The sequence below is a fragment of the Myodes glareolus genome, chromosome 20 (assembly GCF_982192425.1).
Source record: "Myodes glareolus chromosome 20, mMyoGla1.1, whole genome shotgun sequence".
Lineage (NCBI taxonomy): Eukaryota > Metazoa > Chordata > Mammalia > Rodentia > Cricetidae > Myodes > Myodes glareolus.
This window is the reverse complement of record NC_142045.1, coordinates 46283905-46536240: the sequence shown is the minus strand read 5'-3', so window position 1 is coordinate 46536240 and position 252336 is coordinate 46283905. Positions and strand designations below refer to the sequence as shown.

The following is a 252336-nucleotide window of genomic DNA, read 5'->3' as shown; positions in this document are numbered from 1 at the left end:
CAGAGACTACTTGAGTTTTTATTTTGTTCTTTTCCTGCCCTCAAAGGATCCTCCCACAGGACTCTCCAAGGACTACAATGGCATTGTCGGAGACATTTCCCTGTCACCCGCCCCTGAGCATTTTTTAAGACCCACATATCCCTCAGTCCCTCATACTTGTCTACTTCTTTCTGACCACAGGTAATAGCATCTCCTTCTAACTGACCTAGGCATTGCTTTTCCCACCCACACCTACTCAGCTGCGCGTTCCTCCTTTCTCTTTCTGCTCTGGAGTTAGAAGCAGAGGAGCCCGTTTAAGAATGTTGATGTAGAAAACGATGCATTGCGGGTGGGTAGAGAAAAATGCTCTGCCCAGCAGTCAGGTAGAAAAGCAGGAATTATTACACCCAGAATCTTGGTCTTCCCCAGCAAATGTTTCTTTTACTTCCAGTAACAACTAGTTTATTCACCTGGACCCCAGACAGCTCTAAACCCTCATTCTGGAAGAGCAAGCCCATTTTCCGTATCCAATATGTCCAGTGTAGTGGGTCCTGTACTGAAAATAAAGCAGAGCTTGTGGGTGAGAGAGAGGACTGCTATTTCCCGAAGGAGATCGGGAAAGTTTTCTAACTAAAGAAACCTGAATTAATATGATTGAGTGTGCTGAGCACCTGGGAAAACAGGCCCAAGATACCCCACCTTAAAATTCTAAAAATAGTACACGTACAAACACTGAGGAGACAGCATGTGTGGAAGAATGCACAAGATGATGTAATACGGCTGTCTTCTAAACAACAGGATTTTATTTCTCTGCTGTCTGAAAGCTGAAAAATTCAAGATCAAGGCTCTGCAGACTCGGGGTCTGGTGAGGCTCTGTTCAAGAACATCATCTCAGTGAAGCTTCACATGGCACAAGATGCTCCCAGGCTCCTTGGGGGGGGGCGGTCTCATTTGTAAGGGCACTAATCTCAATCATGAAGTGAAATCCTCATGATTTAACTGCTTCTTTAAGGCAATTCTATGAGCTTGGAAGCTGGGTTTTCAGCATATCAATGTACGGGTGATATATCAGATCACAACAAGCCTAGATACATCTCAGAACGTTTTCTGGTACCACCACCGTGCTAACAGCCTTCATATGTGCTGTCCAAGGACTTAAAGCCAAGACCCTGCAGAATTATAAGATTAGATGTCCTTCCACTGGTGCTTAGCCCAATGGTCATCAGACAGGCTTTATCCAGCAACTGACTGAAACAGAGACAGAGACCCATAGCCAGACATTAGGCTGAGTCCAGGGAATCCTGCTCAAGAGAAGGAAGAAGGATTGTAGGAGCCAGAGGGGTCAAAGATACCACAAGAAAGCCCTCAGAACCAACTATCCTGGGCACATAGGAACTCATGGAGACTGAATTGACAACCAGAGTGTGTGCAGGTCTAGCCTAGGTCCTCTGCATATATGGAACAGTTGTGTAGCTTGGTCTTCTTATGAGACTCCTAACAGTGGAAGCAGGGGCTGTCTCTGACTCTTTCTGGCTTTTGCGACCTTAATTCTCATACTGAGTTGCCTTGCCCAGCCTTAATACAAGGGGAGGTGCTTAGTCTTACTGCAACTTGATATACTGTGCTTTGTTGATGTCCATAGGAGGCCTGCCCCTTTCTGAACAGAAATGGAGAACCATATGGGAGGGGGCAGAGGGATAGGGAACCTGGGAGAAGAGGAGAGAGGGGAAACAGCAGTTGGGATATAAAATCAAAGAATCAGTCAATCAATCATTAAAACAACAACAAAAAGTAAATAAACTTCCCCAAACAGGAGATTAGAATGTGGTGGATCTGGATAAATAATTACAATATCCATTGGAATCTTTCAGAAAGAATGTTTTGGTCTTTAAATGACTAGCCAGACCTAGGGGTGCAGGCCCATTGCTGTAGCTACTTAGGAAACTAAGGCAGGAAAACCAAAAGTTCAAAGTCAACCTGGTCTACAAAGTGAGTTCAAAGTTAGCCTGGGAAATTTAGTGGGATCCTGTGTAGAAGGAACTTTCCCACCTGGTCCCACAACCATTCAGTCCCAAAGAAACACACAAAGGCTTATATTAATTATAAAATGTTTGGCCTATTATCTTAGGCTTATTATTAACTAGATCTTACAACTTAAATTAACTCATAATTCTTGTCGATGGTTAGCCATGTAGCTTGGTACCTTTTCTCAGTGAGGCATTCTCATCTTGCTTCCTCTGTGTCTGGGTGGTGAGCAACTCTCTGCCTTTTCTTTTCCCAGAATTCTCTTAGTTTGGTCACCCCCACCTATACTTCCTGCCTGGCTATTGGTCAATCAACATTTTATTTAATTACTATTAGTGACAAATCTTGACAGTGCATAAGAGCATCATCCCACAGCAATCCTGTCTTAAAATCAAAAGTAAAAAGAGGGATGGAAATGTAGCTTGGTGATAAGAGTGCTTTCCTGTATGCGAGAAGCCCTGACTTTAATCCATAGTGCTGTAAATAGATAAATAATACACATAAAATAAGCAATAAATGTGTGTAAAATAATCTACAAAAACTGCTTAGGCAAGGACCAGAGTCCTGTCTGAATCTTGAGCAGCTAGCACAGTGCGCTTAGAGAAGGTACCTTAGCATGGCTATGACTAGGTATCTGACAGAAAGGACTTTGCAGGGGAAGAACTGTGGTGATATTTTGTTTGTAATCTAACAAATAAAGCTTGCGGGCTGGAGAGATGACCCGGTGGTTGAGAACACTGACTGCTCTCCCAGAGGACCCGGGTTCAATTCCCAGCACCCATATGGCAGTTCACAACTGTCCATAACTCCAGTTCCAAGGATCTAAAACCCTTACACAGACATGAATGCACACAAAACACCAATGCACATAAAATAAAGTTTAAAAAAAAATAAAGCTTGCTGAAGATCAGAGCAGCAGAATAGCCAGCCACGAGCCCTTACCTCTACCTCAAACCAAAAAGTCGATTCTGTCTCCACGAAACCTGAAACTACATTCTGCATCTGAGCGCCTGTCTCCTCCCACCTTATGTCCCCTCTCCACCGGCATATTACTCCTGACTCCACTCCCTAGTGCTGGGATTAAAGGCCTGGGATCCCAAGTGCTGGGACCGTGAACTCTGCTCCTCCTTTAGACAGAGTCAATCTTGTGTAGCACAGAGAACCATCTGCCTCTGTCTCCTGAGTACTGGGTACGTGCCACCACTACCTGACCTCTATGGCTATCTCTGCACTCTGATCTTCAGGCAAACTTTGTTAGTTTACAAACAAAATATCACTGCAAAGAACTTCTTTCGGCTCACAGTTTTGGAGGGTTTGGTCCATGCTTGCTTGGCAAACATTCTAGACAGAATATCATGTTAGCAGAAGTATGTGGTAAAGGAACTTCTTCACCTCATGATGGACAGGGCAGTGAGCTGGGAAGCAGACCAGATAGCGCCTTCAAGGCAGCACCCAGTAAGGCCCCATCTCCCAAAGTTTCTGTAATCTCCCAAAATGGCACCACCAGCTGAGAACTATTAAACCCAAAAGCCTATGGGAACATTTCATGCTTAAACCATACTAGTAAACTGACACATGAATGCAGTGTAGAATGGGGTTTTGGTTTATTGTTTTTCAAGAAAGACTGCTGCTTAACATAATTTGCCAGTATTCAGAATTATCAAGAGTTATTAAAATGAGTTCAAAATAAGCTTTGATATAATTTTCCTAGAAGAACAGATGTATTCTCAGACAGAACCTGAATTCTGGGGAAGACACATTCCTGACTCAATTAAAATTTTGTCTTATGATTTTATTAGTATACGACCTTGGGCAGTGATCTGATTTTTTGTTGTTGTTGCTTTGCTTGTTTTTTGGTTTTTGTTTTTTATACTCACTAAGTATACCAGGCTGGCCTTGAACTTGGTGATCCGCCACCTATGCCTCCTGAGTGCTGAAATTAAAGGCATGCACCACCACCGCCTGGCTATGATTTGTCTTTATTTGGGATGGTGGCTAAGATTACATGAGTTGCCTTGTTCAGTTCCTAAAATAACAGGATGATTGATTTCAATTTCCCATGCCTCTTTCTCCTTCCAAAAAACTGTTGCCACCAAACCCAACCCTCATTTTTCATGTTGATGATTCAGTCCCCACCCATCCCACTCTAAAAAAGAAAATACTGTCCCAGTCCATCCCACCCAAAAGTGAAAATACAGCTCTTTAAATCCATTCACAGCTCTACAGCTGTGAGCCTAGCCACCAGCTACCACACACCCGTGGCACCCACACACCTGTGGCACCCACACACCCATGGCACCCACATGCCCGTGGCAACCACACACCCACGGCACCCACAAACCCGTGGCACCCACATACCCTTGGCACCCACACACCCTTGGCACCCACACACCATTGGCTACCACACACCCATGGCACCCAAACACCCGTGGCACCCACAAACCCGTGGCAACCACACACCTGTGGCACCCACAAACCCATGGCACCCACACACCCATGGCACCCAAACACCCGTGGCACCCACAAACCCGTGGCACCCACACACCCTTGGCTACCACACACCCTTGGCTATCACACACCCATGGCACCCACACACCTGTGGTGCCCACACACCCCAGTTCATTTCAGCTTCTAGGGCCTGCCTGATGGCCTTCTTAACATTAGCATCATTCACCCGTTGTTCATTCATACATTTATCGCGTGCCTTCCTTGCCATTGACACTGCGAGCACAGGGGTGGGAGGAAAGGCACACGAAGTCTGCCCTTGACCTGACAGGTTGCGATGACAGCAGTATTCTGTTAACAAGCTGCTGGGGAGTGAGGGAAGTGGGCGAGGGAAAGGTCCTCGTGGGGATGTCAACCTAACTGTACTCCAGGCTACCCAGATGTCTGGTTAGATGCTGCTTCTCATCATGTATGAGGATTTCTGAAGCAGACTGGCATTGACTGGCAAACTGAGTAAAGCAGACTCTTCCCCCCGATAGGCCTAACCCCAATTGTTAAGGGCCAGGAAGAGGTTCATTTCTGCATGACAGCCAGGGTGGTCTTCTGCCCACTGTGCTTCAGGTTCAGGCTTGAATTCGAATCTACCCATCATTCTCCATTGTGCTCTTCCACCAGCCTCCCTTGGTCTCCTGCAGATGGTACAGTCCTTAACATCCCCAATCACATGAGCAATTTCTTATCTGTCCCATTGTGTATGTGTGTGCACATGTATATCTCATTAATCCTATCTTTCAAACTAATACAAAGGGGTAAAACAATTTCTGTTACTAATATGTGGGATTTTCCATTCACAATAAGGAATTCTCAGATTCTTTAGATACTAACTATATAAGCTTCAATTCAATTTTGACTCTACCTGGGGTAAAGGTCTATCTGATAGACTATGGGTTTAGTCTCACAGGACCGTGCTCATTCCAGACACCCATTGAGTCCTGAACAGTCTGCACTTTAAAAAAGTTAAATTTACATTATGGGTATAAGTGTGCTGCTTAATGTATGTATGTATACCATGCGCATGCCTTGTGTCAAAGTAGGTCAAAATGGGGTGTCACATCCCTTGGGACTAAAGCTGGGGTTATGGATGGTGGCGAGGTACTGAGAACGGAACCAGAGTCTCTGAAAAGCAGCAGCAAGTGCTCTTAACTGCTGAGCCAATTCCCAGTCCTCCTTCTGAACAATGGCTAGAGATCAGGTTTTCCACAGTCTCTTCTTCAGGTCTCATACATAATTGACCATAATGGCTCACAAGATTCAGTAAGACATTTACATACGCTTATCAATTCATTATAAAACAATTACAAAAGACTCAGGCAGAGGACTATGGGAGAGGCACAGAGCTAACAGACCTCAGCCGTACCCTGCTTGTGTGCTGGCAGCTTACTAAGGAGTGAGACTACAGGAGTAATCCTTCTGATCATTTCCACTTTAGGAACATCCTGTACACTTATGAATAAGACGTTGGTGTGCTGAACCAAGCCCTGAAAGAGGATGCTTTGGGGCCAGCATTTTGGATGGGCAAAGGAAAGCTTACCTGTGCCCTGCAGCTGCTGTTCTGGTTCTCAGCAGTGTCCCCTCAAGGAGCCACCTGACTGGGCAATCCTGTCTCGGCACTCTGACTACGCCTCATGGAAAGCCCTAAATTACACAACCCAGCAAGCCTGCTCTGGATTTCTGACCCATAGGTATGGCAACACTTTCCAGCCCGAAGGGTAATGTGTCACAAAGTCACAGCTAACATTCAAACAGTCCGTGTCAGAGGTCAACATGACAGAAATTCCAGGGCCAGCTTCCAAGATGGTACTCACTCTTCATGGATTTGGAATGATATCCACTCCCTGTCTTTGATTTCTCCCACTTTACTTTGAAATGTGGTTTAAAAAGTTATGCAGAAGAATAGTTTGAACGGTTAGCTGGGGATAGCTTAGGTGAGTTAGGTGGAGACAGCATGAGTGGGTTATCTGGGAAACAGCTTGGGTGAGCTATCTGGGGACAGCCTGAGTGTGTCGTCTGATTGATGTTCGCAGAATGATATGCAAAGAACAGTTCCAAATTTCTACCACCACTTACATGGCTTAAGGCCTCTGGCGTGGAAACCGAGACAGTCTCTTCATTCCAGCTCTTACCTTTCTAGACTCTGGACATCCATCCTATCCGTGTCTCTTGGAAACAAATCAAGAAATCTAAGTCATGTTTTTATAATCTGCCAGGCCCTGGTATTGATCTTCTGCACTGGAAGAAGGCGGGGAGTGGGGGAGGGGAGTGGGTGAATAATATGTAGTTGATTCATATTCAGTAGCTAAAAAATGAAAATAATAGTAATAGCATGAAGTGGTCTCAAAAAACAACTGAACCAAAGGAATGAGACATATGAAGGAAGAATCTGTTCTGTTTTCATCCAGAGGAAGTTTAAGAACAGAAAACCTATGCACTGGTGATAAGTCAGGAGACTTGTCGGCTGATTTTAGGGAGGGCCTCTCAGTTTACTAATAGCAGGAGATGAGGTGATGGAAGGTTTATGAATCTTGATATAGTCACACAGGAGACTATGTTTTCAGAATTTACTAGTTAATAAACATATGTTCATTTCAATAGATGTATAAAAGACAATGTAAAATAGTGTACAATTCCAAAATCAAAACACATTTTAAAAACTGGGATTTCAGAACACACGAGTAAAGCAAAGCCAATATTTCCAAGTACTTTAAGCAATTGCCCTTGAGAAGGGCAAGCCGCTGGCACCAGAGCAGGGTTCATTCTTCTGCCTCACTCTTCTGGCCAAGCAAATGCAGGCTGCACAAGGGGCCCTCGATGTTAGGAAAGGCCCAGCAGGGTCCAACAGAGGACAATAACCTCAGTGGCCTGCAGAAGTCAGACCGTTCCAGCGTGACTCATCGTCCAGGAATCCCGAGAGGCCACCAGAAGGGAAACTCAAGAGGGAACACATGGGAACAAAGCCCTCCCAGTTTCAGCCTGAGGCAGCTCAAGGGACACCTATGCTGCAGCTGTGACAGAGGGGTTGACCATGTAAGCACCAGAGGCCTGGGGAGCCAGTGAGAGCCAGTGTGGTGTCCTAAAAACAACTACTCTGGAGAGAAAAGGCCACTGGCTCACAGGCCATGACCATTCCTAAGCAAGTTAAAGGCCTTTCTGTGGTCCCTTGGGTCTGGGAACCATACTCCTTGGCAAGCCTTACCGCTGGCTGGCTACATGGAATAACCGTAACTGGGAAAGGGGTCTAGCTGAGTCTACGTGCTCACTGTTTCCACTGTCCTCACTACTGTCCTTGGTGTCTGCAACTTTCTTATCCCTAAACTCTCCCCAGAAAGAATTCCTTCAAACCCTAACACTCGCTGGCAAATTTGTACCCGCGCCTTTCCCTGGAGACAACTTGCTGTGGTGGCATTTTATCCATATTTTAATAAATAAAGACTGCCTTAAGATCAGAGAGTAAAGCAGCCCCACTGGTCAGTCTTATAGACCAGGCAGTGGTAACACACACCTTTAATCCCAGTAGATGCACTAGTTACCATAGAAATTAGGAGGTGCATGCATTTAATCCCAGCCCTAGAGAGAATTATAAAATGGGAGGAGACAGCTCTCAGATACAGTCTCATTCTGAGATTCCTGGAGGCAGAATCGCCATTTTGAACTGAGGTTGAGGTAAGAGCAATTGTTTGGCTGTTTTGCTTTTCTGGTCTTCAGGCTGAACCCCAGTATCAGTCTCTGGGTTTTTATTAATCGTGCATCAGCTTGCACCTGCCCAGTTGAGTGGCTCTACACCTGCCACCTCCTGCCAACTGAGATCTCCGTAACTGAGAATCCCACATCCAGCAGTCGCTTGGCTCATGCAGCCTGAAACAAGTGGTTGCCTACAAAGAAGGTCCCCAGCTCTTGGGTCTTATTTTCCATTTTTCCTGAAGCATTTGCTGACTGTGGAGTTCATTCTCCAGTATTTTTCTGGAAAAGATTCAAAGGATGCCAAACACTTTAAACTTGCATCTCTGAAATGCCTTGAATCTACCTCTTCTTGCTTACTAAGAAACAGGGCATGAGGTCATTTTCCATCTGGGTGGTAAGGGAAGGCGGTGAGAAGTCGGCGCCATTCCTGTCCTTGCTCTCTTTAATCTCTGGGACATCTCAGGATCTTTTCTTCAGCTCCATGGTGCAAAAGTTTCACACAGCATCCAGGAGCAACTTTTTTAAAAAAATATTTATTTATTTGTTTATTATGTATACAGTATTCTATCTGCAGGCCAGAAGAGGGCACCAGGCCTCATTACAGATGGTTGTGAGCCACCATGTGGTTGCTGGGAATTGAACTCAGGACCTTTGGAAGAGCAGGCAATGCTCTTAACCACTGAGTCATCTCTCCAGCCCCCAGGAGCAACTTTTTAAATATTTCTCTGAAAATACCTTACCTTTTTTATATTCTCTTTCTGCAACCCCTGTATATCAGTGTTGGGTTTTTTGAATTCTAGTATCTTCCTTTTTTCTATTTCTTAACTTTTAAACTGACTTTCTGGATGGTTTCTTTAATTTTAGCCTCTAAAATCAGTTACACTTAACATCAGAAACTTTCTGCTACACTTAACATCAGGAAATAAAGTGTTCATCTCTAGATGGTTTTGTACCACGCCTTCCTCTCCCCCCCATCTCTGCTTACCCACGTGAAGCTATTAACCAGAGGTGTTCACGTGTTTGTTCCTAAGATTTTTTTTTCTGCTCGCAGCCCAGCTGCTGCTTTTCACGTGTTTGTTTAGATCCATCAAGATCTATACATCCAGCATGCATGGCTGATGTCTCATGCCTGTCTGCTCACATTTAAAAGCAAAAGCTATGTGCGGCAACACCTGCTTGCAATATCAGCTCTTAAGAGGCAGATGAAGTTTCCGATCAGCCTAGGCTACGTAGCAAGACCACGCCTCAAAATAAACAAACTGGGCGGTGGAGGCACATTCCTTTTATCCCAGCATTCGAGAGGCTGAGGCAGGTGGATCTCTGTGAGTCTGAGGGACTTCTGGACTTCTAGGAGAGGCTCCAAAGCTATACAGAGAAACCCTGTCTCAAAAAAAAAAAAAACAAAAGACAAAAACAAACAAAAAAACAAAACAAAACAAACAAAAAAACCAAAAAAAAAAAAAAGTCAAATAGACAACGGAAAAGAGAGGCTGGAACACAGTCCCGAGAGTGAGCTGGGCAGTTTCAGTGCGTCAGATTCCTCTGGCTTGGCTTGCAGGCAGCTTCCTCTGCAGGGCTCAGCTGCCCTAACCAAGGATGTAAAAGTTCAGCAGCAGCGGATTCTCGCTCCTCCCCACTATTCCCCCTCCCTTCCCTCTCCCTCCCCCTTCCCCCCTCCCGTCCGCTCCCTCTCCAACTCCGAGCGCGCCGTGGGCGGGGACCCCGGGCTCACAGATCGGAGGTCAGAGGCTGAGGGGGCGGAGCCGGTCGCCATGTTGACGCTTCGAGCGCTGCGGGCTGCCGTCCTGGTCTACGCGGTGGGCGCCGCCGTGTTGTTGGCGCAGCTGCTGCGCCGCCTGCGCGGGGGCTTCCGGGAGCCGGCGCTGCCCGCACAGCCCGACCGCGTGGCCATCGTGACGGGCGGGACCGACGGCATCGGGCTGGCCACAGCGCGGCGGCTGGCCCGGCTGGGCATGCGCGTGGTCATAGCCGGGAACAACACGGCGAAGGCGAACGACGTCGTCTCCCGGATCCGCGAGGAGACGAAGAACGAGAAGGTGCATTTCCTGTTCTGCGACCTGGCCTCCCTCCGCTCCGTCCGGAAGTTTGCCCGCGACTTCCTGTCGCGGGGTTTCCCGCTGCACGTGCTGGTCAACAACGCCGGCGTCATGATGGTTCCCCCCGGCCGCACCGAGGACGGCTTCGAGCGCCACTTCGGCGTCAACTTCCTGGGCCACTTCCTGCTGACGCACCTGCTGCTGGACGCGCTGACGTCGGCGGGGTCGCCGGGTCAGAGGTCCAGGGTGGTCACCGTGGCGTCGGCCACGCACTACGTGGGGGAGCTGGACCCGGCGGACCCACAGGACCGGAAGTCGCCCTACTCAGCGCACGCGGCCTACGCGCGGAGCAAGCTGGCGCTAGTCCTGTTCTCACAGCGGCTTCAGCGGCTGCTAGCGGCACGCGGCCACCCCGTGACCGCCAACCTGGTCGACCCGGGCGTCGTGGACACGGAGCTCTTCCGCCACGTGTGGTGCGGCACGCGGGCCGTGCAGCGGGCGCTCGGCTGGCTGCTCTTCAAGACCCCCGACGAGGGCGCCTGGACCTCTGTCTACGCCGCCGCCGCCCCGGAGCTGGAAGGGGTTGGCGGCCGCTACCTCTACAATGAGGCTGAGACTGAACCACTGGGCCTCGCTCGGGACGTGGAGCTGCAGGCGCGGCTGTGGGCGGAGAGCTGCCGACTGGCGGGGATCCCTGACGGGATGGGTGTAGGCGTGGAGTAGGCCCGCGCCCGCCATGGCACCACGTACTCTGCACCAAGCACCTACTTGGACCTGATGCTGTGATGATGTGGGCGTATGACATCATCGCCCGCTACCGCCTCTACCCCCAAGCTCCCATGGGGCCCCCAGCCAGGCAGTGGAGCACCATAAAGGACTCTGCACCAAGAAAAAATAATAATAAAAATTCAGCTGCCAATTGATTTCTTTCACAGACATGCAATAAATCTCTTACTCAACCCTTGCTCTAACATCTCTAGTCTCCCTTGTTTCAGACCATCAGGCTTCCTGGTTCCAACTGTGGTTTCGACTTTGTCTTGTAACGTTGGTTTTAAAACTAAACCACCTCTTCATTTCTAGAATTCCACATAGTTTGATACCTATCCTTATGACCACATGCTTTGTTAGCTGTATACAGTCATTTTACTGTCAGACTTTGTATAATCTTGGAAGGAATGGTCATGAACACGAATTCACGCTGCAGTTTTTAATCTTGACCTCACCTCTTTCCCACCTGTGTTTCCTGCTGAATCCGGGCTAGGCTGAGGTGAGGACTCTGACACTCAGCCCAGTCCAGTGTAAACCCTGGCACAAGTTAGGAGCTCTCTGAACATGGACACCTGAATCCAGGTCAGTGGTGTTTATTGAACACTCACCAGGCTTTGTGTTCCTCTGAAACGTTTTACATCTCCCCATTCATCTGCTTCTTATTCCTTTGGGGAACACAGGGCTGTTCCTAGTTTGAGTTTCAAAACCTACATCTTTAGTAAAACTAAAAGTCCTTACAACAAAGAAAACACTCTACACAAACACTGTAATAACTTTGTTAAACAAACTATGCCTCTAAAAGCAGAAGATTGACCTGAAAGACGGCTACTCTTATCCCTCAAGAGAAACCCAAGCACTATGGGAAAAAACAAACCATTAGCTAGTGTGTCGAGACAATTGAGAGCACGTTACAAACTGGGGATAGACCCAGGGCCATGTCTGTACAGGGTTCCGGCATTCCTGCTGGGTCACTGCAGTTTCCTCTCTTTAGACTGGGTCAGGAACAGAAGCTTTCCTTTGCAGTCATGAGTGAAAAGTACCCAGAGAAAGACAGGACTGTAAAGGGAATATAGATTATGAGGAGACAGAAAGTGCCCATGCTGGGGTTCATCATGAACATGATCCCTCACCCCAGCCTCGATGCTTTGGCACTTCATAAGTTTCTTGATGCCAATGCACAATCCTAAGTAATCCTCAAATTCCCTAAGGTTAAGTTTCATCACCCACCTAAAATGGAAATTTAGAATTAAAGTATTTGGTTATAAACATCATGTTTCCTCAATCTCTTGATCAGTTCTTTCATCTTACTTACTCTTCTATTTTGAGATAGGGTCTCATTATGTAGCTCTGGCTAGCCTGGAATTCACTGTACAGACCAGGCTAGCCTCAAACTCTCAACCCCATGGTGATCCTTCTGCCTCTGTCTCCCTAGTGCTGGATTACAAATTTGAGCTATCATACCCAGCCTCAATTTCATATACATTATGCAATATGGTGATTCTGATCACTAAATAGCCATTTTAAAATCCGTATATATTTAGTTGACAAGATGGCTTTCTTAGTTAGGTTTCTGTTGCTGTGAAGAGATACCAAGTCTTAAAGGGAAAACATTACAATGGGGCTGGCTTACAGTCCAGAGGTTTAATTCATTATTGCATGGCAGGAAGCATGGTGGTGTGCAGGCAGACATGGTGCTGGAGAAAGGAGCTGAGATTTCTACATCCGGATGGGCAGACAGCAGGAAGTGAAAGCCACACTGGCCAGGTTTGAGCTTCTGAAACCTCCAAGTCCCCTAGCAAAGCACTTCCTCCAACAAGGCCACACCTCCTAATAGGGCTACTCCCTAAGGGCCTATGAGGGCCATTCTTATTCAAACCACCACAAAGTTTTAGCAGGTAAAGGTGCTTATTGCCCAGTTCAGCAATCTGAGTTTAATCCCTGGAACTCACAGATAAAAACGGATTCCCACACTTGGCCATCTTACCTCCATACTTGGTTGACATGGTATGTTAGGGTTCTCTAGAGTCACAGTACTTATAGAATGAAATCCCGTGTGTGTGTGTGTGTGTGTGTGTGTGTGTGTGTGTGTGTGTGTGTGTGTGCCTGCGCATGCATGCATGCGTGTTTGGGGCTGATTTATGAGAATGACTTACAGGCTGCAGTCCAACAATAGTTAGCTGTGAATGGAAAGTCCAAGAGTCTAGTGGTTGCTCAGTCCCATGCGGCTGGGCATCTCAGCTGGTCTAATGCACACGCTGGAATCCAGTGAAGTAGAGAGGGGGCAAGCAGGTGAAAAAATAAACAATCCCTTCTTCCATTGTCTTGTATACACTTCCAGCAGAAGGTGTGGCCCAGATTCCTGCCTCAAGACCCAAATGGAAAGCCTATTGTCTTCCTGCCTCAAGGTCCAGATCACAAGTGTCCCTCCATTTCTGGATTACAGTTCATTCCAGATATAGTCAAGTTGACAACTGAGAATAGGCATCACATATGGCCCGTGTGTGTGCACACACACACAAATAAAAATAAATGAATATGATAACAGATTTTACTTCAGAAAGCCAGAATAATATTTAATGGCAAGTATGTTAACATATCAACATGCTAATTTAGGACAAGTCACCTGTAAAATTATACATGTGGTCAATGGGACATGTGGATTTCCAGTTTATAATGGATTATTATGAACTTCTTTAGTTGGTTTGGCTTGATGTTTCTTGAGACAAGATCTCATACAGCTCAGGCTGCTCTTGAACTCCTGATTTTTTCGCCTTCACCTCATAAGTGTTGGGGTTGCAGCCATTATCACTATGCTCATTTTATTAATCAATGGGAAAAATAAAGACTAAGAAGTCATCCGTCATGATTGTATCTCAGGAAGTCCTTCGACTAAGATGAAGCTCGGGTAAGAGACTTGCTGGGAAAGCTGATATCCACAGAAGGGGTGGGCCTGGAAGCCTGGAAGGGATGCTGAGACATCTGGAGCTGGGCAAGACGATCCTGAAAAAAGGGGTATCTTGGAGAGGAAACTTGATGTTTTGAAACTGGCTTTTCCTTTGGACAATTGCTCACTCTGAGCACTGAGTGAGAGGTCAGAAAGCCAGGCATGACACAAGGGGAGCCGCTAAGGACGAGGCCACAGCAGACCCGCAGCCGTGGGGCCAGAGGAGTCTTCTGAGCAGAGGTCAGGGTGTAATTCGTGGTCTGACCAAATTCTGATGCTCCATTAAAATCAAACAGAAAACCTCTAAAAACGGAACAGCTGGACTTTTTATTTTTTGTTGTTGCTGTCCTTTTGTCTCAAAAGACACATGCAGGAAAAAAAAAAAAGACACAGTGAGCACTGGGCCCTGGAAGACCTCTTAGGTAGAATTCATTTCCAGAAATAGGCTGAGTCCAAGACAGTAAAGAGCCTCAGGAGCTTACAGAACAACGCCCCCTCAAGAACATTCTAGTGAAGGTAAAGCTATAGACACTGAAAATACTGGAAGTTTTCAAGGCTTGACTGAGAGGACTTTGGAGGGGGGGCTGCTCTGCTTGATCCTTTAATGTGATATGGGTCATTTGCTGGAACACACAGTACACATACCATCATGAGAGAGGCCAGGTTGTAAACTTTGCACACTGGATGACAGTGAAGCAATGGCAGGCTCATCACTGGCGAAAGTCCTACTCTGGTGGGAAGTGTTGACAGCTGGGGAAGGCTGTGTGTGGAGGAAGACGGGAATCTCTGCAATTTTTCTCAATTGTGCTGTGAACCGAAAACTAAGCTTTGAAATAAAGACGACAGAAAGTAAAAGAAAGAGGAAATAAAAGAAATAAAAAGGAGAAATGGGAAGGAAGAAAAGAAAAGGAAGGGAGGGAGAGAGGGAGGGACAGAAAGAAGGAGGTAGGGAGGGAGGAAAGGAAGGAAGAAAAGAAGGAAGAAAGAAAAGAAGGAGGGAAGAGAGGAAGGAAGGAAGGAAGGAAGGAAGGAAGGAAGGAAGGAAGGAAGGAAGGAAGACAGCAGGCAGGCAGGCCAACCTTCATTGCACCCGGAGCTGAGTCTGTCCTGGCTGTCCTCAGATCCCTAATAGAGAAAACATCCAGAGGAAAAACAGAATAGACATCTAATCCAGGGACTTTAGCGGCCACAAGCAGTGTCACCGTTGATTTCTCATTTTGATAAGATCTAGAATCACCCACAAGGAGCCTCTGGGCACACCCATGATGTATGTTATTAATTAGGTTATTTGAAATGGGAAGCCCCACCCTAAATGCCATCTTATGTTCCAACTGCTTTCCTAGTTCACCTACCTGTGCTGCTGGTGACTTCGTGCTGCTGCCGCCATCAGCGCCACCACCACCACCTCTTTCCTTCACTGACATCACAGCCCAGCTCTCTGCCTTTCAGCATGAAGACTAGCTGTCCTTCAGGAACCCCCTAGGCCGTAAGCACCAGCATGAGACTGTGGAGTCGGCTAGGTTCGTGGGACTGAGACAGACATTGATGGACTACCTGTTAGTATTCAGGCGCACCTTGGCCCTGCCCCTTAGGCACAGTCACCCCTCGGCTTATGACAAGCAGTTCCACTATGTGCAGTGGCCAGGGCACTTTAAGAGACAAGCTGTGCCCACACCTGGTCACTCTCTTCCCAGCAAGCCTGTCTCGGGGGTCTTTCCTCTCCCCTTCTCTCTCTCTTCTCCCTCTTTCTCTGTCTCTTTCTCTGTCTCTCTGTCCCTCTCTCATTCTCTCTTCCTGACCTTTAAATAGAACTCCATACTCAGGCTCTCTTTGCAAGCCACACTTGGTCACCAGCCACCATTTGGGTCTTCCCTGCTATGGAACACAGCAAAAGTCCCTCTAGCACCATATCTTACACTACCAGGCTGTATTATGTAAACCAATTGATCTAACAAATCCCTTTTAATATCTCTATTCTGCTACGGACCGGCTCAGGGGAGTCATTCAGACCGTGAGGGAATCAGGGTGAAGGACGGAAGATTTCAGGATACGGCGGAGGAATTTGACAGACAGACCACTCTCAATGTATTTTGAAAATGCTGCTGTACTTTACTTATTCAGTGCGAGGTTTTTATATTATTACAAACAAAGAACTTGGCAAAGGCATACATCATCAGATCATAAAATAGAAAAGAACGGCATAAAACAGTTTTACAAAGAGAATCTTTAAAGATGCTTTGGCATGAGTACAAGGACTTTTGCTTCCTTACATTTGTAAAGTTACCCCTTCTTTTTTCTTGTTATTAGAGAGACCATTGTTCTTGAGTTAGCCCACCTTTATCAGCTTGTACCAGGTGGCTGGCTGGACTCAGGTAAGTGACCTTGTGTGTCTGGGTGAGAAAGAAGAAGGCTACTATCTTCCTGAAAAAACTTTTTGAGACTCATTTTGTACCATTAATCTCAACTCCTTTCCCTTCCCAGCTCTCAGGGTCAGATGTTGTAATTAGCCTAGGTTTTCTGGCCATAAGGAAGGTTGCTTAGGCCTCCTGTTAAGTTGCACATAAATGCCTAATGCTGTTTTCCTGTAGAAGGCTTCTAAGGTTTTTTCTGCTAAGATTAACTCCTTTTATTCCACATCATCAAGGAATTGTCCTAATGATGATTCTGGCAATTCCCAGAACTGGCTACTTTTTTAAGTCTTTAATTAATAGTGGAAGAGAATTCAAAAATGTCCTCGGCAGTCTTGTTTATATCCACAACTGCCTGGAATAGTCTGATCTGTTAGCAATATGTAAGGACCACAAAGAACACACAGAAAAGGGAAAAGTCCTTATGGCTCCAAGGACAGCGAAGTCGAGTTAGTACAGATGGCGACTCAGGTGGCATTACACCACAACTGATTGCCAAGGGACTGTCTGGAACACACAGCTCCGAGAAGCACGAATCCCAATCCTCCGGCAATACTTGCCTGCCCAGTCAGCATTTCTGCTATACTGGCGTGGCAGCCGTGGATGTAGCACTATTCCAATGGTTCTGCACCTCTGGAGAACCTTGACTAGTACAAATAGTAATTATGACGAATGTATATAGGAAAAACTGGTGTAAAAAATAAAAAGTATATGTCATTGCTTAAAGACAAATATATATATATATATACATATATATATTATATATGGAGTATAATATATACCAAAAGAGCATACCATCTTATCACATTTTGAGTGTTTACTGTATATCAGATATTGTCCTAAGTGCATCTAATGTCTTACAACACTCCTGTGAAATAAATACTATTATTGTTCCCTCTTTATGAACAAAGAAACAGAAGTACAAGATGGTTAAATAAATGGTTGTGGTCAAAGACGAGTAAGTAGAAGAGCCAGAACTGGAGCTCAGGCAGTGTCTTCATCATTGTCAAGAGACACCCTAACTAAGGCAAGTTCGATAAAAGAAAACATTAAATCAGGGGGCTTGCTTGCGGGTTTTCGAGGGCCAGTCTGTGACCACTGTGTCACAAAGCAGACAGGGATGGTGCTGAGCAGTGGCTGTAAGCAGCAGGCAGGGGGAGGGGACTGCCCTGGTGTGGGCTGATGGGGCGAGGTCCATCGGTAATTAAAAATCAACCAGACTAGCTTAATATAAAAGATACAGCTTTAATAAACAGAAGGAAAACTTCTTCCTTCTGTTACACCAGAGTCCCAACGGTCCATCCAAGAACGCAGGGGCCAAGAGAGTGGACAGGGAAGCGCACCTGCCAGGTTTATAGGTAAATTTTTGCCTTAGGGCAACACGCCCCATGGACAGAATGTGATTGGCTAAACTCCCCTATCAGTAGGCTTTGGAAACCTTGAAGCCCCCTCCCAGGGACTCACTTCCTCAACAAGGCCACACCTCCCAATCCTTGCCAAATAGTTCCCCTAATTGGGGACCAAGCAGGCAAACAGATGAGCCTATGAGGGCCATTCTCACTCAAACGCCCATAGGCAGTGACTCTTCGTAGCAGGAGAGGCAGCTTTTTCTCCCTTTCACCTACTTGTTTTTGAAAATATGTAAATCCTTTCTCAGCCTTCTCCTTTCCCCATCTTGTCCCTCCCCCCACTGCACTGAAAGTCTCAGATCCTCAGCCTGCAGTTGCTTTCAGTGTAAATTCGACCTGTGTCAGGCAGGGGTGGTGCTGATCCAGCTGATGAACAGCTGGTGCGATGCTAAGGACCTGCCTGCACAGCAGACCTCTGGGAGGGACACAGCCTCTGTGTGTTTCCTGCCCTCGTAGTTCTCTAGCCCCCCCAAGCTCATTCCTCATCCTTTCTCCAATGTGTCATCACATCTCCACATACTCCTCCTTCGTGAAGAAGCCAGTCCCAACGGGCTTGGAATTGGCTCTCACTGGCTTCTGCAACAGCTTCTAACAAGGGCGTTAACTCTGCCTATGCATCCTAACATTGGTCCCAAGGAGATCTGTGCATGAGGCCTCCATTAAGTTCATACCTTGCGGTGGGGGAGCACACGATGCAACAGGAAAAGCTAGCTTCTAGAGGCTGCACTCTGTCAGACCATCAAAGACACTGAATGGAAACTCTGATCCCCATCCCTGATTGAAAGTCACAGAGCATTACTGATGGGCATTCCCAGGCCCATGGCGTTTCTCCAAGACCACAGCTTTCTTCCAACTCATCAGTGGGACGGGGAAGAACACAAACACATGCCTGGTGGGTAGCCTGCCCAAGGAGGAGCCCCACCACCTCACATTTTCCCTAACAACGCGGAAAACAAGTGTCCAACACAGAAAGGGGATCCTCAGAGGAAGGGCTCAGCCCCAAACATCTTTAATTACTTGCAGCTCAGAACAAAACTCGACACCACCATCTTAAAAGCTGATGCTGAAACCGACTTCTCATCACAGAGCAGAAATGTCCAATGGGCACATTGTCCTCACAGGTCAGAGCAAAGTCTGCTGATGGCTCATCGCTTTTGTTGGCTTTACTGATAAAGGCAAATACAGGCAACCACTTTGCCTCAAGTCTAACAGCATCTTATTATCTTTCTTTCCCCAAAGATAACCCTGGTAATAAAATAAAGGGCTGAGTGATTAATGACAACTTCAGTCATATCTCAGTAGGTCTCACTGTCGCCTTAGCCACAGACCTCATTCAGTCTAGGATCTATATTCTGGAACAGACTTGAACCTTTTCATTCATTCAAGGGCCCCTTTATTTCCCTAAGAAAAGTACCCAGAAAAACCGTCACTGCCCTGTTCGTGTTTCCACAGTACCAAACACTGGTCTCTTGTCCTCACAATGTCTCATGAGCATTCTTTTCTGCTTATCTGTGTCACCTGCCAGATCACAAGCCTTTTGAGGATCTGAAGTGTGTCATATTTGGAATTCTCGGGGTTTTAAGCACACAGGCTTGGGAGGGGATATCAGCTCAGTGTGTGTTTGTTGAGAGTGGGGCTTTATTGGTGAAGATGCCCTGTTCCAACTATGTCACTTTACAAATATTTCATTTGTTTCCATCTGTACCCATGAAGCTGACGATAGAGCCTCCTTCACAGGGTTGTCATTCAGCGTGCACTCACCCTGATTGTTTCTGCCGATATGACTACTATTTCTAGGCATAGTAGTCATATATCTCCTGAAATACCATTCAGAATGCTGGAAGAAATGCCTCTGAGCTCATGGTCCTTTGCAAACACAGCCCCTGGCGGGAAGATGTATGTAAGATCCATGACACGTGTGTACAGACAGGAATGATAGTTCAGATGCTCTGCTGGTCCAGGATTGAAGCTTGCACCATGTATCTTTCTGGTTGGTTGGTTTGTTTGTTTTGGCTTTGGATTTGGTTTTTCAAGACAGGGTTTCTCTGTGTAACAGCCCTAGCTGTCCTGGAATTAGTTCTGTAGACCAAGCTGGCCTCGAACTCACAGAGATCCACCTGCCTCTGTCTCCTGGTTGCGGGGATTAAAGGCGTGCACTACCACCATCTGGTCTGTCTCTGCATTTCTAAAGGTTTGACTTTATTTCATCTTCATATGTGGAACAGAGAAGTTATTCATATTATTCTAATTCTTGAATATGAGGAAAATGAGACAGAGATAAATTGCTAGGATTATGCCCTAGTAGATGAGTCACTAGCCACAGGTCTCATAATTTTGTCTCAAGTTGTAGCAGAGAACAAACGAACCACAGGACTGACATTGAATGCTTCCTGGAGTCTGCCTGTGCTGCTACTGAGGGGCCAGCAGTGCTTCCCAAACCGCATGGCTGTTGGGGTTTCCTCGGCCCATCAGCAGACCTGCTGAAATCACTTCTCTAAGGCACAGAATTCATCTGCTTTTTAAAAGACAATAAGACAAGCCATTATTAGATATTGTACAGTCATAATAAAATAGGAATACATAAAATTTCCCCAGCAGTCTCTGTCAAAATTGTCCTGCATCTAGTCACAAAACCTAAATGTTGGGTCCCAATATATTGGAGCCCACCATTAGTCACGGATCCTTATCAAGTAGATATAAAAATAACAGGGTATTTTTAAATTTCATCAGAGTGAGATGAGGGAAAGTTGTTGCTGGCCTCTGGTGAGCAGAGGCAGTGGCAGGTGCCAAAAACCAAAGTGTGCAGGGTAGTACCTAGGAACAAGGAATTGTCCGGTCCCAATGACAGTTGTGCCATCGCTGAGTAGCTGGGAAGCTGCATTTTCCACTAGACAGCAAGCAAAGCCTCAAGAAGCTCTTTCTGCTCGTCCTAGACCCAAACCAAAGTGACAGACATTTCCATGTAGGACGCCTTAGCCCTGTGGTGATGACCTCCATCTTGATTCATAATAGGTTGTCAAGGAGGTGCTGTCGGCTTGGAGGAAAAGTAGGCAGGTCAGAGGTGCTGAGAAGTAATGGTATCACTTTAAAAATAAGCCTTCACTAATGGCTAATTTAATAGCCACAGCAGCCGGGCTATTTGTAAGGTCTGCACCTCCTTCCCGTGGGAGGACAGAGCCAGAAGCTAATGCATTCATTAGCTGTGTTTACTTTGTAGTGATAACAGCCGCAGTCGTGGCGGAGCATTTGCTAACTGCCTGAGGTGAGTCACCTCAGCAATGCACTGTTAATCCCCGTGCTGTGCCCTCTCCTGTTCTCCCGACTGTGTCCTCTCTTGCTGGAAACACAGCTCTATTAAGGTGGAACGCAGGAAGGAGCGCCACCTGGTGGAATAAATGTGTAGAACAGTTTTCAGAACAGACGCAGTTCGGTGTGTGCAAGGGCTGCCGTCTGTATAGGACCTGTGCTGCCCGTGCCTAAGTTCCAAAGGAACGCGGGACAGTGGCTAGCTAACTGGTGCCTGTTTAACTCACAAGAGCAGACACTGGCTGCCAGGCTCTCTCAGCATTGCAACTACCTGTTAACAGAGTCCGGGCTCCTCTCGGCTCTTCTCACCGTCTCCCCCGACCCCCGCGCCCCGCCAGTCCCCTACCCTAAACCTCTCCAGCCTTTGAGTTTCTTTTCCCTTCCCCCAGCTTCTGCTTGCTTTATAACGCTGTCATTTTGTCCATGTGTTCTCTTTGGTTCGTTTTTGTCCTATTGTTTCTTCTATCTCTTCTCTCGAGCCTCTCTTTTCTTTCCTGGTCTTGTTCTCCATACCCCCTCAGCCCAGTCCTTCTCTCAAGGCCTGATCTATTTTCTGACCATGTTCAGTCTGGACTCCTTCAGATGCCTCTGGCTGTCTCTCCCTCATATCTACAGTAAAACCCTTCTCAACCGTACCTGGGAGTGAGAGTGGTCTCTCAAGGACTTGAAAAGAAAAATAAATTATATTGTTCTATTCCACAAATGCTCACCTTCAAGACTCCTCTCGGGTGAAATCAGATGCTTCACTTTTCTCAGGGAATCAAGATCAGAGAAAAGGGAACCTTGCCTTGCTTGGCAGCTTGAGTCGTCAGGGAAGGGAGCCTGAGCCAAGAAGGGCCGCCTCCATTGCTCAGGCCTAGCCTTTCAGGTAGGTTTTGGCCCTGCAGAGAGACAAAGTTTCAGCTGAGTCCCCATCCCAGCCGGAAACGCACTATTTGTCGCCTGTAAACGTTTCCCGAGACGCTTCCCGGATGCGGTCTTCGGCTTGACTTGGTGGGCATCTGCTCTTTGACCACCTTGTTTGCCAGATGAACCCTGTGTCTTGGGTGAGCATGGATGGTGCTTTTGAGACTTTAGGCCCCGCCCTTTGCCCAGGTCCTCAAGAGGTCGCGGGGAGATGTCACCCCCTAGCGGCTGCCTAAAGTCACAATTTAGGCTCCCTTTCTAACCTACCGCAACCTACCGCATCCCCTCCAGAAGGCTCTTTGTTCAAAGGAAACCCGGGGCGGGGGGGGGGGGGGGGGGGGCGGGGGGGGAGCTTTCCTAACGCGCGTGGAGGCTGTGATACTTGGGTTGCAACAGGAAACTAGCAACATTAAGTAGTTTATTATTGTTTTTTTAAACACCGAGTGAAGAAATTAATAATAATTAATTTTTATAATATCTATCTGACCGAAATATTCTAGAAGTAAAAAATTGTCTATTCAGAGGAAGAAAAGGTTTCTTTTAACTTAAAAATGTGTGTAGAGCTGGGTGTGGTGGCGCACTCCTTTGATCTCAGCACGTGGGAGGCAGAGACAGGAGGATTTCTGAGTTCAGACCAATCTACGAAGCAAGTTCCAGACCAGTAAGGATGCAAATCAAACTGCCTGAAAGCAGGAGAGGGCAGTGGCTGAGGAGATAAGGTGGGGAGACTGTTGTCAGACAAGCATGGGGGCTGGAGTTCAGATCCCCAGAACCTACGTAAGCGCCAGGCAGGTCTGATGAATGCCCTCCCGAAATCCCAGTGCCAGGCAGGCAGAGAGAGGATCCCTGTCTAGCTAGGCTGGCTGCATCAGAGGGCGAGAGACCCTGCCTGGACATATACGGTGGAAAGGGAGGAGGCAGGCACTGACATGACCCTCTGACCTCCACATGTACACAGACACATATGTAATCTGCACACACATGCATCTGCACCCACACATTCTGATGCACGTACATAATTGCATGCACACCACCCCCCCACACACACACACAAGATAAACTACACGTGTAACACACACACACACACAAGATAAACTACACGTGTTCATGAGTACGGAGTTCTCAGCAGCCTTCATGCGAGGAATTTTGGGGTTGAAGCACCATGAAACACTTGAACATTCCTTCCTACAGAAAAGAAGTTGCTAATTACCTTAGCCATCTTTGGTTATTCCTTTATGTAAACTTTACTTTATGTTACTCCTGCCTTAAACTTCGTTTGAAATGAATTAAATCACACACACTTTGTTACAGATGCCCCAACTGAGGAAGACCCATTTGAAGAAGCCTGGCCATACCCACCACCGGTTTTTGTTGCATTTTTAAAAAGCGATTTTCACACTTCTGCTTGAAACAACTAGTAGCAAAACATTTTAACCTTTTTGTCTTCTGAAAATATTTATGTTTTAGAATTCTTACTGTCACTTCCCTCGGGTGCACGTGTGTGTGTGTGTGTGTGTGTGTGTGTGTGTGTGTGTGTGTGTGTGTGTGTGTAAGGAAAAGAAGCGAGTATATTCCATGGAGCATGGCAGCATGTGCCTACAACACTGTGGAGGTGGAGGCAGGAGGATCAGAAGTCCAGGTTTTTGACCACATAGGGTCTAAAGCAGCTTGGGCTACACGAGACCCGGCCTAAAACAGACAAACAAGCAAAGAATCCACCTAGGTTATTTTTACCGGCCGGTTAGACCAGCTGGGCTTGGCCAGCCCAGGCGGTTCCAGGCGCTGAGTCAGCAATGCGTGTTCCCACGTTCACGCCTCTTGTGCTGTGCCAGGCTGTGGGCTCAGACAGTGGCTCAGACAGCTTCTGGCTTTTTTTAAAGAAAGAGAGAAGGAAGGAATTATGGTCCCAATAGGATGGTTTTCCATGCCATCTCTATCGGAATGGACACTGGGTGCACCGTGGAAGTGCCTACCTGGGTCCTTGTTGCCAATGCTCAGGAGAGGTGCGGGGAACAATGCTCTCAAATGCGCCACTGGCATCTGCTTAAGGCCTCAAACAGTCAGAGAGCCACCCTGCTGGCAACTGCAAGTACTTTGTATTTGTCACTTCAAGTCTTCTGCAAAATTTTGGTTTCCTTACGGTGCTGAAGATCAAGGTGGAAGGCAAGGATTCTGCCAGCCCTGTGTCTCTCCTTAAATGCCCTCTTTGCGTGGTTCCATGTGGCTTCAGGGTAACTCTGTAGCTGGCTTTCTCCCACACCCAGACTGCTGCTGTTCCTTCTCAGGCTGGATCTTTTCCCTGGGCCTGAATTCTGAGTGTCATGTGCTAGGATTCATGCAGTTGATTGATCTCTTTATTCTCTGGTGGTCTCCACGTTCCCATGCTCACTTGTGATGCAGCCTCATTCATTCCTGCAGCTTTGAAAGATTTCTGCATATTTGTAAATGTTGAATGCAGAATTCTAAGTCTATTGTGTTGACACCTGCCCTCCTGTTGTTAGTCAAAGGCTGGGTGCCAACTGACAGGTCCCAGCTGCTCAGGCCATGACGTTGGGCAGTCCTTGACAACTGTCTTCCTCACATCCCACATTGCTGTGGGACAATGGTTTTTTTCCCTGTAAAGATTTGTTTCTTGTACTTGTTTAATAAAATACTGATTGGCCAGTAGCTAGGCAGGAAGTATGGGCAGGGTGACCAGGCAGGGAGTAGAGGTGGAGCAATGAGAATAAGAGAATCCTGGGAAGAAGAAAGCTCAGTCTGCAGTTGTCACCCAGACACAGAGGGCGCCAAGATGTGACTGCCTCATTGAAAAAAGTGCCTCGTGGCTAACACAGACAAGAAATATGGGCTAATATAAGTTATAAGAGTGAATAAGAAACTTGAGCTACTAGGCCAACCAGTTTATGATTAAATGTAGACCTCTGGGTGCTTATTTGGGACTAAATGACTGCGGGACCTGGTGGGACAGAAACCTCAGTCAACGCCACATCAACAGATCAAAATGTATACTTCAGAATTAGACTCCTGCTCAATCTGCCACACGAAACAATTCTAAGAGGATGCTTTGATGCCGGGCATATTGGGGACGATACCTCTAAAAGCTCTAGGGCTGTTCATCACTGTCACTGGTCATGGGGTCCCATATGTCTCAGGCTGTCTTCTTGAACTCCTGGTCCTCCTGCCTCTACTTCCCAACTGCTGGGATGGCAGGTATGAGCCATCATGCCTGGCTCTAGTACCATCACCTTGAGCCATGTTGTAAAATGGGCTTGAAGCTGATCCCTCTCTCCCCCCCCCCCCCCCGTTGCCCACTCCTGTTTGTCTCAACTTGCCATCGTAAGATTCTGTGAAAGGACGGGCCTCGTTCAATAGCTTTCCACCTCCAAGCTTTCTCAGTTCGTTCAAAGTAAAACTTCATATTTTACTATGAGCTCAAAAACTTGTATATCGTGATCTCTGCCCTCACCCTAAGCTGAACACATCCCTGTTCACTGCCCCCTTTGCTTCCCCTGCCTGAAATGATGTTGCCCCAGGTTTCTTTCTTAGGTATTGACTCAATGGCACTAGTCAGTGAGGCTGCCTGGGACAGCCTGTGGAGAGCTCTAGTGCCTGCCTTCTCCCTACGACTTTGCTGCTTCACATTCTCTTGCTGGCACACACCACCACGAGAGGCTGTGAGGATAAACATCAACCTCAAAGACACTTTTCTACACCCCGTGACTTAATGTGACGTGATGGCCCCACCGGGAGAAGAAAGCAAGAGGCAGGAGCAGAATTGTCCATTACTCTCCCACTCTGCTCTTGAGTGTCACAGCACAGCTAAGATGAATGTTTGTTTGTTTTACTTTAACAAGCATTTCGAGCCATTAACATCACAAACGGGATCCAGGAAGACAGCTTAGAGGGTAAGGGCACTTACTACGCGGCTAACACCTTGAGTTCAGTCCCAAGAACTCATAAAGTAGAAGGAGAAAGCTGACTTCTCTGACCTGTGTATAAGAACATGCTGTGATGTGCACATGCATACACACACACACACACACACACACACACACACACACACATGCTAAATGTTAAGAAAAATAATTATAAATGGTCTAAGGCCATAGCTTAGTGGTATGTAACATGATGGGGCCTGTTTGTTGGGGTTTATGTCCTGCCTGGTTCCCACAGCTGTTTAGCCCCAAAGAAAATCACACAGAGGTCTCCATAAGTTATAAGCTGATTGGCCCATTAGTTCAGGCTTCTTACTAGCTCTTATGGCTATTAACCTATTATTCTGATCTATTTTAGCCATATGGCTTGGTACCTTTCTCAGCAGGGCAGGTCACATCTTGCTTCTTCGGAGTCTGGGCAGGACTGGGAGGAATCAGCTTCCTCCTTTCCAGAATTCTCCTGTTCTCATTGCATTACCTCTACTTCCTGTCTGGTTTTCCCACCTATACTTCCTGCCTGGCCAATCAGCGTTTATTTAAAACATGATTGACAGAATACAGACAGTTCTCCCGCACCAGTGGTAGACTGTTTGCCTAATATGTGCAAGACCCTGGGTCCAATCCCTAAAAATGTTGGGGGGAAAACGACAAGACCAGTGTGGAATAAATAGCCTTCCCTGCTACTAGGAATCACAGGCACATCTTCCCCAGGCTCTTCGAAACCCCAACACCCCCCAAAATGCAAGCATTCTTGTGCTATGTAGAGAGTTCAGATTGGGAGCATAAACAGCTCCCCAAGTAAGATTTGCAGAATCTTCTGGTCATGATAGTAACTCTGGGCCCTGAGAGAGTACTGTGGGTGTGAAGAAAGGGGCCTTGGAGGAAGTGGTTAAGACATAGGGACTACACCCTGTCAGGGTGTGTATGTGGGGGGGGGGGGGGGTAAATTAAGCCAGCCGCACAACCTGAGCAGGCCAGGAAAACACTTAAAATGGATCTGTTTTCCTCAAGACTTCAAAGTGAAGCTAATCTGAACCTCACCAAACCCACTGGGGAAGGACACCCATTGTCGGGACTGCCCAGAACCCACTGGGGAAGGACACACATATGGACAAATCTGAGGTAAGACACAATCCTTGGCACGATCCCTTCCCCAGGACAGACACCCTGGAAGAAAATAGGGAGCATGGGTTTCAGTGACTGGCAAATAGGCAGAGAAACAGGTGCTTCCCACAGAAGAAAAGATCTACAGGATAAGACACACGGCAAGGTCTCCACTGCAGTCCAGAGACCTCTGCACGGAATGAGTTCTGAACAAGAACCCCCGTAAGTTCCTGCTTCTTCGGAGTCTTCATCATGGGGATGGAGGAGAGGACAGGTACCAGTGACCTGAGGTGCAGCACCACGTACCACTTTGCCTCACGTCAGCTACCTGTTGGGCAGACACCCCACAAACACAACAACAGGACACGCCCCTCACTCCACAGAGAGCCCGGTCTGGGGCCACTGAGAGCCAACCTTGCAAACCTCTCCCAAGTCAGTGAGATGCTCTCTAAATGTACCCCCATGTAGGGCGCCAAGGCGCCACAACCCTGCTGTCATTTCCTGCCTCTCAAGCAGCTTCGGCCCCGCCCCGAGGCGCTTGGTGTGCTTTCCCCAATGGCGATCCAGCCACCAATCGTGAGCTGATGCGTAAGATCAGGAGCGGCCAGAGCCATTCAGACTCGGACACGTCTCAGGCTTTGTTCTGCATGGCTTATAAGCCGTGCGGGCCAGGGTCCGGAGTCCTTCGCCATCAACCTCAAGTTGAGCGCTCCCAATAAAAGTACGTTCTGAGAAGAATCGTGTTGTGGTCTCTTCTGCTGGCGGATGCGGCGTGCCACACCCCCATGCTTTTCACTCCCTTGCAGCTAAATTGGTTTCAAAGGTCTGCAGGCACCGACAAAATTCTGCCCCAGCTCGTCTCAAACAGTCTGTCGAAAGGTAGAAAGAATATCAACCTTCCCGAACTCCTCTGCGCTCATTCCACAGCCCTGCATGGGAGGCCCGAAGATTCAGGCATAGAACACAGGTGCACCTTTCCTTTCAGAAGGCGTTGCAAGACCCAGGAGAGCTGGTCCTCCCAAGGCAAGGGTCTGGAGAGCAGGAACCCAGATACTTACTTCTGCAGGGGCAGTCTGGGCTGAGGCTCCATGGTCACAGATGTCATCATAGAACCTTCAACCAACAACTGATGGAAGCAGATACAGAGATCTACAGCAAAGCACTGGGCCGAGCTACTGGAGACCAGTCCAAAAAAAGCAGGAGCGATAATATGAGCAAAGGGGTCAAGACCGTGATGGTGATACCCACAGAAACAGCTGACCTGAGCTAGTGGGAGCTCACTGACTCTGGACTGATAGCCGGGAAAACTGCATAGGACCAAACTAGGCCCACTGAACATGGGGAACAGTTGTGAGGCTTGGGGAATCTGTGGGGCAACTGGCATCTAGGAGCACATTCTCTTTGGAGTGATACCTTGCTCAACCTAAATAAAGGGGGGAGGGCCTTGGTCTTGCCTGGAAGTGGAGTGTCAGACTTTGTTTAACTCCCCATGGGAAGCCTTACTCTTTCTGAGGAGTGGATTGGGGGATGGGAAGGGGGAAAGGGTGGGGCAGGAGGAGGGAGGGAGTGGGAATGGGGATAGTTGTGTAAAAAGAAAAAAGATTGTATTAAAAGCTCATCATCATCATCATCATCGTAATAACAATGATAGGCTGTGACCAGTGGGAGTTCTTTATTGGGAGGGATGAACTGGGAGTTCTGGGATGGCACATTCTCGCAGGAGCTGAACTTTTTTGCGTGCACTGGAAAGAACGTGCTTGGCTTCAAATTTGCTGCAAAGGGAAAATATCCCCATTAAAACTCCAGCAATGTGTTGTTTGTCTTAACAGTTGGCTTCATGTCACTTTGAATCGAGAACACCTCGGTGAGAGATTGTCTAGATCAGGTTGCCCTGTGCACATGTTTGGGCGAGGAGGTGGTCTTGATTGATAGTTGAAGTAGGAAGACCCAGCCCATTGTGAGCGGCTCCCTTCCCCTGGGCAGTAAGCCCTGAATAGTGCAACACAGGAGGCAGCTAGCTGATTGCAAGCATGCGTGGGTGCGTTCATTTCTCTCTGCTCTTGGCTGTGGATGTAATGTGACTAGCTGCTTTCATTCTTACTTTGACTTTCTCAAAATTATGGGCTGTGACCTAGAATTTGAAGCCAAACGAACCTTTTCCTCCGCTCAATTGATTTGGTCAGGTTGTTTCATGAGCACAACAGAAATGCGGCTAGCAGGACGAGGTGTCTCGCAGGAAGAACAATGGCGCAGGAGCAGACCAAGAAGTCTTGGAAGAGAACAAGAGTTTCAGTTATCTCTACACAAGCTAATAAAGTATAGGTGGTAAGCCGAGTGGATCTGAAACATTAGGAAAAAGTGATTAGCACTTTGTCAGACAAAGGTGCCTCGCAGCCAGAAGCAGACGGTAATGGGAGTTAATCCTGTCTGAGGAAACACTAGCTGGCAGTTACTGAGCAGTCTGTGTGTGATAGACGGGCACATGTGTTCGATGCATTTCAAAAGGAGTCTTACTGGCCAGGCCTGTAATCCAAACTACTTGGGATATGAGATCAAGAATCAAAGGTTCAAGGCTCTGGGGACTGAAAAGATGGCTTGGTGGTTAAGAGTATTTGTTGTTCTTCTAGAAGACTGGATTTCCGTTCCCAAGACCCATGTTGGGCAACTCACAATTGCCTGTAACTCCAGCTCCAAGGAATCTAACACCCTCTTATGACCTCTGCAGGTACCTGTGTGTGTGCATGTGCGCACACATTTAAATAATACTTTATTTTTTTTTAAGTCAAGGTCTGCCTGGGCTACAAAGTGAGGCCCTGTTCCAAAGTAAAAACTTCTTATGAAAGACACTGCAGGAGTTGGGGCAAGGTCTGTAATTCACTGGTAGAGTGCTCACTGGAATGCCTGAAGCCCTGGTTCGAGCCCTAGCACCACAGAAGCTGGGTATGGCAATGCGCACGTGTAATTCCATCATTTGGGCTGGGGAGGACCAGCAGTTTAAGCTCAGCCTTAGCTACAGAGAAATCCAAGGGTAGCCTGTGTTGTTGGCTGTTTTTGCTCTTTGCGACGGGGAGGGGGGCACCACCTAGCTCCCAAATAAAACACATGGAGTCTTATTTTTACTAATGAATACCCAGCCTTAGCTTAGCTTGTTTCTAGCCAGTTTTTCTTACCTTAAATTATCCCATCTATCTTTTGCCTCTGGGCTTTTTCCTTTCCTTACTTCTGTGTATCTCACTTTCACTCTTACTCTGAGGTTGGCTGTGTGACTGGGTGGCTGGCCCCCCCGAAGTCCTCCTCCTTCTCTTGCTCCTAGATCCCCTCCTTTCTCTCTTTTTCTCTCTGCCTGCCAGCCCCGTCTATCCTTTCTCCTGCCTGGCTATTGGCTGTTCGGCTCTTTATTGGGCCAATCAAATGTTTCAGGCAGGCAAAGTAACACAGCTTCACAGAGTTAAGCAAATGCCACATAAAAGAACGCAACACATCTTTAATAGTCTACAACAAGCCTGGGTTACACAAAACCCTGTCTCAAAAAGTGTTTGAGATATTATACCTCAGGGATCAATGCCCTCCCAGGTACGCCTCACAGAGGTTCAATACCACAGAAATGTATTCCCATCGCCATCTTTCATATGGGCCTGAGGGAGGAGTCAGGATGTTGGGGCTTTGCTGTCTTAGTTTTAAGCACCGCCTCTCTAACTGGGGAGAAGCAGACAATAGCAGGTAAGGAGACTTCATGGACTAGAGCTGAATTATGGTGAGATCATTTCTGCTGGGAAAAAAAATGAGGGAGAAAAATGGAATTCTTACAAAATGGGCATCCTGGCGAGACTTCAGACACACTGGTGTAGCACGACTCAGAGGACCAGCTGACTCAGAGACAAATGTTGTCATGGCTAGTGAGCTCAGCTGTTAGGAAGGCTGTTCTCCAACGACCTGTTCCTGTCGGAGCAGCAGAGGTTGGGAGTGGCAGCCTCTCGCTTCTCCTCCTGACTCGAGGATACAGAAGAATCCCGCAGAAGGCCTTGGGAACCGTACACTTAGGAGGCAAAGGGCCTTACTTTCAAAGATCAGGCAGGGTAGTCAGAGGCAAAAGAGTCTGGGAAACAAGTGAGGTGAGCTGAGTCTCAACCCACTTCAAAATCCAGCGTGATAGCCGTCCTCAGAGAATTGTGAAGCCAGGTGAGTCACCACTGAGTCAGATCTGTTTTGTTGGGGTAGAAGTGACCGATATTGCGGGTGGAATTCTGTGTCTCCTCTTCTTCAGCTGCAGCCCTTCCTAGCTATACTCTCCTGTGCCCCCCCCACACACACCCCAGAAAACCAGATGTGTTGGCAGTCGGGTTCTATAATGAGCCTTGTCACCAGACACAGCAGTGAGGCTGCATTGTCTGTCCATTCAGCCTGCAGCAATGTCCCTGGATTCCTCCTCTGCCTGCTTAGTGGACAACCACGAGGCTCTTCACTGTTCTGCAGCCGGAAGCTCCCTCTCTGATCTGCTATATCTCTTAACAGCACGGTTTCCTCTGTGTAACATGAGGGCCGGCTTGTTGGGGTTTCTGTCCATCCCAGTACCCCACAACCGGCAAGTCCCAAAGAGAAATCACACATAGGGCTCCATAAGGTTATAAACTGATTGACTTTAGGTCAGGCTACTTATTAGTTCTTATAACTTATGTTACCCCATTATCCTTATCTACGTTATCCACACAGCTCAGTACCTTTTCCAGTGGGGTAGATTACATCTTTCCTCTCCAGTGGTCTGGGCAGAACTGCGGAGGGAGCTTCCTGCTTCCCAGAATACTCCCAGTCTCTTTGCTCCACCTCTACTTCCTGTCTGGCTTTCCCGCCTATACTGCCTGCCTGGCCAATCAGCGTTTTATTAAAATATGATTGACAGAATACAGACAATTCTCCCACACCATTTCCCTCTTTTTTTAAAAAAACAAATGAAAATACCCATAGTCCATTTGTTGGGAATGTGGGTGTAGTATTTCAGGCTACTTCCTGCTGGTTGGGGGCGCTGATGATCTTATGGATAAGGACCTAAAGAAAATTTAGAGTTATAATCAAGTCCTGACTGGAGTATCCTGTGAGTCTTGATCATCTCAGGCAGCAGTCTTGAATCTGTTCTGTTCTGGATGTAGAACTCAGACATCTGGGCCATCTGTTCCTGTTGGAGATTTCTCAGGTGGCCTCCCTTGATCAAAGCTGATTTTTCTTAAATCAGAATGAATCCACAGCCTCTCATTTTCTGTGGAAACAAAAGCAAAATCTCTTCTCCAAAGTAACATACTTTTGACTTCAGTTTTGAAGCCAAGGTATTTTCAAAATACCTATCTTGGGTTAGTTCAGCAGCATTTATAAACAAAAGTCTTTTAGCAACTACTACTGCTTGCTCAGCATTCAAACAATTCAAAGAGAGCATAATAGCATACAGTATCAAGAGTCTCTGTGTATTTTCCATCTTTCCGTGGCTTTATTTCAACATCTATTTCTTTGATTTTTACTTTTACTTTTTGAGACAGGTTCTCTGTATTTCTTTGTCCTGGACTAACTCTGTATACCAGACTGTCCTTGAACTCACAGAGATCTGCCTGTCTCTGCCTCCCCAGCGCTGGGATTAAAGGTGTGTGCTACCAACACCTTGAACTCACAGAGATCTGCCTGTCTCTGCCTCCCAGGCATTGGGATTAAAGGTGTATACCACCACACCCTATTTCTCTCTTTCTTTCTTTTTTTATTTTTAATGACTTTAACCTTTAGCCTGCATATATTTTTAACACACTGTAAACCATTTAGAGGTTTTCTTCAACTTTGAATCTTTCTTTTACTATATATCATTTTCTGACTACAGGAGTCTTTAAGGAGAGGATGAAAGCCGTGGCTTTGACGGCTAAATCCAGCCCATTCCTTAGCTTTCCAGCCTCGTGGCAGAGGTACCGCTGGAGCCATTTTTATTACCACCACTCTGTGGTGGTTCAAGGTCACTGTCAGCAAGGAAGCTGCAGCTTTCTGCTCACAGACCCCACTCAGTCCGACTGTCTGCCTGAAAGAGTCAGAGTTTGCCCTGGCAGGACAGACCAGAAAGCCGGCATTTTAAAACAGCGCAGCTTTTTTCCTGCTACGGCTGAAAACCGAAAAGCTTGCATTCAGCTTTTCATCAACACTGTTTAAGTGTTTTGTGGCAGGACCTCTTAAAAGAGCTGCAAGGTTTTGCAGCTAAAGCTGAGTCAGGAAACCTCTCTTCGATGAGAGCACTTGCTTGCCTCTAGCAAGCAGAGCAGACCCGAGAAATTGCTGCTACCAAGAAAACATGCTTTACTCTATTCTTTCCCAAGCTTTCTCAAGCTTTCTGTGGATTCAGTTATCCACGTCTGGGCGCCATTTGTAACATAAGGGCCGGCTTGTTGGGGTTTCTGTCCCGCTCAGTACCCTACAGCCGGCAAGTCCCAGAGAAAATCAACCACACAGAGATCTCTATAAGTTATAAAGCTGATTGGCCCGTTAGGTCAGGCTACTTATTAGTTCTTATAACTTATGTTACCCCATTATCCTTATCTATGTTATCCACACGGCTCAGTACCTTTTCCAGTGGGGCAGCTTACATCTTTCCTCTCAGTGGTCTGGGCAGAACTGCAGAGGGAGCTTCCTGCTTGCCAGAATACTCCCAGTCTCTTTGCTCCACCTCTACTTCCTGTCTGGCTTTCCCGCCTATACTGCCTGCCTGGCCAATCAGCGTTTTATTAAATATGATTGACAGAATACAGACAATTCTCCCGCACCACCTCTGAATGTGTGAGATAACCTTGCCCATCGTCTCCCTGCTCCAAGATAACTCCCACAAAGGGGTATCAATGCTCAACTGTTTTGTCCATGCATACATTCCACGAGTCAAAGTCATGTAGGTGCGCAAAGCATTTGCAGAATAAATTAAGAAATTTGACCATTAATTAATTAGCAATTAACCAATCACTAACGGGCTAGATTGATAGTCTGGTTTCACATTTTACTATTAATAACACATCCAGGGCTGGAGAGATGGCTCAGTGGTTAAGAGCATTGCCTGCTCTTCCAAAGGTCCTGAGTTCAATTCCCAGCAATCACATGGTGGCTCACAACCATCTGTAATGAGACCTGGTGCCCTCTTCAGGCATGCACATAGACAGAATATTTTATACATAATAAATAAATAAATAAATATTTAAAAAAATAATAATACATCCAGCTTTTTACATAGGTCCTGGGGATGCAAACTCAGGTCTTCAGGCTTACACAGAATGTACACTATCTTGAACCATCTTCCCAGATCCCCTGCTTCTCATATCTATCTGGACCTCAGGGTGGAGCAAATAAATAACTTGATTAAAGGTATAAAATAACTGAATATTTTAATGGAGTTTAAGATTCAGAAAAAAAAGGCATAAATGTATATCTTCATTCTTTTCAACACAAAGGGTGAAAAGTCACACAGGAGACCAGGTTTTTAAAGTAAAGAGGTCAAACAAATTCTGCCCTGGGCACTCACTCCAGCCCAGGCTGGCGAGGCCTCACCCTGAGAGAGCATGCCAAAGGTTAGGCTAGAAGCACGCACACAGTTCCATGATGTGTTTTTCCTAAATGGTAATGCATTCATTTTTCAATTAAAGCATCAGTAAAACATTTTTAAAGCTTAAAAAAAATCAGGAAATCCTGTAGCCCACGGTTATTCCAATTTGTTTATGGCCAATTTGTACTTGTGTTTTATATAGTTATAGCCATGGTAACACAAAATTTTATGGCAGGACTTTTTAGCATTGGGATAAAAATGTTTTGTTGCTACAAATATTTCATATGTTTCATTTTTATTTTGTTTTCTTATTTTTTTTAATTTGCAACTTTGGAAGTTCTCTCTTTTTTAAAAAACTAATCTGTGTGTATGGGTGTTTTGCCTGCCTGTATTTCTGTGCACTGTGTGTGTATCTGGTGCCCCAGGAGGCTCCCTGGAACAGGAGTTACAGATGGTTGTCACCCACCACGTGGGTGCTGGGAACTGACCGTGGATCCTACGGGAGAGCAGACAGTGCTCTTAACTGCTAAGCCAGCTCATCAGCCTGTTGCATCCCATCTTTAAGTAACAACATGTTATCTATCACATTGAGTAAATATCTCGTATTTAATCATCCTTCAACCACCAGATTGAGCTTGTTGTTAAATATTTACTGAAAATTTCTATAGTGACTTTGCTTTTACAGTAACACAGATGTGTTGAAAATAATTTTTAGCAATGGACTAAATATTTTCAGAGATTTTAAAACTCTGGCCAGGGTAATATTCTTATGTTTTTGGTTTTTTAAGGAGACAGATGAAGAACACAAAGTCACACTGGAATTACAAAATCTCAGTCCAAATCTGATATCAAAATCTTACAAGCAAATGAACTTCCTAAGGTGCTTTTAAGTTCCCTATCACAAGCAGGGTGGTGGTGGTGCACGCCTTTAACCACAGCACTCAGGGGGCAGAGGTAGGTACATCTCTGTGAGTTTGAGGCCAGCCTGGTCTACAGAGCTAGCTCCAGGACAGCCAGGGCTGTTCCTATCATTAGCAATAGAGAACAACCTGAACGGCCTGTGCCCACCAGACCAGACCTGAATAGCCTGCCGGCACCAGATCATAGGTTTGTTTGGCCTGCATGATATTTATGACTTCTAAAGGATGTTTGAAGGTAGAGAAGATGCCATCAAGCTAGTCAGAGTCCTCCTCTTACCTCATGCACATATGTGTGCACATATGTGCTCACATATACCTGCACATACACAATTCACAAACAGGAACACACGACACACAGCACAACCACATAAAATTATACACACTCAGCTACACGTACATGCACACATAGACACACAGTTATACATACAACAGAAATGCACAACACACAGGGAACCACATGTACATTAACACATAATATATTTAAATGAGCTTGCACACACACACACACACACACACACACAAGTTTATGCCTTCCTGCCATCTCCTTGACCGGCAGAGGTGTCTGAGTTTGCATTGCCTCTGTTAATCAAGTGTTAAGAAATGGAGACCCACTGAAGTGGCTCTGTGGTACATGCAAAATGGGTAAATTTAGGAGTTAATGCTGTCCACGGCAGCAGTTGACTGGAAAAAATTATCATACAGATTCAGATACGTGCATATTTTAAGTATGTAAAAATCATGTTTTTGTTTGTTCTGTTTCAAAAATTATGCCCTTTGAAGTTGCCAAAGACAAGGAAAATAAAGGTGGGGGGGATTTCATTCTGATTGGATGCAAGCCTTCTGAATAATCCCAAATCTATTAATGAAAGGGATCCTCTGTCTCCCAGTATCCAGTAAGCCTTCTCTCAACAACATCCCAGATGTCACTGGGCTTCAAGCCCTGCACATTCTCAGTCCAGTGATCTAGATGCAGACCCATCGCCTCCATCCCTTCTCAGCCATTCGGCTGAGATCGAGTGCCATTCAATCCTTAATACTAGAGTTGGAGCACAGAGATATGCCTGGTCCATATCCTCACACTGCAGCCGGCAGACCAATGACTGGGTTGGGGCTTGCTTGCATCCAATCAGAGTGTAAGGTCATTAAAAGTAAGGACTTGGGGCTAGGGAGATAACTCAGTTAATAAAGTGATCAATAAAAATTCAATTAGTAAAGCCATGTGAGCATGAGGACCTGAGTTCTTCCCCTAGAGTAACTCACGGGAACCGTGGTCTCGGTATTATCATAATCTCAGTTGCTAGGAAGGTAGAGGCAGGTGAGTCACTAATTAGTGAGCAGGTGTTCACTAATCAATCTAGTCTAATTAGTAAGGCTCATGTCAGTGAAGTGAGAGACCTCGACTCAGAAAGCAAGTTGGACAGCAACTGAGGAACAGCACCTCATGCCGACCTACTTCACATGCACGGGTATCCATACAGACATGTATCTATTTGAGCACATTAGGTCTCTGTCTCTCTCACACACACTACCTCCCTAGCATCTTAAGCGGTGCCTGGAACTAAGCAGGTGCTCTGTAGATGTGACTGAGGGAGGGTCAAAGACCTAAAACAATGCTGGGAGGTGGCCTGAGAGAAAAACTGAATTTTGATGACATTTGAATGTATCTATGGTTTTGCTTTGAGGTCTAGAATCAGACAACATTCATTCTGTACAATAGAATAGTGTCCTAATGGGCCGAACAGACTGGTATCATGAACAGAAAGTGCTTGAAGGAAGCAGAAACAAACAAACAGAACAAAAGCAAAAAGGACCTTGGCTGTTTCAGAATCGCCCTGCTTGTCATGCAGAGGGGGGATGGGGGATGGAAGAGCCAGAGAAGAACTGGTTAGCTAACACCAGGAAATTTCACGCTGTTTCTTTTGTGCGAGGAATAAGACACAAAAAGCATCTTTATTGTTTTGATTTAAATTGGCCTGTTAGGGAGACGTGGCTGCTGTCTTGCCAAGTCAGGGGAGTGGCTCATTTCGCCTTGGTGGCGTGCAGCCTAAGAGTCTCTCTATTCTCTTTGTCTAAGTCCTTGGGCCTGTGCAGGGCTTTAAATGGTGCCTCCCTCTGCCTTATGCTTCCTAGTTAAAGGGTGAGCTGCTTCTAGACTTTGAGTAAATTTCCTCATCGGCAAAACACCAGTAGTAGAGGTGGCAAGGGTAGGTGCTATGTTTAAGAAGCGTGGCTAAGATGGGATCGGAGGCAGGCACCACTAGCTCTGGCTCACAATCTTGTTTAGGACTGTCTTAACTAAATCTATTTCTGGGTCTCTCAGCAAGCAGGTCAATACACAGCCCTTTGTTTTCTGCACCAGTTTGAGTTTGGATTTCTCATTTGCAAGCCAGCAGTAACAAGAAAGCAGATCTCAGCCTACGGATGTTGGCAGGGTCAAGAATCAACGCCAGAAAGGGCTTAAATATTTAATAGGTTCAAAACAAGCCCATCATTTCTGTTAAGCCAGAGAACTGTAAACAAAGCTGAGCGCAGAGGTGAATGCTTGAAATTCCAGCCCTGGTGGGAGGGGTGTGAGGAGGCAAGATTTCAAGGTCATTTTTGACCGTTTGAGGTTAGTTGGACTTGTCAGTTGTGTGTGTGTGTGTGTGTGTGTGTGTGTGTGTGTGAGAGAGAGAGAGAGAGAGAGAGAGAGAGAGAGAATGCAAATTGATAGATAGGAATTTGAAGTATGAAAGAAAGAAACAGATTTACTTTTTTGATAACGTATTCAGTTTTGAAAATCCAATGAGACTTTTCAACAAACTTCATTGGAATAAATGAACATCTAAATTCAAAATCAGAAAAAAAGTAAATATCTGGATTCATGTTTCATAATTATAAAATTCCCCCTCAAAATGGATCACAGACCTAAACGAAAAATATGAGTAAAAGCCTCTAAGGTAGCTGAGGAGGAAAATGTAGATAACCTTGAATTTGGCAGTGATTCCAGGATGCAACACCAAAATCACGACCTACCAGAGGAGAAACCTGATCAACTGGATTCCATCAAAATGAGAACCGTCTTCAAAAGACACTGCTGAGACAAGTATGGGGCGGGGAAGCAGAAACTCACAAAGCAATGTGAGGAAGGATATAATATGCAAAGCACTCTTCAGTTTTTTTATTAAAATGTTTTCATTTATTTTACATACCATCCCGTTTCCCCCTCCTCTCCTCCCATTCTCTCCTCCCACCTCCCATCTACACCCCTCCCTCCTCCATCTACTCCTCCATTCTTGAAAGGGGCAGGCCTTCTATGGGAGTCAACAAAGCCTGGCCCATCAAGTTGAAGCAGAACCAAGCTCCTCTCCCTCACCAATGCTGGACGAGGCAACCCAGCAAGAACTCTTCAATCACACACTAAGAAAACAAGCAATCAAATAAAAAACAGGCAAAAGGTCTAAAGATAAACCCGAGCAAGGAAGATACACAGATGTCAGATGAGCACGTGGGATGATGCGCAGCATCCGGTGTTGCCAGGGAACTGCGGACTACACAATGACACACTTCTGCACACCTAACTCTCCAAAATAGAAAGCACTGGGGGCTGGAGAGATGGCTCATTGCTGGAAAGCGCATGCCCCCAAATCCGATGGCCTGAGACCACGTGGTGGAAGGAGAGAACTGACTCCTACAAGTTGTCCTTTGAGTTTCACGCGTGCACTGTGGCGTGCGCGCTTCCCCCTTCCTTACAAAGTCAGTGAGACTATATGCAGAAAACCCCAGTGACAGTGGGTGCTGACAATGTTCCCGCTGTAGAGCAATTGGAACCCCTCTCTATTGGAAAGGTTAGACAGCCATTTGACAAAACTACAGATTGTCTTTCCACACAGTCTCACAGTCTCTCTCCGTGGTGTTTATCCCCAGAAGCCGGAAAGATTTGTCCACACAGCAACTTGTATGGAAAAGTTCACAGAAGGTTTATCCATAATTGTGAAACCTTGAAAGCAAGCAGGATGTGCTTCAGTGGGTGCAGGAACAAAGTTTAGTATAGCAAGGTAGGAAGAAGCTACCATCTTGCTTGGTCCACAGCAAGATGAGGAAGAAGCTTGAATTCATGTTGCTGAATTAAAAAAGAAGAAGAAAAAAAAAACAATCTGGAAAAAAAAGCTGCATCCTACAGAAACCAAGAAACTGTAAACTGAGTAGTGATTGCCTGGGGCTTCAGGAGAGAGGAAGAGAGAAAGAGATGGAACACTAATTTTTAGGGCAGTGGAACTTGTTTTAAGGTTTCTCAGTAGCTGTGGAGCCTGTCCTGGAACTTGCTCTGTAGACCAGCCTGGCCTCGAACTCACAGAGATCCGCCTGCCTCTGCCTCCCGAGTGCTGGGATTAAAGGCATGGACCACCACCGCCTGGCTGGAACTTCTTTCTGATGTAATACATGCCACCTCAGCTTGTTAAAACAGCTAGCAATACAAGGTAGAGTGAATTTTAGCCTAAGCCATGCAGACACAGGTCAGCATCAGTACAACAATGTCAGCAAGGCAACTGTTCTCCAGCAATGGGCATTTACCCACAGACGTTTAAAACTTACATTTGCATAAAGGTACAATACTGATACAGGGTGTTAAGGATAATAGAGGAGACCGTGTTACTCAGGGAAGGAGGTGTATTTTAAAACTATTTGCTACATAATTTTCCCAGTAATTCTAAAACTGTTCTCCCAAACTATAAAAACTGTTTAAAGAATAAATTCAAATAAATAAAAATAAAATATAAAAAGTTTTGTAGACTGCATGTACTCAGAAATGCCACATCTAGTATTTTATTCTGTAGTTATACATATTCCAATCACAGATTTATTTCAAAGGGTTATGTGGTGTTACTGGGAATGGCAAAAGTCTAGACAGCTACATGCACATTAAGAAAGAGTCGGTGGACCAAATGATTCTTTTACTTGGGCTGCTATGGCATCATTAGAAAGGAGCAGCCACGTGTGTACACTAGAAGCGGCCACGTGTGTACACTAGAAGCGGCCACGTGTGTACACTAGAAGCGGCCACGTGTGTGCACTAGAAGCAGCCATGTGTGTACACTAGAAACAGGCATGTGTGTACACTAGAAGCGGCCACGTGTGTACACTAGAAGCGGCCATGTGTGTACACTAGAAACAGGCATGTGTGTACACTAGAAGCAGCCACGTGTGTACACTAGAAGCGGCCACGTGTGTACACTAGAAGCGGCCACGTGTGTGCACTAGAAGCAGCCCCATGAACAAAGAACTGCTGTCTTCTTTGCTTATGAATCAAGCCTAAGCAACAAGAATTACTTCTAGGTCTTTAGTCAATATGGATTAAATAAATGATTATGGAATGATTGATTCATTTTTTAAAACAAACCATAAGATGTATATATAGTTTTCCATTTAGATTTTAAAATGTAAAAATACGTGCATGAATGGATAGATATATATTTCACATCTAAAAGGGTCCATAACAGTTTGGTGGCCATTCAGGGCATGGTGGCTCATGTCTGTAATTCCAGCACTCAGGAAGCTAAGGTAGGAGAGTGAAGCGGGACTGCCATAATCGCAGGCCAGCCTGTGCTACAGACTGAGACCATATCTAAACAAACAAACAAAAACACCACCACCAACAACAGTTAAATCAGAATCTGGTAGCTGTGATGAAGAAATTTAATGAAGGTTAGGGAAAGGAGAAAGATTTAATCTTATTTTGTTCCCACTTATAAACAAAATCCTCCAACAAAGAGAACATATCATAAAACGACCAATGAAGAACGGAAGAAGGGGCTGGAGAGATGGCTCAGTGGTTAAGAGCACTGGCTGCTCTTCCAGAGGTCCTGAGTTCAATTCCCAGCAACCACATGGTGGCTCACAACCACCTGTAATGAGATCTGGTGCCCTCTTCTGGCCTGCAGGCATACATGAAGGCAGAATGTTGTATACATAATTAATAAATAAATCTTTTGAAAAAAAAAAGAATGCTGCAACAGAGACATGGGCAACTGACAAAAAACAAAGAGAAACGACCAATGCTCGTGCTAAGAGCGCACCGAACGCCATAATAACAAAGCATTCCTCAATACACCGTGCTTCCGGAAGAGAAGATGCTCATAAGGGAGAGTAGGCATTGTACAGAGGTGGGCACATGTGCTCTGTTTGTGGAAACATAAACACATATCCCCTTCCTGGACACCATTCCGTCTTCAATCACTTTTCTAAATATCCAGCAAGGTAAGATACTGCCGGCTATCTTTAACCAAACAACGAAGATCCAAAGCAGTGTAGGTGGCATGGGTATGGGGAACGGTACTCAAAGACGGGGTAAGCAAAGTTTGCTGCCTAGACGCAATGAACCACAACGCAGACACTTTTCATCACTGAGCTCTGAGTTCAGGGCTTGGAAGCTGCTTGCCTGCAACTGTACCAGCCGAGAGAAAAGGGGGGACTTCTTGTTTGCCGTGACCAACAGGACAATGAGGCACCCTCCTTAACCCAGAGACACCCCCAGATCAGGACTCAGTTTTAAGTGAAGGAAGCCTGGCCTTCACTGGGGTTTCTTACTGGTTCTATTTCAATTCCACATATTCTGGCTTCCTGGTGGGGACCTCCAGCCTGTGACTAGGAGCCTGTGTTAATAATCCCAGTTATGATATGTACATGAATGACAAGATTCACTATGGAGCTAAGACACTGGTATTTGCAGGAAGGGCCCCATAGAATAGAAAAGACCCAGGAAGAGGGCCACTCTTGTTCCCATTGGATGTTGATGAAGGCAATGTTGTGAGTTGGGGGGAAGTAAAGTCTGTTCGATAGATAAAGAAGGGAGGGGAGAAAGAGGGAGAAAGGAAGGAGAAAGGAGAGAAGGAAGGAGGGGGGAAGGAGGGAACGAGGGAGGAGGGAAGAAAGGAGGAACGAAAAGGAGAAATTTTGAGGAAAGCTTGTTTATTTATAGAAAAGGGGAGAATCATCCTTTACCACATACCATATACAAAACTCAATTCAAGATAAATAACAGACTTAGTATAAGTTAAAAATACACTTCTGCCGGGCAGTGGTGGCACACACCTTTAATCCCAGCACTGGGGAAGCAGAGGCAGGTGGAGTTCTGGGAGTTCTAGGTCAGCCCGGTCTGCAGAGGGAGTTACAGGACAGGCTCCAAAGCTACACAGAGAAACCCTGTCTTGAAAAACAAAAAACTATACTTCTAAGCCAGGTCTGGCGCACGCCTTTAATCCCAGCACTCTGGAGGCAGAGGGACTCAGGTGGATCTCTGTGAGTTTTGAGGCCAGCCTGGTCTACAGAGTGAGTTCCAGGACAGCCAGGAACATAGAGAAACTCTGCCTCAAAAAAAATCAAAAAACAAACAAACAAAAAACTGTACTTCTAGCGCAGAAGAAAACACAGCAGAACGTTCTTGGTAACCTGGGTAAGGGCAGGGGAGGCAAATGTCTCCTAAAGAGGACACAGAAAGCAACGAACAAAAGGTGAATACATTTGAAACTTCACAATTAAAAATATATCTTTAAAATATTTCCAATTACATCCATAGATTAGCCACAGGTGGGAGGAAATATCTGCGTCTGTGAGAGGAGTCTGCCTGGGACTCTAACAGTTCCTACAGCTCCACACCACAGCCCCAACAGTGAACGTGGAGATGACATGTTTTACTCAGACTTCAAACATAACAGAAGAATTGCTTAATGATTTTGAAAGTTAACACTCATTGGCATATAAGATTGTCCATTAAAAGGGAAATCATATAAAAATCAATATCTCTTTTCCTCTATTAACCATATCCTAATTTTAGACAACAAAGTTTGGATAGTTACAAGTTACTAAAAATCACACACACAAAAAAAACTGAGCTACGTGTAATTATTATTTTTATTTCACAACCTTAAAAAATATAAACCATTAGGTATTTTGAAAAACATACACAAAATAATCATTTGGCATTTACGATAATAAAAAGTAAACTAAAATAGAATACACAACACAAGACAAAATGACCTCTGCCATGCTGGAGAGATGGCCCAGTGGTTAAGAGCACCGGCTGCTCTTCCAGAGGACCTGAGCTCAATTCCCAGCAACCATATGGTGGCTCACAACCATCTGTAATGAGATCTGGAGCCCCCTTCCGGTGTGCAGGCAGACATAGAGGCAGAATACTGTTTACCTAAGAAACAAATAAGTCTTTGAAAAAAAATGACCTCTGTCTGGAACACAGACTGGGGTCGTGGGGATGTGGTGGATCAGCCCTGCCATTTTTTCCATGATCACGTGTCACTAAAACCTACCCCATTTGGTACAAGAAGACATGCAATAGGTAGATAATAACATTTTCAATTTAGTTCCAACATACTAATTTTCTTTTTCCTTAAGGAGACAAACTCAATGCAAGAAGAGCAGTGAAGCCCACGGGGTGTGGAGCACACGACCAGTTGCCTCCTCCCCTTCTGACTCTAAAACACACACACAAGGAAATGGTACGAACAGTGCATATAAATCCACCATCTCCATGTGGCTGTCTCGGGTGAAATGAAACGAGATGTAAGCCCCGCTAGCCATATTTCAGTGTGTACTAGACACATGTGACTAGCAGTTGCCGCGTTGGGCACCACAGATATAGAACAGTTCCACATCACAGAAAGTTCTTTTGCACAGCTCTGGGTGTGGGAAGTGTTTCTTCCCCCTCTGCTGGCCAGTACGTAGGCTGTGAGTAGAAGCAGCGCCAGTGGCGATCTCCCAGGATATTCCTGGGTTGACAGTGGAGTTGCAGGAAGAGAGGTAGCATATCTGAGCACAGAGTGCCTTCCTCCATATATGAAAGGGATGGCCTTTGTGGGAATCAAACATAAAAACTTGGTTACCATCAAAATTTAACTAACAGGGTAATGATGAAGGGGCCCAAAAGGGAGCAGAAGGGAACAACCTATACTGGTCCCACGACAAAGCTCCAAGAAGAGGTCATGAAGACCCGCTGACTACACACACATTCTCTCTCTCCTACACACACACAGCCACACACACACACACAGTCACACATACATACAGTCACACACACACACAGCCACACACACACAAAGTCACACACACAACCACACACACAGCCACACACATACACACAACTACACACACAGTCATACACAGTCACACACACAGCCACACACACAGTTACACACATAGTCACACACACACAGTCACACACACACATACACACACACATAAAGTCACACACACACACACACACACACACACACACACACAGGCTTCCAGGATACTTGATTAGAAAATCCCGGTGCAGGGGATGTCAGCTGCCCAAAGAAGAAACCAGTCCTGACAAACATTTCCTGAGAATTAAGATGACATCTTCGCTCTGCTCAGCCACATCTCTTGGAGGTGTGACCTTACACCCCCACAAGGTGACAGGGAATCACAAGTTTTATCTTTCTGGAACTGTACTTTTTTTTTGTAACCAGGGCATGGACTTGTGGTTGTCCAACACAAATCTACCCACATTGTTCTTATCTAGAGAGCTCAGATTTTGGTTGAAGACAACAACTCTATCGTTAAAGACCCCTACGCAGGACATCGGCCAGTGACATAGCTCTAGCCAATGAGAGAGGATCTGTCCAGGGAGAAGCTCTTTAGAAAGAAGTGAATTCAGACCATTTTTCCTTTCAGATTTCTCCTCCCTGCGAGGAGCCCTGGAAACCATATCAGAACCTGGGGGAAAAAAAAAACAAAACAAAACACGGCCTATGGAGGCCCCAAAATGGGAGTCTATTTCCTACCCTGACGAAAGGTCAGAGTTGGAACTTACTTCTGTTCCTTTAAGTTTACTGTCTGTTTCTACCTCAAACAAAAGTTCCGCCTAGATTTAGATTAGAGAGTTCTGCTCTCTCAAAATTATTGTCAACAGGTATGTCTAATATCCAGACCTTGAATTTCAGGAATAGAGAAGTAGATATGTTTCTACCCCTAACAAAAGTCTGAGGATCTAACTAAGTTCCTACTTCCTTAAGTCAATAACAATGGGTTCCACCCAGGGAGTGATTTGTCTACAAAATGTTTTGGTCTAGGGTATGAGTGTGACTTGTCTTGTTCTAACAACAGAATGTTTAACTAAAAATGTAACCCGTAACCTTCAACTGGTCTGTTCATTTCCTTGTATCATGTTAATGCAGTTTTTTGGGTTTGAGGGGTTTGGGGATTGAGGTATTTTAAGACAATGAAAATAAAATTCAGGCAATTTCAGTATTCACTAGAACTCCTTCCTGGTACTATCCTAGGTTTTCTGTCTTATTATTTTCACTCATGTCTTTGTTCTCTTTGCTGTTTTTCTAATCCCCATGCCCCTACCCTGGTAAGTGGGATTTTTGTCAAAGCTGGTCTCTGACAAATGGCGTCACTACATAGGATGAAAGGTGAACACTGGAAAATGGTGTCCAACATGGGGCAACAGATGTCTGACAAATCCCAATGCTCTTATTGTTTTAACTGCAGATTCAGCTCAGGGAGACACAAATATCACAGGCTAGCTGAAAATGTTATTTTGAAAGTACAGAACTCTGGAGTTACTGTCTACACCCTGCGTCAGAATAACGAGAGTTCTAAAAGTCTCTAAATCATGATGTGGGGGGGGGGGGAGGATATTCCGACTATCCTTAAATGGCTTAACCATTCACAATGCTCAAAATTCTCATCGTTTATAATTGAATTCTAGTGCACTTAGTCTGAAACTAGACAGAATTGGAAACATAGAATGCTGCATTAAAAATAGGGTGTCGCATGCTTTTTGCATACCTTGTTCCAAGTTTCCACCTCTGCAATGAACCAAAAACAAATCCTTTCCTCCCAGAAGACCATGCACAGGGTGAACTCTGGAGAAATCCCCCATGCTACGTGTAGGACTGCAGCAGATGGCTCCAGGCCCACAGCCACACCTGGCCTTGCAATTCAAGTACAAGCATGGGGAACCTACTTTATGAGACATTTTAGATTTTGCAAACGGGAATGTGGTAGCATTCCCATCCTACTTAAAATGATCTTCTCTAGCCGGAACTGTAGACCCACTGCGATTACAAGTTTGGAAATCAGCAAACAACCAAGATTGCCCTCGTAAGATGTGAAGTCATTTTAAACAACTAAAATTCCGACCTAATTATTAAATAGCAACATTTGAAATAAAACATTAATAATGCATTTATTCTTATGACCCATAATGAAAGAAATTTGCCTTCTAGCCTTTGCGAAGCCCTTGTGTTGAAAACAAAATAATAATACTGTTTAATAAAATTAGGTTTACAAAATGAGCAGTTATTTTAAGTGTTCCTGACTTACTAAATGTTTAAATGCTAATTCATATTTACCTTATCTTTCAAAGTATTATTGACCAGGCATGGCGGTACATCCTCATCAGGGGATGAACCAGGCAGCTGGTGTGTTCCAGGGCATTCTAAACTCTATAGTGAGACCCCATCTTATTTATACATATATCAGAATTCAGGGCTATTGGGACTAGGGTGTGGTCAATGAATTGAGTAATCATACATGCAGGAGTACTGTGGATACCAATACATTAGATCTAGTTCAAATGTAGTTTTTTGAGCCAAGCACAACGGCACACTCCTGTAATACCAGAGTTGGGTGGCAGAGACAGAATGACAAATCCAAGGTCAATCTGGTCCCCAAAGCAAGTCCAGGCTAACTCAGGCCACACAGCAAGTCCAGCGTATATATCAAGACTCTGCCTCCTCCGGAAAACAAATAAACAAAAAGTTTCTCTGCTGTGGAGGGTCAGTTCTGTGCTGGGTCTTGGAAAATGGTAATTGGATTAAAAAAAATAGAAAAGGCAATTCATCCCCAGTTGTGGAATTACCAAAGGTAGAATTACTAACCAGAGGGCAGGGCAAAGACGTCACCAACACATTCTGAGGGCAGATGTGAGGAATCTTAATTCCTGTGTTCTAGAAATAAGTTCCAGGTAAAAGTCAGGTGAGAAGAATAAATATCTTTGGCGGGGCTACATAAATGAGAACACAGTAACTGACAAATTAGTTAGTGCAGTGGTAATAGAATCGCCCTGTGGAAAGGCAGCCACTCCTTGCTTAGCAACTTGCCTGTAAGTAAGACTGCAGACATCCGCCTAATACCGAGATGCCCAAGTTTTCTGTTCTCCCCAGTCAGTGAAAGTTTGGGGTGAATTACACTCTTGGACCCCAGGAGCCCGGAACTACCAGGAGGATGAAAAGATTACAAAGTCAAGAAGTCAAGCTAGTGGTTAAAAGTAATTTATATTCTGATTATTTACAAAGTATGAAATGATTATTTTCTGCCCTTAGAAACAAATGTAATTGCTCATTAGTCATTCCCACGTTCACTGTCCATGTTCATAACAACCATGCAGCCTTGTAACAAAACATCACTGCGTAGAGATAAGCTAATTAGAGGACTATTGTTCAAATCACAGTACAAATTCATGGCTGCTGAGTTTGCAGTTCAGACTGGAAAAACGAAATCAAGCCTCACTGTATCTCTGATGAAGATGTAACAAGAAGATAAGAATTTACCCGAGAAATAATAGCTAAAAAAAACCATTGTCTTCATTTAAGATCAACTTTATTGTCTGAATGACTTGGAATATGTAGGAAATCAACTCATTGTCTTCAACCAAAATCGTTTCTGGTAGTTACTCCCCTAGACTGGGCTATTTGCACTTTCGTTTAAATTATCAGCTATTCCCTTCTGTGTAGTTGCTGTATCATCAGCCTTGGCAAAACATGATGTTGTGGGTTTTAACTCTCCATAGACTGTGTGTGTGTGTGTGTGTAAAATTAGTGTTTCCATGGCATAGTGTGTCCCAAACCTTCCCTACTGAAGACAAATTATATTTGCACCTCAGTAGTATTTTTTAAAAAGGGGGGGTGGCTAGTAAATTTGCAAATGCTCCTGACTTCTTTTTCTAATTCCCACAAGCCCCATCATTCCCACAGTTCCCACAAGACATCACCTTGAGTTCTTGATTCTGGAGGAAGCTCTCTAATTCAGAGCAGAAACCCCTCAATTTCCAGGTTCCCGCCTCTTGCATCCCGACCCTTCTCTTTGATAGGCCCTGGATCTGGAGACAGCCAGCCTGAGTGAGAGGCCCCAACATACCTTTCTCAAGAAGATTTCCACCACCCACTGTCCAACTTTGCAGGGCTGTGGTCGGAGTTTGATCCTGGGCGCCACCCAGTCAAGGGCACCAGCCTGGGTCCGGGTGACGCAGATCTAAGAAAAGCGATCGGATATGATGAATGAAACGATTTCTCAAACTGGCGTTGTCTGACCTTGTTTAGGGAGCACAGGTGAGTTTTACTCCTGATGGTCAGCCGTTTCCAAGAGGTCTGATAAATTAACCACGGGCAGGCCTCTTCCTTCACACAGCTAGCCCTACACTCTGCAAAGCAGCCCCTTTTGCCTGCCCTCCATGCCGCGTCCAAAGGTCATTTCCCAGCGAATCATTCTCATATTTACCCTCTGATGTCCCAGGGTCTAAACTCACCTTTGACTACCCCGCAGGTTAGACTAGGAGTAGCAATCAATCAAAAGTAGGAGGAAACCTACCACCCCCAACAGGTCCCTGAATCATTTCTCCCGTGCACATTGGAACGCCCCTTAAAGCAAAGCTCACACCCTTAGGTCTTTTAGATAATTAATTTTGTTAGAAGTGGCTGAGCTGAATTGACTGAATAATAGACTTTTGCACAAATGCAGTTGGTCTGCAAAGAAGAGTTCACAGGTGTACATCCATTCTCGCCCCCAAACTGACCTCTAACCCTGAGTCTCCCCTCCTGGCATCAGGCTTGCTCTAGAAGAACTCCGCTCCCTGGCCAGACTCTTGTCGCTGCGGTCCCCTACCCTGGAGAAGGTCCGGAGACCCGGGAGGAGCAAAGAGTTTGTCCCCCTGCCGCCACTCCCGAGGGGTGTACCTGAATCCCTGCGGAGCTGAGACCAGCTCAGTGCTGGTCACACCGCTTGCTCGTTATTGAAACCCCACGGTTCCCGGTGCAGTGACAGACGCCCGGGCTGCAGCGTCCCGGCTGTGTTGGCCACCGAGTTCTTCAGCTGCTTGATGACCACGAAGAGCAGAAGGAACAGGAGGAAGAGCAGGAAGAAGAAGAGCGCCAGGTAGAGCAGCAAATTCAGCTCCCACTCCATGCTGGGCACCGCCCGGGCGCTGTGCGCTGCGTTTCGCCTGGAAAGGCTCCGCACGCGCTCGCCCCCGGGTCCCCAGCTCAGCTGCTGTTCGCCTGGCCTCCGCGGCTCTCCAGAAGCGCCGGGACCCTTGGACCAGATCTGCGAGCGCCGCGGATCTTCTTCTGCGTGGAGATAGGAGCTAGCTAGCTTCTCCAGAGCGTACGTACTTCAGCGGGTGGAGACAGGAGAAACCGCCCAGTGTCCCCGGGTGTCTGCAGGTGGCTTCCTGCAGGTGTCCTTAAGACTCCCATTGGGAACAGCTATTGGAACTCCTGTTCCCTCCCTTCATAATTAATGTTCCTGGTAATGCGTACCACTTGCACTTTTCCAAAAGAGGCACAGAAGAGTTAAAGGTGGGGGAATTAAAGAAATTAAAGAATTAAAGAAAGTGCCATCGAAAGGTTGGGAGACGTTCCTTGCTGTGAACAAGGGTCCATATATAGTTTTATTTCAAGCTGCCTTACCCGTTAGAATTGCAGAGGCCATGTAAGACAGCGTGCATTTATTTTCTCTTTGCTATAGGTGTCCACAGAAACACTAACAGTAAAATGAATTTCAAATGTCATATTTTACAAAAGCTTTCTGTTGCTGGTTTGAAATTCAATTTTCTTTTTTTTTCTTTCCTCCTCCTCCTCCTCCTCCTCCTCCTCCTCCTCCTCCTTCTTCATCTTCTTCTTCTTTTTGTAAAAAGAGAAACAAAATGTCTTCAAGGTTCTTTGTGAGACTCCACCTCAACAGCTCCATGTTCAGAAGAACCAGATGGTGAAACTCTGACAGAAATGAAGTTCTTTGTCATCGAGTGGGCCACTCAGTTTTTCGGCCATATCATAAAATGTGTAAAAGAAATTCACTTTAAGGAACATGGGGTTATTTCGAACCATCATTTCAGGAGTTTGGGTCCTGGTTAGCTGCATCCATTTGATTTTGGGCCTGCGAGAAACGGAAGCACCATGCATGAGCCTGAGGAGAGGCTGCTCGGTTCAGACAACCAAGCAAAAGTAGAAGTGGAAGGATTCAGGGACAAAACGGCTCTTCAAAGCCACACCCCGAGTTTAGGCCCCACTTCCTGAGAGCTCATTCTTGCCTGAATTTATCAATGGATTCATTCATCCATCCACTGATGTCCTTCCTGGCCTCATGGTCCAGTCACCTCTCAATTGCCACTGCCAGCAGAGAACCACTCCCTCGACACATGCAACTTTTGAAGGACACTTTACATACAAATCATAATACTGTGTAACTAAGTACCCCAAAACTCAGTGGCTAAAAACAACAAGAATGTTAATAATTTCACCAGTTACCTGTGGGTCAAGGATTTGAGAGTACTTTTAGTCAGGTGTGGTAGCACACACTTATAATCCCAGCACTTAGGGCCTGAGGCAGGAGGATCATGAGTTTGGGTTTAGCTGTAACCTCAAAGCAAGTTTTAGGCCAGCTTGACCTATATAGCGAAACCCCCATTGCACGCGCGTGAATGCGTGCCTGCCTGTGTGTGTATATGTGTGTGTGTGTGTACATGTGTGTGTATGTGTATGTGTGTGTGCATGCGCATGCATGCGTGTGCGTGTGTGTGTGTGTGTGTGTGTGTGTGTGTGTTACTTAGTCTGGGGGGGATTCTAGCTTGGAGATTCTCAAATACTGTGTCATTTGCGGACTGTCCTGCAGCCCAGGTTCCCCTTGTAGGACAGATAACTCACTGCTCTGGGGAGCAGTGCTGGTTGGTGATGGAAAAATCTCAGTTCCTTTAAAATGGACTTCTCCACAGGCCTCCATCGCCACCAGTATCTGGTACAGCAGGCGAGGTAGCAGAGCTAGGCAGAGCTAGGCTTCAGGGCCGTTGCCCACTAGCTACAGAAGCCACATGTCATCATGTCTGCAAAGACATAATGGTTAGACAGCTCAGATCCCCAGGATCCAGAGACACAGATATCAGAACTTCCCGGAGACCTTCAAGTCTGGCCGTCACCAAAGTTTGCCCAGGTCATCTCCTGGGCTTCTGGCTTTATTTCATTCTTTATTTGCAAAGATAAGAGCACTGCCGAGACTCAGACTAGGGGATGAGGCCTGACAAGCATATCCCAGATTATGGGATGGGCTGGGCACAGTCTGTGGCTGTTTCAGTGATGTCAGAGGTCACACAAGATGGTAGGAGTGAACTGAAGGTCAGAGGACTCGGTTCTGGTCTCAGCTCTACCTGGCAATGGTCACAGCTTCCCTGATCTCTCTTGCATTTGCTTACCTTGCCCTTGGATCTGCAATGAGGGACAAAATGGTTGGGATGTTAACAATTTATTTTTTATATATAATGTCAGGTGCTAATGTTCTGTTTTTAGGATCTCCAGTATTATAGGCTACTGTTAAAATTTTACAAGTTTTTGCTTCAAGCATCTTAGTGAGTGCAGAGTCAATCAACAAATAGGTGGATGGATGGATGGATAGATAGATAGATAGATAGATAGATAGATAGATAGATAGATGGCAAATAATTGTGATATACCACCATCTCTGTCTCTTTATCTCACGATTTCTCTCTGTCCCTGTCTCTCTCTCTCATACATATTGATCTATTTCATATCAGGGCTGTGTTGGCACTGGCTTCTGGGAATTATTGTTAAATGCTTCAAGAAAATTACTGAAATACAACTATTATTAGAAATCACATTATATAAATTAATAATGCAAACAACTGAATACATACTCAAGCCTCATCCTCCCATTGATTTTTTTTTCCATACATCTCCATCATCGGCGCATTTATGTGTCTGTTGCTGCTGTCAGATAGACAAATGCATGCTCCTGCTTGTTTCTTCCTAACCATGCTTGCTCAGTGAAGATATTGTCTTTGTTAGGGTTTCTCTTGCTGTAATTAAACACCATGACCAAAAGCAACTTGGGTAAGACAGGGTTTATTTGGCTTATACCACCATACCACTGTTCACCACTGGAAGAAGTCAGGACAGGAACTCAAACAGGACAGAGTTTGACCCCAGGAAATGGACCTATGTACAGATCAGGACGAGAGCCAATTGTTAGTGTTATCTAATGAGCCTCTGTCATAGACTACTAAGTAGAGTCTAAATTCCTATCCACATTTCACAGAGTTCCGACTTCCTAGAATCCCACTGCTCTCCCGGAAGCACCACATGTTCCTCTGGGTAGATTTCTCTGTTTTATGTAATCTTGGCAAGGAAATAGATACCCAAACCAGGTTTCCGTTGCTTCATCCTATTATGGAAACCTGGGTACCAGATATAGTTCCTACCTCCTCTGGAACAGCGCAGAGAGAAGGGTGTGAAGAGTCAGGGCAGAAACACAGCTAAATGTCCTTCATGCCAGACTCAAACTTGGGAATGGACAGTGTAACATGAGGGCCAGCTTGTTGTTCCCGCCTGGTACCCCTCAACCGGCAAATCCCAGAGAAAATCAATCACACAGAGATCTCTATAAGTTATAAAGCTGACTGGCTCATTAGGTCAGGATTCTTGTTAACTCTTATAGCTTATATTAACCCATTATTCTGATCTATTTTAGCCATATGGCTTGGTGCCTTTTTCAGCTGTCAGCTCACATGTTGCCTCTTCGGTGATCTGGGCAGGAATGACGGAGGGAGCTTCCTCCTCCCTAGCCTTCTCCTATTCTCATTGCCCCGCCTCTACTTCCTGTCTGGTTGACCCGCCTCTACTTCCTGCCTGGCCAATCAGCGTTTTATTAAAATACATGATTGACAGAATACAGACAATTCTCCCGCACCAGGACAAACTGGAGGCAATGATTGGAGAGGTTCGTGTGTTCACGCGGGGAGTGTTCTGAAAGCAAGAACAGTCCAGGATCCGGGACTGGTTCCTTCTGGGTCCACCTGCACAGCAGCCTTGAGCCTTCCCAACTGGGCCTTCTGCCTTGTTTCCATTATGTAAGCTGCCAGGTACTTTAGGAGACCTCACTCTTGTAGTTAGACGACGTGGTTAAAGACAGCTTGCAGAGAAGCGAGCTGATTGACAAGGAAAGCATTGCTTACACACTTCACACAAAATAAGCATCATAATCAACAAGTCGTTTGATAGAAAAATGATATGCTGCCTGCTGGACTTCTGTCTTAGGGTTTTTATTGCTTTTAAGAGACACCATGATGACAGAAATTCTTTTTTAAAAAAGGACTTCACATTCCTACTTTTATGAATAGTTTACTCGGTGTGTATTCTCATACCACTACTTTTAAAAAATGTTTATTTATTATGTACACAGTGTTCTGGCTGCATTATGCCTTTATGCCAGAAGAGGGCACCAGATATCACTATAGATGGTTGTGAGTCACCTTGTGGTTGCTGGGCATTGAACTCGGGGACTTCTTAACCTCTGAGCTATCTCTCCGGCCCAACCACAGCAACTCTTATAAAGAAAATATTTAATTGGGGTGGCTCACTTACAGTTTCAGAGGTTCACTCCATTATCATCATGACTGGGAGCATGGCCGCATGTAGGCAGATGCGGTGCTGGAGCTGAGAGTCGTACATCTTGCAGGCAACAGGAAGTTGATTGAGACACTGAGCAGTGGGTATCCTGAGCTGGAGTCCTCAGGACTAGAGGTAGGGGAGGACAGGGTGCCCCTGGCAAGTCCAGGATGAAAGGGAAGGGGACCCTTCCCTGGACACCTTGAAGGTTGAGGGGGGAGAGGTGGTGCACACTTGTGATCCTAGAATTTGAGAGGCCAGGGCAGGAGGCTCTAGGATGCACAAGACTCTGCCTCGGGGTGGGGGTGAGGGGCCTCGGAGGTCAAAACTTCAAACGAGCCAGTATCAGCCTGAAGAATGTTCTGGAAAGAGGTTGAAGGATAAAGGTTTTATGTTGTCATGCTCAGATTCACTTCAACTTAGATTACCCCTTAATCAGCTTAAATGAATTTATAAATGTTAATAAATACCCGTATCCACTCTCAATAGAATTTGCACTCAAACTAACTTGATTGCCGCAATAATAGCATTACGTTTCCGCATGTTTTAGCTGCCGTGGCATTTTATACTGTTAAGTCTCAAACCCTGGGACAAATGGCTGAGATGCCTATTTAACATATCAAAGTGGACACAGTTGCCAAGTTCTCCCACCATCCATCAGTCCTTACCTCTTACAGGGTGTGACTGGCCTACCCCACCCTCTACCCTGAACTCTCCAGCCCAGGGCCTGAGCTGCCCTTCTCCCAGAGGCTCTTCCCTATATAATCAAGCCTTTTATACCTTTGCCCCCTTGGCTGCTGCACCTCATTTCCCCTCTTTTCCCTTACCCTCCCTCTTTCCCCTCCCCCACGTGGCCCACCTCAGAATGTTCACATCTGCTCTGGACTCTCCCAGATGTTCCCACCTCTGGCTATACTCTCCATATATCCACAGATGTTCCCACCTCTGGCTATACGCTCCATATATCCACAGATGTTCCCGCCTCTGGCTATACTCTCCACATATCCACAGATGTTCCTGCCTCTGGCTATACTCTCCACATATCCACAGATGTTCCCGCCTCTGGCTATACTCTCCACATATCCACAGATGTTCCCGCCTCTGGCTATACTCTCCACATATCCACAGATGTTCCCGTCTCTGGCTATACTCTCCACATATCCACAGATGTTCCCGTCTCTGGCTATACTCTCCACATACCTACAGATGTTCCCGCCTCTGGCTATACTCTCCACATATCCACAGATGTTCCCACCTCTGGCTATACTCTCCACATATCCACAGATGTTCCTGCCTCTGGCTATACTCTCCACATATCCACAGATGTTCCCGCCTCTGGCTATACTCCCCACATACCTACAGATGTTCCCGTCTCTGGCTATACTCTCCACATATCCACAGATGTTCCCACCTCTGGTTATACTCTCCACATATCCACAGATGTTCCCGCCTCTGGCTATACTCTCCACACAGCGACAATAACTTTCTCCTTCACTATACCCAAGAACAGTCATATTCTTCCTTTTTTTTTTTTACAATCATATATCATGTAGCACTATCTGAATTTTAGGTTCTGTGATATAAATGGCTTAGAGGAACAAATCTTTCTCTTCCTAAGCGTGCGTATAAATAGAAATCCATGGAAAGAAAACCTAAGGATTTTAAAGATAGAGAGAAGCTGGCTACAGATTAAAGCTGTGCACACTCTTCAGCTACAAAGAGCTCTTGCAATGCACAGGTAGGACGGCTGGACTCCACACCACCACCCACAACGTGGACTACGCAGACACTCCCACTAACACAGCCTGCCCTTTTCCCGACTCCATCAGGAACTGTGCATTTTCAAGCATTTTTGTCTCCTCCCCACGGGTTTCAGAACAGTTGAATGCTGCTCCAGACCCCCACAGTCCTGGTCTAGGACATCCGTGGCACACAGTTAAGAGCTCTTTGACTGCCTGGTCCTCCCCACCCTCACCTTGACATGGAGGGTATCCCAATAGGCACCACAGACGTTAACAAAAAGAGCTGAGAGCAGAGGTACAAAAGCTTATTTGTCTTGTAATTGTGCTGCAGACTAAGGGGACACTTGGAATCGAATGTGGTCAGTTTTCAGTCTCTAAGCTTACCTGTTAGGGTACCTACAGGATGGAGGCAGCTTTGTAGAGGAAGGAGTGGGGGTAGAAGGGGCATGAGGCTTCCAGAACCTTTATAAGGATGACTCAGTTGTGTCTGAAATGAATCCAAGAGAAACGAAAGAGATGTTTTGCCCTGTGCTGTAGTCGTGAGAGATGGTTTGACCATGATTGATAGGACTTGATTCTTCTGCACATTCTCCTAAGTGCTGTGGACCATGAACACTGAGTTAATAGATGTATGTAGCTCTTAATCAGATAAGGTAGCTTTCAAAACACTTCATTATGTTGTGGAGATGGAATCCATAGACTCCAGGCTCCAGAACACACTGTATTGTTTAGTTAAGGCCTAATTTAGTTCCAGCGATCCTAGTGACCAATAATATCTCAGAAGCATTATGGTCACACTGTCCACAGCCTTCTGATAATTGCATTTCCCTTGCCTATGCTTGTTCATCAGCACAGCACCGTGGCCATTTCTAAGTGGTACCAACTAGAGTCCCTTGAAACTGTCCTCATTCACCCTTGTCATAGGCCAGATGAGGGCTGGAAAAAGCTATGAGATAGTCACATCTGTGGGAGGGCAGAAAGCTAGATCCTTCCACTTGAGTTAACTAACCACCAGCAGCGTCCACACCCCATACCGTCTTCTCTTCTCCCATTCCATCCCACCGGAATAGCTGAAGGGGTTAACACAATGAGATGCTCGTCAGTAATTAAGGCATCCATGATGAGCTACTTAATCTCATGCCACTGTCTGAGGCTGTCAATGAGGAGGGAGAGAAGAGGGCAGGATTGAAGCAGGGATGCCTGGGAAGAGATCTCTGTGAGGGGTCTGTCTTAGTCGAGGGTTGTCTCTGCTGTGATGAAACAACACGGCCAAAATCCAAGCTGGGGGAAGGAGTTTATTGGGCTTACGCTTCCACATTATAGTTCATTATTAAAGGAAGTCAGGACAGGAACACACAGAGGACAGGAACCTGGAGGCAGGAGCTGATGCAGAAGCCATGGAGGAGTGTTGCTTAATGGCTTGTCCATCAACTCAGCCTGCTTTTCTTTTTTTTATAGAACTCAGGATCACCAGCCCAGGGATGGTTCCACCTACAGTGAGCTGGGCCCTCCCACAGCCATCACTAATTAAGAAAAGGTTTCCAGGCTTACCTGCCTCCAGCTCTGTCTTACAGAGGCATTTCCCCATCTGAGGCTCCCTCTTCTCAGATGACTCAGGTTGACTATATATCATAAAACAGGGTCTGGAGGATGACCCAAAACTTAGCACTTAGAATACTTCTTTGAAAACCACTTTCGATTCTGTTCTTGGCTTAGATTGTCTTAAACACAACAGATATCAAATCTATCTCATTACTAAAGAAAAATATTAAGCGGCAGGTTGTAACCCTGGCCAAGCAGTATTGCTTTAGAGTCTTTCTGCTAAGTTAGTCACAAACATTGGAATCAATAAGACTGTGGCTAACCCAAGCCTTGGATCAATCCTGTCATGTAGACAAAGAAAGAATCTTAGCATCATTGAGCGACAGAGTTTTGTTCAACCCAGTTTTAATGACAGCGATGGGACTGCTGACACTAACGAGGTCTACAAACTTTATAAGAGCTAATGCGGTTGGGAGCTGCACATGCGCGCACGCGCACGCACGCGCTCAAGCGCAGGTTCGGCACAGCTAAAACCGGGCCGCTCCAGGAGGCGAAGAAATGGAAAGGAATGGACCCTCTTGGTGAATCACCAGCCCGTCAGAGCTGGCGACTCCGGCAGCTCCAGCCTGAGCTCTCACATCTGGTGCTCCAAGCTGTTGTTCACACATCGACAGTGAACATTGAGACATCCAGACTTGGATCCCAGCGCCGGCCCCCGGCGGTCTCCCTTTCCGATGCTTTTGCTGTGCTAAGTATTTCAAATGCCGTTGCCTTGGGCAGCTCTCCTGCCTGCCGGGTCTCCGGGACACTTTTGATTACCCACCTAGACCCGAGTCTTGCTTTCTTCCTTAATCAGAATTCCCACTTAATTCAGGAATCTCCCTCTTCCCCTGTGGCACAGATAAAACTGTTTCAGAGAAGTGGGTCCTGAATGGTCTAAAAATGCACAGAGAGACTAGAATGGTTTCTTATTTTTGTTCTACAAGAGAGCCTATGGCCTACATTGACTTCGTATATGAGTCAGCCTCCCTGCAAAACAGGACAAAGCTTCTGTAGCCATCAAATGGTTCCAAGACTGTTAAGTGGGGAGAGATGGAAAACAGTGAAGTCTAGATACCACAAAATCCCAGCCCAGGGCTGGAGGTGCAAAGGATACATCAGCACTACAAAGCCTGCTGTTGTTGAATTGGAAGGCGGCCAAAGCACTCACTGTTCCCGGGCTGAAGGAGTGAGAGCTAGGGCCACAGTTACTAGCCACTTCCCAGGGCAGCACCAGAAGCCAGGTGGCCAAGAGGTTTCCACACATCTTTGTGGAACAAAAAGCTTCATGGAAAGCTCCCCTGCAGGAAGCCCAGGTGTTCTCTACAGGAGGAAAGAGAGACCAGCCACAGGCAGGGCAAGAGAACATTGGCCCAGCAGGTTAATGTGATCCTGTAACTCACAGATTAAAGATTCTCTCTCTTCTCTTCTCTTTCTCCCTACCTCTCTTCCTCCTTCTCCTCCCTCCCTTCTCTCTCTCCACGCCCTCTCTTTCCTCCCTCTCCTCTCTCTCCTCTTCCCTCCCTCCTTCCTCCCTCCCCCTCCCATATATATAGAAGCGAATGTGAGCCATTCAAGTTTCTGATGGTAGCCAGTCTGCATCCTCCAGAACCAGCCACAGGATAAGCTCATTTGATAAACTCTTGACAAAGCAAACAGAGCCTGCTTGAGTTGCAGAGTGACGTGGTTGGGTAGCGATACAACCAGTCCTGAAGGCTTGTTCTTTGCCCTATTTTGGACAAAATTCCATTGTAGTAGCATTTCAATTGTTTTTTAATAAATAAAGCCTGCTTGAAGATCTGAGAGTAAAACAGCCCCACTGGTCAATTTTACAGACCAGGTAATGGTAACACACACCTTTAATCCCAGTAACCACACTAGTTGCCATAGAAACTGGGTAGTACATGCCTTTAATCATGGTGGTGCGCACCTTTAATCCCAGTCCTAGAGAGGATTATAAAACGGGAGGAAACAGCTCTCAACACACAGTCTAATTCTGAGATTCCTGGAGGCAGGATGGCCATTTCAGACTGAGGTTAAGGTAAGAGTCAGTGGCTGGCTGTTTTGCTTTTTGGCTCTTCAGGCTGAACCCCAATTTCTGACTCTGAGCTTTTATTAATCATGCTACATTCCATCATCTTGAAATTTGGTATTTCTGAGAGTACCATCATTTTTTCTTATCTAACAGGACTGAAATATTTTAAAGGCATCTAGCACTTTAATGAGAGAGAGAATTGTAACCAAGTGGGGTAATGTGTGAAGCAGGCAAAGGACACCCACACAGCCCACTGGCCACTGGCTCTTTCCTCGGGAGAGCTCCACAAGCACATGTTTGATTGCATCTTTGCCCACTTCAATTCCATGTGCTGTCTTTAGTTTAATTAATCTCAACACCCATACAAGATGTCCAGCATCAGAGCTGTAGAGGATTTTAAGCCTTTTTCCATTTTCCAAAAGTTCAAAAGCCATGGGTTATAAATTTAACAATGAAGAGACTGTCCTATTGTTTTCCTTGTGACCCACAAAGCATGTAAAAAAAAAAAAGTCAGGGTACTGATAATCATGGTCCTTCTCCCCCGCACCCACCTGTGCTTCTTATATCAGTCTCACCTCAGGCCATGGGCTGCTGGGCTCAGAACTTCACTCTATACCAAGAATTGCATCCCTCCATCCAACCCAGCAGAACCACAGCCATTCCTCACCTAAGAGGAGAGAGAAGCTCACGATCTCACAGTTCTGCCTCTTTTCTCCTGTATCTGTCAGCTGAAATGGTTGTTTGAAAGAGGGAACCAGGCAGACACCAGCTTTGCTGCTTTGCTGGTGTCTTGGTCATTTACCATGTTACTCTCCCTCTGCTAATTACATCAGATTCAGGTATTGGAGAAAAAGCTGGTGAAAACCTAAGAAGCCAGGGTCCTGGGCAGTCCTTGCTGGCACAGGCCCTGAACTCTGGCCGTGGTGGTAACTTCTTTGTGGTTCCTAAATTGGGGACATACACACAATTATCCCCGCACCCTTCTGTTCTTTCTGCCAAAACCAGGGGTGGTGGAAGAGGGAGATTATCCGGGTGAATTGCTCCCCAGCTGCTATGATGACAGGCAAGGCTTGGAACCCAAAGTGACTTCCTCCTGGAGAGCAAATTGCTCTCGGGAGGCCCCTGGCCCACAACAGGACACTTCCACTGCCCTCCCCAGCGGGGACATTATTTCTTTCACTTTTGAGCTCTTCGGGGTAACGAGCAGGTTGACTTCCTAAACTGCCTCTCCATCACTGCAGACCAAGAAGCAAGACTGAGCACCACAGGGCAGAGAAAATCACCAAGAGCACATTCGTACACGTTCCTTTACCTCTTTCTTCTCTGGTGAAACGATCACACCTTCCTCCCATGTTTTCTGTATCATTTAGAAAACCTGGGGACCAGCCTGAGCTAGCTACTAGCTGTACGTGTTTCAGATGCTCTTTGAAATCCAAGGGACTCTGCCTAGGGAGTTTCCTACTGTCTACACTGACCTCTTCCAATTCCTAAACACTAAAGGCCAAAGCATTTCTTACTTAGAAAGGATGTGAAAAAGACAGCCACGTTAACGAGGTACCCCATCTGGCTGCTGTGAGCAGGGTCGCTTGCCTGCGGCTCGTTCTTATTTGTTTGTTTGGTGGTGCATGCTGTTTGGTTTTCTATCTTTCATTTTTCTCCCCTTTTTTACTCTTTGTTTCATAATTTATAGAACACATTTTAGTCAATTTGATCCCATTCCCCTTTCTTATCCCTCCCCCAAAAAACCCTCTTCTCCCTCCTACCTTCACGTATCCCTCCTCACCGAGGTGCTTGTCCAGCGTGGTTAAGAGGTTTTTTACTGTAGCACCAACAACTTATCAATGGCTACACATTGAAGAATGGCCTCCCCTTTCCCAGGAAGAGCTTGTTAACTAATAGTCCCTTCGGGAGGCATGGGCCTTCATGGGTCCCTCCTTAGTAGATGTAGATCTTGGACCTCCAAGCAATTCCTTTGATTCATCAGATCTGCTGTCCCTGCTTGTAAGGCATCTGTCACCATTAGGCCTGCTGATTGTTGACTTTCCCTCACAGAAGAGGGGCTTAGGAGAATTACTGGAGCCTTACCTGAGATTCCATGCCTCCTCACCTTCCAGGTAATATCTGTAATTTGTCCAAAGTACGTATGATCACAGGGTCTTGATAGGTGCTGGAGTATGTACTGAAGGGGGGTTAACGAAGAGGGGTACCTGTGAGTCTGGGGGAAATCATGACCCATGCTGAGGAAAGACTTCCCAGTGCAAAGCTTTGGGGGTTGGGCACCCCTATGCTCTGGCAAGCAGCTCCTCACCCATAATCTGTAAACTTAACCCTCCTCTGAGGTCTACCGTCCAGTAGTGCCTAGTGGGGACCATGCAGCAAATGAGTTTTCCCCTAAACATCAGTTGCCTCACAATGTACCAGCCCCAAACACTGTAACCATGCTTCTTGTCAATGCTAGCCTCAGTACGCCTGTTTCTAACAAAGTTACTGGCTCCAGCAAGCCTGATTCTCACCTAGTCAAATAAAAGTTCCTTCGTTTTTCAGATGTGCATAAGTAGGTCAGGAAGCTAACCCTCCCTTCTGTGGGCTGAGCTTGAAGGAGTCTGGGGCTCCAGGGCCACCTCTCAGGTCTGAGACTTCCTCCAAGTCTCGCTTCATGTTTCCTATTTGTGCTACTTGTGCCATCCAACAGGCATCATGACTCCTGGTTGCTCATTAAGATTAGAGTTTGCGCCGTTTTAATCAAATGTGGGTTTCTAGCATCTGCAGCCATAAATCAGGACAATAAATGTGGGTTACTAGCATCTGTAACTGTAAGTCAGGACAACAGAAGTAGTCAGGGAAAATGGAGAGAGTAATGGTAGTTGGAATAAAGGAAAAATGGAAGTTTACTAAAGTTTTGAACAAATAATGATGAGCTTCAAACAGTGTGAGATTTAAGTCTTCACGGAAAAGGATTAAAATCACTTTTTTAAAAAAGGCAACTGATTGACATGGTATACACCTATAATATCAGGACTCGGGAGCCTGAGACAGGAAGAGTGGAAAATTTGAGGCTAAATGGGAGACTGTGTCTGTAGCCCCACTCTACATATTACCCTCCCCATCTCCCAAATTAAGAGGATTCTCTGCCAATGTGATGTCCTTGGCAAAATGAGGGTGAATGCGTTGATCTGGTCTGCTCCTGTCTTTCTACTCCAGAATGCTCCACTTAGTGGGTGGGTGGGTGGGTGGGGCTCCCAGGGTGGGTGGGGCTCCCATCTATGTTCTAAACTTTCTCTGCCTCAGATCCTTGATGCTTACATGGCTCTCACCTCCTCCAGGCAGTAGCCCAGGAGCCCAAACCCAAGCCCCTTTTATGCCTGGTTGAGGATGCCCTTCCAAGCTCTAAGCTCCGCGGTGTGCATTAGCATCCTGGCATCTGTTGGTGGCTCTGTGTCCCAGAGCCCCATTTTAAAGGACTCTTTGAAGTCAAAGCTGCTCCTGAATTTGAGGAACTTGTTCTGCTAGTGTTAGGAGCAGATTGTCCATGCAGTGGTCATAGCCTATGAGACCCTAGGCAACACTCAGACCTAAGCTATGGAGCAATTGGAAGGGAACAGCTGTGTGGTAGAGCTGCAGGCCTGCAAAGAGCTGGTGGCATCCCTTGTTGCATGGTTCTAGGAGCCCGTTCTCTTGGGGCCCCTTGTCACTGGGCAGTAGCTCACAGGAACTACTTGTGTCCATCCTAGAGGACTCTTGGGCAGTGCAGAGATGAGTGGATGCCATTCCTGTCTCTGAGGAGTTCCCTGCCATTGTGCAGAGCTGTGCCTTCCGAGTTCCAGCATGCTGGGGGTCCCGCTGACCAGAGGAAGCACAGGGTGAAAAGGGGAAACCCTCTGAGCTGGTCTCTTCAGGAAAATGGGGGTCTTTTCAGTTTCACACAGCTCTTCATTGTCCTCGGGAAGCTTTAAAAATTTTTTCTTTTGGACTGGAGATTTTTCAGCTCAACCATTGCAAGCTCTTCCCACTTTTGCAGAGGTCAGTTGTTTATAGACGACACTGTGCGGCCACTGAGGCACCGACAGTCCTGCCTCTCTGTCTCAGCTGGTTTGGAGCCATCGGAAGCCCATCTTGGCTTCTTGGAGACTATCACTGAGTGTCTGTGTGGTCCCGATTCTGAAGCCATTCTTCTGCATCCCCGGTCTGTAGCTCACTCGCTGTGGGCTGTGTCCTCCACCCAAAGCCATCAATGATTGGGTCTCATCTCTGGAGAGATCACCTCTTCTCTTGTTTCCCACTCATGTTCCAAGATGGACTAGTGGTGTTCTCTTTGCCTCTGCTCTCCCATCCACCCACACTTGTTCTTTCTTGGCAGCTCAGAAAATCTTGGCACTCCTCATGCAGCTACCGACAGATGCTCCTTGCCAAAAGGGTTCTGACACCAGCTCTGCTGCCAACGGCCCTAACTCTCTGCAGCTGCTTCCTGTTTCGTTCTGAGCAGTGTGACACCCACAGAGAGAATGGGGTGAGCTTGGCCCCAGGAATCATCCCTCTGTGTGCCTCTGAGCTCTCTGGCGGCTCTTTAATAGCCAGTGTGTATCACCAAGTGTGAGCACACGGCTGTGCTACTAAGTACAGGGCTTCACAGTGTAAGTCAACCAACCATCACAGCCTGCTGGGTGCCTCGGGAGAGAATCAAGTCTCCCTAACCAACGCCATAAGTCTACAGTCAAAACAGGCCTGCAAAGACTGGGGAGATGTCTCCCTAAAGTGTTCTCTTATGAGTCAAAGGACCAAGCTCAATCTCCAGATCCTGCTTAAAAAGTTAAGTTCAGTGGCATGCTTGAGATTCCAGTGCTGGGGCACTGAAAACAGGCAGATCCCCGGAACTTACTAGTCACCTAGCCTAATTGGTGAATCCCAGGCCAGGAGTAGACCCTGTCTCAAGGTAGACAACACACAAGGAATAGCACCTGAGGTTGCCTTTGGTCTCCATGCATACATTGTGCATCCTCATCTACACGAACACACACATGTACCCTCCTTTCCACACAAGAGAAGCCCAAGAGAAGCAACCACAAAGTGAAGTAACCCACCTCTAATTCCTAGGGCTATTGAGGCTACCTAGGTAGGAGTCAAATGTTCTCTCCAAGTCCCGATAAGAGCTGCTAAGCGGACCTTGTATTTCTTCCTGATTTTTGTCTACATTGGATACAATATCTCAAAAGCAAGCACACTCCAACACTCTAGGGTATTCACTAGTTTGAATTTTATATGCAATTCTTCTCGGTTCTTACTGTTATGCATTTACTTAAGACAATGATAATACAGCAGCATGTATTTCTTTCAGAATAAAACCCGAGTGTTTCCATCCAAATAGTGAGGAGCTTGTGAGGGTTGGGATTGTATGAAATTTCCTAACTCTGAACAATTTCTTTGTTAGTCTTAAATCATCAGACTGGCAATGGTGAGGGAGGAACTGAAAATTAAAGTATAAAAACTAGGATCTGGGGGTATTGCCATTCACCAGAGGGGACACAGAGAATAGCAAGTTTGTGGAGAAGATATCAAAGTTCATGTGTACTGAGTGAATTTGAAATACCCATGGGACATCTGGAAATGTTCAGAGTTCAGTTAAGGGGTCAAATGTGTTGCATGGCAAGCACTTTGTGGAGAAGAAAAACTCTCAAAGGAAGCAGGAAAAAAAAATGGCCACAAAGGAAGAAAAAAAGCAAGAGAAACTACAAATCCCTAGAATCAAGGACAGGAAGTCTCTTCAAAGGTAAATGATGCAGAAAAATCAAATAAGAGGCTGTGTTCTCACTAACTTGAGGACCAGGGGGTAGGAGTCGATTGGAACCCTGGAAACACAGCAAGGACACCAGCGCAGTGTATCAGCATTGCTTCAATCCAGCTCTGTTCTCTGTTTTCTCCTGGAGCCTCTACCATTTGTAGCTGCTCTGGGATTCAGTTAAGACCTCTCCACACTCTGAAAAAGAGAAGAAACAGCAGGGTGTGGGGTACAGCTCACAGACTGTGACCAAAGCCCCGCCCAGAGGCTCCCATTCTGGCTGTTGACTGAAACTCTGAAACTCCCCAGTTGAAGCATTTTAAGCTAAAATATCATGACTTTAAAAATGTAGTTGCTATGAACTTCTAGCTTGGCCAGTTGACATTATGGAATTTAATCCTTATCTACTATCAAATGTAACGGTTGAAGGGAAAGCTGAGAAGGGAGGGCTCCACATTTTAATACTTTACAGCTTTTAATACTAGTCTTCGCATTATACCACACCACCCAAACACAAACAGTAACAGCAACACACAAAAAGGAAGCTGGCTTCAAATGCTCAAAATGATTTCCAAAGGAAGCACAGGTAGCTGCAAAGGCTTCCACAGGGATGAGAGCTGATTTATTCCCAAAGTCCAGTTCATCACCCTGAGATGGTCTAGAGGTCAACGGGCTACATATGCAACATTTTTACATTAAAAAAAAATCCTTCTAAGCATATAGTTTAGTTAAATAGGATTTGCTTACAGGGTAGAAGAACGCCACATTGTGATTCACGTCCTACCTACATTTTCCTGTTGGAACGTTTCTTCTAACAGATGAGTGATCTAATTTTATGTTGGATCAACCCCACAGTTTGGTGGAGTTACAGCTTCAAAGGAACCCAGTTGATCATCGATGCCTGGCATCAGATGATTGTTGTATATTTAAATGCTCTTCAGGACTGTGCAATCACCTTGTTCCTTTCAGGAAAGGTTAAAGCTACGAAGAAAATGTCTAATGGCCTCATTGCTAATGTATATAAGCCATATTTTATCTGGAGGCAAGCAAAGCAGAAGTCCCCAAAGATCCAGAAGTCAAAACTGTAAACTAAAGGGAGAAAGAACTTGCACTGTTTTCTGGCCATATCCTAAACCAGCTTCCCAAACACATGGTCTGCCTGCCCTTAGAAATAGATGAGGTGGCCATCAGAAGCCAGCCTGGACTCAATCCAAACAATATGCCAGATAATCTAATGTCCAAGCAACATCAGATTATTTTACTAAAGGAATTTGCAAAGCCTAAAACTGTAAAATAACTGGTTATTACAAGCAATTGTTTAGACATAACAAAACATGTAGGTGTTTTACTTCCTTCCTAAGAATATAATTGTGCAAAGTCACACATTCAACAAATAGTCTGAGTCTCACTTTGTGTCTTGTGCTGTAACCCCTCATGTGAGATATACTTATCTGTGAAGTAGAAACCTCTATTAGTAAGAGTCATAAGAGAGGGCTTCAGAACAGACACAAAAACAGACCGCTTCCATTAAAATCCTGACTATTACTTAGATACCAGTATGCCCTTGGGACAGCCATTTTCTTTCTGTTCCCCTTTGCTCATCTGTAAAATGGACGGACTCTGCTTAACTAATGACCCCCAAGAAGGACAAAGAAAATCACTCAAGAAAAACTAATAATAGCAGAGCCTATATACTCAAAGGTAGGAGGTTCCAGGACCGTTTCAGAGGCCAAAGCCACTGGCGTGCTATTGTAACATAATATTGCTTTGCTTCTTGAAGAACAGGGCTCACATGATCCCACATTATGGCCTTGTTGACCCACTGACATTTTACTAAAAGTCAACACCATCTGGTGGTCTCCCACTTCTGCTGAAGTTGCAGCTTCCAAACCCATACCAACTTCTCTATTCCCAAATTTAGGAGGGGGGTGAAATAAAGTCAGTGTTGCATCATTAATTTGTACAGTGAATGGATGATATAGGTTCAGCACCCCTATAGGTTAGAAACAGTGACGTCACCAAGACTGTATAAAAACATCTTTTCTAAGAGTCAGTTAAGCTCAGGACCACTGTCTCTGTTCCTTATAAAGAAGGCAGTGCTAACCTTCCTTGCCTATGCAGTGGGCTGAATTAAACCTTGTCATGTTTCTGCATCACTGAGCCCTACTGTGCGAGTTATGTGCCAAGTCAAAGACGCAGAACTTGAGTTTGAATACCTAATGATGGCAGCTTGTTCTCTTTCTAGCTGTGAGATGCGAAGTAATCAAATGAGGGACGTTGAAATTTTCATAGTGAAAGATAGTGTCTTAGTCGGGTGACTGCTGTGATGACATGCCATGACCAAGGCAACTTGGGGAGGACAGGGCTTATTCAGCTTACACTTACACTTTACAGTTCATCATCAAAAGAAGTCAGGACAGGAACTCACAGAGAGCAGGAACCTGGAGGGAGGAGCTGTAGAGGCCACGGAGGTGTGCTGCTTACCGGCTTGTTTCTCATGGTTTTCTCAGTCTGCTTTCTTTTTTTTTTTTTCTTTTTTGAAGATTTATTTTATATGTTATCTTATTTTATTTTTGAGATAGGGTTTCTCTATGCAACAGTCCTAACATTCTGCTGTCCTGAAACTCTCTTTGTAGACCAGGCTAGCCTCGAATTCACAGAGATCCACCTGCCTCTGCCTCCCAGCTGCTGGGATTAAAGGCGTGTGCCAGCACTGCCCAGCATCTAAGCCTGCTTTCTTATAGAACCCAGGACCACCAGCCCAGGGAAGGTAAAACCCACAATGGGCTAGACCCTCCTGTTGTGGGATGTCTTTCTGTATGCTGTGAATATGTGTTGCTCTCACTGGCTGATAAATAAAGCTGCTTTGGTAAGGTAGGATAGAACCGGCAGGAAGTTCAAGCAAAGATACAGGAGAAGAAGGGTGGAGTCTGGGAGACATCAATCAGTTGCTGAGGAAGCAAGATGTAGAAAATGAGGTAATGTTATGGCCGCGTGGCAATACATAGATTAATAGAAAGGGGTTAATTTAAATTTAAGAGATAGCTAGTAATAAGCCGGAGCCATCAGCCAAACACTTAAAATTAATATTAAACCTCTGAGTGGTTATTCAGAAACTGGAAGACAGGAGAGAATACTCTCCCTCATCAATCACCAATTAAGAAAATGCCCTACAGGCTTACCTACTGCTAGATCTTGTCTAGGTATTTTCTCAGTTGAGGGGCCCTCATTTCTGATGATTTCAGTTTGTGTCAAGTTGACATAAAACTAGCCAGGACAGATATGAAGTAACCTGATTTGATATTAAAGGTGTAGATTATACGTTTGGCAGAAAATGAATCCCCATTTTTTTCTTAAGAGAGAGCATGAGGTATAGCTATGAATGGAGTCTCTGGAAACACGCTGCATGGTTATGAATCTTTGTTCTACAATTTACTAGTTTTACAAATGGGAAAATTACAAGTCATATATGTTTTGTAACACACACACTTGTAAGACAGGTAGCGAATGCTGGCTTGTGATCATCAATACAGCACTGGGGGAGATGCTGACCATGAGGAAAGGAACGTACTATCTAGTCAAGACCTAAAATTTCTTTTATCATTAAGCGTTAAAAAATCATAATGTTAAATATGCTTCAAGATTAAGTTGTAACTGAAGGTCACAAAATGTGAAGGAAGAATGACTTGGAAACACTTTAAAGAAAGCACTTTTTTTTTTTTTTAACAATTACCCCGTCCACCACACAGTAGGAATTTCATCCTGCTTTCCTGATTCCATCCAATTCTGGGAATCTGCAAGCAGCTAACAGTGCCTCCTGGGACAGGGAAGGGGTCCTGACATGCCACCATCTTTCCTAAGGCAAACTGGGCACCCAGAGCTACATGAGACTGGCTATATCTTTTCTCCAAGAAATTCAGAACAGAGGTTCTGACCTTCACACTGTATGAGGAAATCAACTGCTGGGGCTGTAACATTCAGACCGCCGAGTCCCACGCTCAGAGTTTCTGATACAGTTTTGTCTGGAATGGCATCTGCGAGTTGTATCTTTACCTAGATCACTGCCTATGCTGCCAAAGGGAAGATTACAGCAGGAAGTGGCAGGAGTTTGTTTTTAAAGATAAGTTCTGTTCAGTACAAGTTCTGGAATTTATAAATAGGAAGATCTTGTAATCAGAAATCTAGATAAAAGGAGCAAAAAACCCTTTTTTTAGCAGGTTGACTATATTTGAGGGGATTGAGTGTTGGGGATAATTGTAAATCCCGGTCTCTGACCTCCATCTTTGGAGGCCCCGCCCCTGTGTCCGACAAACTTTGACCCCTCCCCAGAGGCGGGGCAAAGTAGCCCGCCAAAACTTTGACCACTCCCCCAGTCTATTTAAACTGCTCCCCGGAAAAGTCCCATGTGGTGTTGTGTCCGTCACCCCATCCCCGAGGCCCGGGGAGGTGGGGTGTGGGGGTGGGGGACACTCAAGAACACAGAAATCCCATTAAACCTAGATATTTTTTAATTCGGCTTGTTGTCATTTGGCTTGATTGGGATTTTTACGTCGACAGAGAGCTCACCTTAGGAAATATTCCTAACAATAATGTTCAGGGAGACAAAGGAACTAGCAGCCTATATTTTGTTGTTATTATCTAACTCCTTTAGACCCATCATGCATTGTGTGGGCACCATAATTCCTGCACAGTCCTATTGTCCTACGTATAACCAGCTTTACTTACTATTCACAATCTGCCTGGGCCCCAATGCCATTGGTTCTGCAAGCTCTGTTCTAGGTATTTTAAAACATACAAGCTTTAACATTATTAGACAATAGGCAAGACTTTCCCTTTTGTGCCAAGGAATGAATTGCTACTAATATAAAGATTTCTTCACATTCAGTACTTTTAGCTGGATAACCTTCAATCGCAACAGAAATTTATCAAATGAATGCTCTACATACACAGATACTATATCTCCCACAAAAATGAAAAATTATGATAAACATAGACATACTCTAATAAGAAAGTTAAACAAAGAGATAAAAATTAATTCAGAAACTAATCCATAAGCATATTATAAAAATTCAGGGTTTGGGACTGGAGAGATGGCTTAGAGGTTAAGAGCACTGGCTGCTCTTCCAGATGACCTGGGTTCAATTCCCAATACCCACATAGCAGCTCACAACTGTCTGTAACTCCATTCTAGCTGATCCAGCTCCCTCAAATGGACATACATACCTGCAGACATAACACCAATGCACATAAAATAAAAATAAATGAATATTTAAAAAATTCAGGGTTTAAAGATAGCAAAAAGATTATAAAATGTCGAGTTACATTTGAATTTCAGATAAAATAAAACATAACAAGTTAACCAAGTGTGGGGACCCTGCGTATGGTCATAGCAGGCAGGGAAATAAACTTGGATGAGGTGAGAATGAAAATTTGGTTCAGGCGGACTTTGACAGCTTAGATCAGGACTTTGGGGGAGCCTGATGTCAGGTGGTTTATTCCCAACAAATGTAAACACAGTATAATTTGGAAAAGTTTCCTGCTGTAAGGCAATCCCTGGTGCACAAGGAAACATAATTACATCGAAACTCAGCCCATGGCACATGCCATTTCTTCCCAGACGACAGATGAGTTCTAGAGAGAAGCTACCTGTGCTAGCTCGAGGGCCTAGGGAAGGCTCTGGCTTAGTCTTGGCCATACAAATAGCACAGAGGTCATTTGGGTTATTAGTCACCTCTCATGTATGGTTGTGGGAGCTCGGGTGAGCCTCCGGCTATAAAGGTCATTTAGATTACTAGTCATCTCCGGTCCTGGTGGTAGGAGCTTGATATGGCCTCGTCCAACAGATACCACAGATCAGCAGGCTATTAATCACCTCCAGTTCTTGGCTTTCTGGAGGGAAGGACAGGTTCTATGTCCATTCCTTTGAGAGGACAATCCTGCGTGCTTAACATTCCTGGTTTTCCCTGGAGACCTGTGGGGACAAGGACCTTTGTGTTGTGTTCTTAACAATTAAGTGTATCCTGTATAATATTTGGGACAAATTGGACACATACTAATAAAATAATGTGTTTATCTGAAATTCCATTTTAAGTGCACATCTTTTGCACTATCTGATAACATAAACTTTGTGCTTCTTGCTTGCCATAGATAAACCATTTGTATTAGTTGTCCCCTGCCTCCGTCTGCCAAGACTTGTGTGTTGAAATCCTAACCCCCCATGTGATGATTTGGGAAGATGAATGGGATTAGCATGGAAGAGCTTCTGTACCTTGTTACAGTGTGAGAACACAGCATGAACACTGTCTGCAAGCCAAGAAACAAGTCCTCACTAGACACAAAGTTGGTTTTGCAATGATCTTGACTCTCCCAGAATTTAGAACCAGGAGGAGTAAATTTCTGTTGTTTATTAGGCCCCCAGCCCCTGGCATATTGTCATCAGGGTCTAAACTAAGACGTCACTATAACAAGTTACCAGAAACTCAAGGGTTCACAGTAACATAACATTTTAGAGTTCTGATGGCCAGAAATCTAAAGGGGATCCATAAGCGAACTTTCTGCTTGGAAACCATGCTCCATCTCCAAAGCTAGCAGGACAGGGCCGTCTTTCTTTTCTGGCCTCAGCTTTTATCACCACCATACCCTTCCCCTAGTCTCTCTTTCCTTCTTCTGCCTTCCACCATTAAAGACTCTTGTGATTACAATAAACTTGCTCAGATAATACAGGATAATCCACTCCTCTCGAAATTCCAACTAGTCACAGCTACAAAATATTTGCCACATTAAGTGACATATTCACCATTTTCAGAGATCAGAATAGGATCTTAGAGGAAGGCCATTGAATTCCCTCCCTTGCAATTCTCCTGACATTTATGTGCGCCACAGTCAGCTAACCCCATTTCTTATCCACTGTTCTAGTGCTGTGAAGAGACACCATACCCAAGGCAACTCCTATAAAAGAATGCATTTAACTGGGGCTTGCTTACAGTTTCAGAGGTTTAGTCCATTATTATCTTAGTGGGGAGTATGGTGGCATGAAGTCAGGAGTGGAGCAACAGTTGAGAAGCTTTACAGCCTGATCCCTAGGCAAAGAGGGACACTGGGCATATAGTAGGCGTCTGAAACCTTCAGGTCCATCTCCAGTGATACACTTCCTCTAACAGGAACATTAGCTACATCTCCTAATCCTTGGAATCCTTCCAAATAGTTCTACTCCCTGGTGACTAAGCATTCAAACATATGAGTCTGTGTGGGCCATTCTTATTCAAACCACCACACCCCACAATAGAAATTTAAGGTCCGATCATATTTGTTGAAACCTAATGATTGAAGACATTAAAGTTTAATAATAACAGAAACGTTTAATAAAAATTCTCTTATCTGGGTGTAATGGCTCATGCCTGTAGTTGTGGTATAGGGGAGACTGAGGTAGGAGGATTATCATGAGTTTGTAGCCGTCCTGGACTACTCATACTCTGGATGACAATAAACTTTAAATCAGCCTGAGTTATGACATTAAACTGTCTCAAACAAAACAAAAGTTTATTCTTTCCCCACTACCAAGTTGCCTTGCAGAAAAGAATAGATTATGTCCATAAAAGTCTGTTTTATTTCAGAAAGGAAGGAGAAATCCTATGGGCTGGGAAGAGGGCTCAGTAAGTAAAGTACTTGCTGCAGAAGTGTGAGGATCCAAGTTTGTATCCCCAGAACCCATGTAGAGCTGAGCTGCGTGTGTCTGCAATCCCAGCACTTGTGGGCAGATGGGAGGTGGAAATGAGAGAATGACTGAAAGCTCTAGAAATACACAGGGCCTGGAACACACAGGGCAAATAACAGCACATTCCATTTCAAACAAACCGGAGGGCAGGACTGACATGAGAGGCTGTTCTCCGACTCCACAGGTGCTGTGGGATGGCATGCCTTTTCCACACACATGCACATTGAGATTGAAAAAGAAATTATGGAGTGTTTGCTGTGAGAAGCTGAGGATTTAAATGACTGGCTTACCCAGGAGTTGTGGTATTAAAGAAAATGACTCCCAAAGGCAGAGCCACTATTAGGAGGTTTGGCCTTGTTCAAGTAGGTGAGGCCTTGTTGGAGGAAGTGTGTCACTGTGGGGTTGGGCTTTGAGACCTCCTATGCTCAAGCTCCACCCTGTCAGACAGACCACTTCCTGTTGCCTTCAGGATCAAGATGTAGCTCCGTCTCTGTCAGCTCCTTCTCCAGCACCATGTCTGCCTGCATACCACCATATCTCACCATGACGACAATGAACTAAACCATGAAACTGTGAGCCACCCAGTTAAAAGTTTTCTTTTAGAAGAGTTGCTGTGGTCACGGTGTCTCTTCACAGCAATAGAAACCTACTTAAGACACCAAGAATGTATGAAACTGTTCTACAAACATGAAAAAGAGCACCAATGGCCTGTCCTGTAGTCTACTGCCTATCTTGAAAGCTGATGAACTAACTGTGTGGACACAATTCCTGTCCGGCGGCCATATAGGTCCATTTTACTGTGGTCTCTGCACATGTCAGGCTTTCTGTGTGAAACACCTTTACACATCACCGCTTTCTAGAATTCTAAAGTCCTATGCTTAGCCAGCACCGATCAATGTGTAAAATTATCCAAGTGCTTAGGATTCTATTGCTGATTGCAAATGGACCCTAAATTCTCTGAACTGAGGGATCGTTCTACTCCTATTCTGGCACAGATTTTTTTCTTTCCTTTCTTTTTCTTTTTTAGGACAGGGTCTCACAGTGTTCACTGACCTGAGATTCTCTACATAGACTAGGCTGGTTTTGAACTCATGAAGATCCACTAGCCTCTGCCTTCCCAGTACTGGGATTAATGCCTTGTGCCACCATACCCTACTGTAATCATTCTTAAGACACAGTAAAACCTCAAATATTTAGTAAGCACATACATTGCAGAAGTTTTATAAAAGGAGACTTGTAGTAAGGAGCTGCGGGCAGGCCTGCTTTTTGTCCCGCCCGGCTCCCGCACAGCTAGCTTAGCCCCGGAAATAACAACACACAAATTGTATTCATTTAAGCACTGCCTGGCCCATTATCTCTAGAGAGTTAGTTACTGGCTAACTCTCACATCTTGATTAACCCATTTCTAATGATCTGTGTAGCATCACGAGGTGGTGGCTTACCGGGAAGTATTCAGCATGTCTGACCTGGTGGCTGGTTCCATGGCATCTGCCTCACAGCCCTCTTCCCAGCATTCTGTTCTGTTTACACTGCCTATCTAATTTTCTTTCCTATCAAAGGGCCAAGGCAGTCTCTTTATTAACCAATGAAAATAACACAATAGACAGATAACCCTCCTCCATCAGAGACTAAAATGTGTCACTGACAGAAAAAAAGTAGGAAAAGAAGCCTACTGGGACCAATGGAATCACAGTTCACTATTCTTCTTCCGCCTTTCTTCCTCCCCCACTTGGTTTTTTGAGATATGGTCTCTCTGTGTATCTCTGGCTATCCTGGAACTCACTCTGTAGACCAGGCTGGCCCCGAACTCAGAAATCCACCTGCCTCTGCCTCCTCAGTGCTGGGATTAGAGGCGTGAGCCAGCTTGCAACGTCTAAAGCGAAAGAAACAGTAACATGCAAGCTTTTTCCTGGCATCTCCTCTCCACCAGGCACTGTTCTAAGCTTTCCACATGCACTGACTCATCTTTATTCCTTACAGGTTGCAGCCAATTACAAGCATATATTCTAAGTAACTTGCCCAGAATCACAGAAACAGTCAAGGGCAGAAGCTGACTTCAGCCCAGACAATTTAGAGTTCCTGTGTTTAACAACTTCATGCTACCACTCCCTAAAAGCCAAGCATTAAGCCTTACAGCATCACTAAAGTGTCTGTGAGGTGGAAGAGATGCTTCTCCCTGGGGCACAGATGGGTGCACATTTCAGAACTCTGAAAGTTACTATTTGTGCTATTAGTGTCCTTCCAGTAAGTGTTCCTTCTGATGTTAATTCTTTAGTAAATAAGTAAAGACAGTGGGGCTGGACAATATGACTCCCTATTCAGCCGCTGTCCCAACAAAAGAACTGTCAGTCAGTCAGCTGTATCTCTACAAGCAGCACCAGCCAGCCTTCTTGAATATTCCATTGACACTCTGAGAACATTACACGCTGATTACAGCTGGTTCCCAGTCTCCTGGACTCAGCTATTGGTGGAACAGTCTGGACCAGATTTTCTGTATTACCATCGTCGGTGAACTCTGTATTAGGGCATCTTAAACTTTTCCCACTCTTACTCCCTTGTGAGCCAAGGTTTTACAGAACGCCAAGTATGTAGATATGAACACTACGCATACAAATAAAGCATATAAAAATTATAAGGAAACTTATTTTAAATGATAAGGATGAAATGTTATTGTGCATACTAATGACATAGAGGTACTTGTGTGTATGTGCACATCTCTGTATGTTTATGCATGTGTGCTGTGCATGGTATCCTCGGAGGCCAGAAGAGTGGTTAGGGCCTCCATCCAGTGCAGTATCCCATGTAGGTGCTAGGTTTGGTAACCCAGATCCTACGAAAGACCGAGTGCTTTTAACTCTAGGCCATTTTCCAGCCCCTAAACCAAACATTTTAATACGATATAATTCAAAGTTATATCAATTCAGTATATGTCGAGGGATAGTGGTAGAAAAACATTAAACTCTTTGTTTTCCATGATTAAGCCATTATGTTTATGAGGGGAAAAAAGTCCAGAAAAACAGTAAACGATTCAGGCTCAGGATCACTTAGTGAGCTGCCTGGAAGACACTATTCTGTGCTGTCTTCTCTAGTTTTGGAGCATCTGACCCAATAAAAGTTTTCTCTCAAGTGATCTTTTGTCTTTCTGTTCTGTGAACTGAGGGGCCAACATGAAAAGCAGCTGGGAAGGCAGAGCGGTGGCGATGGCAGACACAGCTGCGCTGTCTGGCCGCCAAGCTGAGACAATGGCAAGGCAGCTGGCAGCTGACCGGCTGAAAAGGCAGCAGCTGAGCCGCTCAAAGGCAGCCTGGACTGTTAGGAAGGACGACCAGAGAGAACAGAGAGCCAACCAGAAACTGCAGACCTCAGAACTGGAAAGCGTAGAAGCTGTCAAGTCTCTGGGGGCCAAGATCTCAGATCTGGGCCAAGAGCTGTAGCACTGGTTGCTGTAAAGTGCCGGGGAATCCCAGTAACAAGGTCAGCCTGGAAGCCAGGAGCCAGCCAAGAGCTGGGGAAAGCCCTGCTTCCCAGGCCTATGCAAGACTTGCTAGGGTTTGTAGGGATAGGTGGATCTGTTAGTTCCAGGCCAACCGGAAATATACAGTGAGGCTGCACACACACACACACACACACACGGTAATATACAGTGAGGCTGTATACACACACACACACACACACACACACACACACACACAACAAGGGACCTGGGCACTAGAAGGCCACCTACGGCAGCCTCTCTGTTGCACAAGCGGCCAAATACCATCTCTTGATGTGGGTAGACCAGGACACCGACAGCAGAAGGAGAACACATTTGCATCGGTAGAAATAAGCCTGCGTAAACAAGGTTGCAGTGTACGGGGGCTGAGAGTCACGCTTCGCTTCCTTTCCTGTCCTCAGGTCTGAAGTGAACCGCGCCTTCAGCCTGCTACATCCTCCAGCCCATAGCCTCGCTGGCCCTCACCGTCCGTCCAAGCCCTTCCACTGATCCGCCCGCCCGCACCACCCTTCAGAAGTTAGCGGCCTCTGCAGACTGTCTCTGCTGCGAAGTGCCGAGAAATCCCAAGACCTAGGTCAGTCTGAAAGTTGGTCGGAGGCCAGAGCCAAGAGTTGGGGAAATCCCTGTTTTCTACCCCTCCACCCGCGACCTCGCAAGCAAGAGTTGTAGGGATAGGTGGATTTCTGTTAAGTTCCAGGACAGTCAGGGGTACGCAGTGAGATTCTGTCTAAAAACAAAACAAAACAAACAAACAAAAAAAAAGGGAACAGGACTGTGCAGGCATTCACCTCCTCCGTGAAGCCACGCGGAGCCAGGCCAGAACTTCTGGAAAAAAGTTGCACAGCCCCTCCCGGCTTCCGCGGTCCCCGCTCTCTAGCCCCGCCCACACCGCGCTCCGAGCATGCGCGTCGGCGCCTGGATGACGTCGATTTCCCACGCCGGGAAGAAAGTGGTGTGTGGCGTTTGTTAGTGGTCTCTTTCCTCTGCGTGGCCCGGCACTATGAAGGAAACGCCGCTCTCCAACTGCGAGCGCCGCTTCCTGCTCCGCGCCATTGAGGAGAAGAAGGTGCGAGGCCTCGGTGGCTTTGGGTGTAGACTCTGGTTGCCCGCGGGGTGGATTCCGGTGGCCCGTGAATTCGTTGTTAATTTGGCCTATGGTGTGGTCGTGGTGTGGACTCGGGTGGTTCCCTGCGTGAACTCTGCCCATTACCCCAGCCTCAGGCCAGTATTTTATTCTGCTCAGTTCCTTTGAGCCTCAAGCCACCAGCCCTTGTCAGTGCCAGGGCCCAGGACCAGGCAGACACAGTCGCTGCTCATAAGTATGTTAAAAGATGTGTGATGTTTGCTTACAGCGGCTGGACGGCAGACAAACCTATGATTACAGGAACATCCGGATCACATTCGGAACAGATTATGGATGCTGTATTGTAGAACTTGGGAAAACAAGGTACCACGAATCAATTAGATAATAGCACAGCGGGTGTGAAAATTACATACTGACTTAGTCGGTTTTTTTTACCGAGCAGCTCAAAAATACAAACAGTGCTTTCTTTTATCTGATGAGAAATACGTTTATTTAATGCAAGCCTTTTTAGTTTTCTGATCACACTTTAACTTTTAACCACGGGTACTTTCCGCTGTATGGATATCATAGTTCCTCATGACCTTTATTAATCATGTTGGTAGTTGACACCGATCACGCAGAATTTGTTTCCTGCATGTCTCTCATAGTCTAAAGTGAGGACTGTAGAACTTGTCATCAATGAGTCTCAGTTTCTCTTATTGTTGAATGATTAAGAGATTAAAGATTTTATCCTTTTAGGCATAGCATTTCTTTTATTCCTGCATGGAATCTTACATTTAAACATCTTATTACTATTGTGTATGTTCACGACTTGTGTGTGTGGAGGCAGCTTTGCACGACTGTGTGTGTATGTGTGGAGGCAGCTTTGTACAACTGTGTGTGTATGTGTGGAGGCAGCCTTGCACGACTGTGTGTGTGTGGAGGCAGCGTTGCACGACTTGTGTGTGTGGAGGCAGCGTTGCACGACTGTGTGTGGAGGCAGCTTTGCACGACTGTGTGTGTGGAGGCAGTGTTGCACGACTGTGTGTGGAGGCAGCATTGCACGACTGTGTGTGTGTGGAGGCAGTGTTGCACGACTGTGTGTGGAGGCAGCATTGCACGACTGTGTGTGTGTGGAGGCAGCATTGCACGACTGTGTGTGTGTGGAGGCAGCTTTGCTGACCCAGTCCACTATATGCTGTAATTTCTGCCTCCTGTCATGTTGTGTGGTTATTTAGGATCGTTTTTTTGTCTATTATACATTTCATTTTTTTTTTAATTGAAAGGGCAGTATGTTGAGCTGACCACTTTGTACCTTTATTTTTACAGAGTTCTTGGACAGGTTTCCTGTGAACTTGTTTCTCCAAAACTCAATAGGGCAACAGAAGGTATTCTGTTTTTTAACCTTGAACTTTCTCAGATGGCTGCTCCAGCTTTTGAACCTGGCAGGTAGCTTGCTTTTTCTTAAGCTCCTTTAGCCATAGAAGAATTTGACAGCAGTAAACTGTTGTTTTAATGCTCAGAATTATAATTCATGACAGTTCATTCTTGTTTCCACAGGCAATCAGATCTCTTGGTGAAGCTGAATCGACTCTTGGAAAGGTGTCTAAGAAATTCAAAGTGTATAGACACTGAATCTCTCTGTGTTGTCGCTGGTGAAAAGGTGGGAAATATGTCCCAGATTTTTAACAGTGGCTACTGTTGATTCAGTCATAAAACCTTAGGAAGACTGGAGAGGTGGCTCATTGCTTAAGAGCACTGGTTGCTCTCTCAGAGGCTCTGGCTTCAGTTCCCAGCACTTACATGTCAGCTCACAACCACCTGTAACACTGGTTCCAGAGAGCTAACACTTAGGGTCTTTGGGGGCACCAGGCATGAGTGTGACACATACATACATGCAAGCAAATTTGCATACATGTAAAATAAAAATGAACATTTTTTTAAAAACCATAATTAGGTTTTAAATGTTGGGGTGGTTCTATTTATTTAGGTATTATCATGTTCTCAAATGACTCACATAGAAAAGCTCACTATTAGTATTTCAAGTGTTTGTTTTTTGTTAAAATTAACTGAATTTTACTGGATAAAGTGAAGGATTAACTACATGCTTTAATCTAAAAAGTGTGTACAGTGTTAAGTTTTCCAGTGACCACTGGTCATGCTCAGTTAGGATTTATTTTTATCTTAAATCCGCTTTCAGGTTTGGCAGATCCGTGTAGACCTCCATTTATTAAATCATGATGGAAATATTATTGATGCTGCCAGCATCGCTGCGATCGTAGCCTTGTGTCACTTCCGCAGACCCGATGTCTCTGTCCAAGGAGAGGAAGTAACGCTGGTAAGCTTCCAGCGCTCAACTGCAGTTCTTCTGAACGAGCGGGTGTCCTGATGTGCAGACAGGAAGTTAGTAGTGGAGGCGTGCGTCACATGGTATTCAGATCTACTCTAGTATTTGTTCACAAGGAAAAACTGCAGATGTTCAAAATTGTCCTAAAAATGTCCAGTTCTCTTACAGAAATGTGCCAGTAATACCATAACCCAGCTCGGTTTTCTGAAGTAGAACTGCGACCCTTTCTTTGAATTAACTATTAGAGGATATGATTGGTTTCTTTCTGGGGTCAGCATCTCATGCTTACCCTCAAGAGGCTGACAGTACCTGAAAAGGACTGTGAGTCACCAGATTTATGTGTTTTTTTTCAAGCCTTTTGTTCATTAAGCCAAGTAGATCAGAAATGTCTGGAGGACTTAACTGACAATGTGCTGCTAGGCTCTGCTTATAGAGCACGCTAGAGATAGGACCTAAGAACTTAGCCCTCTAACTGGAGTGCTCAGATGGTCCAAGGAGCACTGTGGGAACCAGTGGTCTGTGCTGTCCTCTATTGCCAGGTGGGCCAATTTTGACTGATGTGTGCGTGCGTGCGTGTGTGTACACGTATATATTACATGCTAGAATAATGAAAGTGTACTCTGAGCTCTGAGTTGCAAAGGAAACCATCAGATGCTCAAGTTTTCATAATGGTGTTTTGAGGCACTTTGCCAGAGCGGATTCTAAAGATTTGGAGGCAAGAACAGCGCTCCTACAGCAGAAGGAACACGTAAGGAAATAGCAAGAGAGCGAATGTGGTTAGTTTTACATGGAGGTAGATCCTTTATTCTGAGAAGTTCAAGGGTCCCTGTGTAACACTGGACAGACACTTTACTAAAAAGGCAAGCTGGGGTAGAAGATTAGACATAAGATTGATGTTTTATCATCCTAAAATAGAAGCACAACTGTCAAAGTCATATAAGTAATTATAAAAGACATTATTTAGCTACTCACAATTAAGAATTTCATTTCTTAGAGTTTGATCTCAAAGTGACTTTGCTGACCTAAGAATTTGGCCTTTTCTCCTGAAACAGTACAGCCCTGAAGAGCGCGACCCTGTACCGCTGAGCATCCACCATGTGCCCGTCTGTGTCAGCTTTGCTTTCTTCCAGCAAGGGTAGGTGTCGTCTTGGCACGGGCTGAGAGTCTAAGTATGCCTAGGAGTTGGATCCTGCCTATTGAGAAGGGTCTCCTCTCTCCACTGTTCTGAGCTGTCTATATAGCTTAGTTGACCTTGCGCTTCTGATCTGCAGCCTCCACTCCCATGTGCTGGGATTACAGGTCTGTACTGCCATGCCTGGTTTATCTGGTGCTGGGGATTGAACTCAGAGCTTTGTGCATGCTGTGTAACACTCTTCCAGCTGAGCTAGGACCTTTCTTCCTTTCTGACAGACCAGATATACTGGCCTTGAGAGCACCTGCTGGTTTCTTCCTGTCTTTGTAAGGGGAAGTCACAAACTCAGCTGTTAAAATGCACTTCCCATAGCTTTTCTGCTCATAACAGCCTTACAGAATAAGAATTTAATGCGACACAGTCACATTTGTCCTTCTTTGAACTAGGCAAATGCCTTGAGAATTATATGCGAGCTCTCATCTGAGAAAGTGGGAGAGTTGCTGTGGATTAATGACCATAGGTCCTGTGAGACATCATAGAGCAGGTAGTTCTAGGAGCACATTTGCTTGAGCTGCAAACCAAAACACTCGTTTCCTTCAGCTGTCTAGCCTTTTCTTCCCAAGTCCTTGTTAACCTCTCACGGTCTAAAATGGGAAGCTTACATAGTCACATGTGCTTCTAAGTAAAGCTGGATCCACTTGTGTGTGGTCTAACTATTAATGAGCCAGAAGTCATTTTATCAAAGAGATGCTATAAGTATTGGGTTTAAATTTCAGTCTGAACTTAGTGTCGTCTCATTGTAATGGCCAGAGAAACATACACTCCACAAAACTGAAACTATTGACTTAAAAGTGCCTTCAGCGTTGACCTTGGCTAACTTGAAAAACCTGTTCTGGAAACAGCACTCAGCTTCAGATGTGCTCAGTACTATTTAACATTTGTTTCAGAACATATTTATTAGTGGACCCCAATGAGCGAGAAGAACGAGTAATGGATGGCTTGCTGGTGATTGCCATGAATAAGCATCGAGAAATTTGTACTATTCAGTCTAGTGGCGGGATAATGCTGCTCAAAGACCAGGTCAGTGCTTTGACCAGTTTCCCTGTAAGAGGGCTCTTTTCAGAAGCTTTATTGTTACTTCATCATTTGTTTCAAAATTATCTTCCTTTTTTCCTTTTTCTTCTCTGATTTTCAAGACAGGGAAGACAGGTTCTCCTGTATGTTAGCTCTCCTGGAACTAACTCTTAAAAGACCAGGCTGGCCTTGAGCTCATAGAGACCTACCTGCCTCTGCCTCCTGAGTGCTGGAATTAAAGGTGTGTGGCCACAGGGTACCTCAGATGAGTAAGTCTAGTTATGTTAGAATTTGGCTTCAGGTCAAGCATTATGTTCTAACAAGTGGCCATGAGTTATGCTTTCTTTCCTTGCCCCTCCCTATATTTGTCCTTTGAGGATCTAACTGGAGGAATACCTTAGTTCCTTCAGTGAAGAAAGACAAATTTGCTACTTTTTAAAGCATTAAATGTATACATTAAGAGAAAACTGAGTTTTAGTTTTAGAATGTGATACAGGCAGCAGTGATACTCACACCTGGCCGCACACCAGATTCACACAGAGGCTGTAGATAATAGAGTGCCCAGTAGCAGTGTGCGGGGGCTGTTCTCATTCACATTGTAACTGATCTTTATAACCTTTGGGCAAATGACTTATGACTGGGTCTCCGTGTTTTCCTCTGTACACAGGGGATGATTCTACTGCTTGTGCGGTAGACGGGACTGAAGGGTAAATGTGTAGGCAGATGACAGGCATCTGAGGTACGGCGTGCTCAGTGATGCTACTTTGCATTTTGTCGCCAGCACCATTGGTACTAGGATTGCAACCACTATAATGTTTCTGTGGATGACTGACACAGAAAGAAAGCCTGTGTTCCCGAGCCTTTGACTGGTGATCTTTGTGTATCTTCTCAAGTCTGTTCCCTTAATGCTCCAGACCTTCAAAAGTTAAGGGATTTTCATATTTTTGTCTTAACTGTATTTATTGTGCCTTAATCTCACACTTGGAAAAGAAATTCTTAAATTATAAAGGTAAAGAATTCATGTCATGGTTTTGGTTTCATTAGAAAAAGCCGTTTAGTTTGTTTTCTTTGACTAACACCTCAAATTTACAAATAGGTTTTGAGATGCAGTAAAATAGCTGGTGTGAAAGTAGCGGAAATTACAGAGCTGATACAGAAAGCTTTGGAAAACGACCAGAAAGTTAGGTAAGAACTATGTGCTTTTTAAATCCCTGTTTCTAAGGGCTTTTATCACACAAGGGCAGTCTTATGATTTCATACGTGGTCTTTTCTTAGTTATTCTCAGTTGTTTATACTAGTACTTTGTTGAGATTTTATTCTAAAAAGTTAGAGAAGTGTTTTCTTTAAATGAACATTTTCTTAGTCAAAAAGAATCTAATAACTCAAATGAATAGAACAAACAGGCTGGTTTATAGCTCTGCTTGTTACCTTAAGCAACAAGTACCCAGCACTTCAGTGTACTGTCTTGTCCTATGGAGGCTGATGCCTTCTGTCTGTCCAGCTGACTGGAGGCTTAGAGAATACACTTCAGGTACCTCGCAGATAGGCAGCAGAGGTTCACATCTGTCTTGATAACTATGGGAGTGTTCTAGTTTGTTTCTCATTGCTGATGTAAAACACTGACCAAAAGCAGTTTAGGAAAGGATTTATTTGGCTTATACTTTCAGATCAGTTCACCAGTGAGGAGCCTGAAGGCAGGCCTCCTTGCTAGCTCATGTAGCATTTCCTCTGCTGAGGGAATTCCATCAGAGCTGAGGGGTACAGCAGAGACCAGAGGCATGCTGATTGCTGGCTCACAGGCTCATGCTTAGCTCCATTTCTTACACAGCACAGGATCACCTGCCCCAGGAATGGTGCCCCTCATAGTGGGGTGAGCCCTCTTATCAGTTAACAATCAACATACTCCTCCGTAGATATGGCAGTCTGGTTTGGTGAGGCCTCCCTTCTCCAGTGACTTTAGGCTCTGTCAAGTTTACAGTTGAAGCTAACAAGGACAAGTGGTGAAGTTAAGTAAGTCTATTTCTCACCTACCAAAGCCCAAGTAGTAAGTTTTTTTCTCTCTTATTGTCATCTCCAAAACCACTACCCAAACCCCTACAGGAAAGAAGGGGGGAAGTTTGGCTTTGCAGAGTCTATAGCCAATCAAAGGATCACAGCATTTAAAATGGAGAAGGCCTCTGTTGATACCTCCAACATAGAAGAGAAAGCAGAAGAAATTATTGCTGAAGCTGAACCTCCTCCAGAAGTGTATCTTTATTATGTGGTTTATACGATAACGAGATGCTTAACCTTTTTTTTGTTGTTTTGTTTTTATCAAGGCTATAATGTGCATATTGAAATTTGGTTTGGGGGAAATCATACTTAAGAGATAAATATGCCATGTTAAGTTGATAATATGACATCTAGCTTTTCTCAGTTATCTCTAAAAAAGTTTTCTATTTTAAAGATTTATTTATTTATTTAATATGTGTCCATCATTCCTTTCATATGTGCCCGCATGCCAGAAGGGGGCACCAGGTCTACATTATAGGTGGCTGTGAGCCACCATGTGGTTGCTGGGAATTGAACTCAGGGACTCTTGAAGAGCAGTCAGTGCTCTTAACCACTAAGCCATCTCTCCAGCCCCAGTTTTCTATTTTAAAAACCAAATTAAAGCTGGGGGATGTAGCTCACTGGTACTGCAGCTCTCTAGCTATGTAAGGCGTTGGATTCTATTCTAGTACTGTAAGAAAACACAAGCCAAATTACAGCATTCATTTCCCTTTGAGAAACTACTTCAATACTGACAACAGGACCAAGTTCGCTACATAATCTTGAAATCATTTATTGCCAAATTACTATCAAGTTGATTATTGGTGATGGAACACATGAAGCAGTCTTACAAGAAAATAGCAGTGTTTTGGATATTCAGTTTTCTTAACTTGTTAAGTGTTTCCAAACCTGTACTGTGGACTCCTGGTACCGCTCAGATAGGAGAAGGAATAGAAAACTCTTGGGGTGACCTTGAAGATTCTGAGAAGGAAGAGGAGGAGGAGGAGGGTGGCACTGATGAAGCTGTCATTCTTGATGATACAAAGATGGACACTGGAGGAATTTCTGATATTGGAAGCCAAGGTAGGTGATTCTTTTGGCTTTTACTGTGTATGAGAGACAGCTACAGATATAAATCTACATATGTAAAGAGGTATCTGTATGGAGTATAGGTCATACATAGGACTAGTTCCTGTCTTGGAAAGCAAAGTACTTTGGGATTTAGTGGTATGCTTTGGCATGTAAATGAGTGATACTCTTAAACAATTAAAAAAATTTTTAAACAACTTAATTGTTTAAAAAAAATTTAAACAAATTTTAAATAATTTGTTTAAAACAATTGTTTAAAAAATTTAAACAATTAAAAAAATTACATCTGGCCAAGTGTGATAATATGTACCTTTAATCTCAGCACTGGGAAGACAGGTAGGAGGCTCTGTTCTACAAAGGAAGTTTCAGAACAGCAAGAACTAGAGAGCCTATCAAACAAAAGCCTACCCATGGGCATTTGAAGGTTTTCCCTAAAGATCTCATCCCTGCAAGCTGCCTTGTGTAGTTTGACTCAAATAAAAAGCTCATGATGTGGGCCAGAGAGGTGGTAAAGACACTTATTGCTCAATCAGGATGACCAGTTTGGATCCCAGTGCCCATACTGGGTGGTTCACAACCTTGTATTCCAGCTCCAAGGGAGCCAACACCCTTGTCCGGTCTGGAGTAGTTTCACAGATGCACACAAACCTTTAAAACAAGCTATGACACAGGACTGTTTAGTAGAATCTTCTGTGGTAAGAAGCATTAATTAAGAAGAGTTAATTGACATTAGTAGCAGTGACTAACATTTTGGGGTAGAAGCCCCTGGCAAGGTTTAACATTTTTACGTTTAGTGTGTGTGCCTGGGTATGCCTGTGAACTACCTATCTTCATAGAAGAAAATTATTGCTGATAGCTTGTTGATTTTTGACAGGGAACCAGTGTTGGTTTAATTAGGTAAATGGGTGCTTTAATGTGATCTATTAAATGCTGTATAGAATCCTTTGTATCCAGTTGGATTAACCATCACTAAACTAATACTGTATGACTGTCTATTTGTCTAGGATTTAGTAAGGTTCATAGACAGCTAAAATAACCAGGATAATGGTGAAGGTAGAGCTTTTCCAAAGCATGTGAACACAGAATGCTGAGAAAGAATACACAGCCAGCCAAACGGACAAAGGATTAATTTGTATGCTTTATTTACACACACATATATAAAATTAATATTCAAGAGAAAAATGGGCAAACAAAACAGCTTTCTACATTTTTCATGGTTAGCCCTGGTAGTAATATACTAGACCATCCTGGCCTACATAAGTCCTTTTTAAAAAAAGAAAAAGAAAAATACTTACAGAAAACATAAATTTTTACAATTTATGGGGGGGTAAAGATCTGAAAAGAGTGATGTGCATATATATATATATATATATATATATATATATATATATATATATACCTCCAGGTAGCAGAGCTCAAGTGTGTGGGCACGGAAATGGGAGCCTTAGGACTTGTTGATGTAAACAGATAAGCAGTTACTTTTACTTTTTTGGTATTTTCTTAAGATGTCCCTATAGTGCTGTCAGATAGTGAAGAAGAGGAAATGATCATTTTGGAACCAGACAAGAATCCAAAGAAAATAAGGTAAGAGATGTTTCTTTCAAATGTCCATAAAAACAGGACCTAGTGTGTAACAGGATGCCTAAGCATTGTGATGCAGTGCCTGAGGCAGTGGGCACACAGTGAGCTGTCATTACTTTATTCACAGAGCACAGACCGCCAGTGTGAAGGAAAAGGCCCCGAGTAAAAGTCAAGTGAAAAGGAGGAAAAAGAAGAGAGCTGCTAATTAAAGCTAACCTGGTATTTTTGTAAATATATATATATATAAAATAATAAAAGGCTATTTATTCAGTGCTGTTTAACAGCCCTGGGTAGTTTTTTATTTGAAAACCCATTATAAAAACTGAACTTTTTGATAAATTTTGTCTTTCTAACATTATGCTTTGAATAAACTTTTCTGTTGCACAAAATCTTATTAAAGTTGATAAATAAAATAGTTCAGTAAACTACTGAAGCATACGTAGAACTGAATGGGTCTGGGGATCTCTACATACTTATTTTATAACCAAGTCAGCAATTTGGTTTAGTTGCTTAGAATAATCAATGTCAGAATTTGAAGATCCATCTCCCTGAAATATTTCAGTTTTAGAATGCCTTTTCCACCCCACTGAACAGTAACAAACCAAGTTAGCTTTTCTAAGTGACATCATCAGCCTTATTTTTTTTTATCTCAAATTAACTTTGACTTGCAAAGATTTCCAAATCAATTTATTCTTAATATCCTGACAGTTGGCAGCACCAAATGTTAACAAAACCAATTAAAATTAGCCAAATATGTAAGATAGATACATGTACAAAAGATATACAAATTAAAACCATTTAAAAAGCAATGGATACCATAATTGGTCTGTGGCTATACCATTTACATTCTGAAATGATTGTGAAATTAAAACCCAAGATAAAAACTGTCCATTGTGAACTCCCATTCTAAACAAAGGTAGTCTTTCATTCTTACACATTTAGTGTCTCTGGTGGGTTGAGAAGAGAAACACCATGATACCTGTTGAGTAGGGAAGAAAACAACAAATTCAGTAAACATTTATGTACCCCCAGACTGGAGAAATGCTATTTCTATTTGATTAGACTGATGATTATAGAATCATTTGATACTCAGAACACATTCCCTTACCCACCCTACCAGATGCCCAGGGGACAATACCAGGCATAGCAGCTCCCCACACACGATTACTGTCTTGCTGAGGCAGCTGTGGCAGACCACCAGTACCCTTTAATGAACAAAGAATCTGACTCTTACTTTGAATGCTTGTACTTTTCCCTTATTGATTGTTGGGCATGCTGTGGTGCTCTGAGGTAGGTCTGGTAAAGGTCCATGAGACAAGGCTTAAGACTTTCCAGGGTATATCCAGTCTTTTGTACCAATGATTCAGGCTACAAAGAAAAGACAACCATTGAGTTTTTTGTAACAGCACAGGGCACTGACCACTGCACCTTAATCTTGCACTAATCTTTAACATGTTCAAGCTCACTCATCTTTTGACTACTTCTGCTGCCAGCAGCAGGCGATCGACCCAGATTCTTAAGTAGAGCTTTCAAATTCAAGTTTACAGCTAAGCTTTCTGCCCAAACCAAACTAGCAAGTATAATACGTACCCAGCTTTGTCCTGTGACGGTATAGAGTGCTAAGTGAAAGGCAGCTCCAGCAATAAGTGATGGCAAGTATTTTAAGTATGGGTCAGCATCTATCAGACTTAATTCTCCCAAAAACTGGAATGAAAAACAAATAGCTCTAAAATCACAAGTTCTATCCTTGCATCCTGATCTGTTTATCCCGTCTTTGATGCTCACTGGTTCTGTATCAGCCCGGGGAGAATTTATTCCAATGTCTTGCTCCATCCTCAGATTACATTTCTGCCCCCTAATAACTTAAAACATCTACCAGGATGGTTGTCTTTAAACCACTAGTTAGTGTTTTTCTGACATGGTTACTTCTAAATATCCACTAGGAAAATTCTCTCCTGGACCTCTCAGTCCCTTCCCACGAACACCAAATATTTAAGTACCTTACATATAAAAGATACACCATTTTCGTACAATCTAGTGATATATGCCTAGGATATCACTAAATTACTTACAATAATAAATAAATAGCACATATATAGTTGCATTGTGTGTTTAGGGCTATACTTATCCAGTACATAGGCAGGCACCATTAATGCCTGTTGGCTGATTTCATAAGCACAGAACCCAAAGAGAGGGCCAACTATATTATCTTTCTTTTGCTAGCTATAGGTTTTTCTGTGTATTGGAACTGAAAATAGTTAATCTCTTAAGCAATGTTATTCAATGAATCCAGGGCTAATTATAACCTAAAAAAAAAAAAAAAAACTCATAAGTGAACTTACCATTGCCAAGCTTTCAACTTTGCAGTTTGCAGGCTGCTGGTGCAGAAAGTACTGGGTAAGAAACTGATTGACTGTTGGAGCAGCTAAGTCAAAAGCAAGGACTTTCAATACGAGGTGCTCCATTCTCAGAACCTGCTTCTTGGAATAGGTATCGTCTGTAATATACACAAACTCTGCTACTTCTGGGGGGTATATTTCTTCAAACTTTCTACAACAAAAGAAATTTTAAGTGAGTTTCTTTTTTTTTTTTTTTTCTTCAAAAGTAGGCTTTGACCTAATCTAAAATGCTTGGGCTCTACAGACTCAAAACTCACTTCCACCAACCGCATTCCCGCTAACAGTTGGCCATCTCTGGCTGAGATGATCGACAGCCAGTCAGCCAGTGAGGGGCTTCAGGCATGTCTCCTATGTGGTCAAAGGAAACGATTTGTAAGTTTTCCAAGATGGAAAACAAGACCAGAGTAGCTGAAGATTTAGATAACCTACAGTTTGAGGAAAATAATGTCTTTTAAATACCGTTTCTATGCCCAATGAAGGGGAAGCACTGCTCATCCTTCAGGGAGCAACTTTACTGTGGAAGATTTAACTTCTCAGCTCTGATCTAGCCTGCTACATGTGCCATTCAAGCCACATGAAACCCAGATCTAGAAAGTTTTATGTTCTAGGCTAGAAAACAAGTTTCACCCTCTACTCCCAGAAGCCCTCACTCCCTAAAGCTGTCAGTGTTGAAATGTTAAGAGTACAAAATCTGAATTTATTCCCTTCATTACAAAACAGTGAGAAAGCACCGACTGAGACTCAGGTTCAATTCTCAGCACCAGCAGTGGTGGCTCATAAAACTGTCTTGGGATCCAGTGCCGTCTTCTGGCCTCAGCAGGCACTGTACACATGTGCCACAAACCACCCAAGTATAAATGAGGAGGGGGCAGTGAAAATGACTGTGAACTCAATAACTACTTACGAAGCTAGCAGCATGGCAGCAGTGCCTACAAGCTGAAGCTTCCCTCTTAACACAGACATGGAAGAGAGGAACCGGTCAATGTAGTTCACGGCCAAATGCAGGGTCTCATTCTGTAATTTATATTCTTCTCCCACTTCAACTAGCCAGTCCACAAGGATGGCCCGCATACTGTTAGTGATGTCTGGCTGCTTCTTCATGTAACCCACTTTAGGTTTACATTTAACCTGAAGGAAAACTTGGTAGTGTTAAAGCTGTAGTCAGGTCACTTGACCACTCACAAAGAAGTTACTGATATACACTATAAACTGAAGTTTAGCATTAGAGTAACTCACTAGTAACTAAAGTTCAACATTATCCTCTCAACTTCATTCAGTTGTTTTTAATGAACAGAGCCTTACCTCCATTTCCCTAAGGTATGTGTGAATATCTTCATGGTAGTCAGGTACTTCGTTAACACTCACTGGCTTTTCGTCTTCTAAGACAATGGACATATCCATAGCATGTGGTGATTCTGCGCATGATATCGAAACCAAAGTATTTATTTCTCCCCTCTGGTAAAGCAACACAGAGTATTCTATTCTGGTCTTAGTATTTCTGTCTCTATAGCTTTAGGATGAACTTGATTCAAAAGAAAGTAAATAGGCTACTAAGAGGACTGAGAATTAACTTAAGTATCACAAAAGATGAGTAGATGATACAGTGGTTCTGTTAGGACAGAGCACGTAACGAAATTTAGAAATAATTATTATTATTATTATTTTGTCTTAATAAGAATTGCAGATCTCAGAGGCTGACATATTCAAACCACAATCAGGGAGTAACTAGAATCAGGTAAATGTTGTATTAACAAATGTTAGTAATCCGTAAAGGCCTTGGTGTTTGTGAAAATAGTCTTGGCCGGGCAGTGGTGGCGCACGCCTTTAATCTCAGCAATTGGGAGGCAGAGGCAGACAGATCTCTGTGAGTTCGAGACCAGCCTGGTCTACAAGAGCTAGTTCCAGGATAGGCTTCAAAGCTACAGAGAAACCTTGTCTTGAAAAACCAAAAAAAAAAAAAAAAAGTCTCATTCTGTAGCTTAGGCTGGTAATCTTACCTCAATGTCTTGTGTGCTAGAGACAGGCACGAACCCATTCAGTTGTACTTTTTACCATTTAAATTATCTTTTGAAGTAAAGAATTTCCATTTTTTTCCCCTTATAGCACCTTGAGTTAAGAAAAAACATCCAGGCAGTGGTGGTGCTTGCCTTTAATCCCAGTACTTGGGAGGGAGAGGCAGCTAGGTCTCTGAGTTCAAGGCCAGCCTGGTCTACAAGAGCTAGTTCCAAGACAGGCTCCAAAGCTAGAGAAACAAATCCCCCCCCAAAAAAAAACACACACACTACAAAATTTATGTAAAAATAAATTATTCCCATACCCTTCTTCCTCATCAGTAGAACTAAATAAACTAAAGGGGGCTGGGGAAGATAGGCGGCTTAGACAGTGTCTGGTTTACAGCATGAGGGTGTAGGCTGCACTCCCAGTACCACATAGAAGCTAGATGTGGCTTATCTGTAACCCTAAGACTAAGGAAGGAAAGAGGGTTGAACAGTCAAGTCCTTGGAGCTTGACGGCCAACCAATGTAGCTAAACCAGTGACCTCCAGTGAGACTTTTTACATCAAGAAATGAGAGAAAAATGATGACAGATACCCCAAAGTCAAGTACACCTCTGGTCTCCACAGGTCCCAGCACAAGCATACCCCTTCCCTGACACATAGCGTAAGGCGGAGAGTGCAACACCTTGACAGAGATATCACACCTCTGGTCTCCATACAGGGAGACCATAGCAACAGCAGCGCTGTCTGCAGCAGCTGCTCTGCCTTCCTTGTGCATCTGACGACTTACATCAGATGAGCAGATACCATGATGCTCAAAACTGAAATTTATTCTCCCAGCCAAACACGGATGAGGTCAGATTAAAATAAGCATTTAAGATCTAATTAAGATTGATACAGTTTGCAGCGCCCTCCCTGCTTGTTAAGGATGAGTCCTTTTGTAGGTCAGTAGGTCTGAGGATTAGCCATGAGATCTGAGAAACCCTTATATGCCGATTGCAGTAATCTTAGCCCACTGTGTTATGATCAGGTAAAACAGTCTTAGCTGGGCATGGTGGCGCACGTCTTTAACCCAGTCCTGAGGCAGAGGCAGGCGCTCTCTGTGAGTTTGAGGCTAGCCTGGTCTACAGAGCCAAGTTCCAGAACGGCTAGGGCTGTTATACAGAGAAACCCCATCTAGAAAAACAAAACAAAACGACATAGCCTTAACACTGAAAGTATCACTAACCCAACCAAGCAACGAATTTCTTAGTTTGATAAAGAACTTTAAGAAGTACCGTATGGTGTCACAGGCCTGTAATTTAGAAATTTGGGAGACTAAGGCAGGCTGGTGTGAATTCAAGACTTACCAGAGCTACAGATTGAGATTCTGTCTCAAAAATAAAGGGCAAAACCTTACCAAAACTACCATCCATTGGATAATCAAGAGGTACCAGTGGTTTTCTGGCTCCAGGTAAAGAGACAGCTGCATTAAAAGCCAGGGCATCTTCACACTGTGTTTCTTTCTGCTCAGCTGGCCTCTTCTGGGTCTCTTCTGGTTCATCCACATGAATAGTAAAGGCAGGCTGTTTGCTGTTTGTTTTCCATGAAGGACCAACAGCGACGTGTTCATCGTTTATGGAAAGGTCCTTAAGAGGTGCAACCTAAAAAGGAATTTTTGAATAGAATTTTGCCTTCTTGCCCTGGGGCTCTCGGCTTTTATTCCCAAATACTCCATTAGGAAAAATAAACTTCTTGAGGCAAAGCCCAGATAAATAACAGTTTGAGTAAAGCCAAGATAAAGGGTGGATAAATGTCAATCGTTCCTACAAAGGCTGATTGAATTACAAACTAATCAAGGCCCTAAGTTTAGGGGAAAGTACTGATTCACAACTTTAGCCCCAGGGTGGAGCGAAAATGCAAGTCTGGCTAAAATGGCGGAATTTACCAAGCAAAATATTGCTTGCTATCCTTCCCCGAAGTAGAGGTAATCTGTGAAGCAGATGGTGAGGGGGAAGGGATCTGGACCCTATGGCAATGTCTGTCTTTCAAAGTGGAGGGAAAGGCACACAGCTGGGCCAAGTCGACACGCGGGGGCATCGCTCGGTATGACCCCGGGCATTTTTACAAAAGACGCCGCCACTAGTGCTGAAGGGCAGCGTACACGGGTGGACAAGGCTGGCGAGGCTATTGGCACTGGAAACCCCGGGGCCGTGCAGACTGCAGCCCGACTCCCCCTAGAAGGCGCAGCGTGCTTTCAGCCGCTGTCGGCTGCTAAACCGAGGCCCGCTCCCGTCCGGCCCTCCCCGACCCTCACGCCCCTTTACCCGCCGAGTCTTGAATCTCTGCTGCGGCGCGTTTCCCCGCGCGTTCCCGGCCTTCAGCGCTATCTGCGCCCGCGGCTGCTGGGCTGGCGCCACCTTCTCGGGGTTGACATTCTCCTGGTCTTCCTGCTGCAGCGAGAGCAGGGCCGAGCCCGCCTCGCGAGCCGACGGTCTCGAGCTGCCTGGCATCGCGGCTCCGGTGGGGATCGGTCGGCCGCAGAGCGTGCACTGCGCCCGCCGCTCCCAGGCTCTGCGCGGGACCTTGGCGGCCGACGCGCGGAGCAGGCGCTGCGGGCGGGAGGAGCGCGGAGCCCAGTGGCCGCGAGCGAGCAGCGCGCCGGCCGCCGGCTGTTCGTGCAGTTCAAGCAGCGCGCGACTATTGAAATGGACCAATGAGGGCGCCCGGGGCCCGTGACATCACCAAGAGCGCCGGGAGCCGGGAGCGAAGGCCCGACGGGAAGCTAGCTGGGCGGGCGCCCGAGGACGCGCCTGCGCGAGGGAGGAAGGGCGGGGTGGGCGCCAGCCTCGGGCGGGTTCCAGCAGCTCCTGGCGTCTGTAACCCCGCGGCTCACAGGACGCCGGGCGGGCCAGACGAGCCCTCGGGCCTCCAAGTGACAGCGTGTCGCTCTCACTCACAAGGCACCTACCAGAACACTCACACAAACTCTCTGTCTCTCTCTTTCACCTAACACAACACACACATACAAACTGTCTCACCTAACAGAACACACAATGCAATCTCTCTCTCTCTCTCTCTCTCTCTCTCTCTCTCTCTCTCTCTCTCTCTCTCTCTCTCTCTCCTAACAGAACACACACATACAAACTCTCTCAATTTCTCTCTCTCTCTCTCTCTCTTTCACCTAACAGAACACACACATACAAACTCTCTCTCTCTCCCCTAGCAGAACACATACAATCTCTCTCTCTCTCTCTCTCTCTCTCTCTCTCTCTCTCTCTCTCTCTCTCTCTCTCTCTCTCTCTCTCATCTAACAGAACACACACATACAAACTCTCTCTCTCTCTCTCTCTCTCTCTCTCTCTCTCTCTTTCTCACCTAACAGAACACACACATACAAACTCTCTCTCTCTCTCAACAGAACACACACATACAGACTCTCTCTCTCACCTAACAGAACACACACATACAAACTCTCTCTCTCTTCCTTTCTCTCTCTCTCTCTCTTTGCATCACCTCTCCAGTATATTTTTTTGTTTGTTTGTTGTTTAATTTTGAGACAGGGTTTAATACTGCAGCCCGGATTGTCCTGCAATTCATAGACATCCGCCTGCCACTGTCTCAGAAGTTCTACACCCGGCATTATTCCAGTAAGCTTTTCCCCTCCCCTCTAATAAAGATGTGATCAATTTAAAATGCCAACTTGAGCTCTTGTTGATAACCATGAAACAAATTGGTGTATGTGAAGAAATTCAAACGTTCGTTAATTTTGTTTACCCTTGATTATGATATCCAACAAAGCACACTACAAAGTCCTGTGGACCCAAATAGATACTACATGTAGAAATAATGTACACGGTGGTGTGTACCTTTAATTCCAGAGCTCTGGATCTCTGACTTCAAGGCCGGCTAGGCCTACATAACTAGTTCCAAACCATCTATATAGTAAGACGTGGTCTCAAAAAGTGATCATATGAAAAACAGGGACCTGGGTGTACCAAGAAAGCCTTCAGAAAATATAAGAAAAAATGTGAGCTTATTAAGACCCAACATATATGCCTTAAATGTTTACATTTACTATTTAAGAATTGTACACAAAAGATAACAATGTAATTATCATTTTCTGAAAAAGGCATAACTATCCTTTGAAAGCAAAAGATAGCTGTTTTCCATTATCTTTATAATATATTTAAACTTTAATACAATATTCTCCTATAAATGTATAAAACGTCTATTGCTTGAAAGTCTCTCCCTCCCCCGGACATATAATCAAAAAGTAGTTTCGTGGATACCAGTGCGGGAAAATCTTAGCCGCCATCACTCTTCACTTGAACACTTTACAGCTCATCTGGTTACATCCAGGACGCCCACCCGGGATCCCTCCAGTCTGAGCGAGCTCTGCTTACTTCGCTGGCCAGTCTACAGCACTAAGTCAAGTATTTCACAACCTGCAGGAGGATCATGTCACCAAGAAAGAAAGAAATGGGGTGTGAATTCATTCCAAATCCTATTTCCACCTCATGACAGAGAAATGGGGTACCGTTATAAACTTGCCCAGCCTTATAAAATTCTAGCATGGCCCCTTACATCAGCTTCACTTAAGTGGTTGATGAGTTTACAGAATGGTCAGGAAGATCAAACAAGTAATGTGATATATAAAGGGAAAATACATTATAAAACATGAAGTTTGTACACTTATGTGTATTTTATAAAAATAACATTTTATTTTCCAATTCTCAATTTAGAAATTAAAATATCATTTGTCAAAAAGTCGTTAATAGCTCTTATAATCATTTTACTTATGTTTGTTTTTTCCCCAAGACAAGGTTTCTCTGCATAGCTCTGACAGTCCTAGATCTCACTTTGTAGACCTCGAACTTACAGAGATTCCCCTGGCTCTGCCTACCTCTGCTCGGATTAAAGGTGTTCGCCAGCCCCTACCCAGCTTGTTTAGATTTTTGAGACAGGGTCTTCTGCTCTATCCCAGGTTGACTTGGGCCGTCCTTGACTTCACAGTTAACCCTCTCTCCTCAGCCTTCTGAGTGCCAAGAATTCAGGCAGTAGCCACCACACCCAGTTCCACTTATGTTTTAGAAATAAAATTCTCTCCATTGTTAAACAATTTCAATAAGTAGGCGCATCACTTAATTATAATATCACAGATATTCCGTGTATCAAGAGTGGTTCCTCCTCACCACTTTTTGTTAAGCAGACTGTGCTGTAGGCCCTACCTTGTTCATCCTTCATGCGGCATCAAAGAAAGAAATCAGAGCATTCTGGTCGTAGCTGTCAAGAATCTCCAGTAGAACAGGTACTTTAGTTTTTACATTCGTGCCTTTGAACTTAAATTTATCTATGAAAAGATCAGTAATCATACCTAGAGAGAAAAACATTACTTCCTGTCAATGATGAGTTATTTAACAACGCAGTTAGTGCTTTATAATCACCGACATGTCATTATTCAGCATATATAAACCTTGAAAACGTTGGTCTTTATAAAAATAAGTGTGTATATGGGGAGGGTTTTAAGCAACATTCAAGACATAAATATTTAATAACCTTTCTAACAACTGGTTCTAACTGCTGGCGCAGACAACCGTGACGTCTGTCCCACCAGGAAGCATCAACTGGACTAAAACACTCTGCCTCTGGGCTTACTGGATTCATAGGTCAGGGACAAATTATTTCAGCTCTGAGTTTCCCAGATGTAAAGCAGGGACAATCCAGGTAGTGGTAGTGCACACCTTTAATTCTAGCACTCGGAGAGGCTGAGACAGGTGGCTCTCTGGGAGTTCAAGGCCAGCCTGGTCTACAGAACTATTTCCAGGATAGACTCCAAAGCTACAGAGAAAACTTGTCTCAAAAAAACCAATAAATAAATAAAATAAAATAAAACAAAACAGAGATAGTTCACGTTGTCAGTCATTTATACAAGACCCCGGAGACAAGTAGATTTTAGGAACAGAGACAGGAGAAAAAGAATACAACATGGGTGGTATTGGTAATGGGACTGAGCGGCAACAGCATCTGATAGCAACATGGCAATACTTTGGCAAAAAAATTTATAGGTGATTATGCATTTTGCACTAAATGGAATAAAAAAGATTAGAAACTGACTTCATGTCATAGTCAATCACAGTAAGGCACATTTTGCTGGTAAATGATTTACAAAAGCAAAACTCTTGATTTCCAAAGCTGCTTTCTGGATTTTGGAAGCACAGGGAAGAGCTGGTAGATCTACAACACCTTCACTTCAGGACACTGTAAAAGAGATCCTGTGCACGTCATACCGTGAGCATTAGAATACTCCTGCTGTTCCTGCGGGAGGAAGTCTGCAGCCAGCGGGCCAGTGTGGGCTGAGGAAGACAATGCCAGTGGCCCAGGGAGGGATGGTCCTGAAGGCTTAGCCACTCGCTAGCTATGTGATGGCAAACTTTCCTCTCACGTCTGGCTAAAGAATGCTGAAAATGAAGATAAAACCATCCACCTTGTAGAGCTGTTGCAACAGTTAAAAACCTCCTGGAAGACAGTGTGGTGTGCTGCATACAGTGGGTCTCCCAGGAGGACTGCAGACAAGCCCTTTGCTGAGGCCGCTCCTCCCTCCCTCCATCTCTGCCTCCACTTCCTTCCATCTTTTCTCTTGCTGTCAATATAATCTGTAACATACCCAGCTCCTCACCAAAGCAAAACAAGTTTTAAATTGTGAATTGAAGCATCACACAAATATCCCTGTGGAAGTTTTGCATGAATAGATTAAATGACTGCATTTTTACAGCAGCGACAGAACCTGAGAAACTCATCTGTGAGAGATAAAGTGTGGATGGTGAGGTCTTGTGGGGTCGAAAGGCTTCTTCACTGTGCACGTAATAATTCCATTTTCTCATTTACTTGCATTTCTTTTTTTGTTTGTTTGCTTATTTGTGTTTTTTTTTTGTTGTTTTTTTTTTGTTTTTTTTTTTAGTTTTTCGAGACAGGGTTTCTCTGTGGCATTAGGGCCTGTCCTAGAACTAGCTCTTGTAGACCTGGCTGGCCTCGAACTCACAGAGATCCCCCTGTCTCTGCCTCCCGAGTGCTGGGATTAAAGGCATCTGCCATCACCACCACATCACCCGGATTACTTGCAAAGAAAAAAAGGTTAAAATGTAAGGCTACCTTGGCAAAATACAGAAATACTTTGTACAATAACCTGGCTGACACAGGTTCAGGACAGCTGTGATCTCTGCTAGCTCCTTTCACAACTCTTGAGCTAATAAACTGCTAAGGAGAAAGAAGTACAGCAGCGTGCGCTAGAAAGGTCCACTCACCATAGAGCCTTTCAAGGTGTGCAGGCTGCTTTTTGTATTCTTCTTGTAGGTGATCTGCCTCTTCTAGAATACAGCGATATTCTGGAATCAGGAAGTTCCTATTTCCTTCATGAACCTGCAATTCCTTGTTTAAAAAAAAAAAAAAGAGAGAAGCACCTTAATGGTCAAATTGTATATAAAGTATTATCACTAGAAAACCCAGTGCTAACAGTCACGCTCACGATCCCACTGATGCATGCACATCCTTACCTTTAAGGCATCAATTAACTGCACTTTCTTAGCCAGAAGCAACTGGTACTCCAGCTTTGGGTGGATGAGCTTCAGAGTATGCTTGACTGATACTTCGTTTATCTCTACAAGAAATGGGCCAGGCAGGGAAGTCACTTTCATGAAAAACATCAGTATTATAACAACTGTAAAAACTGGATGAATGAAGGATTTTCCTTTTTTACCATATGATATGTTGAGGTTAATTTTCCTTTTTGTGGCTTCTTTAGAAAGTACATCTTTTAGGATGGATATTGTAGAAATGTTGTCAGATTTAAAAACTCCTTCTCCTTTCCTACAAAATCAATGTATTTTTACAAAGAAAAGTTATAGGAGCAAGTGGTCTTATAGACACATATTTTTACCTAGAGTTTAGTTTAAATTTCACTTGACTTAAGATGAGCTGTGTATAACATTAACATAAAGCATACTTAAACATGTGTTCTATCCTTTACCATACCAAGGCGGCTTCTGAACTCAAAACTAAAGATCCTGTTACACACAATCCTCTTTGGATGAGAATATTTGAATAACCCATTTAAAACTGGTTTCTTTGTGGACGTTAATATTGCCAACTAACCTCATATATAAAATGTATTTAGAATTGCTTATTTATACACATACATAAATACATTTTTATTTAATGTATTCACACAAATAAACTACAGAATTACTATATGCTTTATCCTTAAAATAAATCTGGTATCCAGCCTGGACAATAGACACCTGTTGTTTTTAAGGTCTAGCATCCACTGCCACGACTTATGACCCCAGGACCCATAGTTTTCTTTAGGAAACTCTACTTCCCATGCCAGGAAAAATGGAGAACACTTGTAATTCCAGGAATCAGCACATCCCCCCAAGAACAAGGATAAATTAAAATGGTCCACACTGCACTTTTAGATATTTGGGACACAACGAAAATTTCAAACCTAAGCATCATGGAAATTGAATTCAAAGACATAGAAACAGTTTCCACAACATCACAGCAGAAAATTCCCCGAGTTAGACAAAGAAATGGCTATGCAGATAGAGGCAGATAGGATGCTAAGAACTTCCCCTTGTCATTATAGTTAAACGACTAGATATTCAGAACCAAGAAAACACACTGAAAATAGCGAGAGAGCATCATCAAATCACACACTAAGCAGGCTGAGCAATACAGCAGGGTTTCCAAGAGATGCTCTAAAAAGCTACAAAGTTACAACTTTCAAATTTCGAAAAAGAATAACTGTTAGCCCAGACCACCACCTCCAGCAAAGCTATCAGTCATAACTGAAGGGGCAAGAAAAAGTTTCCCATAACAAAAACAATTCATGACCATTAAGCCAACTCATAGAAGATACTAAAAGAATTCTCTGACTGAAGAGAATTACAAACACATCCATGGGGCCGCAAGGGAAGAATAAACCACTCTTGAGTGATAATGATTAAGTAGGAGAGAACAGGAGAACACCAAAATACTTCAAAATCAACAAAAGGACAGGCAGTGATACAAACTTTTTAGTTAAAAATCTAAATAATAGTGTTCTCAATTTCCCTTTCATCGGTCACTGATTAGCAGAAGGGATTTAAGGGCAGGACCTCTCTGCTGTAGCCTCTGAAGCCCACACCCTGCCTTCAAGGACAGAGGCTGCTAGACATTAAAAGGAAGAAACCTGATCCCAGCAAACGAGGTGGCCAGCAAGCAGTGCCACTGTTCTGAAATCTAACAAAACAGACTTTAAAGCAAAACTAGTCAGAAAAGACAAAAATTAACTTCATATTGATTAAAGGAACAATCTGTCAAGAGGACATTACAATTCTAAACATACACAAACTGAACATGGGTCCATTCTATCTCTAAAACAAATACCAGGTTAGCCCAGCATAATAACACAGGAGACTCCAATACCCCATTCTCATTGATTGCAAAAAAATAAAGACATCTTAAATGATATCATAGATTTAATGGGTTTAACAATCATCTAAAAACTGTAGAAAATTATATTTATATAATTACTACAGATTTTATAGACATATTAATGGGAAACATTAATTTTTACATACTTATCTATACTAATGACATTTTTACACTTAATCCTATTTATTTACTAGCTTCTGTTGGACATTACCAATTTTTAATTACATTATTTTGAAATGATTCCTGTTTTAAAACAAATGAAAACATTGGTGTTTTATATTACCATTTATTAGCAAGGAATAAATCTGATTTACCTGTATACGCATTCGAGTTGTGTATCCAGAAAGGTATTCTGGAAGTAAAATGTCGCACCCTCTCCTGCTGGAGGCTTTTCAGGAACTTCAGGCAGGCAGAACACCATCCAGGAGTGAATTTCAGCAAAGCTGAACTGGCCTATTAGAGTCAGTGTGTTCATGGGCCTGCAAGTGAGCAGCAGAGGCGTGTATTTGTGTGTGGAGCCGTGAAAACACTATACATATACATTTATAAGCAGAATTTCAAATACGGCTAAACACTTTATTCTCCTAATTTTTAAATTTGTGTACAGGGGCTATGTAGCCCAGAATCTTACTACACCCACCAGGCTAACCTCAAATGCACGTCGGTCTTGCCTGAGTCTCCAAGTGCTAGAATTACAGGTGTGCACTACCACCGTCAGCTTTAAGTAAATACTTCTAAGAGAAGTCTGTTTAAAAAATATTTCTTTATTTAATGTATGCTGGGCTTTGCCTGCATGTATGTCTGTATGACGGTGTCATATCCCCTGAACTGGAGTTATAGACAGTTGTGAACTGCCATGTGGGTGTTGAGAACTGAACCCGGGTCCTATGGGAGAGTAGGCAGTGCTCTTAACCCCTGAGCCATCTCTCCAGCTCCCTTAAAAATAAGTTTTATGAAATTAATCTTACATATCAAACAAATGTCTGAATGATTGTCTATAACCATACTTGTTTTTGCTAGGTGCCTTATAGTGAGTAGCTTCTTTCTCATCATAACAGGCTTTAAAAGCTAATTGAGACTATTCAGGTAGATTTGCTTGTTTGGAAATTTATGTAGTATTTGTATTACATAGACTACAAAACACATATGAATCAACTCAAGGAAATAATCAACATATTGTAAACTTTAACATCTGGGCTTGAGGTAGGGCAGACACAGATCTGAATAATAATAAAAATAAATGCATTACGTAAAAGTAATATATGCTAATAAATTATTTTTTTTAAAAAAAATAGAAAATATATAAGCACCTGGCAAAATACATGTCACAAAATATTAAATTACTGTTTATCTCTTTCCTTTTTCTTTTGCTTAATCCCATGTTATCTTGTCCCAAAAAAGCTATCAGCATTAAGATGCTTATATGAAAAATATGAGGAGCTATCACAGTTGACCGCTCTACCACTACTACTTGAGAAGTAACAGAGGGACTGCAGTGCCAAGGCTAGCACAGTGCAGGCTGCTCACAGGGAACCAGGGTTCCGTCTCACGGTAGGTGGGTGCTCACGGACTCTGCTACTTCAGTGATCTCAGAATGGCAAGAGGTGACAGGGAAGTCTAACTCAACACAGCTTCTAAAATACAGCAAAGTGTCTTGTGTTTATTAGAAATATTAAAGTCATAGCTAATTATTAAATATTTAAGTTAAAATAATTTTTAATTTTTAAATGTTGACACAACTATCAGACATACAATGTAATATTATTCAGCTGTTAAGAAAAATGGAATTATGAAATTTGCAGGTAAATGGGTGGGGCCAGAAACGATCATCCTGCATGAGGTACCCAGACCCAGAAAGACACTCACTGCATATTTTCTCATATGTGTGCATTGACTTTTATGCTTTAGATATGTGTGCTTCCTTTAGAATATCCACACAGGTTAGGTGGCTAGTAAGGGACCAGGAAGGAGGATAGGATCTTCAAAGGAAGTGGAAATAAAATACAGTGTTATATAGGGATAAAGCGGGATTAGAACAGGAGAACTAAATGGGGTGGGGGAGGATGGGAGGACAGAGTACAGGGGGAATATGGAGAGGGATAACTAATATATGCCTTTTGAAAAAGACATATGGGACCTACTACCGTAGAAACTTCCTAACACACACACACACACACACACACACACACACACACACACACACACACGTTTAAAATAGGGGATGCAATACCGCAATTAGACATAATATCCTATCAAATAAAATCCCAAGTATCAGGAGTGGATTTCATCTTTTTGAGTTGTTGACTTAATGGGATCCTATAGATTGCACCCCACCCCCAAACACAACAGGGTATTGCCAATGCTAATCATATCTTTCACAACTTGACAGTTAGACCCTATTACCCTATAGTTACCCTATAAATATATGTTAATATATATTTATGTCATAAAACAAGGAGAAATCTGACTGGCACTCAACTGGTAGCTTGGTCCCTACTGGGGAGCATTTGTAGTGCTGGAAGGTGTTACACATGCTCCTGGTAGAGAAAAGAAATCATCAGTCTCATCCAGCCACAAACCATGTGAGCTACAATAATGAATTGCCTGCATGGTATGCCCACTGGTGCAACAGTGGTACAAACATTATGGGAGTAGCCAACCACCCTTAAAAATTTAGATTTATGGCCCACTCCTTGCGATGAAACCCATACCTGATCTATCAATGAGGCTAAGAACCTTGGTTAGAATGGTTCTAAAGGAACCAACTATCATTATTCTGCTAAAGAAACACAGCAATAAAACAACACCCAATGACATATTTATTCCCATAGATTGATGGAGTGCTCGTCCCTCATCTGAAAAGCTTCTTTTTGCAGTAGATGGTGATTAACACAGAAACCCATAACTTGTCAATGTGAAGAGAGTAAGAGACTTGGAATGTCTATGTCACAGCCATTTCCTTAAGGCTCAGGGATCTTTGCAGAAGAAGGAGCAGAAAGACAGTAAGAGCCAAACGTGGTCATGGATAACTCCAAGGAAACAGCTTTTCTAGACACGACAGGATGGATACACATATGAACGCACAGAACTTGTGTCGGCATGCATAAGACCTGCACGAACTCAAGCCAGAAGAAACCCTAGCGTAGAGAAGAGGGCACCAAGTCCCATCCCTAGCCAAGAAACTATCTGAAACTGATAGCTGCTGAGACAGAGAAAACTCGGTCATCTTCAGTTGAGAGACACTGGGAGTGGTGGTTTGAAAGACAATGGTCCCGAAGGAGTGGCACTAGGAGGAGGTGTGACTTTGTTGGGGGGAAGTGTGTCACTGTGGAGGTGGGCTTTGGGGTCTCATATATATGATCAAATCATGCCCAGTGAGGCAGTTCAGTTCCAGTTGTTTTTGGATCAAGATTTAGAATTCTCTAGCACCATGTCTGCCTGCACAAGGCCATATTCCCAGCTGCCATGCCCCCTGCCATGATGATAATGGACTAAATCTCTGAGACTGCAAGCTGCCACCTCAATTAAATTTTTCCTTTTTAAGAGTTGCTATGGTTGTGGTGTCTCTTCATAGCAACAGAAACCCTAACTAAGACAGAAATTGGTACCAGGGACTAGGTATTGCTATGATAGACCTGACCAATGCTTTTGTTGGGAAGGATTTGGACTTTGGTACTTTGGGTTAGGAAAGCAGTGGATTGCTTTAAGTGCTACTTAATGGTAGTGAAAGACCGGATAAATTTAGACCCCTCTAGCAGGAAAAAAAATAGAGCCAAAAATCTAGCAGGAAGAGAAGAGCCAAAAATCTAGATTAGCCGGGTCAGTGACTCTGTTTCGGAAACTAGCTGAATATAAAGTTAGATTATAATCTTGAGAAACAGGGAGTTATCCCCTTGTGATTATCACTGGTATTTTCAGAATTTTCAATGATCACTGGTATTTTCAGAATCTTCCAATGACACATTCCTTACCCCCTTTGAATTACTGGGTTGGGGTTTCTTCCCTTAAATACCCCTTCTCCCAGCTACTTGAGGTCGAACTCTTCCCAGTGGGATATGAGTCTCGGCCCCAGTGCTGGTCCCTGTCAATAAATCTCGTGTGATTGCAGCAAGGACGGTCTCTTGTGAGTTCCTGTTGGGGTTGTGTTATCCTGAGACTTGAGCGAGTCTCCCCACACTGGGGGGGTCTTTCATTAGTAGGAGCATGGAAGACAGTGGGGCTGAGGTGATTTGATTTGTGGGGGGTTGACCCACGAAGTTTCAGAGGAGAAGAATTTCAGTATGTTTCCCAGAGATCATTCTTGTGATATTTTGGTAAAGAATGTGGCTGCTTTTTGCTCTTATCCTGAAAGTCTGCTTGAGGCTAAACTGAAGAGTTTTATATTAGTTCCATTGGCAGAAGAAATCTCAAAACAGTCTAGTATAGACTCATCATGTGGACATTAGTGTTAACTCTACTGAAGATTTATAATGAAAAGGAACAAGCTGAGCAAATAAAGATACAACATGTACAGAGTGGAAAAAGGGACACCAGGAAGTGGAACAGAGCTAAACCCTGTGTTCAAGAAAATAAACAGATTAAGATATGGAATAAAGGGAGTGGTGACATCAGAGCAATCCCACCCAGCTAAGTTTCTAACTTGCAAAACAGAATTAAAGAAAAGCTTAGAGCTGGGTGTAGTGGTGCATGCCTTTAATCCCTGCACTATTGAAGCACAGCTTGGCAAATCTCTGAGTTTGAGGTCTAGCCTGGTTAACAGAACAAGTTCAAGGACATCCAAGTCTAGGCAGTGAAGGTAACCATGGAAAATAAAGCTGGTGAAGATGTAATCGAACAAGGGAGCCATGTTCCAGCCACAGCAAGCAGCAGAACTTGGCAGCTTCAGTCATATGGTTCTGACTTTCCAGTCAAGGACAGAAGAAAGGCATTATGGAACCTTTCTCTGTGACTAAGGAAAGCCACTGAGGCCAGGCATATGTCAGAGGTGTCACTGAATGGAGCCCAGAGAAGACACTGTATGAAGATGTGAAGGAGAAGGCCAGTATTGTTTTGGAGACCTCAATAAGTTAGAGATGCCAGAGGCATGGGATACTGTAGTGGCATTTCAATTGTACTTTAATAAATAAAGACTACCTGAAGATCTGAGAGTAAAACAGTCCCACTGGTCAGTCTTACAGACCAGGTTATGGTAATACACACCTTCAATCCCAGTAACCACAATGACACGCACCCTTAATCTCATTAGCCACCCTAGTAGCCATAGAAATCGGGTGGTGCATGCCTTTAATCCCAGTAGTGCACATCTTTAATCTCAGCCCTAGAGAGGAATATAAGATTATAAGATGGGAAGACGGGGACAGATCTCAGACACAATCTCCTTCTCAGATGAGGGTTACCATTTCAGACTGAGGTCGAGGTAAGAACCAGTGGCTGGCTGTTTTGCTTTTCAGATCTTCACGTTGAACCCCAATTTCTCTCTCTGAGTTTTTATTAATTGTGCTTCAGGATACCTGCAGAGGAAAGCTGCTAACAAGAAGTGTGTTGCAGTCAACAAAGCTGAAAGGGGTTGGAGATCTGAAGAGCGTTTTGACATCAGACATGGAGATACAGAGTCTAGAGTTTGTCCAGCTGGTTTTTGGTCTTGTTTTGATCCAGTATTTCCTCACTATGCTCTTGTCCCTGCATCTTAGAATGGTAATGTATATCCTGGGACATTATATGTTAGAAAAACTGTTTTTTATTTTGATTTTTATAGGGTATTACAGTTAGGAGACTGCATGAATCTCAGAAGAGACTTTGAACTTCTAAACATTGTTGAGACTGTGATAGACTATGGGGACTTTTGAAGTTGGACTGAATGCATTTTTGCATTATGATATGATTACAAGCCTTTGGGGGACCAGGGAGAGGAATATGATGGTTCAAAAGGGAGTGGTACTATTAGGAGGTGTGGCTTTGTTGGAGTAGGTGTGGCCTTGTTAAAGGAAGTGTGTCACTATGAAAGCAGGCTTTATGGTCTCATATATGCTCAAATTATACCCAGTGAGATAGACCACTTCCTGTTGCCTTTGGATCAAGATGTAGAGTTCTCCAGCACCATGTCTGCTGTATACCACCATGTTCTCCACAATGATGAAAAACTGACTAAACCTCAAAAGTGTAAGTCACCACCTCAATTAAATGTTTTTCCTTTATAAGAGACGCCATGGTCAGGGTGTCTCTTCACAACAGTAGAACCCTGAACACTGGGTATATCAACCACACATCAGGGTAGGCGCCATGTCTTAACCTGTCAAGACAAACTAGATTCCACGCTCATTTGGCTTTTTGTTGTTGTTTGAGAGGGAGAGAGTATGTGAAATTGGGTGAACAGGGGGTGGAGGAAGATTTGAGGGGTGTTGGGAGAGAGGAAAAATATGGCCAAAATATATTGTATGAAATTCTCAAAGAATAAATAAAACATCTCAATAGAAAAAATGAAAATATTAAATTTTGTAAAAAGCTTTTGTTTGCTTTTCTGCTCTTTGTCTGTTTGTTTGTTTTCCAGACAGGGTCTCTCTATGCATCCCTGGCTCTCCTAGAACTCACTCTGTGGACCAGGCTGACCTCAAACTCACAGAGATCCCGAGTGCTGAGGTGTGTGCTACTACCACCCAGATGTAAAAAGTCTTAAAAATAAAAATAATAGATAAATGAACAAACGAACAAACAAACAAAAGGAGGCACCAGCTGGGGAGCTGGCTCTGCAGGTGGAAACACTTCCTGTCAGACTGGACAGCCTGAGTTCAATTCCTAAGACTCAGCCGGTGGAGAGAGGAAAGGGTACCCACCTAAAGCTGGTACCAGACCTCCACGCTCCAGCATGGCACCTGCGTTCCCACATACAACATACGCAAACGCACATGCACACACAGAGTAAATAAGATGCAATATAAATAAAAGCAGGCTTGCCTGAATAATGGAATAACTTAAAGAAACAGCACTCTCTCCCAGCCTACCTGTCGGGGTCAATAAAGTGAGTTCTTTGATGCAGTGATAGCGGTTTGATGTGGTACTGGCGAACCTGACAGGTTTTTGGTTGAATTCTTGGAGTCACATACGCCTGCAGTGTGCCATACTGGCCTTCAATTGAGCGAATCTGGTACGAGGAAAACCAGATGTCAGCAGCATAAACACATTCTCAGATGCTCACTTAGTATGCCTAGTCCAGTCTCCTGGACTATCTGCGGGATACAGAACATCTATCCAACACTTCTATCACAAGCGTAGAGGAAAACTTTCAGTGACTCTGGCAGTCTAGCTAAATGAATCACCATCATGTATGTTCAGTTCATCTGTCCCCACGCCATCCAAGATAAGGGATCATTCTCAAATAATACCCTACACATATAAAAAATGAGTGCATAATATTGCATAATATTCCTTTTTTTATTTTTTTTGGTTTTTTGAGACAAAGTTTTTCTGTAGCTTTGTAGCCTGTCCTGGAACTAGCCTCGAACTCACAGAGATCTGCCTGCCTCTGCCTCCTGAGTGCTGGGATTAAAGATGTGTGCCACCATCGCCCAGTGAGTGCATAATATTCTTAAAGAGTCACAAGAAAAATGGCTAAAAATTGGGCATTTTCATCAAAGAGAAAAAATCGTTTTTTGAAATAATTAAAACTAACTTAGAATACTTCATTTTCTCAGAATTTGGGATTATACAGAGGCACTGTTGCAAATCTGTTCTAGGAGTACGTAGAGAAGCACATTATAAACCGATTGCACCCAGACGGGGACACTCTTCCAGGATATTTTGAATGTGGCTGGTTGGAGCTGGTGAGAGTTCAGACACCAAGAATGGCGTACTAAACTGCAGAGCAATGCTCAAGGGGCACAGCCTCTTCTGTCGACTCTGCCACACTCTCAATAATTCTGCTTTGTGTAGACCATAAATGGATAAATATGTAAAAATGAATCAGTAGAATTTATACATACTTGGTAATAATTATTGTCAAATTTTGTTTGAAAATAGTATTATAGTTACATTTTTTTGTAAAAAAAGAGCACTCATATTTTTGTTTGTTTGTTTTAGTTTTTTTTAATACTTTTTTATGGTTTATTTAACTTTATTTTATGTGCATTGGTGTGAAGGTGTCAGATCCCCTGCAACTGGATCTTCAGACAGTTGTGAGCTGCCATGTGGGTGCTGGGAATTGAACCTGGGTCCTCTGCAAGAGCAGTCAGAGTGCTCTTAACCACTGAGCCATCTCTTCAGCCCTTGTTTTAGTTTTTTGAGACAGGATTTCTCTGTGTAGCCCTGGCTGTACTTGAATTCGCTCTGTAGACCAGAACTCAGACAGCTGCCTGCCTCTGCCTCCCAAGTGCTGGGATTAAAGGCGTGAGTCACCAAATCCTGGTTTAGTACTCTTCTTTTAAGTATGCTGAAATATTTACAAATAAAATATAAATATACTATGTTTGCTTCAAAGTGATTTTAGGTGGCAAGTGACATAAGACAAGCATGCCACGCATTGATTTTCTTGCTTGGAATTTCCATAACAGAAAAATTGTCAAAGCCGGGCATGGTGGCACATATTTGTATCCCAGTTAATTGACAAATTTCAAGTTCAGCCCAGGTTACAAAGTGAGACCAGATCTCATCCCCACCACCCTTCTTTCTGACAAACTGAAAGAAAGCTAGAAAAAATTTCCTATTGGAGGAAACTTCAAGAGCAGTAATTTTAAAGACAGCTACAGACTGAGTCCTAACAACGGAAACAGTGGCCAGGACAAATTAAAACCCAACTTGTCATTTTGAAGGTGTTACTTCAAAATGATTCATTTCACAGAGAATTTCAATGCAGAGAAATGGCATCACATATAAGACACACCAAAGGGAAAAAAAAGTTCAACATTTAGAAAGGTAATAAGGCCGGAGAGATGGCTTAAGAGCGTGTATTGCTCTTCCAAAGGTCCCGAGTTCAATTCCCAGCTACCCACATTAGGTGGTTCACAACTGCCTCCAACTCTGCTCCAGGGTAGCTAATGTTTTCTTGCCTTTGTAAGCACTGAACTCACATGTACACACACGCACGCACGCACACACACACATGCAAGTACACGCATAGCTAAAACCCAAAACTTGTCAAAAATTGTTCTTGAGCATCAAAAACTAAGAATAAGATGGAAATAAATCAACTCCAACCATCTTACCTTGAGCTCCAGCCTGGTGGTATTTGCCTGGCACCGGTAAGTGGCGAGAAGAAAATTGTCGCTTGACTGGAGGAATTTAAAGATGAGAAACAACAAATACCATGAGAAACAACAAATACCATCAGCAACACTGTTTGCTATTTACTTGAATACCTAACAATTTAAAAAAAAATAAAGGTTTAGGAGAAGCAAAGGAGACAGTGAGGAGGGAGCCATATGCTGAAAGTGAGAGATGTCTTTCTACTTTTTTAAATATCTCAAATCTCCACAGTAAGTATTCTTTCCTAAGAAGCTACAGTCCTAGAAACATGTTTCTTTTCTTTTGAGACAGGGTTTCTCCAGGTAGCGCTGGCTCTCCTGGAACTCACTCTGCTAGAGCAGTTTGGCCTTGAACTCACAGAGATCTGTCTGCCTCTGCCTCCCTAATGCTGGGATTAAAGGTGTGTGCCACCACCGCCTGGCTGGAAACATGCTTTAAATTAGCATAAAGTAAGCTTTTCAGAGAATTCCACAGTGATGTAATAAAGCAGGTTAATTGCTTTTTGTTTAAGGCAGGGTGCCATGTATCTTAGATTGGCGTAGCTATGTGACCAGGCATGACCTAGAACTTCTGGCCCTCCTGTGTCTTCCAGAGTGTTGGGATCACAGGTATAAACCAGCATCCAGGCTTACGAAGTGCAGGGTATGAGCCCTGGGCTCTGATCATGCCAGGTAAGCACTCCACCGACTGAGCGTCATCCCCAGCCCCACACAGGTTACTCTATTAGAGCAAACGCAGAATGAAAATTTTTAAACTTATACCTCTCGTTGTTTCATTGGGGGGGACGAGACAAGGTAGCTGCTAGTACCAAGGGTGACCTCGAGCTCCTTCCACCCTCACGTGCTGGGACTACAGGTGTGGGCACAGTGAGCTATGACTGCATGGGCTTCTATATGAGCAGGGGCTTCATGTTTATCACAACAGCATGCGACAAATCAGGATCAATGACCGAATGATTTACAGAAGCAGCGCCCACTAGGGGTAGCTGGAGCTATAATTAAGAGCTGAAGCATAGAAAGGCTTTCTATGCACAAGGAAGATCCAGACTTACATCCAGCAGGAAACGGGAACCTCTCAAAGGCTGTGAGAAATGATTCAGTGGCTTTGTGCTTTACAAAGACCTCTCTGGGGGCAGCTATAGGGATAAGTTGTGTAGGAGGACAGGATGGGGCCTAGAGAGTTAGCAGAGGGAAGGCAAGATGAGAGCAGATAAGAGCCCAGGGGAGCCTAGGACAGGACCCAGGAGTGTAGGGCGGGGCCTCAGGGTCAGGAGAGGGAAGGGCACAAGCAGGTTAGACCAGAAAAGCCAGGAAGGGAATGTCGGAAGCAGTAGTTCTTACGCTTTGTTTTAGCTCACCTCTGTGTCACAGCTGCTGAAGCTCGCCACCGCAGAGTTCTTATCCACGTCCAGCAGATCTATTGGGACATCACTCTAGAGCAAATACATAAAAACAAAAAAGGTTCGGAAGGAAAACCTAAAGTGTACACAAAATGTTTGCACTAAGGACTCTCCTTAGTTCTAGTTCATAAGTCTTCAAATTTGAGAGTGCAAATGCTTTTAATGTACTCTCCTCCTTCCCTGGTGGTGTTTGAGACAAGCTTTCACCACATACCCCTCGCTGACCTAGAACTCTACCCGTAGACCAGGCTGGCCTAGAACTCACAGAGATCTGCCCCCTCTGCCTCTGTGATGCTGGGATTAAAGGCAGGCTTCATTCCTGGCTTCTTCATTTGTAAAAAGGGTCTCACCAGGGGGTCTGGCCTTAAAACCTGGGATCCTCCTTAGACTTCTGAGTGGGAGATTATGGGTGTGCAACACCATGCCCAACTAATGGTTTATATTTCTAGAAGTAAATTCAACAGAGAATAAATTTTTAAGTAATTATTCTTTAATATTTGTGTTATCAGAAATCAGCAAACACTTTCTTATCTCTTTAAGGAATAATCTTCCTGTTTTTGTTTTTTTAAAGATTTATTTATTTATTATGTATATAGTGTTCTGTCTGCATATATACCTGCAGGCCAGTAGAGGGCACCAAGACAATTGTGAGCCACCATGTGGGTTGTTGGGAATTGAACTCAGGACCTCTGGAAGAGCAGCCAGTGCTCTTAACTGCTGAGCCATCTCTCCAGCCCCCTGTTTTTGTTTTTATTAGTGAAAAGGGGTTATCACAGGCTTTAATCATGGGGTTATTCTGATTATATCAATTACATGTGTGTACATGAATATGTGTATATAGATGCACACACAGGTGTCTTCCTTGGTCATTTTCCACCTTAGCTTTTGAGACAGAGCCTCCACTAAATCAATGAGCTAGAGCAGCTGAGCAGAAAGCTCCAGGCACATAATGTCACTGCCTAGCGCTGGGATTACATACACAGCCACCTATGGATCTGAACCTCATGCCTGCACAGCCAGTGCTTCAGCGACCGAGCCATCTCCCGAGCTGACAGCGGTTTTTATCAAGCCAAATTTCACCTGTTACACAAGCACATGATCTCCTCAGCAGAGAAGTTTCTGAGAGAAAGCTGCTGCCGCCCTGTGGTGCCTGAGACTGGCGCTCCTACAGCGCTTCAGGGCGGCAGTCTGTGAGCTAACACAATGGAAGAAGGCTTCCTCTATTTAACTAATAATCTGATTCTTCAGTGTATCTTTTGAACAAACAAATTGTCTCCTTCCATTTTGATATCATTGCATTTTTATGGGCCTTTCATCCAGTAATTTTCCATCTATCCTTTCCTATTTCATGGCTATATTCTATTTTAGATAAATAAACCAAAAAATAGTTGTGAGTTACCTATTATTACTCCTAAATTTCGCCCCTCGAGATTATTTCCTTTGCCTCTGGTCTCCCTAGAATCTGCTGAGTTAATAAGGAAGTCACCACCTTAGTATCTGGAGAATCAGAAAGCACTTTTTACAAAAGATTAAATATTGGAGCCTTCCCTGCTTTTTTGAGGCAAGGTCTCACTCTACAGCTCAGGTTGACCTATAACTTGTAGCAGTCCTCCTGCCTCAGCCTTGAGAGTGCTGCAATTGCAGGCCGAATCCTGGCACCTAACACATACTAGAGTTTTCTAAGTCACATTATGGTTGAGATTCTCTCAGAGGGAGGCCAAGGAAGGAAATCCTGGTGTCTTGTCTATTTTTTTTTTCTGGAAATTGAAGTTCACACATCTTTTGGTTATTGAGTATATAATAAATAAAAGGTAAAGATAAAACTCAAATAATGTATAAGTAAATCGACTACCTAACAGAAGATCAATAATCTATAAACATTTAAAATTACTGTCTAGAATTAAAAATGCTTATTAACAACTTCACATGACTTGTTTGCAAAAAAAAAAAAAAGCAAAAACAAACAAACAAAAACCAAGATTTGGCCTAAAACTAAGAAGCTAGGCCTTCTGCTTACCTGTATTAGGACATTATCTATTGCAGTCTGCACCTCTAAGACAAGGCTGTAGCTGGCATCATCTTTATTCAATGTAAACTTGTCATTTATACTAAATGAAGGAACTGTTGACTTTGCTTTGCTTGACTGAGAAGACTGTTGGTGGTTTTCTCTTTCCTGCAGTACCTTAAACTGCAGGTGTTCTAACTCACTCCTGCAGGAAAACACACACACACTCTTATTACCCACAGACACCGGAGATCCCTATGGTGTGCACAAACAGGTAAGATATTTCCATTTGAGAAGCCATGCTTAGCTCATCTAAAGCAACCGTTTCACAGCAATAGGATCATGTTTGCTTCTATGACTGACCAAAGGATTCCACATCATTTATCACTGATCCCCAAGCTAAAACATCTACTCAGTCCAATAGCAGTTATTACTAGTGTAGCTGTATTATAACTACGAATTACCACCTCCAGCACATGAACACGGTGGCACGGCATAGGGCACTGCTCAGAAGAGCAGCTACCACGGTAGACTACACAGTAGACCTCATCGAAGACTAGCGTATGCTCCAGTCAGCATAAGCATCTCTGTAAGTCAGTAGTGTAGACACAAAAGAGAGGGGACGTTGCAGAATAGTAACATTTTGGAAGCAACAGGATGATTATGAACCAGTGACACCACTGGAGTGCTAGCAAATGTTGGAGCAGATTCTCTGCGAGCGTGGTCAAGAGGTAGTTTTGGTTAAGGGGAAGAGTTACATGCAGATGAAGTAACAGTATTGGGGCAATGTGAAGGTTAGCTAGTCCAAATAGAGGCGAAAGGTCTGAGAAGGAGATTTAATGGGATGTATAAATCAAGGAAAATATTAACTTATCCAACAAATATTTACTAATCAATATTACATATTTACCCCAGTGTTCCACATGCTGAATGAACAAAAGAATAGAAGTATTTAACACAGTTTCATATCTGAAGATTTGGTTAGGAAAGAAAGGTATTTGGGCTGGAGGTATTTGGCTCAGTTCAGTTCAGATCACTGGCTGCTCTTTCAGTGGACTCAAGTTCAATTCCCAGCACTCACAATGGCAGCTCACAACTGTAAACTCTAGTTCCAAGGAATCTAACACTCTCCTCTAGGTATTATACTGAGTATCTAACATAGAAGTCAATCACTAACTCTTCTTGGAATTTTTTTTTTTCCGAGACAGGGTTTCTCTGTAGCTTTGGAGCCTGTCCTGGAACTAGCTCTTGTAGATCAGGTTGGCCTCAAACTCACAGAGATCTGCCTGCCTCTGCCTCCCAAGTGCTGGGATTAAAGGTGTGCGCCCCACCACCGCCTGGCAGCACTTGGTATTTTTTTTTAAGAAGTATCTGTGTGGTATACATGTGTGTACACATATTCAAATGCATGTGGATGCATTGGTTATGGGTGCATATACATATGCGTGCATATGTGTATGGAGGCCAGAAGTTGATGTAGGGGCTTCCTTGGTCACTCTTTATATTACTTATTGAGGCAGGGTTTCTCACTGAACCTAGATTTGTAAATTGCAGTTAACCTAGATAGGTAGTTCATTAGCTAGCAAGTCCCAAGGGCATCTCTGTCCCGAGAGCTGGGATTATATGCAGGCCACCACTCCTACCCAACTCTTTATATGGGCACTGGGGATCTGAACTCTGGTCTTCATGGTTTGCTGGCAAGTGCTTTATCTACTGAGCCATCTTACTATTTCCTTATTGCAGAAGCTAGGACACCCTGAATAAACCTGGCATATCAGCTTGTATAATGCTTTCCTAGTGCTCTTTATAAACAAGACCATGCAACTAGAACTTGTGGCATCTGTGGTCTTCAACTACCCCTAAAAAAGATGAGCTCCCACGTCCCTAAGAAGATCGCAAGGGCTACAAGGGGTGCACAATCAATAAAGTTTTATCAACTTCCATTTCCTTATTGTATGTGGGCATGAGGCCACCTCCCCACAGGACATACCAAATTGAGCAAGCATGAAGCAATGACAGCACTGATGGGAGTCAGCATTACTCAGGTCCAGCAAGAGAATTTTACAGAGCAGAAGAGTTCACCGCAACAGTCAACATCAGAGTTAGTGAAAATCTAGTCACTTCTGTTCATCTATTTTTAATGCTTTGGAAAACAGAAGCAAAACATTTTAACTACCTACAGCTAAGCAAATGAAAAAAAATGCAATTCTGGATCAGAAAGGTCAAGAGAAACTAATGCACCAGATGGGTGTGGTACAGTCCGCCTGGACAGCACTGTGGAGGCAAAAACAGAGGTCAGAGTTCAAGGCCATCTCCAGCTACAGACCGAGTTAGAAAACAGCAGTGAGAGACCTTGCTCCACAAAACAAAAACAAAAAGAATAATGCATAGGGAAGGTATATTTCAAACTCAAAATATTAATCAACACTTACTGCTAATTTTCTCAGGCCTATAAACATCTATGAGATGTATCATTCTCACCAATAAAGGAAAGCAAGTGAGCCTTTGGGTGACAGGAAGGGAGAAGTGCAAACTCTGATGGAATGGAAACAGCAAAAATGTTACCGTAAGGAAGCAATTTTATTCTGCATTTCCTGATTAAGTTTTAGTTCTTCTCCTGGCCCACTTTCCTTATGAGTGGGCTCTGTTGTCAGCCCTGTGATCCAGCCTGTAAAGATGAGTTACAATCACACTTAGTGTTGCATGCAAAAGCTGGTAACACACACACACACACACACACACACACACAAAAACCCTAATTACACTCCCCTTTCCCACCACCATCAACCTAACTAGCCCCACAGTTTCTTAGAAAACAGAACAACAACAACAAAAATTCAAACTAAAAGAATTCACATCATAAAGAAAGTATTTAAACATTTCATGACACTACTTTTCCTTGAAGTGCTATAATCTTTCAATTATTAAAAACTTCAGTTTTCAAGTATGGTGTAAGTCAGTACATTCTAGCAAATTCAAAAGTAGCTGAAAACCCAGAATTTGCTGTTACTAATTATTGTCATGAGAGTCTGCACTCAAAGACTATGATAAGATAAAATCTATCTCTTTAAAACCATGCTCTTTATAAGAAATACACTAGGCCAAAATATAGTCTCATTTTAGTAAATACTTCTATTTAAATCAAGGAATATAATTTAATTTACTAGAGAAAGGCAAAGCTGTCTTCAAAATATTATCCAATGTTAGATCCAAAACAGGGCCTTATATTTGAGGCCATAAAATCACTGAGCTGTGTCCCCAGTCATTTTCCTTATTTTTCTTTAATATTACATTTATTTGTACAGGTGGAGGGAATGAGGGGTAAATATGCCAGGACACAGAGTAAAAGGAGTCACGCAATTAGCGGAGTTGGTTCTCTCCCCTGCATGGGATCTGGGGACGGAACTCAGTCGTCAGGCTTGGCAAGTACACACATCATACACCACATTCTCTCTCTCTCTCTCTCTCTCTCTCTCTCTCTCTCTCTCACACACACACACACACACGCACACACACAAGTAAAAAAAATTAGTCAAAAAATAACTTTATTAAGTGCAGATTTTTTTCATTGTTCTTCAACTGCCCATTATCATTACCTTACCTGAATATGTGGCCAGCACGATTTCATCATAACCATCCTTCCCTACACAGCCACCCTGGATCGAGGTAATGCTTTCAGACAACATCTGAAATAAATGCAAGACCAACCACTTCATTAATATGGAAACATTTTAAAGACATGTTAAAATAAGCTGCAAAGCCTCTCTTCCTGTCTCCAGATGCTCAACACGTATTTTGTGTACATCCATCCCAGGCAGACGCTGAGATTGAGACAGATCCCAACGAATGCTAGACAAGTCCAGCATCTTCAAATACAGGAGAGAAGATTCAAAATAACCAGCATATCTGTATAACACTCAGTATAATCATCTAGAAAACAAAACTATTCCTAGAAGGTTTGATAAATTATGTAAACAAAACAGCTAGTAAATTTAGTCTATGAATTTTTTCAACTTTTTTTTCTTTAATGGAAAAAACTATGTTTTTGTGTGTGTTTTTAAGTTAACTTCTATAATTTTTATTATAACCTTAAGGCGTTATAATATTTTGAAATAAACCATGGCATTTAAAAATCATACCCAGTGAATCTAAATACCAGGAAAATTTTACATACACATTCATGGTCCCTGAAAGTAAGAGACATCAGTTAGAATAACTGACTGAACCAGAAACATTACATTGTTACTTTTTTCCCTTAACTTTTATTTTTGTTTTAAAGCTTTACTATTCATTATAATTGTATATACACATATATGTATATGTAATATGTGAGCATGCGCACTACAGCCTGCGTGTGGAGGTCAGAAGAAACCCTTCTTCCATTCCCACCTCCCGTGACTGTGGGGACTAAAATCAGTTTGCCAGGCTTGTGTGGCAAGCACCTTGACCCACTAAACCATTGCTCTGACCCTTCCTCTTGTAAAACTCAAAAAAATTCTTTTGTGTGTGCATGATGTATGTCAACTTTTATTTTTATTCCACTTTCCCCACATACTTTTCATTTTAGTATATATACTTATATGCATTTTAATATAATAAAATTAGATGGAATTCCTTTAACATATATTTATTTATTTGTATGTGTGTGGGGCGGTATGTGCGTGTTGAGTACAAGTACCTAGGAAAGCCTGAGGCCTCAGAACATCTTGGAGTAGGGTCACGTGCTGAAGTGAGCCAACAACATGGATGGTGGGAGTAAAACTTGGGTCCTCTTTGAGAGCAGGGCATGCTCTTAACAACTGAGCGATCTTTCAGTCCAGTATGGAATTATTTACATTTATCTACAACCAAAAACTTGTATTTTGAAAAATTACCTTTCCTACAACCCATATCTGGCACCGTTACTGGCCAAGACTCTGTGGTTAGACAGGCCCTAGGCCCTAGGGGAGAACCTCCTGCTGTCTTACCTGCTGCTAAGTGGGACACAGCATCAAACTGACCCCTACTGACTTGTCTAGGCATCTTCCTCTCATCCGAGAAGCTTCTATTTGTAGCAGGCAGTGATTAACCCAGAGCCTCATGGCTGGCCCAGGTGAGGAGGACAAGAGACTGGAGTCCTCTAAAGGCTCAGAGGACATGTCAGAAGTGGTCAGAAGAGCAGAAGCCAGAAGCAGTGGATGATTGAAAGGAAGCATCTCCTGGACACAGCAGGGCAGCTGCAGATAAGAACTCGTAGTGGTTGTGATGGTCTGCACAAAACACGTGTGTGCCCAAGCCAGACCAAATCTCAGCGCGGAGAGGGGAACTGGGCACACAACCCCACCCCCAGCCATGGAGCCATGGGCAGCTGCTAGCTGCTGGGAGAGGGAGAGACTGTTTTTCCTGTGAATGTAGTCTTTTGCTATTCAACCAGGCTCCCTTGCATGGCCTTGAGGGATTTAAAACAACAACAAAAGGACAGGAAATCAGGAGGATAGAGAAAGGGGGTGGATCTGGGAGGAGTTGGAGGGGGAGAATATGATCAAAACACACAGTACAAAACTCTCAAAGAACTGCTTTTAAAAAAAAAATACAGGCCGGGTGGTGGTGGCTCAGGCCTTTAATCCCAGCACTGCGATTTTCTATCAAGACTAATGCAAAAGGGACTGGAGATGTGCTGCTCTTGCGAAGGATCCAAGTTTGACCAGGTAGCTCACAACTGCCTGTAACTACTGTTACAGGGGATCCAAGACTCTGGCCTTCACCCCGGACTCACAGGGCACGAGCACACACACAGGCACATACAAACACACACACACCCTTTAAAAATACTTTATTTCCTTGGGGCTATAGAGATGGCTTACTGGTTAAGAGCACTGACTGCTCTTCTAGAGGACCTGGGTTCAATTCCCAGCACCCACATGGCAGCTCACAATCTTCTGTTACTCCAGTTCCAGGGCATTGGACATCCTCACACAGACAAACATGTAGGGAAAACACCAATGCACGTAAAATAAAGATAAATTAAATTAAAAACCTTTATTTAATCCCAAATTATCCATTGGTTGCAAACTGGAACTACCTATTATAAACTGTAGTCTTGTTTTTGTTTTTTTTTTTTTTCATTTTTATTGATACAGGCGCCTAGATCAGCCCCTCTGTCATTAGGAAAACAGAAGAAACAGCAGGGAGGTAGCGGGTGCCACTGGCAGACACAAGCAAGCAAGCAAGCTGCTCACTGAGGTATAGGACAGAAGGTAGAGAAGACCTGAGGTCTAGCGGGAAAAGCTTCTCAAAGACTGACACGAAAAAGCACATCATCAACCAATGCTGTTATATACTTAGAAGCCTGAACTATTTCTTTGACTTCTATTTGATTGTTTTGCTTTTTCGAGACAGCGTTTCTCTGTGTAGCCGTGGCTCTCCTGGAACTCACAGACCAGTCTTAGAGATCACCTGCCTCTGCTGGGATTGAAAGGCATGTGCCACCAGCACCCAGCTCTGAATTATTTCTTGCATCTTACTTGGCAAGATGACTTTTTACATCAGGATGAACCAGTCTGAGCTAAATCTGTAAAATAGTCAACTGTGTAATGTTTGAATTTCCACACTGCTCCTCTGTAACACACTTTGTAGACACTATTATTTGAAAGCCTCAGTATAGCCTCTATGAGGCATGACGATGAAGCCCTGGAGGGAATCAGCCAGCGAGGATTTGAATGTTCAACCGAAACAATAGATACCCACAGGACCGTTATTTCCAAATAATGTGTTAATGGATTAATCCAACTAAGGGCTTGGGAGGGCCTTTGGAAAAAGATTTGATAAAGTCTTTAGGTGGAGCCTCAGAATTGGGTCCTGGGGCCTTGTAAGAGAAAGAGAGAAAACATAAACACCATCAATTTCCCTGGTATCTGTGGCACTCTGTGCTATCCTAGGAATCTGCCAGCAAGAGCACCATAGCCAGATGAAGCTGAACTTCTTCCACCTCAGAACCAGAGGCCAAACTAAAGCCAAGGCAGCCTGCCCTCATGGATTCCCGTCAGCAAACACTGTAGAACTAGCATCACTAAAAACAGAAGATGGTTCAGTACAGAAGAATGGAATTCTGTATTTTACAACAACACAGATATGATTGGAAATCATGAGACGTGAAATAAGCCAGGCATAGAAAGACAAGCACCATAAGCTCTCACTCATATGTAGAACGTCAAGTGTGGACCTCACGGGAGTTAAGGACAGAATGGTGGGCATAGTGGCTGCCAAGAGCAGGGAAGGGAGACTAAGGAAAAGTTGGTTAATGAGTATCAATAGCTATATATGCACAAAGTTCTGATACTTGATTTTGTATTTTGACTTATTTGTTGAAGTTCTGATAGAGAATCAACACATAAGGAAAAGAATATTAGCCATTGTGTAGGCCAACTGTAGATAGCAATTATGTACCATATATTTCAAAAAGCTACAAGAAACCATTTTAAGTATTTTCACAAAAGAAATATTTTTAACACCATTTAAACATTATACTCAGGAACTAGCAAGGGTGCTCAGTGGGTAAAGATCTTGTTAACAAGCCTGACAACCTGAGTTTGATCCCTGGGACCCGCATGGTGGAAAGAGAGAACCAGTTCCCAAAAGCTGCCCTCTGACCTCATGCGTATGCAGTGGTATGAACGTACACACCACTTACACACCACACACACACAAACACCTCTTCACAAACACTAAATACACAAACGTATAAATAAGTACAATTTTTAAAATTTAAGGGAAATATATTTGGTTTTGAGTCAAAACATCATATGATACCACCATTCACATATAATTTTTGTTTTTATACATCAAAAAATTATGAAAATAAATAAAAGTAGAAAAAAGATTCTATGTATGCCAGAATGCTTCTCTATATCGGTGCTATACCTTTTAATTACATTTAAAATTTCTGAACTAAAATTCCTTTACCTGATATTTCCTTTTTTCTCAGAAAGCTGTTCCTTGGGTGTCCAGAAGTGAGACTATTATTACTCTTCTGTTTCAAGATAGTTCCTATGGAAACCTAAGTCTATGACATCCGTGTCTAAGCTCTTATTACCTTAAAACAGTCTCATCAGTGAAAACCAAACATTTTAAGTGTTTCCCCCTCTACTGTGTTATTATGATTCACAGAAACTAGAATACACCATTTAATACCTAAGAAATTAAAAGTGATATTCAAGAGCGATACTGAAAAGGAATTTATTATTCAGCTTAAAGGCAGTGCTCTGCTGTTCAAACACAACAACAGAGATTTTGATAATGGCAATATTTTTACAAGTATTTATCTGTTTGTCCCGTGGGTTGAACCTCGGGCCTGATGCACACTAGGTTACCACTGAGCAATATCCTGGTCCTTCCTAGTTTCTGTTTTGGAACAGAGTCTCACTAGTTTCTTACTCTTCAAGGCAGCCCTTGAATTTGTAATCCTCTTGCCTCAGTCAGGGCTGCTGGGATTTAGAGACCTCACTACCAGGTCAGGGTAGAACAACATTTTGTTTTAAAAAGGAATACTTTACTATGCTTGAATTTACTAAAATTCAAACTATCAACAATCTCTACACCAATGGACAAATGGTAAGTACATAGTCATTTGTCTTGCTTTGGGTTTACAGTATTAGGGATAGAAGTGGGACTTTATACACAATTGGCAAGGACCCCCGGCGCTGACTTACAGCCCCAGCCCCCACACAAATCTTTCTAAACTAACTTACTTGATCAAATCGTAGCACAGGTTCATTTGCATTCTCAAAACTGTACACTTCCACCATCCCGTCATCTCTCCCAACGAGTAGGTCTTTAACCCCATCACCCATGATGTCAAAGCTGTCAACGCACAAGATACCTAGAAGAAAGGGGGAGGAGTAAGTAATGAAAGTGATGGGTTAGAAAACAAACAGAGGCAGGAGGATATGTACGTGTATTCATATATTTTCATAACACATAGCTATGAAAATTTTATATAGTTAAACTGGGTGGTGGTGGCACACACCTTTAATCCCAGCACTCAGGAGGCAGAGGCAGGTGGATCTCTGTGAGTTCGAGGCCAGTCTGGTCTACAGACCTAGTTCCAGGACAGCCTCCAAAGTTACAGAGAAACCCTGTCTCGAAAAACAAAAACAAAACAAAACAAAACAAAAAACAAAAAAAAAAAAAAGAAAAGAAAAGAAAAAGAAAATTTTATGTAGTAACCCAGAAGTGGGTAAAGAAAAAGAACAACTTTATACATAATTGAGAGTTTGTTTTCTCCTTCCTGTCTACATTCATCTATCTCACAATTCACACAGCAACGAACCTACATTTCCAACTCTCTTTTGCTCTGGTTTCTCAGGAAGCCCCAGGCTCTTGGGATCAATTGGGCACCTTCCTGTACTCATGGCATCTCAGACTTCTCGTGTCCCAAGCAAAGTTCTTTAACAGTCTTCACTGCGCTGCATCACAACTGCTCTCTCTCCAGGCTCCCTCCAATTTCAGTAAATTATGCCTCTGGTGCAGAGACTAAAGAATTCTGGGCTAAATCTCTGCTGTCGTTCTTCTCACCCTCTGTACCAAACCCTCCGCCTCCACGCGCACACTGCCTCTCCCAGGACTTCCCACTGCAGGCTAATTAAAATCCACTCCTCAGAGGCTTCAAGGACCAGTCTGGTCCTACTTTAACATCTCCTCAGGCCACATTACTGTGTTCAGCCACACTGGCCTTTCTGTTGTCCCCCAGTGAATCAAGTTCACCTCTTGTCTCAAGAGCTTTGCAATTACTTTTTCCTCCTCTTAGAATATTCCTTCCCCCAAATCTCAGCTCAAACTTGTGTTTTCTAAAGCACATTCACAAACACTGAGTCTGAGAGGAGCTGCGTGCATCATGGCTCTACCATACACTAAATCACTGCATTCTCTGTCGACAACCAGGTGAAGAGACCACACACAGTCAGTCATTTGTTCTGTTTCCCCTAGCAACTATTTGCTAAGGTACAAACATCCTGTACGTATAAATAGCCATCTCACTACCTACCACGTTGGGTACAAATTCTAAAGAGCTTGGAAATTTACAAACTCTTTAGAAAATAAAAACAGTTTCTGACCCATTATATTCTTTAAATCCCACCAAATGCCTCAGATTCCAGCTAAATCCTATTCCCGTGAAATAATGGAGATTAACCTATAAGTCTATCCCAAACCACAAACAGCATTGCTTATTTTAACAATTACATCTGTAGTTCAATAGATGCCATAAACAATAGTTGGTAAGTCAGAGGCGTCTCTGTGAATCATTAGCCTGCTATATAATATAACCAAATCAATCAGAATAAATCACATGCTCAGCTTTATTAAATAATTGTTAAAATTTCATAATCTGAACGATATTGAAAATGTACCTCCGCGCTTTTTGTTATTTCGAAGTTCCCACTTGTGTATTGGCTTGGATGGAGTGATTTGAACAAGCCCAAGCCTTCCGTCCGATGTGCCAAACACAAGGTCTTCTCCGGAGTCACCTAGTCAAATCAAAGCGAACATCTGAACACTATAGCTTAAACAGATTTTAATTCAAATATTACATAAAGTTCAAAAATTTCATTTGGGGAAATTTTTTTAAAGGGAAAAATATCTGGCACATATGTATTAAAATATCATACAATACCACCATTCGTATGCAGCTTTGTTTTTACACGTCAGAAAAATAAACTAATAAAAAACAAATAGAACAAAATTTCATGTATGTCAAAATACTTGTCTATGTTGGCTCTATACCTTTTGATTACATTTAAAATTTCTGAACTAAGATTCCTTTACCTGCCTTTTCTTCTTTTCTAATAAAGCGGTCGTGAGGTGTCCAGAAGCAAGACTATCACTATTCCTCTGCTTCCAGGTAGTTCCTATGGAACCCTAACTATATGACGTTCATGGCTAAGCTCTCATGACCTTAAAACAATCTCATCAATGAAAACAAGACATAAATATCCCCTCTACTGTGTTGTTATGACTCATAGAAACGAGAATAAAATAGTCACCATGTCACCACAGGTGAAGCACATTACCTACATCTGAGTTCAATTCCCAGCAACCACTTGGTGGTTCACAACCATCTGTAATGAGATCTGGTGCCCTCTTGAGGAAGAGACCTGGTCAGCTGTCCTCATCAGCTTAGACCATGAAACGCAATATGGACAGAATTGCCATATATGGGCTGCCCATGCCTGCTCCAGCATTGTCAGGGCATACATTTAATTCCTTCACTCCATTTCAAGATGAGGAAGTTCAATAATTCATTACTGAGCAGGTAGGCAAGCAGAAGAAACACACTTGACTCTGCTACATTCTGCACACAGCTTTCTGTCTTCACTTAAATCTTTACACTCATGAGTGGCTGTGAGTACTGTGTGAATACTGAAGTTGGGTTACCGCCATCTCCATTGTGTAGGGCTAAGACCGTGGGTGGACCAGGAACTTCAATTTCGTACATCACATTGGATCCCTGAAGGAAAACAATTATAAAATTATAAAAGCTGAAATTGAAAAAAAAAACTCAAAAGAATATAGGAAATCATGGGAAACATCAATATCTAAATCTATTAACTCATAAAACATTTAAAATAAAAGTACTTTAAGAAAGTAGGCTATAAATATAAATGTTTTTGTCAATAATTTGGCATATATTAACACACTGAAAATGAAATATATATATGTACAAGGAGAAAAATATATATTCTCTACTTTCAATACTTTTTAAAATTTTGACCTTTATTAGAAAAAAAAATCCATGATTAACCAGATCCAAAGACCAAACAATGAACTTCTAGACACAGAAGCCAATAGTTCTCAGTTTTAATACGTTGTCTGTCTGAAAACCATACCCTGTAAAGACCTTTCTAAACTCTCCAGGGACAGGTGTCAGTTATTCTGTCTTCTCCTGTGTCAAGTGGTGGATTTGAGACAGAATAACTTCACACCTCTGAGCACATCTGAAGTTATTTCCTCTGGGAAACCCTGGCCTTTGGGGAGTCCCCCGACTCACTCCATGAGAGGCTGCTGTCCTCTTCTCTCCTTCCAGCTTTGCCACTTCCATAATTCAATGACTACACCACTTACAAGAGTTTAACTTACAACATGGAAAAGGGCCATATGCTTATCCTTGACTTATCATTTTAAGGTTTACAGACACCTACAAGCTGTAGAAGAGGCAAGCTCAGAGGACGGAGTATTCTCAAAGGCAGGAAAGGAGAAACGAACAAGGCAGAAGGAAAACATTCAGTTTCCTCCTCTCACAGATCCTTGCTGATTTATCTTTAACAATAAGAATATAGGCAGGCATGGAAGCGCACATCTTTGATCCCAGCACTTGGGAAGCAGAGACGTGGATCTCTGTGAGTTTGAGGGTGTCCTAGTCTCCATAGCAAGTTCTGGTCTATACAGAGACTATATGATACTGCCATGTTGAGAAAAAAAATAATAAATAAGAAAGAATATAGATAGCCTCTTGTGAAACCAAACAGAACTCTAGAAATCAGTTAGGTAATCTCTAGCTGAATGATAGATCATTCCTAGTTTGTCTTTTTTGAAACAGGATCTCATCCATCCTGGACTGGTCTCAAACTTCTTACAAAGCTAAGGATAATCCCAGCACTTAGGAGGCAGAGGCAGGTGGATCTCTGTGAGTTCAAGGCCAGCCTGGTCTACAAGAGCAAGTTCCAGGATAGGCTCCAAAACTACAAAGAAACCCTAAGGATGACCTTGAATTTCTGATTCTCCCACCTCTACCTCCTGAGTGCTGGAATTTTGGCAATCTGGAGCTCGCACCACAACATCAGATTTATGTAGCGCTAGGTTTCAAGTCCGAGGGCTCATGCACGTTAGGCAACACACTCTACCATTTATTTATGCAATGAATTATTTACTGACTACTTTATTCTGCATACTGTGATTAAATGATTGATAAATTCAAATTATCTGTCACCTTCTCTTCTACCCTTCTCCTTCGACTCTTGAGGACTAGGAAAGTAGTGAAGACACAGAGTGGGGAAAGGGCTGACTACAGTTGTCTGTATCGAAATGCTATATTCTGGGGACCTGCATTCAGGACTGGGGACAGGGAAGCAGAAATAGCCTCTTTCCGCCCTATCTATTTTCTAAAATTTTTCCAAAGATCCCAACACATTTGCCTGAAGTAAGAAAGAAATTACCAAAATGAAAAATATTTTCTCACAGTCAACTTAACATAGGATACTTAAAGCAGGAATTGTTAAAGAAGCCTTAATCCTGAGGAATCCATAATGATTTGCTGGATAAAGAAAAGATGCAAAACTCCAAAGGACATCACCTGTAAAACTCGGAGCACCCTGTCCTGGCAGGCCAACACTGGAGTCGTGCGGGATAACCTTTCCACGGGAAGGCAGATGACGTCATTGATTTTGTCCCCAGAGAGGTAATAATGTTGGTCTTTGCAATCACAGTAATGATTATAGATGTAGCTCGCACTGAGAAAGAGGTCAGAGCCGGATATGTACCTGAGGATGTTCAAATAGTAATTTAGGATGTTTATACTTAAAGAGCACAGGGAGCTGATTTTCTTTCAGAGGTGAAAAGAGTTTACTTACATTACATAGAAGTTTTTTTTTCATTTCCCCCCACTTAACTTCTATCCCCACCCCCTTTAAAGATGGGATCTCCTAAGCTGCCCTGATCTCACTCTAATCGCCGAGGATGGCCGTGGAATCATGACACCCTGCCTCTACCTCCTAAGTTGGGTTAGGTGCAAACCATGCAGCTTTCATTTCTAGTCATTTGATGTAACACTTCTGATTCTGAAAGCTGAAAATGAGGATTGTAAGTTGGGCTTCTTGTCGAAAAGCTGAGAAAAAAGGAAAAACAGGTATGTGAATTTGTCTATTTTAAAAAACAGGATCAAGACTGGTGGTGGTGGCACACGCCTTTAACCCCAGCACTCGGGTTGCAGAGGCAGGTGGATCTCTGTGACTTTAAAGCCAGCCTGGTCTACAGAGCGAGTTCCAGGACAGGCTCCACAGCTATAGAGACACCTGATCTTGAAAAACCAAAACCAGTATTAAAAGAGAAACTTTTTAACTGTGTACCATGTGCCAAGTGCTGCCCTAACTGATACACCCAAATTAGCACAGTAGCACTCATGAGCCCTATATAGAATGTTATTATCTCTTTTATAAGTGAACAGCAAAATGTTAGCAGGACTAATGGCTCAGCCCGTAAATGACAGCGACAGACTAGAGCTTGGGAAATTTCAGCTCCAGAGTTAACCTCACACTAACGTGCCTAGAAAAGAACACCTGAAGGGAACTGACTTTACATCATGAATGAGGATTAGAACGTTCTCTTGAAAATAAGTTCATTCATATTTTCAAACAAAGTTTAGCTAATAATTACAGCGAGTTTCAAATTCTTCATCTACAAGGGCATTTCAAGCAAATTATATTTTTGTTAAACTACTTGAAATTATTTTCACTTGTTGCTGTTGAATTCTTGTCTCATTTCACCAAACCGAGTTTTAAAAGTCCTTCCGAGTCCAAAGAAATGCTGTGCATTGCAAGGAATGACACATGGTATCTGTCTACTATAAAGAGACGGCATGAACCAGCAGTTTCCAGACTGGTCCTCTGGCTACAGGTTTAACTCAGCCGTGTCACGGCAAAGGAAGAAATGTAAAAGCCACCCCTAGTTACCCTGATGACCAAATGGGAGGTATCTACTGTTAGGCTTCCCAAGAAGTCATGGGTTAGCAGGGTTAGTCGGATGGTGGTGGTGTACACCTTTACTCCTAGCCCTTGGGAAGCAGAAACTCTGTGTTTGAGGCCAGCCTGGTCTACAGAGTGAATTCTAGAACAGCCAGGGCTACATAGACAAACCCTGTCTCAAAAAATGGAGGGGGGGCACTCCCATGGCTCAAAAAAATTAAAATCTCAATGCTGACAATGGCTCAGAGGGTAAGGAGCTTGCCACGCAACCCTGATGATCTGAATTCTCTCTTCAGACCTCTCCTTAGTCTCACATAGGAGACTGACTCTACAACATTGACCTCTGACCTCTACCCACAGACCATAGCACATGCATACACACACACCCACACACAGCTCATTCATATAAACCATAGCACATGCGCGCGTGCGCACACACACACACACACCTCATTCATATAGACCATAGCACATGCATGCCCACACATACCTCATTCATATAGACCATAGCGCGCACGCACACACACACACACACACACCTCATTCATATAGACCATAGCACATGCATGCCCACACACACCTCGTTCATATAGACCATAGCGCACACAGACACACACACACACACACACACACACACACACACACACACAGAACTCATTCATATAGATCATAGCACATGTATGCTCCCCCACCTCATTCATACACTTTCTCCCTCCTTCCCACCTCTCAATAGAAAAAAATCTAAAATTTTAATAGTGAGCCAGGAAGTGACTTATTTTTTACTGAGTTTTACCCAATTCACTAGAAATCACACCCATTAGTGGTCACCAACTGTAACCGCCAGGCTTTTGTTCTGTTTGGTCTGTTGGTTTTTACGACCAGGTCTCACTCTGTAGCCCATACTGATCTGGAACCCATTATAGTTGTTATACAGCGCAGACTGACCTCAAATTCACGACAACCCTTCTGCCTCCGTCTCTCAAGTGCGGGGATTACAGACAGGAGGCACCACACTCAAGCACTGCTCAGCCTGTGAATGTACTATCGGTACCTCCAAACAAGAACGACCAAGGACACCTGAGGAACGGGAGCCCGTGTCTCTGGGGAGGTTTTAGGTCCTGACTTCTTACATATACCTCTATCGCGATCATGACTGAACCAACCAGGCTGCCAGAACTGAATGTATTCAACAATGTTACACTTCAAAATAAGTAGGAGAAAGGATTTCAAACGTTCCCAACAATACGTTATGTCAGAGGTGACACATGCTCTAAGTGCCCTGATCTGACACCACCCATCAGGAACGTGTATCAAATATCACTGTGACTTATAAATGAACATTATTACTATGCATCCATTAAAAACATAAGCTACATTTTAAGAAATGACCCACAAACGAAAAGTGAATGTGAGCGTCCACGCGCATGCGCGCGCGCGCACACACACACACGCACACACACACAGACTGCGAAGTTAAAAACACTGAAAACATTACAACAGCCAATCAGCTTTGCACTGAGTGTAGGTTCTGACTAATGAACTACCTGTAGCCAGTTTGATTTTCCAGGAAACCATTAGTATATACTAATTTAATCAGATGTTTGACACCAACCCAATGTGTTATAGGTACAACATATGTAAACTTGGAAGAGAATAGAACATACATGGCTTTAATGCTTTCAGTGAGGTTTGTTTCAAAGGTGAGAAACTGTTTTCCTCTCTTTGTGAAGCCTCTAATCTCAGAGCCTGCAGCCAGGAAAATTTTCTCCTGGGGCGTGTTGAGAACCCCTCCTAATTCCAGCCTCGAAATCTTCTGCCCCGGTAAAGTCTTGAACACTGGCTGCAAAAATCAAGTAGGAAAAGGTTGTGTACAAGTTGTCTTACTGTAAAAATTCTCCTTGACTATAAAAGCTACGATTTTTAGAGTTATACAATCTTACAGTTTACTTTCCATGTCTAAATTTTCGGAAAATGTTAACCTAGGAGTACTCAGCAAGGAGTGCGTCTATCTTTCGGAGAACTGCTGTCTTAAGCAGCTGCACTCACCACGGCCTCTCCTTTCTTCAGGCCGAAGCACAGCACGACCCCATCTTGATCTCCAACAACCGCCTGAAAGAGAGGGATTCTGGGTAAACACTGTCATGGTGGAGAGTTCGCCAGTGCCTTCAGATGACACACTGCGGGAACACCCAGGAAACCTCCTCAGATTTAAAGAGAGCATCAAAAGTGATAGTTACCTCAAAAGGCTACTTAAACTTTATTTTCAACTATGTATCCATGCAAACTGATTTAATGAGGTTTTTCTATGTATTGCAACCGAAGCAAAAACATCCCAACAGAGGATGTTGAAAAGACAATAGAAACCATCGACCTTTGCCCTTGACACACATTTAAGCATTTGCAAAAATATAACATAATATCACGATTATCTCTAAATTCTTCTATTTTGATAATATATACACTTTTAATGAAAATATGGTTTTCATGTAAACATGAGGAGTTTGATTTTCTTTTTTGGAGACAGGGTTTTTCTGTGTAACAGTCCTAGCTGTCCTGGAACTTCCTCTGTAGACCAGACTTGTCTTGAACTCACAGAGATCCACTTGCTTCTGCCTCCCAAGTGTTGAGATTAAAGGCCTGGGCCACCACCACCCAACTGAGTTTGATTTTCTAATTTTTTAAATATTTCTTAGATTTAAATTTAATATCATAGGTACTGATATCACATAAATAAGTGATATCAGTTATCATTTTTAGATTCTCAACAATTTAAATGAGTAAAAATTTTTGAGGCATGCTGTTATATCTAGAATATAATAAACAAGAATTAGAAATCAGTTAATTCTCTTGAAGTTCTGTTTAAAATGTCAGATTTCTCTCAAATATTTAAATACCTTATTTGAAGAAACTGCCCTTATCAAATCACTTCAAAAGCATAGCTAAAGATCAAATAATGTATTTAAGTACATTTTCCAAGGGGGTGGGGTAAAAACTCTAAATTCATCTTGATAAATGTTAATATACCAAGATAGTACATTTACTTTGCAACTATTAAAATACCCTACTATTCTACAAAAAATTGGTTTATGTCTATAAGAAACCAAGTTAATATACAGTTCAACATTAAAAACATAACTCAAACAATAAAAGAAAATTTAAGCCAGGAATGATTGTACATGTCTATAATCCCTGAACTTTTGATGATGAGGCAGGAAGATCAAGAGTTCAAGGCCAGCCTCAGCTACATGAAAACATGTCTCAAAAATCAAATAAATAGGGGCTGGAGAGATGGCTCAGAGGTTAAGAGCACTGGCTACTCTTCCAGAGGTCCTGAGTTCAATTCCCAGCAACCACATGGTGGCTCACAGCCATCTGTAATGAGATCTGGTGCCCTCTTCTGGCCTGCAGAATGTTGTATATATAATAAATAAATAAATCTTTAAAAAAATCAAATAAATAAAAATAAAGCAACAAAATGGAAGATTGAAAGAAATGATCAATATTCTATTGTATTTTACACACACACACACACACACACGATATGGTACACAGAGTGAATTATTACCAAAAAAAAATGAAATGTTTTGTTTTGTTTTTCCAGCATTCGGGACAGACAACAGGGCCTCAAACAGGCTAAGCAAGTCTCCACCAAGAACTATAACTGAAGCTCAAGATGTATGATTTTTATCAAGTTTTCTTACACAGTTCACTAAATTGCATGTAATATCAGTGGCCAAGAACATGACTATCTGACAGCGTTTGTTCATAATCCAACTTCTACTCAAATCAAAGATGCTCATTTCCATGCTAAGGTCAGCACTTTTTACATGCTAAGTTACCAATAAGGATGGCGGGACGAGCCTCTCCTACAGAGCCTGGAGAAGGTGGCAAAGTCAGGGTCAAGGGTCGTACCTTTTGTGTGACTCTTTGTCTTGAGGCAGGAAGCAACTTCATAGTCTTCTGAGAGGTCACTCCCACCTAAGGAAACAGACCAGCCAACAGGTAACATTGCCAGAGAAACACACCAAAGAAAGAAGACAGGAAACGACCCAAAATATATCCTATTAAGTAAAAAAATAGTTATATAACATTACTAGTAGAGAGTTTCAGAAGATATTTTCAGAAGCCGTTCCCAGTTATTAGTGACTGAAAAGGAGGGGGCTTTTTGTTGAAATGACGTTCATTCCGATGTTAAAAGCATCCAGTGTAACTGACAATGGCTATTTTACAAAAGGAACCAACGGGATGAAAGCAGCTTGTTCTGCAGAGGCAGCTCTCACCAGGAGGAGGACAGAACTTAAATACAACCAGTCATGGAGAAACTGCATATACTACAGATATGATTTTATTCTGACATTTTAGGCAAAGTGTTAAAGTTTTAGTTCTTTTTAGTTCGACTTTTTCAAGAGCTTCAAACCATGGCTGGAGGAAGCTGCACACGGAGGTTGGTAGGCCCTATCCAACCCAAGCTAAAGATATCATAAAGATGGTGACTAACTGGACAGATCCAACTGATAATAACTGGATGTGGTGATCAGCATCCGTAAGGTATTAACGTGAAGAATCTGGCCCAACCTCCTGGGAAACTAAGCAAATGTTTGTACCACGATGAACTCTTACTGAAGGTTCTGGGGATGGAAAGAGTCATGCCCCGAAGGGATACCTGCTCTGGAGCCCCACACTGATTCAAACAGCAACTACATTATTTTTAACAACGGGGCAAATTATTAACCTTCCTGGGTCCCCGACTCTTCATTTGTACTACCTAATGGTAAGCTTTTGTGAAGATCTGGTAAGTTCAACAGGGTTGTGATGGTTTCCTGGAATATGGCTGGTTTGGTCAGCCCCTGGGGGGAGTGACAGGACATTCCAGGCCACTGAGAGCATCTGGGACACCCCTAGGAGCCGGGCCTGGAGGGACCGCTGCTTCCCCAGGCCTGCGGACAGCGGTCCAACGTCCACCGGGAGGGCGCCCGCCAACGGGTTTACCTGGATATAGTCAGCTCGGCTTAAAGACAGGTCCATGGCGGCCGCACAGAGGGATAGGGACCCGCTCGCCAGTCTGGAAGCCTTCGCTGGGATAGCCAGGCACTCAGCAGACCAGGGTCCCTGCGTCAGGCAGCAGAGCCCAGCAACGCCAGCTCGACACGTGACCTGTCTGGTCCCGCCCTCTCCCCTGAGAGCTGCCACTTGACTGCGAGCTACGGAGAGAGTGGGGCGGAGGGGGCGGTCCTTAGACGGGAGCTGGTTTCCAGGGCAACCAGGGCGCATTCTCCGCCCCCTAGCTCTGAGCTGCTTGCTGGGTGAGCCATCTACGTTCTTCAGCTCCGCGTGGAGCTCAGGAGAAGCACAGATGTAGGGGACCTTGTTCCACTCCTGGTTCTTTGTTTTAGGCGTTGACATACAAACTTTCTCCCCAAAGGTTTGTTTTTATTTTGTGTGCGTATGAATAACGCATGCATGTATTTATGTACCTCAAATGCCTGTTGCCTTCTGAGGAGGCCAGGGCCTGGGATGTGCTGGCTGAGGTCCTGTGCAAGAGCAGCAAAAACAAAACTGTATTCATGTATTTATTTAATATATGTGTGGGGCGGGGCAGCTTCATGTTGAAGTCAGAGGACACTTTCAGGAGTCGGTTCTTCCACCCTGTGGGTCTGGGAATATAGCTCACATCCTTGAACTTGGTGGAGAGTGCTTTTAACTGCTGGGCCATGTCGCCAGTTCCCTTCCTCCCACCCATTTACCCACATGGCCACAGCACAAGACCCTGGGCAAAGCAAATCAAATAAAACATAACATTAATACTAAAGAAATAAGTTTGAAACAGTAGAATAAATGAAGAAACTGAATGATAATGACACGGAAAATCGGAATAAACCAATAACACCTAAAGAGAGAAGCAACTTCAAACAAAAACAATTCTTCCCAAACTATTTCCTAAAATTGAAAAGGATGGGACTCTTCCAAGCTCTTATAGACTGGAATTTCCTTAAGCCAAAATCAGACAAGGACACAAGAAAGAAAGACACACACATAACACACACACACACACACACACACACACACACAACCTCTTGCCATGTGATGCCTTGTGTTACCTTGAGACTCTGCTGGCAAAAAGAACATCAGGTGCAACCCTTCCAACTGGTATGTACTAGAATTCTGAGCCAAAACAAATTTATTTTCTTTAAAACTTAAAAATAGAAACAAAAAAGGAGAAGGAAGAAAAAAGGAAATGAAATGAAAACTCTAGGCAGAGGTCACTGATGAAACAAGGATGTAAAAAAATTTCAAAAATACCCCCTCCCCCAAACTAGCAATGAATTCAACAGCACGCCAAAGACACCACTCCAGCCACACGCCATTCTGTGTGGCAATGCACACCTGTATCTCTAGGTATTCAAAGATCTGGGTAAGGGATCACAAATTAAAATCCCTGGGCAACGTGGTGAAAGCCCGTCTTAAAAAATTAATCAATTAATTAATTAATTGAAATGTCAACATCCTTTTGTGGCAGAGACTCTGGCCAAATCTAACTGTGTAAGCAGCATGCGTTACCGTGAAGACTATAGCACACAAGCCCACAGCCAGTGTCAGAGTGAAGGGGGATCTGGAAGTGTTTCTCTAAGATCTTCACGAACGCTTTCCTGTGACACTCTTCGTATAGCCCTGGGCTGTAGAGCAACCAGGAGGAGAAAGAAAGCAGAGCATATGAATAGGAAAAGAAGTTAAATTGTCTCTGTTTGCAGATAACATGATCTGTACATAGAAGGACCAAAAGATTCCACTAAGAAATCTTAGGACTAATATAGTTAGTCGCAAAACTGAGAAATACAAAATGAACATACAAAACGTATCATGTTTCTGCACCAATAACAAACTTTCTGAGAAATAATGAAAGCCATCGCATCACCATAGTTACAAAATAAGTAGATAAAGTGCCTAGGGAGTCTGGGAATGTGGCTCAGTTGGCAGAGTACTTGCCTAGTGTTCAGAAGTGCCTCGGTTTCATCACCAGCACTGTATACATTGGGCATGATGGCACAGACTATAAATTGCTTAGGGATAAATTTCATTAAGGATATAAATATGCAGGTGTGATGACAAACGCGTTTCCCATCTCTAAAGAAGTAGAGAGAGACAGGGGGATCTCTGTGAGTTCCAGGGCAGCCTGGTCTATATAATGAGTTCCAGGACAGTCAGGGCTGTATAGTGAGACACTGTCTGAAGAAACAAATAGAAATGTGAATAACACTAATGAAAGAATTGAAACACACACACACACACACGTGAAAAAGGAGCCTTGCCCTATATTCTTGAGTTGAAAGTATTAATATTGCTAAGATGCCCATGCTGTTCACTGATACATAGAGCCAATACCATGTCATCAAAATACCAAAGAACTAGAAAAGATCCTAAGTGTGTGGAAATAAAAAAAAAACCCAAATATCAAAAGGAGCAGGGCCAGAGGCATTACAACATGGGTTCTCAAGATACACACAGTGCTATAGCATGGTACTGACCTGAATCCTACAAACAGACAAAAGGAAGAGAATGAAAAAGCATAATCTAAGGCATCTACAGCCAACTGATTTCAACAAAAGTGCCCAAAACTAGAGAACATAGAAACTCTTTGATAAATGGTACTGGGAAAGGTGGATGTGTGTGTGTGTGTGTGTGTGTGTGTGTGTGTGTGTGTGTCCTGCTCGCTCCACAAGAAGCCTAATTCTTATCTTCAACTCTACACAAAAACCAATTGAAAACAAAGATAAGACTGTAATACCTGAAACTATAAAACTACAGAGAGAAGCTGGGCAGGGTAGCCCCTGCCTCTAATCCCAGTGGCAGAAGCAAGCAAATCTGTGAGTTCAAGATCAGTTCAAGGTCACATAGTGAGTTTCAGGACAGGATACACAGAGAGATCCCATCTCAAACAAGCAAGCTAAAATCTACAGAGGGGAAAGACAAGGTAAATAATCAGGACTTTGATATAGGTGACTTTTTTTTTTTTGGACAAAATTCAAAAAGCACAGGAAACAAAAGCAAAATAGGCAAATGGGATTGTATGGGGCCAAGGCGTCTTGAGCAGAAAGAAAACAAACAAGAGTAGAGATGATTTGCAGAACAGCAGGAGATGTTAATACTCAGAACATATTGTGAACTGACTGACTTAGAGAGGAAAAAGAGAGTCACACCTGTTTCTACAAGGACAACTGATTAGGCCGTGGTAGTTGTGGAGAATTACAGGTGCCCAGCCAAAATTATTTGGAGTCATTTTAGTCCCCTTAATAGCTGTTTATTCCCACATCTGTACCTGACCTAATTGCCTTTCAGCTACCAGCTAAAACAATTTTCAGTGTACATCAACATTTTCTCTCATCACCCTAAACTTAAGGATGTCATCAGACATCAGTCTGGAAACTGCATACCTGATTCCCCACCAATACATTTGGCAAATACCTTGATTTATGACTTTCTTTAGTTTTAGACCCATAGAAGTTCATGTGAACCTTTCCATGTTTGAATGCCTCAGACAGGGCAACCCGAATCCAAGTTCCTAGACCATGTTTTCTTTGAGGTGGTAGTATCAACAATATAACAAGCAAGCACACACACACACACACACACACACACACAGAGAGAGAGAGAGAGAGAGAGACAGAGAGACAGAGACAGAGACGAGAGAGAGACTGAGAGACAGACAGAGAGAGACAGAGAGATAGAGACAGAGAGAGAGACAGAGAGACTGAGAGAGAGACAGAGAGACAGAGAGGGAGACAGAGAGACAGGGAGGACAGCAACACAAAATCCCCCTAATAATCTATTTTAAAATGGGCAAACAATCTGAATAGAAATTTCTCAAGAAAAAAAGCTTACATATTTCTTTTAAAATTGTCAAACTTGTTAAACATACTATTTAAACCATGAACTGAGTGTGAATTTTTATCTTGTTTTTGACTGAGAAAGGAGCAAGGAACAGAATAAAAGTAAAAAAGCAAGAGATGTCAGAGAAGTCCTGAGTCTGTGACCATCCTCTAACTAGAAGCATCCAAAGGTCCTTTTCTGGACAGGGTGATTTTGGTCTTACTAACATGTTCCCTCTCTGAGCTGTGCCACCACGTCGTTGACTGCTCCTTTCTGGAGGTCTCTGCCTGCACAGCGGATGCTGGAACAAATGCTGGCTGACTCGCAGTCCCCTTTAAACCCCAAAGAAATATTAATTCAGACAGTAATCCTTTAACCCTCGCAGTGACCTATGCCTTAGGGTGTATTTCCAGAAGCAAAACTTAGTAAGACTTGGGAGCAGCGATTCCTTGTGAGAATCTCCCAGGCAGAAAGGAGTGAGAAAAGGGAAGGTTGTTATGCCGGCACCGTGAGCCCCCGCAGAGACCAGCAGTTTGTATGCGAATGCCAAGAACCTTTACTGCGAGCTGGAGCTTGGACTCTCTGTCCACTGCCACGCAGCGGTTGGATCGGGGAGAGGATTGAGCTCAGCTAGGGCAATGTTTTTAAGGAGCAAAGGATTGGGGAAGGGGAAGGGGAATTCCGGATTCAGATGGGTAGAGTGAGGTAACAGAGGTCTTGCCAAACAGGGAATGGAAGTTGGCCACCTATATACAAGTTAGGTAAGCTTTTCTTAATGTTCTGGAGCATCTAGTACTTGTTTGTCTCAATTCTGATCGCTCCCCCGCAGGTTATAGTCTGTGGCTTTTACTTGTTATTATAATGGTGAGTTCTAGTCCCAGTATTGTTAGTCTGTAACCTGTCATGGCTTCACTGATGTTACGTTAGGCCTCTTCAGGGTGAAAAGTTAAACACTTCTGATGTGGGATCCTCCTCTCTATGCTATGAATATGTTTTACTGCCATTGGTTAATAAAGAAGCTGCTTTGACCTATGGCAGGGCAGAATATAGCCAGGCTGGAGGAGCTAGAGAGAGAGAGAATAGGTAGAGCCAAGAAGATGCCATGTAGCTGCCAAAGGAGAAAAACGCCAGTCAAAACCTTACTGGTAAGCCACAGCCTTGTGGCGATATACAGATTAATAGAAATAAGTTAATTTAAGATGCAAGAGCTAGCCAGGAATATGCTTAAGCTATTTGCCAAACAGTGTTGTAATTAATATAGTTTCTGTGTGATTATTCGAGTCTGGGCAGCTGGGCAATGAATGAGCAGTCTCTGCTTACATACTTCGATCAGTTTTGTTGAATAACTAAGAACACAATTTATATTCTGGAACCAGGTTCCTCCCTGCCTTCACTCAATCAGCAGACTCCTTCATCAATAATGCAACATGCTTCCGATTCCACGTTCACACATGTTCCCTGCTCATGGTCCATACTCCCTTTGAAGTTTCCAATCCATGACCTAATTTGCCTCTTTTTTTCCATTCCCACTCAGAGGCCGCCTTTTGCATCCCACGCCCCTCCCCAATAAATCTCTTGTGTGAGGTCTGTTGCGTGGTATGATTTTTGTGGCAGTCCTTGGCTCTGACCGCCAACATATGCTTTTGCCACAAAACACTTTCAAGTTAGAGTCTGGCTTCTCTTCATCCCTTTCCAAGCTCTCTAGGTCAAGGATTGTGCCAAAGTTTAGCCTTACCTTGACACAAGGGCAGCCTTTTGTGCCCATTGCCAGGTAGACATTAACCACAGGGGATGCTACTTCCTTTTGGCAGAGGGTGGATCTCTAGAGAGTGACTAGCTGGGAGCTGCTCAGGAGGATCAGTACGGTGGTTGAGGCAGGGCAAAAACAGTACCAAGTCTGTCGTTATCTCCGTTCTCCACGAATAACTCAAAACTATGAAGAAGGGGAAAAATGAAATGCTAAGACAATGTGCTGGGAGAAGCTGGGCGGAGAAGAGAAGCTATGGGGGGAGGGGGGCGAGCAGGGGGCGGGGCATGGTGGAGTGCAGTGAGCAGAACCAGGGAGAACGAAGTGTAAGGACACAGAACGACAATGCCACGATTAAGTCATCGCTAACCTAAGCAATACCAGTAAGTGAGGCAAATATAAAGCCATAGGATGCCAGTTTTAGACGAGGGAGGTAGACAAATAGAAATTTTATCTTACAAGCGCTCTAGCTGCACGAAAGGCAGGGAAAAAAAGAAAAGAAAAATGCAGGTACGTAAATGGTAGGGAAGCCATGGGCTTTCTCTTCGTACCTCTGCGGTTCTGGGTTTTGAGAATCGAACGTTATTTTTAGCTTTCTTCTAACCTCAGTTAGGACAATTATTAAACTATGTGCTCCGTTCTCTAACAAACTCCATTTCCCAAACAAAAACTTCAACATTTGGGACCTTAGATATTGATCTGAAAAAGAGCATCATCCACTGTAGAAAGTCTTTGCCATCACTGTTTCAATACGCTGCAGCATTGCGAAGGGCCAGCCTACTGCATTTTTTCTCCCTTTTCCTAGCTAGCATGTTAGAATTTGATTTATTTCTGTAGTTTCCTATGGTGCTTTTCTCTAATTATGTCCATGCTTTTTTGACTTGTTCTTTCTCTATTATCTTGTGATTTACACATTGTAAATTGTTTCCATTGTTTCATGGTATGTTCTGAGAACTGGCTGACTATAAAAAAAAAACAGCATATGCTTTTCCTATCATAAAAATAGCTAACTAAATTGATAACTGCAAAAATTACGCTTTTGTGATCAAAGGTCGGAGCCTGTTTATAAAAAGGTTCCCTACTTTTGATCAGGACTGACTTTTCTCTCCTACTTCTGGGGAGACTGCAAGTTTGGTCATGCCATAAAATAAATTTTTACCTTGCTCCTGGTTTAAACCCTATAGCAATATGTCACAATGGGAAAAAATTGCTGTTTTATTCTGTTCAGAAGCATTTCATAAAATGCATAAAATCTGAAGTGTTTAAAACATGTACTTTTAGATTAGAACAGAAACTGATGACATAATTCTACAGTAGTAGCAAAATACGCATACAATCCTTTTCTTAACTCCCCTAGGATAGAAATTAATTAATCTATCAGAGCTTGAGGAAGCTGCATTTGGTGTTCATTTTTGTCTTCATGTCTAGTAAGTCTTTCTGTGTGATAGTCGTGGTATCATTGTTGGTTTTTAAGACTAGAAAGTCCTGTGATCCCAGTTTGTGTCCCAGTGAGAGTTAACAGGAATACGCTGAAGATGTACAGGATCTAAACCCAACTGCATGGGAGATCCAAACCAGGAGGATACGAAGGTTTTATAGTCTGTCCTGGCTCTTGTCCCTTTATGGGAACCACAGACTTTGTGCGTGTAATCAATTCTGCTTTGCTATGTAAACAAGTCCCTCACAAGCTCGGTTGTAGAAGAGATTAACATTCTTTGCTAGGAAAGGAATGGCAGGAATGAATGGCCCTGGTAGCTTGAATAAGAATGACCCCAACAGGCTCACATTTTTGCTACCAGGGAGTAGGATTATTTGAAAGGATTAGGAAGTGTGGATTTGGAGGAAGCAGGTTGGCACTGGGGATGAGCCCAGGCCCTCTCAGGTCCTTCTCCAGCATCATGTCTGCCTGTGTACTGCCATGCTCCCCACCATGATGATAGTATACTGAGCCTTTGAAACTGTAAGCAAGCACCAATTAAATGCTTTCTTTTTTCTTCTTCTTCTTCGAGACAGGGTTTCCCTGTAGCTTTGGTGCCTGTCCTGGAACTAGCTCTTATGGGCCAGGCTGGCCTTGAACTCACAGAAATCCACCTGCCTCTATCTCCCGAGTGCTGAAATGCTTTCTTTTATAACAGTTGCCTTGGTCATGGTGTCTCTTCACAGCAACAGAACAGTAACTAAGTAACTAAGATACAAACCCTAGAAAGGAGCAGAAGGCAAGACAGGGAGTCAGTTGTTGAAATTTAGCATTAAAACATTAGAGGTACACATTAGAAGATATCAAAATGAAGCTTACAATAACCCCCAACTTGAAAAACCACTTCTTTATTGACTATGTTTACATCATCAAACCAAAAATACAAAGAGAAAGGACACACACATATATTTTAGAAAAATCTTTAATGATTGTTTTTGAACAATCCTATGAAACTTAAATATGTGGGGTAACTATATTTTCAATTAGCTCATTTCACTGTGAAATTCGCCACTTGAGTTCCAAAGGTCTTAGGATTGTCAGTGATGCCTAAAAGTCTAAGAAAAATCTCAACAAGTCATAGCTGGTTGTAGAACGTCTTCAGTTTCTATTCTTAAAAAAATCACTTCAGCATTTGGCTGAGAGGGTATGCTACATAGCGATGGTCTTTTGTCTGTTCTTGGATGCTATTGGCTGTTCAGGTCAGTTGGTTTCAACATTTACCAAGCACCTACTATGTATGTACCAGGCACTGCACTAAATGTTGGAGACATAAAGATGACATTGATGTGGTCCCTGTCCCCCAAGGAGCTTACAGTCTCTTAGAGGCTAGCAGGTAATATAAAGACAAACATAACAAAAACGTCAGTGACATTAATACTGGGCTTCTAAATACAATAGCATGTCACTGTTTGTAATGTTGAGGTCAATTGCTGAAATCATTTTCATGTAATGGAAATCATTACCAGCTAGCTTAGTTTTAAAGTCTGCATGATAAACATAGTTAAGACTAGAGCTTTACACCATAGTTTTTCAAGTATTTCATACTTAAGAATATTATTGCCCACATTTGTGCTATCGTCAAATTCGACGGCAGGTTGCTACCTCATTCACATCTCAGCACACTGGGGTTCAGTTTCTCACTGAGTTTATGAATCAAGATGGCTAGTTCTTCCGTTGCTTGGCTCTTGTCTTCCAAAAGTTCATAACGGAGGCTGGAGATATCCTGCTTGATTTCTTTCAGTTCACCTAGAGTATTTGTATTAAAAAAATATGTGTAAGTGGTGATTTGTTCTTTACATTCAGACAAAAAGACAAAGTGAAATTCACTCAATCTGAATACATTGGCTTCAAAAAGTCTCCAAGGTAGATATTTCAAATTCTCCTTTAAGGTGTTCAAGAAAAGCCATCCTTAGCTGGGTGGTTGTGGCATAGGCTTTTAATTCCAGAATTCAACAGGCAGGGGCAAACAGATCTCTCTGAGTTTGAGTACAGCTTGGTCTACAGAGTGAGTTCCAGGACAGCCAGGGCTACACAGAGAAACCTTGTCTTGGAAAAAAAAAGGAAAGAAAGAAAGAAGGAAGGAAAAAGAAAAAGCCAATCTTTAAAAGCACACTCCTGTGTAGGTCAGGCAAGTTCCCCGCCACTGGGTAATGGCCCAGTCTTTCTTTGCGTAGGGTTAGCCAACTACAGCATTGCTCATAATGTTAAAGCAAACAATTAAGATGCATTTACATAGCATGAAACAGGATAAAACAGTAAAATCATACTTTTGAAGTGCATGATGGCACATGCCTTTAATCCCAACATTTGGAGGCAGAGGCAGATCTGTGAGTTTGAGATCAGTCTGATCTAACAAGTTCTATGTAGATCAGAAAGATCCTACCTCCAAAAACAAAAACAAATAACCTTTCCTGATATGGGATGCCCTTCTATACACTGCAGATATGTGTTGCTTTTATTGGTTGATGAATAAAATAAATTCCTTTGGTCTATGGAAGGGCAAAATATAGCTAGGTGGGAAAGCCAAACTGAAAATAGGAAATAAAGAAAGTGGAGTCAGGGAGATGCCAGCAGCCGTAGGAGGAGTAAGAGGAGTAAGATCCCTGGTAAGCCACGGGCTGCGTGGTGATACACACATTAATAGAAATGGGTTAATTTACATGTAAGAGCTAGTCAGTAATAAGTCTGAGCCATTGGCCAAGTAATTGTAATTAAGTCTCAGAATGAACTGGGCAGGAAAAACCCTCTAGTTACACCCTCCCCTAAACAATCACATTATCCCCTTGCTAGACATAAGGAGTCCTTTTGTTCCCTTGGAGGGTTGACACACCCACACCAGTTATCATCCATTGCTTTACTAAAAATGAATTACATTAATTTCCAAATACATAGATGTAAAACTGAAGTCAAATTTGATGAAGAGAGGGGACACAAAGGGAGCTGCTCACTAGACAGTGGCATAAACACAGGACTGGGTCTATCTGGTACAGAGACCAGGGTGTGAGGAGCAGAGGAAGCCAGGAGAGATGCCACTGCAGCATGCAGGCTCCTATCTCTTCAAGGGAGACAGCGCTTGGAGGTTAAAACCCAGCTGCTCCCGCATTCAGCTTGGCAGCACTCTGAGCATATACGGGTTACAGAGGAAAACAGGGCTGTTCTGGGAGCTATCCAACTGGGATGTAGAGAAGTCATTGTCATTTAAAGCAAATTTAGAGGAAGAACATTACTAGATCCTAAGACTCCATTCTGAAACTCTGTGAAACTCAGAATTCATCTTTTAAAATAATAGAATAGCATGGAGATGTATCTTTGAAGATATTTCCTTTTATTAATAATCTTTATTTTTAATTGACAAATAGTGATTTTATATTTATTTATGGGGTACAATGTAGGGTTGCTTTTTATCATGACAGTTTTACGATATTTTTAAAGTATAATTTGTATGATTGGTAATTATAATTATGGAGACAGGGTCTCATTTAACCCAACCCTCAACCTCACTGTGTAGCTAAGACTGGCCTTGAACTCCTGATATTCTTGCTTTTATCACCTGAGTGCTAGGATGACAGGCATGTTTTACCACGCTCCAGCATGTATGTTCTTTTATTATATAAAATATCAAATGAGCTGTAACTCAGTAATAGAGCATGTGCTTAGCATGTATGGAGCCCTGGATTCAATCCTTAGCATTACACACAAAATTTAAACATACCATGAAAATCTTTTTATTATTTTATTTTATTTTTATTATTGTTAATTTTATTTATTTTATTATTAATCGAGGCTGGCCTCAAACTCATGGAGATCCACCTGCCTCTGCCTCCCGAGTGCTGGAATTAAAGATGTGCACTACCACTGTCCTGCTAAAGATTTATTTGTTATGTATACAGTGTTCTGTCTGCATGTATGCTTGCAGGCCAGAAGAGGGCACCAGATCTCGTTACAGATGGTTGTGAGCCACCATGTGGTTGCTGGAAATTGAACTCAGGACTTCTGGAAGAGCAGCCAAGTGCTCTTAACCTCTGAGTTATCTCTTCAGTCCATGGAAGTTTTAACTCTTATTCAAGAGTACACACCAGCCATTTGTAGATTCATTTTGTGGCAAAAAAGAAAGAAAGAAAGAAAGAAAGAAAGAAAGAAAGAAAGAAAGAAAGAAGAGAAGAGAAGAGAAGAGAAGAGAAGAGAAAAGAAAAGAAAGAAAATAGAGGAATAATGTGGTCTGGTTTGAAACAAGTCTAGAGGCCTGAGTGAACTTTCTCCCACACTGAGCCCCATCATCCCTAGACCTTCTTTCTTTGATTCTGAATCCAGTAAATACAGAATTCAGCCTTGAACTTTTGCTTCCTGGATAAAAAGAATTACCTCATCTAATATGCTTATATGTTATGCAGTCAACTTTCTTTTTAAGAACTTTCTTCAGCCGGGTGGTGGTGGTGCACGCCTTTAATCCCAGCACTCAGGAGGCAGAGGCAGGAGGATCTCTGTGAGTTCGAGGCCAGCCTGGTCTACAGAGTTATTCCAGGACAGGCTCCAAAGCTACAGAGAAACCCTGTCTCAAAAAACAAAAAACAGCAACAACAGGAAAAGAACTTTGTTTAAACTTGCTTCTCACTGACATCCTCTTTGGGGCCAGGGTTCAACGCTGATGACTTTTGACACCATTACAGCCACACAGCTCCTCCCGTTACATAGCTAGCACTGTACTCCAGAGGAGGTGTGGGGCAACTATAAGATTTCTGTGTCTCAGGGCTGGAGAGATGGCTCAGTGGTTAAGAGCACAGGCTGCTCTTCCAGAGGTCCTGAGTTCAATTCCCAGCAACCACATGGTGGCTCACAACCATCTGAAATGAGATCTGGCGCCCTCTTCTGGCGTGCGGCCATACACGGAGGCACAATGTTTATACATAATAAAAATAAATAAATAAATCTTAAAAAAAAAGAAGCAATAAGCGCTAAAAAAAAAAGATTTCTGTGTCTCCATTCTAACTCCATCCCAACACTACCTTCTTGAACCTACTTATAGGCTAGCATAATAGGATTTTTTTCCTGGTCCTTTATTATATATTAATAGATTTTTTTTCTATGAAAATATTCCATTGGGTTGACTCAGATTTGAAAAGGACTCATTGTGTTCACCAGGAAATGGCTTCAAAGTTCATTCATCAGCATTGCTTGCTAAGTTAGCCTTACTCTTATCAGGACAGGCAGAACCAGTAGCAATGTATCTGGGTTGGAAAAGAGCTTCCACTTATTAATTATGTCTCTATGTGTGTGTGTCTGTGTGCGTGTACGTGTGTGTCTGTGCATGTCTGCGTGTGTCTGTGTAGGTGTCTGTAAATGAGTACAGGTGCCTGCAGAGGTCAGAGGCATTGGAGTCCCTGCAGCTGGAGTTACAGGTAGCTGTGAGCTGCCCAACATGGATGATGGGAATCAAACTCAGGTCCTCCGAGTAGCTCTTTCTCCCAACTACTGAGCTACCTCTCCAGCCCCAGGTTTATTTCTTTCTGACTCTAGATCTGTGCTGTGGTTCTAGTCTCCAATTTTAATTTATTTGGTTTGGGACTTCAAACCCTTTTCTTGAAACAGTGTTCTGCTAGGCCATTCCGGTCGGTCTAGCATGCACTATGTAGCCCAAGGCAGCCTTGAACTTGCGGTGTATCCCTGCCTCAGCTCCCGTGTTCCCTAGGTTAGCTATGAAGAAAGGTGTCTCTGCTGGAGATGCTTACCTTCATTCACCTCGTCATTTTCTTTGTCTACTTGTGCTTTCAGAACATACCGCTTTATAAGTCTTTTCATTATCTGCTGTTAGGCGAAAAGAAATAATTAAATCAGCAATGATACACATGAGAACGTCGAGGCCGCTCTGCAGACAGCCTTACATACCTGTAGCGTGAACAGCATGACTATTCTCAGAGAATTTCCCAAGGTGCAGAGCTTAGCTCTCTTTTACTTCCTGCTGGAACTTACTACATAACCCACACACACACTCTTTTTTTTTTTTTTAATCTCAGAAACGAAAAAGCTTTTTGTAAAAGTTGGGTTGGAAAATATCAAAGGTTATCTTTCAACTAATGGTGTGTGTGGTGTGTGTATGATGTGTGGTATGAGTGTGTGTGGTGTGAGTGTATTGTGTGTGGTGTTTGTGTATGATGTGTGTGTGGTGTGTGTGTGGTGTGTGTGTGGTGTGTGTGTATACGGTGTGTGTGGTGTGTATGTATGGTATGTGTGTGGTATGTGTATGGTGTGTGTGGCATATGTGTGTGGTGTGTGTATGATGTGTGTGGTGAGTATAATTATTATTTGCTATATTTAGTGTTTTCTGGATTCCACATATTTTGTTGCATTACATGTTTGTCCTCATAACAACATATATTTCAACTATTTCTCTAAGTCAAAATAAATGTTCTTACAGGATATTTATTCATGAGAAAAAAACTCAATTTGGACGCCAAACTCAAACCATGTATAAAAAAATTAATTCCGGTTGAATTTACATCTGAAAAATGAAGCTTTTTAATTCTTTAGGAAAAATATCATTATTTCAGAGCATTTTTTTGGGGTTTGGTTTTACAAAAAGTAAAACTGGGTTTCTCTGTGTAGCCCTGGCTTTCTTGGAACTCACTCTGTAGACCAGGCTGATCTCGAGCTCATAGAGATCCACCTGCCTCTGCCTCCTGAGTGCTGAGATTAAAGGTGTGTGCCAGGCTTAGATTATATTTTTTAAAAACATGATAAGCATTCTAATTAATAAAAAAAAGATAAATTGAACTTTATTATGATTTAGGAATTTCTATTTACATAGATACTATTTAAAAAACAGAAAAGGAAATCACAAAATGGGAGAAAATATTAGTAATTGCTATAATTGAGAAGAATTGAGAATCAAATATTACTGTATTTAACCATTGTATTTTCCTTTAACAAAGAAAATTTCAAAGAATTGGTATTTTTAAACAGGAAAAAGGCACCTAGGTATTTCACAGAAATGGAATCATAAGTGGTACCAAACTTATAGAACACACATACGGTCTATTCCTGAGGACGTATGTATTATAACAAAGGGGAGATGCAGGTTGGCATTTAATAAAGAAAACGAACAAGGCATACACTTGATAAAGACAGCTGCTGGAGAAGCCACGGACCAATGGAGACTGCTCATTTTCCTGGCTTGAGAGCGAACGGACAAGACACTTTGGGAACAACTTGGTGCTATCTTCTAAAGCCCAACATTAGCAAAATGTTCCCAAAACTGCATAAGTGGCCAAGAGACATGACAATAGAGTAAGAAGCCATGTTGTCCTAAACAGCAAGAACTGAACAATCTAAACAAGCACCAGGAAGAAAGGGAAATAGAGTCTCACACAGTGTGATCTCCCTGTGCTCATTTATCTTATAAATGAACCACAGTCACACACAGGGGATGAATCTTAGAAGCATGATGCTGAAGCCGGGCACAGTGGCACCTGCCTTTAATTCCAGCATTTGGGTGCATTTGTGACTTTAAGGACAGCCTGGAGTACATAGTGAGTTCTAGGACAGCCAGGGCTGCATAGTGAGACCATGTCTCAAAACAAACCGAAGCCAAAACCAAGCAAACAGAGAAAGAAGCATGACAATAAATGAAAATGTCCAGTTGCAAAGTATCTCACATGGTATAAAGCTATCTTACAGAGCCCAGAACCCAGGAAATCCAGGCTATATGCATTCCTGGAATATTCTTACGTGTGATAAACCTACGTCTGATAAGAAAAGCAAGAGGATTAGGAATCCAGACTTTAGGAGTGCACCTGCCTCTTAGATGTTGGCAGAGATGTGTGATAAGGGAAAACGCAAATTAATGGCAACAAGCAAATACTGCTGTCACTCAGGTGGTGGCTTTGTACATTCATGAGTTGCTTCATAATTCAGGATGCACTGTATAAATTCTTGTGCACACATATATAAAACTATCACACTTAAAAGATGATTCAGGAAAGGGATGGGGGAGCCTGAGCTAAAAGGTAGTCATTATGAGAATGGGAAAAAAAAAAAAACATCCAAGGCAGTAAAACATTTGAATCTAAGTTATCTGTGAGATATTAAGGTGACTAAAAGGGGGGAGGGGTGTTAGGGCAATCTGAAATGCCAGTGTTAGAGAAAAATGACAGCGATCTGACAGCAGAGATCCCATGCTGTTAAAAATCCTGTGTCCCCAGTCATACTCCAACCCGAACCTGCAGGAATCAGCATCCCAAACTGCCAGGTGGGAGGACTGGGAATGAGAAAATAGAGACAACAGGGAGCTAGGACAGGAGCCAGGACCAAGAGTCTTGCATAATCTGAGGGTTTATGTCAAGCAAGCTATTAAGAAATGCATCATGTTATATTCTATTTTACAAGAGGAGAATGGGCCAAGGTCAGCAGAAAGCTAAATCAAACAGTGTTGGCAAAGAGAACATAGGATACCTCAGGCACAGCTGCCTTAAGACGAATGACCACAGGCCTTCAGAGGGAAAAGGTAGGCTCACAGGCCCTGAATCCTTAACTCCTTCGAGACCTCAACCCTAGCTCCAGCCACAACCTTGCCAACTGTGCTCCCAGTCAAAGACACAGAACTAGTGTTCCCTTTGTCCTTCCATCAGAGCTTCTGAGAAAAGCTTGGATTGACCTGGCTCTTCATTCAAAGGAAATCAGACCAGAAAGACAGATTTTAAGCTCACTTATTCATTCACCATTTATTGAGAGCCAGTTTTATACTGTAGTATACACACAAGCACGCTCATGCACATACGCACACACATACATCATACATACATACATACATAAAGGGGTGGAGAGATGGCTCAGTAATCAAGAGTACTGGCTGCTCTTGCGAGTTCAAGTCTCAGCACCCACATGGTGGCTCATAACTGTCTGTAACATCAGATCCAGAGTACTTAATGCCTTTTTCAGGCATGTATATGATGCACAGACATAAACACAGACAAAATACCCATTCAAATAAAATAAAATGGCGATTAATAAAGATAATAAATTAAACAATAACTATTTTTAAAAATATTTATTTATTTATTATGTATACAATATTCTGTCTGTGTGTATGCCTGCAGGCCAGAAGAGGGCACCAGATCTTATTACAGATGGCTGTGAGCCACCATGTGGTTGCTGGGAATTGAACTCAGGACCTTTGGAAGAGCAGGCAATGTTCTTAACCGCTGAGCCATCTCTCCAGCCCCAACAATAACTATTTTTAAAGAGATGGAGAAAAGATCATTCACACGTAGTGCTGGGTCATAGACTGTCCTGTAGGAAAGCCAAGAAGTTGATCCTTGCCACACACAGTAGCTACAAATGAGGCAAGTGGATTGAAGGTGTAAATGTATGAATGAAAACTTGTAGGGAGACATTCTTGATGCTCTGAAACAGGGGTCCTCAACCTGTGGGTTGCATGTCAGATAGTTACATTATAATTCGTAACAGTCACAAAATTAGTTATAAAGTAGCGACAAAGTAATTTTATGGTTGGGGGCCACCACAACACGAGGCATTGTATTAAAGGGTTGCAGCACTAGGCAGGTCGAGGACCACTGCTCTGAAAAATAGCCATGAAATGCGGTCTTAAATCAAATGAGATTCCCCCCACCCCAATTGTCCCTGGATTAATAAGAAGTTCAAGTTGGTTACAGAGAACACCAGTTACCTTACAGTCTAAGGACGTTTTCACCAGCATCTGGGTCCATACCGCTTCCTTGGGGCTCACTCATACCCACAAGGAAAATGCCTGAGAAACACGAACCCCTGGGTCCTACAACTCTTTTGTTCTCTGATTGTTCCATGAGAAAGTGAGGAGTGCTTCCTCTACAGCTTGTTAAAATTATACTTGTCTCTGAGAAAAGGAGCAAATGACCTACCCCTACTAACTGTGTAGTCCTGTGGACTTGCAGGTTTGCTCCAGGTGATTAAGTCAGAGGGAAAACAGAGGGAAAACAGAGGGAAAACATAGGCAGGAACAAGGACGGACTAACTTCTGCTCTTATTGCCTGACAAACAAATTATCTCACTATGGAAATCAGGTGGAAGGTCCTCGAGAAACTGAAAGAGAACTAGCAGATGACCCAGCTCTACTTCTGTTGGGTACGTGTGTAGGGGCCCCAAGTCAACACAGCAGAGGGGTTACCATGCATTCTAGTTTATTTTTGCACTCTTCACTGTCGACAGGGCTTGAAACCAGCCAAAATGTCCATCAATGGATGGATTAAGAAAATGTACACATACATAGGGAATTTAGTTCTGTTCTAAAGAAGAATGGAATCATAACATACGTAGGAAAAAGAACAGAACTGGAGATCACTGTGGTAAGAGAAATATTTCTTTCCTATGCAGAACCTAGATTTAAATGTTTATAGACACACACAATGTTCTTTTTGGACATCATGCATCATTGATTTGTTAATTAATTAATGAATAAATTAACTGGTGTGTGTGTGATGTGTGCACGTCTATGTGAAGGCGACTGCATACAAATGTGACAGCATGTGTGTGTGTGTATGCGTGTGTGTATGATGTGTGCACTTCTTTGTGAAGGAGACTGCATGCATGTGACATCGTGTGTGTGTGTGTGTGTGTATGAGATGTGTGCACGTCTGTGTGAAAGTGACTGCATACACATGTGACACACATGTGTGGAAGCCAGAGGCATGGTCCTTGTCTTCTGCCTTGTGTGAGGAGGTTTTCATTTGCCACTGCACACACCAGGGCAGCTGGCCTGAGCTTCTGGGGAGTCTCCTCTCTGCCACCACCCTCACTGGAGGAGCACAGGATTACAGATAGGCAAGCACAATTGTGTTAAGTTTTATATGAGTTCTGGGGATCCATACTCAAGTTTTCACAATTGTGTGGCAAATTCTTTACCCAATGAGCCATTTCCCCAACCCAGTGCTGATCTCTAACACAGTGTCACTTTTATTTTTTAATTTTAAACTTTTATTTTATCCTATCTATCTATCTATCTATCTATCTATCTATCTATCTATCTATCTATCTATCCATCTATCTATATCTGTGTGTTCCCATGTGGGGGTATGTGCATGTGAGTAGCCAGAAGAGGGACTGAGACTCCCTGGATCAGGAGTTATAGGTGGCTATGAGCCGCCTTCCATGGCTCAAGTCCTTTGCAAGGGCAGTATGTACTAATGAGCTATCTCACAAGAGCATTATGTACTAATGAATCATGAACCATCTCACTAGCCCCTCCTGGCATTCTTCTTGTCTTAGCCTCCTGGGAGTTAAGGTTATAGATGGGCACCATGATGCATCAGTTTTGGAGCATATAGGCCAGTTGTTTTGTAGTTGACATTCTCTTTCTTTTCTCTCTTTTTTAAAATTATAAGTTCAAGTGCTTGTGAGGAAGTTAAGAAGTCCTTATGTGTACCTCCTGCTGAAAATAGAAATACAACTACTTTTAAGAATGTAATTAGAGGGCTGGAGAGATGGCTCAGTGGTTAAGAGCATTGCCTGCTCCTCCAAAGGTCCTGAGTTCAATTCCCAGCAACCACATGGTGGCTCACAAACATCTGTAATGAGGTCTGGTGCCCTCTTCTGGCCTGCAGGCATATACACAGACAGAATATTGCATAATAAATAAATATTTTAAAAAATGTAATTAGAAAAATCTCTTTTAATGTGAAAAGAGACATATCCCATGATAGTCATATAGTACTATTAATAATAGTCAAAAATAGAAAGTGAAATTAAATATTCTTTGAAAAAAGTAAACAAAGTGGTTTGTTGATACAATGGAAAATCACACAACAGTTAAAAATGAGGTATCCATGTAGCAATATGGAAAACTTTTAACAACAAAAAGGCGTATCTGTAACAATTTTTATTATATTATTTGTATACATAGGAAATACACAGGTAAGGGGCTGGAGAGACAGTTCAACAGTTAAGAATGCGTACTGCTTTTCCAGGGGAACCAAATTCGATTCCCAATACCCATGCTAGGCAACCCACAACCACCTGTATACAGCTCCAGCTCCAGGGGATCCGAAGCCTTTTCTACAGGCACTGCACTCAATGTATGCACACCACCCTCTTCTAATTAAAAAAAATAATAAATCTTTACAAACCAACCCAGACAAACACTCCCCCCTAAAGCTAATGTATGATGCTATGGATAAATTTTTATAAGTGGTAAAATATACAAAAGTAGGGATGAGAAAAGCAGACATGAGACCTAAGAAGAAGGTGACGTTCTTTATCTAGGGAGGGAAACAAACTCGCAGAGTGTTTTCCTTGCATCAATGACTGAAGAATGCCAGAAGAACACGTCAAAACATTAGCATTTATTAAAGCAAGGTGTGGCGGCATAATATGGTCATGGTAAACAAATAAGCATCCACAGTGCTGTAAGCACCTTGGTTGCCAAAGAAAGTAAGACTAAGTATGGATTTAAAATGATATCCTGTAAAACGATTTTCTTAGAAACCTCTTACCAAAGAATAAAATACAACTTTTATTTTGTTGTTGTTGTTGTTGTTTTGAGACAAGGTCTTGGTTATGTAGCCCAGTCTGCCCTCAGATCCACTATACTCCTTTCTCAGCCTCATAGACACTGATCTTACAGATGTGTACTTGCTTCCACGCCCAGCCTAAAACCTCTTAAAAATTGAGGTGGGGAAATGACTGAATTGGCAAAGTGCTTGCTATGTAAGAATGAAGCCCTAGGCTGGGTGTGGTGGCACACATCTTTAATTCCAGCACTCAAGAGGCAGACGCTGGCGAATCTCTGAGTTCGAGGCCAGCTTGGTCTCCAGAGTGAGTTCCAGGATGGCCAGGGCTACACTGAGAGACCTTGATTTAAAAAAAGAAAAAGAACGAGGATCTGAGTTCAGGTTTACAGCATGCTCATGAAACCATTGAGGGAAGGGAGAGGCTGGTGGGTCCCCAGGGCTCACTGGCCAGCCTCCTAGCCAAATACACAGTTTTGAGTTCATTGAGAGATAAGGTGGAAAGTGACGAGGAAGACACCTAGCACATTCACACACGTGTACACTTGCACACACGCATACCTGCATGAACATACAACACACATACACAAATAAGAGTTAAGGTGAGGCAGACGTGTTGGGAGTAAAAAGAGAACACCTGAGCTTGACTGAAAGCCTTTGTTTAGCAGATGAATGATCCTAAAGAACTCAGGAGCCTCTGTTTTCCAGCTCCATGACAGGTCACAGAACCCGGCCCACAAACCACTGCAGATCAAGACGCGCAGTTTCTGCTGAGATACGTTAGGTGCTAGTGGTATTACTTAGTAAAGCCGGAAAACTAAACTTCTAGTGTAATATGCTGCAAGATATTTACATGTCTCTTGAAACTATGCTTAAGAAAAGTCTATGGAATTTTGCACTTACTGCCTAAAGGGAAAATAGATTGCTGTAATTTTTTTTCTGGAGTTCAAGAGTTCTAGAAGCAATCTGAGCAAAGTTTCTCCTTAACAAAACCTCACCAAAGGAAAAATAAATAAGGTATCTCAGGGAAATTTATGTATAGAGGCATAAAGCTTTCCCCTTCAAAATTTGCTGTGTTTAAAGCCAGGCTCAGTGGTACACACCCTTTGTCACAGCAGCAGCAATAGACAGAGACGGTCTGGGTCTCATCGGACACTCTCAGTCACATTCCAGAAGGGCTTGGCGACCTGAACTTTTGAACATAAGAATAAATAATAATCCATTCTATCATCTTTTAGCCCTTCAGTAGTTGCTGTTTGACTGTTCTGGGAGACTTTTTAACCAACTGAATATATTAACTATAATGACACAAGACACAAGGGCCTGTACAGATCTGGGCATGATGGCAACACACCTGTACATCCCAGCATGTAGTGGGTAGAGGCAGTAGAATCAGGCGTTCAAGGCCAACTTCTTCTACATACTGAGTTTAAAGACAATCTGAGCTTTAGGAGATGTTATCTCAGATTAACTAAACCAAATAAACATCAGAAAAATCCATCCATCCAACCAACCAATCAACTACACACACGCATCAAAAAAAAAAAAAAAATCCAGAAAAGAGACACCAGAAAGAGTCAAGTCCTGAAACATTAACCCAATCTTCCTTAAAACACCAGCCAGAGATTGTTTGAACTAGACAGGCTAATTAAAACTCCAAACTTCCAAAAAATATAATAAATGAATAGTCAGGTAATTTTGCAAAATAAAAGTCCTGAAGAAAGGAAGGATATCAACTTGCATACGTTTTGTTTGATTTTTTTAAAACTATGTATGGTCACATAGTATTCCTAGACAGAAAATGGAGCCTAATACAAAAACACCCACCTAGGAACTTGCTATAGGAATTTAGTAAATGAAAAGTCAATAGAAAACAAAACAATATTCAACATAATGACCATAGATGGACATAATCATCTGGAAAAAATAAATCTAGACCTTCAGGCATCATTATATTCAAGTATATTCCACATGGATTGACTATTTCACATGAAAAGTGAAAGAACTGAATGTATATAAGTTTAAAGGTCATTACATACTAGGTATTTAATAGCACATAAATTCCCAAAGCCACAAGAGCTTGTAAAGTTGACTTTAAAAATTAAAAAGTCCAGTGCAGGAAAATAACAGCTAAAACAATCGAAGGCATTCACACACTGGTAAAAACATCCTTAGCTCAGATCACAGGTAAAGGCTGACAGTTTAACTATTAAAAATTCCTCTTAATTGGAAAGTCATCAAGAAGAGCACATGGATCATCAAACATAACATGGCCAAGTTCATCCATGACAAACACACAGTAAAAACACTTGACTATTTCTGTTAGGCTAAAATAAACATCCTGGCTTTATTTCTATCAGTGGACGATGGGGGGATGAAATGAACTAAGCACCATCATCTAACAGACCATAAAGTCATCAAAACAAAGAAAGACTTCAACAACCAATGTGTGAATCAAGTTTGCCAAGTTTTTCTCTTCTAAGGAAACAGTACGCAGAGGTGGGTTATTCTCATTGATTAACACCACAGACGCTAGAGATGTCTTGATCCTCTCTACACCTTAGACATATTAGGGTCTAAAGCCCTCATATGAGGGTCAAAAGGACTAGCCAGATGAAACAAAGCACTATAGCTTCTTCTGCGCTAGATAACAGTGTCCAAATCTGCGTATGACATCACCATTCAAAAGGTATTTTTAGGTTGTACTGACAGAACAACAGCAATCATTCGCGAAAGAGATTTCATGGAAATAAACACTAGTGGAACTCATACTAGTGTTTTCATACGAGAGCATCACTATTCTAATATAATCCTAATATTCTAAGATTTTTTTAGTCCTTTCTCCAGGGCAGGGCTTATGCAAATATCTGTTTTTTGAAAATTACAGCAATGACTGAGTGGTTAAGGGTTCTTGTTTTTGCAGATGAGCAAAGCTTGAGTCCCAGTGCCCACATGGTGGTTTACAACCATCTGTAACTCCAGTTCCAGGGGACCCAATGCCCTCTTCTGACCCCCGTGGGCACCAAACATTCATGAGGTGTACAGATGTACACATAGGCAAAATGGCCTCACATAAAATATATAAATCTAACTTTTCAAAACCATAGAAACACTTTGTTGTCAACACCGCAAAAGCAATTCTTCCTGCTGAGTCTGGCGGCACAGGCCTGAATTCCCAGCTTCTGGAGGGACTGAGGTAGGAGAACTGAAAATCCTTAGCCTGTCCAGGTAACCGAGTTGGAAGTCAAGCCAGGAACCTTAATGAGACTCTGACTCAAAATAAAATAAAATAAAATAAAATAAATAAAAAAGACTAGGACAGCAGCGTAGGCAAGGACCTGGGTTCAAACTTCAATCTTAAAATAAGAAACAAAGAATTTCAATCTTAAAAAAATAAGAACTAAAAAAAACAACAAAAGCCTCTTCTTTAACAACCAAAAAAGAGAAAAAGGGAAAGATTACCAAAAAAAAAGTGGAACTCTGATTTTTGAGGTGCCCAATGCTCCCCTCTCCCTGTTCTGCACGGCTCTACAGTCTAATTTGGAATGCATTGCTCCACACATCCAGAGGGACACACAAGGAACCACACACAATGGCTAGAGAAATAGAGAACGGCCGAGGAGTGCTTACCTGGTAGCGTGTTGGCTGATGGAGAATGCTGTTAAAACTGTGTGATTCAAAAACTCTCGAGTTAGACTGAGTGAAGAGGTTTAACTAGGAAAAAATACAATTAACCTAGTAAATTAGCATACAATCATTTGGAATAAGAAATATAGTCTATTTGATTCTCTTGGCTGGCATTTCTGGAGTCAGCACTTCTGAGGAACATTTAGTATAGGTTGGCTTTTATGAGGGGGTTAAATATACCCGAATGCAAACATCCACATGAGAGACATGTTCCCTTCCATCAAGGCACTGATAAAACGCAGTGTAACAGAGCTATTCATTAAGAACGTATCTTAGAAGCTGGCTCCTACCTAGCATAAGTTTTCCTGGGGCCATGCAACATTTACCATCCAGAACCCTAATACCTCTGAAGTACTTTGGCTGCTGAGCCCAAGTTCCTCTCCTAAAACTGAACAGAAGCTACCACAGCTGTTGGTAGCCTTATAAGCATTCTGAAGTCCTACAATATCACCTAAAATAATTCCTCTTCCCAAGCATCTCACCTTACTCTGAGCAAAAATCAGACCTTCGGAAAAAACTGGTTTCAAGAATGGAGCTTTATTTTCTGTCTCATCTATCTATCTGTCTGTCTGTCCGTCCGTCTATCATCTATATCATCTATCTACCTATTATCTATCTACCGACTTACCTATCATCTATCTATCTATCTATCTATCTATCTATCTATCTATCTATCCATCTATCATATATCTATCATCTATCTCTATCTATCCATTTATCTATCCATCTATCTATCATCTATCTATCTACCTACCATCTATCTATCATCTACCTATCACCTATCTGTCTCTCTGTCTGTCTATCACATATTTTCTCTCTCTCTCTCTCTCTCTCTCTCTCTTTCTCGTCTTACATTTTGAGTAGGTAGGAGCAGAAAGCTAGCAGAGACCCTATCCCTGTCCCTATTCACGCAGGCACGAGCAGGGACTTCCCATCCTTCAAGGACAAGCTGCCATGTATACGACGTGATTCAAAAGTGCCCTCCCCCACCCAATTATATTCTCTCTACCTCCTGAGCCTCACTGTGGCAATTCAGGACCTGCGCTTGATGACGTTACTTTTCTCTCCGCCACTAGGGGTCAGTATCTGCCTGCTGACTGAGCTTAGCTGCTCCAACAGGGAAACATGTCTTAACGTTCCTCTAAAACAGAACAACAACAAACTGGCATTTCTTCGACTTTTTTATTTAATTCATTTAACAAAGGATGTCTATGCCCATGAGTAAGACTGACAAGCTTTAGCTGGATGTAGTGGCACATGCCTGGAACCCCAGAAGCTGGGGAGAGTGAGGCAGGAGGATCACAAGTTCAAGGTCAGCTTTGGCAATGTAAGAGAATCTGAAAAGAGAGTAAGGCCAAGGTAGGCTCTCCTTCCTCCTGGCAATGCCTCAACATGGTAGGGGTGGGCACCCTGTGGCCAGCTCTCCTTGTGTGCCTTCAGAGAGGTCTAAGAACTCTGATCACCTGGCTTTTGGCACCTACACTATGACCGTTTCAGGTACAAGATCCATGAACTCTGCTGCCCACAGAAAGAAAACTTCAAGATATGTTCTCTGAGGCATGAGACATTGTAAGCCCCCCCCCCCCCACGTTAGAGAGGCTAATAAAGACTTAAGAAGCTGAGCTTCCCTAAAGCGATAAAACATTTATCAAAACACTGTCAATCTTAACAGTAGGCGGAACCGCCCGGGATGTTGGAGCCGGCTACCCCCACTGACTGAAAAGGGCTAAGCATGGAAAACCTCAATATGCCCTGAACTAGCTGCTAGACAAGTGACCTGGTATGGGGTAATGGCTTCCGGTGTCTCAGCTATAAGACTGAGCTAATGATATCTGCCTCACACTACTGCATGAAGTCCAAACACACAGCAGAGCAGTGTGGAATCTGACAAGGACGGGCACTGATGTTTGGCGAGTACATCCCATTCAGTCCTCACAGTAGCCCTGTGGATCACCTCATTTATCTGTGAGACTTGCGGATGAGCCAGAGCTCAGACCCAGCCTAACCCAGCGGCTTCGCCTCCTCGCACGCCACGGCACCTCACCGTATCTGTGAGATGTTATTTGAACAAGGCACGGACAGCCAGTCACTGACGCAGAGTCTGACAGCGGTGAGAGATCATATCCACGTCACACAAAAGCCTTAAATAACCACTTCCTTTTAAGCTTTTTTCTTTTCAGTGCTGGGGTTCAAACTGAGAGCCTTGTACAAGCTTGGAGGTTCTGTATTACAGAACCACACTCCCAGTCACTTTCTGTAGAAGTAAGATTCTAGGGTTATTACAATTCTTGAAAACACAGGTCTACCTTAAAACATAAGGGATTAAATTGCATCCATCTTGTCTTTCCCCCAGCTTCAATAGAGAAAAAGCTTCTACCTTTGCTCAAGAAGACCTGGGTTTTATTGTTTCCCTGGGGGGTCTATAGTACTTTAGTACGCCATTTTCATATTTTTCTTCTAAGACAGAATCTCACTCTAGTCCCATCTGGTCTCAAAATCACAATGTAGCTCAACCTGACTTCTGACTTTGTATCTTCCTGCCTCAGTCTACCGAGTGCTGGGACTACAGGCATGCATCGCTATGCCGGACCCCATTTTTAATTTTAAACAGAAACGGTGTTTGAATCTCACACATTTGTTCTCGTCTGCTTTGCTCCCTGTTATTTTAAATACATCCGTAACGCTGTGTCTCCTATCCCCACTCTATATATGGAGGCTAAGTTCATGGTGACAAAAGGCCACCATAACCCAGAGGCGTTTGTTCCTGCTTACGAAGGGCATCCATCGCTATTGAGAAGATGCTCTGGCTCCTGTCTATGGCATGGCATTATAGGAAAGATGACTTTGCTCAGTCTCTCTAAATATAGCACTAGTGAACGTGCATATGCCGGGGGGGGGGGGGGAGACCGGAAGTTAGGGTTAACTTCAGAGTGGCCTGTTGAAAGCATGGAAGCATTTTGTGGAAATAGCTTGTCTTTTTGTGTTTAACAAGCTTTTTATTTGCTTGTTTATATTATGGGAGTTTACGTGAGAAGCTGATCCCCCCCAAAACAGGACATAGACTAAGTGACTATTTGAAACACTCTGCAGATAGTATTAGTCTATGAGAGACCACGGAATAGACAGCTACCTTCAATATCGTGTGAGTTCACACACGAAAATTAATGAACAGGCGTCAAAAGACGAGGGGAAAGACATGAAGCATTTGTTTTAGGATCTTGGCGTGTTCTCAATACCTACCCTGGACTTGGAGTTACCCATTCCCAACTCCAGATCCTTCTGCAGTCTTCTCCTCCTGCATTTGGATAGGTTAGCGATCCGCATGATGAAGTAAACAAAGGATTTTGGACTAGGGACCAGGCTGAAGGGCGGAGGCAGCGTTTTCCCGTCGTCAAAGTAGGATAACCACAGCTTTGAACGTGCAAACTTCCACTCGACATCGCTGTCGTCCTGGCACAAGGCAAAGCTCATTGTTAAAGTAGTTACGAAATCCTAAAGATTTTATTTTTACTTTAGTGTGTGCACATATACCTGTGGTGGCCAGAAGAGGGGACTGTGGTTACAATCGCAGAGTTGTAAGCCGCCTGATGTGGGCTCCGGGGACTAAAGTCTGGGCCTCTTCAACAACAGCGTTGGCTCGTAACTTCTAAGACATCTCCAGTCCCACAGTTACTAAATTTTACTAGACATTCTAGACCTGACACATATTTTTTAGAGTAACTACATTATGTTTTAAACAATTAAGGAATTCATTACCTTTATTGGCATGTAATTCTTACATGTCTACATAATATAGCCTCACATATACGTTACTCAGATGCTTTCTCTTCCACACGTCTCTGTCTGCACCTACTTAGATGTAACCAGCACTTCCTGTTCTTTGTTCCAAGGTAAAGTAAAAAGGCAAGAAAAATTCAGGGTCAAAGAAGGATAAAACTATTAATCACTGTCTCCCTCTGCCACGCCAACCATTTCTTCAATTCATCACGCTTCTCATTCCCTGGCACCTTCCCTCCTCTCCCAGGCCCATTATCCCAGGTTGGTGTAGAAAAGTCATGCATCTTACTCTAGAAGGCAAAGGGGAAAATGGCATTTCGATACATTGATTTTTGCTTCATTCATCTTAATTTGTTTTGTTTTGAGGATTTCACAGTAGCACAGGCTGGCCTGGGACTCACACCGTAGCTTAGGCTAGCCCCCTGCCACTTCCTCCTAAGTGCCGGATAACAGACGTATGCCCAGCACACTTCACTGGATCAGTTACGTTTTGAAGTTTGTGCTTGTACTGCGTGTCCTCAAATGCCACATATCCTACAGAGGCCAGGACTTGTCTCCATCTTTTTCTGTTCCCAGTGGTCCCCAAGGTGCTTGGCGCAAAGCTCCTCACTGACAGAGGACATGACACAGGGCCACAGGTATAGGAAGTGGGTTCCTGCAGTCCTCAGGGGCTGCACTGATGAAACCCCACACATAGACATCCACAGTGCTGAGTCTTGGCTCTGTGGGACCTGTTCCGGTTAATACTGATGAGCACCGTGACAGGATCTAAGGATCACCTAAGAGATAAACCCCACGGCACTCTTGTGAGGGAGTTTTTGGAGTTTACGTAGGTGGGATGGTCTACTGTAAATATGGGTAGCTGTGGTTCAGGACTGCATCAAGTGGAGAAAATGGGCTGAGGACTGATGATCGTCTTCGTCTGTTGTGATCCAGCTGCCCTCACTCCCTCTGACCGGCAGGGGAACTTCCTTGTGGTCTGTAATTGACAAGGATGTTTGTGTTCTTTCTGGCCAGTGGGTCTCCACAGAAGGAGTAGAGGTATAAAAGGTTGCTGGGCAAAATAAAGGTTGCTGCTCTTCCACCTGAAAAGAAGCCTCCGTGTTTCAATCCCGGCACCCCCAGCCAGTCTCGGCTATCCAGGCTGCGCTGGCTGCAGCAGTCTGTGTCCTGGCTGAGAATACAGTGTGAGCCGCTGTCTGAAGCTGCAGCTCTCTCTGCCATGATGGAGGAGTCCCCTTGAACTGTCAGCCCCAAACACACTCTTCCTCCCTTATGCTGCCACAAGAAGATAGCTAACATGCCTGCCGTGTGTGCTGAGGACACTATGTAAGGGGCATCCATCCCTGAAGCACATGTAGGAGCTGGGTGTGGTGCTGCACACCTGTGATCCCCACACCCGGGAACATGGCGCAGAAGGAACACCCTGAGTGGGAGGCCTGGGTGACATAGTGAGGTCCTGGGAAACCCAGCTACAGAATGAGACACTGTCTTCAAAACCCCAGACAGGCATAGCTGTTTGGTGGAGATAGCACACGGCTAAGCAAAGACACTAACTCTAAATGAGAAAGACATTTAAAAAAAGTATAAACCCCCGAAGAAGGCTATGAAACCAACAAATCCGGAACCCAAAGCAGGGTGGTTTCCAGGGACTGAATATTTTGCATAAAGAACATAATCAACTCAACTGCCATATCCTCTACCAGGGGCAGGGCTGGGTGGCCTAGGAGATGCAATCCCCCTGCAGCCAATATCTCTAGCCAATAGTTTACTTAAACTTCTGAGACACAGCGGGTGGGGAACACTTACCTCGATTTCTTGGTATGAGCTATTAATCATAGCAATTAGCATGTTGAGTAGAACGACCACCATAGTTACATTGTATATTCCGTAAAGAACATATCCAATATTCTCTATGAATTTGTGATCATATTTGAGGACCACAGAAGTCACTTCAGACAGTCCAAATATGGACCAAAACAAAGTCTTGAAACTTTCTTCAACACTGTTGAAAAATTAAACACAGTAATGAATAGCCTCCAGTGTTAAAAAATGAAAACAAGTTAGTTGCTGGACAGATGTAAAATATTCCTATGAAATACTATCATCGTAAACTCCGAACAATGGCTTTTTAAAAAGCTATTACTGCTTACTTCATGTGTACTGGTGTTTGTTGTTTACATGCATGTCTATGCACCGTGACCACGCTGTGCTTGTGGAGGTCAGAAAAGGGCACCAGATACCCTGGAATTGGAGTTACTAAGTCTGTCGGTTCTGGGACTCGAACCCAGGTCTTCTGCAAGAGCAACCAGAGCTATTAACTGCTAAGCCATGTCTCTAGTTCTCTGATAACTGCTTCTAACAAAAAAATTTAAGACTAGAATTGTTATGATATATTACTTTTCAATTTTTTGAGACAATATTTCACTATGTGGGCCAGGCTGGTCTTGAATTGGTCCTCCTGCATCCTGTCTAGCTTCTCAGTGGCAGGATTCCAGGCATATGAGACAATGTCCCTATTGTTACTGTACTTAGCAGGTATCCCCACCGGTGTCAGCACTCAGCTTCACTCATCAGGAGAAAGCTGGCGTGGCGTCACAATACCCATGCTTTCCCCCTGAAAGGATGGAAGTTTGGAAATTGTTTGGAAATTTAAATCCGAATTCCTGGGTTAGGTTTAAAACTGAATATCCACTTCAAAAAAGGATGCACTATTCATTATGACTTGCCATGAAGTAATTTTCACCTAGAATAAAAACAAGCTCAATACCCAGGGAGCAGGCTGAAGAGCTTTGGTGCTTCCAGACGGCAGAATGCTGTGCAGCCACTGGGATAGCGAGGCAGATTTATCTCCATGCATTTATAACACAAACGATAGCAAAGATACATTAAATGAAGAAACACAGCAAGGGTGAACTGCTTAGTCATCTGAATACCAAAGAGAGGGCTATATGAATACTTATATTCTTCTTTTGGGGGGAAAAAAGAAATCTCTAAAAGTGTTCAAAAGAAGCCATGGCTTCCAAGAATGAAAGACAATGTATAGATTGAGGGCCGGCCAGCCCGTGAAGGAGAGGCTTCTCACTGTAAACAGCCCTGTTTGAAGTTTTGGCACATAGTCACCCCGCGTCATCTGTGGGGAAGTAGTTCCTGAGAGCCTCATGGGTACCAGTGTCTGAGGATGTGCAAGGGAATTCCAAATAAATGGTACTGTACTTTCAGTTTACCAGGGTATCACCCCTGGAATTATTTAAGCCATCTCTTGGTTGCTTACAGTAACAAATATAAATGCAAAGCTATGCAAATAATTGTTTGAAATACTACAGTCTTTAGGGAATACTGGCAGGGAAAGAAGGTGCATGTTCAATACAGACACAGCTTTTTAAAAGAATAATTTGATCCACAGTTGGTTGCCTGTGGGACACAGATTCTGGCAGCCGGCTCCACCTCCTCCGTGAAAACAATGCTCAGCTGGAAGAGGAGGGAGACCACTGAATGAGAGCATCCCAGTCCTTCAGGCACAAGTAGTGTGCAGGCCCTGGCCACACCAAGCACCGGATTTCATCCTTCACATGACTTTTTCTCCGCTGGCATTTAGCGCATGATGTCATAGGACCTTCAGATCTGTGACATGAATAAAGAACCCTCAGATGGTCACACGGGTCAGGTTCATTAGGAAGCACAGGTGGGAAATTTTCTTTTTCCCCCAGGAAACTCTTTATGAAAACAGTACTTTAAAATATTTTTTAACTGATTCTAAATCATAATGAAGCCTATAGACCCACGGTTTTCCATGCTCGTTTACTTACTTACTCATTTAACTACTCAGCCAGTATCTCTGAAGCACCTCGTATGTTCTAGAAGTATTGCTAGTCCCTGGGGACGAGGACTGAGAGTAAAGCATTTGGTTCCCATAGAGAGCAAGTTTCTAAAACTTTAGAGCGTGAAGTTACGGCACGCGGAGGCAGGAGGCTGCACAGGTTAGCCTCGGTTTCTGTGTTTCTGAAACCTGCCACGGCACCACCCTGCCCCTTCCTCTGTTCCTTTGCAGACTTCCCCGCCTGGACTCTGCGCAGCCTCTGTGGGCTGGGTATGTGCAGGAAAAGAGGAAAGGACACTGCAGCTCTGAGCTCCTACTGTGGGCAAGAGGTTTTATATAACCAGCCTTACGTAAGCCTCACAGCGACCTTATTTAAAATCTATCATGCTTCTTTTAAAAACGAGGGAACTGACACTGAGAAATGTTCAGTAATTTAACCAAAGGGCGCAGTTAGAAAATAGCAGAACTGTGCTGAAATCCTGGCCTGCCAGACTTCCCAGCCGATAGTCTTTCCACTGCATTATGCTGCCAGGCCTCCCTTCAAAAGAGAAAAGAAAAATGTAATCTGTCGTATGAACTATTGTGAGGCTCGGAGGGCAGGGAACCGCGCAGGTCCTGTCTAGTCACTAATGGAGTCAGGACTTTTTCTTTTGTCATTTATTACAAGAAAGTGAGCCTCTGGCCTGCGCTACAAGAACTATTTCAATTACGATGTCTCCAAGGACACGGAGCTGTGCGCTGTCTACAGGGAACTACTGTGTAGCCGGCTTGCAGCTGGCATTGTGGGGAACAAAGGGGAGCTGGTGAGGGTTTGTGATGTTCTTGTCTGCAGGGGCTGAGGCACACAGGGAGGGCCCCATCCCCACGACGGCGGCGAAACGCCCAAGGGTGAGAGAGAGAATCTCACTTTTAGGGTAGCTCCACGGCAGGGGATCTTACAGTGACAGTGACTATGGAGGTTAATCGAGAAAGGCTTTGGAGAGGAGGTGAATCTCTGGGGCAGGAGCTCTCTTCAGAGTCCTTTTTCTTATTTATTCCCTGTCCTCACTACTGATGGGCACATCAACATAGAAGCTGAAAGAGACCTCAAAATGACAAAGCTCAATTTAGTGTCTATATAATATAAGAGACATCCACTGTGAGACATTTGCTATCCAGTTTTCTTAAAAATAGCCCTTTCGGGCTGGTATTTTTCCAAATCTTGATCATGATCAATTCTTTTGTGGTGAGATCTCACTAAACGCCAAGAGTGGACTAATGACCTTTATGACACTGGTTTGATGGATTGGTTTTCTGCCCTCAAGAAGGACTTCATTATGACAGCTGACATTCTTCACTTGCTGGACCTGTTTTGGAGATTCTTTTTATTCTTTTTTTAGGATGATGTCTTACTTACGTGGTAAAAGCAGGATTGACTTTGGCCCCAAGGTAGTAAGAATAAAGGATGAACATGCCAATCATGAACGCCAGAAACACCATAATGAACAGAACCATGAACTTGAATATGTCCTTCACAGTCCTTCCAAGGGAGATCTGCAAGGGCCCAAAGCTCTCGTTTGCAGGGAGGATGTAGGCAATCCGGGAGAAGCTGAGGACCACCGCTATGGCGTAGAGGCCTTCGGATATGATCTGAGGGTCAGAAGGGAGCCATTTATCTCTAGCTATAAAAGGGGAGAGAAAGAGAAAAAAAATGGGGTTTTTAATTTATTCCTAACTATGTGAAACAAACACTGCAAACTTATCTGTTATAAAGACAAGCGGTTCTTGCTTTGGTTGAAATGACTGGCAGTTTAATTAACCGTTCAGATATGATTTTTAAATGTTAAACTAGAAGCAGCATCTTTATTCCAATTGATGAAACCCTATTATGAAGACACCAAGGTGGCCTCACATGGCATAGAAACAGAATAAAATACAAAAGAGAGAGATTTAATGTCTTGTGGACACAGACTATTTCCAGGACCAGAGACCATTGATATTCACTCTCCCCGTAGGTACAGCTTTATTTACTGGCTGTTTTGCCATGCGATAGGCAAAATGTCAGTGAAACTTACTTTGAAAACCAGTTCATCAATCAATTAACACTAGTAAAATGTTCAGCAGCAAGGAGGGAGAGTATTGCAAGTCAGATGATGCTGACCCTGCGGGATGCGAGCCATGCGGCAGGCTCCCAGGAAGTGTAACTATGTTAGAGGTAGAGGCAGAGCGAGTACCCTAATAGTATACAGTAGCTCCTGGTCCCTGGCAGGCCAATGAAATAATGGACGGCTAACTCTGTGCAAACCAAGTCGTTGCCGAAAGAATGGGTGCACTGTAGACATTCGCAACAGCAAACTTGACCTCTGCTGACGCTGCCTTCAACAGCCCACGGTCATTTCTCTTCATCAAAACAGAAATCAAGACTTAGAAATGTTTAAAAACACACATAAAGGAAGCAGGGAAGCCCGAATTAATGAATTCCCCTCCAGCCAACAGCTACTAAATACACAAGAATAAATGTGAATACATAGTTTATAGAAACAGTCAAAATAATACGTCACAAACAAGATTCCAATTCTTTAATTATAAATGGTGTCCATTTGCTCCTTTGAGCCAGCGTCCTTGGGACATGAAAACTCTTGTTTGCTGATGATGACAAACGAGGGGTTTAAGTCACATGCACTGCCATACTGGATCTTTTGGAGACTTCCTACAAATGTTAAAGTATCTGTTCTCCTCACAACACTGAGTCCTAGACACACTTACAGTTTTCCTCCCAGCCACAACACTTCAGAATTCTGTATTTTAGGCATAAGAATGCCAGACAATAATTTATTCTATCTTAACTTAATTTATTGCGGTCTTTGGGTTAGGCAAGCACTCTAGGACTATGCAACATCCCTATGCCTTTACTTATTTAATTAATTTATTATTTTTTCATCGATTCACATGCAGGAGCCCACTAAGTAACTCTGGTTGACCTTGGCCTATATAGGCTGGCCGGTTTTGAGGTTGTAGTCCTTCTGCCTTAACCTCCTGTATAGCTGGGATTGCAGGCCTGACAAACATACAACCATAATGAAAATTTGCTGTAATAGCTCCATAATACTGATTTGTGCTGACAAAGAAGCCATCAGTGACCTTTCACCTGGATGTCCTTGCCACGAGAAAGATATAATACCCTCTCCAGTTCTACCGTTTCCATGCCAACTTTCTCATGTTTTGGGACTTTAGCTCCTACATCTGCCTCTGCTGGATTTTCATTTCTCTTATCCCATGCTCCAGAGTATCTAGCTTCTCAGATTTCAGATCTCACGTTCTTCCTACTGCCCACAAACACGCTACACATTTCTCATGCTAAGGACAGTGGTTGCCTATTAATCTGAAGTTTAGCATTCCATAATTTCAGTGATTGATGATCAACTGTAGTTTGGAAATATCAAATAGCAAATCTCAGAAGCAAACAACGTGTGTGTTTTAGACTACCCAGCCATCTAAGTCTCCACTGGATCCATCCTTCCTATCCTCCGCCCTGTGCCCAAGTGTGTCCATGGCCAATAGGCTGTCTTCCCCTTAGTGGCTGAGTAGCGGTAGAGCTTCTCAGACTGATAGTTTCTACACAGTAGGGGCTGCAATAAAGAAACTTTTATCTTACTCAGTAACAATTCTACAACTCGAAAGTTGTGATGCTGAGAAATTTATTACCGTAGACCATTATAATGTTTGTGTTTTATTGGTTATTAATCAATCATAGTCTCTAATTTATAAATCAAGCTTTATCACCAACATATATTTTCATATGTGAAAGGACACAGTATATGTAGAATTTGATTCTATTCATGGTTTCCGGCATCTTGGAACACCCTCAACTCAGGTAGAAGAGTACTGTGTCTTATATTTCCTGTTGTCAGCCTAGCCTTTAACGGCTGAGCCATCTCCCCAGCTGTTTCTTTCCAAAATGCCCTTCCTGAAATGTAAAGGGACCCTGCAGCTAACAACTCACCATAGGTGAAATACTGAACCTCAGGCGGAAGCGTGACTTCGCTCAGGTCGCTCTCTTGCACGTGGCTGTCCACATACTGCTGCGCTTTCGTGGCCTGCAGGAAAGCCAGGAACCTGGCGGTGAAGGCCGCGATGAAGATAGAGAGCATGCCGAAGTCAAGCACGTTCCACAGCTGCACGATGTACTCCCGGGGCCCTTCCAGCCAGAGCTCCTTGCACTCAGACCACATCATCCCTGCACAAGAAACCAGAGACTGTGGAGTAGAGTCTACAGCCGGGGCTGAACCAATGTTCTGTCCACACCCGGGAAAAGGTGAAACTCCAGCACCAACGGGAGGTGCGGTTGGATACTGAGGCCCCGGTGGAGTTGGGTGGAAAGGAAGCTCCCGCTTAGCAACCAATGGACTCCACCACGTCAGAATTTAAAGAAACATATATGACGCCAGGATCGCCGCTCGTGTAACCCACTGCGTGCAGATGACATGGGAAGGGGGACAGGAAAGAAGCGAGGGGAAGCGCCAGTCCAAGACTTTGTTCCGTGAGGTTTGTGGAGGAGGAGTGAAAAGGGAGTCTAGGAAATCAAAGAGGCTAATTAATTCAGATCACAGTAATGTAGGGGCATGAGTAAGCCCTGGAATGGGAAATTCGCTGCAGACATGTAACAAAAACCATGTCCTGTCAGCCAGGAACACCTACTCTCCTCTAACTTCCTTTCCCACCACCGTACCTACCGGGGAGGCCAGGACCATCATTGCAAAAAGATCCAACTCTAGAAAAAACTGTCGTTTGAGTGAAAAAAAAAAAGATGAAATATCCAGTTTAACAAATTATCCCGAGTTGTCACGTACAGATGTTTTGGGCTACATTTATAGCCGTGGTGGGATGCATGAAACTAGGGGCCACAGCTGGCTGAGGCCATGAGGTGAGTGAGTGAAGAGCTGACCTCCTCACTGAGAGCAGCGAGGACACACTGGTGGGGACAGAACACAGAGCGACTCGGGGATAGATATCAAGGCACAGAGTGGGTCCATCTCCCGAGAAGGAGCGGAATTCATCCCCTCGTAGCCCTCCAAAGCTTTCCTTTAACCTAGTTACTCAAACCGAGTTATCAGACGTTAAGTAACAAACATCCTGAAAATGAGAACACTCCTAAAATCCCTGAAACAAATACGTGGCAAAGCCTGTTAATAATTCAGTGTCGCCGTTTCAGCATTATCTAGTACTGAATCATTCAGTTCCTTTCTTATTTAACTTACATTTAATAGTTATATATGATGTTCTCATCATCTATAGTGTTAACAGTTTTAGTAGAAAATGGCATCATTTCAGTAATTATTTTTGGAGTCGGGAGGGAGGTAGGAATTAGGGAACTTAAAAGACTTACCGAGAACCCAGACCATAATTAGCATTTCCGTCCATGTGAACTGGGTGGTCTTCACCCTGAAGATCTGCTTGGGGTAGTCAATGACAGTGATATTCGGCAGTGTGCTGATGCCTTCAAACCTGTCTGAGGCGTTGAACACAAGCAGACCCAGAAAGATGATGAAGGAGGCAGCGTGCGCCACGAACTTCATGAAAGGGCTTCGAAGAATTTTCCCCAGCTGTGATATGATAGAGAGAGGGGGAGATGTGAGGGAGGGTAAGATGGAGGGAGGGGGAGAAGGGAGGGAGGGGGAAAGGTGGGTAGGGAGAGATGAAAGGGAGGGGAGGTGGCAGAGAGGAGAGGAGAGGTGGTGGGGGGAGACAAGGGGGTAGGAGGAAAGGAGGGGGACATGCAAGGAAGGGGAAAATGTGGGTAGGGAAAGATGGGAGGGAGGGTGGGAAGGAGGGAGAGAAGGGGGAGGGGGGAGGAGGGGGATGGGAAGGAGGGAAGAGATTGAGAGATGGGGAGATGAGAGGGAGGGGGGATGGGAAGGAGGAAGAGAGGAGGGGGATGGGAAGTAGGGAGGGGAGAGGAGGGGAGAGATGGGAGGGATGGGGAGATGAGAGGGAGGGGGGATGGGAAGGAGGGAGAGAAGAGGAGGGGAGAGATGGAGGGATGGGGAGATGAGAGGGAGGGGGATGGAAAGGAGGGAGAGAGGAGGGGGATGGGAAGTAGGGAGGGGAGAGGAGGGGAGAGATGGGAGGGATGGGGAGATGAGAGGGAGGGGGGATGGGAAGGAGGGGGAGATGGGGAGAAGGAGATGCTCTTAAAGATTTGTCTTCTACGTGCAGCAATCACCAGCCAGGATAAAACGAACACACGAAGGACGCTGGAACACTTCCTGTTTGCTTTGGAAGAGCTATTCAGGCTTGTCCAACTTTTAGATAGTTATGGATGTTGTCCAACACATCAAGTCATAGCGTCAAAAGGTTGGACCCCGATGGTTATGCACTGTGAAAACTACTCTTTTTAGGGAGATTTTACCTCTAAAATTTATTTCAAAAGTCTTGGGCATTCAGTTTCTAAATGCCTCCTACACTGTAAACCATGCTGCGCTGACTGCCCCCCCTTCTGGAAACTCTGTATGGGGGATGGTTCTTACTCCTATTTTTGCATGAAAAGCTATTGCAAAGTCAAAGTTCTTAGGCCTAAAAAGAAAACCCAAGTTTGTAGGTTTTCAAAATTTTTTAATTAAAAAATAGGGCATTAGAAGTTTTTTGAAAAGTAAAATAATTGCTGCACTGTAAACAAAATTTAATTCTCACTTCCAAATAATTCCATCATCCCATATCATCGTATTTTAAAAGGAAGAAAGTATTAGAATTGAGATAAATATCTTATCAATTACTACCTACGTAATAGGGAGATGTAAAATAACTAGAACTTCCAAGTAAGGTAGTTGTAAAAATAATCTCTGAATTTGGAAAATGATGCATATAATAAAGACGGTTTTAATGGCCAGCTTATTCAAAGGTGGTGCCTTATAAACATCCTGTGACACGCTGTCCTTAAAAGTCCCATGTCCTAACAGGAAATGAGAAGCAATTCCTTCTGTCCCCAGGGTATCCACAGTCCAAGGATTAGGTGCATGGGACACATTTGTCCAGCATGTTCTCTATTCTGCACAGAGCCTGTTTTTTTTTTTTTTTTTTTTTAACTCAGTCTATGAACTTAAAAACAGATCTGGTTCACATTTGGAAGGCTAACTTCAAACCAATGTCCAGAACCTTAATCTGCTATCAACAAATGACAAAACAATGTCAAGTATTTCTGAATTTGAACATGCGTGCACACAGACAATTGTTATGTTTCCGTACTGGACATAGAAAAATAAGCAACAATAATCACACATTTCAGTACTGATTCAGCTGCAGAGAGTGTGTTTGGTATGACTGCCAAGGCACATGCAATTTCTTGGGTGTTGCCAAGTCTGTTTTCCTCAAAGATTGACCTTTAAAACTTTAAATAAGAAGGAAATAAAACAGTATACTCATTTTTAAAATGGATTATATGCAGAGTTTTTTGTTTGTTTATTTTGCTTTAAAAAAAACAGTATTGCAGCCAAGGCTCATGCACACTAGGCAAATGCTCTAATGCTGAGCTTTGTCCCCAGCCTAAGTCCCCCTTGCCCACGTCTGTGTGCAGAGGCTGGAGGTCAGGATCAAGCGTCATTCTTCTGGGGCCTCTCCACCTTAGTCTTTGGACCTAGAGTTCTCCAGTAAGCTGGACTGGCTGCCTAGCAACTCCAGGAACCTTCCACGTCCAGCTCTCCAGCACTGAGACTGCAGGCTCTGCCATCATCCCTGGCTTTGCACGCTGACACTAGGGGTGGAGCTTGGGTATTCATGCTTGCTAGGCAAGCACTTCATCAACTGCGGTGGCCCCAGCCCGAGAATTCCCCGGTTATCTCTTTACTCTGTGAAATAAGCACAGCCGTGCACGGGCTCCGGGGGTGGCACAGTGCCTACCTTTCTTTTCTTATGATGAAACGTCTCTACACAGAGAGCTGCTCTTTTAGAAGAGGTAAAAAGGTACACCCCAAGACGCCCACTGCAACCCTAACCTTCTCTACTTGACTGAAAACCTGAAGACGGACTCTTGGGTACCAGAACTTGGTGATGCATTTCCTCCAGGAAGGGAATCTGGCTGGGTTGTACTTTTCTTCTGACTGCAGGCTCTTACGTGATTTGTGCTCTGGTCTTTAGTGATTATGTTTGTAAAGAACTGTAAAATAGCTTCTCCATGATACACAACAAAGAAGCCAGCAGTCATCAAACTTGGTAAAAATGACAAACTTTCTACCTTTTATTGAATGGGGCAGCTCAACAAGGAGGTGAGCTGGATAAACACACCCGGAGAAGACGGCTGAGCCACAGGCGACGTTAGACTTACAGGGTCATTTTTTTAGTGACCTTGACTCATTTTGCCTGAAACAGATTCTGATTTAAATAAAACCAGATTGAGAACATAGACATGAGGTCAAAGGACCTGAGGGCAGCTCCTCTCCAGGGATGCGCCCCTTACTACCAGATTCTGTTAGCATGATTCATGTTCTCGTCCACATCTTAATCACGACCACATTAGCTCTACTTGGGCAGGTTGAGAGGAGAAAGGTACCGGAGTCATCCAAGCAAAATCAAGCAGTTCAAACAAAATCCAAAAGCACCCTAAGTTCAATTCTACCCACGTTGGAACTTTCTGGAAGAACAAAGGACTTGAGGACCGATCATGGGCATGATTAAAGGTTAAATAATACTTTTGATATCCATGAGCTCAATACTTAACCCCCACCATGTTTCTAATGGGTTCAGATGAGCGTCCTGAAAATAGTTAGCCATTTTGTGATCTCACTGAGCACAGCTGTCTGCTTCCCTTCTCTTCCTTCGGCCAGCCACGGCCATATTCTCTTCTTACTATGCTGTCAGGAGCAACTGCACAAATGCTACTTCTCTCTAGACACTTATTCCTTCTTGTCTACCATGGGAATTTTACCCTGAAAGCCTTAGTATGCCATGCCTGCAAATGTGATCTGTCCTGCTAGCCCCAAATTCTTTCCAGCTCTCTCCTGGAGTTGGTCCACCCACTAAAATGTAGAATACATGTTCCATGGTCACTTAGAAGGCGGAGCCAAAGAGCTGGGAGCCTGACTGTGAGCTGCTGCACTTTCCCAACAGAGATACACATTATACCAAGCACAGAGGGGAGGGGGAGTCTAGTACCCTGCTACAAGGTGCAATCCAATAGCCAATGGCAAGGAACGGAAGGCCCAAGGCCACGACCAGCACCACCAGGCACTTGATAGCGATGGTCTGCTCCCGAAGGCCGGAGAGATTCTCATACCAGATCGTCAGAAGCTGTTGTTGGCAGTTGGGGTGAGCCACGAACTGTTGGGAGTAGAGGGAGAGACAAGTTAGTAGGCCCTGTCCACAGCGGAGCATCACAATACATGCCTTTGTAGAACACAGCCTGTTAAAGCCTCCTGGGTTCCCCCCTTCCTATTAGAATGGAGGTGGAAACCAAAGGAGAAAGCTGAAGTCACCCTTACTCCCAGTCCTTTCTGGTAGCTGACTCCTCTCTGGCCATGGGTGACACTGGGCTTTCTGTTGGGAAAACGTACCCCCCACCATATCTCTTGCCAGCTTTCTTGCATTCGTTTCAAAATGGAAAAGGCCAACAGTGATTTGGCTTATTGTTGACTAGAAGTAAGAGAAATGTTAGTAAATTTCTGAGTTACTCCTAACATGCTACACGTATGAGAAAATACATAAATGATGCAAATTGAGCTTCTATGCTGTGGCTGAATACGAAGGGACCGGAAGAGCCATTCCTGCACCAGCAGGCATCATGCGGGGCCTCCGCTAGCACCACTCTTAACTGCTGAGCTGTCTTCCCAGCCTCGTTTTTTTTTTTTAAACCGTATTCATAATTCCTATACACTTCTATCTTGCTTCTAAAACATTTTTAATTTTCTGACACGGGCTCTCATACTGGAACCCAGGCTGGCCTAGCGGTTGCTCTTTTTGTTGGTTAGCTTATTGTGAAAACAGTGTTGCTTTGGGTCAAGTGCTGTCTTCAAATTCACGTGTTGAACTCCTTACTCCCAAGGTGCTGGCCCTAGGGGGCAGGACTTCAGGGCACGCTTGGGGCCTGGGGACAGAGTACATGAGATGGTGAGATTGGTGCCTATGTATAATAGACACCCCCCCCCACACACACACACAAGGCTCTGCTTTTGCCACATGTCTTACAAAGAGAAGTCAGTACTTTACAACTCAATAGCAACAGCCCTGCTGCCATGTTGGCCACAAATTCCCAGCCTTAGTGATGTAAGAAACAGGATTCTGTTGTCTATAAACCATCCTAGTTATGGTACCTTGCTATAGCCCCCAAACAGCCCAGAAATACCCGGCCGAAGGTTCCTTCTGATTGTTCTAGTTCTAGATCGTTGCTAGTCGCTAAGAGTATGTTAGGTCTTCTTTCCAAACCATTTACTTACTGCCTTCCTCTCTCTCTTCCTCTCCTTATTCTTTTAAGGCAGAGTCTCACTCACTATGAGCCCAACTGGTCTTGAATTTGGGATCCTGCTTTAGACTCCTGAATACTAAGATTAAAGATGCATGCCACCACACTCTGTAAAGTTCACGGTTTCAAAATCATGTAGCACACTAGTATAGTCATGAAACAACCTCTTGGAAAATGCTGTATTGCCAGGTCTGTGTTCCCTCGGAGTCTGTGAAGAGCTCCAAATCTCCACTTTACCCATGTTATATTCAGACCATTTCTTTTCTGTTTTACTCCTCCCCCTACAGCTCCTAAATGTCTATCATGTTTATTCATTCACCCTTCAGAAGGCTTTCTACACTATCAGCCAGCTACCGCACTGGGCATTTGGCACAAGATAAAAATAGGAGTCGGAACAGAAACAGAGGGGGAGTGGATGGAGGGGGAGGGAAGGGCAAGGGAATGGGAGCATAGGAGGGAGGCAAAATTTTGTCAGGTTGTAAAATAAATAAATTTAATTAAAAATAGGAGAGTTTGTATCACTTTAAACCATGAACAGTCATTTCTTCAGAGCACACAGCAGGACTTTGAGGAATTTTTGTTTAACTGTCCAAAGATGTGTTGTATTTGTTTAATTATGTAAAGATGCATTGCCATTTTAACTTGCCTGCCTAAGGCACCTGACTGGTCTAATAAAAAGCTGAATGAATGGCCAATAGTGATGGGGGAGGTATAGGTGGAACTTCCAGGCAGGGAGAGTAAGAAGGAGGAGGAGGAATATTGGCTTGCAAAAGAAAGAAAAGGAGACAGCAGGGAGACACCAGGGGCCAGCCAGTCAGACATGGAAGGAAGCAGGAAAGTAGGACATACAGAACGAAAAAAAGGTAAAAAGCCCCAAAGCAAAACATAGAGGAATAGAAACAGGTTCAGTTAAGTTAAAAGAGCTAGAGGGACAAACCTAAGCTAAGACCAAACATTCATAATTAGTAATATGTCTCCATGTCTTTATTTGGGAGCTTGTTGGTGGCCCAAAGAAAATTCCAACTACAACAGGTTGTCAATAAATGCTATGAAAGTCATAATAAAACTGGACTCTACATCCTCATCAAGACAGTAAGTTGGAACAAAATCGCCTTAGTGGAAATATTTCAGTACCTAAGGACTCCTCATTTGAGAGACAAGACACTGCATGAATTCAATTCATAGCCCGCTGGAGACCCCAGGCAGCCAGGCTGAGGACAAGGAGCTAGGCATACCAGAAAGCCACAGGGTGAACGATATCATCGTATGAGATTACTGTTTGGGGAGTCAAGCCTGTACTTTTCTGGGACAACCCAACAATTTCTGTAAGTTACAGAGTATCCACAGGGCTAGGAGACAAAAGCATGGATGAACTCACTTCCCTGTAGAGAGTATCTATAAGTTACAGAGGATCCACATGGCTAGGAGACAAACGCACTGCATGCATTTGGATGTATGAACTCACTTTCCACTAGGGAGTATCTATAAGTTACAGAGTATCCACAGGGCTAGGAGACAAATGCACTGCATGCATTTGGATGTATGAACTCACTTCCCACTAGGGAGTATCTATAAGTTACAGAGGATCCACATGGCTAGGAGACAAATTCACTGTATCCATGTGGCTGGATGAACTCACTTCCCTCTAGGGAGTATCTGCTTGCTATGGCTCGAAAGCATTTCCTTTAAAATTCTGGTGTTGTCATGTGACATTCTGAAGAGGGGGGGAGAGGGAAGGGCTAGAAGAGGTGGTGAGAGTCCCCAGTACTGTTTGTCTGTAGTTTCAGCTAGTTAGGAGGCTGGAGGCAGAAGGATCGCTTGAGTCTAGGAGTTTAAGGCTGGTCTGAGTAACTCAGCAAGATCCGGTGCTTAAAAACAACACAACCCTTGGGCTGGAGAGATGGCTCAGAGGTTAAGAGCACAGGCTGCTCTTCCAGAGGTCCTGAGTTCAATTCCCATCACCCACATGGTGGTGACTCATAACCTTCTGTAACTCCAGTTCCAGGGCATCTGACTCTCACACCAAAGAACATAAAATAATAATAATAATAATAATAATAATAAGCAACATAGCGCTTTGAAGGATAAAGATGACCACAGAAGAGCCATTTGGTGCTTGTTAGTTTGCGCTCTCATGCTTCTTCCATGTTAGGACACTGTTAGTGCTTCCGAAGGATACAGCCCTGCCAGTGCATCATCTTGGACTTCCCACCCAAGCACTGCGAGAAAACACATCCCACCCTGTTTGTAACACACCCAGACTCAGTTATTGTCACAGCAGTACAAATGAACCGAGACGCTGCTTTTCTTAGGGCCTACACTGTACCAACACTGTCTCATTACTATTGTCTGTGTGTGTGTGTGCGTGTGTGTGAGCATCGGGGTGTCGTGGAACTAATGTGAGGGTTGGAAGGGAACCAGTGGGCTTCCTTCTGCCTCCACGCAGGATATGTAGTGTCTTAGTTAGGGTTTGTATAGCTGTGACAGGGACCGCGATGGAAAGCAATTTAAAACCCCAGTGCACTCTCCATCTCTGATGGAGGGCAGGACAGGAGCTCACGGCAGGCACCTGGAGCAGGAGCTGAAGCACGGAGGAGTGCTGCTTCCTGGCTTGCTCTTCGGGGCTTGCTTAGTTCGTTGATTTGTTTGTTTGTTGTTGCTGTTGTTTTTGTTTTTGTTTTTTGTTTTTTGTGAAACCTAAGACCATCCTCTCAGGGATGCCATTACCCATAACGGGCTGGGCCCTCCCAATATTCCCACAGACTTGCCTACCGGCAACGATGGTGACATTTTCTCAACTGAGGTTCTTCCCAGATAACTCTGCCTTGTGTCAAGTTGAAAAGCCAACCAGGGCACGGGGGGGGGGGGGTGAACTCAGGTTGCCATGCTTCCCGAGCAAGTGCCTTTCCTCGCTGAATCATCCCACCAGCCTTCTTTGGTTTGTGTTGATTTTGAGGCAGGGTCTTACTCTATAGCCCAAGCTGACCTAGAGCAGAGAGCAATCCTTCTGCTTCAGTCTCCCTCATGCCAGGATTATAGTTCTGAGCCCCTCCCAACACTTGGCCACCTTTTCCACACAGTGTATGCGAGATGATACACATCGACCCTTGGGGCTTGTACCACACGTGCCAACACTTAGTACATGCCAAGCCCTAGCACTTCACCTGCTGTGAAGGTAAACTCAGCATAACTGGCCAACTTCCTGTCACTAGGACCACAGCCTGTGCTCTTCTGGAGCTATGCAATGTCATCTCTGTTGAATATGTTTAAAATCCATACAAATAGAACTTCCTCAACAACTTAAAACTCCTAATACAAATACACAAGGCACATCTTAAAAACTAAAATCAACACAATATTAGCAAGTGAGAGCAAAAACCCTAATCCATCAGGAGATTGCTTTTTTTTCTTTCTTTCCAACAACTTCAAAAGAGGGCAGTGGCCTTTATCTCTTAAACCACTCTATTTCCTGGGAAAACGTCCTTATGAGGCCACACTGTCATAGTTGGCTGCGTCAGATTTGTGTATTGTTTCCCAACTGCAGTGGACCAGTAAATTGAAGTCATTACAGAAATAAGACCCTGATTTGAGGCTTTTTGATTCGAAGAGAAAATGCCTGACACCTAAGAACATTTCAATCTTTCAAGGGAACAAAACTATCACAGCATTACAGAACACACACACAGAGAGAGAGAGAGAGAGAGAGAGAGAGAGAGAGAGAGAGAGAGAGAGAGAGAGAAGAGAGAGAGAGAGAGAGAGAGAGAGAGAGAGAGAGAGAGAGAGAGTCAAATGTCTGGTAGGACGGCAGTTGCACTATCAACCAGGGTAAGGAGATGGAAGACAACTGAATATACCTAAAATGATTGTGTTATACTGTCTATTTAAACTCTTCTCAAGTGTGGAATGTTATGCAAAATTCTTGGGGGTTTCCACTCTTGTTTTAATGACATTTTATGTTAGTCGCATGTATATCCCTCATTCTCCCTCTGAACCCTCAGGTCTGAGGCCTCTTACACCTTCTGCAGAGAAACACACCCATGGATAACTGAATGGGTCTGTATTGCCGCAAGTCCAATTTTTAGATTACTTTTCTGTTAAGGATGAAATTACAGCACTGGGGGAGAACTCCAGAAATTATTTTTCTCTAGAGCCTAGTTTTACAGACTAAATAGCCTACCATATCCAGTCAACAAATTTAATACATATTATTAAATCTATAGTAAAGATTGCTCACCATGATGTTGGTACAGATAGGGGTGTGTGTGCTGGGGGCAAGGAGGACAAGCCCTGCTCTCCTAGCATAGAATAGCAGAGAGGGATGACCAGAATTAGAACTAAAGGAGTAAATGTTCTCTAAGGCAGAGAAGAGAGAATTGAATTATTGAATTACTGATTTCATCAGCACCACCAAGCACTGTAACTATTCATTGAGAGCATATATATATATATATATATATATATATATATATATATATATATATATATATGCTGGAGCTCCTTCTGCTCCTTCAGCCAACAGCCTTTAAGATACCAGCCCACTTGGGCGTGGTCTCTTTTGCTTTAAAAAGCAGCATTAGCCATGCACGCTATCTCTTTTGCTTCGGACTCTGCTTCCAGCTACTAGACTCCTTTCTTGGTTGTGCAGAGGGCTGTGGTCTAGGATAGTGATCTGTAAATTTTTCCTTTAAATAAATAACCCTTTTATTAATCGTAATTCCAAACTGGTGTGAAATTGTTCTGTGACTTACGCTTTCATACATATACATACACACACATATAGATAATATATATCCATACACACACATAGCTACATACATACACACATACATACATACATACATACATATATATATATATATATACACACACACACACACACACATTTCTTTACTTTGAAAGAAGATTGAAATAGGTTTCATTATGGATCCCAGGCTAGCCTGGGGCTAGTGGTCCTCCTACCTCAGCCTCATGAACACTAAGATCACAAGCATGTGCCATCACACCTAGCTGATGCTTATTACCACAGGGCTTAATTTTTTTTATTTACTCTCATTAACAAATGTTTTTAGATTTATGTATCTTATGTGTATGCGTGTTTTGCCTGCAAGAACCACCGGGAACTTAACCCAGGTCCTCTTCAAGAACAGCAAATTCTCTTAACCACAGGGGAGTCTCTCCAGCCCCTTCCTTCCAGATTTTGTTGATGATCTTTCTAGTGTCTGGAAGTTCCAAACTATATGCTGTCAAGTTATCTGCAATTTTGTTTTAAGGCTTATTTTAAAAAGATTTTTTTAAAAAATTGTATGTATGTAAGTGTTTTATGCATGTATGTACATACATCATATGAGTGCCCAGTGCCCACAGTGGCCAGAAGAGGGTGTTGGATCTCTTGGAACTGGAGTTATGTTTGGTTGTGAGCTACCATGTCAATAGTGGTGATCAAACTTGGGTTTTGTGCAAGAGCAGCAAGTGTCCTTAACCTCTGGGTTATCTCTCCAGTCCTATATTATTATATAAAAAGCCCTTTCCTAATAAATATTGAATTCATAGTCATATGTGTTGATTGGGAACAAATTTTTGCTAACAATACTGCATACATTGTAATAGATGCATCCACTTGTTTGAAATCGAGTAAACCATTCAGTCTGCAAGTGGGTTGGCTACAGAGCATCTCTGCAGATGAGCTGTTTCTGCTAACATGACACTTTCGATGAGATGATAAAAAGCCTGTGACAACTGAAATCAATTCTCCCCTCTCAGGTGTCAAACAGAAGAGATTCATGTTGCAAGATGCACGACTTTGTCTGGACGCTTTTCTAAAAACGGCTTGCCATCGGTCTTGTTCAAAATTATCTTTCCCCCAGCATAAGCAAAACCTCCCAGGAAGAACTCCCCAAGAGGCCTTTGGTTATCTTAGATAGGATCTGTTCCCAGAAAAGTTGTGTTCTTCCAATTTCTAGTGAAAATAAATCTTTACAGCGTTAATGACTGCCCCAAATCCCACGGATATGGCACAAAAGTCCTCTGTGTTGTGGTGGAAGTGTGTGTGCCTGTGAGTGGACATGCGTGTGTGTGTGTGTGTCCGTGCAGTCTTCTCACACCTGGAAGGTGCGGGAGAGATGTTTCTCCACTCTTGCTTTGTTAGAATGTGAATGCTGGCTTATGTTTCGTTGGCCAGAGGCCAGTGGTTGGCTTGAGTTGGTCTTAGGACAACCAGACAAGGGCTCAGTGTCCCTCCTGCTAGTGTCATCCCTGGCCACTCACAGCAGGTGGGCCCAGGGAGTCCTGGGCTTGGACCTGGTTGAGGTTTCTGGATGTCTGGGTTGTCCAAGCTGGTCCCTTTGCTTTTCCTTTCAAGTCTAAGAGCTTCCAAGGAACCTTTGCTGACTTCTCTCTTGATAAACCAGTTCGATACCAAGGGTTGGATTTAGAGCAAGGAACACAAAATTGTCTTTGGTTTTCTTCAACTTGCATAAGAGCCATCATTCTGACATGAAATTATGTAGCAGAGATGCTGTAAGCTAATCACTAGTCAACGTCACAAAATGGTCCTCGTTATAATTATATGCATTATCTCACAGAATCTTTAAACAACTGTTATTTCCCCCACTTTACTGAAGAGTAGACCAGGGTCTAAGTGATGTCCATGGCCAGTCAAGAGCCCCTGGTGACATCTCGACGTGATCCTGGCAGCTTGGATCTATGCCTTTCCTTGTAAGCATGAGAACACACCAAAGGAAGAACAGAAGACAGGGCTGTTCACAGATGACCAGATCATACCCAAGACACAGCCTTCATTTAGCTGCTGCTTCGTCAGCTTCTAGCTTTTATTATCCAAGATTTATTTTATTTTAAGTGTGTGTGTGTGTGTGTGTGCGCGTGCGTGCGCGTGTAGGTGGGAGTTTGTTGTCCAGCACTGAATCCCCTGGAGCTGGAGTTACAGGCGGTTGTGAGGCGCTCACCATGGTTGTTAGTAACTAAAATCGGGTCCTCCGGAAGAGCAGAACATGTTTCTGACCACTAAGCTCTCTCTAGTCCTGACCCGCTTCTCTTAAGTACAAAAACCCTCTCTGTTACATAATATACTTAAACTATCCAATTCCAGAAACTCAGATTTTTCACCTATGAGATAATTTAACTACTATTTTCGTGAATTGTTTAATAGCTCAATGCAAACTAGAGAATGAAAACACAAAAGAGTTTTTTTTGTAGCAGCCATAATAAAAGCAACCATAGTCTTTATTTTGGGCCCTGGCAAGGCTATCTCCATATTCATGTTACAGCAGACGCGTCATTTAAACTTGGTGACCCTCAGTTTCCTTCTATAGTAGAATCTTATCATCTGTCTGACCTGGTTTGTAGGTAACACAGATAGCAGGCTTGTGGTAAGGATCAACACAAGGACGTATGCTATGGCACCTTACAAATGCATGCAAGCAGCAGCCTTAACATTATTTTATTTTTTGTTTTGTTTTGTTTCTGGGATTGCATCTTTGTAGCCCAGGGTGGACCCAGACTTGCTAGGTAGCTGAGGCAGGCTTTGAACTCCTGATCCTCCTGCCTCTACTTTCCAAGTGTTGGGATTAGAGATGTGTGCCACCACGCTGTTATTATTAACGGCGTTGGAATGCACAGTTTGCGGAGTGCTTGGTTTATCCTAATCCATTTAAATTACACTAAAACTCTGAGATACATTAGAGACAGAATCCTCTTGTCGGAGGAGATGGTAATCTAGAGAAGGCTCATTCTTGCCATCAAGAAGTCCTGGGTCCAATAATGGATAACACTTGAGAAGGGACAGAACCTAATGACATCTAACTTTGCCCTATGCGTCCTCAATCCATTCTGATTGTTTTCCAAGCGTTCCTTTGGATGGATGACTGGCTCACTCACCTTTTTCACCTCGTACTTGATGGCAAGTTTGACACGACTCAGCGAAGCCTTGTGCCTGTGAGTCTCCAGGGGCTCTGCTGACTCCAGATCTCCGTTCAGAATGGCCTCCACCTCTTCTGAGTCCCGGCACAGGTCCAACACGCCCACCACGAAGTCTTTGCATTGCATGGAGAGTTTCCTGTAGTCATTCTAAAATAAAAGGGTTGGTATTTAATGCCAAGGATTTCTCTAGTTCAGTGCAAAGTGCTTGGGAATGGTGGGAGTGTAGATAAAGGTAACCCTGCCTGGGTAGGGTAGGCAGCCCCTACCTGGATACAAGGCTGCTTAATGCAGATACCATTGGATTTTCCTGCCCTCACTAAGTTTCCTTCTGCCCAGCTGAATGAGAGCTCTGAAACTTATAAGGACATGATCTTACTTAGATGTGGAATCTTAAAATGTCAAAGTCCTAGAAACGAAGAACAGAATGGTGCTTAGCAAGAGGCCAGGAGGTAAAGTGGCACAATATGCTAGGGTGCTTGATTTAACCATTCAGCATTGTATACCTGTATCAACACACTGTATGGCATATCATAATATGTTCAATTATTATTTATCAAGTTCAAAGTTTACCTGGGCCATAGCTCATAGTACAGGACTTGCCTAAGAAGCATTTGACGCTGAGATTTTCTAGGGGTGTTTGCCTTTGAGATGGGGTCTCCCTATGTAGTTCATGCTGGCCTAGAACTCACCTGTAGCCACAGCCGGCCTTAAATTAGAAAGCTTCCTGGTTCTACCTACCCAGTGCTGTGATTTCAGTTGTGCAACATCACACCAGCTTATAAAAATAAAACTACCCTCAAAAGAGCCAGGCATGAGAGCTCACAGGAGGAGCACTACCATGAATTTGAGTCAAACTTGGGTTACATAGTGAATCTGAGGTCAGCCTGGGCTACTATGTAAGATCCCATCTCAAAAAAAAAAACCAAAAAAAACCCCAACCAACCAACAAAACAAAACCCGAAAAACCAAAAGTAGCTCCAACAAAAATAGGGTATGCACATAAGTCACTGGTTTGTATTAAATAACAACAGAAGTATAATTGCACTTCCTAATGCCACAAATACTCCTGCCTGTGGAGTCTGCAGAAATGCCAGGATTCCAGGTCCAGAAAACAGGGAAGGCACTCCTCGCTGGATACTGGAGTTCTGTCAGTGTGTGGTAAGCCCACAAGCTGATTTGGAACACTGGGATTTTCTTCTCTTCTGTGGTTTCTTCTTTCCCTCTCTTCCTACTTTTTTCCTCTTTTATAAAAGCAATTAGCTAGACCCAGAAAGGACCCTTCTGTTATATAAAAGTTTGTTATATGAAGAAGAAAAGAGACCATGGCTAAGTGCCAATACTGAACGCCAAAGTCAAAACAAGTTTTATCTCTTTGTATAAGCAATAGCTATTTTGAAGCTAAATCAGGGCCACTTCCATACTGGAAACTTTCTAATGTGGCAGACTGATGCAAAAAAACGCACCCAGTTTCTTATCCGCGGCACTGCGAGAAACAGTGCCTTTCAAACCCAGATCTGTTAGCACAGTGTCAGCGACACTAAGGACCCTGCCAGAAATGCAAGTCTTATGTCCTGCCCTGAAGTAAAACCTAAGGACTCGGCAATCCTATTCAGCACAGAGTTTACGAATGATTGACAGTAACTGGAGAGGAGGCGGGCCTGTCCCAATAGAGAGCCATCTTTCTGGTTCAGCTGAAGGGCATGCCATCATTCCTTGCAGGAACGGAAGGAGAGAAATGGCTGATTCTATGGAATTGGATTCTCCAGGGTTACAGAATATCAATACCTGAGAGAAAAGTTTCCAGGCCACTGGAACTAACACTTTGCTAAAAATAATCTGTGAATCTTTAATTCTATTTGCATATTTATTTGGTGTGATGGATGGTTGGCAGCCTCCCTGTTTCCTTCTGAATGGAGCTCTATTTTTAGCCCATTGGGTCCACTTAAGATACCACTGGCTGTCTCTTGGGGAAGTGCCTTACTTTTGGAAACCCCATTTCTACCTTGGCGACTTTGACTGAAATTTTAGCCTATAGAAAAAGTTAAGCCAGCCACTCTATAACCATAGCATTTAAGAAGCTGAGGCAAGAGGATGACAAGTTGGAAGCTAGTCTGGGCTATATAGACAGACCCTGTTTAAAAAAATTTAAAAGTTAACTGCATATTAATCTAATTTATGTACTTGAGAAAATAGAATCCCTCACTTCAATGTGTTCTGAGACACTGTGTCCTGATAACTAAGTGATACTTCACATAGAAGAATTTCTAGGCTCGAAAAACGTCCTATTTCAGGAAGACACAAGGAATTCCCATTTTCTTCCCTTAAACAATTTGATTTGGTAGGCAGAAACCACACCACCAACTAAAATAAACAAACAGAGGAGGCCGTTAAAGGATACGCAGACTGGAATAGTTTCCACTTCGATTATCAGCAAATTCGGACAAAGAACATAACATCTAATCCTTATGCCCTCATAAGGGAACAGATAAAATGAATAAAACCCCAGTTTCCATTCACGCTGGTTCCATTAACATGATAACATTAATCAAACATGCCGTCTCTGGTTCCTATGCAGAGTGCGTGTCAGTTAAACACCCATCTGCCTGCTGTTCCCGAAAGCCGCTGTGGTGTTTTATCATGGTTTCCAGGATGACATCCATGATGCCTCCATACACGGTCCTTTCCTAACACAGCCTTGTAGATGGAGTTTCTTCCTGCCACTCCTCGGTTCGGGGTGTTCTGCAGGGTTTGGTGTAGCAGAGGTGGGTGGACCCTTTCTTTGTCACTCGGAAGTCAGCGAGACTTATGTGCTATGAAGTCGTGACAGGTCAGGGTCGCTTCGCTAGCTTTTAAAATTACCACCCGGAAGTTGTGCAGTTTAAAGGAATCCGGGTGACTTCCCACATAGCCTGACCGATCAGTCAAGACAGAAACAAACAGAAAGCTTCAGGGATCCTGTAAGTTGTAGGGATAATGTTTTGTTTGTGCAGATTAGATAGTTACTATTAGAAGATGTCTGCTGCCCAAGTACAGAAAACAATCAAGGAACAGATAACGCGGGGTTTTGTTTTTTGTGTTAACACAGGGTCTTACTCTGCTGCCCAAGATGGCTTCCAACTCTAGGTCCCGGGGTCCTTCGTCCAGCCTCCTTAGCCGCTTAACCTACAGGCAGGTACTACTTCACCTGGCCCCTGCTGAGTTCCTTGCTTCACTCATGGCTTTTAGAGCTATCCAGAGTGCTCAGGAAAATGTGGAGTACTCTGAGTCCTTAGTCATCAGAGAAATGCAAATCAAAACAACTCTGAGATTCCATTTTACACCGGTAAGAATGGCCAAGATCAAAAACACTGATGACAACTTATGCTGGAGAGGTTGTGGGGTAAAGGGAACACTCCTGCATTGCTGGTGGGAATGCAAGCTGGTACAGCCCCTTTGCATGTCAGTGTTGCAGTTTCTCAGAAAATTAGGAAACAACCTTCCTCAAGACCCAGTAATACCACTTTTGGGTGTATATCCAAAGGATGCTCAATCGTACCACAAGGACAAGTTCATAGCAATTTTGTTTGTCATAGTCAGAACCTGAAAACAACCTAAATGCCCCTTGACTGAAGAATGGATAAGGAAAATGTGGTACATTTACACAATGGAGTACTACACAGCAGAAAAAAATGACATCTTGAATTTTGCAGGCAAATGGATAGAGCTAGAAAACATCATTTTGAGTGAGGTAACCCAGACACTGAAAGACAATTATCACATGTACTCATAGGTGGTTTTTAAACATAAAGCAAAGAAAACCAGCCTACAAATCACAATCACAGAGAACCTAGACAACAATGAGGACACTAAGAGAGACTTACATAGATCTAATCTACATGGGAAGTAGAAAAAGACGAGATCTCCTGAGTAAATTGGGAGCATGGAGACCTTGGGGGAGGGTTGAAGGGCAGGGGGAGAGGCAGGGAGGGGAGCAGAGAGAAATGTAGAGCTCAATAAAAATCAATTTAAAAAAGGAGAAAAAAGAAAAACAAAACAAAACAAAAAGATGGAATACTCTGACCAATGACACTCTTCCCTCCATTGCCAACATCTGCATTGTCTGCTGGTCCACCCTGAGCTCCTCCGCACCTCGCACGGTTTCACAACCCCGATCAGACCAGCAGAGACACCAAACTGCTCTCAGTTTAGTTTCGTGGAGTCAGCTTCACAGCTCTTTCATGGTCTCTCTACCAAGTCAGGTGACCAGAGCAGAAATGAAAAACTCCAAGGACCTGTTAAACCCGAGGCAGAACAATGCTGTCCAGTTTCATCACGGCCTCTCCACACCCCTTAAAATGTATATGGTTTAATCTCCATCCCGACCATGTACCAGTTGGGTTAATCTGGGATTTCTTGAGCCTTTTCCTTGAGCAGACTCCTACCTTCTGCTTGTCCTGAGAGGACTAAATGCCAAGAGCACGCTTAGTATGCACCAGGAGGCTGAGACATGTCAGAAGGCATGTTATTTTGAACATAAAACCCAAGATTGGGGCTGGAGAGGTGGATCAGTGGTTTAGAGCACTAGGTGCTCGTCCGGAAGGGCTGAGTTTGGTTCCCAACACTTACACGGCAGCCTATAACTGTGTGTAACTGCAGTTCCAGGGGACCCCAGACTCTATTCTGGCCTCTGAGGGCACCAGGCGCACATGTGGTGCACATCCAAGCATGCACAGGCAAAACACTGGTACACATAAAGTAAAAATAAATAAATCTTAAATAAATAAAACCGAGGCTAGGGAACCAAGAAGCCGTGATGGAGTTTGGTCAGCATGACCTTGGTCTCTGTTTGCCCCACTTGTAAACCGAGAGGTCTGTCAGACAAGATAGTTCCCGGCATTTCCTCCAGCAGTAAATGGTCTTCTAACTTGTGGTCTTGTTCCTTCCCCTTTTCCTTCTAGGTCTACTATGGTAGGAACTGAAACTGCTTTCTACTCTGAAGGAAAAGTAGAGGCACAGGGAGGGGGGATTGCGTGCCTTTCTTTTATTTGTTTTAACCAGAAAAGTGCATCATCGGCCCAATTAGAATCTGGAAATTTCGATTTGTGTTCTAGTCTCCAATAAATGGTAGGCTTCCTTGTCATTGATTGGCGGATGACTAGACTCAAGTTTCCATTTCTCAGAACATCGATAGACATCATTTGCATCGGCACGCCGCTCCGTGAATAACATGTCACTGGCTAGCCTCGATCAGTTCCTCTAAACCCGTGACCTTGAGTGCTCAGGTTCCTGAGACAATGACCTTCATATGTTCTCTGTGCTCCCCAAGGAGCTGTGGGGAGTGTGGCAATGGTGAGAAAGTGTGCTAGAACAGGTGTGTGGAAGGGGAAGACATGCCCGTGCTTCACCAGAGAGCAACACGCTGTTTCTTCATTTTCAGGCCAGGACTCTGAGCTGAAAATCCCTCTGGGAAGAAATAGAGTGAACAGCACAGAACAGGGCAAATTAGGTTACCTGCTTTCCTCAGGAACCAGCTTCGCTCGTTCTGTCCTGTCAGGGCCTGGACGACTGGGCTAGGACTTTGATTGCCCACAACCCTGACAGATGACAGACAGGGGTGTGGGGTGAGAGGGCAAAGGAGAGATGGGATAAGAAGGAACCAAAAACGATGGCCCAGGATGGGGAAGCAAAGGCGGGTTATGAGGCAGAGTGACTCTCCTGAGACCGACTCCCGAGGATCTGCCCTGTTCTGGCTCACAGAGGTCTCCCTGACTCTCAAGCTTGCTCTGTAGGCTGGACCGGGAACATCTGAGATACAGATAGATTTTGCATAGCCTCGGCTATGGTATCTAGCCTTGAGAACTCAGGTGCATTTTCCCCTGCTTTGCTTTTTTACGTGTGGTGTTTCCCCACCTCTGGAAGGTTCTCAGATGTGACCCTTCCCATCAGAGTAAAGGAGATTCTAGTCTAAGCATTACCAGCGTGGATTTAGCTGGCTGCAGGGGAAAACTATGAATAACAAATTCTCTTCCATCTCTCCACCAGGGCGACTTCTCTGTGTGGAACGGCAAACATCACCATCTTTAGTAAATTATTAAAACGTAATCTGAGAAAATACTCCCTTTTATGGAAGTTCTCTTGCAGAGTTTCAACTTATATCAAAAAAGTACATAAAGCAAGTTTCTGTAAGATTTGAAGTATCAAATAAACAATTTAGAATTATGCTTTTATGACTATCTCAAAAGTAAAGTAATGATGTTTAAGAGTATTTTGCCCAGATATTTTTCTACTCTCCCTGATAAGTTTGAAGCTTTAAACATGTTCTCCCTGAGGTCTGTCTAAAATGTTTTCAATCCTGGTGTGGTGGTGCATGTTTGTAATCCAAGTCCTTGAGAGGTGGAGGCAGGGGGATCAAAAGTTCAGGGTTATCCTCAGCTGCATAGCAAGTTCAAGGCTAGCCTGGGCTACACGAGACCCTGTCTTAAAAACTCAGACATGAAACAAAATCAAATTTCATCTTGAATTCAAGGAAATAACTCTTTTCCAAGTAGTCCATAATAGATGTCCTTACATAAGCAAGACTTATTTTATTCTTCAGTTTCCCCACATTTCCCCATTTTTTTTTACAACAAAATGTTCAGATTTGTAAAGAATAAAACACGAATAGCTTAACGAGATTGTTACACTGAGGCCAGAACTCCTCCAAGGCACAGCGAGGGTTGGCAACCAGATTACAGACTGAAGGTGGGCAAACTATAATTGTACGGTTTTCCTGAAACCTTCAAGAAGGTAGATTTTCCTTAGCTTGAATTATATTGCCAACTGCGCTTGAAACCCCCCCCACTTAATTACAAAAGTATTTATTAAGGCGTCAAGGACAGAATAAAAGCCCATTCTAAGGCTATTACGCTGCTAAAAAGATGGGGGTACCGAGGAACAAGGGGTTGCAGCCACCTCCTCGCCTAGAGAGCAGGCGAGCGGGAATGGGCTGCCGAGAGCTGGCGAGTTTCACCTTTGTGATAAATACCAACTCTACCCTAGTTTTAAGGACTAGGAGCATTTAAAATGCATAGGAGGGGTGGCATTGGAATAAAATTTTAAAATGGTCTATCACGAATATAGGATTTTCATAAAATAATGCTGATTGACAGAAAAAGGTAACCCATTAAGAAAACCAGGACAACAGAAAAGGCTCCGTGACGGAGCAAAGCATTTTGCTGTCCTTTGTGTCTCTGGACTGACCCAACAGTCAAGAGCTCACCACTCTAAACACGTTCATGGAAGTCAAGGCGAGGCATTTATCCCATTAATGAAGCGACTTTAATATGAACAATAGCATAGCTTCGGTAGTAGTCTATATTTGCTTTTTAAATTTTGATTCGGGTAGGGGTGCCCAGTCTTGACTTTGCCAAACAACAATGCCATCTACAAACGTGTCGAGTAGAAATCATAGCTTTCCCGGGAAGCACACAGTCTATGAAGCGCATGTTGGACATGGCTACATCAAAAATACATGAAGGCTCGGGGTTATGAGTAGAAAGAAATGAATGCTTCATCCGAGAAAGGAAAGAGGAGCCCCCCCCCCCCCGCCCCGCCACACACACAGTGCTGCCTTCTGATTTGGTGATACCTTGCAGCAGAACAGAAAGAATCTGGAAAGCAGACAGTCTCGTCAAATCTCTCTTTCATCAAAGGGAGACACAGAACTTGTGGCTTTTCAATACTTATCCAGGACACAGAACAGTCACCATCACAACCTCTCTCTAATGCTGTGTGCTAGGTTGTCACCAATGAGTTTGCTGCAGCATGTCACTGAGAGGAGAAAAACCACAAAGCAAGGCATGCTGTAAGCTCAGCATTTGGGAGGCTGAAGCAGGGGAATTGTTGTGAGTAGCTGGCCATCAAGAGCTATGAAGTGTGAGGACAGCTTAGGACCCTGTCTACACCAGAAAGAAACTGGACGTGGTAGCACATTCTTGTCAACCCAACATTTGGGAGGTTGAGACAGGAGGATTGCTGTGAATTTGAGGCCAGCCTGAGCTGTAAAGTGAGGATCTATCTTAAAACAGACAAACAAACAAAATCCCAACAGACACGGGGCAGAATTGACACTTGCTCTGCATACCCAAAGCACAGCGGGCAGGGGGTTTCCACTGGCCTACCTTGAACTCCTTCTCTATGTTAGCTAGCTTGGCCAGCTCATTGCTGAGTTCCAGGGCCGTGAGCACCGGGTCCTCGCTGGAGAGCGACAGGTAGGCAGGGCTGGCCAGTCCCTTGTAAGCATTGATCCGAGACCTCGAGTGGCTGAAGGCATCAAGCCGCTGCTTCTCAGCACAGTCGGCACAGCGGCAGAAGTAGTCGTGGGGCCGCTCGATGCGCGCGCCCTTGAGCAGCAGCAGGTGCACCACCTCGTACTTATGACAGTGTGCAGCCAGGATGATGGGCGTGATGTCAGGCGAGAAGCGTGTGCCATCCTCATCATAAGCATAGAAGTCATCGTCCCGCAGTTCCTGCTCGCAAGGGCTAAGTGTCAGGCGCCGACTGGCCGCAAAACCTGGGTGGCCGAGGATAGCCTCCACGATGCGCACATAGCCCTTGCTGATGGCTAGCAACAGCGCATCACCGATTCGTGCCAGGTTCTCCTTCTTCAGCAGCAGCTCAGTCACCTCCAGATGCTCATTGCCGACAGCCAGCTGCAGTGCATTCTGGCCCATGTAGTCCACACAGTTGACGTTGAGCGTTTGGGACTCCTCCAGCATCTTGCGCACCACCGGGATGTTGCCGTACTCTGCGGCGTCCAGGAAGCGCTCCTCCTCGGCTGTGAGGCTGGGCCCACGAGAACCAAACATGAAGGCCGGGCCACGCACCGCCTGGCGCCGGCCCTTGTCTCGCATCCCTGCAGTGCGCCACCTCGACGGGCTGCCCTCCGAGGACCTGATCAGTGGGGTGACAAAACAATGTGGGACTTTGAGGCCTGTATCCTTCTTCCCCAGCAGACCCGGCTGCAGACCCGAAGCCAGGGAATGGCTGGGGAAACTGCTAAGATCGACCACCCCAGCTACCCCTCACCTAACACAGTCTGCCTGAGTTCCAGGAGGAGCCCATGGCCCTTCCCAATTGCAGGTCCAGTTCATTCTGCCTTCGGATGGAAAAATAATGAAGTAATTTTCATGCACATATCCCTCCCTAGTAAAAAACAAAAAAAGAACAAAAAGCCCTTCATACCACTCTGTATCCTGCCGCTTCAGCCTGGTCCCTGCTGTTAAAAAGCTTAGCGACAGACACTTGGCCTAGCATGTGTGAGGACTTGGATTCAATCTCTACTACCACGAAAAGAAAGCCCATCCTAGAACAGTGTCTATGGACACTCAGCATTCATGCCCCAGGCTGGAGTACCCAACGGAGGTTAATTTTTGTCAAGAATCAGGACAGAATAACATTCTAAACCAAAATTATACACACATCCCGGTATTAAGTTGAACATCATCTTCCAAGGCCTTGGCTTTAACTTTTTATCTTAAGGGAAAGCCTTCCCCTACCAAAGGTTGGTTTATTTGCTTGCCTGCTTGTTTGTTTGACAGCATTCATCTTTGCAGTGACCTAGACAAGATTTACCAAATAGAAAATCCAAGCATCAACCTAGATTTACTTCATTGAATATAATGCTCATTTTTAGGGTTGATTCATTACTAAATTACACATTTGCCTGTTGAACTAGAAGGAAATTGCTTGACCGAGGGATTAAAAATAGCTAGTGTTACTTCATGAGCATTGCTTCAGGTACGGTTCCTCGGGCCAGAATGATGTGCCCGGCAATCCTGCCACCAGCCAGACCAGCTGAGACCAAACTGCATCAAAGCCAATGCCGTGAACTGATATGCACAGCGACTTCAGTTCACATCTTAATTTTTATGAGTCTGGGTACATGATTTTATTTCCTGGGCCTTCTTACCCCATATGGAAAACCAGAGGGTGGTTCCTCCTGCTAATCCCAGAACTCAGAAAGCCAAGACCTTGTCTCCTCAAAAAGGAAGGAAGGAAGGAAGGAAGGAAGGAAGGAAGGAAGGAAGGAAGGAAGGAAGGAAGGAAGGAAGACATTTTAAAATAATAAATAATGCCAGGCCTGGTGGCACAGACCTATGGTTTCAGTTACTAGGGAAGGAATTGGGGGGGGGGAGGGGACAACACACTTCAAGTTTAAGGCCGGTCAGGGCAACTTAGTAAACTCTGCATCAAGGTAAAAGCGAAAACAAGGTCTGGGGAGACAGATGAGCTGTAAAGCAATTGTCTAGCATGCACAGGGCCCCAGTTTCAATACCCAGTTCTGCAAAAATGGTGAACAAAATGAAAAGGCCCAGATTTTGTGAGTTTATAAATAAAAGCTTTTGTAAATGTTCCGAGTCTCTGAAAATTGCAAAATAAATTATATAATTTTCACACTGTGGTTATCTATAACAGCTCAATGACTGATACATTTTACTGGCCAAATATTGTACAAATATACAAATCTCTATCTCTACCTTTATCTAGTTGTATGATTTTTTTCTGATTCAATGCTCAAAATAACTTTCTTTTAAAAAAAACTGCAGAATTTTTTTTGGTATGAACTATATCAAAAGATGTCGTTTAAGCTTTTTTCCACATTACTGACTTTTGAAGCAAATAAACCCAACTTAAAAGTGTGTGGCTGGGGAAGCAGTCACTGTATTTCTATCATATGTATTTCTGTATTTCAGAAACATCTCCTACCACTGAAAAATGTATTCACAGAACTGGGGTTTGAAAATTCATGAGAAAGGCTTCCTTTCACCAGCCTCCCTGGGGGGCTGGCTATATTAGGGAGCTTCCCCAGAAAAGGAAGTGGGGTGCCGGCACCCAGATCGTCTCAGTTCTGTAGACTCCTGGGACACAGCAGTCCTGGCTGTCGGGAGCTGAGAAAACAGGGGTGCCTAGTGAAGGTGTTCCTGCTGTTAAGAAAACAGGGGTGCCTAGTGAAGGTGTTCCTGCTGTTAAGAAAACAGGGGTGCCTAGTGAAGGTGTTCCTGCTGCTGAGAAAACAGGGGTGCCTAGTGAAGGTGTTCCTGCTGTTGAGAAAACAGGGGTGGCTAGTGAAGACATTCTGCTGCCGAGAAAACAGGGGTGCCTGGTGAAGGCGTTCCTGCTGCCAAGAAAACAGGGGTGCCTACTAAAGGTTTTCCTGCTACTGAGAAAACAGGGGTGCCTAGTGAAGGTGTTCCTGCTGTTAAGAAAACAGGGGTGCCTAGTGAAGATGTTTCTGCTGTTAAGAAAACGGGTGCCTAGTGAAGGCGTTTCTGCTACTGAGGAAACAGGGGTGCCTAGTGAAGGTGCTTATGTACCCCAAGGCAGATCGTTCTTTAGGGACATCCCGCTTCCACGCCTGGATGGCATGGAAGGTTAACACTCCGTGCTTGAGAAAACAAGGCACGGTATTCTCATCTGCAGTTTCCTGGAACTCTGGGGCATGGGACTGAAGAACACGGAAGGGACTTCCACCTTGCTCTTGTGCCCGCATGCACAGTTTGAACAATTATGAGCAGGGTTAAGAATGTATAAATATTTGTGTCCTTTAACCCTGTCGTTGACAATTATGTAAAAATGTGGGTATCTTTGGTGACCACTACATTACAATCTTTTCGCAGTTAAAAACGTGGAGTGTAGGGGTAGGTGATGTAGGTGGGGGAAAACTGGAGGGACTCAGGGTTGGTAGATGGTTTTTAGATGGGCACAAAGTGAAAGTGGCATTCATCACAGAATGTGCAGAAGAATTTCAAACCCTATAATGAGGACTTTGTGAAAATCTTGTACTACTGAGGATGATTTACTGGTGTTAATAGGACTCATTTTATTGGGTCAGTGCTCTTCCTGTTAAGTTATAAGTTGGGTTTGGAATGGCTAGAATTTCCATGTTGTATAAAAGGTCTTGTTTCTGCCATTGATAATATGTTGATATTACCTAAAGCCTAACAAAATATGTATCCAGAGTATGTCTATGGAACTCCAGCTTATACACATATGAATCATGTTTTTCCATGGAAAATGAATTTTTATCATTCATTTTAATGAACAAGATTTTTAATTTAATGACTTGCTTACAAAGAAACTATAAAGAACCTTACATTTTTTTGCAAAAGAGCCTGAGTTGACAATACTAGAAAATGACTATTTCATGAATTTTTCTCTTGGTATTTCTTGGTATTTTTAGACCCCCCCTTTTTCTTTTAAAGATTTATTTATTTATTATGTATACAGTGTTCTTCCTGAACACGAGAAGAAGGCACCAGATCTCACTATAGATGGTTGTGAGTCACCCTGTGGTTGCTGGAAATTGAACTCAGGACCTCTGGAAGAGCAGCCTGTGCTCTTACCCTCTGGGCCACCTCTCCAGCCTAGCCCCTCCCTCTTTTAAAACAATGTCTCTCTCAATCACTCTGTAGCCAGGGTTGTCCTGAACCCATGGCCATCTGCCTGCCTTAGTCTCTAAAGTACTGGAATTAGAGATATGAGCCACCATGATCAGCTATATATATTTTAACTTTTTTAAAATACAAGTTAAAGAACATGGTGCTGGAGAATACACACATCACTGCACAGCTGTGCACTACTTTTTGTTGTTCTGTTACTTGGTAAGAGCAGCTAAAATCTACCCATCTGTCATGAGTCTCACTTAATGTACAATTTTATTACCTAAAATTCTTGTGTCATAAACCAAATATCTTAGTATGTCCAAGTTTTCTTTAATATTTATTTTTTCAGAACCTTTATCTCCACCATGTATACTGGAGGGAAAAGGTTTGATTTTAGTACTGTCGTGGCTTGAAAGAGAATGGCCCCTATAGGTTCAAATGTTTGAATGCTTGGTTAACGGAACTGTTTGGGAAGGACTAGGAGGTGTGGCCTTGCTAGGGGAGGTATGGCCTTGCTGGAGGAGGGGTATCAATGTGGGGTAGCCTTTGAAGTTTCAAAAGCCCACCCTTCACCCTCCACTGCTGCCTGCAGATCAGGATGTGAAGCTCTCTGCTACTGCTCCAGATATGTCTGCCTCTCAGCTACCATATTCCCCTCCATGATGGGCATGGACTAACCCTCTGAAACTATACGCAAATCCCCAATTAAACACTTTCTTTTATAAGAGTTGTCTTGGTTGTGGTGTCTCTCCACAGTGACTAAGATGAACTCTATATAGCATAAGTCAGCCAAATGAGCCAGGCCCATGCTGTCTTTAAAACAGCCCGAGTGACTTAAGGGTGAGGCCTGATCTCTCAAGCTAAACAAACTATACCTCACACGGTCACTTGAAAATGAAAGAGCCAAGTGAGAGCTCCTTGTTTCATGGTCCTCACAGCTAAAATAAGCTTCCTTCCCCTGCGCCTATGCAGTGAAGTCAGCCTCTGTGGGTCAACAGGTCTGGAGTCAGAGGGGCTCGACATGTCACTTCCAGCATTTGACATAAGGCAAGAAGATGCCAATCTCCGACAATGTTAACAGAACATTTTCCCAGGATCTTCCTCTTCGCAGACCCTCATCCAATGGGTCTACCCACTCAGCACTTGGAGGGTGCTCTGAAGAGACTTTGCTCCCACAAAGGGTCTACCCACTCAGCATTTGGAGGGCGCTCTGAAGAGACTTTGCTCCCACAAAGCACTGCAGCAGTACTGACTGAAGTATAAATTCTGCAGGGCTGTGTTTGGTGCCTTCCTTAGTGCTAAAAAGTGGACAACCTGAGCATTTGACCACTGCAGACTGAACCCTCTCTCTCTCCTTTCTGCCACTAGGACCATATGAGGACATACAGGGAAAAGAGTTATCTGTTAGCAAGCCAGGAAGAGTTCCCACCAGAACCTGACCATGTCAGCACCCTGATCTCGGAATTCCAGGCTCCAAAACGGTCAGAAAACGTTTTTTCTGTTGAAGATACAATCCATAGGGCCTTATTGGCACAGCCAGAATGGAATGAGACCCTTTACATTTGCTGAAGTAATTTTCTTAGTGTTCCTTGGGATCTTTGTATTTGTACAAACATTTAAGCCGACGAAAAGTTCTCCTGGGAACTATTTTTGTACGGCCATTGGGAACCTTCTGCTCCACTCCTCTCAGAAGCAAAAATACAAGCAACACTCCCCAGTTGTCATAACTTTCCACGGAGTCATCTGACCTCTCTAACATTGTTTCTACAACGGTGACCTGACTGCCACCTGAAGCGTGGGCGAAGATGCAGATTTTCCGTCTTATTCCAGGGGAACTGACTAGTCTGCATCTCCCAGGGGTGGGACCCTGGGATACGTATTTTAAACGAGCCCCTTTAGTAATTCCTATATGCCGGAATATGGGACCCTGCACCATAGACCAGTGGAATTCCTCTCTGACAATGACCCTGGGTTATCAGGGCTTTCAGCACTTGTCACACTGGCCCTGTCCAAATCGAAGTTCGAATGCCGTATTTGAGCAGCACAGACTAAGGGATGTATGACCCTATATCCATGCAGTGTTTGCTGCTGTTGTTGTTAGTTACTAGTGAAAATCTGATCTCCATAAAGTGATTGCCGGAACAGCCTACAAAGTGTCTTTACCTGTGACCTTTCAATGCCGTGTTCTTGCTTCATCAATAAGATTTTACAAAGGTTACCGAACTAAGGGGTTGAAGATCCTGAGCAGAGTCAGCCGAGGACACCAATACATTGCGCCTTTCATAAGAGTTCAAGGGCTAAAGTCAGCTCACCCCTGTGCATCAAGAAGTCGCTCTCTAGAGGACTGTTTTGCCTTTTAGCTTATACTCCATGCATTTTAAAGAGCATTAAAGTTCTTTAAATGTGAAAGCAGCTTGTTAGCAGCCAATCCTTTAGTGCCACTACCGCACAATCCTGAATAGCAGGGTCATTTCTAATCATTTTCCAGGCTTCCATTTCCTTCATCCCAGTGCCCGCGGAGAGAAGTGCTCACAGACCGTCTGTGTGGCTGAGTTACCCGTCTCTTGCCACGTGACCCGAGTTTCCCCAATACAGCTGCTTCCCGTCCTGTAACTCAGAGACACCCAAGTCCAACTAGCATTCCCAGCTTGTGTGTCTCAAGGTCCTAGTCAGGTGGGAACTTGAAGGTCATCTGGGGCCCAGGGTTTGATCCTGCCCCTTGCAGTGTCCTGAAGTTTCAGGCGGTTCTCACGCCGGATCCGTCTTTCCATCCCTGCCCGAGCCCCCCTTCAGGGCTTCATCAAATCACCCAGGTTATCGCAGCAGCTCTGCAGCAGGAGGCAAAGCAGGCCAGCCTGGCTGGCACGTGACATGTATGCTGGGTTTTCAAGGCATTATCAGATTTAATTCTCCCAACGATATTATGAAGCAAACTTTTTTCCCTCTCTACCTCATAACTATAAAATTTGACCTTACAAAAACAAGAAACCCCTTCCTAAAGGTACACACCCAGTAAAGTGCAGGTCTGGGAGTCCATGGAATCTGTTCACTTCGGTGTTTCCTGGGGCTCCCAGTTCTTTTTACACCCACAGTCTCCCCAGCATGGTGTCTTCATCAGACGCTGGTCTACCATTCGCATTTCACAGTCCCCTACTACATATTTCTCCTATTATCATTCAGGGGCGTCCACAGCTCCCTCCGCTTGGCCTAGCCAAGCTTGTTCTCAAATTCATCCCTCTCCATCCTGTTAATACATGATCCTTTTTCCTCCTGTACTACCAAGGATACTTTCTAAAGATGTGTTAGGACCCTGTTTTATTCTGTGTTTCCAAATACAGGGTCTTTGGCCATGTTGAGTATCTTTCCTGCTTACGGGAGAGTGAACATGAAACACAGAAGATCAAATGACTATTTTGGGTTTTGTTAGAAAAAGTAAGGCTTCATGAGAAGAATTTGCAGAAAAAGAAGGTATCCTTGACTGAACCTGCTCAATTCCCTTTTTTATTCATTCTGAAGGACCCCCACCACAGCAGGATCTCATCACACGGATAGGGTAGTCCACATTTTCCACATTTTCCACAGCAGAGCAGACGCTCACTGTCCCAGGAAAGAAAAGAACGAAGAAAGTAACATCAATCGCAAGTGACATGCGGATTCAGGAGGGTCAGGATGAGGGGGTGTTTCCTAGAGTAGAGAGGTTGGTCCACAGTAGGAGTTTTCTCCTGCCACTCCCGACTCCCATGGAAGATGAGGGCCAGGGAGCCTGCATCAAAGACAGGGTGATGGACCAAGGGTGGGTGGACCACTGGTGCGGGGAGGGAGACGGAGGCGGCCATGGACACCAGGGATGCCAGCTGAGATCCAACAGATTCCTCAAAGTATTAAAACCACGCAATTATATCATCAATCAGCTAAACGAGGCCAGTCTTCCAGCATCTCTCCGAGCATGCTCAGTGATGGGCAAAGCTGGGCCCTAGAGGGCTGAACCTCTTTGGAAACTGGACGGAGACTCAGGAAGTAAAGGCCTCATGCACTGGCTCAGAATACAGAAAGACGCTGCTCTTGTTTGCCACATTTCTGGGTGACATAGAACAGATCTTCTCTCCCTGTCAGCTCATGTAACTGCTTAATTGCTTAATTAACTTAATTGCTTAATTGATTGATTGCTTAATTCACTTGCTGAGTAAGTATCTGTTTAGTAAGCAAAGAAACAAAATGAAAAACTTAAAACTCATTTACTCCACATATTGGATACTGGGTTATTTTGTCTCTTGTAGTCAGCCTGTTGAAGGTCAAGAGAAAGCTCTGTTCACCTAAGGTGTGGTGAGTGATTTCTTGACTCTACTATACCTGCTTCTGGAATGTTCCTGCTGCTGCTGCTTCCATCCCTGAACATCTTAATTCTACCATTCATCAATTTTTCTTGCCATGCTCCAGCTCACCTTGTACCTTAACATAGAAGGCTAAGCTCCCAGGGTGAAGCCCAGGGGTTCATTCTGAAAAAGGAGGCTTTTGCCCTTTCGGCAATTACTCTTGACCACATGGGCCTGCACTTCTGGGATGTGGATAACTTCATAAACTGAGACGGTTATTTCCTTCCTTGTTTTCTGTCTGCTGGGTTATGCTCTTGGGTGACACCATTCCATAGAGGATACGTGTTCAAGGCTTATTTTAAACTTCTTGCTCTCTACGAGGTGTAGAGTAGTCTCGACACTATTCCAAACACTTGCTAGTCATACTACTGCTGCTGATGAAAAGGCAGTCTGAATGCCAAGTAAGCAAGGTCCTAGAGGTGACAGAGAAATAGGGGGTTAGATCAGAGCTCAGAAGTCTTCTCTCAGACACTCTGTATGTTATATGCCAACAAGAAAAAAAAAAACACATCAATTTGAAAACCAAAATAGCACTGTGAAATTATAAACTAACCTTGCATGTCAGAAAACTTTGATTCTACAGTGAGCAGCTTCTAAAATGGCTCTCTGGATCGTCTCCTAAATGCCTTGGGGCTACCACTCAGTGACAAATGAACAATATTAGTCACCTCAGATTCTTTATTAAAATGAGGTAAAGAATTAGCCAAACACTCAGTCCAGGTAGCAAGTAAACAAAGCAATACCACCAGTGATGGTCACGGCAATGAGAAATGAGAATAACACAAAAATGCTTTCATGGGTCTGTTTGCAACACTGAAGAAAGGTTGAGCCTGTGGGCTAGAACTCCACCACTCCTGTAGTGAGGGACAGGAAGACCAGAAAGAGCTACAGGTGAGAAGAACCCCCCCTCCCCACTCATGTCGTGAGGGGCAGGAAGACCGGAAGGAGTTACAGGTGAGAAGGGAACCCCCCCCACTCATGTCGTGAGGGGCAGGAAGACCGGAAGGAGCTATGGGTGAGAAGGGAACATGTATCACAAATCAACCACAGTGCTACCTGAGGTACTGGGGACAGTGGTGACTGCAGGCTCTGACAAGGGACCTGAAAGTCAGCAATGAAATGTCAAGAAACAGACGCCCTAGCAAGCAGTACCTGCCAATCAACGTAGCCACTGCTAGAAACATCTGGTGTTATTCAGCCTGCCTACATACACGTGATGATACGAGAAATCCCACAAACAGCTCACAGCGCTACCCCAGACTTGTATCATGAGATCAGGGAGGGGAAGACGTGGCACGGGAGCCACCCTGAACTTCTGCAGCCCCTGAGAGTGTCAGTACCTGCACACACTGGACATCACAGTCCAGCATCACCATAACAACCAAACCAGCAAGAGAAGACGCTTCATGTAACAAAGGAGGAGGCACAGCTTCCATCTCCAGAGTCCTATGGCGTGCTGGCGAGATGGCATAGCAGATAAAGGTGCTCTTTGATGCCCTGGGCAAGTTTGATGCCCTGGACCCGTGTCGTGAAAGATGAGAACTGACCCCAGCAAGTTGTTTTCTGACCTCCATAGCCGCCCCCCCCACACCAACAAATACATAAATGTTACCAAAAAAGATGTTCATGCCACAAAAACAAAATGTAGAGATTTCCACACTTAGCAGACCTGGAAAGTAGTTGGGTCTTTCTAGTGAAGGATCTCTAAGTTACTGCCAGTCAGAATTCTATCAGAATTTTTTTTTTTAAGATAGGGTCTCACTGTGTAAACTTGGTTGGCCTAGAACTCACTGTATAGATCAGGCTGGCCTTGAACTTACAGAGATCCAACTGCCTCTAGCTCCCAAGTGCTGGGATTAAAGGTGTGTACCACTGTACCCAGTCAACATTCAGAATTATTAATGTGTAGTAAACTGTTGGGTGTGTGTTAACCGTGGGGGACAGGAAGCTGCTGGATTCTGAGGAGGGAAGCTCAGGTGAGTCTTCACTCCCCTTCATCTTCTTCCGGAAGCATGAATGGTAATTTTCCAGATTCTTAGCAGTTAAAACCAGACAAAGCAAAAATCCGAGCTGTCTGCTGTTCCCTCCGAAGCCCACTAGGAACAGAAAGGGAAGCCCCAGCATTTCCTGCCCGACCCCTGAGGAAATCTCAAGAACACATATGGCAAACACCTTCTGGAATGTACCTACATATGCTTCCTGGAATGCATTTGTGTCCAAGCCATTAAACCAGCTTTCATAATACCATGTCTGTCTATTTTCATACCTGCCTCCTCAAGGATTTAAAAACTTCCCGCGGAGCACAGACTGCCTCTTTGCCCACATGCCTGGCTCTCACACAGGATGGAGAGTACCTGCTGGAAAAGGGGGGTACGGATGGCGCCAATACTAGTTGCTACATCTGAAGACCCAAGGAAGAGACGATTTTGCCTCAGACCAAAGAATAGCATTAGGCACATATGACAGTATGTACAAATAATGGTAGCTTCTCAATAAGAAGAAATAATGTATTAATGAAAATTAATAACAAGTCATTAAAGTAATATAAACAACCACCATTTCAATCAACTTTTCAATTATAGATTTCTGCTGAATTACGTTTGCTCCTTAGTACACCCCAACCCGGAAGCATTTGCTAAGTTAGGTTTATTTTAACCTTACATGAAGTTATTTCTTACCAGAGAAATCTGAGGGCAAGTAAGGGATACATCATGAGATTAATAATCCCTAATGATTAATCAATAATACGTCCTTCCTTATAAAATAAATTCATTTTCATGACACCATTTGAAACTGATTTTTACCATTTCAGAAGATTGGAGATAAGATTAAAAACTCCTATGAATTCAATGTATACTGGAATAAGACTAGAGACAAAATGAATTCAAATGACAAAAGTGGACTGATTCCAGATACTCTCATATTTGACTACTTAAATAATAATCACTATTAATTAATTCTTCATGCTTTGCCTCTTATTTTATTAGAAACAGAGAGACCTGGTTTTCTCTCATGAACATCATGTCCAAAGTCCAGAGCCTGAGGTTTGCAGATATCTGTTCCTCTCCATCTCTTCACCTTGCATCCTGTGTTTCATCAGAGAATTCAGATCACCAACTTTATTTGACTATATCCATCTAGAGGTGTAAAAGTAGAGTTAAAAAAAATCATTGGGGTCAAGGTCTTTCCTTAACAGGTTTCACATCTGTGGGCATTTTAATATCATTTAAAAACTCCAGTATCAAATATATCTTACCGCTTAATTTTTGAATACTGAAGATAGGAGAGGATTCTTTTTTTGTTTGTTTGTTTTTGAGACATAGTTTTTCTATGTAGCCCACCTTCAAACTCATAGTGATTCTCCTGCCTCAAGCTCCTGAATGCTGGAATTATAGGAATGTCATTACACTGAGCTTAGTTTTCTCTTAACAGGATAGTTTCTAACTAGATAACAGCAGTCAAATATTCCTGACCTAGATGCTAAATTAAAGGCTGTAGCAGGCCTAATTATTCTCATAATGTCATTGCTGTTTCCCTTCTGTACAAGTGTGAAGCTAGCCAGTCCCAGTCCACACCCCAGCCGCCCTGTGGAAGGCCAGACTCCCTGACGGTCACCCTGCACAGGCACTAGCTGGATTCCCCACTTATAGTAATACCATTATATGTTAAGGGCAGCACGAGGTAGGCTGAGAGCCAGAGCCCTCTCCTCAGACGCCTGTGCCCAGGCAAGGTGATGATGCTCCCCGAGGAGCCAGGCTGAGCAGGCCTTCTTTCTACCAAGGCTACAGGAGTTGTGCCAACACTTTTATTCCTCCAACACATTTCCCATGGTGTTCTGTTGCCTAGTGTAAACCGCGGTTATGGTTTATGGGATATGGCAAACAGGAAAAGCTTAACGGTTAAAGATAATTTTAAAGGAGGGGGGGGGAGAGAACGAGAAGAATGAGAAACTTGCTATCTCATCACAGGAATGAAAATCCCTGACATCCTATGACAACCTACTCCTCACGGGATGGGCAGTGTAGGATTGGGACCTCTGCAGTGCTGAGACAAATAATGGCAGCAACACATGGCAGGGTCACTTTCGTTTGGAAAGGCCTCTTCTCTCCTTTGCCCTGGCTTGATTCTCCTACATACCTCCCAAGTGCTCCCAAGTTGCTCTGCCATCAGTGGCCGCGTGGCAACCATGACTTAATTGGCTCTCACAAATGAGTTAATACTAATTAATAGTTCCCTATATTGCTCTTCCCTGGAGTAAACTTATTTTAAAATGTCTTTGAGGAAGAGAGAAATGTGTTAACTAAAGGAGGCCACAGCGCAAACAGCAGAGCCCTGGGAACCTGGATATTTCAGATGACCTGGGGCTGCTGTGGCTTAGATATCCAGTAGTAGCTTCAACTTCTTAATTTGCAAAAGAAAGCAAGGGGCATGGCTTCCATTTCAAAGATGAGACCCCTCTTCAGAATACTCAGTGTCTGTTAAGTGTGGAGGAGGAAGAGCTCTAAGATAGGTTGGGATGGGACGTGGGGGTCCTTACACCACTGTGGAAATATTATCTACCCCTTTGCTTAAAACCATGTCATGACCGCCAGCATTCTTCCCTCTGCAGTCTCGGTTCTGTTATTAAAAAAAATACTGTCAATATGTAAATAAACAAAACATAAACAGAGGGGTGCTTGGTTTCAAGCAAAGGAATAAAAGACTTTCTTATCCCCCTTCTCTTCAAAATTCTCCCACAGACAAGAAAACAAAGAGTAATGAAAGCCCATAAAAACAAGAGACATCTGTAGTATCATGATGTATGAGGAAGGTAACGAGAGAGGTCATAGAGTAGCTCATTACTTAGAAGAAAGGTGCTGTATTCCAGACAGCACCACAGAAAGCAGGTCGGCACTGGCAGAGAAGGCCAAAAGTTCAGGGGCTTCTAGAAAGGAAAAAAATCAGGCTGCCTCTGAAAGGCGTGACTTGCTGAAGTCTAGGCAAGGACTAGGCCGACGTGCTTCCCTAGGTCCTGAACCCCAGCTGACACAATCAAATGACAATCCTTACACTCTTCTATGAAAGGGAGACTACGGACTCTCTGGAGTCACAGGAAAAAAAGACACACTAGATGTGGGCATTCCAGGGCAGGCATCAAACAGCAAGAATTTCAAATGCCCACTTCCATAACGCTGACAGCAGTTCTATCAGTCCGCACCCCCACCTCCAGAAATGTAATTTTTAAAAGCACATCCCTGGAATAAGAAGAAAAAAACATGCTACAAAAAAAGAACACACTTAAAAGAAAAGAGGTCTTAGAGATAAACATTGTAACGGCTAGCTGGGCCTTGGGGGTGGGGCTTAGTGCAAATCCATGCCCTTAGCATACATGGGACCCTTGGTTTAATACCCAGACCCCGTGCATGTGATTTTTCGGGAAGAATAATATAAATGATAAATATTGAAAAATAGCAGAGAGGAGGTAGACAAACTAGACAAGCTTAGGAAAGCTAATGTTAGAATAATGGGATTTCTGGAAAGAAATAGAGAGGGAAAACTGAAAAATTGCAACAACAAAAGAAACATTTCAGGAATGAATGCAAGACAATTTTCCGAGGACAAAGGAACTGCAGGTCAAAGGGTCCAGCAAGTATTGGGTTAGGCAGTGGAAAGACAGCACCCCCCAAGGCACAGCCTCAGAAGAGCAAAGACATCGCCCCCCCAAGGCACAGCCTCAAAAGAGCATGCATACAGAGACCATTCTAAAAGGCCACATGCAAAGCAAGTCAGAGAAATCCGGAAGGAGTATTTTCGGGAAAACATTCTCAGTTGGAGACTGTAGAAGACTTAGCTCAAAATCCAAATAACTATGTGACAAATAGTTAGTTCAAGAAAAATATGGGCCTATAGAAGAAATGTAGCCATATTATTATTGTATTTTGGTCACACAACTCAATAATGAAGACTTTAAGATGTTGGCCAGAAATTGTAACACATTTTGTTGTGGGCGATAAGGGGAAAATAAGAGGTATATGTTAGCAGAACTTCTCCAGATTGCTGATGGTATCTCAATGTTATATGTAACAAAATGTCAGTACCCGATGCGGTGGAACAGAGCGGATGGGAGAAGTGGTGTGGACAGAGGACGGGAGGATGATGGGAATGGCGGGGGCTTGCCATTTGCACACGCTTTCTAGTGCTCTGTCTAACAGGCAAAGCTGTATTTGTGCATTACTTTGACATTGTATAAAAATAATTTAGAACAAACCGACAAAACGACAACTTTCTCTTACACATAAGGGAGCTGTGCCTCCGGGGCACAGAGCTGATAGTAAAATGCAAAGTATCAAATTACTAAAGGTCTTCAGTTTAGGGCCACCCTGTGCTCTACTTGAAAATTAATTATTGTAAAGCAGCCCGCCTTTTCCTTTATAACCAGAATCTTCCCAGTTTAGAGACGCGCAACAGTCACTTGAGAGCCTGAGTTCTCCTCCAGGGGTGGGAGGAGGGTTGCTGAAGTTTGATAACTAACCCAATCCCTACCACAGGCTCTCACCCCACAGCCAAATCAGCCCACAGAAACTAACACCCTACTAGATCGCATGGGATACGGCGCGCCGTGCCCTCGGCCACCCTTTCAAACAGTTGCGCATCAACAACTGTCGTTGACTTGCTTAGCAACTTTTAGGAATTACGTGGCTGTGTGTATTGATGTCCTCACTTGTCAGCCACAGCGATGAGACCTGCTCTAAGGAGCTGTGACTCAAGCCGGAGCTTCCATAAACACAAACTGCTGCTTTCATTATAACTAACTGTGGGCACAGAGCTCTCGTTTCTGGAAGCCAGCCTCTGTTAACGAGTGCATTCTGAGAACTGCGGTAACTCACACATACTAGGTTTATTCATATTTACGGTAGACTCATAAGCATCTGCTGCCTTGATATTTGCCACCACTTTGCCAGTGTTTCCGTTTTCCCGAAGTTTTCTGGGCAGCCCAGGGTTAGCACCACCCTGCCCGTGCCCCTCTTCCCTGTCTCTCCATCAGATCAGTCTTCCCTCAAGGCACTAATTTACACTCCCTCTGCTTCTGTCTTCACGGTTCTTGGGACAGTCTTGTGTGATCACACAACTCCTGAACAAGTCCCCTGACAGCCAGCTCTCACCTTCTCCCCAGTCCCAGCCCGGAATTCCTATCTCTTGCTGGACACCATGAGGAGAATCATCTGAAAACTCAGAATCTTCCCACAGCTCCTTTCCTTTCAACTATGGCACCAACGGCCCTGGTTATCCCTGTCAGGATACCCAAACTGTCCCTAACCCAGCTTCTTTAAAAACTCTTCATGCAGAGTACATTGGGGAAAAGAAACCTCATAGATTTCATTCACATGTTCCCTCTCCCAGACTCCTTCTGTCGCACTGACATGACCCTGTGACCGATCCCAAGCACTGATAGCTACATCAGCCTTCTGATTTGTTCCTTCACATTCTGGCAACAGCCACTTCCGTGCAGTCTCTGCTGCGCAGAGTGACTTGGATCACATTGCTTCTGCTTCTAAACAGTCGAAGGCTCCCTACTGCCCACCAAAATGTCTCAGGCTCTCCTCCACATACTTTGTGCTCCAACCAGACTCAACTAATATGTTCCTGAAACAAGCCAGGCATTCTTAGTGGTGGAACGTGGACGAATAGCCCACCTTGTCTCATCCTGTGAGCCTTTCGGGCCCATATTGGTTTCCTCAATATCTCCACAAACAAATCACCTTCTCTTCTTTGGACTTAGCACACCACAGCTCTACTTTCATATGGTTTTGAGTAATACTCATATTCTTCAGGCCGATGGCATCATTGTCCATGCCCAGCCTCTTGCTCACTCTGCCTCACAAATGGAGGGAAGTTTCGTTCCTCATTTTTGTGGGTTATTGTATCATGCCTGCACAAGGGTCCCTTTGAGAACATCTTGGAGCAGAAACTCACAAGAACACATCTCCAACCCTTTCTATGCTTATCAGATGTATTTAATAACTGAAAATTTCATGATTGAAGCTTTCTCTGATGATGCTAGTTGGTCCCAGTTTGAAAACAAACGAGACAGAACAGCTTTGTTTGAGGCAATGGTTGAGTCAAGAGTCCCATCAAAGGATGAAGATGCCTGCCTCACTTGTGATAGAACAGATGGAACTCTTCCTCCTTCAGTTCTATTAAAATTCCCAAGTGGAAATCTGGAATGTGGACCAAACAAATAAGCAACAAAAGTGTGTGTGTGTGTGTGTGTGTGTGTGTGTGTGTGTGTGTGTGTGTGTTGATTCTGTCATCAAACTATAAGGAAGATTGAGTGGAGTGGAAGAAATGTCCGGGGAGGAAGGAAATATAGTAATGGGATACATTCAATAAGTAGAGGGGGAAATTAGGGGAAGGAGGAGACCGAGTGCAGGGGAGGAAACGGCACAGGAGAACATAGTGTGGGAAGAGAGGAAAGGCAAAGACAGTATGGAAATCCATGACTTGTTTGAGAACCTAAAAAAATGAAAAAAATAAGGACTTGAAAAGAAAATGGGGTCTCATTCTTAGGATTCTGCTGAGTGTTAAGCTCAGCTGTGCCACTAGGTTACTGAGTGAGACCCTGGGGTTGGTTCCGCTCTGTTGACATGTATGCTGAGTCCAAGGCTGAACCGCTCACCTTTAAACAGTGCCTGATGCAGAGACATCATGGCTTTGCCCAACACAAGAGGAGGAACAGGGCCGCTCTGCAGCAGGCAGCAAACCGTCTCTGATGTCACCAAGTGTCAAGTAAACGCGAAGAGAGTGCTCCTTTAAGTTTACTTGACACTTGGTGACCTTAAAAAAATAAGGAAGGACACTATTGTTGCATTGTATAAAGTTGGTACACGTGGGAAAGGAGCGATGACAGCAGTCACGTAGTCAGACTCCAAGAGATCCCGCCCCCAGGCTTTGCATAACTGACCTTAAACTTCAGAAGCAAGAGCCGTAATTTCTAACCTGCCCTACTCGCGGATAAGGGTGTTACCTATTTACTTGTTATTTGAGGCGGTAATAGAATAATTTTGTAAAAATCAAGAAACTATACATGTTCATAAAACCGAGTCTGGCACAAAGAAAAAAGCGGACGATATTCTGAAACTTTAGACGGCGGAAGCGAGCCAACAGGGATGTAATCCCAAAGGATGCGCCTTCCTTCTCTCCATTTCCTGGGCCATTTCCTCCGCACGCTTTTTCAGCAGTCACTGAATTCCGCTAGGATGCGCAGCTGATTTTAAATCGGGGCCTTTCCTGAAAGATCCGCTCCCAGTTACTGATTTCTGTTTATATTCCCTACCATCCCGTTAAGTCCCACGGGTCCTGACTAGGGCCTAAGTTCTCCTGAGTCGAACCGCCCCTAGCCACGGACCCGGCAGCGGACAGACTTCGGGCAGTAGGCGGCGCTGCAGAGCCCGTGCCCGGACGGAAAGCCACCTGGCTGCTGGCGGGCTGAACCACGACCGACGTGGGTCCCCAGGCCCGGGACCCTTCCTCCCAGGGCACGCTCTTCCTGCAAGTGCAGCGCAACGCCAGGGAAAGCAGAGCAGCACCCTCTGCGCCGTTGCCTCTAGAAGCTGGCTAGATGCTGTCAGTGTTGGAAATGAAACAGGTTCTTGCTCACTCACTCGGTTGTCAACTGCTTTGTCAACTTTGCAAGAGGAAACAAGAAGAAAACAGAGACTGGGGGAGGAAGAAATCAGGACTGGAGGGAAGGGGAAGAGTCACCGGGCCTGTGCCATCTGGGAACCACCGCCCCAAGTTGGCCCTAAGCGACCCTCTCAGCTGCTGCCCTCGGGGTTTGGGTGTGAGTGCGCCGTCGGGGAAGCCTTCCACCCACTCTGTTCGCTCAGCACCGCACTGTGCCCCGCCGAGCCCTACTCCCTGCCCTCTACCCTGGCGGGCCGGAGAGGCGACTGGCACCCGCCACCCGCCGCGGGGCCGCTGCGGGTCGTGCGCATACAGTAGAGTCCACGACCTCCAGGTAACTCGGGGTTCGATTCCCGGGGTCCTAGCCCGGGTGGCCGCTCTTTCTGCCCGAGTCCCGCCGTCGGTGACCGTCCGCCGGCAGTGCACTCACATGTGCCGGTGAGCCCGGCTGGGCCCGGCTCAGCAGGACCGGGGCGCCGAGCCCGAATCCGCCAGGCAAGCGGAAAGACGCCGCGCTTACCGGGTACCGATCCCGGTCCCGCCAGCCCCGCTCGGCCGCGCTCGGGTACTCACGCGTCGGGCCCCGGGGACGGCGGCGCGCGCTGGCTGGGCGGCTCCAGCCCGCCGTTGACACCCCTCCAGCCCCGGCGGCGGCGCTGCGACTCGGCTCCCTCGGCCTCGCCATCCTCCTCCTCCTCCTCCGGCGCAGACAAGGTCACCCTCGCGGGCTCCCGGCACTTCCTGACCTTGGTGGACATAGCGGCCGAGCGCAGCGGTCAGCAGCCCAGCCGCCCCGCGACAAGCCCCGGGGGCTGCGGCGACGGGGACGTCCCGGCCGAGCGCGCGACCTGCAGCGGAACTCGGGGACCGCGGCCGCGATGCCGGCTGCGCGCGGTCTGCCGGCCCGACAGCATCGCAGCGAGACGGCGTGGTTTCCCAGCGAGGAGAGGGAGGAGGGAGGAGGGAGGAAGGGGAGGGAGGACCAGTCTCTTGGCAGACTGCGCGGCGCAGGAAGCAGACAGACCAGCAGGTGGGGAGCTGAGAAACAGCAGAAACTTCCCTCACCCTCCTTTCTACCGGAGCCCCAGAACCCCCTTGCATCTGCAGACGCAAGAGTCCTAGGGAAGGAAAAGGAGTCATCGACTTGTTAGTTTTCCGGGAATCGGTTTTTACGCACGCTCTGCTCTCCAGATTTCCAAAGCACTGCTAGTTCCCTGTTGTCAGGCTTAGCAGAATCCACAGGGGTTTAAGTGCGGTTCCTGAGTCCCAGATCCTCACAGCGAGTCAATTTCTAAATGTGCGCTATGCTTTATTTCTTACAGTGGCCAAGCATCCAACTAGCGTTCTGTACTTTTCAAGAAGTACTTTTCAGGGGGAAAAATGTTTTTGTTTGGTTTTTTGTTTTGTTATTTTTCTTTGGAGACATGGTCTCACGCTGTGGCCTAGGATGGCGTGGAACTCAGTGTCTGACATAGGCTGGCCTAGACCGCAACCGCAATCCTTCAGCTTCCGCTCCCGCTTCAGCCTCTCTCAATTACAGCGACTGGTGCACATGGGTGTTGGTGTGTGTGCGGAGGCCAGAGGCCAAACCCTGGTATCCTTTCTTAGGATGATCCAGCCTGGTTTTCTGAGACAGAATCTCTCATTGGGTCCTGGGCTCCTGCCTTAGGCTAGGCTTGCTGGCCTGCCAGGGAGCCCAAGTATCCACCTATCCTCACCTCCCCAGCTTGTGTCACCAGGCATTAAAGAGTGGACTGGGTAGGGAACTCAGGTCCCCACTAAATTATTTTTAAAACTTCAAGGAATGCACCTTAAAAACCAAGGTCACTCAGTTTTCTGGGAGGAACGGTTACAAAGTTTGATCACTGAGCGTTTTAGGGATCAGGGTACCTAGGTGCCTTGTTATGGTAGTTCTGTTTGTAGTGGGGCTGGGAGTGGAACCCAGTGACCAGGGCTAGCTGCCTCTATCTCTGAGCTATTCACCAGCCTGTATGCCTCTTACAGATGAGGACACCATGGGCTAGAGAGACTGAGTGTGTCACACCAGGTAAACAGGTACTAGGAAAGCTCCCATCAGACCAAGAGTGTGTTCAAGACTTTCTGTTACCTCAGAGAGACACCTTCTGCAATGCACCACAAAAGAATCATAGAAATACCAGCTGGGCTACAATGAGAAATAAGATTTGTTCACTTCTAAGTTTATCCAGTGGATACCATGCTTCATGGAAAAACAGTTGTTTCCAAACTCAAGACAAACACAAGTACAGAACCTGGCTCCCTTTAAGTTGGTTCTTAGGAAGTCCACAGAGTGCTCTGTATGCCTTGCACTGGCAGTAAGCAAGCGTGTGTCTAAGGAAGTCATGGTTCAGGGAAAGTGGGAACATTTGGAAACCCCTTTCACGCGTTACTTCATATGAAAGCGTTCATTTCCACAGATGAGTTACCAGACCCTTTGGTTCCATCTTTGGAAGACTTGTAGAGCACATCGCCTTGTGTATTTCAGTAGCCCTGCCTCAGCCAGGCCCCACTGCCCTCCTAGCTTTTTGGAGTACACCTCTCCCCTAAGATGGAGATCATGTTCAAAGCAAGTCTGGTTGTGACTTGTCCCCATCAAAAAGAAAAGCCCTCTAATGACCGCCCCCCCCCTTGCTCTCATTTTCAAAATCCACATTTGGCACGCAAGCCTTGTGTGATCTGACCCTGATTCTTAGATTCTTCAGTCTCCCCTCTTGCTCTGCATCGTGGACATTCTAACCCTGTAAGGCCTGCTTATCACGGGCCATTGAGGTCACTTTCCCATTCCCCTGCCTCTGTCTGTGTCGTTTGCCAACACTGAACCAACCGTCTTTTCATCTCTCTCCCCTAAGGAGTTGGTGAGAGGTGACCTCTAGTCTGACCATCTCTGATGGCCACCCTCAGAGTCCCAGTCCCAGAGACACTGGAGGTTGCCCTACTGTGTGTCTGTGCCCCTCAGTCTTACCACTTGAGGTTAATTCCTTATGCCTTGCTCTCCTGTTTCAGCTGTGAATTCCTTCTTATTTCGGGCTATTTGAGAGCTTCTCTTCTGCCTTTGCCATTGAGCTGAATCTATCATGCCCAGGAGAAGGACAGAACATGTTGAATGAAAGAATTAACAAGTCCGTGGGTGCCTTAAAATTACACAATGAGTTGAATTCATGATCTGGCTTTCTAAGGCTCTGGGGTTGTCGGAGTCCCCAGTGTTTGTTTCCAAGGATCTGCCACAGCAACATTTCAAAGATGGAGCGGCTTAAATTACCAGAATTTTGTTGTCTCTCAAGTCTCATGGTCCTGAATGTCTAAGTTACAAGTGTGAGCAAGGGTTATTTATCAGTTTCTCTGGTGTCTTTGGAGTGTGTGCGTGTGTGTACCTTTGCCCTGTGTCCCTGCATGTCCTTCCCTCTGCACCATCTACCACCTTAATCTTCTTATAAGGACTCTATTCATATTCGATTCATTGTGTCTTTGAAAAACCATCTATAACTACCGTCTTATTCTGAGATCCTGGGGTTTAGGATTTCAATCCGTGAGTTCAGGGCACACACACAGTTCAGCCTGTGATACATGCTGTCCCTTCTGGTTCAAGGAACCTATTCCATCAGAGGCTGACAGTCTTGTTATTGACCCACCGTTTTATGTAGCCCAGCCTGGCCTCGAACTTGATAATGAATCTTTACCTGATCCTCCTATCTCAGCCTCCTGAGTGCTGAGTTTACAAGTGTGTGCTGCCACACCCAGCTTAGGAGGCAGTGGGAACCAAAGCCGTGGTTTGCTGCATGTTACACAAACACACTGCCAACCAAGCTACACCCTTAGTCAGACAGAGTCCAGTGGTTCCGATTCTTAAGAACTGTGGCTTGGGCTTAAAGAAAACCCAGAGGAGAGGAGAACTCAAAGAAAACAGTTCCTAGAAAAGAGGAACTGTGGTTCCTTCTTGGCATAAGCCTGTGTTGTCCCATTTCTTTATCTGCAGAAGAGGCTTTCTCACTGCAGGTAAGTGCCACCAGCTGCCAGTGTGTTCTGTTAAGTATGCATTTGCCGGGGGTACATCCAAAACCTGTTACTTCTTTGGGGAACCAAAAATCAATATTCAAAGCTTGAACTATCTTCAAGTAGAGACTTAGTCGCTGAGGAATACGTGAAACAGAACTTTAATGTTAATTCCAAGTAAAATAGTGCTTAAAAAAAAATCTGGTAGCAGATGATGCTTTCCAAATTTGCCCCTTGATTTCTAAGAACATTTTGTACCTGTTTCTTTTTTTCTTTTGTGAGCAGAGCAAGCAGATTTATTAAGGAAAAGTGAGAAAGAGCTGCCGGGAGTGGCAAGGATTCCAACGGCAGACACCCTAGGCCTCCGTGAGGAACTCTGCTGCATCAAGGAAGTGGAGAGACTTCACAGAGTCCCACCCCTAGACAAAGAATTACAGGCAGCTAGCGACGCTGGGAGAGACAGAGTTAAGTCTCTCCCAAGGATGAACCCTCTTATTGGTCATTTAGTACAAAGTGGTCAGCCCTGAAGTCGTTACGCACAAACTACAAAAACTGACTCAAGAGTATTGATCTATTTATGCACATATGTATTCATATATGTCTGGAACTTGAAATCTAATTTATTGTAGAAGGAAGTTTTGAACGATTGTTGTACTTTCAGGACAGTTAGCTTAAACCTTCAGGAACCGTATGAAGAAACCATCTAAGAGCATATCAAATCGTCCAGAGGTCGGGAATCATATCCCACTCTCACCATCCCAGGGTTCAGGGGCCTTGGGAAAGACTCCTCAAGCCCCAGGAGCTTCTGTCGCGGGAGTGATTCTCACAGTAAGTAAAGTGAGAATATTGTATTGATAGTGACACCATTGCGGCCTATCTCACCTCAGGCGCTCTGTAAACTTTAGCTACTAGCCACCCACCATCGTGACCTTCAGGACAATAGAACTGCAAAGTGTGGGCGCTAAAGCCAGGACCCATCCTGCCAAGTTTAAATCCTACTTTTAGTTTGCTTTGGAATTTATGCTTATAAACAGTATCTCATGCAGCTCAGGTTGGCATCACACTTGTGTTCTTAGGGTGACCTTGAACACCTGACTTTCCTGCCTTTGCTCCCCAAGCACTCCCCAAGCACCGGGATTATTTGCATATGCTATTGGGCATGACTTAAAAACAGCAATAACCAAAACCAGGCTGAGTGTGGCGGTGCCTGCCTTTTATCCCAGGATCTGGGAGGCTGAGGTGAGTGGATCTCTGTGAGTTTGAGGCTAGCCCGGTTTATGTAGCAAGTTCCAGGCTGGCTAGGGTTGCAGTGAGATGTCTCAGAAAAGGAACGGCAAAACCCCAAACATTTTGTTTACTTTAGTTTTGCTGTGCTGGGAATCAGACTGAGGACACTGTGCATGCTAGGCAGGTCCTGCCTCAGCGAGGTGCATTTCTGCGCTGGATTCCCTGCCCACTTGTCTGTTGCCCCTTCTAGGCTCTAGATACCGACAGGCCACGGAGACCTGGGGAGTCAGTACACGTCCTATTTGGCCTTGCCACACTTGTGTAATTGTGAAGCTGCAGCTATTGAGGGTTCAAAAGATAGTGGCAAATAGCAGCAGTAGTTGGAACAGCAAATATTTGGCAAATGTGTGAGGCTAAGAGATCTACGTGAGGAGCGGGGAGACACTGTCCTTCCCTGGATAGGGGAAGGTAGCATGGTGCCGACGGCACGTGGCACCTGAGAAGGGGCATAATCTTCTCCCGGGTGCATCTCCTGCTCTTTCTCTCCATCTTTCGCTATGTTTCTCAGTACCCATTTTCCCTGGTGTTTTATCACTTTGATCCACCCACAGAGTCACCTCTCAGCTCATCTCTGTTCTTCAGAGCTTCAGGCTTCACAATGGTCTCTGCAGCCCCATTGGTCTGAGTTGCTCTGCCTTCAGGCAGGCCATTCTTAGCTGTTAAAGGGGAAACGCCCCACACAGATACACACTCGTGTATAAACAGCTAACGGGTTTATAGTTCTCAAAAGTTACAGTATTCCCCCCCCCCACACACACACAGAGACTAGAAACACTAGCTGTGTGTTAGTAAAGAGCCGCCCACTCCATGTGCGGAGCTCCTCAGGCCGGCGTCATGTCATTGGCTGATGCTGTTTCTGCCATAACTGTCCTTTGTTTCTGGCCTAGGAGCTTTGATCCTTGCGCCACTGTCTGAGAAATTGTGAGTGGTCCCTCGTTAGCTTACGAGCAAGGGGACCCAGACTCGTCACAGCTCTGGAGGATTATGAGATTTTGTAGTGAAAAAACCCCACCGCCCTCCCGAGAAGAGCACAACTCCACAAGAAGAAATGAGGTTCAGAGAGGGCTTGTGATAACTTTCTCACACGACCGGACCTATTATTAACCCACTTCTCCATACCCAAGCACTCTTCTGCATACTTAGTAACATATTCTTTAAGATGGGAAATCCACGCTCAAAGGAATCAATGCTCTCTACCTCGTAGGCGGCTTTGATGAGGATCACGGTGCGGTGCTTTCCTGACGATCCGAAGAAGCCGACTCAAAAATCACTCACTAAGCCGGGTTTTCTAGAGCCATCGTGTTAGGAGATGTGAGGAAAAGTGGGTAAAACCTTTGCGTTTGTTTCTCGACCCCACTCAGTGTGAACATTCAGAGAGGAAGGCTAGCCAGCCTTTATTTTTGGAAGGGTTAAAAACGGCTCTGCTTCATCCTAAGTCCTGCGATCCCTGCCGACCTTCTCCCAAAAGCTATTTAAAGCTATGTTCCTCAAAGTTATATTTGTGCTTCCTTGAGGGCGAGTGAGCGTTCCAATCGCTTACACACAGGGAACCGGCAGAGGCAGATCCTATACGTCACCACGTCACCTGTCGGGAGGAGAGGCTGTGGGAACGGCCCCGTCTTTTCAGTCCTACGACAGTCATTGAGCTCATCCATCCTACCCAAGCCCCATTCTCCTAATACTAAAAATTTCACCTAAGAACTGAAACCCCAAGCGTGGTCTGTTTTTATAACTGCGCAGCCCTTTTGTGTCACAATTGTTCGGTGCTACACAAATGTCTTTCACAACCCCAGACAGCACAGTCTCCTCAGCCCCGATCTGCTCTGTGATAGGATCAGGGTGGCCCTCTTGTCTCCAGATGACCAGGTAACTGAGGGAGCAGCTTGTCTGTCTGTGCTTAGAAGCATGAGTTGCCGTTCACTGCGGCGGGCGCAAACACCATTTCAAGACTGCCCGCCTGAGCAGCACAGATTTCGGGAAGGGAACGTGGAGCTTGTCACACTTAGGATATACAAAGGGCGGCATCTCCCTGCTCCTATCCTGGACTTCCTATGTTACTCCTTCATCTGTGACTCTTAACTCGAGGCCAAAGTAAAGCACAGTGACAAACAGGAGGGAAAACAAAAGTGTTTTCTACTTCTCCCTGTATTTACATGGAATAAATTGCCTCAAAGATCTATGAGACACCTGCACACATGCCAGTGGTTCCTTTAATGCCAATTCTGTTTAAAAATTAAAGTCGCAGAGGCTGGAGGGATGGCTGAGTGATTAAGAACACTTCTGTGCTCACAGAAGGCCCGAGTTCCATTCCCAGCACCTTTATTGGCCACCTCACAACCACGAAACTCAATGTCACATTTAGAGATCTGATGTTCTCTTCTGGCATCCAAGGGCACCTGCACACATGTGCACATACCACCCCGACACATAATACACATACACAAAATTAAAAATAAAGGTTAAAGCTATGTATTCATACAACACACAAAGATATTTCTTAATTGTTAGTACTTGTGTTGTGAAATTATAATGCCTTTAAAGATCTTAAGGAAAAAATAAGGAGAGGAGACTATTGGATGCAGAAAATATGAACTGTGTGGGACTGAAATATTTTCAAGGTCATCACCTGACAAGGTCTGAATCTCTGGTCCAGGTTAATTTGCACAACATACATCTTCACTATGTATGTATTTTTAAATGTAACCTTGCTTGCCTCTTTGTATCTCTTAAAATGCATTGAGTCCAGGTCACCTACAGGTCTCAGCAGGTTAAAAAAAATAGCACTTGCCACCAAACTCAACCTGAATTTAATCTCTGGAATCCACATGGGGAAGGAGAGAGCTGAGGTAGCCCCCTGACCCCTGCCAGTATCCTGCTGTGTATGCACACGGAAAATGAATGGATGAACGAACAATTGAATGAATAAAATATAACACTTTTTAAAACTATAAAATGCATCAAATGCTTTCTCAGAAGAGGTTTAGATGCCAGGACAAAACATGTCAGAGTGGCTTCCACGGTAATTCATGGATACCCTGTAACTGCCTTTTAAAGAAGTGGTGTCTGTCCCTGCAGGAGTTAGCGGACAGGAGAACTTTAAATCACATCCCTGCAACACCACCTGTATGTGTGAGATCTGGGGACTTCCAACTGGACACACTGTTATGCATATTTCTTAAGACGAGCCTCTCCGCAGACGCCAATAATTCCAATCAGACCAAATCAGACCGCATAACAGATGCCCATGATTAGTGCAGTGCTCCTGGGTGGCACTGGGAAAGCATGGTGAGGGGAATAGAAGGAAGGGAAGACCATGCGAAACACAGAGACCACACGTTCATTCTCTGGGGGGCAGCCTAAATAGTCTGTGGGAGTGGTCCTGACCCTCCCTGAGAACGGGTCACCACTTGGTGGGCTTTCCCGGAGGTGGAGCCCTGACCAAGGCAACTCCCAAGGGAGGGGGCTTAAAATGGAGCTTCCTGCTCCATTTCAAAGATGGGTGCCAGGGGCTGGATGAGGCCACCGAACATAATATTCCAGACTCTTTGTATAAAGGGGTGTTAGGGAGCTGGGGTGATGCTTTTGACCAAAGACACACAGATAACCTATTTAGTAAACACTCTAATCCCCACTGAAATGTGTGTTCCTTAAATTCAAGTTTTGGCTACAACTCCATCAGAGATTCCATTGTATTTACGAGTGTGAGGGGAGATGGGAGCCGTTAACAAGACTCTTTTATGGTAAACCAGAAAGGAGACAGGTTATATATCTTGGCATGCAATAGATTTGGCTTTGGCTACAACACAGGAGAGTAGTCTAAATTATAATTGGAAAGTAGAAGTTTTGAATCTTAGCTCAGAGGTTTATTCTGGAGAAGGAGTTGTGTCTGGTGGATTCTGTTGACACCTTGGGAAGGCAGTACTTCTGAGAGCCTAGGAACAATAAAAGACTCGGGATCCAAGCCAAACAAGCAATTCTTATGCACCAAAGCATTTCTTACAAAAGTTATATCAGCCTTGGTTCTAACAACAACAAAACCCATCATTTCAGTCGGGTATTTTGTTTGTTGGGGACTCCCCCACCCCTTTAGCCAGCAGCTTATAGCTCCAACATCCCAAGTGGGGGGGAGAAGCTTCACACACAACTGCAAGAAGGTGGCAGGCTCCCAGGCCATAAATGGCTCCAATTTTCATGCAAAGTCAGATTAGTGAATCAGAGGTGGATTCTAACCAAAACCGCATTGAAGGGCCTCTGCCACCAATAAAGCTTCATTCAAAATAATCAGCTCATCCTTGGCGAGAAGCATGATGTACTCTGTGGCCAAATGCATTAAAACCCAGACAGCTCTGGAGATAACTCAGCAACAAGCCAATATCTAGAAACGAATTGACTCCGGAGAAATGATAAAAGTGGCTATGAATAGCAATGGTGTGCCGAGGATCTGTGGATTGGGACAGCTGGGGAAATGAGGGGCTTTAGCTGGAGTAACCACTTAGGAAACTTAGAAGAAGATACCCATGAATTTTGATTCAGAATTCATTTTCTATTATTGCAGATTGCAAAACTGAGAGAAAATCATTACCAGTACCTATAGGAATTAAAATCCCAAGAGAGAACCAGGCATGGTGGCACACACCTTTAGTGCCAGCATTCGGGAGGCAGAGGCAGGCAGCTCTCTTGAGTTTGAGCTGGACCTACAAAACGAGGTCCAGCACAGCCAGTGCTAAACAGAGAAATCCTGTCTCAGAAAAAAATTAATCCCAAGATAGAATGTGGAGAAGAATTAAAGATCTGATCAGACTACAGGAAATCTATAGTGTATCATCCCTGAAAGATCCAATAAGAGTGTGTTCTATGTACCAGAGTCTCAAATCACCATTATTATCTTTATCAGCATCAGAAGCACCACCTCCACCACCTCCTCCACCTCCACCACCTCCACCACCATCACCACCTCCCCTACTACTTCTCCTCCCAATTCCCCCCCCACCTCCCCTCCCACCTCCCCCACCTCCTCCACCTCCTCCACCACTACCACCTCCACCATCACCTCCCCTACCTTCTCCACCACCACCATCTCCCCCACCACCTCCACCACCTCCACAACCTCCACCTTCCCCACCACCTCCCCCACCACCTCCCCCACCACCTCCACCACCTCCACCACTTCTACTGTTTTGTTATATGTAATTTTACTATGTTAAAGTGAAAGCCTTTCTTTTTTGTTTAAATAGAAAAAGGGGAAATGATGTAAGTGGGCTTTCTGTCTATGTGTTATTTTCATTGGTTAATAAAAAGACTGCCTTGGCCCTTTGATAGGACAGAAAATTAGGTAGGAGGAGTAAACAGAACAGAATGCTGGGAAGAAGGGAAGTGAGGCAGACGCTATGGAGCCAGCCACCAGGTCAGACATGTTGAATCTTTTCCAGTAAGCCACCACCTCGTGGTGCTACACAAATTATTAGAAATGGGTTAATCAAGATGTGAGAGTTAGTCAGTAACTAACTCTCTAGAGATAATGGGCCAGGCAGTGTTTAAATGAATACAATTTGTGTGTTGTTATTTCCGGGGCTAAGCTAGCCGGGCGGGAGCCGGGCGGGATGAAAAGCAGGCCTGCCCGCAGCTCCCTACTACACTCTACCTCCACCTCCACCACCTCCACCATTTCCATCTCCACCACCTCCCCCCCACCATCATTTTTATCATCACCACCACCGTTATCTTCATCATCTCCATCACCATCACCACCATGTTCATCATCACCATCATGATAGCACCAGAAACTCTTCTACTATTGCTTATTATTGAACACGGGTAAGGATGATGCCCTAGAAATCTAAAATGAACCCTAAAACACCAAACAGTGCGATTGCTTCCATCTTCTCACTTCTCAACACTCCTAGCAGACCATAACTGGGAATCCATCAAAAAATTAATTATCTATTATACCAACACCCTCATGGCTAAGTCATCTGTGGAAATAAAACAGAGGCATAAACACACCCGGGGTGTGTATTATCAACCTCCTGGGCATCTCCCACCAAATTGACAGTGAGGATAGGTGGTTGCACCCTTCACCACCCACAGGTTGTTTACACAACTCCTAGGTCTCTGCAGTTGTTTCCTCTGGAGCTCAGCATCTGTTACCAGTACAAGCTGCCTCAGTTTCAGATTCTTTTCGGGAAGCTCCCCATACCTTCTGGGCTTCGCTCCAGGAGCCTTCTCTTTCCTTGTCCCAGGTGTTGACACTAATGCCCACTGGCCTAACAAACCCGTCCTTGTTGCCATCACTGCTCATCTCCAGGATGTTCCTAACTGCTCTCTGGTGTTAGTCTCCGTCTGTCGTTCTCCTTAGAGAGACTGCTGCAGGGATCGTCAGGGATTTGGCCTCTGTGCAGAGTATCCCTCCCATTCTCTCAGCCTTGGTTTCCAAATCCTTTCCATCCATCTCCTTCTACACTGTACCTCAGCCATCGCTCTCTGACCATGTCCTGGGATCATTACCTCAATTTCCTGCTCCTCCCTCTGACCCTGCCACCCGACATTGCTGTAGCCACTCTCTCTAGTAGCATAATTCTAGCCATGCTCCATCTTCCCAGACCTCCACTCTGCCACTTTGCCCTTCTGCTCCACACGCCTCTTACCTAGCTCAGATTCCAAATGGTCATAACTGCTCTCTAAATAAAGTGGTCCCTCCCGTGTCCCCCTTCTCTGTGGTCCCTCCCGTGTTCCTCTTCTCTGTGGTCCCTCCCATGTCCCCCTTCTCTGCAGTCCCTCCCGTGCCCCCCTTCTCTGTGGTCCCTCCCGTGTCCGTGCCCCCCTTCTCTGCAGTCCCTCCCGTGCCCCCCTTCTCTGCAGTCCCTCCCGTGCCCCCCTTCTCTGTGGTCCCTCCCGTGTCCGTGTTCCTCTTCTCTGTGGTCCCTCCCGTGTTCCTCTTCTCTGTGGTCCCTCCCGTGTTCCTCTTCTCTGTGGTCCCTCCTGTGTCCCTCTTCTCTGTAGTCCCTCCCGTGTCCCTCTTCTCTGTGGTCCCTCCCGTGTCCCTTTTCCTTGCGGTCCCTCCTGTGTTCCCCTTCTCTTCCTTATGTTCATTTGGCAAACTCCTATCACTGTACTATGCTGTCTGGGCACAGCTAGGCCTAGAGGAAAACCCGGGATGATATTGCCTGGTGTAACAGTAAAGAAGGGCGAGGAATAGCAAGTGGCTTTCTATGCTGCCTGACCTGTGACACAAACAATAATGTGGAGGGTGATGGGGGATTAGGCAGGTCACCTCTATATGGGGACAGAAGAACATGCACAAACATGTGTGTTCTTTCTAGGCAACTGTTACTATGTTTACATTTTATTTTTTCTTTTAGGTATCTTTATTTTTAGAATAAAGGCTAGCATTTAATAAGCTATTTGATAACTTAATTAAAAATACTGCTCTATTGTAGGTTAGGGGGTAAAAGCTTTATCGTAGGTAATGGGATAAACTGGTAAACATTGTAGTGGAGTAGGGTTGGTGTTGGTGGCATGGACCATTGTGTTTCTTTAATGTCTTTATTTAAGCATCATCCTTTGGACAGATAATCTTCGTGGCTTTGTTAAGCAATAATTGGATGCATTTATAGGAGGGCTGGATTAGAGTTGTTTTTTTATTTGCTTCTTTTTGAGGCAGGGTCTGACTATGAAGCCTTGAGTGGCTGGAGCCTCCTCTGTAGATCAGGCTGGCTTTGAACTCACAGAGCTCTACCTAAGGGTGTTCACCACAGGCCTGATCTGGATGATAGTTTTAATTACTGAGAACAGTGTGAACACTTGTTTAGAGCAAATGTCTTATATTCCTTGTCAATCCCCACCCCAGGGCCTATATCCATCTTATTTCTCTTACTATATCCTTTATTATTCATACTGGTTGATCTGAATGCCCATGAGAAGCTACTCTGGGAGCTGGGGATCTCATTTGGAACAGACAGATGATGCTATTAGTGGCCCTCCCAGCATTTCTTCATGGATCATTTGATACATTACCACCTATAAAACATTTGGTGTTCTACAAATCAACCACTAGCTACCAAAACACCTCGCCAATGAAAAGGAGTTGAAACAATTAGCCCCGTGACCTAACTCATCTAATGGCAGGTTCTGAGTAATGTGGAGATTCTCCACCATTTGTTTTAGTGATGGGATCATTATGTGATCCCATTATTTTAGTGATGGGCCAGTGATGCTGGCCTGTAACAATGGCCACAGCCTCGTACCTCATGACTAGGCACATAATCCTGACCTGTGATGCTCGAGTTTGAAAAGCTACCTAGACTTCTGCATGCGACAGAGCTGAGACTGAAGCTTACCGATGACTACGTATCGGAGGATCGAGCATTTGTATGATTTGTCCAGAATGTTTTGCCTGCAAACTTTCTGCAGTCACCAAAAATTATTCCCATATTTCTTCCTAGTTACTCAGTGAGATATGCTAAATTATGTAGATAATAAATGCTAAGCTTTTTGTTTACTCCATTGTGAAGTGATTTAAGACTGTGATTTTCTATAACTGTGTTATATGCTTAGAAAATAAATCAGTCAGTTGACTAATGCTTATATTTATTTCTATAAAATCTCAGCATCTTATTTTTCAGTCATAGTTTGGAACTCAGGGCCCAGTAATTTTTTCACAAGAAAATGACTGTAAAAACTATTAGTTCTAATTTTTTTCTGTTGATCAAATATCTTCTATTATCAAAAATACCTGATTAATTATTAATTATGATCTGTACTGAATATAATAAAGGCATAAATATTCACAGAAGGATAACTTATAGTAGATACACCAAAGCAAAAGGATGGTGTTTAGTGGGATTCCTGGTGCCCCCATGCAGCAGGACTATGTTGCTAGAAAAGACGCATTACAGAAGAATGCATCCAGATGTGGGGAGGTCAAGGTGACACTGAGCACAGTGTGGGCTGCACTGACAGTTCTGTCATTTTCCCTGTAGCCCAGTGGTTCTCAGCCTCCCTAATGCTGTGACCCTTTATTACAGTTCCTCATGTTATGGTGACCCCAACCATAAAATGATCATTGATACTTCATAACTGTAATTATGCTACTATTCTGAATCATAATGTAATATCTGATGTGTGACTCCCTGTGGGGGTCGCGACTGACAGGTTGAGAACTGTTGTTGTAAACACATAGGACAGCAAAGTCATGTATATTCTCTGGGAGCAGGAAAAAGGAGAGATGTCAGGGTTTTTGAAGACCTAGTGAACTTTCCTATAGTTTCTCTGTGATTTTCAAAGTTTTTCTGTGGTCATCCATTGGTTCTGTAAATAGAAACTCTTTTGAAGTTTGATTTCTCAAACTACAATTAGCCTCCATTTCACTCCATTACCCAAATCCACTAGAATTTAATATCAACCTAGTGATATACAGGGAGACACTTCAGTTTTCACTTTTGTGTGTGTGTGTGCACGCATGTTCCTGTGTGTGCCTGTGTGCATGAGTTCCTGTGTGTGCTTGTGCACATGGGTATGCATGCACCCATGTTCCTGTGTGTGCACCCATGTTCCTGTGTGTGCCTGCACACATGGGTTCCTGTGTGTGCCTGCGCACATGGGTTCCTGTGTGTGCCTGTGCATATGGGTTTCTGTGTGTGCCTGTGCACATGGGTTCCTGTATGTGCCTGTGCACATGGGTGTGTGTGCACCCATGTTCCTGTGTGTCCCTGTGCATGTGGGGGTGTGTGCACCCATGTTCCTGTGTGTGCCTGTGCATGTGTGTGGGGTGTGTGCACTCATGTTCCTGTGTTTGCCTGTGCACATGGGAGATCGTGAGCATGAGAGGATATCCTCAACTATCTTTACTCAGGATACTGTCTATCTTACTCTGTGAAACCGAGTCTCTCGCTGGCCTGAAGCTCTGCAGCAGGCTCCAGGGATCCACCTGTCCCCGGCTCCTCAGCAGGTGTATTGCGGGAACATGTCTCCACACCTGGCTATTTCACATGCATTCTGGGGATGGAACTCTGTTCCTCCTGATTGTCAGTCAAGGGTTTTATTGACTGAACTTTCTCCTCTGGCCCCAGGAAGATATTTTGAAAAGGACAATTTTTCCTATGAGCGAACTTCCAGACACATTTGAAGACTTTGTATGTAAAATATGACTGTAGAATATTAATGACTGGAGAGGTGGCTCAGCAGTTAGGAGCATGCGCTTCTCCCTCCAAACACTGCTTTGGTTGCTAGCACTCATATTTGGAGGCTCCTGACTGCCTGTAAGTTCAGTTCCACAGGATCTGGTGCCCTCCTCTGGTTCCCACAGACACTTGACCACCAGCATCGCCCCCCACACAACTGAAAAACAAATGTAACATTTTTCAAAACGATAAAAAACAAGTCTGGGACGTATGTTGCTCAGGTGGCAGCGTGCTGGCCTGCCCTGCATGAATCCCTGGGTTTGCTCCTCAGCATTACATAAAACTAGCCATACTGCTGTGTGCCTGTAATCCCAGAACTCAAGAGATGGAGGCAGGAGGATCAGAAGTCTAAGGTCATCTGCATCTACATAATGATTTACAGCCCTGGTCTACAAGAAACCCTGTTTTGAGGAGGTGGGGGAGGAAGAGGAGGAAAAAAAGTTAAAACATCAGAGCGGTGATAACAACACAATGATTCAGAAGGAGAAGCCGTGGAGAGCAGTAAGCAATTAATGAAATGGACAGCTCTCCTGGAGGAGCCAACAGGCCCCTGCTTTTCCTTTCCAGTTTGGACGAAACCCTCATGTTTCTCGAGTGATCTCATCATTTCTGAATAACCCCATTCTCGGGCTCGGTGTCAGTATCTGAGTAAGGCACCATTTTTGGAGGTCCCCTGCTTTGACGACAAGCCACTCTATTAACACGTAAGTGATTTTCATTGTGCCTCGGCCGTTTAAACCCAAAACTTTAATACAGACAGGGGCTATGAAGCTCCCTTCTTTACCTAACTCCTGATGCAGGAGGGAAAACGCTATCTTTCTACTCTGGCACTCAGCTGGGAAAGAGAGTCAAGTAAACCGATTTAGCCTGAGGGCAGTTCTCAAGAGCTGCATAGAAATGCGTGGACATCAGAGTTCAGTGCTGCATGCCAGTCTGTGAAGTGGCAAAACAAAGAGGATTGCACAAGGGGGTCCCCCTAGATTTAAATAAGCACAGTCAGAGATCGATCCCCCCACTCAATTTAGCAATGTTTGTTGACCCAGTTAGCAACAATGAAATGCAGTGTTTCTTACATTTAATATCAGAAAATGATGTTTTAATTTTCCGCAAGTATCATCTGTGGGGAGGTAACAGAATAATTGTTGAATCATATTATCCCACCACGCTATATAAGTTTTCACACATTTCCTTCAAAATGATTTTCAGAACCACATGTGAAAATATGCATTTTCCCCCCAGAGGTGACTTAAGCACAGGATAAATTTAAAAATTACTTCAGTAAAAAGGGATAGCAGGGTCTTTATGTTTCCCCAGTTTGGTAGGTGAGAATGAGAAAGGGTAAATATTTCTCCACATACTTCTCTAACTCACAAGGGCTGTGCAGAAATGTGAAGTTTTGATGAAAATTCTAGTCTCCTCCTGTCTATTGGCTCACTCCTCCCTTCGTTTCAAGCAGTAGATGAATATCCGTATTAGAAAATCGTTTTCCAACAAAGAATGCGCAGTGTGTCTTCCCCCAATGACTTCACCAAAAGCTACAACTACTGCTTTATGGAGACAAAACAAGTAAATTTGCTCAAAGAAAAAGACAGTAGCAACTGCACAGTGGGACAAAAAGAAATCCGTTACAAATAGCTACAAATGGAGCCGCAGAGAGTGTTCGATGCATGTCTTCCTTAGGGTGTCTGTTAGGGTGATGGAACACCATGACCAAAAAGTGAGTTGGGGCAGGAAGGATTTATTTGGCTCACACTTCCACATCATAGTCCATCATGGAAGGAAGTCAGGACAGGAACTCACACAGGGCTGGAACTTGGAGACAGGAGCTGATGCCGAGGCCATGCAGGGGTGCAACTTACTGGCTTGCTCCCCATGGACTGCTCAGTTTATTCTCTGACAGAACCCAGGACCACCAGCCCAGGGATGGCACCACCCACCATGGGCTGGGCGCCCTCTCCTCTATCACTAATTAAGAAAATGTTCTAAGTCAGTTCTTATGGCAGAAATTTTTGAAATGAGGTTCCTTCCTCTCAGATAACTCTAGCTTGCGTCAAGTTGACATGAGCCAGTGCATTGGGTAAAAAATGCCCTTACTGCCCTAGTATTATGATGGATCCCAGCACCCATGGGGCCTGAAATGAAGGGGTTGTGGGGATGAGAGTGAACACGGGAGAATCCCTGGGGCAGCCGATCGATGTCAGCCCGCCACCAGGTTCAGTGAGGCAAAGAGCAACAGAGTCAGGACTCCAAAGTGATTTGAAGATTTTTATTAGATGGGATGCAGCCGTTTGTCCTCTATTGTTAACCAACTGAATATTCTTGATGCTTTTGTTTTTTAATTTAAAAAATATTCTTAAAGTATTTTATCTGGAAAGAATAAAACAAAACAAAACGAAATGAAAACAAGGACAACACCCCCCCCCCCCAAAAAAAAAGTCCCGAATAATTTCATGGAGAAGGAAAGGGAAGTTCTAAGACCTGAACAAGGGTCTTTACACCTCACACAGATGTGAAGAGCAGGTACCATGCTGCAGCTGTGGGCTAGAAGGACCACCTCTACGTGTGGAGGCACAGAGGGGCTGCGTTGTTAGGGAACTCCCTACACAACATCTATTCCAGAGGAGAGGAAGGAGACAGACAGGATCTGAGGGGCATCTCAAAGCCAAGGACTGCTAAACTCCTTACAGCTCTGCCCCCTTCCTGTCCTTCACTTTTGGTCCTTCTGCTTGCCTGAGCGAGAGCACGGGTCACCCTGACCCTCTCCCTCTTCCTTGGTCACTCTCTGGCTCCTGTGGGCTGTGACTCCCCCTGCTTCCTACTCCCACAGCCTCCTGAGATCCAGCAATGAGTTGCTGTGCTTCCCGAATTGCCCTGATGGCGCAGGCTTCCAGTCTCTTCTTTCCAACAGCTATTGCATGGCATCTTCTGCTGCCACTATCATCCTTCACACCCAGATGACACACCCTCACGCTCCTGTGACCCTCTACGGCACTCCTGTTGTCCCTTTGTAAAGTCCAAGTTGCTTTTTTTTCATTTTAAGTATTTCAATTCCAACAAGAACATGGTTCATTATATATCATATGCAGACACAAAACAATATGGAAGTTTGTTGTGTCAAGTTTTCTTATGTCAAAGGGCTTACAACTATATTAAAGAAAAATGTGCAAATATGGAACAAAAACAATAACTTTTATGGCATTTTTAATGATTTTGAATTGACCCTGTTATTTAAGTTTTTATGTTCTTCAGTATACTTCATACTTGCAAAATTAAGGCCAGGGATCTTTTTCCTTTTGCATTCTGTTTTAGGTTCTCATGCAGCCCAAGGTGGTTTGTTTCCAAATGAATCCAAAGAGGTTGAATGTGTGGCAAATATAACAAGAAGGTGGGGAAAATTTTGAGTTTTAGGCCAGTTGGGGATACACAACTGGACCATGTGTTTAAAAAATAGATTATAAATATAAAATAAATAAAAAGTGGGTATAAAACATATAAAGGTTATGAACATTATAAAAATGAGCCTTCATGTTTTCCTCTGTATTGGGATTCTCCAGAGAAACAGAACAAATAGGAAGTATTTTTGTGTGTGTGTGAGATGCATATACCTGTGCCTCTATACTAGAGAAATACAGTTTCATATTTATCTTAAGCGGTTGGCTCAATCTACTTACGAAGGCTGAGAATCAAGTTCATGACAAGGAAATCTTATGGAATAATTCAGTCCAGGTTCAAGTCTGAGAGTCAGGTGAGCTGGTCTGAGGGCCGGAGATGAGGGGCTGGGGTGTCCTGACTCAAGAGAGCAGGCAGGAGGGTGAACACCTCCTTTCTCCTTAGTTCTATCCAGGCCTTCAGAGGGTTGGATAATGCTCACCCACACTGGGAGGAGGGGTGTTTCAAGGAATGGCCAATCAGCCTCTCACTTCACCCAGAAACCCCTCCTCAACACACTGGGAAACAGTATGTGAACTGTGCACGCTATGGTCAGCCAAGCTGACCCACAGAGACAGACAACACAGTACTCACATGTTTCACACCGTTGAAACCACGTCGGGTCTTCTTGTCTGAACTCCTACCTCAAAGCACCCACTGCACCTTTACCTCATCCTTGCTGCTTTCCAGAGGGCTAACACATACGCGTTTCTTCACATTCTATATTCAGTTTTACTTATTTTTTAAGCTTATAAATTTGTGTCAAATCTTCTGCAACTTCCCCCTCCCTTACATTCAATATTGTGTTGCTAAGATCCATCCATGTGAAAGACTTTCCATGCTCATGGGAAGATCAAATTAATATTGGGGAGATGGCTACATTGTCAAACTCAATTGACAGATCCAGTGCAGTTTTCATAAAAATTCCATTAACATTCTTCACAGATCTAGAAAAACAATCCTAAAATTCTCAAGGAAACACAAAAGGCCTGGGGTAGCTAAAATAACCCTCAGCAGAAAGATCAATGGTTGAGGTACCATAATTCCCAATCTCAAATTGTATTACAGAATTATGCTGCCTTGAACGCCATGGTCCTGTTCGTGTATGTAAATAGGCATGTAGACCTTTGGATTGGAAGAACAGAGCACTCCGAAATAAACTCACAGAGTTAGAGCCTCCTACTTCTCCCACTGGTTGATAAAGCTGTCAAAGACACACATTGGAGCAAAGATGATCCCTTTACAAGTGGTGCTGGGCAACTGGACTTCCACATTCAGGAGAATGAACCTCTCACCTTGCATAAAAATTGGTTCACAGGGGATCAGAGACTTTGATGTAAGACCCGAGGAAGATCACTAGCCAGGCTGATGTAAGAACACCCTCTCCTTTCTTCCTGGATTTCAAATGACGCATTCGCTAAGCCTCATTCTGTCTTCAGTGTTTTAAACACCCTTCATATCTCATGCCTTTATGTCTGTGTGCTGCATCATTTACAGGTTTATTCATTTACTCAACACATTCATTCAGGATGTCATTGGGTTGATGTGGGCTTCCCCTCTGTGTACCATTGGTTAATAAAGAAGCTGCTGTTGGCCAATGGCTTAACAGAATATAGCCAGGCTGGTGTGTGTGTGTGTGTGTGTGTGTGTGTGTGTGTGTGTGTGGAGAGAGAGAGAGAGAGAGAGAGAGAGAGAGAGAGAGAGGAGTCGAAGAGATGCCACGGAGCCGCTAGAAGGGAAAAAGACAAGAGCTCCTAGCTGGAACCTTGTGAGTAAGCCACAGCCACGTGGAGATACACAGATTAATGGAGATGGACTAGTTTAGGATGTAAGAGCTAGCCAATAAGAAGCTAGAGCTAATAGACCAAGCAGTGATTTACTTAATACAGTTTCTGAGTGGTTATTTCGGGAGTCTGGGCGGCCAGGAACAAACAAGTGGCCTTCCACTACACTGGGTGGCCAGTGTTGGTTCAGGTTCCGGCATGTTCTGAATAAAGCGAGTACACCCTCTTGAGGAGGCTCTTCCCTTCAACAAGTTTATACAGACACACACAGTAAGTGAGAACAGTGTACGGAGTATGGAAGGTAAATGAGAATCAATTAAAAGGTAAAGAGTAGAGTAATATATACTCTTTGTTTCTAAATGTCCTACTTGATTTTTTTGTTTCCGTTTTTGGTTTTGGAGATAGGGTTTCTCTGTAGCTTTGGAGCCTGTTCTGGAACTAGCTCTTGTACACCAGGTTGACCTCGAATTCTTACTTGATTATCTTTTTTTCTACCTGATTATTTTTAAACCTTTCTGGTCACCTAAAGTATTTATGTTTCTTAGGCCAACAAGAAGGCTCATCAAGTAGAGATGCAGTCCGTGAAGACTGGCAACCAAGCTCGATCCCTGGAAGCCACACAGTAGGAGAGAACAGACTCCAACACAGGGCATGGCACATGCATGTACATGTGTTTACGTAAACAGTAAATAAATAAGTTAAAAATAGAATACATCTATAATTCTTTAAAAATTATGTATCTTTTGCTAAACACGCTGACTTATGGCCCATATTGTAATCCCGGCACTCCTGAGGCCGAGACAGAAGCATTGCAAACTTGAGTCTAGCTCGGGCAACACACCAAGACGTCAAAATGAGTAAGTCAATAATAAATAAATAAATGAAAAGTATACTATTTGCTGATGAATATGCCATTCACAGTCACAGCCTCCCCTGCAATCGGCAGTCACGTGTTGAGGGCGCCCGGGTCTCTGCATCTGCCGCAGCAGCTCTGTCGCTTAGCACGCGCCACGCGCGTCTCCCTCTACTCCCACCGCTGAGACTGCTCATCTTCTCCCGGTTCCTGGTCACGTGCTTTGTGCTGTAGGCTTCATGTTTGATTTCCCTTTGCCCAAGAAATGAATTTCCACATCCTCTTCCCTGTCTGGGGGAGTTTCTCTCTTTTCCTTTGGTCATCTTCAAGGCAGATGCTTTGAAAGTCTCATCCAATCACTGCGTGGTGCCTCTCCTAGGGTGAAATTAGTTACTCTTTCCTTTATACCGTGGCAACATCACTCCTGACAGCGGAAGTGGAGCTCTGGGATTAGTCGGGTAGAGACCAGGCTGGCATTTGGAATTACAGGACTCTATCACATCCAGCTATGCTTCCCAGTGAACAGTGTGGCTGTTGAGGAAAATCTTCCGAGAATGAAACCGAGTTCAGGAGTCCTGACTGGAAGGCTGATTGTCCCTCTTGTCTCTCCTCTTGGGTGTTTATGGTTCCCCATAACTATGGTTATCTCTGAGGGGAGAATTCTTGACTTCAGATGTGAGAATTTTGGGTTTTATTTAGTAGAGTTGCTTCTCCCATTACAATCCCCAGCCAGGATATTTAAACTCTTAAAAACATGATGGATCTTCATCACAAGCGATATTATAGTAGGAATGACAGTAAAGAACCCACTTTTTAAAATTGTTTCATATAATTTTTATTTCTTTAAATTATAATTACATAACCTTTCCTTTTTTTTTTAACCTCCAATTCCTTCCATGCAAACTCCCTTGTTCTCTCTCACCCCCTCTCAAATTCATGGCCTCTTTTTCTTTAACTATTATCATTTATTCTCTCTTCTCTCTCTGTCTCTGTCTCTGTCTCTCTCTCTCTCTCTCTCTCACACACACACACACACACTCTCTCTCTCTCAACCTGCTCAGTCTGTATAATATCACCATATGTATATAATCTCAGGGCTGACCATTTGATATTGGATAATGAATCAGGGTGTGTGGGGCTCTTCTTTGGGAAAGAACATTTCACGTACTCTCAGCATTCCCCAGGTGCCCATAGTTATTTTTATGAAGTTGAGGCCTCAAGAAATGTCCCCTTTCACGTTAGCATGTCCCTTGGTGCTGTCACTGTTCAGGTCTTGTTTCGGCAGCCATGTTGATAAAATGTCATGCGTGTAGCTTCTCTGCCATTTCTAGGGAATACAATCTCACAGAAAACGTCCTGTTCCTGTAGCATGTATAAGCATTCTTCTCTCTCTTCCAGAATGATCCCTGAGCAGGGATTGTGCTGTATACGGAGCCCAGTCCCGACAACCCTGGGTTTTCGTAAGTTGAAGCTTTCTGAAAAGGTCTCTGTCTGTTACAAAGAGAAAGTTTTTCAGATGTGTCCCGCGCTTCACAGCCACGCCCCCTCTGAGACATCAGTAAATAGGCACCAGTCTTGTCAGCCCTATCTGCCTATTGTGGCCCTGTGAAATGCATGCCTGGTATCCCTGCTATTGCCAAAGAATTGTTAGCTGTGTCTGTGTGGGTATGTAAATAGGAAACCCTGTGGGATGGAGAGCAAATCGAGGGAGAGCATTAGGAGAATCCCTTTTGAAGGACGGAGACACGTGATGAGAAGACGTGCGTGGGCTGATTCGTTCTTTTCACCCACAGACCGTTTTAGCCAGTTTTCGCTTTTTGTGGTGTTCCTCTGGACCCTGAGAGGTTTAGGGGGCTGGCACTCCAGTAAACCTTGGTGTTTGTGTGTGTGTAAAACAACAATTAATGTACAAGAGGGACAGGACTATGCAAGAGAGCTTGAAGGGGTTTATTGGAGGGCTTGACGGAGGACGGGAAGGAGGAAATGGTGCCATTACGTTATAATCTCAAAAAATAAAAGAAGTAGTTTTAATAATTGCATTACTTATTTTCAGGCAATATATTTGCTTTTGATTTTTTAAACTTTTATAAAATGTGTCCAGGTATTTTGCCAGCACGTACGTGTGCCACACCTGTACATATTCCATGGAGGCTAAAAGAGAGCACTGGAGCTCCTGGGGCTGGAGTTACAGATGAGTCTAAGTGGCCATGTGGATGCTGGGAATTGAACTCAGGTCCTTTGGAAGAACATCAAGTGCTCCTAGCCTCTGAGCCAACTTTCCGACCCTGTGAAACATTTTCTTACAGTGCCAAGGTATCTCAAGAAGATTCCTTCTTGCTTTCTCCACAGTCCCCTTCATCTCACAGACACCATGCCTGAGATCTAGAGTGTACCATTCGAACACAGGGGAGATGGACGTAGATGGAGCCATTAAGTCACAAGATCATTTCCTTTACTAGGCAGAAGAATGTCGGGTCACAGAAACCTCATCACCGCCTGTCACTAAGTGTTCATTTGTTAACACCGATAGCAAAACAATGAAGCACACCCCAACCCAACCTGCTGTGCCCAGATGTTCACAGCCCTTGGGTGGGTGCACCCAGATGTTCACAGACCCAGGGTGGATGCACCCAATGCTCACAGCCCTGGATGGTTGCACCCAGATGTTCACAGACCCAGGGTGGGTGTACCCAGGTGTTCACAGACCCAGGATGGATGCACCCAAATGTTCACATTCCTGGGGTGGATGCACCCAGATATTCACGGCACCAGGGTGGTCTTACTGGATTAGAACAGGATGAAATGTGTTTGTGAGGGTTATAGAATTAGGAAGGAACGAGAAACTAAAAGCTATTTTAATGACCCAGACCACAGTAATACATCATACATAAGTGTTTATAGAAGTTATTCTGTCAAATTGCAATAATTTTTACTGATATTCTGGATATTAATAATAGGGCTTTAAAAACGCACAAAGATCTGGCTTTAGAAAAATCTCTGTCTCCCTAATTACTACTAAGTAATATTTAGTTTCCTGTAAAATTGAAAAGCAAAGGTTAGAGAGGCTGTCCTTTTTCTTATAAAATTCAGGGACGGCAGTGTATAACTTATGATACCATTTCCCCCCTTACTTCCATTTAACCTCTACATGAAGGATTTGCCCCCTAATTATAGCAACAAATCTTGGAAGGAGCTAGACAAGACCTTGGCAGACCAGGGCGGACATTTCACTACCTCAGTGAGGAAAGTCAGGCCCCAGAGAGGTGGGACTTCTGCTCTTCCTCAGTGAAGCAGGGGAAGAGCTAGGTGTCTACGTTGGGTGACAGTTAGTTCCTCTCTGGTTTCTCTCAACCAAGCCCTGCTGCCTGCCAGTCTCTTCAAGGATGCCGTTTCCAGTGTCTTGACACAGAGAAGTACCTTGGCTATGGGACAGGCTGTGACTGTTCTCTGCTTTAGGATAAAGTCCTCCTCCTTAGCATAATCTAAATAAGAAGCAATATGGAAGGGCTTAGAGAGAAATCTAGAAATTCCTTCAATACTTAGTCATAGGGAACTCCTCTTAGGTCTATGTGGTGGTTTGAAAGAAAATAGCCCTCTTGGGAATGGGGCTATTAGGAGGTGTGGCTTTGTTGGAACAGTTGTGGCTTTGTTTGAGGAAGTGTGTCGCTGTGGGAGCAGACTTTGAGGTCCGTGATGCTCAAGCTACGCCCAGTGTGACACACAGCTGCTTCTGCTGTCTGCAGATCAAGATGTAGAAGTCCCAGCTCCTTGGCCAGCACCATGTCTGCCTGCATGCCACCATGATGCCAATGGATTAACCCTCTGAGACTGTAACCCAGCCCCAATTAAATGTTTTCCTTTATAAGAGTTGCCGTGATCATGGTGGTGTCTCTTCACAGCAAAAGAAGCCGTAACTAAGACAGTCAGTTCTTTCCCTGGATTTTCTTCCCCAGCCAAAATCGGACTGTGTTGTGCATATCACCCCACCTTGGGTTTTGCTGCTCGTTTGGTTTGTAGACAGGGTCTCGCTGTGTAACTTGTCTCAAAACCACAATCCTCCTGCTTCAGTCACGTGAGTGTTAGACTATAGGAGTGCACCACCACTCCAGCCCCACCTTTGGCTTGATGCCCACCTAGTATCCTGGTGCACCCGGGACTGTAGAGTAGTGGGTAGTAAGTAGTAGGTTAGCCAATGGCAACCAAACTCTACTCAAGCTGAAGGCCCTTGAATCTAATAAGGACTGTGTGTCATATTAGTAACTGGGCAGCCATCACAATACTTCATATTCATTTCTCTTGTTTTCAGCTTTTTAATCACAGTAGTACATACATCCTGGACAGTGCATGGATCACACATGTATGAGTCTATGTGCTTTCTCAAGCAAAGCTTGTGCAGTGAGTAGCATGGATCAAGAAACAGAGCATTCCCCCCAGAATCCCCACCGACGCCTTTCCAGTCCTTGTTCCTCCCAGTTTTAATACAACAGAGTCTGTGGACTTTATATAAATGGAATCCTGTAATATGTGTCCTCTTGTGTCGGCTGCTTTGGCTGGGTATTGTGTTTGTGAGCTTTGAAAGCTTTTCTCACAATGGGCAACACTGCAGGACTATCTGAGATTGCAATCAATGTGTATGAGACGTTCCCATAGCATCAGTTCAGAAAGACAGCAGCTAGGGCAGGGCACGAGTGAAATTCTTCTCTGGTGGATGTGGTGACTGCCTCTCACTCCCACCAGGATCATTGCTTAGGTGGGTTCCCTCCCCCATAGCCCGTGAGTTACTTTAGGGCAGGAGGATAGGAAGTTTGCATCTTGAATGAGATTTGGGCTGAGCAGCAAAGGAAAGAGTGTCTAAAATGGAGAGCTGACTGCACCACTGGGCTCACAGCAACCCAAGAGTAGGCTACAAGGAAGTGGGGTTTGTGGTGAAGACTTTGGATGGACCAGTAAGCAAGAGGTTTGGCTTTTATTCTCCTGGGAAGAGAGGATCCCAACATGGGTAGCCCTGGACACTTCTTCAGAGGACAGAGATGGCACAAGACAGCAGGGTGACAAAGGTTCTTAAGGAATGGACATGAAACCCTACACAGGGACAACCAGAGCAGACTCGTTTGTTCAAATTACTATAGAACAATAATGAGAATTGTGAGAAAGTAGGAGGAAGGTGCCATGGCGTAGGTGGGGCACTCTGGGCACACTCCCACCCTTGCTCTTTCTATTCCTCCATCTTTTCTCCCCCTACCTTCCTGGAGATGAGCAATTGCACTGCCCCCTGGGATTGAGGAAGCGTGCTCCAAGCACTGGAGTTGCTGCCACAGAGAACTCTCTTGCCAGAAAAGCCATTCTGCATCATGCATATCTCCCTGTGCTGCACAGAAGGGAAGGGGAACAGAGCAGTTCCTTTTGTAGGGGGATACTGGGAAGACTCCAGATGCTGGCATCTGATTTGACCTGTGAGGAGAAGACAGGACGTCCCAGATGTGTAACATGAGGGGCCGGCTTGTTGGGGTATCTGTTCCACCCAGTACCCCACAGCCGACAAGTCACAAAGAAAATCACACACAGGACTCCATAAGATTATAAACTGATTGGCCCACTAGCTCAGTCTTCTTATTAACTAATTCTTACATTTTACGGTATCCCATAATTCTTGTCTGTGTTAGTCATGTGGCTCAGTACCTTTTCCAGCTGTCAGGACACATGTTGCTTCTTCGGTGGTCTGGGCAGGAATGGCGGAGGGAGCTTCCTGTTTCCCAGTATTCTCCTGTTCTCATTGCATCACCTCTACTTCCTGTATGGTTTTCCTGCCTATACTTCCTGCCTGGCCAATCAGCGTTTTATTAAAATACATGATTGACAGAATACAGATAATTCTCCCACACCACAGACGTGATGGGGAGAGTGCTGACGTTAAGTAGCTGAAGGATGGAGAAGGGCAGAGGTCACTGGGAGAGATGAGGTCATAGAAAAGAGAGTTGTTAGAATAGGTTGTGCCCAGACAGGTGGGGGCTGCAGAGGTCTGCTATCCTGCAGGGCGCGAAGAAAGGAAAGGACCCGAAGTATGTCAGGGAGATGACTGAGGCTAGCCACGAGATGGTTAAAAGCAGGATTGGCTAGGACTGGGGAGGGCGAGCCAGAGGCAAAAGCAGCACAGAGGAGAAGAGTGAGGGTGGAATCAGGGCTGGGCACGGCCTGGAGAGACAATTCCTGAAGCTGAGTCTGGTGCTCAGGCTGGATGCCAGTCCGATGTGATTAAAATCGGTGCCACCAAATCCAGTCCCAGAGCTCCATCATTTCCACAACATGTTACATTTTCTACACAGTCATATTGATAGTGAGATGATTTCCAATTTGCAGGCTGGTTTGAGTCGATAAATGTAGCAAAATGAAGCAAGCAACAAAAAATTAATGTACACACAAACACACACACTCACATATGTATGTATGTATATGGAAGTAGGTAGAATTGCCCCAAACAGACTTCTTTTCTTTGGGGTTAACTGCTGTACCGCTTGGGCAGGAGGCAGGTTGTGCATCTTAGAGACCGTGATGCAAAGCAAGGCATGCTTGGACTTCATTTCCCCTCCAGCTTATCCATCCAGAGCTGCTGGGGCTGGGCCAGCACCAAGCAGCTGGGTGAAGTCTCCGGGATTTGGCTAAGTCGTAGGGTATTCATTTTCCAATCTAAGCAACAAAAGTGAGCTTGCAGTGTCTCTCTGCCACATAATTGGCTTTATTGCTCAAGAAAAAGTGTTGGGAATGCCTCCCTTATTCCAGATACGCCAAATACAGGGAACTATCCCTTTAAAAGTAGATTTGTTGCTGTTTTGAGACAGGGCCTCACTAGGTAGCCCTGGTTGGCTTATAACACATTATGTAAACCAGAGTCCACCTGCGTCTGCCTCCTGGGTAAGGGCTGGGATTGAAGGAGAGTAAGTAAATCGGTATCTATTCTTCCTGTGCACTCTTCCTCATGGGTCTAGTGTCCCCATTATATTAATTTCCCTCTAAGCATCTAGAAGATAATATAAGTATAAAAATCCTAATGAAAATGCCCAAGTTGGAAAAGCTTTCAACTGACATAATTCTAAAGTATATATGCCAAGAAAGCCCATTTTATTCTCTGTAAATTGAAAAAAAATAGATTTTTCAGGAGTAAAAAGAAGAAAGGTTGTCCACTCTAGATATCTGATTCATTCATTGTAAGCTCGGGAGTAAAGTCGGAGGGAAATCTAAGTTTCAGAGAGTGTGAGCAGGTTTGAAACTCATCTCCTTCAGGGGTATTGGGCTCTGGGTGCTCCAAGGAGCCTAAAGAAAAAGCCTAGGCATCATTCAGCTTCTTAACTGTGACCTTAGCTATTCCGCAGACCATTTGTTTACTCAGATTTGCATTGTCTTGTGTGAACTAATCCAGGGGTCTATTTTTAGGGAAGAAAGTAACTAGAATAATGATTAATATGCAAAACACAATCTCAAATGTTTGAGCTGTAATTTTCCTTACAGAAAATTCTGTATGGCACCAAAAAATAGACAGGGGGTAGTGGATGAAAAGTCTGAGGCAGTAAGGAGTTGGTGTGCTCTCCTTCAGGAGCTGATGTGATCCACCTCATCTGAGAGAAATGTGTCAGGTAGTTGGTGTGATCTACCTCATCTGGGTGTAAAGCATCAGGTAGTTGGTGTGATCCACCTCATCTGGGTGTAAAGCATCAGGTAGTTGGTGTGATCCACCTCATCTGGGTGTAAAGTGTCAGGTAGTTGGTGTGCTCCATCTCTAGACATGCAGTGTCTCCACGTGATCCAAAGCGTAACATAACAAAGATGTTGGTTAAAACACACAAAAACTAATACAAAGCCTAAGTAATGATCACAAATCTGTGTTTCAAGATGTAAGGGGAAAATACTAAATAGATAAAATTCTTAATCAGAAAATAAATGTCTTTTAGAGAATTAGTTAATTGATTAATTAACTTACTTTTAAGACAGGGTATCATTATGTGGTCCAGGCCAGCTTGGAACTCCCAGGCTGAGGCACTCGTCCCGCTCAGCCTTCTGAGCAATGGTACTACAATTACAAGGCCCTGTACCTGGCTGATGATTGTCTTTCAAGGTTATCAGAACATTCTTAGGAATAACTTTATTCTGAGAAGAATGATAGCTTATCACTTATAAAAACAACAATAAAATCTCTGATGTGAAGTGATCCTTCTCTGTCTTTTAGTTATCAATTTAATAGTAACTTCTGCTCAATTTAACAGAGACTCAGAAGTATTCCCAATCAGAAGTTACCATTGGTAGGAATTGATTAAGAAGGCTCATGGAGTTACTCCTTGTCTCATTTGTTATTGCTGTATAACAAACAGCCCCAAAGCTTAATGGTTTAAAACAACCATTTATTCAGCTGCTGACACAAGCAAATGAGTTGGCAGTTGGCACTAGGCTGACCTGGCCCCAGGGGTCTACACACAGCTCTGTAATTTCCCGGTAGCTCTGCCCCAGGGCCTGGCTGGCTTTCGATCTGGATTACTTGGCTTTCCTCCGACTTCATGGGCCTCATCACTCATTTGCAAGCTTGTTAAGAGCTTGCTTGTGGGGGAGGCTGGAGTCCAAGGTGTCAAAGGAAGCTTATAGAGGGCTAGATTTGAAATTGGCATGAAGTTCACACCCATTGCCTGCTATTAGCCAAAGCAATCAATCAAGCCAGCTCAGACTCAGGGCCTTGAGAGATGGACCATCATCACTCTTGATTGGAGGGTATTTTGCATCCTAAATATAAGGAAGCTGTTAACTGGAGCCCTCACTGATCAGCCTATCACATCCCAGACTCGTTGCCACTTGAAACAGTTCCTGAAAATGCTTTCCCCTGTTTAACTAAGACTTCGTATTCAGGGATGGCTGAATGTTGAATTTATTGTCTTTTTCAGCAATGAGTGGCGTTTTCTCCCATTATGTTTTCTGATGTCAGACTTTTACACGTGGCTGCGCCGTACTTCACCCCAGTGACTGCTCTGCCCTGACTAATTTCTCTGCTAGTGTTAAGATTTTTTTTTAAATCACTTTCATTTGGTAGTTGTTTTGTGTTACAATTGTAGGATTTTGTTATTAGGGTTATACTTGGAGTAAATTTTTGGTAAAGTAGATGTTTTCTCAAAGAACGTTATATCTCAGTCCCCTAACACCAGACTGGGTTTTAAACAACCCCCCTCCTATTTACTAGACCCAGTTTAGTTCCTCTAATAGTTCAACTTCCTTGAGATTCTAAGCACATTTTTTAAAAACTCCTACAGAATGTCAAGAAGCTTTTGATAAGATCCCAAATGACACCTCCCTGACACACATCCTTCTACTTATGATCTTGGGCAATCTCCTTACCTTGAATGTGACTCGTATTTGATGGAGATACCTTATATATGGTGTGGTAGACATGCTTTATTAAGATACGGCATGTCAGGCCATGGTGGCACATGTTTTTGATCTTTGCACTAGGAAAGTAGAGGCAGGTGGGTCTCTGTGAGTTCAAGGCCAACCAGAGATACATGGTGAGACCCTGTCTCAAAAAAGAAGGAGGGAAGGAAAGAAGGAAAGAAGGAAGGAAGGAAGAAAGGAATGAAGAAGTGATAGGACCCTCTTCTAACTTGTTTCTAACTAATAGAATATGACAAAATAAAAGAACTATCATTTTGTGATTTAAGATTCATAGGCGAGTGATGTCCATGTTATCAGCGACTCTTTCTTACCACTGTGGATGAATGCAATTGTCACACTGGAGTGACAGACATGGCTCAGAAGCCAGCGTTGCTGATGGTCAGTAGCCAGTCTCTATCAACTGAGGCCCTCAAATAATTGAAGTTCAACTAGTAAATACCTTCCCATCAACTTTTAGATGATACCCCTGCCCTGGAAGGAAGCAGAGATACCGGATAAGCCATACTTGGATTACTATCCCCTATATAAATGTGTGTTGGTCCAGGACACTAATCTATGGGTGATTTCTTATCTGGCAACAGATAACTAACTAATATACTATAAAGCAAAGAATATTAGGATGAGAAGAGTCTAAAAAACTGCATAGTTTAATCTCATATTCTAATGTGATTTGTCTACCTTATACTTAAGTATTTTAAATGATGGAAAATTCACGAATACAAAAAGTAGCCTGTGTCAGGTAAGTTACCATTTCTAGACAATAGTTCACTTAAATAATATTATACTATAGTATAATATTTTACAGTTTTTACAAGTCATTGCTTTTACCTAGATAGAATGCCTACTTCTTTTAAACAATAAACCTGATATTACTTGAAGACAGTTAAATTTACCATAAATGAGAAGGAAAACCATATTCATGTGTACATACACACACACACACACACACACACATACACACACATACACACACACACGTATAAATTTCCATGCTGATCTCTATGATATAAAAGAAATGTTTAACGAACCTCAGTCCTCCACAAACCCCTCACACCCTGTGATTCTATGCTCTTCTCATCACTCCTGCCCCTATTTTCTTGTCAAGGCACCTAGATACGGCACTGACAAGGCTTGGCTTAAGTGGCACAGATAACTGTACTGTCAGAGGAACTGGGGACACAAAATTCAAGCCACTGTTCTTTACTCATCTTGGGCTCACTGTCAAGAAACCCTTCCTCTCTCTATATATATATAATGTGTGTGTATACATACATATATAAAATATATACACATACATACATACATGTATGTATGTATGTATGTATATACTATCCCAAGTTACATTTATTCTGTTCAATTTCAAACTATTCTATGTTCCCTATACCAAAAAGCTAAAATCTTTTGGGATGCTGATTTTTGTCACTTAAAGTTAGTCTCTTGTTCCTAATTGCACATTATCTATAGATTTGGTAAGATTTAAAAGTTATTTTTATTTTATTCATTTGTGTGTATGATTGTCCCGCCTGCCTGTATATCTATGCATTCTATGCATACCTGGTGCCTATAGAGGTCAGGGGAGGGCATTGAATTCCCTGGAACTAGAATGACAGAGGGTTGTAAGCAGCCTTGTGGGTGCTGGGAATCGAACCTGGGCCCTCTGGAAGAGCAGCCAGCACTCTTAACTGCTGAGCCATCTCTCTGGGCCCCACTCAGGTTGTTTCTATGATGTATCTGCATCTTGACCACTTGTGTGAGTTACTTCTGTTGTTGTGACCAGCTACCTGATGGGAACAAATTAAGGGAGGAAGTCTTCCTTTGGTTCACGGTTTCTGCTCATGCTGCGGGAGGGCATGACAGACAGGGCAGGTCCCATGGTGGCAGCTAGGAAGGAGAGAATGAGACAGGAAGGGACCCAAGACGATAGCCACAAAGACTTACTCCCAGTGGTCCATCTCCTTCCACTGAGCCCTCCTCCTCAAGTCTTCAGAACCTTCCAATACTGCGCCACTACCACGAGATTGATCAAGCATTCAAACTATGAGCCTAATGAGGACATTCCATAGTCAGACCATAAGAATAATGACATTTAGATCTCAGAATTCTATACAATGCATAAAATTAACGGGCACAGTAATAAACCCTAAATACAAGAAGTTTCTCCTTGCAGTCGTTGGCAGTGAATTCATCTGCTGACAAGGGATCAAAGCACAGAGGACTGAGGCTGTGTGGGTGGTGGGAGTGTCCACAAGTTCTCACCCCTGCTCAGGAGCTACTGACATTTGATGGATCTATAGGAGGGAGAGGCTGTCTTCCCATGAGGCCTGGAGGGGCTACCCATGCCCATCTTCTAGCAGATGCCCACACTCTGCGGACAGAGAGCACTACGTAGATGCAACGGTTTCCTGTTTGGTTTTGTTTTCTAAGTATTTAAAGCGGAGAGGGGAAAGTAGTCAGGGGTGAGGAGGAATTGAGGGGAGAGACTAGGGGTGAATTTGTTTAAAACATATTATATTGATGTATGAAATGTCAATAAAATCTTCTATAAAACTGGAAATAGGCTAACCAAGACAAAGGCTTCTTCGGGTTGCTATCCATTCATATACTAATGTGCTCTAACTGCGGCCTTTGTGTAGACTACAGAAATGGCCTTTTAATCACTTTCTCTTGTTTTCCTTTTACCCCCACCCCCTTCACAAAGCCCTCAGGGTTATTTAAGTTTGTAAAACTTACATCAGATTCTGTCATCCCTCGGCTTACAATTTTTTAATGGTTTTTAAACTCATTAGAATGAAATTTTCTTATCGTGGCTGACAGACCTGTGCACACCTCTCTACACCCCAGGATCAACCACTAACTGCTATGAAGTCGGGTGAAGGGTGTTGTTTTTGAAGGTAATTTGACTTTTTTCCCTTGGTGGGCTTTTAAGCATTTCTTTTCTTTTTTAAAAGGTTATTAGTATGTAGGTGAGGCTGGCCTTGAATTCACAATCCTGCTGCCTCGGCTTCCCAAGTGCTGGAATTATAAGCCACATGCCTGGCTCCTGAAGTTTGTTTTATTCTGATGTTTTGCTCTGATCTGTCTAGAAGCAGATTCTTGCTATTCATTCAGTTTGGAGTGGCTTTTTAACACTTTATTTTTACAAATTTTAGTGAGCTTCCTTTGTGCCTTCCTGACCAGTGTATCCCACATAATACTCTAATTTCTCCCAACCCATATTCTATATCATTAATTCACATTTTAGCCTAATGTGGTATCAGATTCATGTGTCGGTTCTTGTTCCATTTTAGCTACCTCTGCTTTAAGTTTTACGAGTTGTATTTTATAAAATCAGCTCTGCCACACTTCTCTGGTTCTTCCTACAGATGCCTCCAAGTTCATCTCTCACTTACAGCCACAAAATCAGCACAGCTTTCTGCTAGCTTGCTTGTTAATTCAAGACCAAATCTTCGCATTTTGCCCTGGCTGGCCTTGGTTTCAGGCTCAAGGGACATTCCCGCCTCTGCTCTCTGATATGCAGGACTAGGAGCCTCAATTACTCTATCTGGCTCAGCAGAGTTCTCTTGTTGCTTGCTTTGGCCGTTTTGTATTTGATTGTTTATTGTTTCTGCAGGACGTGGGTCTTATTTAAATCACTTTTCTTATATTCCTGGTTGTCTTGTGTCTAGGATGTGTATTTGAGGATTCATTTGGGGAAACCATTTGAGGCATGCAGATGACAGCCCGCTAAGTTTTGTTTGCGTCTTCTGAACTTCCACCTTAAATAGAACCTACGTCTGGAAAGAGAGAAAAAAAAAAAAGATCCAGCCTTTAATGTTTTTGGAGTATTGTCTGGTCATACTCCATCCTAGGCATGCTTTTCATTCACGGAGGGGATGTCTTCATAGCACTCTTTGTCCGGCAGTATGTCCTTTGTGTGCAAGGTCCCCAAAGTCAGGCTGGCAAAGGCCTTCAAGGAAAAGGCAATTCCCTTGCCCACCTCCCTCTGGCATCCATTTTCCCTTCACCTTTGACCTTTGAAGAAACTCTCTTGTTATTTCCTTGATGATTTGGAGAGATGTCTCAGCAAAGACAGCGATTCAAACACAGAAGAAACGGCTTCACTTCCAATCTGCATTTTACTAATGTGGAGGGGCTGTGTAACTTTGGACAAGTCCCCAGTTTTCCCTGCGTAAAGTGAGGGTAATTGATCTGACCTATGTGCACTGGGGAGATGGCTCAGAGGATAAGGATCTTGCCTTGGGAGTGTGAACTTGGATCCCCAGAGCTTCTGTGACAAGCCAGGCATGGTTGTGGGAGACTGGAATTCCAGGATGGGGGTGGCCTTGTGGCCTAGAAGAGACCCTGTCTCAAACAGAAGGTAGAAGGAGCTAGAGGACCGACACCCGAGGTTGTCCTGTGACCTCTACACAGGAGCATCTGCACACACGTGTCCCAGCCACCCCCCACCATGTGACAGTGCCAATCTGAGGTGTCTGGTGGTTAACTACCAGTCATTTATTTTTAGTGTTGTCACAGTGCCACAGTTATTCCCTGCATGTGACCAGCTTCCAAAGTCATCATTTGGATTTTCATTGTCTTTTTAGTTTTATTTTTTTTCTTTTATAGAAGGTAAGTTCAACGTTTTTGTTTTCCATTGTAAATTAAAGTACCATTTTAGTTAAATCAATATATTCAAATTTGCATTCTACAAACATCAATCCTAGCGACTCACAAATTGAGCACAGACAAGCTTATGGGGAGAAATAAGCAATTTAAATTCTATTCAGTAGCACTATGTCATTTAAAAGAGTAATTTTTAAAAAGGCCATCTCGATCCGAGAAGAGTAAAGGGATAATTTCTGAATAGCATGTGATTTCTGTGTTTTAACTGGCACCTTTAATTCTTAAAAGAGCAAGAGGTGTTAGTTCAAGCCCCTTCTTTTAAAATTATACACTTGCCCACCTTCCCAGCATCTTGATCCTTCATCATTTACCATGACCACAGACTCTTGAGTGGAGCCGTTTCTTCCTCTCCAGGGGCTCAGGGGTTCCGGGCACAGGATTTCTCACGTGACGACACTTTGGTGGACCAGCTGCCTTAGGGCCCCTGTTCCCAACACTGAGAGGACTGAGCTGCAAACATGGCTGTCTGTGAAAGCCTCCAGCAGGGGCTGATTGCCCAGGTTTGTCACTTGGAACTTGAAAGCCCATCTGCCACCTGTCTTCTCTCGGTTCAGAATCTCAGATGAATGAGGCTCCCGTTCCACGTGACACTGGGCTTGTCTTCAGAAAGGCTCTGCCCTCTGATGCTGGCATGGCGTCCCTGCTTTGGTCCCAGAGCAAATTTCCTTGCAAAGTCAGGGAAACACACCCAAGCCCTCTTTAATTATTTTCTAATAGACAAACACTCCTTACGCTTAGTAATGGTCTTAGTGACAATAGTTGGTTCATTGCAACATAAACGTTTATATTTTTCCTACTCACAAAATATACAGCCTTTTGCAAAAAGAAATCTTGGATTCTGTGATGTGGATGTGATAACGTCATTTATTAGTGAAGTCTCTCTTCCACTCATTGTGAGAACAAAGACTTTAGCCTCGTTGGTGGATTTCGTGTCTGCTCTAATGTTACTTATTCTTCTGGGGAGAGGCCAGGTTAAGTGGAAGTATGCGCAAGACCAAGTGAGAAGTTCAAGTCTTCTAATTTGCCCCCTTACTGAGATTTTAATTTTGTAACCTGATTAAAATTCTCTATAGCTATTTAATCTTCTCCACTGCTTGAAGAAATTTCTGCGATTTCTGTAGCTTATGGTTTTTTTAAAGTAATTTTATTAAATTATAAAAGTTTCCATTTATGCCCCTCTTCCCAACACCCAACCACTCCCCCCACTCCCTCTCCTCCTCCCTCTTCGTCCCTAAAGGCAGTCAGGGTTTCCTGCCCTGTGGGAAGTTCAAGTTCCTCCCCCCTCCCTCCAGGTCCAGGAAGGTGAGTATCCAAACAGACTGGATCCCCAAAATCCAGTATATGCAGAGGAAACAAGTCCCAGTTGTCAATGATTTTTCAGAAAGACTCCGGGCCAGCCACATTCAGAGAATCCGGCCACATTCAGAGAATCTGGTTGGATCACTTCCTCATTCAGTCGCAGTCCAACTGGCCTTGGTAAACTCTCATTAGATCCGTCCCCTTGTATCAGTGGGTGATAGCATCCCTCGCAGTCCTTATTTGCTTTTTCATTTTCTTCGTCCTTCTGCTCCTCATTTGGACCTTGAGGGGCAACTTATGGTTTTGAGTGTAGACATATTAACAATGGATCTATATTTATATTAATAGGTAATATGTTTATAAATTGTTTCTATTATGTTAGTATTACCAAATCCCCAGATCTCAGCACTTCAAATATCCAAGTCCTAAATTTTTAAACAAACCTTTCATATGCATACTCTATCTTAGAAAAATGGGCTGTCGTATTATCTTCGCCACACTGTCTCCACAAGTCCTGCCATCTTGTAAGGGCAAATGACCCCCTTCCCCTTGCCATCTGATGACCAGAATCCCCCCAGTTCATATGGACTGAATCCACTGGGTGTGATTAATCCTGGTCAGTCAGCGGGTACCACCCAAGGGTAGGTTGTGTTTGTTATTCCCTATTTGTCTAACTAAAAAACAAAAATAGCTGTAAACGAAGGAACATTGTCAAACTCTTTTTATGAGGTTACAATTACCCTGATAACAAAGCCACACAAAGACATTACTAAGAAAGAGAATTACAGCTCAGTCTCACTCATGAACAGTGATGCAAAAATACTCAATAAAATACAGGCAAACTAAATCTAAGAACATATCAGAAAAATTATCCACATTAACCAAGTAGGCTTCATCCCAGAGTTGTAGAGATGGTTCAACATATGAAAATCTATCGTTATAATCCACCATACAAGCAAACTAAAAAAAACCAAAACAAAACACATGATAATCTCATTAGATGCTGAAAAAGCCTTCGACAAAATGCAACATCACTTCATGATAAAGGTCTTGGAGAGAGCAGGGGTACAAGGAACATACATAAACATAATAAAGGCAATATACAGCAAGCCAACAGTCAACATCAAACTAAATGAAGAAAAACTTAAAGCGATCCCACTGAAATCAGAAGCAAGACAAGGTTGGTCACTCTCTCCATATCTATTCAAAATAGTACTTGAGGTTCTAGCTAGAGCAATAAGACAACAAAAGGAGATCAAGGGGATACAAATTGGAAAAGAAGAAGTCAACTTTCACTGTTTGTTGATGAAATGATAGTTTACATAAGCGACCCTAAAAATTCTACTAGCAACTTCTACAACTCATAAACACCTTCAGTAATGTATCAGAGTACAAGATTAACTAAAAAAAAAATCCATAGCCCTCCTATGGATTGATAAGTGGACTGAGAAAGAAATCAGAGAAACATCACCCTTCACAATAGCCACAAATAACATAAAATATCTTGGAGTAACTCTAACCAAACAAGTGGAAGACCTATATGACAAGAACTTTAAATCTTTGAAGAAAGAGATTGAAAAAGAAAATGGGAAGATCTCCCATGCTCTTGGGTAGGCAGAATTAAGACAGTAAAAATGACAATCTTACCAAAAGCAATCTATAGATTCAATACAATGCCCATCAAAAGCCCAGAAAAATTCTTCATAGACCTTGAAAAAACAATAATCAACTTCATATGGAAAACCAAAAAAAACCCCAGGATAGTCAAAACAATAAAGAAACTTCTAGAGGCATCACAATCCCTGACTTCAAACTCTACTACAGAGCTAAAACACTGAAAACAGCCTGGTATTGGCATAAAAACAGACAGGAGGACCAATGGAACCAAATCAAAGACCCTGGGTATCAATCAACACACCTACAAATACCTGATTTTTGACAAAAAGCAAAAAATATAAAATGGAAAAAAGAAAGCATATTCAACAAATGGTGCTGACATAACTGGGTATCAACATGTAAAGAATGAAAATAGATCCATATCTATTGCCATGCACAAAACTCAATTCCAAATGGATCAAAGACCTCAACATAAAACCAATGACACTGAATCTTATAGAAGAGAAAGTGGGAAGTACGCTTGAACACATTGGCACACAGAACCACTTCCTAGATAAAACCCTAGTAGCACAGAGACTGAGAGCAACAATTAATAAATGGGACCTCCTGAAACTAAGAAGCTTCTGTAAAGCAAAGGACATGGTTAACAAGACAAAATGACAGAATGGGAAAAGATCTTCACCAACCCCACATCAGACTGAGGCTTGATCTCCAAAATATACAAAGAACTCAAGAAATTGGTCATCAAAAGAACAAATAATCCAATAAAAAATGGGGTAGAGCGGTGCAGGAGAATTGTCTGTATTCTGTCAATTATGTTTCAAATAAATGCTGATTGGCCAGGCAGGAAGTATAGGCAGGAAAACCAGACAGGAAGTTGAGGTGATACAAGAACAACAGAATTCTGGAAAAGAGGAAGCTGATTCCTCCCAGTCCAGCCCAGACCACCAAAGAAGCAACATGTCACCTGCCAGCTAAAAAAGGTACTGATCCATATGGCTAAAATAGATCAGAATAATGGGTTAATATAAGTCATAAGAGCTAATAAGAAGCCTGACCTAATGGGCCAATCAGCTTTATAATTTACGGAGTCCTCTGTGTGATTTTCTTTGGGGCTAAACAGCTGGGATACCGGGTGGAACAGAAAACACAAACAAACAGGCCCCTTTATGTTACAGTACAGACCTAAACAGAGAACTCTTAACAGATGATATAAAATAACTGAAAGACACTTAAGGAAATGCTCAACATCCTTAGATATCAGAGAAATGCAAATCAAAACAACTCTGAGATTCTATCTTACTCCTGTAAGAATGGCCAAGATCAAAAGCATTGGTGACAGTTTATGCTGGAGAGGATGTGGGGTAAAGGGAACACTCCTCCATTGACAGTGGGAGTGCAAACTGGCACAGTTGCTTTGGAAATCAGTAGGGCAATTTCTCAGAAAATTAGGAAACAAATTTCCTCAAGACCCAGCAATACCACTTTTGGGTATATACCCAAAGGATGCTCAATCGTACCACAAAAATATGTGCTCAACTATGTTCATAGCAGCATTACTTGTCATAGCCAGAACCTGCAAACAACCTAAATATCCCTCGATTGAAGAATGGATAAGGAAAATGTGGTACATTTACACAATGGAGTACTACACAGCGAAAAAAATGACATCTTGAAATTTGCAAGCAAATGGATGGATCTAGAAAACATCATATTGTGTGAGGTAACCCAGACCCAGAAAGATAAATATAATATGTACTTACTCATAAGTGGTTTTCAGACATAAAGCAAAGAAAAACCAGCCTACAGTTCACAATTCCAGAGAATCTCGACAACAATAAGGACTCTAAGAGAGACACACACGGATCTAATCTACATGGGAAGTAGAAAAAGACAAGATCTTGAGTAAATTGGGAGCATGGGGAACATGGGAAAGGGTAAAAAGGGAGGGGACCAGAGAAAAATATACAGCTCAATAAAAACAATAAAAAAAAGACACTGTGTGGACAAAAATAAGTCCTGGGAATAACAATAATTCTCTGAATGTCTGTACAAACATAGCAGCTAATGATTTTTCTCTCAAGGTCAGACATGTTTGCTAGGTTGATAAAAAATAATGTGTTTCTCACCTTCATTTGTATGATTGTAATAAGTCAGACACACAGTAAATAAAACCACTTGTAAAACAAAAAACAAATGAAAGGTATGGTGGTTTGAATAGGAATGGCTATTATGGACTCATGTGTTTGCCTGTTTGACCACACAAAGCAGCACTATTAGTAGGTGTGGCCTTGTTGGAGGAAGTATATCACTACAGAGGCAGGCTTTGAGGTCTTATATATGCTCAAGTTGTACCTAGTGACACAGTAACTTCTGCTGCCTTTGGATCAAGATGTAGAACTCTCAGCTCCTTCTCCAGCACCATGTCTGTGTGCACACTGCCATGCCCCACGATAATTATAGACTAACCCTCTGAAACAGTAAGCCAGCCCCAATTAAATGTTTTCCTTTATAAGAGTTGCCATGGTTGTGGTGTCTCTTCCCAGCAACAGAAACTCTAAGACAAAGGGTTTGTTCAGTAGTTGTGATGGGCCAGTTCTCATGGAGGGCAGTCTCTCCTGGCGACAAGACTGCCAGAGACAAATGCTGGCTTCCTTTACCTCCTCCCACCAGATGCCCCGCTCTCCTTTCCCCATTCCCGCTGTCTGTTCCACCTCCTGCGCTCCTCCACTGCTCACACCCACATGGGCAGCTTCTTCCCCACCTTCTCTTCGTTTCATGCCCACAAAGCCAAATCTCATCTCACATTTTCCCAAAGATAGACAGATAGAAAGAGGAAGATGAAGATGGCACTCCTTCAGTGCCCAGTTGGAGTTGATTGACGTGCTAGTAACATATTGTTAACAACCAACGATTTTCATGACTGCATAACAAGGAGCTGGGCTCTGTGCAGTTTCACAAGAGAACAATGAACCTATTTCTGGTCAAGATTCTTGCCCACCTCCCTGATTGGCATCTTTGACATTTCTTCATCCATGCCATACTTTTAAGGAGAAGCTGACTGCTTTACAAGACAGTGAAGATGGCTGAAGTCAATAGAGTACTACCTTCTTGTTTACTTTTGAACATGTGGCCAACAGGACTAGATTGCTCCAGCCATATAAATCAAAGATGTTTTCTTAAGACACAGGGCAGAAAAGGAGAATCCGTCAATTACTTCTTGGATTAATAAGCCATGAAGGCCTCTTAGGATTCTTGAAATATTTTTTTCTTATTGTTTAGATTAGTTTTGCTTTTTTTCGCTTACAGCTAAAAGCATGCCAATTAATATATCTTAGAAGTCAAAGAAATTTGTATGTAAGAATATTTTCTCATGTAAACAAAAGAGCATTAAAAAAAAGGAGAGTGGTAGAACACGCGGAGCAACAATCCAGAACCTTGCCTGTAGGCCGTGAGCCTTGTGGTAAAATATAAAATAATAGAAATGGGTTAATTTATGAGATAAGGGTGAGCTAGAAATATGCCTAAGCTAATAGGCCAAGCAGTGTCATAATTAATACAGCTTCTGTGTGATTATTTATGCTCTGGGCAGCCGGGAACAAACAAGCAGCCTCCTTACAACAAGAAGCCAAGTCACAGACACAGTAAATAAAACGCAAACAGGATTCCTTAAAATAGCTCTCAGTAGCAGAAATGTTGGCTCAGAAGGGAGGGCCCTGACGGTAACATGTAAGAGCTACCTCAAGCAGAAGATCTTGAATGTGCTTTAGGGGGTTACCTTTGAAAGGACGCTATGACTTACATCCGGTTTCAAGAATTAGGTAGCAAAATAGAAACAAGGCAAACGGAAATCACCAAATAAATATTTGTTATGGTCAGGACTTGTATATTACAAACAACTCATTCTGAATGATGCTTACTTATCGGAAACTCCAAAGTGAACTGGGTTCTGGGCAGCTAGATACAGGCTCCATATAATTAAACTTTCCCCTCTTCCCTCCATTCCTGAGAAGTACAGAACTTTGATTGTGGGACTGGTCTCCTCCAGTGAGCACCCTAGCACCAAGATGTGTTCCCCTGCCCCAGGTCCCTGAGCTGAGACTAGAGAAGGGACATTTTTCAAGGAGAATATGGCTTTTGTCTCAGGAAGAACAGAACTATTCTAGGAAGACACAAATAAGAAATGACAACATCATTTCAATCATTGAATGAATTATAGTTGAAGTTTGCTCTTATTTAGCTGGTATAGTGAAAGGCACATGCTATTCAGTAGTCAGAGAATTTTGAATCCAATGTGAATGTATTTTGACTTAAAAAAATACAACAGTTGAATTTTGAGAACTGGCTTAAGACTTTAGTCTTTTATCTAATCATTCCCGAAAATGAATTCCACTTCTAAATGGAAGGGGATTTGTTAAGTCACACATGTCTAAACGTCAAGTTTAAATTTGAAAGGGTATGAAATTGAACTAGAGACAGTGTGTGTATTTCCCAATCAAAAAGATGGCAGACATGCAATGACAAAGCAAGACGCTGGAGGGAAAGCATCTATTACAGTCCATCAAAGCTGCAATTAAGAAGCCTTGGTAGCCTCAGCCACGTGACTGGGTTCACGCCTGCCTTTGACTGTCTTGGAAAGGCAATTCAGTTAGTGAGCTGACATCTCACACTAGAAAACAGTGTGGGTCTCATCCTGTGTATCCAAAACCTTCCAGTCTCAAATACTGAACTTGCTGAATTGTGGGCAAAATTCCCAAAAGGACTTCCCGTAAAGTGGGAGGCCAACTTCGAATTTCCACAGAGCCTTGTTGTAACTTAGGGATTTGCCCTTTAAATAACCAGCCTCTGCGTGAATTAGAGAGTATCTCATCTCCACTGGCGCAAAGACAAAGACATTAGTTTCTTGTCCCAAAATAACAAAACATTCTTTCTTTCAAATAGCAGTACCTTGAAAACATCGAGGTAATTTATAGATACCCTGTAATTGTGAGACACCATGTTATTCCAAAGGCTGAAGAAAAATTAGGTATTTAAGAGGCGGTTTATCTGAGTCAAAACTATGGCATGACTCTGCTAGGAGTTTCCTTGTATCTCATG

At 43.9% G+C, this 252336-nt stretch overlaps 6 protein-coding genes and 1 long non-coding RNA gene across 8 annotated transcripts; 2 read left to right on the top strand and 5 right to left on the bottom strand.

The window, feature by feature from the left end:
- The first annotated feature begins 9927 nt into the window (after window positions 1-9927).
- On the top strand, window positions 9928-11215 carry Dhrsx (dehydrogenase/reductase X-linked). Its single transcript, XM_048424756.3, has one exon. It carries the CDS (start codon window positions 9960-9962, stop codon window positions 10965-10967), a length of 1008 nt encoding a protein of 335 aa, XP_048280713.3. The 5' UTR covers window positions 9928-9959; the 3' UTR covers window positions 10968-11215.
- Window positions 11216-42421: 31206 nt separating this feature from the next.
- Smim43 (small integral membrane protein 43) lies at window positions 42422-49894 on the bottom strand. Its single transcript, XM_048424865.3, has 3 exons — window positions 49470-49894; window positions 48655-48768; window positions 42422-44333 (listed from the first exon to the last, which is right to left on the bottom strand). The coding sequence occupies exon 1, from the start codon at window positions 49696-49698 to the stop codon at window positions 49507-49509; it is 192 nt and encodes a 63-aa protein (XP_048280822.1). The 5' UTR covers window positions 49699-49894; the 3' UTR covers window positions 42422-44333; window positions 48655-48768; window positions 49470-49506.
- Window positions 49895-52687: 2793 nt separating this feature from the next.
- On the bottom strand, window positions 52688-57919 carry LOC125394105 (uncharacterized). Its single transcript, XR_007230096.3, has 4 exons — window positions 57479-57919; window positions 56312-56414; window positions 54162-54547; window positions 52688-53725 (listed from the first exon to the last, which is right to left on the bottom strand). It is a non-coding gene; the product is annotated as an uncharacterized LOC125394105 (long non-coding RNA).
- A 19510-nt stretch (window positions 57920-77429) lies between these two features.
- Window positions 77430-87123, top strand: Exosc9 (exosome component 9). Its single transcript, XM_048424519.3, has 12 exons — window positions 77430-77589; window positions 77876-77970; window positions 78916-79035; window positions 79147-79249; window positions 79787-79924; window positions 80986-81068; window positions 82013-82145; window positions 83236-83324; window positions 84240-84386; window positions 85069-85253; window positions 86765-86843; window positions 86968-87123. The coding sequence occupies exons 1-12, from the start codon at window positions 77524-77526 to the stop codon at window positions 87047-87049; spliced, it is 1320 nt and encodes a 439-aa protein (XP_048280476.3). The 5' UTR covers window positions 77430-77523; the 3' UTR covers window positions 87050-87123.
- Ccna2 (cyclin A2) lies at window positions 86380-93839 on the bottom strand. Its single transcript, XM_048424520.3, has 8 exons — window positions 93542-93839; window positions 92635-92878; window positions 90542-90654; window positions 90144-90367; window positions 89183-89390; window positions 88431-88544; window positions 88075-88208; window positions 86380-87819 (listed from the first exon to the last, which is right to left on the bottom strand). Exons 1-8 carry the CDS (start codon window positions 93725-93727, stop codon window positions 87771-87773), a joined length of 1272 nt encoding a protein of 423 aa, XP_048280477.1. The 5' UTR covers window positions 93728-93839; the 3' UTR covers window positions 86380-87770.
- A 1429-nt stretch (window positions 93840-95268) lies between these two features.
- Window positions 95269-133201, bottom strand: Bbs7 (Bardet-Biedl syndrome 7). The gene is made up of 20 exons (XM_048424711.3): window positions 133027-133201; window positions 131950-132015; window positions 130084-130146; window positions 129702-129877; window positions 126651-126837; window positions 124736-124808; window positions 123712-123828; window positions 122053-122183; window positions 116928-117012; window positions 115892-115994; window positions 113339-113531; window positions 111280-111354; window positions 109883-109948; window positions 107687-107826; window positions 101003-101167; window positions 98971-99080; window positions 98768-98871; window positions 98519-98642; window positions 96446-96591; window positions 95269-95662 (listed from the first exon to the last, which is right to left on the bottom strand). The coding sequence occupies exons 1-19, from the start codon at window positions 133060-133062 to the stop codon at window positions 96458-96460; spliced, it is 2148 nt and encodes a 715-aa protein (XP_048280668.2). The 5' UTR covers window positions 133063-133201; the 3' UTR covers window positions 95269-95662; window positions 96446-96457.
- Window positions 133202-141030: 7829 nt separating this feature from the next.
- Window positions 141031-209513, bottom strand: Trpc3 (transient receptor potential cation channel subfamily C member 3). 2 transcript variants are annotated; one of them, XM_087899524.1, is made up of 12 exons: window positions 209273-209513; window positions 190401-191172; window positions 182221-182409; window positions 173025-173189; window positions 169267-169483; window positions 167884-168117; window positions 165298-165562; window positions 161891-162086; window positions 159545-159754; window positions 156248-156331; window positions 145853-145928; window positions 141031-141872 (listed from the first exon to the last, which is right to left on the bottom strand). In XM_087899524.1, exons 1-12 carry the CDS (start codon window positions 209455-209457, stop codon window positions 141730-141732), a joined length of 2736 nt encoding a protein of 911 aa, XP_087755650.1. In that variant the 5' UTR covers window positions 209458-209513; the 3' UTR covers window positions 141031-141729. The 2 variants fall into 2 exon arrangements, with proteins under 2 accessions (XP_087755650.1, XP_087755651.1); XM_087899525.1 differs by lacking the exon at window positions 156248-156331 and having other exon boundaries at window positions 209273-209512.
- Window positions 209514-252336: the final 42823 nt, after the last annotated feature.

Coding starts and splice junctions, on each gene's coding strand:
- Bbs7 (XM_048424711.3), bottom strand. CDS start 133,062: ATGGACCTGTCTTTAAGCCGAGCTGACTATATCCAG. Junction 132,016..133,026: donor GCCGAGCTGACTATATCCAG/GTAAACCCGTTG, acceptor CTGTTTCCTTAG/GTGGGAGTGACCTCTCAGAA. Junction 115,995..116,927: donor CGTGCTGGCCACATATTCAG/GTAAGGTAATGA, acceptor TCATCTTTACAG/GCTGGATCACAGGGCTGACA.
- Smim43 (XM_048424865.3), bottom strand. CDS start 49,698: ATGGAGTGGGAGCTGAATTTGCTGCTCTACCTGGCGCTCTTCTTCTTC.
- Ccna2 (XM_048424520.3), bottom strand. CDS start 93,727: ATGCCAGGCAGCTCGAGACCGTCGGCTCGCGAGGCGGGCTCGGCCCTG. Junction 88,545..89,182: donor AAGTTGAAAGCTTGGCAATG/GTAAGTTCACTT, acceptor TTTTCATTCCAG/TTTTTGGGAGAATTAAGTCT. Junction 88,209..88,430: donor CCGTCACAGGACAAAGCTGG/GTACGTATTATA, acceptor TTTTCTTTGTAG/CCTGAATCATTGGTACAAAA.
- Exosc9 (XM_048424519.3), top strand. CDS start 77,524: ATGAAGGAAACGCCGCTCTCCAACTGCGAGCGCCGCTTCCTGCTCCGC. Junction 79,250..79,786: donor GTGTTGTCGCTGGTGAAAAG/GTGGGAAATATG, acceptor ATCCGCTTTCAG/GTTTGGCAGATCCGTGTAGA. Junction 82,146..83,235: donor TAATGCTGCTCAAAGACCAG/GTCAGTGCTTTG, acceptor ATTTACAAATAG/GTTTTGAGATGCAGTAAAAT.
- Trpc3 (XM_087899524.1), bottom strand. CDS start 209,457: ATGTCCACCAAGGTCAGGAAGTGCCGGGAGCCCGCGAGGGTGACCTTG. Junction 165,563..167,883: donor GGTTCAGTATTTCACCTATG/GTGAGTTGTTAG, acceptor CCCCTTTTATAG/CTAGAGATAAATGGCTCCCT. Junction 145,929..156,247: donor ATCAGCCAACACGCTACCAG/GTAAGCACTCCT, acceptor TTCGCCTAACAG/CAGATAATGAAAAGACTTAT.
- Dhrsx (XM_048424756.3), top strand. CDS start 9,960: ATGTTGACGCTTCGAGCGCTGCGGGCTGCCGTCCTGGTCTACGCGGTG.